Source organism: Bos taurus, chromosome 7 (assembly GCF_002263795.3).
Source record: "Bos taurus isolate L1 Dominette 01449 registration number 42190680 breed Hereford chromosome 7, ARS-UCD2.0, whole genome shotgun sequence".
Taxonomy (NCBI): Eukaryota; Metazoa; Chordata; class Mammalia; order Artiodactyla; family Bovidae; genus Bos; species Bos taurus.
In genome coordinates, this window is record NC_037334.1 from 47,623,648 (window position 1) to 47,912,005 (window position 288,358).

The window sequence follows — 288,358 nt, forward strand, 5'->3', positions numbered from 1 at the left end:
AAGGTCTTGACCAGATGATTGAGAGAGAGAATAGCTTTTAGCTTTGGAGTCCGCCTGCCTGCATTTGAGCCCTGGGCCTCAGAGCTTTTTTAACTCTGCGCTTAGGCAAGTTGCTTAACCACTCTGTGCCTCAGTTTCCTGATCTGTAAAGTAAATGTCTATTTGTAGGAAGATTAAGTAAAATAATACAAGTGCTTAAAACCGTGCCTGCCACACAACTACACTTTTATTGTTATCATCATCATCATCATCGTCTCTTAAATTTCTGCTACTTCTTTGAATCAGAGGAATTATTTCTGGTGCTACTTGACCTTAGTATTAGACAGGCCAAAAGTTCATTTGGTTTTATTCTGTAGATGTCTCTAGTAGTGCCTCTCTTTAACGTCATTCAAAACAGTTTTGTTAGATTGTATTGTGAAAATTGTCATATCAGCATGCATTTTAAAAAACTTACCAAAATTGGTAAGATTTTGTGTGAAGTGAAAGTTGCTCTGTCGTGTCTGACTCTTCGTGACCCCATGGAGTATACACAGTCCATGGAATTCTTCAGGCCAGAATAATACGGGAGTAGGTAGCCTTCCCGGAGAAGGCAATGGCACCCCACTCCAGTACTCTTGCCTGGAAAATCCCATGGACGGAGGAGCCTGGTAGGCTGCAGTCCATGGGGTCGCTAAGAGTCAGACACGACTGAGCGACTTCACTTTGACTTTTCACTTTCATGCATTGGAGAAGGAAATGGCAACCCACTCCAGTGTTCTTGCCTGGAGAATCCCAGGGATGGGGGAGCCTGGTGGGCTGCTGTCTATGGGGTTGCACAGAGACGGACATGACTGAAGCAACTTAGCAGCAGCAGCAGGTAGCCTTTCCCTTCTCCAAGTGATCTTCCCAACCCAGGGATCAAACCCAGGTCTCCCACATTGCAGGCGGATTCTTTACCAGCTGAGCTACCAGGGATGCTGAAGTTTTTGTGTAGTTATTTTAATATTGAAAATGGAGGGGGAAAAAGCAATGTTTTCGGTGAATTATGCTTTCTTGTTTCAAGAAAGGTAACTTGAAAATGCAACTGAAACGCAAAAAAAAAAAAAAAAAAAAAAAAGATTTGTGCAGTGTATGGAGAAGGTACTGTGACTGATTGCACTTCTTAAAAGTGGTTTGTGAAATTTCATGCTAGAAATTTCTTGCTGGATGTTGCTCCATAGCCGAGTAGACCAGTTGGAGTTGATAGAGATCAAATTGAGACATTAGTTGAGACCAGGCAGTGTTATACCACCTGGGAAATAGCCAACATACTCAAAATATCCCAGTCAAGCATTGAAAATCATTTGTACCAGCTTGGTTATGTTAATCACTTTGCTGTTTGGGTTCCACATAAATGAAAAAAACCGAAAAAACAAAACCATCTTGACTTTGTTTCTGCATGGCAATTCTCTACTTAAATGTAAGGAAAATGTTTCATTTTTAAAACAATTTGTGATGGGCCATGAAAAGTGGATACTGTACAGTTATGTGAAATGGAAGAGATTGTGGGGCAAGTGAAAGGAACCACCACCAACCACACCAAAGGATGGTCTTCACCTATAGAAGGTGATGTGTATATGTGGGATTGAAAGGGAGTCCTCTACTATGAACTTCTTCCAGAAAACCAAATGATTCATTCCAACAAATACTGTTCCCAATTAGACCAATTGAAAGCAGCACTCCTGAAAAGCATCCAGATTAAGTAAAAAAGAAAACACATACTCTTCCATGAGGATAACACAAGACCACATGTTTCTAGGATGACCAGGCAAAAACTGTACAGCTTGGTCAGCAAGTTCTGATCTATCTGCCATATTCACCAGACGTTGAACCTTCAGATTTCCATTATTTTAGTCTTTACAAAATTTTCTCAATGGAAAAAATTTCCATTTCTTAGAAGACTGTAAAAGGCACCTGGAACAGTTCTTTGCTTAAAAAGATAAAAAGTTTTGGGAAGATGGAATTACAAAGTTGCCTGAAAAATGGCAGAATATAGTGGAACAAAACTGAATATGTCGTTCAATAAAGTTCTTGGTGAAAATGAAAAATATGTCTTTTCTCTTTACTTGAAGAAGTGTTTTGGCCAGCCTGACAGATTCATCCTGATTTCCCACTTTGTGAATTAGCCTTTTCTTTTTCCTTAATTTTCTTCTTTGAAAAGAAATTCAGAATCACAGATTAGTTTTGTCATCCCCACCAAGTGCCTACTTTTTAACCACCTTCTGTGTTGTGTATACAAGAAATAGAAATTCATTCTAATTAGAAAGGGACAGTGAAAATCCATGTGTCCCCACTAGAAAAGCCCAAACTAAACATTTTAATCAAGGGAATAAATATAAAAGCTCTTATTATTCTCTTTAGAGAAAAGGCTTCATCAAAAGAATCCATATCTGCAAATCAATTTCTTCTTTTTTAAAATTTTAAGTGTAAGGCATTAGTAAGGTATTTATTAGCAACTTCAGTGGCTGTTTTAGAAGCATATTTTGAAAACACTTGTTCTGGCAAAAAATAGAGGTGCTGGCATCTCTCAGATTTAAGATAATTAGTTTTCAAATTGCCATAGCGAAAATAGTTCAGGTGACAGAGGGATCAGTTGTGACATGTACTTCAATTTTCTTTTAGACACTAGACTCAAGGACTAATGCTATTCTATATTACAGCAGTTTTGATGCAATTCATATTTTATAAATATTTATAAGAAGGCGATCAGTGGGCTTTGAGAAAGTAGCTTCCCACCATTTAACATTTTAAATATTACTGTGTGTTTTGTTGTTAAATTTGTAAGCCTATCTTTATTAAACTGACTTGTTAAAAGAAAATTGTGTTCTTTTTATCTAAATCACTTTTTGTGGTTGTGTTTTAAAGGGTATGGGGCTATAGGGAAAATACAAAGAAGAGTTTTTAGCAACTGACTTAATCATCTCCATCTTAAAATTGCATGGGAGTGGACAGAGGATTTAGGTTGGTGGTTAAGATTATTATCCATATTGTTCCAAAGGGATGTGTGTATACTTCCCATGAGAGGTGTTTCCTGAGGCAGTTTTTTTTTTTTTTTTGGGATGGATTTTGAAAGCCTTCTTACACTTTTTCTTAATCTTTTACCCTTTTCCTATCACCTGCTATTTCATTTAAATAATACTTTGAGATAAATGCTGAGGGTTTCAACAGTACAGAAAAGTATGAACTAAAAATCCTAAACCAGTAGTGAACCACTAAACATCTGTTCGTGTATCCTTGCAGCCTATTCAGGTATTCATTCTACATCAATCCTTTCCTTTTCTTTGACAGTTTAGTTGATTGTGGGTGACACTCTAGCTCCTTTTTGGAAAGAGTTCTCAGGGAAACTGATTTGGCTCCGAAGTTTTTCTTGAATTCTGTATCCCCAAGAGAGCATTGTCCTCTGAGCTATCTCTTATTTTGTTGAATGGCAGAGCTTTCTAAAACGTATTACAGCAAGCTTAACTCTCCAGATATTTTAATGAGACTGCTGAAGTGACAGAAAAAGCCAGTTGGGATTAATCTGGGAATGCTTTCAAGAAGGAAAATAAAACTTTGTAAGATAAGGAGAAAGAAAAAAATCTTTTTTCATTCTCCATCGTATTCATCACCATCTAACATCCTACATGTTTTATTTTCTTACCCTATTTATAGACTGTGTCATCTCATGGGAATGTAAGCTACGGCCAGACATGCGTTCCCACTGCCAGGACAGTTTTTGATATAAGCACTCGAATATTTGCTGAATGAATGATAGTACTGAAACCAGATGTCATTTTTTTAATACTAGAATTTAGCTTTAAATTATATAATAAGACAGCACTTAATTGAAGGGACTGGAGCTCAGAACTTTATTAGAGCTCTTTATTACATACCTCATAGGAGAAGAAAGGGGGAAGCTCAACTAAGAACACTCATATGTGTTCTTTGAGCTTTTGGACCTTTGCCCCAAAGTTACCAGGTTCCTGGATTGTTGCTTAGAGAACCTACAAAATTAACAGTCTACTTGGGGCTTTAACATGTTGACATTTAATATTTTCCCAGAGAATTGAAAGGGCACAGTTTTCTTGATGCATTTGACAAGAGAAAACAACAAGAAAAGTATACTTTTTGGTTCATAATTTTATAGGGTGGCAGTGTTAAGAACCCTGTAGTTTGATTTTAGTGCCCTGGTTTAGAGTCTGTAATATCGCCCCTAACTGTTGTACCTGAAGGTCAGGCCTGTAATTGCTTTCAGGTGGGGCACCCTAAGCAGTGCCTTTGAGAGACAGAACAGTGATGTGTGTTTGTGCTTCAGAATAAAAGATTAATTTTGCTGAGGAGAGTGCATGTGTGATTCTGGAGGGGGAAAAAAAGCAGAGGAGGGTTTGAAGCACTATGCAAACATTAGTTAAGATTAATAGTAAATGGTCCTTGATTGTCTTCTCTTTACATAACATTCTGTGAATTTTACAGAATTTGTTTAGGCCAAATTAATGATGGCAGTCAAGGTGAAGGTAATGAATGCAAACACAAACTCGTTATAAACCAGTATAAATGCAAGCCTGCAAAGGGGATCTTCCCATGAAAAGAAAGGTGCTTTCCTTTTCACTGTCTGTTTAATAAACTGCTAGGAGTTTACCATACCCATTTTCTCTCTCCTTAATCATTGAACACCTCTGTCCAGCTGCTTACCAAGTTCCCCAGCTCCCTTTCAGCTGTAGCTGGTCATGCAGCTAAGTTCTGACCATTAGGATACGAGCAGAAATCCTACGTGTCATATTGGCATAATGCTCCACAGAGGAACACTCTGGCCCTTTCCCCTCTTCCCTGTGGCTAGAATATAGATAGGATGGTAGGAACTAGAGGAGCCATATCAAAGTGGACACGAGAGCCAAGGGCTGAGGGTGACAGAACTGTGCTACTCTTGGAAGGTTATGTGAAAAAGACATTGGATGGATATGGGGAGCATTCTTTGTTGTAACAGTGCAGGCTGTAACCTGGTTAATCCTTACTTGCTCCTTCACTTAGTCTCACCAAACCTTTATTTTGTGCTCACTGCAAGTCAGGCTCTATGCTAAGCAGCAGAGCTGTCACAAGGAGTCATTCCTGTCCTCACAGAAAGCAAAACTATAATAGTTTAGTGGTTTCAGTCTCTATCTAGATAGGGTTGTTTGATCAGCTTTAGAGGGTACAGGAGGGGCAGAAATGGAGAATCAGGAACTTTAGACTCTGCTCTTGTTTTTCTGAATACCTGGATTTTCTCTGGTCCTGAGAAGTATCAAGATTGTTCATTTGTTCCACTAATATTTGAGGGTCTATTAGATGTCAGGCTGAGGACAAACTAAGTAAAAATACATTCTCTCAAGCATCTTCATTGTGGTTGATACAGACACATAATGAGATAAATATAGGATAGTGGTAAGTTCTAAGGAGAAAGAGTAGGAAAGGAAGATAAGAAATGTCAGGGGTGGGAGGAGGAAGGTGGCTGATGATTTTGATCCAGAAACCAGAGAAGATCTCATTAAGAAGGAAATCTTTGATCAAAGTCCGAGAAGAGGTGAGGGAGTCGGGGGTAGTGATTTGTTGTGATTTAGTTCATTCTTAGTCAAGGCAATTCAGAAAGCATATGAATGATATGGTAAAGATCTCAGATTCCCTGCAGAAGAAGGAGTAATTCAAGCAGAAATAGCTAAAGGTACAAACTTAAATTGCATGTTCTTTAGTCTCTGCAGGAGCTGCAATAATAACTGAGGTGTTACACAGATGGAGACAAGAAATGTCAGTTGCTAACAACTTTGTGGATTATCACCTCCAGGAAATGGGCCACTTGGAGGACCGATCAATAAGGAGAGTTCAACTCAATATTTCATCTAATACAAGTTTAGTTTACGGCAGAAAATCAAAAGTGAAGTGTTCAGATGAAGAACCTACAGGCAAATTTACCTTAATCTCTAGCTCTATCTTTCCATTATATTCCGTTCAACAAATACTTACTCAGTGTCTGTTTTGTGCTTAACATTGTGCTGGGCATTGGGAAAGCAGCCATGAGCAGGCAGATGTTGTCCCTGACATGCAGCTTATATGTTAGTAGGAGGAGAGAATTTAGTCCATGAATTAAAGTTATTTAATAGCTCTGATAAGGGAGCTGATCAGGGGCTGTGAATGAATATAACTGATAGCTGATCTTCTCTGAGAACTCAGGCATATCCATTTTGAGGAAGAGGTATTGAGACCTGAAGAATAGGAAGGCGTTATTAGTTGGATGAGGGAAGGGAGTCAAACACCTTAGGCAGACAGGCCCTAAGGGTCGAAAGGCCACTATGTCTCAAGCATGGAGTACAAGCGAAGTGTGAAGAATTGAGGCTGGAGAGGTTGATGGGGGCCAGAGGAGGCTGCATCTTGGAAGCCAATGTTAGAGTTTTTTAAAAAATACTGAGAACAGGGAGAAACTTGGGGTGGAAGCTGGGGCTGGAGGCAGATACTGGGATCAGATGTGTGCATTGATTGGAGAGAGGCAAGTGAAGGCTGGACTTTGAATTCAGGTGATACTGGTGGAGGTGGCTGGGGAGTAGATGTAGTAGAGTGGTGTCTAGGAGGTGATGGATTGCATATGGGAAGAAGAGTTTGGGGTCAGGAATGACCACCAGTGTGCATTTTACTTTAGGCAACCAGATGATGGCACAGTTTACTGAGATGGAGAAAACTGGAGGAAGGTGTAACTTACCTGGAAAGGTAAAGAGTTAGTCATGAGGGAAAGCGGTGTCTATTTTTGCTGTCGCAAACACTTCTGAAATGATCATCCTGATTAATAATAATGATAGCTCACATTAAGACCACTTGCTGCTGCTAAGTCGCTCCAGTTGTGTCCGACTCTGTGCGACCCCATAGACAGCAGCCCACCAGGCTCCGCCGTCGCTGGGGTTCTCCAGGCAAGAACACTGGAGTGGGTTGCCATTTCCTTCTCCAATGCGTGAAAGTGAAGTTGCTCAGTCGTGTCTGACTCTTAGCGACCCCATGGACTGCAGCCCACCAGGCTCCTCCATCCATGAGATTTCCCAGGCAAGAGTACTGGAGTGTGTTGCCATTGCCTTCTCCGTAAGACCACTTACAACGTATTAAATATGAGCTGAACACTTTACCTATAGTATCTCCCACAATGCTGAAAATCCCATGAGCCAGGTACAACTATCATCTCCATTTTACAGATAAAGAAGCAGGTTTTCAGAAATCCAGAAGTATGATCGTGGCATAGAGTGGATGGCCAAGGTCAGGTTACCTGGCTCCAAGATTCTTAGACTTACGCTGCTTCACCCTAGCTCCTGACATCTGCAACCACTTCCCCTAATTTCCATCCTACCCACCCTCTTTGCCCCATCAGAGATGTGTTCTCAACCCTCTTGCCTGTTCCCAGTGACTGGTTGTGGCAAAGCTGCCCAAACACCGGTGTCTTGAATCTCATTCCTCTTTTCACCCTGCCAGACCCAGTTCTTCAAATGTAGCTCCAAGGCATCATGGGCTTGGTGAAAGAACAAAGGGCAGGAGGATGTGTGTGTATAGACCGGCCTTCCTGATACCATCTACATGTTCAATTACCACATAATAGTCCACTTAGCTTGCATATCAGCAGAAGACAGACATGAACTCAGCCCGATTCTTTCCAGGGGAGAATCTGGGGTTAGGTTCCCCATGACAAAGGACCCATTACTGCCCAACTAGTCAAACACTAGCCTAGAGATAGGTATGGAATTATTTAGGGTCCCAGTGCTGGCAAAAAAGCAGAACTCAAGTCCAATTCCTCTTACCGATCCTGCTTGATTTCTAGATTCCAGCTCTAAGTAGGTCCAATTATTTAGGCATTTCTTCTGGAAGTATCTATTCAACCCTGTAGATACATCAGAAAGATGGCTTCCAAATTGCCTCCATCTTAGCATTTTTCAGCTTTAACTTCTTGATGCCTTGGGACTGTATTTTATTAAGACATCCCAATAGCCTCCTGGATCACTCTGGCTTCAACTGATTCTGGTCCAAGAACTTCAGGTAGCCTCTAAGCCAGCTGATAGTGCCCCTAAGCCTGGCATTTTTTGTGGGTCAGCTTCTCCCTTAGGCAGCGCTGCCTCAAGCCTGAGGCTCATTTACAACACAGCTAACACTTGAGTGCTAGTGTTAACACTGGTTATGTCATTTGACATTCAACCCTGTAGAGCTAGGTGATATAATCCCATTTCACAGTTGAGGAAACAGACCAGGACAGATTAAGTAATTTGCAGTGCCACACAGCCAGTGAGCAGTAGAACTGGGATTTAAAGCCAGACAGAATCCAGAGCTGATCACTCTGCAAACTGCCTTGAGGTCTATCCATGGGGAGCTGTGGAGGAGGAACATACTATGCTGCACCTGTATTAGTCTTCTACCCCCTCAGCCCCTAGATTAAAGCCGAAGGGTCTCCCATATCAGCAGTGTGTGATTCCATTATGCCAGTCAGGGTTCTCATACCCTCCTTAACATTTATTCCATTTAGTCTTCTCCATAGCCAAGGGTCACACAGATTAGCTGAGTTACCATTACTGTAAGATAGAAAGGTTTGGCTGCATTTCCAAAAACCAAAATGTTGTATGAGGTTATTGTAGAATTAGCTCCATTAGGGCTTGGTTGTTGTTAGCTCTCTAAAATATGGAAGTCAAGCCCAAGACGAACTGTCAGATGCTCATCTCTGCTGCTTCAATGGGATAGGAGCAGGAAGAATCTTGGGCACTTCCAAGGATCCTTCCTTGGGAATGATGAAGGAGGAGAAGTGGTGGTAGGGAGCTCTGGCCTAAGCCTGGAGCTCTAGTAAGTCTTTTCTAAGCCTCAGCTTAGATCCTTACATAAGTTTCAGTGTCCAACAACCCTCACAAAAAGTTTGTAGAATTATGTGCCTGTATGCATTTGCCAGACAAGCATCCTTAGCATTCTTCAGAGTCTCCAAATCTGAGTGACCCCTACATGGCTTGGAACTACTTGATTAAATAATCTACCAAATCTCCTTTTAGTCAAGAGTTCTCTAAGCTCTAGTGCCCTAATGAACTAGGTGACTTCTGAAACTATTTTAAGCTGCCACAAAGAGACTCCCTAGAATTAGGTTAACTTTAATAATGGTCAAGGTTATTACAATTCTTTCTATTCCCTCCCACGTTCTTTGAAATCAGCTCCTCCAAGCTGGGCTTATTCATCCATTGCTTTCCTGCTGTGTTCTCCAGAGCGGGCCTCCTGTCTACTTTAGGAAGAAGTACTGAACAGCTGCCCCCATCACCTGACCCTCAGGCCCCTGCTTCACAAGGTGGTTCTGGTCCAGAAATGACTCCTGGAAGGGCTTAGGCCCAGAGAACCTCTGAGAGCCACAGAGTGGATGCCTGGTGGGAAGAACTGCCCCACAGGGAAGGTCTCCATGGAGCCCTATTACAGGGAGTTTTTTTTTTTTATTTCCACAGCAGATGAGGCAGCAATTCTTCTCTGAGGTTGGCTCTGAAAACACTTGCCCGAGCAAGCAACTGATTGACCCTGGGGAAAGGTGAAGCTGGAGAGGAGCAAATGTCTGTTAAAACTGACTTGGGCCACTTGGAGGTGGGAGGCGGGCTGTGCTTAGGTCAACCTGCTCAGGATCCCCTTTTATGCCCCTTTCCCAAGTGGCGCAACCAATGACCAGAGCATCCTCAGCACTGGGTCTAATTCGGTGAGGTTTTATTGTAGAAATGTGGCCCCTGTTGACCCAGGACACCCTAACCACAGAGTGCTGCAGGTGGAACCCGGTGCCTCTAGACCAGCTTCCCCTTCCCCTGTGCGGGCAAAGAAAACTGGGTTCTCGGACCCGGGCGGCACCCGTTTAAACTCTGCGTCCCCTCACTTCCCACCCCAGGGACGCAGCCTCTGAGGGCCATCATTCCTAAGTCCAGCTGAGTTCACATTCGGATCCTAGTGGGACTCTCCAGTGCCAAAGAGTGGGAAAGGCGGTAGTAGCCGCAAGAAAACGGCCACAGGGCAAGGAGTCCAGACAGGCAGCTCGAACCTAGCTGCGCGCTTGGCTAGCTGCACGCTCCTCTCGCCTGCTCCTTCGGCAAAGTAGGGAAGTCAGCTGGCGGCGAGGAAGGCTCCCTGGTCCGGGCAGATGCGCTGTCTTCAGGAAGGCACCCCGGCTGGTCCCGCTGCCCACGGAAGAAAGCCTCCACCAGGGGAGCAGCACAGTTCCCCGCGACCAGGAGGATGGGGACCCTCTGCAGCCTCCTAACGCCTCCGACTCCCTTGATGCACACGGTGCTGCTCGAGGGCGGGAAGGGTGTGGGGGGGTCAAAGTGCAGTGTTCCCAGGGGCATCAGGTGCACCCTGCCCAGCTCATACCTACTGCTGGTGGCGAGACCCGGACCCGGTGTGGCTACACCGGCCGCATCTTCCAGGGCGCGCGCGCGTCCCGCAGAGAGCGGTCGTGGGGCAGAGCGGCGAAGGCCGAGTGGCGCAGCTGGCAGCCGATAAAGAGGATGACGAGCGCCACGGAGAGCAGCAGCAGGAAGAAGAGCAGTAGGTAGGTGGGCAGGTCGGGCTTGGCGGCCGCACCGTCCCGCATCCCGCGCGCGGTGGCCAGCTCCAGCGGCAAAGCGCCCTCCGCCTTGACCGTGGCTGCCAGCGCCAGCGCGCCGCCTACCGCCGCCTCGGGGCCGCCCGTGGTGTTGAACACGTCGCCGTACATGGCCCGCGGGGCTGCCGACCCCCGGCCGCCTCACTTCGCTTCCATGGTGCGCCCTGCCCGCTTCTCTACGCGCGACCGACCGCAAGCCAGGTGCCTGCGGGACCGCCGGGACTGCGAAGTCCCGGACTGCTTCCTTGCCACCGCACTCAGCTGCCCTCTCTGCGGGGTGGTGGACCCCAGCGCTCCGAGCTGGACGGCTCGGCACCCGCGATCCCCGGACTTTTCAGATCTGTCACCGTCGCCACCCACGGTTCTGAATCATTCACCTGGGTTTACGGCCGTCCTTTCAGTTCAAACCCCAGCTCCGGTGAGCTCCAGGCTCCAGGACACCCCTGGGCTGCGGCGCTGGCGGAGAGAGGTGAGTGGTGCGTGCGGCCGCAGCTCGGGGTTCCTGCTCTGCACCTCCAGACACCAGTGCACCGAAGGCTCAGTCTGGGAGTCCTCCGCGTCCTCCCGCTGCCGAATCTCAGAGCAGTTCTGCAGCCTTGAGTCCCCGCTGAGACACCTGGTGTGCGGCGAGCCTGTCCCCGCTGGCTCCAGCTGCTGCGCTCCAGTCGAGAGCAGGAGACTGAGCTCCGAGGCGGCCCCGCGAGCTCCGGTCCCGGGCAGGGGGCGGGACTGGTGGCGACTGTCCCCGGGGAGCGGCTGCGAACCAATGAGAGCGAGAGAGGACAGGGCTGCGCCTGCCCCCGGCCCGGCCTCACATCACTCACGGAAGGAGGGACACACAGAGAGGGAGGGAGGGAGGAAAAACACAGGGTCACGGAAAGACAGATGGACGAGGAGCAGATTACAGACCTATGAACAGAGACACGCAAAACGGACACAATATGGACAGCAAACCGATTCGGAGACCAGCCTCAGCCACGCATGGACACCTGCTTTCGTCCTTCTCATTCATGGACATTCTCCCTCCAGGCACAGCCCAGTTGGCTCCCAGCCCCAAGACTGAGTAGTTCTGGGAGGGCCAGAAGGCTGAGCGCAAGGGCAGAGGGCTCCCAGATGAGCTGAAGCTGCTTCCTGGGGCCCCGCTCCTCCCCAGTGGAGTGCACATGTGAGCTCACCTTCTCAGCTCACCTGGCCTGCAGTGCTCAGACACAGAGGGCCAGAGGTAGATGTGGCCCACCTGCTTGTAGCAGCCCTGGCAAACGCTTGGTGGCCAGGACAGAGGTGAGGGGTCAGCAGGACCAAGGGGGTGTCCCCTTTCCAGAAGTCCACACTGTTCACCTCCTTTGGAAGTTTTCCAAGCCTCCCAGATTAGAATGGGAACCAGTGCCAGCCACCATGGCCCCTGGGTTCTTCAGAAGCACTGACCGCCCTGGGCTGTCATGGTCTGGCATGGAACGGAAGCAGGCACTTGCCCCCAAGATTCTGAAGGATGCACTCCCTCACCAGTCAGGAGCGATGGTGCCTCCTTCCCTTTCGCACCGGGCACCTCACTTCTCACTTGAATCCTAGCTCCGAGACCCCTACAGGGTGAGCCAAGGGCACAACTCTGTCTCTCTCCCCCATCAAGGGGTACAGGATGTGGGAGAGCTTGGTGAGCACTGGCTGCAGGAACTGGTGGGAAGATGAGTTTATTGTTCCCCTCCCCCCAACTGCACCTCATACCTGCCCCCAGGCTTAATTAACAAGGACTAGTAAGGTGTGCAAGGCTGCCCTTGGCCAGCGCTCATTCCCTTAAAGCCCAGCTCAGCCCAGAGGAAACACCTCTGCAAGCTCTTTGCCTAACATGAAAATTTGTGAGCCTGAGTCCTGACACTACAGAGAGTCTGACTGCTGGCTATGTGAGATGCAGGAGTGCTGCAAGGAGATGCAACCAGTCCATCCTAAAGGAGATCAGTCCTGGGTGTTCATTGGAAGGACTGATGCTGAAGCTGAAACTCTAATATTTTGGCCACCTTATGCGAAGAGTTGACTCATTGGAAAAGACCCTGATGCAGGGAGGGACTGGGGGCAGGAGGAAAAGGGGACGACAGAGGATGAGATGGCTAGATGGCATCACCGACTTGATGGACATGAGTTTGAGTGAACTCTGGGAGTTGGTGATGGACAGGGAGGCCTGGCGTGCTGTGATTCATGGGGTTGCAAGGAGTCAGACACGACTGAGGGACTGAACTGACTGACTGACTGACTGAAGTCCTGACCCTACAGAGCGTGCTGTGTGAGATGCGGGAGTGCTCCAGAGGCCCCCCTATAGTTCCACAGATGGGCCTGTAGGGTGCTTCCCTGGGCACAGAGGGGGATTTTGTGTGGTGTGGGGTGGAGTGGGACCTGGCAGGACTCAGCATGACCCCATCTGCCCTTTACGGTCCTGGGGCACTGCCCAGTGTGCTCCCAGGGCATAGGACCTTAAGCCGCTGTGCCTGGCTTCTGCTTAGCCCAGCTTCTCATTTTCCAGATGGGAAAGCTGGCTCTGAGAGGGGCAAGGCTTTATCCATGTTAGCACAGGGAAGCCTCCACGTAACAGTGTGCAGCAGCCGTGAATGTGGGCTACTCAGGAGAGGGGCAGAGTCCCTTTCTCTGAAGGCCTGAGCCATTTGAGACAGCATTCTATTTGGCCAGCAGGACCCTAGGGACCTTGTGTGAAACCTGAACAAGCCTTCTCAGGGCTGCCGTCAGCCAAGGGGAGAGTCAGCGTGTGGATTAACGGAGAGGGGTTTATCCAGGTGAAGCCCCTGCTGTCAATAACTCCCTGGGTTCTTTGTTTGCTTTTTAAGGTATAACAAAATTATTTTTAGTTGAATATTAATAGATTATTTTTCATTAAAAACTGTGCCTGTCTGAAATATATACAATGAAGGAAAACATCGAAATGTTTTTGGTTTGTAGCCTCAGTTTGTGGTTTGGCCTGGAATTTCCCTCTTGAGTTTGGGGAATCATTCCTAACCCTGCTGACCCTGCTTCCTGTCTACTCTGCCCCCGAGGTCAGGTAAGACAATAGACAGTGGTGGGAAGGCTGTGGCTCAGTCGGGAGGGCCTCAGCAGAAGCAGGGACAGGTTCCTGGTTTTGGACTATAAAGTAAGGGTTTATGGTAGGTGATTTCTGGCTCTGAAATAGTGCTGTGTTCCTCCAGGAAGTGAGCACAGAGCAGGGGGTGTCTGCAAGAGGGTCTGGTGTGGATAGAGAGTCCCCAGGGCTCCATTGCTTGTAGTAGGAGCAGAGAAATCTCTAGAAATGCTCATTTGTCCTCAGAGCTGTGGCTTTTCATCATCATATTGCATTTTGTGGAAGTAACACATGCATGGGCTTGCAGCCTGTGATTGGAGGAGCTGGGACTTGAACCTGGACAGTGGGCTTCTGTGTCCACTCAGTGAACCAGGACTGTGGGCCACCTCCGATTTAGAAGAGTCCTAGCAGCCATGATTCACAGACCTCCTCTTTCCGCAGGCCAAGCACTTGCTCCTCACAGCAACCTGTGCGACAGACATGCTAGCACCTCCATTTCCCCAAGGAGCAGGCTGCAACCTCGAGAAGCGGTGTCACCTTCCGAGGTCACACGGCCGGGTCTGGGCACCAAGGAGCCTCAGACTTGGCAGCTTGTGCTCATCCACTCAGTCTTTTTTTTTTTTTAATGGACTTAGAGTCTGTACTCGTTTTATTTTAATAATTTTATTTATTTATTTATTTTTGGCTGTGCTGGGTCTTCATTGCTGCACGGGTTTTTCTGTAGTTGCAGAGAGCTGGAACTGCCCTCTAGCTGTGGTGTACAGGGTTCTCACCGCAGTGGCTTCTCTTATTGTGGGGCACGAGCTCTAGGTCGCCTGGGCTTCAGTATTTGTAGCCCTCGGTCTCAGTAGCTGTGGCTCCCAGGCTCTAGAGCACAGGCTCAGTAGTAGTTGTGGTGGAGGGCTTTGTTGTTCTGTGGCATGTGGGATCTGCCCATCTCAGGGATCAAACCCGTGTCTCCTGCCTTGACAGGCGGATTCTTTACCACTGAGCCACCAGGAAAGTCCCCACTCAGTCTTAAGCTGCTTTTTCTACTGAGACACTTAGCAGAGAGAGTATGGTCAAACTGCCTTTCCTTTTGGTAAAGTTGGAGGAGGTCTTTTGCCCTTTTGGATGGGGAGGGGGGTCCTTTGGTCCAAAAGTGGGCGCTGTTTCTTTTTGGAAAGATGTTCAGAGCCCTGGGAGGGCGGTCACGTTCCCTGAATATTCCCCAGCAGGAAATGAAACAAGACTGGTGCTGAGTAAATGCAGAGATGAAGTTTACACAGCTTTTTACACAAGCCAGAGCGACCTTCCATTAGGGAGCTTTGTGTACCCATACATTTAAGTCGGGAAAGATTATGAAGGGGCTCGGAAGTAGGCTTTGACAGGCAGAGGTCACAGGGTGGGACCCCGGCAGGACCTCTTCCCCATTATGTGGTCACTGAGTGACACAGGCTCCCTCCCCGCTGGCCTGTCTGCCAAGAGACCAAGAGGCAGTGGTGCCTTTCCTGCCACGCTGGGGCCATTTGCTAGCCATTTAATGGAAACTTGAGAGACTGCAAGCCTTGTAGCCCCAGGATTTCATAAACTGTTTCTCTCCAGCCCTCCGTACCTGGTGAAGCTATTTTTGTTTCTTCCTCTTGCTAGGGGAATTATTATTATAGCACTCAGCATCACCAAGAGGCTGGGGTGAAGATCAAGGCTGAAATGCTGCCGTCTGAAGTTGGAGTTCATTGCTGCCGGTGTGGGTTTCCCTGTGATTACTGCGTGTATTCAGCTGCTGTGGAGTGGCCTCCGCATCCTCCATGAATGCTGGTGAAGCTGTTGCTCACAGACCTTTAATTCTGTCACCCCGGCAACATTTGGTTTTATTGTTTTGGTTTTGTTTTTGAGATGACTTTGGCAACTGTTGTGGTCGGTAACTGAGGTTGCTTTTTAAAACGTCTGTTTTAGGAACTAAATAACAAGTAGGCCAAGCCCAAGCTCTGAAATGAAGTGGTTTTTCCAAATGGAAACAGGCAGCAGGGGGCTTGAGAATGGTCAGGCCGGGCCTTTCAAGGGTTTGCAGTCTGGTTTGTGGAGCGGGAAAACTGGAGAAAGGATGGGGAATGAGGGAGAGATGATTCTGGAAGGAGGGAGCTCACTGAAGGGATCGGATCCCAGAAAAGGGCATCTCCACCTCTGTCCTCTGGTTCCACGGGCCTGCAGGTCTCTCGGGATCAGAGAGTGGGATGGAGAGTCAGGGAAGCAATTCCTGGGCTGCCTGGGACCTGACGTGCAGGCTGGGGGCACTGTCTCTGACTCTGGTGGTGGGATGTCTCTGGATGTTTTTTGGACAGTCTCACTGGTTAGTGGAGAAGGCACTGGCACCCCACTCCAGTACTTTTGTCTGGAAAATCCCATGGATGGAGGAGCCTGGTAAGCTGCAGTCCATGGGGTTGCTAGGAGTCAGACATGACTGAGCAACTTCACTTTCACTTTTGACTTTCATGCATTGAAGAAGGAAATAGCAACCCACTCCAGTGTTCTTGCCTGGAGAATCCCAGGGACGGGGGAGCCTGGTAGGCTGCCATCTCTGGGGTCACACAGTCGGACACGACTGAAGTGACTTAGCAGCAGCAGCAGCAGCACTGGTTAGTGCCTCAACATCCTTCTCTTTGATCTCAGTGACATGTGACCTCACCTGCCTTTCTGGGTCCCTGTGTAGCCTCCAGCCAAGCAGGTTCCAGTGACATAAGACTTGCAGGTTACTGGGACATGTTGCCACCCCTGGGGTCCCATCACCTAGACTCCTCTGGGAAGGTCAGGGGTTTGCCTGAAGGTGAAACTGAACTCCTGCTGCTACCTGGCCTGGCCAGGTGTTGGGTGGAGTCACCAGTTGGGTCACTGCATGCTAAGGAAAGACCACTGCTCTGGTCAAGGATGGGAAGCAGGCTGAAGCCAAGTTGGAGCCAGTATATGCTGAAAGGGACAGGATTGTTGTTTGAAATCAGTAACCAGACTCAGGGACACCTGGCCTGGTGGGGTCCTGTGGTCCATGTTCCGATATCAAGGCATGGGGTACTCGGCCTATGAGGTTGCGCTTGGAGAAACACAGGGGCCCAGAAGTTGTGACAGGCAGCAAGGCTGGGCAGGTGTATGTTTAGTTAATGAAGAGGTACCCCAACCCACCCCATCTGTGGCATGTTGGAGAACTACTTCATGGAAGGGTCTGGGACTTGGTGAGGCCAGGGCAAAGAAACTCAGTCAGGAAGGCTGGCTATTTTTTAATTGCATGTCCTAAGGTTTAGGATACGCTCATCAAGTGGGATGCAAGATTATGTTGGATAGCACAGGGGTGTGATATTAAACAGCATTGAATCACACGATGCAAAAATTACTGTCTTGTAATCACCTTTAATTATTCTGATGATGGCTAGAAGAAAAATCTATTTTGGTCCTGGGTCAGTTCAGATCCTCTGAGAAGCACGTGCAAGAGATTTACTGGTAGAAATGCCTGTGATGGAGAAAAGGCATAAGAGCTGGAGTCTCTCGAAGAGCCTTAGGTGTCAGTGCAGATCTGACACCTCTAAGAGGAGAGGGGGAAGCAACGGCTTGGTATGTCTTACCTACGCCAGTGGAGCGGTAGTGGTGGAGGGCATTGTGAGAAGAGCCCCATCAGGCAAGAGGTGTGCAGCTGTGCAGCGCTGGGCTCAGAGGATGCTTCAAAGGGTCATCTGGGGCTGGGGCTGGTGACCCTTTACACAGGGCTCCTGAGGCTCAGAGGAAGGGGCAGCTGCCAGGGTTGAAGTCCAGACCAGACTAACCCCCCTGGGGTTAGCCCCCTGCCTAACCCCCAGCCCTAGCTAACTCTTTCCCTCTGGGCTTTCTCCTGGATGGGTGAGACCAGGCAGCCTCCAGCTGTTTTCTGATGGCTTTGACTGGGTGCTTCAGATTCAGAGTCTTCCAAGTATGAGAGTTACACTCTCTGAGTCTGGGCCAAGGTCAGAGCCCAGGGTCTCAGCCAGCCCCCCTTGAAGACGGTGCTTTGTGTGGTTTGGGGTATAAGTTTATGCATGTCCTGGGCAGCCTATTGTGGCAGGACCTTCTCTCTCTCATTGTCACTGGTGTTTCCACAGGCTTCCTACTACCCGATGCTATCCTCTGTGGTCCATCCGTAGGGGCAGATCCAGGTTTTGTGGAGCCTGCAGCTCTTACATCTTAGGGGCCCTCTCTGAGAACAACAGCACAAAATTAGATTTTAAAGTAAATATTTATTTAGAATGAGAAACTGAATAAAAATAAATTTTAAAAAGATGACCGAGATCTAAAAATATAGGAAAACAATCCCGACTGGCTTCTGGGACCATACCCTTCCATCATCACATTCCTTGGTACCTGGTGTTGGGTGACAGCTCCATGCAGGGTCCCCCTTCTGACCTTGCACCTTTGGGTCTAGACTCCAGTGAGCTGAGGTGGTGGGAGTGTTCCTGAGATCCCCAGTGGAGAGGGCCGACAGTACCTTGCTTCCAAAGTAACTGGCAACCCCTTAGTTACATGTGCTAACATTTGGAGGAAATGTATTTCTAATTCAGCCTCCTCTTGGCTGGATCACCCAAATTTCCATGGTTTCTTCAGCACCACACAACCCAAGGAAAAGTGTAACTGGGGAATTTGGAGGGGAAAACAATAGTCTTAGCTGTTGCTTTTGCAAACTTTATAAACACGCAATAGGTCAGCATGAGCTGGGGGGGCCTGAAGCTTAAGCCTCATAGCCTCATAGTAAACCCAGCTGAAGCCATCCTGAATGTGTCCCCTGCCAGAGGCAATCCTTAGATCTTGCCTGAGTCAGTGACATACAGTGGCTCCTACTGAGCTTTTTGAAATAAAACTCATTCCCCTTAATTTTTATTCTGGTTGTAAAAGTAGTATTTGGGCATTACTGAGAAAATACAGACAAGGGTAAAGGAGACAGTGAAAGTCATCCTGGAATAAAACCCATCCGCAAACAGTAACGATTTAGAATCTCACTCTTCTCCCAGCCCCTGCCAGGGGTTTGACATGACACTGATGTTGACAGGTTGGAACCTCCGGACATCAGCATGTCATGGGCTTGCATTATGTTCCTCCTTTTGGTCTGGCTGGTTGCTCTAGAACATTCCTGATTGCCAGACTCCATTACTTTTCCTACCCAAAGCCCTTTAAGGCTCAGATGAGGGCCTGACCAGAAGACGTGACACAGCTGGGGGTCCTGAGGAGCAAGATGCCCATTTTGGCTCCAGCATGTTTGAGAGGGTGGGAAGGGGTCTCTACTTGTTCACAGACCCAGATCTGTGAGCTGAAGGCTGGTCCTGCTTCCAACTCTGTCTGAGATCCCTGGTATAGGGTGTGGGCAACAGTAGAGATGGGATTTACCACCAAGGAAGAACTGTGAAGGGTCATTAGGCATAACCTTAGGGTTCAGGTGTGGTTGAACCTTTGCCTGGGAGGTATAAGGGATGGCTCAGGTGATCTGTACCCCAACCATGGCCGAGGGCAGCACCAGCTAGAAAGACTTGGTCTGAGTCAGCAAGAAACCCTGGGTTTGGGGCCTGCAGGGAGGCGTGTCTCCAACTCCTATTGTCAGTATATCCTTCTCTTGGCAGCCCCAGAGTTAGCCTCCCAGGCAGCCTGCAGGGAGGCTGGGCTGGGATGGGGAGCTTCAGCTCACTCTGCCTCCAGATTCTGCTCCAGAGCTGGGGTCCCAGGTGAGCACTGAGGGGCTGACTCTCCTCTCAGGGGTTGAGTCCTGGCTCTGCATGGACAGGCATGCCTCCCTACTACCCTCCCATCTCAAGGGCCAGGCTGCAGACCTGGTTCTCTTCTAGAGGAGACTCTTCCATGGTGGCGGGACCCTGGCAGCTGGTCCGGGCTTCCCACAGACCCTGTCTTCATGTACGCAGATCCTGAAGCCACTTCCTAAGCTGACAGGAGGTGGGAAAGGAGAGACATCCTCTGACAACATTTTCCATCCCTGACTAGAATGAGGCAGAAAATCCAGGTTTACACAATTTTTCAAAATTGTGTAATTAGAAAATTATTTCTAAAAGATTATTCCTAATTTCCATAAAAGATAATTATGTTTTCCTTTTTTTCTTCCAAAGTTTTAACAAAACAAACAAACAAACAAAAAACTAGGTTTCTCTCTCATCAAAGTCCTAGGGATCCCAGTTATCTTCATTTTGGAAAAGTCCCTCCCTGCAGCCAGTCACTCCTGTTCCACAGCTGCCCCTCAGGCAGGACCCGGGGGATGTGGGAGATGGCTTTCATTTCTTCCCTGTCCTTCCACCTCTGGGCAGTGTCATCTTCTCCAAGATCCTGGTCAGAGACCATGGGCAGAAGGAACCAAGGATGTGGGGTCAGGCCAGAGAAAGGGCCCCTGCCTGAAGAAACAGCACATTGATCATGAAGAAATCTGAGAGAATGTCCTTGATGGCGAAGGAGGGATGAATATGTCCACCTGATTCATGAGGAAATGTGATTATTTTTTAAAAAGTTTTAAGTGAGAGAACTGACGCTGTCCTTTAAGTGGCATTTTAAAACCTAAATTAGAAACTACATCAGCATTGCCATTTGATGCTGAAGTGCAAGAAATTTGACCTGTTCGTTCCCTGGACTCAGGCTCCCAGGTCAGAAGTTAGGGGGTCTCCATCTGGGAAGGTTTCTCCTGGGGAGTCATGTGTAGTCCCTATACCCCAGTACTACTGGGGAAGGGGCTTCTCCCATCACTCCCTAAGGAGGCTGCCTGTGGGCTCTCTGTAAGATGGGAGACGTGGGCTGGATGACTGGGCATCATCTGGCCCCTCTTTGAAAAAGCCTTTGAAAATGACATCCCCAAAGATACAGTGTTGAGTGGGTTTTCTCAACTGGAACCAAAGAGGGAAAACAGGAAGATGCATGGGAGTGTTAAGGGCACTTGAGATACGCCAGTCCCCCGTCCAGCCTGGCTGCGTCTCGAGTTTACCCGCCCAGGCAAGACTGGCAGCGTCCTGCACAGCCCGTAAGGGTTGCTGAGCTATGCAGCGGTATGCTCAAGAGACCCACTCTGTTTCTCCTCATGGTACCCCTTCTCCCCAAACCCTTCTGAATCACCTGGGAGCTTTAAAAATGCAGGTTCTGTCCTCAACCCCAGAGATCTGAATCTAGCCTTTGGAGCTGGGAGTGTATGTGTGGGTGCACGCACATGTGTGTGTGTGTGTGTGTGTGTGAGAGAGAGAGATGTCCTCAAGCACTGACCAAGGCGCCCTTCTGCGTGTCCTGACACCAGTGATCCTTGTAGGCAGATGGCAGTCAGACTGTCCAACATAAACTGCCTCAGGGAGTGGATGACAGATTTAACAAAGGAGTCGAATGATCGGGTTTTGAGTTTCAGGAGTCGAGGCCTGGATATAAGGTTTGGAATAAGACACGAGGAGGAAGGGGAAGGCTGTGGACAGCACACAGAATGCCTTTGGGTGAACTGTAAAGAGGTGTCTTTCTCCTTGGCAGGGCAAGGGCAGATTTTAGCCTGAGTGAGCCCTCACCCACAGCAGGCCACACACTGCTGTGCCATATGGGGTATTCCTGTGCAAAGGCAGGTTTCCCCATCCCTGAAACTGAAAGAGATCTCCCTGATCTTGGGGCAGGGTCAGGTTGGAGGTGAGGACAGCAGAGCTGGTGGGGACACGAGGCGACCTTAGATGTTTGGTGGGTCCCTGAGAGGGGGCACAGGGCCACTCTGCTTTGGAACAGAGAACAGAAACCAAGATAGTTTTGGGGAGCAGAGGGAGAGAACAGATACCTTTCTTAGGTAGAGCCCTAGGGAGGAGGCAGAGGCCCCAGGATGTGGACAGCTCCCCAGCCCCACTGGGTATGAGGCAGCAGAATGGTTCCTGAAAGCTCACCTTAGCACCCTGTGGTAGCACCAGGGGTGGGGTGTGGGGCACAGCTAGCTTCCTCCGGCTCCACAGTGGTTTGGAGACTGCAGGAGGGCTTGCGTGCCCGTGCTCTGAGAAGGCCATGAGAGTGGCAGGAGGTATCTGAGGATGGCTTTTGGATGGGAATGAGGGTCTGTGTAGCAGGGACTTGCAGGACTGACCTTTCAGAGGCAGAGAGAACAGTGGTGGTGGACAGAGAGGACCACCCACCTTCAGCTGCAGAACCGAGCGCCAGTTCCGTAGGTGTGGGGACTCAGAACTGAGACTTCTGTCACTTCAGGGGTCACAGCCTCACAGAGATCCAGTAATGGGAAACTAGCATGACAATCTAACCCACTTGAGTTTGTGGATTAAGAATGATATACTATGCAAAGAAAACCATAAGTAAATACCTAATAATGATCTCTGCATGGTAGGACTAAGGGCAATTTTCATTTTCTTCTTTTTGAGTGCAGCGGCTTTTGACAATTTCTCCAGTGACTATGTTTGCTTTTTAAATGAGAATAATAATTTCTTTTGAAAACAGTAACTTGCTTTTTTTTCTCTCTCTCTTCTCTGGGGTTCTCATTCCTTAAGTGCCTCATCCATCATGCTTCCTTCCACCCCTTTGACCTTCCCTCCTTGCCTGGGCCTGGTAGACACTGGGCGAGGTGGGGCTGGAGTCTAGGAAGGCAGTGGCTCTAGTCGGGAGTCCTAGAGTCATGATGACACCGATGATATCACCACCAAGGACACTTTTCCATCCTCTCTGCAGCCATTTAAGAGGACAGAGGCCAGGGATGTGGGGGGAGAGATGCTCTCCTCATTTTTTTGCGTTGGAGTGACTGTCTCTCCTCCCCCAGGCAGAAGGGTTCAGGCTGAGCTCTGCTGAGCCAGTGTGGGCTGGGCCTCTGCACTGTCCAAGCTCCCAAGTAGCACTCCGTCCCCAAATCTGCTCCTCAGCACCCTCTGAGCCCTTGCTCAGAGTCTCACTCTGACTCTCCAGGCGGAAAAGTCCTCTGCGGGCCAATCAGGCCGCTTTGAGAGAAAGGGAGATGATGACAAGCCAGTGGGGCTGGTTAAGGCATCCCCACCTGGAAGGGGGGGCCTGGATGAAAATAGAACAGAGGCAGGAGAGGAGGTGGCTTAGTGAGCTGGAGGGCAAAGCATGCTGATTATTAAAGAGCGAATTACCTGGGCCTAATTACGAGCGCACTTAAACATCACATTGCCTCCTGAAACACAACGGAAGTGGCTCAGATTCTATCACGAAGAGTCAGAAAGGGTGATAAAAATAAAAGATGGATCTCAGCCCTGTGTCCTTCCCCTCCCTTCCTTCCTGCCCGTCATTAGTTGTGGTAGGAAGAATGCCCAACCCCCAGCTGACTAGCTCAGCCTGGTGGGAGCTTAGCGTTTTCTCCCTGTCCTCTGTTGGCAGAAACTGCCTACACAGGGATGGGAGAGATGGCATGGTGAGGGGTCCCCCCCAGGTGGTCTAATGCCAGGACATCCAGGAAGCTTGCGTCCTCACTGGGGCAGGGTGTGTGCTCAGAGTTTTTTCTCTCTTATACCAGGTGGTCCCTGAGGTCCCAGGACAGAAGGGGAGGGGACCCTGCCTGTGGCCCTGTGCAAGCATGACATATCCTCACTTCCAGGAAACTGGAGACCAAATCCAAACAAGGCCATCCCTGCAGAAGGTTGTCAGTGTTTCTGGTCCCTTGGTTGAGTTTTCACTTTGTAATAATGCTGTTTAATAATGGTTATGCAGCAGTAGAGTGGGGTGGAGCTCCTCATCCCTACTCTGTTTCTTAGTGCCTGCAATGATTTATCCCCCATCTTCTCTACATGTCCAAATCTCACACATCTTCCAAAGCCGGATCAGTCCCGCCTCCTTGGTGCAGATCAGAGAGCTAGCAAGAGCACTGGATTCCTACTGCCCAGCCCCATTCCTACTGCCCGTCAGTCAGGTAACTTGATAACCATGTTGTCTGGCAAGGGGACTTCTGTGACAGTGTCCTTCACACTCGACCATCAGAGTCACCCAGGAGCATCTTAAAATATCGATTCCTAGGCTCCACTCCCTGTCCATCCATCTACATTATCAGCGCGTGTCCTGGGGAATTCGGAGGCAGGGGTCCTACAACCGCACTGAGAAATGCCCTGCAAGCTGTGTCCCTCCTACCCCAGGCTGCCTCCAAGGACAGGGCTCCTACACGTGTTGTCCAGCCGGAAGGGCGCCCCTCCCATTCACCTGTGTTCATGGGCACTTACTCTGTACCCAGTTCCATTCACTGGGCTCAGGGGCTCCCTGCGGTTAAACTTCCACTCAAGGGGGCCCTCGCATTACATAAGCTCTTTCTATGCAAATAGGACAACAAACCCTGCCCCGCCCACCTGGCTGGATTGTTGTTTTAATTAAGCGAGACAAGGAACCTGAAAGTGCTCTGAGAGCTGTAAGATTGGGAATCAGAGGCAGAGTTATCTATGCCCACTGGGCAATGATTCACTGACTGCCTTGTGACATTTCCTCTGCACAGTCCACCGCACTTATTAAAAATCTCACAAATCTACTTAACTGCTCCCAGCTGAGGGCTTGGCTTTGTTGAGTGGCTGCATTCAGCTTGTTCAGCAAAGCCTGCCTCCTTCCACAAGATGGCCAGAGCTATTTTCTTGGTTTCTATTGGTGGACAGAAACAGGATCTCTTCCCAGGAGGGGCAAAACTGATCCGGGTAGTTGGGAATCCTCACTGTGGCTTCATTAACGCCTGCTGACTTCATTCTTGGGCAGTTGACTGAGGCCCCAGGAGTAAGTCATTTTCTTGAGATGGATGGGTAAGGTTCCTCTCCTCTGGTGGGGGGTCCAGGCTTCAGTGCCTCTGTTTGAGTTATCTGTTGCTTGGGTGAGACGCCATCTGAAAGCTCAGACTCATACAGCAACACTTTATTGTTTCCCGTGATTCTGTGGTTGACAGGCTTCAGCTGGGCGGTTCTGCTCCCCGGGGCTGACCACCTCCCCTCCTGTGAAGCTGCTTGCAGCTGGGAGCTTGACCCCAGTGGAGAGGCCCAGAGGCCTCTTGTTCTCTGGGCTTCTCTCCACACGGCGTTAACACTGAGCTGTGCAGCTGAGCTTCTCTGCGAGGACAAACCCGTGAGCACGTGCTTATGGAGCCACTGTTGGTGTGGAACTGGCTGCCCCGAATCACAGGACCAAGCCTGGCGTCCACACAGGACGGGGGTAAGCAAAGGCAGGAGTCCCTAGAGGCGTGTGTCCTGGGGGCCCTGATTGTTCGTTCTCCACAACCTCACTCTTTCTTGGTAAGTCACCCCAATACGTGGTAGAGCAGGCAGCAGCCAGGCCTGTGTCCACCTGACTTTTTCCACCAGCGTCAGTGCTGCTGGGCTTGGAGGCCTGGTGTGACCTGGGGGAGGTTACAGACCCCCGCTCCTGTGCTCTGGGTCAACAGTATCTTCTGTTCCTGGGCGACCACAGCCTGCAGGGAGGAGCCTCAGAGGCCTGGCAGGTAAGCAGTGTCTCCGAACCTTCCCCTCTGCAGTAGCGCAGCTTCACACACGTGGCCTCTTGAATGTTGGCCCTGGCCTCTTTCTGGACGTAGCCTCCAGAGAGGCCTGTGGGAGCCCAGCACCAGTTCCCAGGCGCCATGAAGATGCAGCCACAGACGCGGTCTCTCCCCACACCTGCTTGGGTTGCCTCAGGTCTCCACCACTAGGGGACCCATGTGGCAGTATGTGTGGGGCTCTGCCTCTGCCTCCTCTGGCCAGAGTGCTGGGGGCTTGGGCCCAGTACCATTCTCCCCTCCAGATACCTCTCATCATGTCTCTGACTGAGTGGTGGGCACCAGGGATGACCAGCGGAGGTCTCAGCATACCTTGGGTCGCTTCAGAGTTGTAGGCAATTGGCCAGAACCCTGTGGGTAGACGCGTACCGGGGCTGTGTAGGGACTGAGAGCTCCCTTGGTTTCCTCACGTTTCTGTGCTTTTGTCTTAAACCAGCAGCTCTGTTTTCTGAAAGAGGTCCCTTCTGTTTCACCTCAGGCTGACTCTTTCATGTCATATGTATGCAGGGAGAGGACAGACTGGAAGGTCTTTAAGAATCAGCAAAATGGCATTTCTACCCTTTGGGAGAAAAACTGAGGATGTGTCCAGAGTGACTAGAATACTGATCCGCACCAGCCTTCTCCTTGCAGCCTCAGCACAGTGGGAGTCGTCCGCCTCTGAGCTGGTGCCTGGGAACCTGGAGGCTCGGAAGTGGAGAGGGTCTTCACAAGACACTCTGGCTCCCAGACCCAGGGCCTTTGCCGAGGCCCCGAATACATATTCTGTTCACAGTGCTGTGACAGACAGTGATGGTGCTCTGAGCACCTTCACGTGAAGACGCGTCTGAAGAAGCAGCGAGGTGTTTTTCTTTCTTTCTTTTTTTTTTTTTTTCCAGAACATTCACCTTCAGCCAGGCTGCACAGGCCTTGGGGGCTTCTAATTTAGTTTGGCAGGCGGGGGAGCCACCAGAGGCTCTACTTTGCTGGAGTGTCTGTCTTGTGATTGATTGGAGCTAAGAATGAAACCCTGTGGCTCTGTTCTGTTGGCTTACTGAAATGATCAGGAGTTACTTCCTCCGTCAAGGAGAATGACCCAGCTGGGGTCTGGGGTGGCCACTGCTCCCCCAGCACCACCGGCCCAAAAGCTCTCGCTGGTATGGATGCTGGGCTTCATGCTACTCTCAACAATCTAAGCTCACCGAAAGCAGGGTCAGTACCCCACATCCGATATTCAGCTGTATTGATGTCTATGTCACTCGAGTGTCCACTTCAATAGCCTGTACCTACAAATGAAGCTACATTTCCTATTTACAGCAGGAACCTCATCGGCTACAAATTGGTTATCCTCAGACTGTTTGCTGGGTATTTGTGGGTCTGAGTGGTAACTGCCTCCCAGATAAGCGTGATTACTGTAGCCACCATGTCTTCTCCCTTCCTGCTTTGCCCTCCCCGCCTGGCCTCCCCACTATGCACTGCTGGCAAAGCTGTTGAGAGGCACCCCGCTGGGGCCACTGTCCACCGCAGAAGTGCCCAGGGGGTCGATTCTGGATCCTTCCAGAGTGAAGCCTGGGCAGAGCAGAGCAAAGGGTCCTCTCCCAGTCCTGAGGCGCACCCATCTCCTGGCCACCAGAGCAGCCAGGAGATCCAGTGTCTTGGGGTTTCACTATTGAAGAATTTAGCCAGCTTGATGCCATCACCCATGGTCCAGAGTCTCACAGAGTCTCAAGAAGAACAATCCTGGTAGTTTCTGGCCCTTGCTCCTCTAACTGCAGAATTGCAGAACAGCCCCCGGGGGGAGGGTGGGGCAACTACATCCTAGAGCTCCTTCTGTGTTTATCAGGATTCTGAGGATGTAAATGACATCCAGATACCCAATGCAAACTGGCCTCAACAAAAATGGGACTTTATATGGCACCAAAGGGCTCAGGTGGTAAAGTATCCACCTGCAAAGCGAGAGACCCAGGTTGGATCCCTGGGTTGGGAAGAACTCCTGGAGTAGGAAATGGCAACCCACTCCAATATTCTTCCACAGAGAATCTCATGGACAGAGGAGCCTGGAGGGTTACAGTCCATAAGGTCACAGAGAGTTGGACATGACTGAGAATGCACCCATGCACAAAGCTGAGAATGCTCCCGGAACAGGTCCCCAGGTGGAGGAAAAGCTACAGAAAGAGGGCCTCAGGGCGAGAATGTGGCACAGCTCCCCTCTCCACCTTTCCTCTCTTCCCTTCCCTCCTTTTTTCTCTTCTCCCCCACCTCCCTCTGACATTTACTTCTTCCGTCTCCTTAATTTCTCATCTTTGACCTCGCTGGCAGACAGCCTGTCTCTGTGTGAGGGGAGAAGTGTCTACTGGAGTCCCATATTCACATTCTCCTGTTCAGCAACCTTATTGGAAAAAAGGAGCTCTCCTTCCCAGTGTGCACACAGATATCAGGGTCGAGGCAGGCGTGTCATTGCCCTGCTCGGAGCTGCACACAGATAGCCATCTCAGGGCAGACGTGTGATTGCCTTGCTTGGGGCTGTGTTGGCTTCAGGGGCACGGGGTCCTCTGGTTGGCTGGGTTGAGGTTAGGGTGAGATCTGCTCCCAGCCAGTATGAAGACGGCACGGCCATGCCCTCCCCTGCCCTGCATCTGCCTGCCTCCCTTCCTTGGCCTTACCCCCACAGGGCCCTGGAGGTGGTTATGCGAAAGTGGCTCAGAAGCGCTGTCTACTGTGAAGCTGAGTCTGCACTCAGACACCTGAATGGGTCCTGGCATGCTTTTCTTTGGATATATGAGGGCTTCTTTGGCCTTCTGCTCCTCCAGTGCACTGCGGGGTTAGGCAGGCCATTGGCTTGGGGTTGTGTAGAATCAGTGCCAGGGGACCAACGGCCTCGCCTGTTAGTGGGCACAGCTGATGGGCTGTTGCTTCCAGCTATACCTGATGCAGATGCCCTGAGGCATCTCACTTTTTAATCACATTGTAGTGAGAGTGCCCTCCTCCCTGTCTTTTCTGCTTGGGGGAGCCCTGTCCTTGCCCCTCTTCCTCCTGCCTCCCTGGATGCCCCGGTGGGGCAGCTGGGCGAGGACATGGCCTTCCAGCTGTGGTCCCATCTCTATGGCCCACTTGTCCTCCACAGGCAGGGGCAAGCTGCCTCAGCCTCTCAGCTCTCAGACACTCCCCTACATCCCTCTCAGACCCCTTCTGGAAGGGGAAGAGTCCTGACTCCTCAAATACCACTTCTTTCAAACTTTTTTATTCTTCCCTCAATCCTTTCCTTTCTTTAAAGATTCAGGCCTTTGGGAATCTAAACTCTGGACACCTTTTTTTTTTTTTTTTCCTGTCATTTTCTCCCTAAAGTGCAGGTCATGGGCCATCCCTATGGCTTGACTACGGTGGGGAAGCAGAGAGAGAAAGCTGGGGCATTTCTCCAGGAAGAGCCAGTGAGGTGGCCTCTGCTCCCAGGCAGGGAGGAGGCAGGGGACCTGGGGAGCTTGCTGTGTCTGCAGGGAGGGTGGAAGGGGCTTTGCTTCTTGGTTAACCAGCCTGAGCTGATTGACATTTGGGTGCTCCTCCTAGAGTCCCTTCCCTCTACTAGTTCAACCTTCAGGGGATAAGGGGACAAGATGGGATAAACATAGAATGGGGCGTGGCCTCCCTGCCCCAGCGGAATCAGAACTCCTGTCAGCCTCCAGGAGCCTGAGCTCTACCCTTTACATAAGCCCTAATGAACACTTTGAGGGGTGACAGGCGGTGGGGCTGCTTATTTTTAACCTGACACCAAGCAGGACAAGGTGTCTCAGCCTCCCCCAGGCAAGCAGACCTGAAGGTGTCTTGTCAGGGGCTCCCCAAGCCCGAGGCTGCTGGAAGCAACTTCTGCAGAGTCCCACCCGTGTTTGGGAGTCTCCAGACGAGCTACACTGGCCAGTTTTTCATCTCCCGGGCCTCAGTGGGACGGAGGGAGATGCTCTGTGATGGGCAGAGGGGGCCGGCTGTGCTTTCTCAAGCGTGTGAGCTCTTGTCCTTCAGGAATAGCTTTGGACACTAATTGGGGGTTTTTGCCCAGGAAATGTTACTAGGATCTGTCACGTCCTACTAGGAACCATCAGATGGTGACAAGTCGCTGGAGAACTTGCTGCTTAACCACTGGTTACCCGGAAACCTGGACAGGGCTGCATCTCCCGAGCCCCACATGCTCAGGTTACAAGCATACACTAAAGTCACAGAAATCTAAAGTTACAAGGGACAGAAGCGCAGCGGGCACTTTCAGGTGTGAGTCTAGGGGCTCTTGGGCTCTTCCTCCTCCTCCTCTCTGTCCCTGTGCCCTTCCCAGACTCCATTCCTCTGCCTCCTGTTTCCCTTTTCCAGAACCGCCTCTCTTGCCTGGCTAACTCCAGAGGAGCCAAGGAACTGGGGGGAAGTGAGGGCAGTTGTCAGTGCCTGGAAAATCACTGCACGCCGGCTCCAGGCTGACGGCTGCACAGCCCTCAGTTCCCAGGCCTCTCCAACAGCCTTCCATGAAAGAGATGGCCCTCCCCCCACCCCATGAATCCATGGGGTCCGTTGAATCCTCTCCCCTGGCAGCCACAAGTCCATTCCTGGACTACATCAACCCCAGATGTGGCAGCCAAAGCCTAACGGGTGCTGCTTGTTGTCCTTCCCAGTTTTCAATTACTCAGTGGGATTTGTTTTCCTTTTATCTCCCGAAGGGGCACATTGGAGACTTAGGTTTGATAGGAAAAGGGCATCCCAAGATTTGAAAATGGGGTTGCCGGCTGTTGCTGGTGGAAGGCAGATAGGGAAATTGCATAATGCATCTTAAAATGTTGATTAGCATTTTGAAGTCAATACGTGCAGTCCCTGAAAGTGTTGGTCATTTGTCCCCAGGGTCAGGAGGCTGATGTGCTTTGTGGGAAGAGTAATTTATGTATCCTCCACTGGACACACACACGCCCCATACTTGGTAATTGTCTGGGGACTTGGGAAATTCTACTGAAGGGATTCAGTCCTCATCTGCAGGCTTTGAGGGCCAGGGATGAACATTTGAGAAAAACTGCAGGTATTCCCTCCATAACAACACACATCACAAAGCCAAGCTCCTGATTTGATGGGAACTTCAGGACTGGCAGGTTCTTTGAAATCCATTCAGGGACCTCACATGGCCCCCAGGTGAAAAACTCCTGGAGCGGAGTTTATGTCTGTAGGGTCCCCTGCACACGCAGATAACCCTGGTCCCTGTCGGGTGCCTGTGTATCCTTCGTGCTGAGGGTTTTCTTGCCTGGAAGGCCTGGGTTGGAGTCACATTTCAGGACAGCTTCTCTAGTCTCCCATGTTGGCTGCCAAATGTAACCTTTCTCCCCCGCCACCCCACCCCTTAGAAACGGGGCAGATTGAGCAAAACTGGGCCTGTTATTCCTTATGGCAACAATTAGTTGGGCTGGGTGTCCACACCCACTTGAGGTAGGCTGTGCCTGTCTGGGTTGTCATGGCCTCTCCCTGATACCTCAATGCTGGAACTATTTCAGTTCTGTCTATCACCCCATTTGGTCTGCATTGTTCTTAGAGCAGGATGAAGTAAACAATTTATCTCTGAAGATATACTGCATATCACAGAACACAAGCCTCTCATACGTATACATATAGGAAACATTCATAGTCACACATGTATACACACACCCTGGGTATCTGCAAGGCATCTGAATTTGAGACCTTGATCCTCTTCCTCTTCATAGGGTTGTTGTGAGGGTTCAGTGGACAGATGCCTGCAGAGTCCTCAGCACAGTGCTTGGTATGCAGCAAGTGCTCACTCGATACAACCAGCTGATGTTATTAGTAAGTGATCCTTCCCGCCCAGCAGCATCTTCTCCAGCCAGCTCAGACTGGGCATTGCTCAGGACCGGGGCGCCCTCTGGTGGCTGCTGTCTCTACTCACACATCAGACCCCTTTAGAAAGATCTGGGCTCCTTTCTCACAGCTCCCCTCCCCTGCCGCTCAAGGGGAAAGGGTGAGACGTAGGGTGGGGGAAATCGTTTCACTTTCCTCATCATTTCCTTTGTCTCCTTCCTGACCTTGGCGAGCTTGGGGGTCACTAGGTCTGGGGACAGGAAGAGATGCTTGGAGGTGGGGGTTCCTGGCTGCATGACTCCCCTGGGATTGCCCCCCTCTCACCTGCTCATTCTCCTCCCAGGGCAGCCCGGCTCTGTGGACGCCCAAGGCCACCTCCAGAGAGGACGCCAGACAACGGGAGGGCAGTGCATCCACAGAGTCTCCCCGGGCTATTATGAGGTAATTTTATTTCTTTCCATTTCAGGTAAAAATAGTAAATACAAGATAATTTTCATAAAGGTAAAAATACATCATTTGGATTTTGTTGTTGTTCTCTGAACAGTGCTACCTACAGTACAATTTTTGATTTAGGATTTTTAAACCTTTTTTTTTTTTTTTTTAATATAAACAAATAGAACTATTTTGCTAGTAGGCTATCTGTGTTCTCATCTGGCACTTAAGAATAGATCACAGGTCACCGCCCGGTTCTTCTGGGTGTGTGTGGGTGGCAGGGAGGGAGTGAGCAGGGGTGTGTGGGGTGAGGTGGTTTGTCTTCCTGCACGCAGACAGCACGGTGGTCTGTGTGCGGTGGGAGGGCACAAGTGTGCACCCGAGATGGCCTTTTCCTGCGCTGGCCACTGGGACATATGTCCCTATGACTGGACCGAAGGTGTCCCCACGTGTCAGGGGCCACTTCCTCCCTTCCTCCTGTGGTTGAGTTTCTCACCCAACAGCCTAGATTCACAATCATTCTGGGTCCAGGCAGGACACTGGGCTGCAGATGCCAGCAAGGCTGGTCAGGACGGAGCCAGTGGGTCCCCTTAGAGTCCTAGAGGAGTGGGCCAGGACCCCTTCCCACCGGGGCTGGTGGCCAGGGCATCCCACCTGGCCTTGGAATGCTGGTAGAAGTCACAGGTGCCGGTGGATGCAGGCTGCTAAATGTCTTTGCCCTTGTTCACCCGCAGGTGGTCTTTGTTTAAGTTCTTCCCGAACTTCTCACTGAGCTGTTGGATGAGGTCGGCCAGCTCTCCGGTAGCTTGAGATTTCTCTTCAAGGAGCTCATAGCGCAGGCTGGAGATGTCTTGCTTGATTTCCTTCAGTTCACCTGCAAGGACAGAGGAGATTTCGGTGAGTATGAGCCTGCAGAAGGGACTCACCCTAGAGGCATTTGAGGCATGCCTTCTTCCAGCAGAATGTCAGGCTACTGATCCAGCAGGGTGGAGGTGAGGGGATTGGAGGTCTGTTTCGACCTAACTCCCACCCTGCCCCTCCCACTAAAGGACACATTCGTCTGCTGAAGACCCTTCTCCTCCCATTCCTGGTCAAGCTCTCCCTGAAGGGGTTGAGGTAGACAGAGGAATCAAGACCAGGTTGAACTGCTTGCACCTGTGTTATCATCACAGAACGTTGGTCTTGAAGCCATTAAAGGCAGATTTCAAGACTCCGAGCGGCACCCTTGTTAATTTTAACATTTCTTCCTCATCATGCTTCGTGTTTTGTTTTGTCATCGTTATTTGCAGGGAAGAGGAACTCCTAGGCATCTGAGGCGATCAGCTCAGCTGATCAGTGGACGTGGCTATGGAGCCAGGCAGCCTCGCAGGAGCAGGGTCTGCCCAGACCACGCAAGCTGCGTGCCTCACTGGTGCACCATGGCAGGCCTGCCGCCTTCTCCTTCCATGGCAAGGGACCACCAGGTGGGGTTTTCCACTCATTTCCACAGTGAGCCACGTGGTTAAAAGTCCACACGGGCCTGGGCTGTGGGAACCTTCTTCTTAACCACAAAGTGGGGTCGAGAGGTTCTTGCCTGGTTTGGAAGATACTGGACTTGAACCTTGACTCAAGTGGGAGTCCACTGCCGGGGACACATTAACCATACCTGTTTTCCAAGTATCCCTGACACGCAGAAGAGGCAGCAGTCTTAAAGCTATAGTCTGGCCAGTTTTGACAAAGGCGTGCATCTCTTGTTTTCATGGGGGCTTCACTGAGCCCTAGTTCCATGCTGTGATTCCCATGGCATGAAACCTGGACAGCCCCACCTTCTATCATCAGTTACATTCCTGTCAGTCACATCACACTCTTCAGAGGGCTGGCTGCCATGGTACCCGGCTGTGTTATACTTAAGACCCAACAGTAGGGTGGGCAGATGGGCTGCTATTCAACTCTTAGACAGGGTCAGCCCAGGGGTCGTTTGGCCATTGCTGACCTTGAGGCTGCACAGTGATGTTCCAGGATGAAGCGGAGGGTCTCTAAATGACTAGGCTCCTTCCAGAGGCTCCTGGTACCTTCACTCTTGGAAGATAGCAAATATTTGTCCCAGGTGTCTCATGAAGATTAATTACCTGGTGTATGGTAATTCGCTTTTCACTTAAGAGCTGCTTAAAATAGACTGGAGAATAACCCAAACAGTGAAAATAATGTAGTTGGCAAACTTCAGTTTGCGTCAGAATGAATGCCTGGTATGAGAATGCCTGGTACTGTATCGCAGGCAGACCCTCAGGCCATGCTGATTTATTAGATCTGGGGAGGAGGGGGGTTCTGGATCCGCTTTTATAGCAAGCACTTCTGAGGGGGTGGAAGGAATTCTTTGAGAAACTGCTGGTTGATAGCTTCTGAGAGCCAGGATGTGAGATAGGATGGAGCCAGCCAGAACAGGGGCTGTCTACGGCTGTCTGTCTGTGCGCTCTGGGCATGAGGAGCTCACGGCCGTCCTGAGCTCAAGGGATAGGAGGCAACTCGTGTCAGTCATGACTGGGGAGGCAGAACCATTCTGTGAGCAGGGCTCCATGTCCTGGTGCTGGTGCTGAGGTGGAGGGCTCTGTGGTCAGAGCTAAGGGCAGCCCCAGCTGACAACCAGCCAGGGGACAGAGACCCCAGTCCTGCAACTGTGTTCCCCTGCATTCTGCCACCACCTCCAGTGAGGCCCTCCAGGGTCTCCAGCCAGGGACTGAGCCCTGCCGCTGATACCTTGACTTTGCAGGCCCAGCGAGCCCACATCTGGCTTCTGCCTTCCAGGAAGCAGATCCAGTCGCTTACCTTCATTGACTTCATCATTTTCTCTGTCCACCTGGGCCTTCAGGACATATCTTTTTATGAGCCGTTTCATGATTTTCTGAAACATGAACACAGGGAGGGATCAAACCAGCCCAGCCAAGCACAGAAGCAGCTTGCATCCTGTAGGCGTGACTTCTCCCTCTGGCAGAGTGCCTGGCAGAGTTGGGGGACCCTCCCTTGCCTGATGCCTCACTCTTGAGAAGTGACCTGCCTAATGGGGAGGTTCCAGTCTCTCTGGGTTCAGTAGCACCTGAGCCGGGATGTAAGAATGGGATACTTGCAGTGGCAGGAGGTCCAGCCACAAAGAGAGACAGAAACACTTGAGATCCATGTGCACTGTTTGAGGGTCCTCAGCCTGACTTTTCCCTGCCCCTTGTGACCTTAGCCCACCACGCCGTCTTCTCTGGGCCTGATTTCAACAACCGATGCAAACTGGGGAAGTAAGAAAGTCCTCGCAGGCTGGCCCAGGTAGAACTGTCTCCCATGGAGCTGCTATGCAGGAGAAGAGGTCCACTGAGCCCAGTCAGGAACAGGCATGGAGGACCAGTCCACTGTACTTTGGAAAATTCCTACCAGAGGCAGAGAGAGATACAGCCGAGCCTTGGGAGGTTTTGCCAAGATCCCGCTTCCCTGAAACCTCACCACCCGCCCAACACTGTCGGGAGTCACGCTGGAGGTCCTACTTATTATGCAGATACCAGATCCTTTCAGCAAAGGAGGCAGGAACAGACACTGAAGAGCCACCAAGAATAGAGCTAAGTGTAAGAAAGACCGCAGGAGGTGAACTTTAGATTCTGCCAGCTAGTCTGTCCTGGGTTACTGTGAAATTGCAGGATTTAAAAATACCCTTGTGGCCAACCCGTCTGAATCTGTAGGAGCCTAGCAGCACCGCAGAGGGGGATTCCCAGCTCCTCAGCATCCCTTCCGCTCACCTGCTCACCCTGAGGACCGAGGGGACAGAACTGGCATTTGCTAGGTTGAAGGGCCCTGAATTCTGTCCTCAGCTTTGCTGTGTGAGGTCAAGCAGGTGGTTACATCCTCTCTGACTACATGGGTTCAGGTAAAAGCTTCTTGCAAGTAAAAGAGAAGTGAGCTTCCAGGATGCAGAGAGCTGGAGGATTGAACACATTAGTATTATCACCGACTGGTGGTGCCACAGAGCCTCTAATGGTAGTGATCTTGCCAAGGGGGCATCTCCAGCTGTGACCCCATGGTTCACTCGACCCCAGGAAAGGCTGTTCATACTGAGCTCTGAGAGCTCATGGGGCCCCCCACTGGAGGTCTGCTGGGCGCTGTGGTTTGAGTCAGCCCCTAATTTCAGGCTGCACAGTTAAGCAGTGAATTGCCTTCACGCTGCTCCTTCTCTGAGAGGCCTGGGTCTTGTCCTGATGGTGGTTAAACTGCAATGCTAGATTGCTCACTGACCCTCTTGTAGTCAATGAGGCAGGTTACCTGAGTTTTAAGAATCTATGCCTTTAGTAGGAGTCAGTGATGCTCTTTTCACTTTGAATTGGAGCAACAGAGACAAAATAAACTTTGTCCTGAGCCAAGTTCTCATAGGGGGATAAAACCAACAAACCAGATACCCAAGTATCTAACACTCGAACTGAATAAGGAATTCAGAAATATTCTACTGTGGACTTTCAGGCTTACGCAAGACTGGGGGATCTATCCATAATTAAAGTTTGCTGTCATTTTAAAGAAAAAACCTCAAGAACTCGAGACCCTTCCATTTCTGAATCTATCAGTTACAGAGACTATATATTTACAGTGTAAGATTATAAGCCAGAGATGGAAGTGAAGAGCCCCCTTTTCTGGGATGTAGCTGAGTGGATGCGTTCGTAGCTATGACAGTCACCACCCTCCTGCTGGGATGTAGCTGAGTGGACGCGTTCGTAGCTATGACGGTCACCTCCCTCCCGTTTCCTGTGCACATTCTGTTTTAGTGCAATGTGAGTAGTCTGATCATTTAAATATTTCATAGTATGTATTTATTATAAACACAAATGTATTGAGTCTTCCTGCAGTCCAGAAGCTGTGTTGGCCTCTTTGACAAAATGATCTCATGGAACCCTCCCAGAAACCAGAGGAGATGGGGGTTGTCATTTCTTTGTACAGAGGAGGTCACGAGGCTCAGAGGGGGAGGTGACTTCTCCAAGCTCATACAGCTGCGAAGTGGCAGATCTGGGATTTACCAAAATGGAAACCAAAGTTGGGGCTTTGTTCAAGCTTCAGGAAAAGTCTAAGTGCATAGTGGTTTCAGAGAGGAGATGCAGGAGACAGGCTCCCATTGGTCACAGGGGGTTTGGACCACTTCTAGGTTCCAGTTTATCCTTTAACAAGGATAAACAAGGATCCTTTAACAGAATCTTTTGAGCAAGAAGAGGCCTCAGCTAGTTTTTGGAGAATGGATCGCTATCCCGCAGAAGAGAGTGACTGGTAAAGCATCGTCCTGAATGCCCGCGGCCCACGCATGAACCCTGGCAGACCTGGTCTGAACTGTGGTTTCTGCAGACCTGCAGCTCCACGGGGAGAACAGCAAGGTTTGCTTCTAAGCCTCTCGTTACAGACGGGGATGTTAGAGGCTTAACATGGACGCAGGGTCACAGGAGCATGGCAGACATGCCCAGACCCTTCAGACGGGGATGTTAGAGGCTTAACATGGACGCAGGGTCACGTGAGCATGGCAGACATGCCCAGACCCTTCAGACGGGGATGTTAGAGGCTTAACATGGACGCAGGGTCACAGGAGCATGGCAGACATGCCCAGACCCTTCAGACGGGGATGTTAGAGGCTTAACATGGACGCAGGGTCACGCGAGCATGGCAGACATGCCCAGACCCTTCAGACGGGGATGTTAGAGGTTTAACATGGACGCAGGATCACAGGAGCATGGCAGACATGCCCAGACCCTTTAACCTTCCTCTGCTGCCCGGTTCATTCCACGAGTGACAGGCACCTCCAGGGACAACAGTGTGACTGCCTTTCAGGTGCTTAGAGACGTCATGCCCTGATGAGGACCTAGCCTCCCCATACGCATGTTAGACAACCTGGGTTCTGCAGGAGTCTCATCTCCAAGAAGTCTGAAATGGTTAGAAAAATGCCCAAAGTCCTTTTTAACATGGCTGCTACAGAGGATCTCTGTCTGCAGAAAAGATGGACATCAGAAGTCTGCCCTCCTTCACTATGTGGGGGAAAAGCATGGTCCTCTGTCATGAGTTTCTCCTCCCTCCTGCTTACCTTCCATGGAGTTTTCACTTCGCAGAGATAATAAACTTTCCCCACAGTAACATGTCCCTGTCGATGCAGCTTGACCTGCTCTGCCCTGATGCATTTAGCAAGGACTGGAGATGACTGTATTTAGCAACCTTACTCAGGCAAAATAACTAATACTGAGGTACCTAGTGGATAAGAATGGTTGTGACATCGAGGCCCACGTCCAGGAAGGGAGCCCCATAGTTCTCTGGCCCAGAGTCTGAGAGCCAGGTGACCTCTTGGCCGCTGCTGGTGTTCAGGGAGTGGGAGGGACCGCTCTGTGCAGCCAGGGAAGCTGAGGACAGAGCCAAGGAAGAGGACATGCGCGCAGGAGGTGTCAACCAGCAGCAGTCAGAGAGAAGTAATGCTGCGGCCCAGGAGCAGAGGAGTTGAGGAACATTGGGAAGAGAGTGGACAAAATGGATCGCAGGACAGGTCATGTGTTAAACTGGGGTTTAGGAGACCCCAGGAGACAAGAACTCAGCATTGGCAAGGTGTCTAACCTGTTGGCTTTGATCTCTGCAGAAAAGGTCATCTAGAAGGCAAGAAGGAGGATGCCCACTGGGTTTCAGGGGAAGGGATTACATCATAAAGAATTATTTCAGTGATGGACTGTGCCTGGATTTTTCAGTTTGGTTGGGACACGGTTTATTTGCTTTGCCCCGAAGGAGATGCATCCTCAGAGAGTGAGGATATGAAGTCTGTACATACCCCAACAAGGGGACGCATGTTGATCAGATCAAATGTAGCTATGATAGGAAACACAGTTGGCCATTTTGCTGGCATCATGGTTTTGTTCCATTGTTTGGGCTTATGTCCACAGAACCCAGATTGGGAAAAAAATTACAAAAGCAAAGAACCAATTTTGTGAAAAATAATTCAGACCCCTGGAAATCTGGAGGAACTGTCTTCCCTTATAACGGAGAACCCTGAAAAGCTGAAGTGATGGGAAGCTTAAACACCCAACATCTTGGACTGAAAGGAGATCAAACTGGTCAATCCTAAAGGAAATCAATCCTGACTATTCATTAGAAGGACTGATGCTGAAGCTGAAGCTCCAGTACTTTGGCCAACTGATGCGAAGAACTGACTTATTTGAAAAGGTCCTGGTGCTGGGAAAGACTGAATGCAGAAGAAGGGGACGGCAGAGGACGAGATGGTTGGGTGGCATCACTGACTCAATGGACATGAGTTTGAGCAAGCTCTGGGAGATGGTGAAGGACAGGGAAGCCTGGCATGCTGCAGTCCGTGCGGTCGCAAAGAGTCAGACACGACCGAGCGACTGAACAACAAATGCTAAGTTTGAGCAACCAAGCAGATCTACTAGAGACACAAGGGAAACGAGCTTAACAACTAACATGCATATCAACAACAGGGCTTTTATCTTATTGGGATTGCTCCAGAATGTCTCAGCACCTCGACAGTGAGAGGCTGACAGCATATGTGCTCCATGAAAAGGAGGCTCTGGGTGAAGCCTGCACAGTGAGAAAGAGGGAGTGAATTGGGCTTCTCAGAATTTCTTGGCACTTTTGAAAGATGCTTTGGGAGGAAAGCAGTGCAGTGTGGAAGGCCACCAGTGGGCTCAAGCAAAAGGCTGAGCCATTTTTAGATCCCTGCCCAAATGCTTCCTTCTGTGATGGTTGCTGCCCCGTGATAGCAAAAGCGCCTTCTGTTCCTCGCTTCCTTCCCCCAGGCTCAGATAGACCTCTTCCCCGGCACTGTCAGACACAGACAAGGCAGGTTCCAGGGAGGCCTGGGTGTGACTCTACAAAGAGGACTAAGGGGCTCTTGCCCGGGCCGTGTGGCGTAGTGCAGACAGATCTCACTTCAACCCACCGGGTGACTGAGTTCCCTTGTGTGTTCAGTGGGGTTACAGGTCCTTCCTCTCTCACAGGCACGTGTGAAATTATACATACCCTCGTGTCTAGTCTGCTCCCAGCTGTCCGTTTGTGCTGGCTCAGGGTTTACTCCTATTTGAGCAGATGTTGGCTCAGGAAGATGCCCAGACCTGACCTTAAAGGGCTGAGCAAAATGCAAATGTACAAATGCAAGATGGTCTCTGCTCCGTCTGCTGTCCTCTCAGCCCACTCCCTCTGATGCCTATGGGCTCAGTTTTTCTGTCTCTCAGCTGACAACAATCTGAGTAAGTTGCCCTAGGCTTTTCTTGGTGGAAAGATACAGGGTGGGCCTGCTTTCCCAGACTGCCTGAAGCTGCAAACCGGCTAATCCGCATAATCACAGCAGGAAGCTCTGGGGGAGTCAAGGTTGCAGGGACTCAGCCAGTAATGATGGAAGACAGAATAGGGATTGCCCAAGACCACTGTGGAGCATGGTCTCCTTCACAAAGGATTCATCTGGCTGTAGGTCGCTGACCACAGCGGCTGTCTTCTCTGATTGCAGCTGCTAATTGTGCTCAAAACCCAGGAGACATCTGGCCCTAATCCATTATGGTTTTTTATCTTTTCCGTGGCACAGATAATCTCTACTTCTCTCTAAGAAGCAAAGAAATATAAATCCTTCCCCTGACTGAAGGATTTGTTCTATAAAATAAACTCAAAGCTGATCACACTGGGCAGGGCCAATTTAGCACACAATTAAATCAATGCAAGATTTGCCCTTTGCCAATTTTTTAGCCCATGTCATCCGATAAAACTATAAGTACTACGAGGGATGAGCCATTTCTTAATTGTACACTTAACTCCTCCTAACTGCAGAGTTAGCTTCTGAAATACGGATGGAGATTCAATTAGAGACCTGGGTCTGGAAGATGCTGAGTCTGTAATGGCTCCCTCGGGGATGCTGGCACCAGGGACATATCACCTTGGCCCCAAGGAACACTCAGGACAGCGTCAGATTTACATCTGATAGGAAATGGTCAGCGTGGATAAAACCGCTGGTCATTGGGGGCGGGAAAGCAGGAGGATGGCCTGCACTTTTATAATCAATAACCTGTAGTGACCATTTGACTGATTCAAACTGATACAGAGATTGCATTAATTTCTAAAGCAAAGCAAGATCTGCAAGCATAAAAGACCTAATTTTTATAATGACCGTGTGCAGGCTGGCAGTCTAAGGTCAAGTGCCTACTGAAGACATCGATACCCATCTGGGAGCCCTACTGGGTGCCTGCCTCTCCCCACCCCATTCCTGTTGGTTTGCATCATTTCCCTTTGGCAATGCATCCAGAACGTATCCTGAGTCAGTCAGCTTTTCTCCATCACCCTCCTCGCGTTTCAAGTCACCAGTCCTGTGTGCCTGGACTGTATCTTCCTCCCTGGTCTCCCTGCTTCCACTCTTGTCCGCACTGGTCTCGTCTCATTATAGCAGGTAGTCTTCTTAAAGCATAAATAAAATAGAATCATCTTCTCCCTTCCCCAAGTTAACCTCCTTCCACTGCCTTTCTAGATACCTCAGAGTAAAATCCACACCCTGACCTTGCTTCAGTTCGGATTTGAATTCTGACCTCGTCACCTTCCCCTCCCCCACTGCTCATCGAGCTCCAGCAGCTCTGGACCTCCCAGGCATCTGCCCTCTGGCCTTGGCTTAACGCTTTTCCTCTGCCTGAAAGGCCCCATGTGGTTGCCTCCTCATCTACGAGGTCTTAGCTAGCTGTCCTCTCCTTAAAGACACAACTTCTGATACCCCTATGGAAGCAGGGGCTCCCTGGTTTTCTCCACTTTTGCACCTGAGTTTTTTCATGTTGGCACTTTGATCAATTTGAAGTTACATATTTAATTGCATGTTTGCTGATCCATAGTGTCTCTCCCTCTATGTCTGGAAGTGCCACTAAGATAGGAACCTTGTCTGTATCCCCAGGAAGCAGCGCGGTGCCTGGCATATAAATAAATGTTGACTGCAGGAAGGAATGAAGCTGTGTCTAGGGGGACTGACACAGCTCTGTGACCATATTGGTGTCTTAACAGAGTCCACTTCTGCCTATACCTGGGAAAGCGGTGGTTACCTGGTATCTGGTGGGCTTGCTGTAAGTGTTATTTGCTGTCAGGTTTTCAGAATTCCTCATGCCAGCCTGGTATCGAGTCTTCTGGGAAAACAGAAAATACAAAATACATAGTATGTGATACATATTACGTGAAACTTAATACATACCTACATGGTAAGACTTGAATAGCACCTGCATAGGGGACTACCTCTAAAATGAGGGCCCTCAGGAGGTCCCTCTACCCACTGTGGCTTGGCTTCCTGGAACATATTTCCTGGGGACTCTGGCTCTGCAGGTTGTCAGTGGATTACAGAATTATGGTTTGGTCAGCTTTGTTTGGAGAGCACTCAGAGTGATTGCCCAGAGATTTTTAATATGTTAACAATTGAGGATCTCCAGGAGGGGGAGATAATGGATGGGGAGCCTCCCTTCCCAGGCATCCCAAAGTACAATCCAGCTACTTTCTGGGGAGAGCTATCTGCTTTCGAGTCCACTAAGGAGTCCCTCCGTGGGGTCCCAACTCAGTCCAACAGAAGTGGGGCACTAAGGCCGGTTAGCGGCCCCTGCTGGTGCTGCAGCTGTGCTGAAGTGCCAGCTGATTCTGAAAAGCATGGGGTCCCTCCTCAGAGCTCCTGATTTGCCTGGTTTCAGGGGCATCCTGTGAATCAAAGACACACAGCTCCCCTCTCCCCCATCTGCTGCCCCTCCAGCCCCTTAAGTCCCACGCTACCTACCCTGAATTTAGAATTCAGCATGCCCATTTCAAGGTCATTTTCACAGCTTTTGGCCTTAGATTTGCAGAGTTTTATGAGGCACATCTTGATTCTCATTATGAGATAATAAAATGATTTAGGACTTGGCACTAGATTAAAAGGAGCAGGTAGAGTTCTTCCTTCATCAAAATAAGACAGCCAGAGCTTCGCTCGGGCAAACTTCCACTCCACGTCTGCATCCTCCTGCAGGGCCAGGAAAACAATAGCACAGCATCAGAGGCCGCGCCCTCCAGCAGACTCATCCCATCAGCCACAGAGGGGGACCCTGCGGGGGCATTTAAATGTTCTAGGAGCCATATTATAAAAAGTAAAATGAAACAAGTGAAATTAATTTCAGTGATGTATTTTACTTAATGCAGTAGACCCAAAATGTTATCATTTCAGCATGTAATCATTATAGAAATGATTCATAAGATAGTTTGCATTTTCTTTGCATACCAAGTCTTCAAAATTGGCGTGTGGTCTATACTCACAGCACATCTCAGTTTGGACTGGCCACATTTTGAGTGCTTAGTACATGTGGTTTCGTGGCTACCATATCAGACACCACCGTGTATTTCCTACTAGAAAGTGGATTTGAGTGCTGCCAACAATGTTAAGAGGTCTAGCATAAGTCTAGAGAGCCAAAGAATTGATGCTTTTGAACTATGGTGCAGGAGAAGACTCTTGAGAGTCCTTTGGACAGCAAGGAGATCAAACCAGTCAATCCTAATGGAAATCAACCCTGAATACTCATTGGAAGAACTGATGCTGAAGCTGAACCTCCAGTACTTTGGCCACTTGATGCAAACAGCTAACTCACTGGAAAAGACCTTGATGCTGGGAAAGATTGAAGGTGAAAGGAGAAGGGGGCAACAGAGGATGAGATGGTTGGATGGTATCACCACTTCAATGGACTTGAACTTGGGCAGACTCCAGGAGATAGTGAGGGACAGGGAGGCCTGGCGTGCTGCAGTCCATGGGGTTGCGAAGAGTCAGATATGACTTAGCGACTGAACAATAGCAACAGCTAGCGTATGCAATTCAAGGGAGCAAACCTGAATGTAGCTGGCAAGAGTCTGCTCTTCCCTGGTGGTGGCGGTAGATTTAAAGTCCAGATCTGTTACTTCGGACTTGGTGTCAATGCCAGAATGCTGATTGGGCCCCCTGAGAGGTAGCAGGGGTGTGTTCTCTATAGGTGGCCAGGCTCCATGGGCCCCTGTCCTAAGAGGGCCGTCTGAGGCCAGGGGTTTGGAATCAACTGGACTGTTACCAGCTGTGTGATGTAGGCAGTGGCCTCGGGCTTCTTCCTCTGCTCATGATGATCACACTGCTGGCTTCCCATGGCCCTGGGGTTGGCATTGATTACGTGTTCCATGAGCAGTGGGTTTCTCTCCCCAAGGCACTGGCTACACTTCAAGGGGCTGTGAGCCCATCCGGGTCCCAGGAGAGCATAAGGTCACCACCAGCGAGCTTGACCAATTTGTCTGCTTTTGCAGAGACCCCATCAGCACCTAGCCTGGTCTATGGGGACATGCTCTACAGGCCTTTTAGACTGGAAGCTCTGTGAGGGCAGGGTCATTTCTGATCTCTGCCATACAACAGAGAGGTGTAGGCGGGACTCCCAACCTGAGAGGAAGGGTGATGTGGTGGTGGGAGCACAGGCTCCCGAGCCTGCCTGAGTTCATATCCTGCCTCTGTTCCTCACTGGCTGGGTCACCATAGCAGGAGACTTAACTTCTCTGGGCCTCAATTTCCTCATCTATAAAATGAGGACAGTAACACCTACTTCACAGGCTGTTGTGGGAATTAAAGAAGTTAATGCATGAAAACAATGTCGGATATTAATACTTAAATTAAAAGATGCTTACTCCTTGAAAGAAAAGTTATGACCAAGCTAGATAGCATATTGAAAAGCAGAGACATTACTTTGCCAACAAAGGTCCATCTAGTCAAGGCTATGGTTTTTCCTGTGGTCATGTATGGATGCGAGAGTTGGACTGTGAAGAAGGCTGAGCGCCGAAGAATTAATGCTTTGAACTGTGGTGTTGGGGAAGACTCTTGAGAGTCCCTTGGACTGCAAGGAGATCCAACCAGTCCATCCCTAAAGGAGATCAGTCCTGGGTATTCATTGGAAGGACTGATGCTAAAGCTGAAACTCCAGTACTTTGGCCACCTCATGTGAAGAGTTGACTCATTGGAAAAGACTCTGATGCTGGGAGGGATTGGGGGCAGGAGGAGAAGGGGACGACAGAGGATGAGATGGCTGGCTGGCATCACTGACTCGATGGACGTGAGTCTGAGTGAACTCCGGGAGTTGGTGATGGACAGGGAGGCCTGGCGTGCTGCGATTCATGGGGTCACAAAGAGTCAGACACGACTGAGAGACTGAACTGAACCGAACTGAAACTCTTAGTAAATATTATTTGTATCTCCATGGCTTAACCCAGTGCCTGGTATTCAACCTTCAGTCACTCAGCCAACCTCCTACTACATGCCAACCTACAGTTCATGCCTGGCCCGTGCTAGGGAGGCACTGGGTTTGGCAAACATGACCTCCTGGGACACAGAGCCTGGCCAGTGACATGAGTATGTTAACTCATCAGCTCTTTGTATCTAGATCTGGGCTCACAGCTGGGGAGGGGTTCTGCCCCTGGGGGTTGGAGAGGGCTGCCCCAAAGGCTAGTGTTTATGCTGAGATCCAAAGGGTGAGGAGTTCTCAACCAGGTCAAGTGTGGGTACGCTGGAGTGGAGAAGAGTAGCAGTTAATCAGTGGAGAGGCAGAGAGAAGCGTAAACAGCTCTTTGTGGGCAGTAAAGAGCAGGAGACAAAGAGGTTGAGAGCTGCAAAGGGAGGTGGAGGGAGGGTTGTTTGTAGTTACTTCTTTTATTTTCAAGATCAAGAGATGCATTTAGATGCTGACAGGAAGGATTAGATAGAGAAAGAGAGGTGAGGATGCAGGCGGGGAGGGCTGCTTCTGAGGAGGGGAGGGCAGGGGGCCCAGGGACAGGGGAGGGGCTGCTCAGGGGGAGAAGGCATGTCTGCCCTCCCGTGGGAGCCATGGCGGGGGTGGAAGCAGGCTCAGAGGCAGGCAGGTCTGTGGATTCAGATGTAGATGCTCAAGAGCTATTGAATAAATAAGTGTTCTCCTGCAGGGATTTACGGATTTACAGAGATTTACTTCACCAAAGTTCAGTGTGACCACGAACACACCAGGCACATCCCGGCAGCAGTCCTCAGGGTCCTCGTACAGGAGTCAGCAAGGAGCCGGTGGGCACTGTGCGCTCCCACCCCACAAAGAGAAGCCCAGTGCCCAAGGGCAGGTGTGGGTTGCAGTCTGCTCTCTCTGTCTCCTGGCACCACCCTGTGGTGGGTAACTTGACATCACAAGCCATGGGCTTGCTCACTCCTGTCCCAAACTAGTGGGCATCGCTCATGCCAGTCACATGACTTCCCATGCCATATTCATTTGGACCAACACAGGATGTGCTCCATAGGATGGGGCAGAAACCTGGGGTGAGTGCTCTAGACACCCACGTATGCCAGGCACCATCTGGGGTCTCTGACACGTGGGGAAGCTGAGGCCCAAGAAGGTTAATTAGCAATAGCTCATTATCCACATAGGTGACCAAGTCTGTAAAACACACACACACACACACACGTGTATATATATATATATATTGTTTGCTGATACAGTGCTGCCTTTTCCTGTAGGTGGCCGGGGTGTTAGAGCTGGGGGCTAAGACTAAGGCTTCATGCAGGATCACCTCTTCCTCTATCCTCTTGTCTTTTTCCTTGTTCAGTCTACACTCTTGAGCGCAGAGCCAAGTATTACAGGCATGCTCAGTCGTGTCTGACTCTGTGCAACCCCAAGGATCATAGCTCACCAGGCTCTTCTGTCCACGGGATTTCCCAGGCAAGGATACTGGAGTGGGTTGCTATTTCCTACTCCAGGGGATCTTCCCGACTCCAGGATCGAACCTGCATCTCTTGCGTCTCCTACATTGCCAGGCAGATTCTTTACCACTGTGCCACCTGGGAAGCCTGGTGCCGAGTATATACCACACTGTTTGACCCCTCTCTGTCTTGGTACATGCTGTTCCTACTGTATAGAATAGTGTTTTTTTGGAGTTTTATGGACCAAAGCTTCCCCCTAAAATCCATATGTTGAAGCCCTAAGCACCAGTATCTTAGAATGTGGTTGTATTTGGAAAGTCTTTAAAGAGGTAATTAAGGTTAAATGAGGCTTTAAGGGTGGCGTCCCAGTCCATCATGACTGGTGTGATCATAAGCCGAAGAGACACATGGAGGAAAGGACCTGAAAGGGCGCAGCAGGAAGGCAGTCATCTGAAAGCCAAAGAGAGAGGCCTCAGAAGAAATCAAGCCCATAGCTTGACCCTGACCTTCTAGCCTCCAGGGCTATGAGGGAATAACTTTGTGTTATTTAAGCCACCCAGTCTGTGATATTTTGTTGTGGGAGCCCTAGCCAACTGATACATGACAATCAATTATTTTTCTATACACGAATAATTGTTTCTTATATGAGATTTAAGTACCGAGGTATACCAAGCAAATGTGAAAGTCCCCTTTCAAAACTCCTTTCTTGTTTCACTTGCTGCCTCAGAGGGTACCATTTCCTACCTTTGCTTTCTGCATAGGCACATTTGTATTATTATGTAAATGGGATTTGCCCAAGGATATTTTTCTACAGCTTGCATTGTTTTCATTTCACAATATCATAGAGATTTGCTCTGTCAGCACAAAAAAAGTCTTATTGTTTATAAACAGCGTTTTAACGTCTGTGCTATCTCCACTTATTTAAACATGATGATGGGCTATTTCCAGCGTTTTCTTTTAATGAATGTCTATGTAAAATCATATTTCTGCATGGAATTGTTGTATCAAAAGCATCAGTGCATTTTATTTTGTTTTAATGTTGAGTTTATTCATTTAACTTCTAATAGGTATACAGTGATATGATTTTAAGCAGGAAAGCGTTTAAAGAAAAAGCGTTTACAGCCATCCTGTCCTCCAACCCCCACCTCTCAACAGTACACCCCTTCTTGTGTACCCTTTCAGGTTATTTTTCTTTTTCAAATGATTTTACAATCAAAAAGGAATACGTTTTCATTCTTCTTCCTCTCTACGTAAAGACAGTTCAATATATACATTGTTCTGAAGCTTGATTTTTTCTGCTTATCATTATAATTGGAGGTCTTTCTACATCAGAATATAGAGACCGTCCTCATCCTTTTTAGAAACTGCACAGGTTCCCATGGTTCAGACGCATCATAATTTATTTAACTAGATTCCTATTAACGCTCAGTTTGTTTTTCATTTCTTGCTGTTCCAAACAAGGCTGCAATCAATAGCTCATGGTTCATGCATTTTAGATTTTGATAAATTGCCTCCCAATACACTCTCGATGCCTTTGACTGTCTAGCAGAATCAGTCTTTGAATGGCCTCTGCAAGCTTCCTCCCCGCACACTCACTCCCTGTCTCCGCCCTGCACCTTCTGCACCTGCTGGGACTTCTCCGGATGCACTGGCCCCCCTGCACTGGCGCATTGTTGGCTGGTGTGTCTGTTTTTCCTCACTGTACTGAGTGAAAACCTCTCCAAGGGCAGAGATTGTGTCTTGGTCATCTCTGTATCACCCGTGCCAAGGACAGGCTCAGCATACAGTAGGTACTTAATAAATAACACAGGAGAGGCAGAAGTGAATGTGGGTAGAAATAAATAGTCATTCCAATTTGCCATGGGTCACCTGCATGCTCTCCTGAGGGGGTACGTGTAGAAGAGGAAAGATTCCTGACACCGACTCTTTCTGCCCTCATTGGGCCATTACAGATGCAGTGCAGCCATGCCTTGTGGCTGGTTGGCTGGAAGTGCTTCTTGGAGCAATCCAGGAAGAATGACTGTGGTTTGCTCTGGATGCACATTTAATAACCCATGGGCTTCTAATATCATTACCCTCATCATCCCCCAAACAGGGATGCAGATTAAACTCAGGGAGAGAGAGCATTTTCAATTAACTGGTCTTACCTCAATTTCCTGATACGAGTTGTTGATCATGGCTATTAGCATATTGAGCAGCACGACCACCATGGTGACGTTATAAACGCCATAGAGAACATAGCCAATGTTCTCGATGAATTTGTGGTCATATTTCAGCACCACCGAGATCACTTCAGACAAGCCAAAGATGGACCAAAATAAGGTTTTGAAGCTTTCTTCAACCCTAGAAGGAAACAGACAGTCCTCTTAGGCAGTTTGCATCAACTGGCAACTCTCACCAGAGAACTGCCACCACTCAGACATCAGTGGTTATTCTGGAGTGGGGCTGGGGCTGCTCGCTGGTGCCTGGATTCTGAAACCATGAGATAGTCAGGTCCCTAAGAAAACTTGAAAGAACACAGTAGGGCAGGCTCTTTCTTTCCCAGTCAGTCCTTTCTTGGGACTCTTGGCTACAGCAGCAGTTCTTATCTTGCTGCAATTACTTTAACATTTAAAATTAACTGCCAGGGCAAATGTTTGTCCTTGAAGGTCATTAGCCTCAGAAAGCACACTCTTCCTTCAGTAGCCTCTCAAGTGTCTCTTTTCAAACTATCCAGCCCCATAGGAAAGGGAAGAGGATGGTGTTTGTGAATGGAGCCAGCGTCACTGGTGACTGGGGCTTGCTGGTCATCATCACAGGGCAGTGCACTTAAGCCCCATGACCACCGCTGCAATGGGCTGGCTTATTATATCCATTTGACAGGTGGAAGGAGTGATGCTAAGAGCTTTCCCTGACTTTCCCAGGAGCGCTCAGCTGGCAAGTGTGGGTACGAATCCAGGCACGCCTGAGATTTTCAAAAGTAGGTCCTTCAAACCACTAAGGTTTACCTCCACCCTGGCTCTGGGTAGTGAGGGCAGCCTCATATATTGGGTGCTCTAATCTGGGGATGAGTTTTCAGGAATGAGAGTGATGAGTCTGGTGTGTCCATATTGATCAAATTCACCAGGTAACTGCCTAAACCTCCCCCTGCAGCTCAAGAGGCTACTCGTGCTGTGAGGGCAGCCCAGGGGAGAGCTGGCTTTTAGGACACTGCTCTTTGATGCTTCTGAGATGATCAAGGTAACAAAATACCTTGGTTTAAGAGTAGGATTCAATAGTAGAGTACTATTCTATATGAATAGTATAGACTATTTCATAGTCTATACTTTGTGGCTCTGACCCTATATCAGGTTTGTGACACATGCTGCTGCTTCTGCTAAGTTGCTTCAGTCATGTCCGACTCTGTGCGACCCCATAGACAGCAGCCCACTAGGCTCCTCTGTCCCTGGGATTCTCCAGGCAAGAATACTGGAGTGGGTTGCCATTTCCTTCTCCAATGCATGAAAGTGAAAAGTGAAAGTGAAGTCGCTCAGTCATGTCCAACTCCTAGCGACCCCATGGACTGTAGCCTACCAGGCTCCTCCGTCCATGGGATTTTCCAGGCAAGAGTACTGGAGTGGGGTGCCATTGCCTTCTCCGTTGTGACACATAATTCAATTTAAAAGCTGGGTTTTGGTTGTGTGCTTTAGAGAATGCATGTGTGTGTGATATCTGAAGGGTTAAGTACAGGTATTTTAGTTTGCATCCAGATTTTGGGTACTCTTATGAGAAAGCACTTTCTTTTTTCTCTTTAACATTTCAGACTTTTAGCACTCACCCACAAATGGCCAGGATTAGCTAGGTCTTGGGGGAAAAAAACAGCATTTTTTAGAGGATTGGTATTTATTTGACAAGATGTACAAAAATACTGGTATTCGTCACTTGGGCTAAAAATCCAACACTGACTTGCATGAATTTTCAGCTTTCCTGTGTGTGTGTATGTTTGCGTGTGAAAGAGAGAGAGAAAGAGAGAGAGTGTGTGTGGCTGGGTGTGTGGGTGTACATGTTTGTGTGTCTAGCCAGCTGTTTGCTCATTCCCTGTGAATCCCAGAGTCTGAAGCCTGAGCACTAAACTGAGTTTTTGTTGCCATTATCTGTTTCTGGTTTCTTTGAAATCTGTGAGTTTGAAATATTTAATTTAACTTGGTTTTAGTAAGAAGGAGTTTAGGGGTTCATTGATAATGACTGGATATTGAGGGATCATGTTAGAGCCCCAGCACCTGATGCTAATTCTCCTCACATGAGATGCAGCATCCGATTTCTGTGAAAAAGATGCTGCTCAGTGTGTGGGCACGATTCACCGCAGGTGTTGCCTTCCATTAAGAAGCAATCTTTCAGTGGTCACCCTCGTGGAAGGGAACAGTGGCAGGGAGAACCTAAAACCACTGAATGAGCCACAAATCAAAACTGGAAGGAGATGGTAGGACGTGATTTCTCTGACACTTGGTCCCTGCCTAACAGGTCTGGTGGAAACCAGAGAACACGTTCTCCGAGGGACGGGGGCTGGGCAGACAGGTACTGGTCCAGGGTAACGCATTTAGTGGGAACAACTGAAGAAATGGACGATACATTTAACTGAGAGACACTTTACAGAAATTCATTTTCCCTTTCTTACCTTGAAAACCCCACTAACCTTTGGCTGTCATAAATGAAGCCGGCCATTCTGGAACACATCTGGGGAAAACCGTCTGCACTTTGATTGGGAAAATGGCCTAGATTCGGCATGAGTTTTGTTCTCATTTGCTTCTTGCTGTGAATTTTGTTACTAAGCTATGACTTACCCTGGTACCTTCACTTAGGCATTATATGTTATTAATCCGGAGGAGGAAGAGATTGCCCACTAAGCAGTATGTGTTCCAGTAAGAGAAGAATATTTACAGATCCCTAAACCTATGCCTCGGAGAAGGCAATGGCACCCCACTCCAGTACTCTTTCCTGGAAAATCCCATGGATGGAGGAGTCTGGTGGGCTGCAGTCCACGGGGTCGCTAAGAGTCGGACACGACTGAGCGACTTCACTTTCACTTTTTACTTTCATGCATTGGAGAAGGAAATGGCAACCCACTCCAGTGTTCTTGCCTGGAGAATCCCAGGGACGGGGGAGCCTGGTAGGCTACTGTCTATGGCGTCACACAGAGTCGGACACGACTGAAGTGACTTAGCATAGCATAGCATAAACCTATGCCTTGGTCCCTTCTCTAACACCTCACCCACCACCCCCAAGGCTTAGAATGCTGATCTGTTCAATTTGTTGTCTGGCTGTCAGACAGTCTTCACATCAGTTTCATTTCTGTTCTACAGCTTTAGAAGTGGCCATGACCTCCAAGAGAATCTAATTGTCGGTGGCTCAGACTCAATGGGACTGCTAGAGTGGAAATGAGCCCCTCCAAAGCAGTAAGCCTTGACGTTGGGCTGGGCAGGAAGGGATCTTAGCCCAACTATGCATTTTTAACAAATTCTTCTAAGCTCTTTAGGGAGTGTCTGTAGCCCTTGGTTCCTCTCATCATGGAGCAGAAGGCGTTGCAGTAACAAAGATTTCCATTAAGGAAAAGCTGGGTCCAGTGTCTAAATCATCTATAACGGCTAGATTCATTCCTGGGATCTCTTGAATCTTTCCTTTGTACTCATGCCCTGTGATGTGGACTAACTGCATAGACTGTTTTTGCTGTTGTTCCTCAGACGGGACCTTATGGGCTGAGTTTATGCCCAATTAGCTGGACTAAGTGGTAAATGGCAAGCAATACAATATGTTGTCCACACATATAACTAAATTCTAAGCGGAACTGAACCATTTAATGTTTAAAAATTACATAGTCAAAAAGCCAGAATAAGATATTAATATTTATATAATCTTGGTCTGGGAGAAGTTTCAGAAACTAAAAAGGAAAAGATGGAAAGGCATGCAAACACAAAGCTTGACTTGTATATGTTGAAAACATATGAAGTAAAATTATAAGGCCAAGACTGAGGAAAGGATTTGCAGCACATATGACAATGGCTGATGTCTTTCTGACATAAAGAGCTTTTATAAATTGATATGAAATGACAGACATCCTTGCTGAAAAATAAATGGGGGACAAAGTCTTGCATGAAAACTCGATGCTTTTTGTGGTGACAACAGCTCCACAAGTAACTTGATAGATCAGGTTAGTGGCATCTTCTGGTTTAATATGTAGTTGGCAAAAAATGAAATTGTCCTCCCTGCCCTGTGTTACCTTGACCTTGGAAACCCATAACAATACATTCTTAGAGAGAAGGCCGGTCTTGGATAGGAGTCAGGAGTACATTCTTAACCGCAAGATCTTGGGCCTTGGAGCTAGCCCCCATGTGTGGTTATGATACTCTCTGAGTCATGTACCAATCATCACTCGTAATTTTCAGGAGCTATGGGATACAGGGCATGGGGCAGAAGACCAGTCACTGCAGAGGTCTGGGGCTGTCTTTCAAGAAAAAAGTATCTTGTGATTGATTTAGTTGATATTCACCATGAGGCCACTTGTTTCACAGAAACCCCCCCACTCTCAGATGGCTGGTCTCTAGGCTAAATTTGAGGTTCTTTACTGATAGGGGTGGGAGCTGCTGGTTCCTTATTTGCTCCCACCCACTCTGGCTTTTTATCAAGCTTGCCACAGTTTCCTGCAGTTGGGTCAGTCACAGGACTCTTCACAGAGATGAATGGAGGAGTCAGAAAGCAAAGATGCATGCCTGGCTTCAAATCCCAGCCCTGTTGTGCACTGGCTGTATGAACTTGAGCATGTTACAAAACCTGCTTGAGCCTCAGTTTGCTCTGCTATGAAAGGGACTGCTGCTGCTGCTGCTGCTGCGTCGCTTTAGTCGTGTCCGACTGTATGCGACCCCATAGATGGCAGCCAACCAGGCTTCCCGTCCCTGGGATTCTCCAGGCAAGAACACTGGAGTGGCTTGCCACTTCCTTGTCCAGTGCATGAAAGTGAAAAGTGAAGTCGCTTAGTCGTGTCCGACTCTAGCGACCCCATGGACTGCAGCCTACCAGGCTCCTCCGTCCATGGGATTTTCTAGGCAAAAGTACTGGAGTGGGGTGCCATTGCCTTCTCCAATGAAAGGGACAGTGATGCTTTATTATTAAGTTGCTGTAAGACTAAATGGAACAACCCATGTAAAGTTTAGAGTAAGGGTCCAATAAATGGTATCTATTATTTTTACTCATGTGCTTATTTGCTGAACATTCACTGAACTCTGCTTACTTGCCAGCCACCCTACAGAGCAGGATGCAGGATGCACAGAACTGGTTTGGTTTTGTGGAGGTTCCAGGCTAGAGCAAGCCCCCTGGTGTGAGCAAGTGCAACAGGGCTGTGGGCAAGGATGCGCCGGCTGCCTTGGCCTACCCAGGAACAACACATACAAGCCCATCAGCCCTCAGGGGCTTCCACCCAGGGCTGAATGGAGTTAATCCAGCAGCATACTGACTTTTCTGAACACGGTTCATTTTACTTCCTGTCTGCAAAGATCATCACCAACCCTTGATTTCATGCAAATGCTCTTTCTGACTTCTCCAGCCTGTGCTGTCTTTGATTGTTTGACTGCTGCCTTGCAGTAGAAGGGGCTGAGGTTTCACCAATAGGCCACCCTAGCATAAGAAGTGCTTCTAATGAAGTCAAAGGGGAAGAGTGGCTCGGGGTGTATTGAATAGACCCTGATTCACCCTCTTACTGGGCGGGGTGTGTGTGAGGGGGAAGGTTGGGGCTGATTTGTCATGCAGAAGGCAGGGAGGAGGTAATCCGTTCTCTACCAGGCTGTCTCGCCTGGATAATAGGAATGTAATAATAGGTTGCCTGAAGAGGCAGTTGTGTCAGGGTCTCAGAGAAGAAACAAGGCGAGGGTTTGGGGTGATTGTTATGGAAATCACTGCTGCTTTAGAATACCACAAGGCCTTTCCCCCCAGTGTCATGGAACTCTGTTCCCCAACCCCAAACAGTTCAGTTCGGCCACCTACCCAAATCTGCACGAGCATACATACGTGCGTGCCACGTCGCTTCATCTGTGTTCAACTCTGTGTGACCCTATGGACTGTGTGTAGCCCGCTAGGCTCCTCTATCCATGGGATTAAAAGGAACTTCAAATTAAGCAGGCATTTCAGCTCCTGAAAGGCTGTTTCTTAAGTTGGAAGACAATAAATAGCTGGCCTTGAGCTAGAGTTCTGCTGAAGCAGGAACAATGCTCTCCTGCCTCCCAGTGGGGGCTGCGAGAAGGTGCTTGGAATCCAGAAAGACCCCACACAAGGGCTATGCCTCTCCAACGAGAAGCACTTGCACCAGGCTTGAGGGTGGTCGGGCAGGAGTGTCCAGTGCCTGAGGAAGTCTGGACTGCACCCCTGCCACGCTCCTCTGATTCACCTCTTGGTTTATCCTGGGCCCTGAATGAGGGGTGATGTAGATGGTCCAGTAGTTGAGGAGTCTGGCCCCAGAATCAGGGCTGAGGAACTGGGGTGCAGAGCCTGGATTGATTCATACTGAGGGCCCACCCCTCTCCCTGGGAGCCTGGTTGCTCCCTGAGGGCAGAGCTGTGTTTCCTTGCTCCTTGAAGTCCCAGACCTAGTGCAGAACTTGGTATACTGAAGATACTCAATAAACCCATGGTCCTTTGAATGAATGAGTCCCCACTGCACATTCCGATTTCCTGCTACTGATCCCAGTGTTGAGGGGAAGCTCTGATGAAGCAGTCAGAGTGCAGGTTCTGTGTCTGACTGTGAGCTTTTGGCTAAATAATGTAGCCTCTCTGTGGCTCATTTTTTCTAGCTTCAGAATGGGAAAACAATCTCTACCTCATAGGGTTGTGGTGACGATTAAATGAGTTAATGGAATGCTTGTGAGGTACACAAAATCCTGCCTGGCACCTAACTAATGTGCAACAAATGTGGCTAATGTTAGCATGGTTCCCCGCCCCCCCCACCCCGCCGCCACCCCCCAACCCTTAGCTGCAAAGGCTCCAGCATCAGGTTGACTCTCATACCCTACCTTCAATTCTCAGAATAATCCTTTAAAACTATGAATCAGATCTTACCTCTTTTCCTTAACAGCTTTCCATAGGCTAACAATTTGTATCTAGTCACCCAACTGGGGCTCCCCTGACCTCATGCTGGCTTGCCCCTCACTCAGGGTCCTTGTCCCTCTGCCTGGATTCCCCTTCCCCTTCCTCCCCACATGGCTGTTCCCAGCATTCTTCTCAGCCATTAAACTTTAACCTTAATTGTTACCTGGTCAGGTCAGCCTTCTCTGACTGTGTCTGAAGGAGGTCTTTCCTGATTATTATCTCAGATGGTAAAGAATCTGCCTGCAATGCAGGAGACCTGGGCTCAATCCCTGATCAGGGAAGATCCCTTGGAGAAGGAAATGGCTACCCACTCCAGTATTCTTGCCTGGAGAATCCCATGAACAGAGGAGCCTGGTGAGCCACAGTCCATGGGGTCATAAGACACGACTGAGGGACTAACACTTCACTGTCATGATGTTTCTATTTCCTTCCTAGCTCTTAGCACTTAATTTAAAATGTTCTGGGACTTCTCTGGCGCTCCAGTGGTTAAGTCTCTGCCCTTCCGATGCAAGAGTGTGGATTTGATCCCTATTTGGGGGACAAAGATCCCACACGCCATGTGGCATGGCCAAAAATGTTCTCCTTTCTTTTTGTTTATTTTTTATCACCACCAACATCATTTTACCTCTTTTCCCATTCACAGAGCATTGTGACCTCTGGGGGGTCATAACTTGCTCTCGGCTCTTCCCCCAATGCCCAGAACAGTGCACGGCTCACAGTGGGGTCTCAGGAGACATCTTTCATCAATGAATGATTGAAGCTGGGAAACCGAGGCTTGCTGTGATTTGTCTTAGCCAGCTTGCCTCAGACTCACCTCATAGAGAGCTGTTTTTCTGTTAATATTCTAGAGCGAGCCCTGGACAGTCCAGTTTTCTGTCACTCTGTCACTCTGAAGAATGACAGGTACACCTTATTTCCATCCTAGAGTTGCATTTTGGTGAATAAAAGATTGAAATTTCCTTGTTTAAGTTGTTGCAAGTCAGCCTGAGAATAAGATAGAGGAGTGCCTGCAAATACGTTCTGAAGGTGTCATCCAAAAAAGCACATTTCCTGTGTTCTGTCAAGTCTTTTTCCTCACAACTTTGCAGGCTCTTGGCCTGCTCCAGAAGCTCAAAGGTACCAGGCTTTAAGAATTCGTGTCATGAATAAACATGAGGAGAGGGTATAAATAAACATTATACGATAGCAGAATGTCTGCTGTAATAGGTATAATCATTTTTCTAAAGTAGCTCAGGGAAAGATACATATTTTTATCACTTCTTGGAGGATTATGTGAAAATAAATTATATTAGGCCAAAATTATTTTTTTTTTTGACACATAAAGGTTATTCCCAGATGCCTAGCCTTTCTGAGCCTGACCTGAGCCCCAGCATTGACCACTGCCATCTCCTCCATCAAGCCTTCAATCTCTCTGGGCTAGTTTCCCCACATGAAAGTGGGTACAATGAGCTCTCTCATCCCCCCCAAACCCTTCAGCCTAACTTGAATGTATAAGATGAAAGGTGAGATGATAACTTTCAAACATGATACAGTACGATGATAACACTTCCATACTGGGGGTGCCCGTATTGCAACATGGACCCTGCACCCTGGGAAAACCTCTCCTCCACAGAGCCCAGGAGGCTGAGCCCGCTCCACTTTCCCACCTGCAAACTCACTCCGCGTGCTCGGTACAAGGAACACGGCAGAGGCCACGGTCCCATGATGCTGTTCTGATTCTCCTGACTGGCTGCTGGTTAAGTGAGTTGCATGAGGGCAGACAATGCCATTCAACCTCAGCTGCCCCAGCAGGTCCTCCTCTGCAGGCAGGCCCTTCTTGCAGATGTGGCCCTTTGCTCTCAGGAGGCCCCTCTGGCTCATCAATCCCTTCTGGATGTTTCTGGGCCTATATGGCTCACCCGACCATCTCCCTTTCCTCCCTTCCTTGGGTCAGGGAAGTCTCAGGCTCTTCTGTTTACAAAGCACAATATGACACTTTTAGCTTAAGAGCCCTTTTCACCCCTTCAGCAGGTCTCTGCTTGTCCCTTGGTACTGAGGATGGGCTCTTCCTCAAGGCCCCCATTGCTCTTCCAGTCCTTTAGGACATGGACCACTTCACCCATGCTTCTGGAAGGTAGTCTGGAGTGTCTTCCTTCAGCTCTGCTGGGTGTGGGTTCTGGGAAAGGCCAAACAAAGCCCCTATCGCTTTCCCCAGTTACTAGGAACTTACCCTCTTCCCCATGATACCCTCTTGACTCTCTTTCTACGTACTTCTAGGGCCTAATCAACATCAGAACCTGAGAACATCCTGCTTTCAGCCCGCCCACACACCCTGACATGCAGGCAGCCTCCGTGACTCATCCACTCTAACCTCCTTCTCCATTGCCCTTCTCCATCCTGGCTGCCACCCCTTAGCGCAGGCTTGCATCCTCTCAGGTTGTGGTTCCTGCCACGGCCTCTTCATGGATCCGTCAGTTCCCTTTGGAGCTGCATTTCTTCCAGAACATTTGCTCGGTTGCACATATGCCCTCATTCCTGTGACTGATTAATATCTGTCTTCCCAATCAGTCTGCAAGTTCCATGAGTATTTCTGCTCATTATAAAACCCCCAGCACCGAGCTCAGGCTAAAAGTCCCTTCCTCTGCCTTCCAACCAATCCTTTACACTATTGTCACAGTGTTCTTGCTGGAGGCAGATAAAACCAGCTTTCTCATTTAAAAAAAGGCCTTAGAGACGCTGACACCCTATTGGGACTTACTTCTAAAGACCATCACAATCTAGCTCCTGATGGATTATCTGATTGAATTTTCCACTATTTCCCCAAACTCTCACCTACTTGCCTACTTTCTTTTCACAAAAGTTTACTCTTCAATGTACCATAGGCTCTTAAGACAACACTTAGCATTCTAACTATAGGCTGCAACAGATGTTATGGCAGCAGATCCAGATGATCCAGATGTTTAAACAGGAAAGGAATAGAGATCACCACTGCCTCAGGCACAGGGAACATTTGCTCGGTTGCACATATGCCCTCATTCCTGTGACTGATTAATATCTGTCTTCCCAATCAGTCTGCAAGCTTACCTTTGGGCAGATTTCTTAATTGCTCCTTGGCCAGGGGGCTCTCCCTTCTTTGTTTTTAGCTTCTAGAGTTTCTTCTGCTGCTCTTCCTGTTTCTGCATAAGTGCCTTATCTCATCCATCCCGTTGGCCTGTTTCTTGGGCTGCTTCAGGGGCTTCTTCTTGCCACCTTTTGTGGCCTGACATGCTATTCGTTGTCCCTTCCCCAGACCTCGCCTCTGGAAGCGGCTTTTGCTATTGTTAAGAAAATTCTCACCTATTATGAGGCATTGAAACATCTGAACAAATCCAAATCAGGGGAACGAGGCAGCTGCTTTCTCCACTTAAAAAAAATGCTCAGCTCCTTTACCTTAAACAGGCCTCCATGATCCTCTGTTTAGGGTCACCCTCTCCACGAAGCCTTCCCTGACCCTGCCAGGCAGATTTCAGTGCTTCCTCATCACTGGGCTGCCCGAGTACCCTTTGATCACATGGTGTAAATAACTGATGCTCCCACCCTTTGTTGAAATTCCATACTTGTCTATGAGTTCCTCAAGGATGGGAAGATTATATTATTAATCCTTATAACCTCAGGGCCAAACACAGAACTTGGCATGGAGTAGCTGCTCCATAACATTTGTCAAATGAATGAACACAGTTTGGAATAGAAACATACTTTACCCAGGGACAATCACAGGCTGCTTATTGAGAGTGGAGATATGTAGAATCATCAAGCTCCTAAGGACAATCCAAATCTGAATTTAATATGCCATTCTTTAGTATTTAGTGTCATAGGAAAGTGACCCAACTTTTTAAAGACAATTAGCTTCTACCTTGGAGCACAGGCCCTGGTGTGGGAGTTGGGGAATTTTAGGTCAAGAGGTAGAAGACAGGCCTGAAGCCATGCAGATCTGGGTCCAAATCTCTTCTTGGTTCTGTGGTCTTGGGCAAGTCCATCTCACTGAGCCTCAGTTTCTTGGTAGTAGTGTCTGTGTTATTCCATAGGTGTGTGGATTAAACGAGAGGGCAGATCATTGGTTTGTCAAGAGCTGTTCAGCAGCAGGGTGGTACAGTGGTCCTGGGGTGTGGTATGTGTGGGCAGAGTCTCAGGGAGTCCTTCCTCAGCCCCAGGGCTCGCCTCCTGGCTCTCTGGAGGGAGGAGCTGGCTTTCCTGCAGCCCCGCTGAGCTGGCTGGAGCTGACTCAATGCCTTCTGCCCCTGGCGTGCATATGAGTTTCCGTACATAGAGTATGGAAAGTTTCCATGCCTATCATAGAAAACAGAAGCTTCTAATTTTGCCCAGCACTGCTCAAGTTCCTTTTGGTAAAATGATTCTTTAGAAATGGCATACCCTTAAGAGAGGTATTTTTCGATTAGAAATGTCTCAACCCAGCTATGCTATGAAGTTGACTCCACGACAGCCTGTAGAAAAGATCGGCTGGGATCCCTTTTGAGGGTCAGGGCCTACACTGAATCTCCAATCAAAACTAAGTGGGGGAGGCCAAGTTCACCCAAAGGGAAGACCAGAGCCCATCCTGGGCCGTGTTAGCGAGCCCTTCACTTCCCTGCCCTGGGTCCCCTCGTTGCCCCCAGCTCCTTCTATTTTTTGGGTACCTGTCCTACCACAGTTGCCCATTGGAGTATAGGGAAGCCCACCCTTTCCCCTGGCATTCTCATCCAGCTGTACGTCACTAGTGAGCCAAGGATTTTTATCTCTCTTTTTCCAACACTAAGTAGAGCACTGGATCCCAAGGTTTCCAAATGATCTCTCAGCAGAAAAGCTTTGCCTTATGGAATATGTGCATTCCAACAAAGGGGGCTGCAAAACAAAACTCCAGAGAGCAAATCCTATGTGTCTACTGATTTCCATGATAACGTCAAAGATATGTTCCCAATAAGAACACAATTTCAAACAGTTGGAATTGAGAACTTTAAGACTTTTTGAAAGAAAATGCATTTTCAGGCGATTTCACTTCCACTTCCTTACCCTTGTCTCAGGACACTTAGGTTTCATGCTCTGAGAGCATGAAGCTCGTCTGCACACCTTCTCCTCCTCCCCTCTGGCCGTCTGCAGTATCTAACAGAAATGACTTAGACACAGTGAGCTGCCAGCAGGTGCCTGTCTGTCATGGGCAGACAAGCCCAGCTCACTACCCAGTGGCCTATGCACACATGCCTCTGTTCTTGCACCTCCCTGAATGCCAGCTTGTGATACTGAAGCCACTGTGAAACATAAGCAGACCTTTGGTTCTGAAGGTAAAGGAAGCAGGAAAGTTGGGAACTGCTCCTAGGATTTGACTGCTGACCATGCTCTCTGCTGGGATCTGGCTATCTATTCTGACTTCATAGGGCTTGAAATTCTCTTAGTAAGACTCTCACTTTGTTCAACAAGGGCTTTGCTGGTGGCTCAGACAGTAAAGAATCTGCCTGAAATGCAGGAGATCTGGGTTTGATCCCAGGGTTGGGAAGATCCTGTGGAGAAGGGAATGGCTACCCACTCCAGTATTCTTGCTTGGAGAATCCCATGGATAGAGGAGCCTGGTGGACTGTAGTCCATGGGGCCGCCAAGAGTTGGACATGACTGAGCACATAAGCACGGACACGTAACCCAGTGGGATTCGAGCGGGACTGGCTCTTATGAGCTGGCCTGGGCCCCATCACGAGGTGAACAGGCAGCTCATGGGACAGTGCTCTGTTGCTTCCTAATGGCTGACTTCCAAAGTGGAACCTGAACCCTTAGGGACCCACGCTGTCCTTGAATATGGCTGGGGTGGGGTTACAGGGGCAAAGATGTGGGGGGGGCACCTGTAGTGTGCTCCAGCCCAAATTTCCCTTCTGTAGGGGTGAGTCTTCTGACTATAAAAACAGATGAGAGGATCCATCCTACCCTAAAGCTCTAAAGTCCACAGACAGAGGGCCCCTGGGGGTGGGCCAAAGGGAGCATTCTGAGGGGGCAGAGTGGCCTGGGTATGGGTGGCTATGAAGCATTCACCAAGGGAGTCATTCAGCTTTATTATCAGTCTTGCAGGCACTCAGAGTAGCTCTGAGTCCCCTAAATCATGAGAATCCTTTATCCTCCTGTGGCTCTTTGCGTATCAAGAAAATCTTGGGTTGGGGGGTGGGGGGTGTGTGATATGCTCCAGAGAGCAGTCAAAAGGTAAGAGATGACATTTTAAAAAATCCATTCTTTCCTCTCCACTTCACTGCTCTATTGACTGTTTCCCTGTTCAATCAAATCCTATTCACAGCTTCATATCCCCTTTTAGGGGCTGCCAAGGCGATAAATATTCTGTCCTTTCTTCACTATGCTTGCCGCTGCCATGCCTTTTCCTCTCCCTTGCCCATCTGGAGGGCCTGGATCCTTTTTGTTTGGGTCTCTCATGTCTACAGAATCTCTCTTCAGTTCCCAGCACCTGAGACAAGCCAAGTGCTTTGGCCCCTCCTGCTCTCACCCTTCCCCATGACGTTTCCTGATGCCAAAGACTCCCTCCCTAGATTGGCTGTGTGTGTCCAGCTGAGAATTGTGGCCCCATCAGCCCTACTCTTGGACCTTCCCTGGTGGCTCAGCTGGTAAAGAATCCGCCTGCAATGAAGGAGACCCCGGTTTGATCCCTGGGTTGGGAAGATCCTCTGGAGAAGGGATAGGCTACCCACTGCAGTATTCGGGCCTGGAGAATTCCATGGACTGTAGAGTCCATGGGGTCTTAAAGAGTTGGACATGACTGAGTGACTTTCACTCACAACCCTACTGCCAAGTTATGACCTTGTTCATGTCCCAGGTGTCATGATAGTGACTTTTGGAGGAACCGTGGGCCAACAGTACAGCTTCCTTGTAGGGGGAGCAAAGGGGGATTGCACAGAACACCCAGGGAGGAGAAAGGAGACAGTGGTACCCATGCTCACGTTCCCAGTTGATTGCTTACTCTACTGCTTTGAATTTGCCTTGCTTTCTCCTGTGGGTTCCCTCATGCTTGTTTATGAAGGATTTAGTGAGCAATGCTGTGTACAAGGCATCATCCTAGACTGAAAACACAGGAAGAACATCAGGGCCTGACCACAGAGGGTCAGAGCCCTTGTGTTATTGACTGACGTCTTGACTTGATGTCAGTAAACAGCACATCCCACCCTGGGTGCATACAGTTAGCCTTGCCTCTAGCAGATCCAGAGCAAAATTTGCTTTTGGGTGATTCAAGCTTATTTCACCCCTTCAACAGCTCATCACCCAGTGTTGGACTGCTATAAAGTAGTCCACCTGACTCACTAATGCATTTGGCCTGATCTGGTGAATAGCTGGTAGGCTAGGTCCCTGTCCAGAAAGGGTCCTAGGAAGTCAGTACCCACGTGTCCTTTCTTGTAGCTCAATCCGCGCCCTCCTCCTCATCCACCCCCTCCTCCTCCTTATCCACCATCTCCACTATTATCACTGACTGAAGGCTTATTATATGCCAAGCACTATATTCACTGTCTTTGTTTTGGATCCTTACAACAATCCTGTGAAGATGGCCTTCTTGATGTTGTCCTTTCAGACCTGGGGACGTGAATGCGCTGGGGCCGGGGTGGGGTGGGGAATGAAGTACTCGCCCAGGACCACACAACCATAGAGAAGAGCTCAGACTGTCAGACTGAAACCTAGTCTGTCTGAGCCGAGGGTGCAGTGGGCTGAGACACACAGCCAGCCATCCTCGGGTACCTTTCTCAGCACTGGGCCAGGCCCCAGCTCTCTGTGAACACACACTGATTCTTTGCCTCAGAGAATAACAGCTTCTGTGCTTCAGCAGCTCCAGGGGACCCACCTTTCTAGGCAGTTCCACTTGGGCTGAGCAGTGCAGTCCGCGATTCAGAGCTGAGGGGCATGGGGTCCATCGCACTCTGTCTGGGTTCTTCAAGTCACGGACCTTCCTTTGAAGGGTGATTTCTCTGGGAGAAGGGTCAAGTGGAGGTCCTACCACAAGGTGGGACCTGCTCAGGGAGTCTGCATGGTGTGGCTCCACCCTTGTCACTGGTTGAAAAAAAAATTCCAGCCCCCTTGGGGCTTCTTGGGGACCCGTGTCAGCAAGAGTTTAGCCCTCTTCGTCCCAGCTGCCCTGCTTGTGGCTGGAGACCTGACTGTCCTTCCGTCCAGACTCTGGATGGAAGCCATGAAGGCTGGGAGCAATTCTGGAATGAGATGAGCCTGGGGCAGGGCCTGGACTGGACTTCAGGCACTTTACAGAACCGCTTTGTTTATTCGTGAAGGTATTTATGAACCTTATTGTGAGGTCTTTATGAGCCTTATTTCCATTTTGCCAGTGAGGACACAGAGGCTCAGACCAATCAAGTGCCCTGGCTTAAGGTCATTAGCTACTAAAAGACCATGCCAGGATGTAAACTCAGATTTGCCAGACTCTTCTACTAGACCAATGCTCAGTGCTACCGAGGACCCTCCGGGAGACCACCCAGCATCCCCCAGAGGGGAGGAGCTCCAGGTCTTTGTGGACATCGGCTTGGTGAGCTCTGTCCCCACCCTGGGGTGGGCGGGGTGGGGGGAGGCCAAGGCATTGCTCGCTCTGCCTGCAGCAGCTCCTTTAGGACCCCGAGGTTAGTTGGCCTGACAAGCACCTTGTCTCAGGTCACTCCACCTCCTCTTGCCTCCCCTGCCTGGGCCTTCTGTGCTGCTGAGGCATGTGATGCTGCAGAACTCACTCGCTGCCTGTACACAGCACTGGTCTGCCCAGTCAGGCATGGAGAGCTGTGGAGCTGTGCCCACAGGCAGACTTGTGTGGATATGGCTTCCGCAGGGGCTAACCTGGAAGTGTTAGGTTCGTGAATGTCCTGTTGAGTAAAGTTGACTAATGAGAGAAAGCAGGTGGGAAAGATGTGGCTGATAAATTTTCTAAATCTATCCTGATGGGCTCTTCTGCAATGCAGCACTGTATGTCTCACTGTAGAGGTCCTTCATGACCAAGCTGTGGGTCTTGGTAGATGGTGGCCCAATCGGCAACATGTATATGCTTTCCCTCCTCCGATATGCCATTTTCTTTTTTCCTTCTATCTTAGTTCATTTGGATTGCAACTCCTCCTCTCCAATGAAATGTTGGCATGCAAGACTTGCCCAGGGCTTTGCTTTCTAGGTAACACAGATTAAGCTCATTGTAATAGTAATAATTCCGTTTATTTTAGTATGTGGCAGCTAAATCACCTTATTGAATCCTCACACTATCCTTATTAAGCAGGTATTATTAGTTGCCTAATTTTAAAGATGAGGAAACTAAGACTCAAAGAAGTTAAGGAACATGCTCTTGGCCACATAGCATGTAAGATGTAAGTGAAGGTTTAACGTAGCTCTTCCGTTCTTCCAATACCAGAACCTGAACTTGAAACCACCCTTGACTAAAGTCGCCTTTAACCTTTAGAAATGCCAAGGAAACCCAAGTCTCCTGCAAGGAATCACCTGCAAGAGGCTGCCAAGGATGCCTGGGGAGCCGGGGTGCTCCTCAGGAGAGGGCTCTGGGATACTCACGTTGTAAACGCTGGGTTGTACTTTGCACCTCGGTAGTAGGAGTACAGATTGAACATCCCAATCATGAAGGCCACAAATACCATGATGAAAATGACCATAAACTTGAAGATATCTTTCACGGTTCTCCCCAGGGAGATCTGCAGAGGCCCAAAACTCTCGTTGGCTGGCAGGATGTATGCGATTCGAGAGAAGCTCAGCACGACAGCTATTGCGTATAGCCCTTCTGATATGATCTGAGGGTCTGAAGGCCACCACTTGTCCCTGGCTGAAAGAAAACAAGCTGGGTTACTCACTGGGCCACGGGATCTGCTCTGGGAGAGAAACCAGTTAGGTATCTGTAGAGGCCTCTGACCTCATCACTTGTCTGCCTGCCCTTGTCTTTAATCCCAGTACACTGAAGGTGCCATCCTCCCTCTTGGAATATGCTGGCTCATCTGTCTAGAGCACCCTCCCCTCACTTCAACCCCAGTCTTCCTTTAAGACTCTGCTCTAGTGTCATCTCTTTTGGGAAGTCCTGTGTGCCCCCTCCACCACAACCCTGCCCCACCTCCTGGGCAGCCTCCCTGTCCCCCTCTCTGCTCCCACGGCAGCCTGTGTACTCTCTTGTCATGGCCCTGACCATGCTGCTTGTTAGCCTGTCTTCCTTCCCAGGGGTTGGAGCTCTATAAGCAGGGGCTGTCCCATCACAAGAAGGTGGTGGTGAGGAGCATAGACCTAGGCATGACCTAGGAAGACCTGAGGTTGAAAGTGGCATTTCTAGACAGTGGCTAACATTTTTTTTTCCTTTGAAATCTTTTATTATCACTTAAATTTTTAAAAAATATTTTAATTTTATTGGAGTATAGTTAATTTATAATGTTGTGTTAGTCTCAAGTATACAGCAAAGTGATTCAGTCATACATATTTTTTTTAATATTCTCTTCTCATATAGGTTATCACAGAATATTGGGTGGAGTTCCCTACTGTACAGCATCTATCTTATATATCAGTTCAGTTGAGTTCACTTCAGTTGCTGAGTTGTGTCCGACTCTTAGCGCCCCCATGAATCGCAGCACACCAGGCCTCCCTGTCCATCACCAACTCCCGGAGTTCACTCAGACTCACGTCCATCGAGTCAGTGATGCCAGCCAGCCATCTCATCCTCTGTCGTCCCCTTCTCCTCCTGCCCCCAATCCCTCCCAGCATCAGAGTCTTTTCCAATGAGTCAACTCTTCGCATGAGGTGGCCAAAGTACTGGAGTTTCAGCTTCAGCATCATTCCTTCCAAAGCAATCCCAGGGCTGATCTCCTTCAGAATGGACTAGTTGGATCTCCTTGCAGTCCAAGGGACTCTCAAGAGTCTTCTCCAATACCACACTTCAAAAGCATCAATTCTTCAGTGCTCAGCCTTCTTCACAGTCCAACTGTCACATCCATACATGACCACAGGAAAAACCATAGCCTTGACTAGACGAACCTTTGTTGGCAAAGTAATGTCTCTGCTTTTGAATATGCTATCTAGGTTGGACATAACTTTCCTTCCAAGGAGTAAGTGTCTTTTAATTTCATGGCTGCAGTCACCATCTACAGTGATTTTGGAGCCCAAAAAAGTAAAGTCTGACACTGTTTCCACTATTTCCCCATCTATTTCCCATGAAGTGATGGGACCAGATGCCATGATATTTGTTTTCTGAATGTTGAGCTTTAAGCCAACTTTTTCACTCTCCACTTTCACTTTCATCAAGAGGCTTTTGAGTTCCTCTTCACTTTCTGCCATAAGGGTGGCGTCATCTGCATATCTGAGGTTATTGATATTTTTCCCAGCAATCTTGATTCCAGCTTGTGTTTCTTCCAGTCCAGCGTTTCTCATGATGTACTCTGCATAGAAGTTAAATAAGCAGGGTGACAGTATACAGCCTTGACGTACTCCTTTTCCTATTTGGAGCAAGTCTGTTGTTTCATGTCCAGTTCTAACTGTTGCTTCCTGACCTGCATACAGGTTTCTCAAGAGGCAGGTCAGGTGGTCTGGTATTCCCATCTCTTTCAGAATTTTCCACAGTTTATTGTGATCCACATAGTCAAAGGCTTTGGCATAGTCAATAAAGCAGAAATAGATGTTTTTCTGGAACTCTCTTGCTTTTTCCATGATCCAGTGGATGTTGGCAATTTGGTCTCTGGTTCCTCTGTCTTTTCTTATTTTCATTCCAAGCTCCTGATTTGTCCCTCTCCTCTTTGGTAACCATAAGTTTGTATTTGATATCTGTAAGTCTGCTTCTATTTTATAAATAACTTGATTTGTATCTTTAAAAAAATTAGATTCCACATATGAGTGTTATATGATATTTGTCTTTCTTTGACATACTTAGTATGATAATCTCTAGATCCATCTATATTGCAGTAAATGGCATTATTTCCTTTTTTATGGCTCAGTAACAGTCCATTGTGTATATGTACCACAAAATCACTGCAGATGGTGACTGCAGCCATGAACTTAAAAGACACTTACTCCTTGGAAGGAAAGTTATGACCAACCTAGATAGCATATTCAAAAGCAGAGACATTACTTTGCCAACAAAGGTCCATCTAGTCAAGGCTATGGTTTTTCCTGTGGTCATGTATGGATGTGAGAGTTGGACTATGAAGGCTGAGCGCCGAAGAATTGATGCTTTTGAACTGTGGTGTTGGAGAAGACTCTTGAGAGTCCCTTGGACTGCAAGGAGATCCAACCAGTCCATTCTGAAGGAGATCAGCCCTGGGATTTCTTTGGAAGGAATGATGCTAAAGCTGAAACTCCAGTACTTTGGCCACCTCATGCGAAGAGTTGACTCATTGGAAAAGACTCTGATGCTGGGAGGGATTGGGGGCAGGAGGAGAAGGGGACGACAGAGGATGAGATGGCTGGATGGCATCACTGACTCGATGGACGTGAGTCTGAGTGAACTCCGGGAGTTGGTGATGGACAGGGAGGCCTGGCGTGCTGCAGTTCATAGAGTCCAAAGAGTCGGACATGACTGAGCGACTGAACTGAACTGAACTGAACCACAATTTCTTTATTCATTCCTCTATCAACAGATGTTTAGGTTGCTTCCATGTCATGACTATTGTGAATCGTGCTGCAATGAACATTGGGGTGCATGTATCTTTTCAAATTAGGGTTTTCTCTGTGTATGTGACCAGGAGTGGGGTTGCTGGATTATATGGTAGTTCTAAGGTATTTTTTTTTTTCATTTTACCTTTGTTTTTTAATTGGAGGATAATTGCATTACAATATTGTGTTGGTTTCTGCCATATATCAGCATGAATCAGTCACAGGTATACATATGTCCCCTCCCTCCTGAAAACCTCCCTCTGCCTCCCACCCATCCGCAACTCTAGGTTGTTACAGAGCACCTGACTGGAGCTCCCTGTGTCATACAGCGAGTTTCCACTGGCTATCTACTTTTGCACATGGATATGTATATGTTTCAATGCTACTCTCCCAATCTGTCCCACCCTCTCCTTCCCCCACTGTGCCCACAGATCTGTTCTCTATGCCTGTGTCTATATTGCTGCCCTGAAAATAGTTTCATCAGTGCCATCAGTTCCCTATATATGCATTAATATACAATATTTGTTTTTCTGACTTACTTCACTCCATACAATAGGCTCTAGGTTCATCTACTTCATTAGAATGGACTCAAATGTGTTCCTTTTTATGGCTGAGTAATATCCCATTGTATGTACCACAAATTCTTTATTCATTCATCTGCATCTGTTGATGGACATTTAGGTGGCTTCCATGTCCTAGCTATTGTAAATAGTGCTGCAGTAAACACTGCAGTACATGTGTCTTTTTCAATTATGGCTTCTTCAGGGTATACACCCAGTAGTGGGATTGTTGGGTCATATGGTAGTTTTACTCCTAGTTAGTGATTGTACTCATTTATATTCCCACTATCAATGTAGGTGGGTTCCCTTTTTTTCACACTCTCCAGCATTTGTTGTTTACAGACCTTTGATGATGGCCATTCTGACTGGAAAAGGTCAGTTTTCATTTCAACCTCAAAGAAAGGCAATGCCAAAGAATGTTCAAACTACTACACAATCCCACTCATTTCACATGCTAGCAAAGTAATGCTCAAAACTCTCCAAGCTAGGTTTCAGCAGTACATGAACCGAGAACTTCCAGATGTTCAAGCTAAATTTAGGAAAGGCAGAGGAACCAGAGATCAAATTGCCAACATCCGCTGGATCATCAAAAAAGCAAGAGAATTCCAGAAAAACATCTACTTTTGCTTCATTGACTATGCTAAAGCCTTTGACTGTGTGGATCACAACAAACTGGAAAATTTTAAAGAGATGGGAATACCAGACCACCTTATCTGCCTCCTGAGTAACCTGTATGCAGGTCAAGAAGCAACAGTTAGAACCAGACATGGAACAATCGACTGGTTCCAAATTGGGAAAAAAGTACCTCAAGGCTGTATATTGTCACCTTGCTTATTTAACTTATATGCAGAGTACATCATGTGAAATGCTGGGCTGGATGAAGCACAAGCTGGAATCAAGATTTCAGGGAGATATATATCAATAACCTCAGATATGAGGATGACACCACCCTTATGGTAGAAGGTGAAGAGGAACTAAAGACCCTCTTGATGAAGGTGAAAGAGGAGAGTGAAAAAGCTGGCTTAAAGCTCAACATTCAAAAAACTAAGATCGTGGCATCTGGTCCCATCACTTCATGGCAAATAGATGGGGAAACCATGGAAACAGTGAGAGACTTTATTTTTGGGAGCTCCAAAATCACTGTAGGTGGTGACTGCAGCCATGAAATTAAAAGACACTTGTTCCTTGGAAGAAAAGCTATGACCAACCTAGACAGCATATTATAAAGCAGAGACATTACTTTGCCAACAGAGGTCCATCTAGTCAAAGCTATGGTTTTCCAGTAGTCTTGTATGGATGTGAGAGTTGGACCATAAAGAAAGCTGAGTGCCAAAGAACTAATGCTTTTGAACTGTGGTGTTGGAGAAGACTCTTGAGAGTCCCTTGGACTGCAAGGAGATCAAGTCAGTCCATCCTAAAGGAAGTCAGTCCTGAATATTCATTGGAAGGACTGAGGCTGAAGCTAAAACTCCAATACTTTGGCCACCTGATACGAAGACCCAACTCATTGTAAAAGATGCTGATGCTGGGAAAGATTGAAGGCAGGAGGAGAAGGGGATAACAGAGGATAAGATGGCTGGATGGCATCATTGACTCAATGAACATGAGTTTGAGCAAGCCCTGGGAGATGGTGAAGGACAGGGGAAGCCTGGCATGCTGCAGTCCACGGGGTCTCAAAGAGTCAGACATGACTGAGTGACTGAACAACAACAAAATTCTGACTGGAGTGAGGTAATACCTCATTGTAGTTTTGATTTGTATTTCTCTGATAATCAGTGATGTTGAGCATCTTTTTACGTGCTTTATGGCCATCTGTATTTTTTCTCTGGAGAGCTGTCTACTTAGATCTTCTGCCCAGTTTTTGATTGAGTTGTTTTTATGACATAGAGCTGCATGAGCTTTTGTATGTTTTGGAGATTAATCCCTTGTCATTTGCATTACTTGCAAATATTTTCTCCCATTCTGTGGATTGTGTTTTCATGTTGTTGATGGTTCCCTTTGCTGTACAGAAGCTTAACTGGGTCCCATTTACTTATTTATGTTTTTGTTTTCATTACTCTAGGAGGTGGATCAAAAAAAGATATTGCTATAATTTATGTCAAAGAATGTTCTGCCTATGTTTTCCTCCAAGGGCTTTATGGTGTCCAGCCTTACATGTAGGTCTTTGATCCATTTCGAGTTTATTCTTGTGTATGGTGTTAGAGAATGTTCTAATTTCATTCTTTGACATGTAGCTGTCCAGTTTACCCAGCATCACTTATTGAAGAGGCTGTCCAATGAACCTTGTAAGCTTCATTTTCCCCATCTGCAAACTGGGGATAATATCATCAACCTTACAGAACTTTGATGAGGATGAAATAAAATCGTATATGTAAAGTGCTTAGCTGGAAAACAAATTGCAGACCACCCAGGGCTCCCTGGGGACAAGGGTCTAGCCTACAGCAGGTGCTGCTAAATACTTGTTAAATGATTGAATGAAATCCTAACCACAAGTTTAGCCATAAATCAGAACAAATGAGCTCACATGGGGTCAGGAAGGGGCTTCCCTGGTGGCTCAGTGGTAAAGAATGCAGGAGTCACAGGAGACGCGCGTTCGATCCCTGGGTCGGGAGGATCCCCTGGAGGAGTGCATGACAACCTACTCCAGGATTCTTGCCTGGAGAATCCCCACGGATAGAGGAGCCTGGAGTGCTACAGTCCATAAGATCACAAAGAGTCAGACAGGACTGAAGTGACGACACACACGGGGGACAGGAATCTGAAGGTTCTTGCCTAAGAAGATGCTCCTGTGTTTTGTTTCCCAGACAGTGTGTGTCTGGGAGTTGCTCCTTGGGTGAGCTAAGGACCCAGAAGTGGTGACCAGTCATCCAGGATTGCTATGGCATCCCTGTTCCTCGTGGCAAGAGTCCTGGGGCCTGTCCTGTGCTGGGGACATCCTGCTTGTGGTCACTGGCGAGGGTCTGCACCACCATGCGTGTGTCCCTACAGCAGAGCAAACTTGTACAGTATTCCTGTTGTAGTTTTGATGGTGCAGAGAGCAGCAGCTTTCTTTAGTAAGCTGCCTACTATGTGTCAAGACAGAAAACAGTGATTTTCAAGTGACAGTGGCACCTTCCTCCTAGGATGGTATGTGTTGGGGGGCATCCGTGGTCATCTCAGTGATTGACTGGGAGTTCTATTGGGATGCTAATATCCTGCAGTGTTCCAGACAGACCTGCTCCATGAGGACTGCCCTGCTGAACAAGTCAACTGCATCCCTGTTGAGAAATACTAAGTGAAACTTAAATGGAGAAACACAGAGAAACCTAAATTAGCCCTTACACTTATATTAGCTGTAATTTTCACAACAGCCCTGTAGAGTAGGTACTATTATTGCCATTCTAAAGACTGGATTTGGGGTATGGGGTCCTTTTCAGAGCCAGATAAATGCAAATAGTAAGGATATTACATACTGATTTTTGGCCCCCAAGGGAGATGGAAGAGGAAGGATTTTGTTCTTTATTTGCATAGACTCTGTTAAACAATTACAATAATAAAGGGCGGTAAGAGATCTTTAGTAAGGGAAGCCAGGCCTCTACTTGCCAGTTTCATGTAGTGCATTCTAAATTATAAATGGAAATAGATACATTTATGGACTTTGTGTCCTCATCAAGGTCATAACTCAGAGAAGTAGGGGACCAAATGATATTTTTCCAATACATCTGTTGCCCTCTCTATAGATAAATAGCACATTTGGATAGCATGAAATAGGACTCAGATTCTTCAAACAGACGCCAAAAGGAATTTTGTTTTTATCTCTCCCTAAAAGCATCTATTTCTGCTTTATTGACTATGCCAAAGCCTTTGACTGTGTGGATCACAATAAACTGTGGAAAATTCTGAAAGAGATGGGAATACCAGACCACCTGACCTGCCTCTTGAGAAACCTGTATGCAGGTCAGGAAGCAACAGTTAGAACTGGACATGGAACAATAGACTGGTTTCAAATAGGAAAAGGAGTACGTCAAGGCTGTATACTGTCACCCTGCTTATTTAACTTCTATGCAGAGTACATCATGAGAAACGCTGGACTGGAAGAAACACAAGCTGGAATCAATAACCTCAGATATGCAGATGACATCACCCTTATGGCAGAAAGTGAAGAGGAACTCAAAAGCCTCTTGATGAAAGTGAAAGTGGAGAGTGAAAAAGTTGGCTTAAAGCTCAACATTCAGAAAACTAAGATCGTGGCATCTGGTCCCATCACTTCATGGGAAATAGATGGGGAAACAGTGGAAACAGTGTCAGACTTTATTTTTTTGGGCTCCAAAATCACTGTAGATGGTGACTGCAGCCATGAAATTAAAAGACGCTTACTCCTTAGAAGGAAAGTTATGTCCAACCTAGATAGCATATTCAAAAGCAGAGACATTACTTTGCCAACAAAGGTCCGTCTAGTTAAGGCTATGGTTTTTCCTGTGGTCATGTATGGATGTGAGAGTTGGACTGTGAAGAAGGCTGAGAGCTGAAGAATTGATGCTTTTGAACTGTGGTGTTGGAGAAGACTCTTGAGAGTCCCTTGGACTGCAAGGTGATCCAACCAGTCCATTCTGAAGGAGATCAGCCCTGGGATTTCTTTGGAAGGAATGATGTTAAAGCTGAAACTCCAGTACTTTGGCCACCTCATGCAAAGAATTGACTCATTGGAAAAGACTCTGATGCTGAGAGGGATTGGGGGCAAGAGGAGTATGGGACGACAGAGGATGAAATGGCTGGATGGCATCACTGACTCGATGGACATGAGTCTGAGTGAACTCCGGGAGTTGGTGATGGACAGGGAGGCCTGGCGTGCTGCAATTCATGGGGTCGCAAAGAGTTGGACACGACTGAGCGACTGATCTGATCTGATCTGATAATTTATTATTTTAAACCTCAGCTGTAATAATAAAAGTCACTCCTGTAACCTGTTAAGATAGCTGTTACCTATTAAGATAATCTACTAAGATAGCTGTTATCAGATCCTAGTGACCCAGTCAGAAGTTTTAGTGAAAAGTATTCAAAAGCATCTACTTTATTGACTATGCCAAAGCCTTTGACTGTATGGATCACAACAAACTGTGGAAAATTCTTCAAGAGATGGGAATGCCAGACCACCTGACCTGCCTCCTGGGAAATCTGTATGCAGGTCAAGAAGCAACAGTTAGAAGTGGACATGGAACAACAGACTGGTTCCAAGTTGGGAAAGGAGTACATCAAGGCTGTATATTGTCACCCTGTTTATTTAACTTATACGCAGAGTACATCATAAGAAATGCTGGACTGGAAGAAGCACAAGCTGGAATCAAGATTGCTGGGAGAAATATCAATGACCTCAGATATGCAGATGACACCACCCTTATGGCAGAAAGCAAAGAACTAAAGAGCCTCTTGATGAAAGTGAAAGAGGAGAGTGAAAAATTTGGCTTAAAACTCAACATTCAGAAAACTAAGATTACGGCACTTGGTCCCATCACTTCATGGCAAATAGATGGGGAAACAGTAGAAGCAGTATCAGACTTTATTTTTTGGGGGGCTCCAAAATCACTGCAGATGGTGACTGCAGCCATGAAATTAAAAGATACTTGCTCCTTGGAAGAAAAGTTATGACCAACCTAGACAGCATATTAAAAAGCAGAGACATTACATTTTAACAAAGGTTCATCTAGTTAAAGCTATGGTTTTTCCAGTAGTCATGTATGGATGTGAGAGTTGAACTATAAAGGAAGCTGAGGGCCGAAGAACTGATGCTTTTTAACTGCGGTGTTGGAGAAGACTCTTGAGAGTCTTTTGGATAGCAAGGAGATCCAACCAGTCCATCCAAAAGGAAATCAGTCCTGAATATTCATTGGAAGGACTGATGCTGAAGCTAAAACTCCAGTAGTTTGGCCACCTGATGTGAAGAACTGACTCATTTGAAAAGACTCTGATGCTGGGAAAGACTGAAGGCAGGAGGAGAAGGGGATGACAGAGGATGAAATGGTTGGATGGCATCACCGACTCAATGGACATGAGTTTGAGTAAACTCTGAGAGTTGGTGATGGACAGGGAGGCCTGGTGTGCTGCAGTCCATGGGGTCACAAAGTGTTGGACATGACTGAGCGAATTTACTGAACTGATTCAACTTTGATTGGCTTTTAAGAGTTTTGATGGTTGTAAAAGCAAATTCGACAATTGAGACAAAGGGATTTTCTTCCTCTTGCAGCTGTTTCTAGGAAAAAAAATTGCAACCTGAAAAACACCTGCCTTTCTTGGTGCTGTAAAAGTTAGAAGGAACCACTGCTTGGATGACCACTAGAGGGCACTCTGCCTCCATAACTGGGGTACAAGCCAAGCCTTTGAGATGAAAAAGATTTCAAGGGCACAGGGTGAACCGCAACGCAAGGGCAATAAAGTGCAAAGCTTTGGGCTGGGTGCGACTTTAATACAATCCATAAAGGGAGCAGAAGTCACGAGTGAACAGTACTGTGGCTTGAATCACCGCCCTAAGAAAAGTATTCAATGCAGTATCAAGATTCATCTTTCCTTAACGAACCCTGAGCAGCATAGAAGAGAAAATATACAAGCCCATGTTTTAAAAATGTCTGGATTTGCTAAATGAAGAGGGGATGATTTGTAATACTACAAGACTCCATTTCTTAATGGGGGGGGGTGCGGTTTCCCACATTTACATTTAACATAATCTGCCTACCTCAATCTACATTGAATATGGGCAATAACTCCACGTTTATGTTAAGGGGGTAACCTTCTGCATATCATTACTGCACTGGATCAAGACTCAGTGGTCACAGCACCATGTGGCTTTCATATAACAGGGACATTTGACACTCAAACCTTCATGATGTAGCAGCTGCCACTGTAATGTCCAGCTAATTGACTGGTAACAACACATATCTATTGTTTCTTCTCCCCCACTCATCTTTCTCCTTTAGTACAGAAGATATAATGAGCAAGAAAATGACCCCAGAGGTACTAGTGATAATAACTGTTACTATCAGTGAGCATTTAATATTTCAGGACACAGTGAAAAATTCTTCATGTGTACTATCTTATTTAATCCTCAACACAAACTTTCTGACATATGCATTATCCCACTTTTACATAAAGGAAAATTGAGGGTCAGAAAAATTAAGCAAACAAGTCCTTACAGTAAGCTGCAGAAGTAGGATTTGAGTTCAGGTCTCCCTAACTCTAAAGCCTGGGAACATAAAGGCTATGCCATTCTGCATGGTTTTCATTTCATGTTGAACAAGGATCCCTTGCTATCCAAGGCAATCCTGTATTTCTGGGAACATTATAAACCATGCCATGAAAACCTGTTTCTTCATCAATAAAATAGGAACAACAAAAATAACCTTTCCATGGGGCTATTGCAAGAACTGAAGTTTATACTGTAAAATGTCTATACAGTTCCTGACATCTAAGTGGGTCCTCAATAAATGCTATAACTCTTGTAACTCTTTGCAACCCCATGGACTGTAGCCTATCAGGGTCCTCTATCCATGGGGTTCTCCAGGCAAGAATACTGCAGTGGGTTGCCATTTCTTTCTCCAGGGGATCTTTCCAACCCAGGGATCGAACCTGGGTCTCCCGCATTGCAGGTGGACGCTTTACCATCTGAGCCACCAAGGAAGCCATAACTCTTACTATTATTACTAAAAATTCAGTCTAGTATCTCACATTGTATGGCCTTGTGATTTGAAAGAATTAAGGCATCTTCTAAGAACATATCTTACCATGAGAAAATAACTTTTGAACTGGGAAAGCAAGACTTATTCTTACACAGAACACATGGATCCAATATGGAAGGAAGGACTCCGGGATCCACATAAAGAATGAGATTTCTTCAAAAAAAAAAAAAAAGAAAGAAAAAAGAAAAGAATCCCACGGAGGCTCCAAGAGTCTTTCCAAAACAAATCCATCCTTTCCAACACAAATGGATACATTTCTCATAGTTATTAATTCCACATTCTATTGCTAGTTTATTGCAGGGACCAGGACTTCCTTGGGAGGTGGTGAGGCGTGTCTGCTTTGACAGCAGAAAAGACCAAAGTAGGCCACAGTGACCTTATAAACCACCAACTGCGGAGCACCCAAGCTCCTGGCCACGCCCTGCAAACAAGCCAATCAACGCGCCTCAGAACACCTGCAGACTCATCCTCACCGCAACTTCTGACTCACCGTAGGTGAAGTAGGCCACTTCCGGCGGAAGGGAGACGTTGTGTAGTGTGTCGTCCTGCACGTGCTGGTCCACGTACAGCTGGGCCTCGCTGGCCTTCAGGAAAGCCATGAACCTCGCCGTGAAGGAGGCCACGAAGATGGACAGCATCCCGAAATCTAGCAGGTTCCACAGGTGCAATACGTACTCCCGCGGCCCCTCCTCCCAGATTTCCTTGCATTCGGACCAAATCATTCCTGCGGGGGAGTGAGAAGGTCAGGCTCATTGTTTTCTGTTCTCAGGGTGTGTGTGACCATAGGGACCACGGAAGGAACCAGGGTGCAGGTGTAAATGTAATAAGCTCTTTGGAGCTTGGAATGTTGAGAGCCAGCAGCGCACAGAAATGTGCTTTCAAAAGGCAGATGTAGAGTTAGGAAAGTCTCAGGCTCCAAGAATTCATGCCACCTGTCCTGCGTACAGATAAATCATCTCCAGGTGTGAGGAGAGAATCCTCATCTGTTGATAGATTCTTGGAGGGAATAATTAGAAATATAATGGCTGACATTTGTATATTTTAAGAACTGGAAGGTTATAAGTAATCATACAGTTCTAAACTAAGTATTATGAAACTGACGTCCAGGAATGGGAAAGGGTTTTCTGAAGGTCCCACTTATGACCTAGAACCCAGTTCTCCTAATTCCCTGATTAACTTGCTTTCCTTTGTATTTCTGTGAATGTTTCAGGTTCTTCCTGCCTCTCCTGCAGCTGTTTAGTTTTTGCTTTTTAATTTTCCCTTACTTCTTTATAACTTCTTCATTGTTGCATAGTAAACAATGTAGAATTCAACAAGATGTTGCTAGCATCCCCACCCCGCCTCCAAGTCAGCCTCATGAGGTCGCCTAGACTAATAACTTGAGTGTGTATATCTGTACTATCCAATATGGTAGCCACTAGTCACACATGGATACTGAGCACTCCAAATGTGGCCAGTTAAATTGAGGGACGCTACACATAAAAGTGTAGACACACCAAATTTCAAAGACTTGATACAAAAAATGTAAAAATATTTCAACAATTAAAAAATCTCAATCACGTTGAAATACTAATATTTTAGATATATTGGGTTAGATAAAATCTATTATTAATTTCAGCTTTTATAATATAGCTATCAGAAAATTTAAAATTAAATCATGGCTTATGATGTGGCTTGCCTTATATTCGTATTGAATAGTGCTATTCTCTACCTTTATCTTCAATGATTATTAAAAGTAAATTGGTTTAGATGATTAAAAATAAATTATTCAGTAACATTTTGATAATAAACATTTTAAATACACATATTTATTATCATATATACATACTGTGTACATATTATATGTATGTGTATTAACTCCCTCAAATCTTTACAATAATCCTATGAAGTGCATGCTGTTATTATCCCAGTTTTATAGTTAACATATCCTTAGCCATAGTGAGGATATTCTCCAGATAGGAGGCAGGAGATCTGAAATTTGAGTCTGGAAGGTCTAGCCCTAGCGTCCATGCTCTTGACCATTATGGTCTTTGCTCCTCCAGGAAATAGAATTGGTGTTGAAAGCAACTAATGAAGGAAAAGTCTTCCCTGGTGTCTCAGATGGTAAAGAATCTGCCTTACAATGCAGGAGACCTGGGTTCAATCCCTGGGTTGGGAAGATCTCCTGGAGGTGAGAATGGCTACCCACTCCAGTATTCTTACTTGGGAAATCCCATGGATAGAGGAGCCTGGCATTCTACAGCCTATGGGGTCACAAAGACTCAAGACTGAGCAACTAACACTTAATGAAGGAAAAAGACTCTTGAATGTTTTCTGATTAACATCAAAGAGTTTATAGAAACTCAGACATAGGAAAGACTTGATGCAGAACTAGCCCACTCTGTGTTATGCCATGTTACACGTCACCTGCTTACTTAGGAGGTTAATCTGGTAAAAGAATCACTAACTGGTAGGTTAGTGAGAAAATTCCAGCTCATTGACCATGTTCCCTAAAGGTTAACACCGCCAGCCTCTTGGCACCCTCCTGGCTCCTGAGCATCAAACACGGATGGCCTGTCTTCTCAGATTCCTCCTGCCTCTCCCACAGCTGTTTAGAGAAGTTGTGGCTTTGTTGAATGAAACAGATTCTAAGATCTGCATGTTTGTATCAAATTGGAGTCTCCGCAAAAGGAAATGACCCAAACCATTGAAAATCTTTTTACAAGACTCCCACCACCACACACACCTTGTTGTTTCCGCTTTTTATCTTCACAAAGCCTTACTTCCTAAACTTATGCTTTGAAAATTTTTGTGGTAATTCAGTGAAGTAAAATTTCCTTAACACTGAAATGTACTTTCATCTGTGCCTGTTCAAATAGGTATTTAAAGTATGTTACAGGAAAAACCATTACAGCTGGAAAAAATGTTTGTTTCTTTCCTCTATGCGCCTGCCCCCTCCCCCTGATAATTAAAATTCCTAATGTCTTGGTGGACTGCTTTTAGCTGAGCACTAGGAAAATTACAGGCTATCAATTACCTTAATTCAGGAAGCCCTTGGTTCAGTTCTACCTTGGTCACTTATTAGGTGTGTAACCTTGGATAAGTTCCTTGATTTTCTTGAAATTTTGATGTAATTTCCAGCACTAAAAGTTCTGCAAATCTGAAATGCAAATTATTTACAGTAAACTGACTTTTATGACCAACATAGAGGCACCTCATTGGGGATTGCAAATCATTTCCTCCATGGTCCAGCGCCCACGTCAGTCTTCCCAGATTTGCATATTAACTTACCCAGACTAATTTAAATTATTCCAAGGCCATGAGTAAAAGTAGCATGGGCCCAAGGGTTTGAGCAACAGGAATGCTTAACGAAAAAAGAAATGTGTGAAATTAAGTACTTTAGTGAGTGAAATTAGGTTTCCTGCTTCCAAGGTGCTGAGAGTAGTTCAGCATTTTATATCCAAGCTGAGCCCCCTGGACTCCTGCCCCTAGCATGTCAGTCCGATGAGTGTATACAGCCCAGGGGCTTAGAGGGTAAGGATATTGGGCACTGGAGCCTCCTTCAGGCAACCCCTTCACTCAGGGATGTCTGGAGCCCAGAGAGCAAGGTCACTGGTAATTAACGGGGATGACTGGCAGGGGAACAGATTGGGACCTGCTGGGAAGCCTTGAGGGAAATGAGTAGCTTTTCATTCAGGCAGGTTCTAAGTAAGGCCTGCAGGCTGCTGATATGGGGCTTGACAGTTCTAAAGACTGTTCACCCGGATCCCTGCCTCAGATGCTTTTCAGAAGGGATTCCCCCTTCAGATTCCTGTGAGACTTAACTGTGTGAACTCCGTAAATGGCCATAGCCCCTGCCTCTACATCAGGTTTCTCTACACTGTTCCCGGACCCCCAGACCACCTCCTGGGAGGCTTGTCTGTTCTTCTGGGTTACCTTCTGATTATTGAGTTGGGACTTAGGCATTCTGTTAACTCACAGGTGGTAGAATATGCCAAGAAGCCCTCAACCTTCAAGCCCTAACATCCAAACTCCAGCTCAACGGCAGGTTCTTAGCAGCAGATCTGGGCCTCGGGCTCATTTAAGGTTCATTTGTTTTCCAGGCAAGAAGATGATATTAATAGATTCAAAATTTTCCTAACAAAGCTCATCTTCTCCTCTGACTTTTAGTAGCTAATCATTGTTGAGTACCCTCTAGGTGCCAGGCCCTGTGCTAAGCCCTTTTCCAACTCTAAAGCTTCCTTACAGCCTGGTAGGTACCTACTCTAATTATCTCCACTTTACTGACGGACAGACTCGTGTACAAAGATGACAAGTAAATTATCCAGAGTCTCAGGGAGTTCAGGACCCTCTTTTCACTGCACTGTCACTCCCCACCTCCCACAACCCCCGCATGCTCTCTACTAGGCACAGACTTACGTCACTGTTCAGGAACTCATTCACCACTTAATGGGCAGTGTTGAGCTCCGACTTTGTGCCAGGGACCATTCTGGGGGTACAGCAGCCAAGAAGATGCTGTCCCTTGCCCAGCAAACACGGTCTAGTGCTGGAGACAGGTGTGTCTACAAACAGTAGTGCTACAAAGTGACAGATGCTGTAGTAAGAATGTCCAGGAGACTGTGTGGACACACAGGGATAAGAGCAGTCAGTATTATAGTCATGAGACCCAACACAGTGTCTGTAATAACATATTTCTGACTGAATGAAGTAGGTGACTCCTGGCATGAGGAGTTAGCTGGGGGAAGGAGTAGGGGTGGAAAGGCCGTGGACATGAGGGAGAACAGACTATTCTAGGAAACTGCAGGAGGCTCGGAGAAGGCAGTGGCACCCCACTCCAGTACTCTTGCCTGGAAAATCCCATGGACAGAGGAGCCTGGTGGGCTGCAGTCCATGGGGTTGCTAAGAGTTGGACACGACTGAGTAACTTCACTTTCACTTTTCAGTTTCATGCATTGGAGAAGGAAATGGCAACCCACTCCAGTGTTCTTGCCTGGAGAATCCCAGGGATGGGGAAGCCTGGTGGGCTGCCGTCTATGGGGTTGCACAGAGTCGGGCACGACTGAAGTGACTTAGCAGCATTAGTAGCAGGAGGCTCAGTACGGCTTAAGGGTTGGTAGGGATAAGGGGATGGAGATTGTAGATCCTGAAAGGCCCTCCTTCAGGCCATGAGGGGGAGACCAGGCAGCTCGGTGTCTAGGTAGTCACCCTGAGCTGCCAGATAGCTCCTCAAGGTGATAAGCAGAGCAGTAACGTGGTCTGACTTACTGGGAGAAATTTTGGCAGTTTGGTTGAAGTAGTCTGTTTGGAATTTACCTAAATAAATGAAGAAACCATCAAAGGAATGACTTAGGTGAGAAACACAGCCCATTTTCTTTTGCAGTTTTATTCTTGGTCAAACTTACATGTGTGATTTTGCACCTAAGATTTAGCACTGCCCTCAGAGAGTTTGTAATCTGAGGTGGGTAGGGTGAGGGAGCAACTTGATCCTCACATTTTATGCACACGAAAGCTGAAATTTAGAGAGGCAGAACCACCAAGGAGGAAGGGACACAGTGAGGCCTGGGTCTCTTGCTAACCGGCCTTAGGCTCTTTCCTCCTCTTCTCTTTAAGCATGTTTTCCTGCTTTGCTGGACGCTTACATCTCCCTCAGCTGGGCTTTCAGCTGGGGTGTCTGCTTAAGAAAACACTGCCAAGTCTCTGTAAGAGTTGGGTCTAGAGAGTCTTCATGACATAATTCTCTTCCAGATGGAGCAGTGACATGCATAGTGGAGAGGCTTCCTGCCCTCCAAGCTCCATGGCTGTCTGCAGACCACAAATGTTATAGTCCTCTGGTGAGCATTGGTATAGCCACAGTCTCTAATTCACACGATGGATTATCAGCTCTTTCCTCTACCCCAGAGTGACTGCTAATGAGATAGGGAAGAAAGATATGTTCCTATGGTATAAACTGATGTCGGAGAGTCTCCAGGCCAAGGATCTATGATCTCTGGTTTATTTGGTCCTTTCCAAAGCAGGTCATCTTACAGCTCTAGAGAACATACGTGTCTACTAGCAAATTCGTCTCTCCTTCCCATGTCATGCTCTTCTTGTGTCTTCCTTGATACTGTGTCCTGGTTTTCCTTCTATCTTTGCATGTAGTCTTAATCTCCTTGTGGCTTCCACCTCCTCTGCCCTTATTTTAAATCTCCTGGATTTATAATCTAGAAGGGTCTCAAAAGTCTGCTGGTAATCAAGTAAAGCATCTGGAGTTCAGGAAGAATATATTTCTGATTGGGTTTGACCGTTCCATAGAATTGTACAGCAGAAGAACAACCCACATGCCCAGTAGAGATTTGGAGAAGCAATAGATCATGGACACACTGCGTGGCCTCTGAAAGAGGTCATTGGGAATACCAGATATCCACATGGAGTGAGAGCTCCCAGAAGATGAAAAGAGCGACAATTTGTTTGATTACAGAAATGCTAATATTAATTGGGGCTTCCAGGTGGCACAGTGGTAAAGAATCTTCCTGCCAATGCAGGAGACACAAGAGACACAGATTCAGTCCCTGGGTCAGGAAGATCCCCTGGAGGAGGAAAGGGCAACCCATTCCAGTATTCTTGCTTGGAAAATCCCATGGACAGAGGAGCCTGGTGAGAAACAGAGGAAAGCGTGTAGAAAAAGAGAAGGGGGCTAGGGGGGCAGTGAGTGGGGGACCTTATGTGTTTAAACAGGTCAGTTAAAAAAGGGCTTCACTCAGAAAAGGATACTTTAGAACACAGACCTGAGGAGGTGAGGAAGCAAGCCATGGCACTGCTCGTGGGGAAAACTCTTAGGCAGAGGGACCAGCCTAAGTCAAGGTTCTGAGGCAGAAACAGTTTGAAGCCAGGAGGCCAGTGGGGCTAAATGAGAGCAAGGGAGGCTGGAGGTGGTGGAAGATGAGGGCACAGAGGTGGAGGTGTGAGTCCTTTACAGTGAGAGTGGCTCTCACGCTGGGGGAGCTGGGATGGCATTGAAGAGTTTGGAGGCAAAGTAACACAATCTGATTACATTTTCAGTGGATCTAGCTCCTGTGCTGAGCATCTGCTGGGGCACAGGGCTGATAAGGGCAGAAGCAGGGACACTGGACAAGGCCCCTCACCTCTTCGTGATCAGCCCCTCTCTCCATCTCTGCAGGAGCCAGTTGAACTTGTTAGGGTCCTGAAGTCCTGTCAAATGCTGGTGGAGAGGGAGTCATGTTTTGGGTGTTTGTATAGCCAGTCTGTCCAAAGGACCATATTCATGAGTCCTGGGGGAAGAGAACCGTGACCCGTGTTTCTGTGTTTCTCCTGGCAGTGCCCGGGTGTAGTGTTTGAGGCCTTTTTCAGTAAGGGCCTGATGCCAGTTCAGGCCTCGCCAAGTCTAGGCAGATGAGATGAGATTGTGGACCTTAGGGTTTGCTGCCCGAACAGCACAGTGAACTCTGCGCTCAGTGTGTTTCTCTCACAGGTTGTTAGTAGTAGTTGCAACGTCGAATAATTAAAGAGCTCCAGGAAGTATTTAGAGTCGAGATAATATTCGTCTTATTTTAGAGCTGCTTCCCTGGTATCTGGCACAGTGCCTGGTATATAATATAATGCTTAATAACTAGAATGGATTTGTGGAGGAAAAAACTGAGAAAATGGAAACAGTGCTAACTGAAAACTTACCGAGTAAGTGCATTTACCACTGCGCTTACCAGGCTACCTGCTCTGTGCCCTCAACGCCGCCTTCCTCCTGGTCCCGTAGACGAAGGGTCTGCGCTCCTGCTAAGGACCAGCCCTCCTCTGGCCTGCTGGGTCCCATCCCCTCTCACTACTCAGGAACTTCGCTTCTGAAGTCAGTGGTCCATCCTCAGGCCTCCTGTCACCTGATCTGTCAGCACCATTCGACATAAGTGATCAGTCCGTGGGTCTTGACACAGTGACTTTGGTTGGCTTCTCGGACACCACTCTTACTTCAGTCTCCTTTGCTGGATAAGATTCTTCTTGTTTCCCCATCCTTTAAATATTGCTGTGCTGGAGGGCTTGGTCCTCGGTTCATCCGTTCACATTCACAGTTGAGGTATTGCATATAATTTACTTTTAATAGACTGACACCCCCGAATAATGTTTCCAACCCCAGCCTCTCTGAACTTCAGCATGTATATCCAGTTTGCTACTTGACATTTCCACTTGGAGATCTAATAGATAATCTCAACTGAACTCTTGATTTCCATGTCTCTCTTCAAACTGCTCCTTCCCTGGTCTTTCCTGCCTTTGTTGTTGTTCAGCCACTCAGTTGTGTCTCTTTGCGACCCCATGGACTGCAGCATGCCAGCTTTCCTGTCCTTCACTGTCTCCCAGAGTTTGCTCAAACTCATGTCCATTGAGTTGAGATCCCATCCAACCATCTCATCCTCTGTCACACTCTCTTCCTCTTGCCCTCAGTCTTTCCCAGCATCAGGTTCTTTTCCAGTGAGTCGACTCTTTGCATCAGGTGACCAAAGTATGGGGACTTCAACCTCAGCATCAGTCCTTCCAATGAATATTCAGGATTGATTTCCTTTAGGATTGACTGGTTCGATCTCCTTGCGGTCCTAGGGACTCTCAAGAGTCTTATGCAGCACCATAGTTTGAGATCATCAATTCTTCCACACTCAGCCTTCTTTATGGTCCAACTCTCACATCCTTACATGACTACTGGAAAAATCATAGCTTTGACTTGCCAGACCTTTGTCAGGAAAGTGACGTCTCTGCTTTTTAATACGCTGTCTTGATTTGTCATAGCTTTTCTTCCAAGGAGCAAGAGTCTTGTAATTTCATGGCTGCAGTTTCTGCCTTCGAGGAAATCTCTGTTATGCCTTTTGAACTAAAACACTTGGAATTTTCCTTGACCACCTTCTTTCTCTTACACTCCACAGACAATCCAGTAGCAATTACTATGATTGATTTTACCTGCAAAATATAACGTACTCTACTACCTCCTCAAAATCAGCCATTTTCCATCTGAATTACTGTAGTGGCCTCCTAACTGGTTTCCCTGTTTCTGCTCTTGTCCCAGAGTCATCTGTTCTCTACCCAGCAGCCTGCAATCCACTAGAAAATGAAGTTGTGGGATGTCACTTCTGTGGTCAGAACTACCCAGCCATTTCTGGTCCTCTCAGCTCTGTACCACGGCCTCCATGGCCTTGCGTGATTGGCCCTGCCTGGCCTTGTGCCCTCTCCTCTGCCATCTCTCCCTTATTTATTCTTTTGCAGCCATACTGGTTTCTTTGCTGTTGCTCAGACTCCGCCCGCTTGCTGCTGAATCCAAGCCGTCAACACATACTGAACTGTCTTTCTGGATGCTTTTCACCCAGATGCCTGCAGAGCCTGCTTTGTCTCTTCCTTCAGGTCTCTGTTCATATTTCATCTCATCAAAGAGGGTAGGTGAGAGAGCTTCCTCTTACCAGGTCAACTCCTCTGATAAGATAAAATGTGAACAGAGGCCTGAAGGAGGAGAGAAAGGAAGCTAGGCAGGTATTTATTCAATTTATCTTCTCAAAGACATTTGAATACTGACTGGGTATTTGAAAATGGATTATTCATTTTCTTTTATGTTTATAGTTCAGTTTTAGAAAAAGAAACCCGATTTCTATTATCTGTCATGGTGAAGCAGTAAACTGGGGAAAAAAAGAAACTATTTTCAGATGTTGGAAATAGTACAGCACTGTGATCCTTGGTGAAGAGAAACAAGCAAGATAAGTCACATGATAGCCCTGTATTTTTTTTATCGGAGGCACATTTCAATGTGCAGGGTGTAGAGAGGGATCCTAGAAGCATAGAAGCAGTCCCAATGAATTGAAGAGACAGAGATTGGAGTTCAGGAAGGTTAAAGTGGTTAGATGTTATATGGCAGGGTTCCAGAGAGAAAGGTACTATGCATAACCAAAAACATAAAACCAAACACAAAACTAGTCCAGAAATTTACATAAGTAAATTACATAAGTAAAATCCTTTTGAATGTTCCCATAATATTAAGTCACGAATGCATTGAGTAAAACACTATAAACAACAGCCAGAAAGATGTAAGCTGAATCATTTCTAAGGCTCAGAAACTGTTCACCCAGAGTGGAGACATGTTTGAGTTCTGACCCTCCAGACTTGAGAGCCTTTGTTGATTACTGAGGCCATTTAGTAGTGACCCCAGATGTGTGTCTCTAGTACAAGGATAATCAATCCTATTGTAAAGCTTCTCCAGGTCCACTCTGTGAAAGTCTGAAAAGGACCAAACTCATCTGTAAGAATTTAACAACCTGTTAGAATAAAACAAAGTATCTCTTTGAAGACAATAAAATCTAGATGCTGAACAATATTGCATGTGATGTGTCAATCATTCAATCAGAAATTACTAACTCACTAAGATATAGGAAAAAATGATCCATGTCTGGAGAAAGTTTAGTTAGTAACCCAAAAACAATAGAAATGATGAAATTAGGACTTTATAACAGTTCTTACTATAAATACATACATTATGTTCAAGGATTTAAAGTAAAATATAAATACCACAAAAAGGGAAATGAAAGTTATAAGAGGGAACCAAGTGGAACTTAAAGGGTTGAAAAATACAATATTTGAAATGAAAAATTCATTGGTTGAAAATCAAAATCACAGATGATTCGGAAAAAATGTCAGTGAACTTGCAGCACATAAAGATTGGAAAAAAGTAAAAGAGAAATTTTCTTTTAGGATTCACACAAAATGTTTGTAAATGAAATTTTATGATACCTAGGATTCGACTCAAAATTTTACAGGGTTGGGAGAAGGGAAGTAAGATGAAACAAAGATTAGTGTTGATTTACTAATTGTTGAAGATGAGAGATTGGCCCAAAGGGTTCATTATAATCTTCTCTTGATATTTCCAATTCTTAAAATTATTTACAATAAAAGTTTGAAAAATATAATCTAGTAAGAAAAAGTAGTTAGAATCTTTCTTTTTTCTCAAATGTAACAGGAAGTAGGTCAATGAAAAATAAGCCTTCCCCTTCATAATACTAATGACGTAACAGTCTTGAAAATTCAGCTTTGCTTTGATGGGTAGAAGCTGGAAGCTGGGACCTCTGTAGCTAGAGATACTTCTCTCTTATTGTGATAATGCCCTGACACCCAGGAAGAGAAATATGGAATCAGGACGACATCATGACCTAGTAGGAGAATCACTGTAACATATGATAGGATACCCATTTAAGGGGGAATATGCTTGCACTCGTTAGTCTTATACCTGCTGTCCAGGTGGGGTTATGAGGTGAGTGAGTGAGTGGTGCTGTAAATCCTTTGTTTTATTCATAAACCCAACATATGAGGTTTTTTTTTTTTTTTAAAGAAAACGATGTTTTAATTTGAGTTGCTATAACAAAGCTGCACAGACTGAGTGTCTTATGAACAGAAATTTCCTTCTCATAGTTCTGGAGGCTGTAAGTCCAAGATCGTGGTGCCAGAATGTTTCAGATTGCAGATTGCTTGCTGTATCCTCATGTGGCAGAGTGAGGGTAAGAGCACACTCTGGGGTCTCTTTTAAAGGACAGTAATCCTATTTATGAGGGCTTCACGCTCATGACCTAAGCACCTCCCAGAGGCCCTACTTCTAATACCATCACATTGGAATTAGGGTCTTAACATATGAATTTGGGGAGACACAAACATTCAGACCATTGCAAAGTACCTAGTGTTAAAGTGCTTAATTTAGTTAAATTGGAGGTGGGGGCGTTACGTTAGGGAGAATGAGGATAGACTCTGAACAGTGGAAGGGCCACAGAACTCACTCTACAACAGGCTTTACTGTTCCTTTGCAACTTGAGTGCCGGCAAGTCCACCAAGTGAGCCTTTGGTTGCAGACTTGCCGGTTGACTAAAAGCTCCTGGGAAGCATGGCATGCTTTCCTGCTTCTGCCCTTTGGGTCAAACCATTCTTCTCCTCATTACCTTGTTATGACTGAGAGATGCAGCTTAAAGGCCGTATTCCAAGTTGTTCCCAGCTTGGGGGTCTATGGGATCTTCTTCAGTGGTTCAACTCTTGTGCTCTTAGGCCAGAAAGGTTGAACCTGTGGCACTGTGCAGTCATGTAATTAGCGCAGGGCAGGTGTTAGGCTGTCTTTTCAAGTATTCGTTCTTCTGTGAATTTGTTGATTGGTAGTGCAGACACTTTGACCCTGAATATGTTTTGACTCAATGTTTGTGAACATAAACATGACGAATGCTATGCCGATACTGAATTGTTGTTAAGGCCATTAGGGGTGGGTGGGGTGGTGGGTGGTGGTGAATATCATTAGGACAGTTTAATTAATTGATCAAATCTTGATTCTGCATAAATTTTTTGTCTTTTTTCGGTTTAGTTTTACTCAAAACATTCTTATCAAATTCAAATCGTTTTGATGTAAATCTTATAGTTTATTGATCAAGTTTTGGTTATATACAATATCACTGGTTGTAACTTTTGCAATTTTTCATTGTTTCTTACAAAGTCTGATTTTTTTTTACCAATCAATTCAGTGTTAGAAAAATCTGTAACACATTTGACCATGTACACTTTTAGCCATTGTCTGTTTTATTTTATCTTGCTTATTTCTACTAGTAATAGTTCTTGTGAGTTATGGAAAAGGAGATACCCTGTCTTGGCTAGTCATTGAGATACCTGGGAATAATTTCCTTGGCAATTCTAGTGGCGGACCTTGGCAGCACAAAATATCACCACAAAGAGGAATTTCACAGCTTCATTATGTTCATTAGCACAGATAATGAGAATATGTTAGTCCCCTAACTTTTTAGATTTTTGTTATTGGTAATTTACTATGTATCAGTATTCAGTGGTAACAAAAAATATCTTTTAAACTTTCACTCTTATACTTTTTTCCTAAGGCTACTAGTGTTAGTTGCTCAGTCATGCCTGACTCTTTGGGACCCCATGGACTGTAATCCAGCAGGCTCCTCTGTCCGTGGAATTCTCCAGGCAAGAATACTGGAATGGGTAGCCATTCCCGTCTCTAGGGGATCATCCTGACTCAGGGAATGAACCCAGGTCTCCTGCATTGCAGGCGGATTCTTTACCATCTGAGCTGCTAGGCTTCTAGTAGACTATATTTAAATGAGTAAGACCACATGTCCCCCCCACCCCCCCCACACAGACACTTTATAGTCACTTTCAATACACATATAATAAAAAGTATGGAATGAATTCCCCCCAAACAAATCCTTTCAAAATTGGGATTTATATTGCAGGTCTGTGCACCTTTTATACCAGCACAGACAGAGGTTGACTTTGACTTCTGTGCTGGTCATCTCCTCACCATTTTGTCTGTCAAGAGTGCATTCAAGAGAAGAAGAGCTTCTGAAGTCAGAGTTTAATAAGGGCCTAAAATAACTAGAGGAGGAGAGAATAAAAGACAGAGTGACTTGCTTACCCAAGACCCACTTCATGATGAGCATTTCTGTCCAGGAGAATTGTGTAGTTTTCACTCTGAAGATCTGTTTTGGGTAGTCTGTGAAGGTTTCGTTGGGCAGGGTTTTCACGCCTTCAAAGCGGTCTGATGCGTTCACAACCAACAATCCCAAGAAGATGGTGAAAGAAACTGCATGGGCTACAAATTTCATGAAAGGGCTCCTCAGTGTTCGTCCTAGCTGGAAACAAAATGTGTATAAGACACGTTAATCTGGCAGCTTCAGGCAGGCGCAGGGCTCTCTTTAAAAGGCGTTTGCTGAAAGTTGAACCAGAGAATTCTTCATTTTGGACAGAAGCTGCTCACCAAACCCAGACATTTTCTAGAGTTTTTATGTGAGAGGCTGCTTGACTGAATCCATTTTCTAATGACTTTAATTTTTCCTGTTTAGAAAATTCAGTGGGAGTGGTAAGAGAAAGGAGCGACACACACTGATGTAACATCATGTTACAGTCTGGCTGCACAGCTACCCACGGCCACATGGATAAGAATTTTATGCTTTTTAAATCTAGAAAAAAAAAATCAGTTTCAATAGAGTTCAGAATTTTTCTTTAAAAAATTACTTTGGATATGCTCTGTTGTTCTTTGGTCTATTTTCTTGGATTTTAGGTGAGGTGATTTATTTTCAGCATTTATTCTATCCTGGTAAATTTATTTAAAGCTGTACAGTTTGCACTAGGTTCTGCTTTAGCCGTGTTCTATATATTTTGACTTGTAGCATTTTCCTTGATACTCAATTATAAATATTTTATAATTTCCCTTTTGATTTCATTTTAAGGCAGAGGTTATTTAGTTTTTAGATACACAGAACTTTCCCCCCTTGCTTTAAAAACTCCTAATTTTATCGCAGTATGTTCAGATCCTAGCCTCTATTATACTACTCTAAAACTTCCTGGGCTTTTCTTTGTGGCCGAGAACGTGATTAATTTGTGCAGTTCCATGTGAACCCGAAGTGCTCCAAAAGATGCCTGTTAGGGAGCAGGTGTTGGTCACATCTTCTTATCCGTGGCTTGCCATGGATAAGGCAAAGGCCACTTGGGTCTCTGAGATGTAACTCGAGGGCTGCCTAAGGGGTCTTTGGTGACTCTTGTGAATTAATTCACTTGGGTCTCTTCCAGGTCACCGCTGTCACCCTCACCTAATCTGACCCCTCAGCCAGGTGTACTAATAAGAGCAAAGAGGAGGACCTTTTCTGGAACACAGTTCCTTCTCCAGGGCAAATGTTCATTTACAGTCGGTGACCAATTAATGTTCATGTTCTGCTTTATTCAGGAGTCCCAGAGTGAAATGTCAGCCAGCATATCGAGTATTGGTTCAGCAGAAGATCAACTATAGGGTTTCTCCTGGTGAAACTTCCCTAACTATGACTATATTCAGCATAACATTTATAAGTCAGATGGCTTGATAGTGTTTTTCAATATACTTCAGTGTGATAATCATCCACTTTAACAGTGCTAGTTATTACTGTAACATTCTAATGCCATAGAACCCATCTGTTGAAATTAAAAATGATAGTTTTTTTAAAAAATCATTTTTTTAAAAAACTGCATTTTAAGTCTGAACATTGGAAATCCCTACTTGTGCTGGAAAGAACTTGTTTGGAGTCACCTGTCTTATCAGATTGTCAGATGGCACTAGAATAACTTCAGAAGTGGACAGAGAGGTTTACCTGAAAACCATGAGGCCCTCAAACGTCCTACGTATGACATTTCTCTATGAAGTTTAACCTTGTTATTTACAAAGTACAGACTGTAGATAATTTTTAGCCATAGGTAGATGTACTAAATTCAGGATGCAGAGACTAAATATAAGGACAAATAAAATACCTCATATAAATTCAGTGGGGAAAAAAAAAAAGGAATTTAACCATGTTTCATGTTGACTTATGAATGTGATGTCATAAACCTACTTTAAGTTTTTCAGCATTTTATCTGACTGAGTTGGCATTTTGGAGCCCATTTCCCAGCCAACAAGCTGGGATAATTTGCTGTAGACAGGAGACATTCTTACATAGTCACTGCATGGTTTCCTGTCACTGTGCCCTGGCTGGGGTAGTGGAGAGAGGGGAGGGAAGTGGGAGAATGACTGCAGAGTGGGGAGAGGAAGGGTTGAGAGGGCAAGGGATACCAGGTCTGCATGTCCCAGCAGGGTCCCAGAGATGCCAGACAAAGGTGGGGAAGATGGAGACAGACACAGCTGTTAAAAGGATTGACAGCCAAGTTTCCCTACTCCTTAATCACTGGGCTCTAAGTAACATCTCCCGGTGACTACCTGGATGAGGACATGGGGACATCTCTCCATCTTCTCATCGAGGCAGGTACCTGACTGCAGGGATCTGCCACGCAGGTGCAACCTTGCTGGCCCTGGGATTCCCCACAGGAGCTGCTTTGAGAAATTTAATGTTTTCTTTGTCCCCTCACTCAAATAGTTGTCTTCTGGCAGAAAATGCACCTGTCAGAGTTACTGTACTTATTGCAGACCATAAGGAAAATCCCTGATAAGGCCCTTCAGAGTTGTGGAAGGTTACCCTGAACTCAGTCCCCCTTGATTTAAGCCATAGGGAGGAAAAGCGAGGTTAGTAATTGATGCATTTTTCCTATTTTTCTTCTGGTCTTGAAAGCATCTTTTTAGCAGGTAAACATTATAAAGGTCAGATGAGATCAAATCATTTCAGTGATTTCCTTTTTCTTTTATTTTGGTGACATTTCCTATTTGTCTCAATTTTTTGAAGCAAATTATGCTTGGGGAAAATTTGCTCCTTTCACAAGGCCACCAGGTGAACCAAAATAAAGGAGAAAAGTTAACCAATATATACCTGCTGCTCTTAGTTGTGGAGTCATTAAATCTGGGTCAGATAACAGAGTTAGGTGTAAAAAGAGGTGGAAGAGCTTCAGAAGACATAGGCCTTGGTGTGCTCTGCTAGAAGAGCACAGCTGGTGAGTCTGAGACGTGGGCTCAGGCAGCTGCATCATTACTTGGCCCTGATGAGTTGAAAACATATCAGGAAACCCAAGCTTGCAGCCCTAAGTCTCTGGCTTACCCCAGACTTTCTGGGTGCAATTCTTTTACTTTGGGAAACAGATGAATATGAGAATAACTGAGTAGTTCTCCCGAATTAGCTCCAAATGAACTTCATTCTCCAGCCCTCAGGGTGGGCACCTGCTTTTACTTGTCGACACCCCTCTGTGTTTAGTGGCACTGGGCTCTTAGCCCACAAGTGGAAGCAGTTAATGGGGACCTCTCAGCCACAAGCCCACGAGGCAGGCCATGACTGCAGGAGAGCATGCAGCGACTGTTGCCAGCATCTCTCCTCACTCAGAACCCCCAGTCTTTCTCATCAAATGCCACCCTCACTCGCTGCCTGCTGCCAGTGGCCATAAGCAAGGGCTTAGTGTCCAAGCTGTGCAAAGCTGAATCAGCTGAGGCAGGCTTTGGATCAAGCGTTTTCCAAAAGAAACATACAAGGCTGGAGTGGGTCTCACATTTTTGAATGACCTTGACTAAATTCGTGGCAGATTACTCAGAATGCTCCCTCAAAAATTCTTTTTAAAAATCTCTAACCCAGGGCTCAGGAATCTTCTTTCTTTGAAGTGGGGAGTATATGTTCACTCAGCACATGGTGTCTCTGATCATCGTGTTTTCACATTACCATGTGATTCTACTCTTTGTCCTGGGGGCTGAAGAGGTGCTGAGTAATAGTGGGTTATAAAGGTAGGGCTTCTACGGAAAGAAGAGGAATGAGTAGTGAAAATCACATGTTGATTTTGACTCTTCCCTTCTAGAGAAGCCCTGCTAACTATAAAGCTCTGAATCAGATTCATTCCAAGGTCAGTAGTCAGCAGCTAAGACCTTTACCTCCAGCACTGAAGGCTGTAATGCTGCCAATGTGACTGGGTGATTGGGAATGCTGGGGTGTGTGTGTGTGGACATGGACAGTCTCTGCAGCAGAGACCCTGGATTTAAATCACAGCTCTGTGGTTTTTGGCAAGTTTCTTAATCCCTTTGTGTCTCAGTGAAGGCGCCTGTAAGATGGGGATAAAATAGTACTTATTGCATAGAGTGGATGTTGGGAATGAATTATTTAACATGTGCAGTGCAGCATAGCTGCTGACCTATAGGAAATACTATAGTACGTGGCACTGGAGAGCCTCAGGCAGTTCTCCTAAGGGGGAACTTAAAATCGACTGACTAAAAAAAAAGACCAAGGGAAAAAAAAAATCAACTGACTCTTGAAAAGCTTGTGTGCAAGGATTCACAAAGGGAGACCTCTATAGCGTCCTTATGTATTTATGTTATGAGCCCTTTGGGGAACTATCTATGGACAAGTTGATGATGGACACTGCAGGTGATGGAGCTAAAACAAGCTGTAAGAGTTGGGTCTTCCCTTCAAAGTGGCTGGCTTTCTAGTGGAGACAGAAACAAGAAAAACCCTGGTAGGAAATGGGTGGAGAGATGGGGAGAGAATTTTGCAGGGCTCAGACTTGGCTAAGGACGAGGTGGTCAGCCGTCTGGCACTCGTAAGTCCTCTCCCAGCAGGGAGACATGTGATGGACCCTCTGTCTGGATTTGAGGGCAGCAGCTATTGGAACAGAAGAGCAGAAAATGCTCTATTTCCTGGCACAGATTTCCCCTCTGTGGCAATGCTTTAAACATTGCCTTAGGATTTTTATTTAATCGTGTGTCAGTCCAGTATTCTGGCCTGCAGAATTCCATGGACTGTATTAGTCAATGGGGTCGCAAAGAGTCAGACGCAACTAAGCGCCTTTCACTTCATTTTCAGCTCTCTGGTAGCTACAGATGAGGAGGATACAAAGACCTGTGGAGGCACTGTCCTCTCTCTGTCTTGTCTCTGGACAACATTGCAGCTTTGTCAAGGCTGGGCCTTCAAAAGCTGTAGTTTCTCGTTCCTTTCTAACGAGATGATTTTGTTGGGATGAGGCTAAAGGAGGTTTAGGGAAATGACTAACATTTTAATATTTCTACATGCAAGAGTTATGAACTGTTACACTGCACAGTGCAAAGACATCAGGTAGGAGTCTAAAGTTGTTTACAGCTCTCGCTTTCCAAGTCTGTGTACTAATTTATAAGGACAGCTGGACCACAAGGGTTAACAGGTAACAGAGGTAGACAGCTTCCCCTCTTGTACTTGTATAACTAGAACTTGTGCAGTTCCTCAGCACTCTTGATGCCGACTTCTCCCATCTACCTGCTGCTGAGAGGTATTTTGAGCCCTTGAGGATGATGGTTATTTTCTCAGCTCTCAGATTTTAACAGACAGACAACCTAAATTATGCATCAGAATGGGAAATCAAAGGATGGAAAACAGTGCAATCAGTCATACAAGCTCTTTGGCATGGCAAAAGAGCTTTATCCTTGCTTAGAGGATAAAGAGCTCTCTGGGAAGAGATTTACCTGAGAGCATCCATGTGAACAAGAACTCACCGACCCTTCAGTGGTGAAACGATGAAAAATCACTATTCTCTTTATTGACCCTGACAAACCAGTGCCGTGTTCCAGACCTGTAGTTATTACCATATGTACGTGTCTATGACTTGGTTACCCTCTTTAGTCTCCGTGTTAGTAAGCTCAATTCCTGTTGACACTCTTCACCTATATCATCTCCTTATTCAGCTGTCTTTTAGGGACCCTCATAAACTTAAAAATATAATGGACAGCCTTGGGAATTCAATAGGAAAGATATGATGAGGTTATTCTGGCAGGCTCAGAAATTTTGGTCCCTGATAGTTGTTAAATTTGGACAGCAACTATTAGGAGGTAAATGCACCATTAAGTTGGAAACAGAAATCTCAACATTTGCTAGACATGGACGGACATTAGCAGATTGATGAGGTTTAGCAGTGACATTTTATGAATACATTTATAAAAGCATCAGAAGTCTAATTTCTTTGAGGGAAGTATAGTAAAGCTCTTAGCACATGGAATTGCTAGAATGACTGGCTTTTCTATAGAATTACTGGACAGATATAAAGGCACGACCCGTGGGTGGAGAGACACCAGCACCTTAACAGAGTTCCCCACCGGGCCACTCCTCTTGGGGACCAGGGGCCTTTAGAGAGGACTGGTTTCTCTACACAGAAGATGCGACTTCTCTGTAATCCTCAAAAATCTAATATCTCTGCCAAACTTGGAAAGACTTCTTTCTAAATGGTGAAAGAAAAGACTAAAATATCTTGACTGCTTTATCTGTCCTTTGGCTGCCTCAGAGTGAGTTTGACAAGTTCTTTAATGAGGAATCTTTCCTTGGAATGAGCATTGCCACAAAAAATTATCTCATGCTGTGCAATAATGCTTGTCACTTAGCTATGAACACACCCCCCACTGCACTGAGCTCAGAGTTGGAGCCCAGAAAGTGCAAAGAAACCACAAGTGGCTTAACGGCAACCTCATGTTTATCTCAAGTGCTGTTTTTGTTCTTTGTCTTGTTGGACATTTCAGGAACACAAAATGTTGATCAGACAAGTATTTGAACAGAGGAGAGGAAGCTCCAGCCATGGGGCCAAACTTTGCTGTAATCATTACTTCTAAAATATTCCAGAGGACTACTATAGAACCCCTGTGTTCTATAGTGACATCTGTCCCTTGAATTTACTGGGTTACTGGGTCCACAGAAAGTCCAGGATTTCTCCCACTTCCACCATCCTCCCCTTTTTTTGGCATCACATCTGCATGATATTGACTTCTCAGATCTACTGAAAATGTAAAAAATGTAGTCATCAGCTGGCAGATCATCCTTTCTGAATGTTTCCCCAGGTCGGTCGAGGCAAACTGTCACATGTAGTTTAATGACAAAAGTCAGGGTAGGCAGTGTTTGGCTATAATTTTAATGACTGATGTCCTAGAATTAGTTGGGGGCTTATAAAGGCAAAGTCCCCATCCGTCTCTGGATGAAGGCAGTGATCTAACTTGCAGTACCGACTAGATGATACCAATATGAATACAAGTGCCTAAAATCAGTGACCAGCGCTGATCCAGTTTTAAATCTGGCTAGTCTTTTTTCATTCACTGTGCTTTTTCCAGCTCATGATAAAGGACAGAAAAGATTGTTTTCCCATCCATATGTATCATTTGGGGAATACTGGTTTAGCAAATCGGAGAAGGCAATGGCAAATCTGTGCCATGGTAGAGGTGCAGGCATAGAAACAAAATCCTCAATAGATATAAGATTGGACACCACAAATATTCAGTATGAGGACTTTTATTTTTGATACTATTCTACAGGAGAAGGAGTCTGAGTCCTGATTACATTCTCTGATACCCCTCCTACTCTAAGGCAGTCACTCCATTGCCCCCCTTTTTATTTATCACATCTCATTAGCAGATGTGAAGCCCATCTTCCTGGCATGAATTTTCTCATGGTGGAGCTGACAAGAGGATCCATTCACCGATGACACCTTTATTAACTGCATTAGCTGACCAAATTCCCCATGGAACTAATCTCCCTGTAGTCATATTTCTACTGAATGTTGATTACCTAAGCTTAGTTCTTTTTGTAATAAATCACTGAGTAAATGCAGCTTTGGAACCTCTGATGACCATGTAACCCACGAAACATATTTCAGAATTTCTGCACAATTAGTCTTAATAGGCACTTGCTCTTGCCTGAAGCTGGAGTGACCACTGGTGCCTTCTGTGGCTTTGAATCAGAAGGGCTGTAGGGATGGTGGAACAGGAGGTGTGGCAGCTTGGAACCTGCAGATCTCACTTCTTCCGTTCCAGGCAGGAACCAGACAGCCCCCTTTCTGAAGCAAAGAACCCAGCATGGCGCCTTTCCAGCTCCCCTCCATTTTTCTTTGGCTGTTTTTCTTCTCATGACCTAATTAGCTGCCCATGTGGGCCAGAACCCAGACAAGGAAGCTGGGAAACAAGGAAGATGTTGAGGTGGATCTGCAGTGCCCCAATATGAGAAGCCTTTGATTCTTAGCAACTAGTCATTTCTCTTTCCTGAATCTGCTTGTAAAGTGTATGCATCCTAATTGAGAGTGTGAAATGAGGTGTTCCATGAATGGGGCTTAGCAAAGAGAAAGTACTCAGTAAGCACTGGCTGTCCATGCTCTGATAGCCCTCCTACTTGAAGGCAGTCAGTTCATTGTCAGCCTGGCTAGACAGCCTCATTAGCAGACCTGAAGTCTCTGGCCCATCGTCCTGGTGTAAGTTTTCTCTTGGTGGATCCGACAAGAGGATCCATTCATTGATGACACTATTGACTGCATTAGCTTATCAAATTCCCCATGGAACTAATTCCTGTCATCATTATTATAATTATTATTACTGTGGGTTTTTAGGGTGTGTTTAGGACACTGCATAATTAGAAAAGGAAAAGTGCCTTTATTCCCCCTCTATTCTGTTATTAATCAGATTATGCCTCATGTATATAAAAGTTTCCATGTTATCACTCTTCTGGCTTTTAAGAAAATGATTTTAAAAAGCAAACCTTAACATTTTCCCTCTTAAGTGGTTTTCTACTTTCGTTAGGTATCTCAGGGCTATTTTCTTCAAATGTGGGAAATGATGAGCTGCATATTTGGACAAAATGGACTTCACGTTATGCTAAGTAGAGAGAAGAAATAACCGCAAAGACATGCACCTTAAGCAGTCTGTACCTTGCTGCACGGAGCAATCCAATAGGCTATGGCGAGAAAAGGGAGGCCTAGGGAGACTCCAAAGACAGCCAGGAATTTCACAGCGATAGACTGTTGACGTAAGCCTGAGAGATTTTCATACCACATGGTAAGCAATTGCTGTTGACAGTTAGGATGAGCAACGAACTGTAAAAACAAAACAAAAACAAAAAGAAAACGCAAACAGGAAAATGGCATCGGTAGCACTCGAACAGTACATGGCCTCTGAGTAGCTCAGGGCTGACATGTTCCCCTGGGGCGGGGGTGGCCTGCATGCTAGAGAGGGAGCAGCTGGTCAGGTACCTGCTGGGCCCCTCGGACTTGGGGATGCTGGGGCCTTTGTGCTGTGGCCAGAGCTCTCACAGGGCTGGCTGCATCAGGGCTTGGCAAACCGAGGTCCCTGAGAAGTCTCAGGCACAGAAAACAGTAGCCAGCTTTCTGGGCAAATGCTTGTCTCTAATCCCAGGAGACTTATCTCTGGGCAGAATTCATATGGGAGTCAACATGTTGGAATAGATGGAGCCTGAGTAGGGTTTTAGAGTCAATATGAGTTTGAATTTTGCTCTACCATTTACTAGCCAGGTGGCTTTGGGCCAGCTACTTAACCTCTCTGAGCTTCAATACTGTCCTCTGCAAAACAGAGTCTGTCACATTGTTCTGTAAGATTGCATGAGATACTGTAGAAGAGTTGCTCTCTCATTTCCTAACCTTGTGTGTTTCTGGACGACATGCTCACCCTCCTCAGCGTTCCCTCCCTGGATTTCAGTGGAGTTGGGCTTGGGTCCATGTCGCGTGCTGTGGCATGCTGGATCCCTGACACGCTGTGTCCCCACACAGCAGCTTCTCCCTGCCACCTCCTTTCTCTTGGAACTGCCTTGCCCTAGTGGCTGGGTTACAAGATGGGACTTTTGTGGACTTTTTGTATTGTGTTGATCTTACCCCTCTTGACAGATGTTGGACCAAGGGTAAAACCCAGACCTAAACTGGATCCATTGGGTTTTCTCAGCTGTGTATTTGAGCCTGTGATCAAGAGAGGCAGTCTTTTTACTTACTGAGGAGTTAATGTGTGGCCTTGAGAGATCTGGGTGGCTATCTTCCACTGTGTGGACTAAGCAGCAAAACAAGCCAGTTAAAGACCGAGAAAGAAGAGTGAAGTTGTCTAGAAAGATGCTCCTACCCCCTCTGAGGCCTGGCTCCACTTTGCCCACATGGTCCACGAGACACCTGTAGATTCAAATACAGCATCTTCCTTTTTCTGTTTGATTCAGCAGGTTGACTTGAGTTGCTGCAATCAAACATCCTTTACCTAAAAACATTTGGTGCTACTTGGCCATTTGTCCATTTGATTCTGTCTTGGCTAGTAGAAACTGGCAATAGGCAACATTTAAGTAACATTTATGGGAATAAAGTATACAGTTGAGAAAATTATGCTCCTTAGCTTATTTCCTCCCTGTGACAAAGGTGAGCCAGTATTTGCTTTAGGCAGCCCTGCTCTTTGGCCCCATCAGGATAGCCATGTGCCATTAGAGCTGAGATTAGAGCAGATAGACTGGACATTCTTCAAAGAGAGTGACTTTTCAGTGGATCATAATGTCCCAATTTTTATCCTGTTTGCCTTACTGGGTATTAAGGGGACATATACAACAATTTCTGGGAAATGCAAAACATTCCCTTTTCATTATAAGAACAATAAAAATAGAGCTATTTAAAAAATTCTCAACGCAGATGGCAACCACTGCTTGTTTCCAGTTTCTGGGAACTCACAGTAGCGGCCAAATGATTTGTGAGGATGCTATCAAAGCTTTATTTGGCCCTGCAGCAGCCCCTGGTGATACTATTACTCAATCATTAGCTGCAAATGAGGCTTTTTGGGAGGTAGCATTATTAGATTCATTGCAACTGTGTGGTTTTTCCCTTCAACAACCAGAGCAACAGATTATCCTCAACCCAGGTAGGAACCCTCAGGTCATGCTATGGTTTCCTGTGTCCTTGCTGGATCACCACAAAGTGGAGCAAACAACAGAACATCCTACACGTGTTTTGGTAATTCTCAGAGCCTGGTCACAACACGGTCCCATGACAGGTCGACTTGCGGACACGAGGGGCAGTCAGTTTTGTTTTTCAGCAGTTAACCTTCTCTGGGTGCTGACGTGGCCCTGCTCAGGAGCAACGCACAGCACCATGAAGTAGCGGAGATTGCTTGGCTCACCCTGTGGCTCCCTGCACTGTGGCTGCTCTGGGAGGACCCTCGTCCTGACCCCCACCATTGGCCTGTCTGTCTTTATCTGGGAAGGGCCCTTCCATGCACCTTCTGCTGCCTCCTGCAGACAAACCAGCATAACAGATTGGGCAGCAGTTGAGGAAGGGGAGAAATTCTGAGAGAGGACAAAGTGGGAACCATTCCCATTCACCCTCACCTACTGCACAGAAGGACAGTGGACCCAACTTAAACAAGAGAGGCTTTCTTGAGACTCTGTTCTCCTCTGATTAGGCTTTTGTTAATTTCCACAGTGTCATTTCTTCTTCCGTAATAAAGCAACCTAGCTCCAAACCTGCTATTTATTTGTAGACAGACTTTATAACATAATGCTCCCAAAAAGCTGATGGTAGCTGATAGCCAAAGCCCAAATTGTTATTTATCTTTACATGGGCACTTTTCTGTATTTGTAGCAGGACTTAGAAGACAACCTCATGACAAATAATTCAGTGTGTATTAGAAATTTTTTTCCCACTGTGCTTTTGAAGCACAGAGAAACGTTCCTAACCCAAGGGAGATGAGAGTAACATGAAGCACACTATCAAGACACAACGAACACCCTAAGCAGAAGAGCACTCAGCCAGGGAACAAAGGCAGGAGCAGGGGGAGAATTTTCAAAAGCAGCGTCAGAGAGAAACAGAGGAAGAAAAGCCCACAGCTAGATACGATAGAACAGGAACTCAGAAAAACAGTGTAGTTGTGGCCAGCTTTTTTTGCCATCTGGCCCACAAGAGGGTGGATTGATCAAAGGATGGGTTGTCCAGGCCATTCCTGCCCCTCAGTCATTCTGGATTGAGAGTATGCTACGCGGTTATGAAAGTTCTTCAAGGGAAGAACTGGTTTGACCACCTCAGCTTTCCCATCTATGTGATTCATACTCTTCCTCACAGGGAGTAATGACCTGGAGCTGAAAATGTGAAAGATAGGCTTACGTGGAGTGCAGCAGCCTGTCAAGAGAATATATGTCAGACCGTACCCACGACTGGGTTGGGTTGTTCCAGAGAACTAGGCTGAGGCTGGGAGCTAAGAAATTAAATTGGGAAGAGAAATAGAAGGGAGCTCTGAGACAGAATTCCCTGTACTGGTAAAGGAGACTGGGAAACAGGACCTGAAGGCTGGGTGGGACTAGAATTCATGTGGCTCCCGGTTTTCGAGTCCATCTCGAGCCAGTTATTGTGGTTGCATGTTTGACCAGCCTTCATGTTTAGTATAATATTTATACCCAGAGCTGGTTTTCTGTAAATATCTCACCTAAACTTCCTATTCCTCCCAGCCCCTGGTGACTTTTTAGTGAGAATACAGTACTGGCATATGGGGACTCTCGGGCGTATTGGCCAAATCCTGGCTCTTAATTTGCTTTCAGTTGATCCATTCATTGTTATTTTTCTTTTATAGCCTGAAGGAAGAGTATCCCCTTCATTCTTTCCCCTGCTTTATATTCATTTACAAGGAAGTATCTGATATTTTAAGAATAAATAGTTGAAGACTATCAACACTCCTTAACTAAGTGTTGAGTATTTTTTCAGACTGTTTCATGGAATGTTAGCACCCTTGGCCATGTATTCCTGTTACAACAGACTTTCCTGACGGGGGTGTGTTTAAGTGTGTGGGTTGGAGCAAGGCTGCCCGGGATCAAGTTCAGGTCCTGCCACACACTGGCCACATGATCTTAGATCGTCGACGCTTCCCATATTTGGTTTCTGTTTTCTGTAAAATGAGGCTAATAATGAAGATTCAGTGAGTCAGTATTTGTAAAGTGTTTAGGACTTCTGATGCTGCTAAGTCGCTTTAGTCGTGTCCGACTCTGTGCGACCCCATAGACGGCAGCCCACCAGGCTCCCCCGTCCCTGGGATTCTCTAGGCAAGATCACTGGAGTGGGTTGCCATTTCCTTCTCCAATGCATGAAACTGAAAAGTGAAAGTGAAGTCGCTCAGTTGGTCCGACCCTCAGCAACCCCATGGACTGAAGCCCACCAGGCTCCTCCGTCCATGGGGTTTTCCAGGCAAGAGTACTGGAGTGGGGTGCCATCATCTTCTCCGATGTTTAGGACAGTACTTGGCAAATAGTAAGCGCTGTAGTGGTATTTAATACATAAAATCAAGCCCAGGATTCTCCTTTCTGAAATTTCCCATTTTCCTCCCTCCTTCCTCCTCCTGTTTCTCTGCTCTCCTCCTCTCTGGCTGTGGTTCTGCTCCACCCTCCTGTTTTCATTCTGTTCTCTGCGTGGTTTGAGTGGAGTCTCTTGAAGTGTTGTTGCCTTTGGAAAGGTTCGAGTAGCCAGGCAGATGAGTGAGGCCACGCCTTCTCTAGCCTATGCCTCCCTCCTCATTCTCCAGTGAAAGCGCAGTTTAGTTGATGCAGGCATTTGGCTGAAAACGAACTGGTCTCCATGAGGGCAGTCAGGGTCACTGTCAGGTCTGTTCAGCTCCGTGCTGACACTCCCCCCACCATGGACTGCAGCACCCCAGGCCTCCCTGCCCCTCACCATCTCCCAAAGTTTGCTCAAGTTCATGTCTGTTGCATCAGTGATGCCACCTTAAAGACTGTTATATCTTGCATTTGCCTCTTTTAGGGGTAGGGGAAAAGGGCTACATTTGAGCTCAGAGGCTTTGAGGCTGTGTGATCTCCATATCCATTAAACCCAGATCTTTCTGACACTAGGTCTCATTTACAGAATAATGAGATGTGGCAATGCATGATTTGATAAGCCAAAGAATAACTTAGCTAGAGAAAAAAATTATGAAATCCAGTGCTTATAGAGAAAATGACTTTATTTTCTGCAGAAAAGGCATCAAAGGCTGATGTCCAATGTGACTGTGATCAGGATTTTTCACTTAGCTCATCACTAGCCTTTCCTTATAGAAATCTTTTTACCCTCTGCCCTGGAAACTGTCTACACAGGCAGAGAGAGACAGGTACTATACTAGTCAAGTGGCTTTTTTTAGTGTGGACAGTAAAATGGAATTAGAATAACTCTGTGTTGCCACTGCCTATTTGAATCTTCTCATAGGCATGGACATCTCATAGGACGGGGAAGCCTGGTGTGCTGCAGTCCACGGGGTTGCAAATAGTTGGACAAGACTGAGCAACTGAACAACAAGAGACAATAGGAGTGGATCCAATGGTGCTAATGTTACTCTGTCCCATTTTTGTCTTGGCAAAGTTCTCAGGTCATAGAAATTGAGGAGGGAAGAAGAGACATGGAAATGTTGATTGTTGACTAGTTTAGCTTGTTGGTTCATTTGTTCATTCATTCATTCCAGCATACTTCTCCCCACTGCCACCTCTTACCAGTTGCCGTGTTCAGTACTGGAAATAAAGAGCAGTTGCAGTCCTTGTCCACAGGGAGCTCTTGGCTCTGTGACCGTGTAAGTGGAGTAGGGCTTAGCAGGAACACCATCAGTTCCAGAGTAGGCCTTCCATGAATAAGCAAACACGGAATGCTCATCCCATCAGTGTGCTTTCTCCTGGATTTCTCCCTTTTGTGAGACCTATTATTGAGAGTCCCACATCCATGGCACAGCTAGTTGCTTTGCCTACATAGATAACTTAACCTTCACTTTGTTCTCTGTGCAAGCAGTTAGCAGAGTGGTTACGTGCACAAGCTCTGAGGTTGGATGATCCTGGTTCAAATCCAGATACGACCCTTTCTAGTTGTGTGACCCTGAGCAAGCCCCTTCACTGCTTCTAGCTTCGTGGTCCGTGAGAGAGGAAAGTGTGTGTTGGGTGTTCAGTACCTGGCCTGGTGCTTGGGATTTAAGGTGGGCATTGGTGTTCCTGCTGTTCCTGCTACCCCTTCTGCTCCCCGTCCAGGGCTTTCAGTAGTTCTCTTTGCTCTTCCCTTTGCTGAGTTTACCCAGCAGCAGAGTTTTGAGTGACCATGGTGATTTTAGAGTTAAACATTCCTGAGGAAACTTAGTATGTTTGATTACAATAAAAAAGAAAGCAGAAGTTGTCATTGTTTTATTAAGTTTTAAATCATGGAGCATTCTAGTATGGAGTCAACACCATCACCATGCTCACTGAACCTATTTACTTAGCCACGCAGCTCTTGAATGGCCACTACAGGAGGATAATCTGTGATAGTTCTAAATGATGGTGGAGAGTGAGAAGGAAAAGGTGTGGGGCTTGGAGCTTCGGGTAGGGAGCCTCAAAAGTCATACCTCTTTCAAGGAGCCTCTAAGCATGGGCACTATCAGGGGAAGGACTGATGCTGAAGCTGAAACTCCAATACTTTGGCCACCTGATGCGAAGAACTGACTCATTGGAAAAGACCCTGATGCTGGGAAAGATTGAGGGCAGGAGAAGGATGACGACAGAGGATGAGATGGTTGGATGACATCACTGACTCGATGGACATGAGTTTGAGCAAGCTCCAGGAGTTTCTGATGGACAGGGAAGCCTGGCGTGCTGCAGTCCGCGGGGTGGCAAAGAGTCAGACATGACTGAGCGACTGAACTGAATTGAACTGAAGCATGGGCACTAGACAGTAAAATGTTTTAAAATCACAGCTTGAGTGTTTTTACAGTTACTAATTGAGGACCTAGTATATGAAGGAACTTTGGTTACGCTGTCTGTAATCTTCACAATAACCCTCCCCAAATGGATGTGTTATTTACACCCTCATATACAAATGAGGGTGTGTTATCAATCCCATCTTTCAGTTTAGGGAACTGAGGCTCGGTGAGTTCAGGTTGCCCACAGTTCCACAACTGGAGAATGGTGTAGTTGGAGTTCTAACTCACGTTTGTCTGATTCCAAAACCTGGGGTCCTTTCATGTGTAAGCTCCCTCTGGAATTCTCTTGATTTGGTTGGCTTGGAATATAGTCCTTCCTGGTCTTAGTTCTTTGTCACAAGTAAAACAATAAAAAGCAGACACGTACTGAGCACTCATATGGATCAGGCCCTGTGCTGAGCACTTGTGAACATTCTCTTGTTTAATTCAATATGCCCATTATAAAGCTGATGGTGCTGTGACTATCAGATCTGACTCCAATGTGAACATTTCCTAACCACCTTATGCTGCCTTTCTCAGCTGAAGTTTCCTGCATCTTTTCTGGGTCAGATCCCTGTCAGATTCTATCTGCCAAGCAGAAGGGCCTCTCTGTGAGCCTACAGATTTCATGTGTGCCGAAGAGATGCTAATATGGTTTTCTAGCCAAAGTTCTAGGTATCTCCGTTCACCCCGTGGTGGTAGGCTGCATCCTCTTGGAAAGGACAGTTGACCTCTGACTTTCTTCTCTAGAGCAGTAGATGTTCTATGCTAATCCCACACCCATTCCATTTGCATTGTTCGGGTTGGATGGAAGGATGGAGGGTTAGATGGAGGGCATTTGGGCTGAGGAGAAAGGAAGCATGTGAAAGAGAAGGAAAAAGAAGAACAGAGCAAATGAAGGGAGAGTCAGAGAGTTTAAAACCTGACTTTCAGCTGAGGTTCCCTCTTCCTCTCTTTTCCTTTCCATTTCCAGTTTCTGGCCAAACTCTGGCAAAGCTGTTCTCAGAGCCTTCCCAGAGTCGACCATCTCTGAGCTCTGCTCAAGGTGTCTCTGCTTGCTGGAGTGCTTTCCTTCTCATTTCCACACATCCAAGTTTTGTCCAGCCCAGTAACCATCTCTTCCATGAAAGTTTGCCCTGCTCAAGTAAGAATCTCTCTTTCTCTCCTCTCAAGTAAGTCATGATCTCTGTCTGTAATCATAGGTAATATGCCTGTATAATCCTCTGCTAGAGAGAAGACCCCTTCTGGAGGGTTCTTATGGTACTCCTCATGGCACTCACTGCTTGGGTATTTAGGCAGTGTTAGGTATGAGCGAGTGTGCAGCTAGAAGTTCAGACTGCAAACCAGTGCCATGTGCAGGACCAGAGTGGCCTTCCCTACATGGTCCCTGTGGTGCAGCAGAGTCTAGCACCTCTGGCCATGTTACCACATCTGGAAGAGACACATGGGAACAAGAGGCTGAAAGCTGGCTTGCCCCCCAGGAGACACAATGAGTCGATAGATGACTGAATTCACATCCCCACTGAAGTTATTTTCACTACAGAAGTTCCAGGAGATTGGAAGACAGTGACGACAGCACTGTCAACCGCAACAAAACTTCATTCTCAAAGGTAACCAGGCTAGGAGTGGAAAGAGCTTACCAGGAGAAAGCTCATCATCATCTGGAAGAGGTGCCCAAGAGCTGAGCCAAGGAGTCAGAGGGGGATTGGAACTCAGCTCAGGGGAGTTTTGCTTCTTTGTTTCATATGTGTCGCTTCCGCACACTGCCTCCCGCCCCTCACCTTTTGGCAGCACTGTCTTCAAGATTCTTCATTTGCTAACCAAATAAGTGTGCTTTAAACGGAGAAGGCGATGGCACTCCACTCCAGTACTCTTGCCTGGAAAATCCCATGCATGGAGGAGCCTGGTAGGCTGCAGTCCGTGGGGTCGCGAAGAGTCGGAAACGACTGAGCAACTTCACTTTCACTTTTCACTTTCACGCATTGGAGAAGGAAATGTCAACCCACTCCAGTGTTCTTGCCTGGAGAATCCCAGGGACGGGGGAGCCTGGGAGGCTGCCGTCTGTGGGGTCGCACAGAGTTGGACATGACTAAAGCGACTTAGCAGTAGCAGCAGCAGCAGCAGTGCTTTAAACACTCCCCTCCCTGCCGGGAGATTCCCTTTGGATGCCTGAACAGATGTCTCTCACTCGATTCCAGCTTCCCCCAGCTCCTCTTCCACTTGTGCGCCTGCTGGCCCAGCCAGCCCTGGTATCCTTTTAGTCACGTCCACAGCTGAGGGTCCAGCCAGGCAGCTGCTGATTGAATGATTTGCGAAGTTTGCAGGGCAGCAAGAGGAGATGGGTGCTTCTGAAGGCTCTTGGCTTCCCACTGAGATTTGATATCATACCTTCAGTTAAGTAGCTTTCTTGTTGTTCCCAGAGATAACGTCTCTGTTCTTGTTTCCCAGGGACAGCAGGACATGAAAAATTCTTCAACCTCAAATTAATCAGACCTTGAAATTTCCTGATCAATAGGGATTACTTACACAAACACCTAAGGTTTGTAGGTTTTCAGGACTGTACCTGTGACTCAGCCCCATCTCTCTTGCCAGGGAAAGAATGATTTTGGGCTTCTCCCAGGATAAGCCAGTTCTTGAGTGCAAACACAGTGGCAGTAGACTTTGGCTGGCCCTCCTGGAGATAAATGCTGACCGTGATTTTTCAGTGTTCCTGGGAGTACTCCCACAGCTGTGAGCCCAGAAGGTCCTGATGAGCAGACTTGGTTTCTAGTCTGGCTAAGCTGTGGACTCAGTGAGCTTCTAGCTGGCTCCAGATGTGGGCCTCTGCTCTTTCAAAAGTGTTACAAAGAGGCCATTCTCCATACCTGGGCAGTGATTGTCTCCACCCCACTTACGGCTATGCTGTAGCCTAAAGAGAAATGGGAGCAGCTTCTAGCAAACCTTCTTGGATTATCTTCAACTACTCACCTTCCTGAGCCCTCCCCTCCAGCCAAACTGTCCTGCTTACTGTTCCCAGATATGGCCTACGTTGCCCTCCTGCCTGTTTCAAGGAGGTCCATCTTGCTCCTCTCTGGTTCAGTTCCTAATCAACCTTCAGCATCCAAGCTTGTCTTTACTTTTAAGTGATTCCAAGTCCCTCAATCCCCTGAGATACCTTGAACTCCTGGGTCTTGTACAGCCCACTCAGGTGACAGTCATGGTCTTGGGTCAAGTTGTGAAGAGCTGGACTATTGTGTTTACATCTGAGCTCTTCTGCTATTTTTAAGCTCTTTGAGGGAACCTGCCTTTGTATCCTCAGGAGTATACAGCCTTATGTTTTGCACATAGCCAGTACTCAGTAAACATGTTGAATGATAAATTGTACTCTTCTGAAGCCTCTAAGATCTGCTACATCATTTTCTCTGACTCATAATCCTAGAATGATTTCTAAATATAACACGTCCTTTCTTACTCAGGATCTGATGAACACTGAACTGTCTTCACATCTTTAGTAGAGGGCAGACAGGGAGAGGTGATGAAAACGAAATCAGCCTCGTACCTTCTTGTGCCAGAGAAGATTGAAATGAGAGGCTAACATAGGGTGTGAGGATTCTCTTTTGGATTGAATGAGGATTGTTTAATTTCAGTGGTCTGCCATTACCACTGCAAACACATCAATCTGGCAAATATTTATATAATATAGTAATTTCTGTTATTATAAAGAGTAGCTAATGTTTATTGATTATTTATTCTTTGTCAGGCTCTTTGGTTAACAACTGCGATGTTATTTAACCCTCACATCAATTCCTTGAGATACACATTGTTATATCTCTACTTTAAGTTTGGCAGCATGAGACACAGAGAAATTAAGTAACTTGCCTATAAACACAAAGGTGATTATTACAGAGTACGGACTTGAAGCCAAAGACAATGTTTTGAACTATTATCCTATATTTCCACAAGGTAGATTTCAAACAGGCAGACGTGCCAAAGCATGAGGATCCACAGTGATTTCTCCAAGCTTACAGAGGCCAGGGGACCTCACAATTCAAGTTGTTAAAACTGTTATCTCTCTGTGCTTCTGCCTGTGGGATAGCAAAATCCCAGTAGAGATAAAAAATCAGACATACGCAATGGGAAAGGCTTGAAGCCAGTTTCCTCGACAACTTCATCTTGCTAAAAGGAGTGAGTCATCGTGCTAAAGATGAACTCCTGGGCTCTGTCTCCTGAATGCACACAAGAGTAGCAGCAACTGATTCAGCTGTCACTCAGCTGCCTGGTCACCACTCTGCAAGGACAAGTTAATGTGGAGGTACCCAAGTCTACATTTATAGCCTTGAAATGTAAAGACTCCAGCCAAAAACTTGCTTTGCTGAAGGTCCGTCTAGGATCTTTGGCCTCTTGCCAAATCTCACCTGATGATGATACTTCACTAGGAAAAGCTGTAGTTTCAGATAATTCTTTGAGCCTGGGATCTTCATAATATTCCCAAGTTAGATCCATTACTCTTGTCCTTTAGGTGCAAGGTCATAGAGTGTACACAGGCTCAGAAGTCAGCCTGCCTGGCTGCCAGTCTTGGTTTCACCATTGATTATTGAAGACAGGGTGGATTCAGTTTTCAGGCCTCAGTTTCTCCATTTATAAGCATGACTAACTCAGAGCAGTTTTCAAGGCTTCAGAAAATGCAGTCCTACATTTTGGTTCAGTGGTTTCATGGCAACCCACTCCAGTATTCTTGCCTGGAAATTCCACGAACAGCGGAGTCTGGTGGGCTACAGTCCATGAGGTTGCAAAGAGTCAGACATGACTGAGCAACTAACATACACAATACTGTTTTTTGTTATTGGTGTTGGTATAATATTATATTTCTGTAATAAAAGTCAGACATGTAAATCATTATAATCTTAAGCCCTGTCTGAAGAGTTGTGTCATGCATTAAAGTTTTTAATAAATTAAAAGTATGCTCACTTACAGAGTTTTCATCTCTATATTTTTTAATGGTTCTTAACGAGAGAAAGAAATTCAATTGTCTGTAAAAACAAAGTTTTCTTGCAAGAATAATTCTACCTTCAGTTCAAAGCTTTTATCAAATAGGAGAATATACATCCAAAGGTGGTGGTTGTCGTTCAGTCACTCAGTCACGTCTGACTCTTTGTGATCCCATGGACTGCAGCATGCCAGGCTTCCCTGTCCTTCACTATCTCCCAGAGTTTGCTCAGACTCATGTCCATTGAGTTGATGATGCCATCCAACCATGTCATGTCGCCCCCTTTTCCTCCTGACCTCAATCTTTCCCAGCATCAAGGTCTTTTCCAGTGAGTCAGCTCTTCTCATCAAGTGGCCAAAGAATTGGAGCTTCAGCTTCAGAATCAATCTTTCCAATGAATATTCAGGGCTGATTTTCTTTAGTATTGACTGGCTTTATATATTTGTAGTCCAAGGGACTCTCAAGAGTCTTCTCCAACACTACAGTTTGAAAGCATCAATTCTTCGGCGCTCAGCCTTCTTTATGGTCCAACTCTCACATCTGTACATGACTTCTGGAAAAACCATAGCTTTGACTATATGGACCTTTGTAGGCAAAGCGATGTCTCTTTTTTAATAGGCTGTCTAGGTTTGTCATAGTTTTCCTTCCAAGGAGCAAGTGTCTTTTTAATTTCATGGCTTCAGCCACCATCCCTAGTGATTTTGGAGCCCAAGAAAATAAAGTTTGTCACTCTTTCCATTGTTTCTCCATCTATTTTCCCTGAGGTGATGGGACCAGATGCCATGATCTTAGTTTTTTGAATGATGAGTTTTAAGGTCAGCTTTTTCACTCTCCTCTTTCACCTTCAAGAGGTTGTTTAGTTCCTCTTTGCTTTCTGCCACTAGAGTGATATCATCTGCATATCTGAGGTTATTGATATTTTTCCTGGAAATCTTGATTCCAGGAGAAATATCATCCAAAGGTATTGATATTGATATAGGAAATCAACATGTATATTTAACTAAGCAGAAGAAGGCAAAGACAGACCAGAAATGCTTTCTTGAAATATGAAACACAGCTTTCAGCCAATAAAAATTATGGTCCTAGGTTGATGGAGCTAGTACTTAAGTGGTAAGGTGAAGTGATCCTGCATTTTTCAAGAAGATTTTCTTCTCCAATTATCAAAAGTATTAGGTCAGTTGCAGATGAAGGAATCAGAGGGAGATGTCTTGAGTTTACCTGTAACCTTTTTGTCTGATTCCCAAATTTCCAGGGTTCTCTTGCAGAGAAATGTACATATAACTCTGCAGTGATTTATTTAATACACTTTACTTTTTAAAGTCACACTTTGCATTTTACTCTTATGTAATTATTTAAAAATAAGCACTCAAAGTTAATTTCTGTTCTCCGAATATATTGCTGATATATGTGTAACATGTATTTTGCCCATATATTTACTTGATACTTTTATTTGTATGTAGTTTTATCTTTGAAACATACTTAGGATTTTGTCACTTTTTTTAATTTAAAATTTTGAATTCTTAACACTTACAGAATGTTTGGGTTACTGGTATTTTGATGATAATGAGAAATGCTGAAATAATGACATAGCCATTGGGTCAAGAATTAGAAATAGCATGTTTGTAACCCCCGTGTTCCAGATGTTGGCAGCTGGTGACTGCAAACCTAGCCTCAATAGGAGGCGTGCTTGCATCTAACTACCAGACAGATAGTAAGTGCTGACTGATCCACGCACCAAGCATTTTCAGGCATGGAGAGCACAACAGTGAGCAGTATGGTCAAGGCCTTTGCCCTTGAGGAACTTGTGAATTCCCATTTCTTTAGCTACAGCTAAATCTGTAGCCCTTTCAAGCTAGATGGCAGGGTGTTTTTTTTTTTTTTGATCACCTCTTCTATGTATTTCTGTTGGATTCAAGTATTCTACACAAGTCACTCTGCTGCTGCTGCTGCGTTGCTTCAGTCGTGTCTGACTCTGTGCGACCCCATAGATGGCAGCCCACCAGGCTCCCCCATCCCTGGGATTCTCCAGGCAAGAACACTGGAGTGGGTTGCCATTTCCTTCTCCAATGCATGAAAGTGAGAAGTGAAAGTGAAGTCGCTCAGTCGTGTCTGCTGTCACTAAATGTGTTCTGAACTGTCCCTCGGTGACTGGTTCAGTGCATGGCACTGCGGCCCTGGGCCTCTGTAGCCCTGCTCTGGCTGCCCCACCAGCTGCTCTCTGGCCTCTTGTTCTGCTCACATGGATCCCTCCTGGCTGGTCCATGCCTCTGAAGAGTGAGTCTGTCCTTCTGTTCTCTCCTCTGCTCTGAGGGGCTGACTTTTTCCTGTAGTTCTGCTGCTGGGCTCCCACGGGGTGGTGGGTGCTAAATTCTTGGGGCCTGGGATGTCTCCTTCTCATATGAGGCATCTGCTTTCTCAGCAGAGAAAGATCTCCATCTTTTGACCTCAGAAATGGCTGTCTCTTCTCATCTTTTCTAAGGCCAGCACTCCAACAGAGTCTTTGAAAAGTGATGCCCGAGGTGCAGTAATGTCTTCTGTTGTTCTGTAGTTTCTCCTTCTCAGGGTTCAGGCCTGCATGATTCTGCTTCTGACGACTCTTAAGCGGAGGATTCTTTCCTTCATTTGTGTTTGTGCTTAGTCGTGTCCAGCTCTTTGCAACCCCATGGACTGTAGCCCGCCAGGCTCCTCCATCCATAGAACTCACCAGACAGGAATAATCGAGTGGTTGCCATTTCCTTCTCCAGGGGATCTTCCCCATCCAGGGGTTGAACTTGGATCTTCTGTGTCTCCTGCATTGCAGGCAGAGTCTTTACCCACTGAGCCATCCAGAAAGAAGTGGAGGATTACTTGTTATATTTCATCTCCATTTGACTTTGTGAATTAGCCTTCTGAAAGCTGGATGGAGAGAGGTGTTAAATCCTGAGTCAGTACTCTTTGCTCCCTACACACAGCTCATCTTGGCTTGTGGGGAGGCCAAGGCAGATCCAAGGACCACCATCTGCTGAGCCCTGATCCTCTGCTTATCCCTCACACTCAGTCTTGGCCAGACTTCTCCCTTCTAGGAATTTTTTTCTCAGGCTTTCCTTAAAAATTAACCTTATTTTCTACTCTTCCACCTTCTAGCACCAACTTGACCAACAAAGTTAAACCCTGTGTAGACATTCTTCAGATTCTTTTTCATGTGGTTCTGGGCCCTATGCAAACAATAGGGTGTGTCTATTACGAGCACCCCCTCCCCAACAACCACCATAATTTTTCCCATCTAGAGTGTACATTAAACTTTTAAAGGGTGTCTCCTAATCTCATGTGTCATACTGCTTATTTCTACCCTCTGATACTTTAAAGGACATTCAAACATAGACAAAGAGCCTGGCACATACCTTTGCTAGATAATTAGTCAATGTTGGTTTCTTTTCTCTTGGTGCCTGCTGTCACCCAAGACTTCCAGCCTTGCTGCTTTCACTTTGCTCAAAAATGTGGATATTCATCACACCTCAAACACTGGGAAACATGCAGCATTTACTTCTGGCAGAAGCACAGTCTGGTTAGGCAGGTGACTGCTGGCTCTCTGTTCTTAGATGTCACTGATTCAGTTATCAGTGCAAAGTTCCCCTTAGTGAGAGCTATGAATATTCAGCAACAAGTGCACAGGTCCCCTCGACACATGTGCTTGGTATTTGAAGAGGCAGTGGTCTCCTTTGTCATTCAGGGGCTCATGATATACATAGAAAATTTCTTCATGGGTTGAGTTAATTTTGGTCATACTGGTTTTTATCATGTTCTGACAAATAAAATCTTTCTTTAACTATGTTCATATTCTTCAGAAATGGAAGCTGAGTCTCATAAATTATCATGATCTATTATATCTGTGTATATATAAGTTTATGTTCATCCATTCATGCATCCTTCCATTCACCCAGAAAATAATACCTACTGAGCCAAATACCAGGAACACACAGTTTGCAAATAATGTCTCTCAATATTGTTCTCATGATTCTCAACATCTACGTCAGGATAGATTAGCAGGACATTCAGTGTAGTTCAGTCAGTGCCATAACAGGGTTAGCCCTTAATGCTGTGAAATAGCAGAGAAGAGGCACCCAACCCAGGAGGGGATGTGGAAGGATAATGAAAAAAGGCTTCCTGGAGGAGTGATTCTTGAGCGGAGCCATGAAGGCTATAACCAGGCCACTGAGAGGGCCAGGAAGGGCATGCTGGGGAGAAGTAGCTGCAAAGAGTTTGGGCTTGAGGGTTAGATAGATCTTAGGGCTCAACCCTACCTCTGAACTGAATCTGTTTCATCTGCAAATAGGGATGACAGTATTGATGGTTTAAACTGAATGAATGTATTCAAAACACTTGACATGGTGAAGGGGACAGATGAAGCACTTAACAAAATATTGTTGTTATTATTATTAGTGATGCCTTAGTGCCTGGTGTGTCAGGAGAGGTGTAGGCATCTCACAGTGAATGGACCATTGGGGAGTGATGGGAAATGGGTGCTCCTGAAGAAGTCTTGCATCATACTGAGATGGAAACTAAACATGACTTGGAAACGCAGAGTACCTTGGGAGCTAGAGAGAGTTGTAGTAGACGTTCACGATTAGGAATCAGGGCCAGTCGCCCGTAGTGTAGATTGTATGCACACACACACTTCCCCACTTCCGCCCCTGCTGTCCTCTCATTTACCAAAGAGCAAAAACAACATCATTTAAATTACATCATCAGACAGTCTCAGAAGGCTCCGGGGCACCTGATTCATGGAACCTGCCCAGTAGACAATGATAATTTATTGCAGTGTCCAGGATTCATTTTGCAACCTCTTCAAATGTTAATGATCAATAATGTAATTATGATGGGGAAAGTTCCTGGGCCAGTTGTGGGTTTAATTTAATTTACAAAGCCATCTGGAGCTATGCAGGAGACTTTTTACATTTCTTCCATGCCAGATTTGAATAACTTCAAGTCACTGTAATGTCAAATGTATAGCAAAGGCAATAGCCCTAAGCTCTGAGGGTCTAGAAAGGGAGCCCATGACTTGGGTAAAAGGATAGGAAGGGACTGAGTGGTAAGCAAAGGAAAGTCTCCGGTCAGGGTGGTTATGGAAGACTTTGGTGTGTTTCAGGAAGAATGAGATTGCCAGTGGGCTGGATCACCGTGAACCAAGAAGAGAGAGGCAGGATGTGAAGCAGGCAAGGACAGATTATCAGAAGTCTGATAGACATGGAAAGAAATGTGATGTCTTTCTAAGCAGCATGGGCACCACTGGTCTGGCCTCTTGTTCAGTTGAGGGAAGCTCAGTTCTGAGCAGAAATCCATCCTCTTGAGCCAAATAATGCCCCTTCCTTGCTCTTGGGGAGATGGGAGAGGAGAGGTTACAGAATCCACCATCATTCTCGAACACTCTGACTCATCCCCAGATCACTGAGCTGTTGGACAAGAGCTCCCTCCTTGGTCCTCACTTTTCTCTGCCTTGATGCTTATCCTACATTCCCGTCCTTCTCTGAGGAAGAAGCATCCAATCTAATCTCAGCCAGCTCTCACCTCTGTTCTTGATCTTCCCTGTGGCTCCCCGACCATCTGAAGCCTGGCTCCTGAACCCTACTGAAATGGCTGTCTCAGAATTTCTTCTGATTGTCAGATCCACGAGTCTATTCTATGTCTTCCTTCCCTCTGATGGTTCCGTAACCCAGGTGCTGCCTATTGAACCATAAATGCCTTCTCCCTTAACCCACTCTGTACCACTGGGTGTCTGAATAACCTGCCTGGGAGAGGAGCCTGTCTTGTTTTGTTGGCTAAAGGCTCGTCGCAGGAGAATGAGTGGTGGTTTGCCTTCTGTCTCCTGTGGATGTGGCCAGGAAGGCTCTGGAAGAGCCAAGCAGTCCTGGCTCAGGAGGAAGTTCACAGTTTCTGGAGGCTTTAGGAATGGTTCTGCAGCTCCTATGCTGACCTTTTTCTCAGAATAAGGCCCAGTGAAGGGGAGGGGAGGGTACCTGGTGGTGAAGAAATACTTCCTGAGTCCAGGAGAGGAGAGTGGGCTTTGGGAATTTTCTGTGGGGTGTAGATATCAGAGTCTGCATGAACTGTCTGCACTGGAGACAAAAGGACCCCCAAATAGGGACAATCAGAGTGCTATGCGTACTGACCCAGGCCAAGGGGCTTCTTTATGGGAGTTCAGGAGAGGGTTCCGGCACCAGTCTGGCCTAGCAATCTTGCTTTCCTGGAACCTCCATGAAGGCAGAGATTCTTGTCTGTTTTGTTTTTATTATTGTATTCCCTGTACTGGCTATAGTATCCAGGATACAGTGCTCAAAAAACAAAGTGTTGGATGAATAAGATTGAGCCACAGCTTGTGGACAGATGGAGGTGGTCAGTGGGTGTTAGGGGTTTCAGGAGTGTCCACACAAAGATGGGCACAGGCCAAGAGCCCTCTTTGGGTGCACAGGTAAGTCTTTAGGACCATGATATGACACAGAGGAGGGTGCCCTGGACTGACTGAGGCAGGATATCCTGGCAGCCTGGGTAGGAGACATGTGTGCATGCTCAGTTGCTAAGTTGGGTCCAACTCTTTGTGACCCCATGGACTGTAGCCCACCAGGCTCCTCTGTTCATGGCATTTCCCAGGGGAGAATACTGGAGTGGGTTGCCATTTCCTTCCCCAGGGGATCTTCCCAATGCAGGGATCAAACCCCAGTCTCCTGTGTCTCCTTCATTGGTAGGGGGATTCTTTACCACTGAGCCACCTGGGAAGCCCCGGTAGGAGACACTGGCTTAGATTTGACATGTTTTAGAAAAATTGATAAAAGCCAATATTTATTGAGCATTTATGATGTACCAAACATTTTAAAATGATTAATATTCACAGTAATCCTAAGACATAGATATAATGATTAGCTTTCTTTTTTCCTTCAAATGAGGAAAGAGGCATGAGAGAGGCTAAGTGACTTGTATAAGATCACACAGCCAGGATGTGAAGTGCTTAGGCACTCTCACTCCAGAGCTTCATCTGTACCAAGTAGCAGTTAAGATGAGAGAGTCATGAAGCAAATTCATACTGGTTGTACGTGTTTCTTTACTAATTGCATACTTAACATTGTTTATACATACATGTATAATATGTAACATTTTAATACTATAATAATAATACTGTCAGAACAGATTATAGTTAGATAACTTTTTTTTTCTAGTAATTGTATATAACAACTTGGAATGAGCTGTGCCTTGCCTGCCAACCAGGTAACATGCAGCCAGTTCCTCACTACTAGTACCTGCTACAGATCAGAGTAACTCCTGAAAGATAACATTTGTAATGTGCTGCTGCTGCTGCTGCTAAGTCGCTTCAGTCATGTCCGACTCTGTGCGACCCCATAGACGGCAGCCCACCAGTCTCTGCCGTCCCTGGGATTCTCCAGGCAAGAACATGGAGTGGGGTGCCGTTGCCTTCTCCGTTGTAATGTGCTAGTGGCCCACATTTATCCGATGCTTACTATGTACTGGAAATTTGTAAGCAAGTATTATTACCCTGCTTTACAGATGAAGGAAAAGCAAGCTTAAGTGACTTGCCCAGGCTCACCCCAGCTGTCTCATGCCACAGCTCATAACTCTAACTACTGCTGCACACAAAGTATTTTTTCCCTGTCACGTGGAAAGGTCTGGTTTTCAGTGCTTTGATTATCTGAAAGGGAGTCAGTTATTTCAGGAAGAAGTCTTTCACAACCATGTAACATACCCTTTAGGATACGTGTGTACTGTTTATGAATACACAATTATAATAGACCTTTACAGGTCTGTATATGGATGGGCCTCCCACCCTCATGTCAATTTTCCCTGGGCAGTGGTCTATTATCAGCTAAAGACCTATAACTAGTGCTAATGGATTTTGTTGTTGGAACTTTGTTTTTATAAATCCTCCCTAATGGGTCTTAATTTTATTAAATTTAAGCCTGATGGTCACTAAAAGCAGCTTCTGAATGAGCAAACATTAAAAAATTTCCTTTCTGCCCATTGAATGAGGGTCCTTCCTTAGACAATTAAGTGTTATTGTGCATCCCCTGAAAATAATCTGGGGAAACTGGATGGGAAGGGGTAGCTGAGGAACTGGAGAGACGGTGAGTATCCCTGGAGATCCTGGCCATGGTAGCTTATGTAGCCAGACCCCTCCTCCAGTTTTTTGTGCTGCTCTGCCTTCATGCACAGGGCGTGTGGACTTGAGCAAGGGTGTCCAGTTCTTTGGGTTTACTGTCTCCCTTTGTCTTCCTCTTTGGGGAACCCACTCACAGCCTCCTAGGCCAAGAGAGCTGGTCTTAGTCCTGAGGGTCCCAGCACATTGTGGTAGTTAAGAGCACAGGCTTTGGGACCAGGCGTGTAAGTTGAACTCCCTACCTGCTGCTTACCAGCTGCCTCATTTTCAGTGGCTTGTTATCCCTCTCTGGGCCTTGTTTCCTTCGTCATTAAAATAGGGAAAAGATGACTGAGACTGCTCTGAGGATGCAGCATGCAAATGGTGAGCAGGAACAGGACTGGCACTCAATGCCAGAGAGCGTCTCTAAGATGTTCTGCATGCCTTCTTTCTGAGTATCTCCTCGCCTTACCTTCTGGGTCTTGGTTCTTCTTTCCTTGCCCTCTGCCCAGTCCTCCCTCCATCCATGTGGGCTCTGAGCTATTCCATTCTTCTCCAGAATCCTCCAAGCTCCTAAAGAGCCTCCAGATCCATCCCTCACCTAAATGAAGTCTCTATTAGGGCAACTTAGAATCCGAGTAAAGCAATTTATCCTTTGGTAGACTCCTACAGAAGCTTCTAGGCTGAGCTTGTGCCATGGATTACAAAGTCCTATTTTTTGCCTCCAAAGTAACAGCTGTACAGATTCCATCTTTATTGATCATAGCTACTGCCTGGTTATATTTAGGCCCTCATCACCTCCCCTGGAACCCCTGGACTCCTCCAGAAGCATCTTAGCTAGTCCTTGTTCTCGTATAAACATCATCGTGCTCCTAGAACTGTCTTATGGAAGCAAGGCTACCTACAGTCCTGACATACCACTGACTTGGCCACAAATGTGTAAAAAGTTCTATATTGCTCAGGAGCCATCCACATCAATAGGAAAAGATCAAGGGTTCAGTATGGAAATACTAAAGGATATTGGTGGTGTGGTATAATGAGTACTGTGCACAGGGGGAATTCACATAGAAAATGCTCATCTGCCTGGTGACCAGAGGAATGAATTTTAAAATTTGCCTAAGATAGTACTTTACATCTCTTAGAGGAAAAATCCTAATGATACATAATGCTTCAAAGTATTGATGAAGCCAGTTTAGTTGTAGAATATTGTTGACATTGAAAAATGGTGTAGCCCTCCAGGAAAATAATTTTGCAGTGTGTTTCACAAACATCTGTGACACAATGGCCTCATTGTCAGAAACCCAATTCTCAGAAATAACAGAAAAGAAGGAAAGAAAGTGATATATATGGAGATGAAATATATATGGATATTATGGTAAATATATAGTAAATATATATATTTACTATAAATAAATATATAGTAAATATATATATATATATTTTACTCCATAAATATATGGAGTAAAATATAAATATATAAAAAGTGAATGTTTATCAATAGAGAAGATTGAAAGAATGATATATCAATCTTATGCTGACATAAACATGATAATTAAATAAAAAATAGAAAAATATTTATTTTCTCATGCTAGGTAAATTCAGTCACAAGATTATTTACCCTATAGCTGTAAGTATGTAAATACGTGCCTACTCTGGCAAAGAATGGGAAAGATGTAAACAAAAGCAATTGATATGTGGGGCATGTAACTGTAGACTATTCTTTTCCTTTTAAATGTTCTTCTTCTTGTTAAAATGCTATTTTTATAATAAGTAAAATTGTGAAGGTAAACTGCAAAGACAACTCAAGGATCCCCTTTCCATTACAGAATGAAGGCTGTGCATTTCAGCACGACTTCTGCACAGCCCATCAGAGGCGGCCCTGCTTCCCCAGTGGGTTGTACTTCCTTCAACTCCTAACCTCCCGCCCCCGATCCTAGCCCCGCTTTGGTCCCCTCTACCACAGCCTCTCTTCCCCTGCGCCTTTACCTGACCACCTCTGATTCTGCAGACATTATCACAGCTTTGTCCTCTGCTCCACTGTTTTCTCCATCTGGAATCCCTCTGACTAAGGTCTGACTAAGCATCTGCCTCCTCTGCCTCTGTGAGGATTTCCCACAACACTTTTGGCCTGAATGAATCTTTCCTTTTCTTGTTAGACAAAGGACTGGACTCAGAGGTGTGGAACCCTTGAGGATGTAAGCTTCTGATGACAGGGACTGGGGTCTTAGCTTTTTAATGTCTACAGATTTAGCTGATAATAGGCGTCACATGATTATTCCCTCCTTCAGGCTCACAAGTCTGCCTTGTGAGTTCAGGAAGAGCTAACACCTTACCAGAGAAGAGAGCAAGCAAAGCAGTCAGATGATGATATATCCGGTGGTTTTATTATGGAATACTAAGTATAAAAAGATTAATTGATTTGTAATTTCTTCAGGATGCAGCTTGCTGGCCAAATTACTATTAACTGTATTAATCAAACAATGGTATTTTGTATTTAAATGGCCTTTCTTTCTTTTCATTTTTAAATAAAATAAGGCCATTAATCATGCTGTTGAGTTGCCATGGACTCTGTGCCCATAGTTGTAGGAGTTTAGGAATGAGACAAATAATGCCTAATGTGTAGCAGGTCATCATGGGCTCATTTCCTGTTCATCTCATTTTATTTCTCAAGAGAATCCTGAGAATTTCCTCAACAGCTTTTAGGAATGTATCTCACCTTAAACATGGGGTTTTGCTATATTTGAGAAAACTAAAAACTGGAGGAAAACTCATTCAGTAAATCACTTATTTAGCAAATATTTTTGAGAATATTCTACTTGCCTGGGTCTGCTCTAGGCTAGGAATACAGTGGAGAGCTGCCACCATAGAGCTTACTGTGGCGAGGGAAATAGTAAACAAGTAAATAAGTGACAAGTGATATTTACTCTAAGAGAGGGCATGGCGATGGAGAGTGACTGATGAGAGGAGTCCCATGGCAACACGCCTGCAGGGCTCCTCAGTGAGGCTTCACTGAGGCCACACCTCAGCTTAGCTGCTCCTGCCGCAGACTGCTTCTGCCTTTCATTGCAGGCTTCTCACTCACTTGCACAAGGACCCATGTCTCCAGCTCTGCTTCTGAAAATGATGCTTATTAGACTCAGAACTCCCTGGAGGCAGGGACTGTGCCTTTCTTGTTCACTTTTAGGTAGAATATTTAAGTGGGGACTGATGAGGTCTATTTCAGAAAGTTCTCTGACTGCTGCTTGTGTGTGTTGGTGAGAAGGTGGGCGGGGGGCGGGGAGGGCAGAGGCAGGTGGTCAGCTGGAGGCTGCTATAGTAATCCAGACAAGATAGGACTAAGGCTTGGATTATATAATCAAAGCATCTCTATTAAGTAAAGATTTTTATTCACAATTATACTCACAAAACTCCCCTTCCATCAAGAAATTTGCAAGTGACCTTAGGCAGATGAATGTTAATAAAAGAGTAATGCATTATGGTATACAATGGGAGGAATATATAACAGATCAAATGCTCATTAAGACTCTGAATCCATATATGAGCATTTAGTACAGAAATAATGAGACAGAAATGTGTAGTTGGTCTTGAGCTTAATTACTCGAGTTAGTTACAGGTCCTTGGGTGGGGGGTGGTGGTGACTAATTTCTAAGATCTATTAGACTCTGGGATAAAGGTGACAGTTTGAAAATTGCTTTTGTCCTTTCCACAAGACAGGCTGGCTAGTAAATGCATCTGGTTTGCATCTATTTCTTGGAGGCAGTGGGGATTTATATTCCTTCCTTGAGTGCTCCTCCAATTCCTTTCTTCTTGTTAGCCGCTAAATCAGAATGTAATAAATAATCAGCTTCTGAATACCTTAAGAGATGCAGTTCATGATGGGCATAAGGCAAGGCCCACAAGCTAAGGTTACATGGCACCAAGAAGAAGAAAAATGCTTAAAAGGATTATCCTTTCATGCAAATATTTATATATTCAAAGAACTGAACAAAAGGCAGCAAAATAGCCAAAAAGACAGTAGTTTCTTGTCTGGTTGTGTGGACTTGGAGGAACTGAAATCTCTTTTGCAATTGTGCAGTAGTATTTGCTCTCTAGAGAAAGCTGTGTAAGAGATTGCAGCAGGCCTGAGGAAGGGCAGAGAGGACGCATTGGGTGCTCTGCTTGTTCATCTCAAAGCTGAGCCAGGCACGGTGTGGGGGCAGGTCAGAAACTCAGGCCAGGGAGCAGAGGAGTGCTCCTCAGACCCAGTCTGGAACTCTTTAGTGATCTGAGCTCCCCTATGGAGGACAGAGGCCCCACTACTCTCCCTGACATGTGGGTCCACCCTGAAGCCACCCACCACTCTTCTCTATCCCTGAGACTGCCAGGCCATGAACCACTGTTAGGGCTTCTCTACAGTCAGAGCTCTTTTCCAGAGTTACAAACCCAGAAGGGACACAGGCGAGCAGTAGAGGGAATGGGATGATGGCCCCATATTCTCAGGCCAGCCTGGAACATCAGCTGAATTCTGTTGTATGGATTTTTGGTCATAAGGGGAATTACAGATGTCTGGAGTGCAGTAAGACCTGTGTCTTGGTACTGTACTCCCATCTGTGTATTCATCTGCTCACCACACAGCCTGCACATTATTATGTGCAGAGGGAGTACTAGTTCTGTCTTCAGAGACCAAGATGCATGAGAGGTCCCACCTACCAGGAACTCAGTCTTTACAAAATTTAGAATCATTAGAGAGTCTTTCAAAAACCACAATCTCTGGGCTCCCACCCAGGAGAACTGGATTAGAAGCCCTGTGGCTGGGGCACTGACATTGCTGTTTTTTACAAAGTAGCCAGGTGGTTCCTTTGTGCAGCTAAGTAGGAGAACTTAGTTTGTTCCAGAGAGGTACACTGCATTTGGTTTTGATCTATTTGGTCTACAAATGCCATGCATCCTCGGAGAACTGCAGTTCCTGCCCTCAGTGGTTTACAGTGAAGGGGTTATAGCCTTGATCCCAAAAACCATCCCAGAGTTTCTCAACAGGGAATGATTTTGTCTCCACGCCTTCCCCCAGGGATTTTAGAGACCATGTCTTGGAGACTTTTTGGTTGACACGACTTGCGAGGAGGGTGCTACTGGCACCTAGTAGACAGAGGCCAGGGATGTTGCTAAGTATCCTGAGATACACAAGACAGGGCCCATGGTGAAGAATCATGTGGCCCCAAATGTCAATAGTGCTGAGGTTGGGAAAAACTGGTTTTGTCCTATGGATAGGTTCTGCTTGTAAGAACAACATGGCATATAGTTTCTATTAGCTAACATTATGTACTGTGTTCTAAGTATATTAAGTTCAGTTCAGTCACTCAGTCGTGTCTAACTCTGTGACCCCATGGACCATGGAGCAACTCCCGGAGTTTGCTCAAACTCAAGTCCATTGAGTCAGTGATGCCATCCAGCCATCTTATCCTTTGTTGTCCCCTTCTCCGCTGGCCTTCAATCTTCCCCTGCATCAGGGTCTTTTCCAATGAGTCAGTTCTTTGCATCAGGTGGCCAAAGTATTGGAGTTTTAGCCTCAGTATCAGTCCTTCCAATGAATATTCAGAACTGATTTCCTTTAGGATTGACTGGTTTGTTCTTCTTGCAGTCCAAGAGACTCTCAAGAGTCTTCTCCAACACCACAGTTCAAAAGCATCAATTCTTCGGTGCTCAGCTTTCTTTATAGTCCAACTCTCACATCCATACATGACTACTGGAAAAACCATAGTTTTGACTAAGTGGAGCTTTGTTGACAAAGTAATGTCTTTGCTTTTTAATATGCTGTCTAGATTGTCATAGCTTTTCTTCCAAGCAAGCATCTTTTAATTTCATGGCTGCAGTCACCATCTGCAGTGATTTTGGAGCCCCCCCCCAAATAAAGCTATATTGGTAAACATAGATTATTATTTAATAGGTACTGTTATTTGTTCCCATTGTATAGAATAGAAAACTGAGCCCCGGAGATGAAATATCTAAAGCCACCTGTTTGGTAAATGAAGGACTTTGGATTTGTGGTCCCACATATGTGGTCAGGTTTCCAGCCACAACAGTAAGCTGCTGCCCAACAGCACTTATTTTTCTTCTCTTGAGAGTTTTTCCAGGAAGAAAAGGGGTACACATACTTGAATTAGTCCTTCTTAAGGTTGCTGCTTGAGAAAAACAAAACTGCTTTTCCAAGGCCAAAGATAGCCCCTCTGAGCCAAGAGATGAATGGATGCTGGTCATTTTTGTGCTGTGTGACCAGGCTAGGACCTCCAAAGTGCTGAGAAGAATCCCCAGAGAGGACGCTGATTGATGTTTTCTATACCAGTGGATTCCAATAGCGTTTGACAGCTCCTGGGCATCCTGCAGCACAGTCTGGGGTGGTGTCTGACCAGCCAGACTGTGTTTGTGACAGTTCTGGTCTTCTTAACTCTGAGCATCTGTTCACAATGATGCCTCAGCAGGAAAACACAGCGGGAGAAAGTCTGCTTAGAGCATTTGAGTGTCTGATTGGCCTCTCAGATGTCCTTTAGAAAACCCTGGTGTCCGCACATTCCCTGTGCTCTCTGCAGACGGAGGAAATGACTCTGAACCTCAGTAGAGGTCAGCTGCCCTCTCTGGTGTCCCTGCCAGTGGTCACCACACTAGGGGAAGGGGTTTCAGTCAGTTGTGCATCTGCTGCTGGGCCTCATGGTCTCTCACAGCACAGATTTAGACCAGGAGGCTCTTGAGGGTTGGAGGAGCATCCGCCTTATCCACAGGGCTCCTGCCAGCCAGCTGATTAAGTACCTTTGAGTTACTAATGCCACATATTTAGTAAGTGGAGGATGTGAGCAGGTACACTCCTGGCCACTATAAATTGCTACGCAACAGTTTCTGTCATCTTCTCATGGGAGTTTTTCCAGGTGGAATAATGGGCCCACGTACGGCAGAACTGTAAAATGTGCACAAGATGGTGAATTTTTGAAGAAAGAAGCAAAAGGGACTTCTGGTGTTGTTAGAGGCCCTGGCCCAGATTTAGACAGGGCAGTGATGTGGGTGGGATGTTCCCCACCATGCCTCTCCCCTCTGAGCTTGTTCCTCCCACCTTGGCATTCCCTGAGGAAACTTGTGTGCTGTGCCCTGTGGGCACATTTTGTGTACTTCTGGGCTCCATGTCCATGAAAGAATCTTGAGGTTCACAGCAGGGAATTGAGGTTCGTGGAGGACATTGACTTCGTATGTTTCCATTTTTTTGTAGAGATTTTTCATTTTTTTTTTTTAAGAACACAGGCTGTTGCCAAATAATGTATAATCTCTAATGTTGGCTGAACTGTTGGCTCTGTTGTTCAGCTCTCTCTCCCATCACCTACAGAATTTTTCCCAAACTTTTCTTAAGACACTTTTTTTCAATGTGGACCATTTTTTTTCAGTCTTTATTGAATTTGTTACAGTATTACTTCTGTTTTATGTTTTTTGGCTACAAGGCATATGAGATTTTAGCTGCTTGAGCAGGGATTGAACCCATACCCTCTGCATTGGAAGACCACTGGACTACCAGAGAATTCCCTTCCCAAACCTTAAAATTTTTTTTTCTTTTTTCAGGCTGCCTTCTACTTCAGAGGGTGATTCTGCTTCCTATTTACAGAGATGAAGATGCTCTTCATATGAATTTCCTCAAATTTTTTCCTGTTGGTGGTCTTTAGTGCTATTTACCAAATAGCTCCTTTATTTTTCTCCTTTCAAATGCATGACAGGAATATTCAATGCTTTCTGGCCCTGCTTACGGCAGGGAGGGTTATGTGACTAATTGCTGTCTCTGAGTTGTAAGCAGAAGCACCGTATGTCCCTTCCAGGTGGAAGTGTTTAATTGCTGATATGAGACCCTCCAGGGCTGGATTTCCCTTTGGCAGGGTGGAAATATTTGAGGTGGTGGCTATTCTATCATTTTCGGTTCCTGAATGAATTCCTCTGAATTCTGTTGCAAGATGGAAGTAGGATGAGCGATTATTGTTGTCGCTGTTCAGTCACTCAGTCGTGTCTGACTCTTTGCGATCCCATGGCCTGCAGCAATCCAGGCTTCCCTGTCCTTCACCAACTCCCGGAGCTTGCTCAAACTCATGTCCATCGAGTCAGTGATGCCATCCAACCATCTCATCCTCTGTCCCTCCCTTCTCCTCCTGCCTTCAATCTTTCCTAGCATCAGGGTCTTTTCCAATGAGTTAGTTCTTTGCATCAGGTGGCCAAAGTATTGGAGTTTCAGCTTCAGCATCAGTCCTTCCAATGAATATTCAGGGTTGATTTCCTTTAGGATTGACTGGTTTGATCTCCTTGCTGTCCAGTGATGAGCGATAAATAAATTTTTTTTTCTGGTTAACAGCCCATATAGCTTTGGTTTTGCTTGTTAACACAGCGTAACTTCACCTGCCTTGATTAATAGTCTGTCCCTTTTGCTTAACAATTACGTGGCATCCACACCTACCCTTTTTGCCTTCCAGCATTTCTCAGAGGCTTTCTGTCCTAATCTTTACAACAACCTTGATTAATATCCTCGAATGGATTCCTGTTATTCCTAAAAAAGGAACAAAAACAAAATTCTTTTGCCTGGTCTACAAGCCTCTGTCTGGTCTGGTTCCTGTCTGCCCCTCTAGACTCACCCCACTCCCCATTCTTCCTCATGCCTCTGAGTCTGCCACATTCACCTTCTTTCAGTTCCTTTTATATGCTGTATTTCTTCTCACCACAGGGCCTTTGTGCATGCTCTGAACAGCTTTGAACATGTTTTTTTTTTTCTGCCAGAAATACCCTCCCCACCTCTGGTTAACTTTTGTCATGAGTTCCTCCAAGAAGTCTTTATTGACTTCCCCAGTTAGGTTGTATCTGTCTTTGCTGCTAAGTCACTTCAGTTATGTCCGACTCTGTGTGACCCCAGAGACGGCAGCCCACCAGGCTCCCCCGTCCCTAGGATTCTCCAGGCAATGACACTGGAGTGGGTTGCCATTTCCTTCTCCAATGCATGAAAGTGCAAAGTGAAACTGAAGTCGCTCAGTCGTGTCCGACCCTCAGTGACCTCATGGACTGAAGCCTTCCAGGCTCCTCCGTCCATGGGATTTTCCAGGCAAGAGTACTGGAGTGGGGTGCCATTGCCTTCTCCGGTATCTGTCTTTAGAAGTTGTAAAGTCATGTTTGTGTTTTGTAACACTATTTCAGTTGGAATATTACAATTTTTTTGTGTGATGTTTTGAGTAATACTGGAGAAGGAAGAGGCAACTCACTCCAGTATTCTTGCCTGGAGAATCCTGTGGACAGAGGAGCCTGGTGGGCTGCTGTCCATGGGTCGCACAGAGTCGGACACGACTGAAGCGACTTAGCATGCATGTCTTCCTCACAATGGATAGCCTCATGTCAATTCCAGTCACTATAACACGTCCTCAGTGATTAGCACAGCATGCTTTATAGTCACTCAGTGCAAACTTGTTGACTGCATGAATGAGGACATACCATCATACCGTCTAGTTCGGTAACCACTGGCCACAATTGCCTATTGAAATTTTAATTAATGAATGAAAAATTAAGAATTCTGTTTCATAATTACATTAACCACATTTCAAGCTAAGTAGCTATATGTAGTAGTGGCTGCCATATTAGACAGCAGGAAACATTTCCATCATCATAGAAAATTCTATAGGATAGTGCTGGCAGGATAAGGCCCAAGGGCTTGTGCATGGCATGTAATACCCTTGAGGATCTGCTTCTGACAAGCTTTCCAGTTTGTTTCTTTCCCACAGTACTATAGCCTCAGTCACATCCTCCTATAAACATGTTTCTTTCCTAAATGTGCCACTCTTTCTTAGGTGTCTGTGGCTTTTCAGCTTTCACCTCTCTCTACCTAAATTGCCATCCCATCCCATCCAGCACCTCTCATCCTTTAAGCCCCACTTCAAGTATGTCCACTTCTGGGAAACTTCTTCATATGTCCAGACTGAGCTGGTCAGTGCTTCCTTTGACCCCCATGCCACCTCCTTCTTAATCCTGTGTACCTTGCTCAGACAGGATGGTGATCCTTTGTTCACACATCTCTATCCATTGCTGCCGTGTACCCCTCAAGGGAAAGGCTTGGGGGCTTCTCAGTCTCTCCAGTGCTGGACTCAGAGCTGGTAATGTGGTAGACATCAGAAACGCTAGTGAAATGATGTGAGCCAGTGGATGCAGGTCACAGGGGGTATTATTTCCTTAGTATAACATGCTGAGTGAAGCAAAAGGGAACAGTGTTACTAAGTGGGGCTAGTGAGGGTTCTACCTGCAGTCTTCTCCATCTTCCATGGTCCTATTCTAGGTCTTTATTTTATGTGATACTAGATTTCTGGGCTAAGTCTCACCCAGGAGCTTGGCAGAGTCTGGCGGGGGGATACCTCTGAAATTCTGGGATCTGGAAGCTCAGCTGAGTGGAGCTACTTCTAGAGGAGAGTGGGTGGGTCTCATAAGTTGGAAGGATCATGATTACATCCTTCAAATCAAGCCTTGTGTCAAGAGGCTAGAACTGAAGGTCACCTGGAAGTCCGAAAAAGGTGACTGCTCTGAACTGTACTTTGTTCAGCTAGCTGACTACAGAAGCTGTTGCTTTTATGGTCATAGCATATCTATCTGTACCTTACCCACTGCACTGATAGCTCCTTAAGGGCAAGATTGTGTCTTTCTTTCCTCAGGGTCCTTGGCAGGCTAATCAGCGACTATAGGGCTCATAGACTGGGGCTAAAACAACTTGTCCGGTTAAATGAACCACCCTTATTGGTGATATTGCCTAATAATAGACATGCTTTCTGCAATGACACTAATATAATTTTGGACAAAATATTCATTTGTTTCTATTTATTTTTTTTTTTTTTGTAGCAGTCTTTTGCTTAATTATGTCCAAGGGGGCCTGCATCTCTCCTACAGGTGGAGTTAAGGTCTCTCTTCTGCATAGTAGGACATTCTGGGTCTCTTGTCTCACTGTCCATGGGCACTTTGAGCTGGGAAGGCCCATGCCTACAAAGTTCTTAGAGTGAATGGAGATTTACCTGATCCTCATCAAGGCAGACCTGAAGTCAGGAAGAAAGAAGAGATGACACAGGGGGAAGAAAGGAAAACAGCATCCCTGTAAGACTAGAAATGAAGTGATAAAGAGGAGAGATGGGTGGGGGATGCGAGTGAAGGGCCCAGATGTGAGTCTTCAGTTGGACATGTTAAAAGGAGCACTAAGGATTGTGTCTCAGTCTCTTTGACCAGTCACTCAGCAGTGACCATGTGCCAGACAATGGGCTTTCTTTACGGATGTAGCCTGGGCCCAACTGAACCTGAATGGATTCAGAGACTGATTAGGTCCTTCCAGTTGGTGAGGCTCAAAGTCCCTAAGCATTTATTTAGAGTTGCTCTGCAAGGGGAGAGGAGAGTCTTTAAGAAGGACATTTATGCATAGTTCCCGGGGGACAAAGATAGAAATGGAGGAGACAGCCAGATCGACTGTGGGGGAGAAGATAAAGGCCTGTATGTATACTGTATATGTATACTGCATAACCTAAGTGACCCCATTAATGAGTGGTTGGACAGTGATTAACCTATAAGGGTACCCACTTACCCACTTCTCCAACACTGCCTTTCTAACACAGTGGGGATGCTGAGTCCCCTTATTAAGGCAGAAGTCATGGAGAACAACCATATCCTCACAAGGCCTTTTGGTCTTTGGGAGAGGAGTTGTAGGCTATAGGGATGATGTCCTTCCCCAGGGGGACATTTCTAGCATTCTAGAAGATAGAATGGGCTTCCCTAGTGGTTCAGACGGTAAAGCATCTGCCTGCAATGCTGGAGACCTGGGTTCGATCCCTGGGTTGGGAAGATCTCCTGGAGAAGGAAATGACAACCCACTCCAGTACTCTTGCCTGGAAAATCTCATGGACAGAGGAAACTTGTAGGCTACTGTCCATGGGGTCACAAAGAGTTGGGGAGATAACAAAGGATAAGCTAGAGGGTGTTTCTGGGGATAAAAGAACCCCTCCAGTTCCAAAGAAGGGGGAGCATTGCTGATTGACAACGATGATGCTTCCTTGAGGAGCTTCCTTGAGGAGACCTTTTCAGTTTACAGAGCATTTCCTCTCATATGAGTTCCATAGAAAATCCTGTGAAGCAAAAGCTTATACACCTATTTTTCGGAAGGGGAATGAGGCCCAAAGAGCTTCAAGGACTTATCCAAGACCGTGTGGCCATTAAATGTAAGAATCATGCTAGAAATCTCCTGACACTCTCTTCATCCTTTTTTCCTTTGCATCATGGTGGGATAATTGTCTTTATCTCATGGAGGCTGACGTTATGGCTGAGGTAGCCAGAGGACCAGATATTAGGGTGATGCCTGAGGAGAGGCTAACATTCAGATGAAGGATGTAATCTGAGGTGCAGTACCAGCCACAGAGCAGCACCCATTCCACTCAGATTTATGCATTTCATAAATATTGAGGCTGTTACATGGAAAACCAGTCTTACCAGATGGTCCATGAGAAAGAGAGTATTGTGGTCCAGTAATACATATTGCACTCGTCTTCATTTAGAGTAGCAGTGCATGATCAATGCTCTATAATGTCTTTAAGCAAAGAAATCTCTTTGACTCTATGTAACTCAAGGTCTCTAAATTGAATGTATAGTTTTTTTTTTTTTTTTTAAGGTCAGACCTATTAGCAGCTCATGGAACTGCCAAGAATAACTAGTTTGTTTTAATCACTGAATTAATGGTTTGATTTGATATATCGCAAGTCCTAGGACTTTTTTTTATGGTTTTATATTCTAGCCTGAAGACTCATATATATGTCAGGTGTAAATAGGCCTTGGTGCTGGTCGTTTCATAATTCAAAGACCCAGGGTTAGACTGTGCCCATGCAAGCATGCTAAAGTTCATAAATTAAAAATGAAATCTCATTACAATATTAATAAGATTTTAAAATATTAGGTATTTTTGCTGGTAGTTCACGATAGAATAAATGTCAAGGAAAACTCTGAGTCAGTCAATGTAGCATGATGGCATCTGTGATTTGAGAGAATTTACCTATTGGAGATTTTTGAAGGGAGCAAGGTTGACATTTTATGCAGGTCATTTATCGTCTTCCTGCCTATGGATTGCAGTAGACTCTTGACATTCATGATAGGTATTTCTTGAGACCGCTATGACTCTCCTAATATCGCTAGAATAAATAATTTCCCTCACAAAACCTTTTTATTCTGACCAAAACTGTCACGTTTACAGTGTTTCACTTTTTCTTCTCACTCATCACCAGGGCCATTTTGTCCTTGATAGCTGACAATGAGGAGGAACATTATAGGCTCTGAAGTGGTGGCCATACTCTGGACTAGCTGAAGGATTCACCCTCAGTGACTGGTTTGCTAAGAGATTTGAATCTATGTTTCAGAAATATGGTGAATGCTTGAATTTCCTGGGCTGCTGGGATTGTTTGTGAAGAGCCCAAACTGTGAACGTTAATCTACAAATATCAAGCATCTTCTTTTCTTTGGGGTGTCAAATATATCTTCCCCTTTCACTCTGTGCTAGAAGACAGGATAATACCACGGCTTGGGGAAGAAAGGAAATGCCAGAAACTCAAGCCTGTTATCACCATAACAAGCAGTCTACAGCAGGGTGTCTCTGAACTCCAAGACCGTGAATATCTCAGCACCTTTAGGAAACGCTTCCTTGCTGTACTTTGGTGAACAGTCTCAGCGAGCTCTTGAGATAAGCTAAAATGTGAGTCCCCCTGCACTTGGTCAGTAGGGTTGTACATACTTGAAACTACAACCTGACTCCTCCCCTCCCATAGCTCTATGCTTTTGAATATTTATCTAAGGCTACCTTTCCTATGGTTTATCAATTTTATCTTCAGGACTTACAGTGTTTGAAAAAAGAGATTTTTTCCTAGAATTTTTTATTATTATTAAAATTAAAAGGACAGGAAGATTTTTATCACACTTGGAGGCTCTCTCTAGATGAATACCACATACTGTTGTTGAAGAATGGTTCACTCCACACAAATTAAGATAAGCAGACAAGAAGAAAAATGCCAAGAAGCCAATCTGGGGGTATTGGGAATACCCCCAGTAGTCACCCTGTAAATAGATGGGAAAAAACAACCCTTGAAGACTGATCAGCCATTTTGCTTCTTTGGAAAGCACAGTTGGTACTAAAGCACATAGATCTTTGGAGCTCTGCGGTTTTCATCAGGATGAATGATGTCATCTAATATAAGAGCAGATCTACAAAATCCAGAATACATCCAGAGTGGAACTATGATTGAGTCTTGCTCCTTAGGACCTCAGTCTGACCAGCCACTGTGGGTGTGAGGGCTCCTGGGTGCCAGTGGCCATTAAAGACACCTTGAGGTTGGTTGAGGAGGTAGGACTTACTCTTTTGGAAGTCTAATCATGCTTCCTATTAAAGCCTTTCATAAGCCTTGAGAGTGAACTTCCTCTAAGCCACCCAGAACCACGGATCCCACAAAGCCTCTGCACGAAGGCATTTTCTACACAAGTCCCCAGGCACACAGAGAAAGCTCAATAAGTGCTGTTGAAAGAACTGAGGGGTATGTTTTTTCATGAAAACTTGGGAATTGGCCTGCTAGCTGATGGCAGCATTCACTGTAACCCAGTCCTCGCCAGTAGTTTGGAGGCTGAAAATCCCCTCTTTTATTCTCCAGGCTCGAAGCCTGTTCATAGAATGACTATCATCATCTCTCTCTCCTGATGGGCTGGGGGTGAAGGCGGGAGCTCTGAGCAGTCCTGCAAGGCTGGAGGTTCCCCTGTCTAGAGGTGGGTCGGGTAATTGCTATTGTCACCATCCTCTTGTGGGAACAAAATATGTGTGAGCACAAAGGTCGGCCAGCAACCCTGGAGGTAGGAAGGCCAGGAGAGGTGGGGAAGCTTACCTTCTTGACTTCGTACTTAATGGCGAGTTTGATCCGGCTCAGACTCGGACGGTGGTGGTCGGACCAGACTTGGAAGTTCACATCACCATTTAAAATCGCTTCCACCTCTTCTGTGTCTCGGCATAGGTCCAGCACGCCCACCACAAAATCCTTGCATTGCATAGATAACTTCCTGTAATCGTTCTAATAGAATAAAGAGAAATCAGGGGTGTGTCACACCGAACCCCACAGATGGGCTTGCCTAGCTCAGCAGTGTTGTTCAGCAACTGTCCACCAAGTGTGAGCTTAATAGAGTGCTCTGGAACCAGGGAATGTGCTGGAACCAGAAGGCAGGGCTGTTTCTCTTGCTACAGTAGTCTAGAGGACATCTTCTCTAAGCCAGGATTTGTCAGGCTGTGTTCCATGGCCACCTGCATCAGAGTACCTTGGGTGTGCTAGAACTGTGATTCCTAGGCCCCGCTGCAGACTTACAGACTCAGAATTCCTGGGGATGAGACTCAGGAAGCTGTCTTTAACCTGTCTTTTAATCTTAAAAGGTTAACCTTTTAACCTTGTTCTCTGAGTGATTCTGATGCCTGCCAAAGCCCACCCTGGGCTCTTTGAAAGCAGCAATTCCCCTTGCCTGCTCTGAAGGGGGAGTCATAAGGAGATGTACTTTTAAGGCTGATGGGAATATCACTTCACTCACTCACCACCAATCTGTGGTGGTAACTGTTCTACGCAGGAAGTTTGCTGGAAAGATATGGCTGATAGATTAAATTTGGAGGGAAAAAAATGTACACAGATGTGCTTTCTTTTAATGTGCTGGAAAATCTGCTTATAAATTTAAAAATCAAATGTAATTTAAATCTAACAGTATCCTTTCCTTAGCACAGATCCTTTTGTACAGCAAATCATGGCATGTTAAATTACTTGCCTGTTGAATAATCATTTTCAGACCTTGACCTCTTTTTTGTTGTTGTTTAATGAATTGCCTCTGGGTTTCTCTCTTCTCCCGAGGCACACCTTTCTGAATTATCTTGAAAGGCTGACTGCCTTTCCTTGTGACGTGCCGATTTCTCTCTCTCCTTAAAACACACTGCTTCAGTTCCAGATAATGATCCAAAATGTTGGACAGAAGAATGTTTCATGTCACCCTCAAACTACTCCTCCCCAAAAATATTTTCCCCTATAGGGTTTCTTATTGGTTTCTTAGTTGAAATGAGTCTATTTGAAAGCAGCACAGAGCCAAATGTCACTTTCAGTGTTAATCAATGTCAAAAGCCCAGAGAGTGATAAATAGTAGTTGGTAAACAGGAGTGCAGTTTTGTTTTTCCAGAACCCGGATTCCTCAGCAAATAGATGGGAGCATGGCAAACTGTAGAAACGCCACCATTTTTCTAAATTAATGATTTGTTTCTCCTTGCAGCAGTGCTGCATCAAAATGTCCTTTTGTGTTAAAGAAGCAAGTGACTGATAGCTAAGAAAAGGACAAGCATCAAGAAAATGTGTTCCTACAAGAGCGGCTGCTCTTCATTTTTATATATAATTTAGGGATAAGGGTGTTTGGGAAATGCTGGGTAGAAAGATGACTGCTCCAGCAGACTGTCATGGGCTACTGAGACTGTGCTGTCTCAGAGCCTGTGTGCATTTCTGGGTTCAGTGCAGTTCAGGATGGAAGGTACCATTAGAGACTTGGAAGGTACCATTAGAGACTTTCACTTCCCTGGGCTCTTCTACTAACTGGGCCATAAGAAACAGGGAGAAACACCAGGGGAGCCAAAACAGTTAGTTTGCTTTTTGCCTTCTATATTAGACAGTCTGGAAGGCAGCGCACCTGGTGCCTGCATGTGGGTGGAAGAGACGAAACCAGCCTGGCAGGAAGATGGAGATGACATGGGTGTGGATAGCTGCAGTCATGCCAGGCGCAGCCTCCCACAGAGAGTGAGAGCCATGGGCGCATATCTGGGGAATTATGATGATTATGAAAGGTGGGATAGTCCTGAGCTCAGTGAGCCTTTCAGCCACACTTTTTACCTTTAGTTGGAGAGATGCGACATACTCCCAAGACTTCACAGGTGCCCTTTTAAGTAATTCCATATCCCGGCATACTGAAGTCTGCCAGGTCCACTGGGTGACAGGTGTTCTACCTGTATCACCTTACTCAGTCCTTACAAAATACACGTTAGAAGGACCGTCAGCATTTCCAACTCATGAGTGAGGAAACCGAGACTCAGAGAGATAAATTAACAGGCTGGACCCACTTTTCCTTATACTGGACACTCATCTTTCTGATTACTTTCTCACTTTCCTCGAAGATTTTACCTCCTGTCTCACTGTCACTCACCCAACTGCTGCTGTTCTTGGTGGTTTCAGTATCCAAGAAGATGTCCCTCCCATTACCCTGCCCTCGTATTTCCATGATAACATTTTCTTTAGTCATGTTATTCTCAGTGCCAACTCAGCCATTCATTCTCTTAGTTATTCCCAATAACTGAAGCTCCTCCATGACCCCAACTTTAGGTCTCCTTCTCTCTGACCACCACCTCCTATATGTCCAGCTTTCTCCATCTGGAACCCCAAATCTAGTAATCCTATGATTTCACCAAACCTACAAGCCATGAACCATACCATGTTTTCACTGGTTTTCAGCCCTGTCAGGTCCCTGTCTCCCCCCTCGCAGAGCTTCCGTTTTGCGGGCAATCTTTATTATCATCCTTGCACCCATCAGTTCTCTTGCCCTCCTCTTGTTTTGTTCTCATTGCTGGCTTAAAGCCTGACTTTGGTTGAGTCTGACTCTCTGCTGCACTGCCCCCGCCTCTGCTCAGTGAATGTGGCTGGAGAGCACACCCCTGCACTGTAAGCTCACCCCCTCCAACCTCAGGTAGTCCTCAGTGCTCCCATCGCAAGCAAGCATTTCAGGCCTCTCCTGCCCTGCTGTCCAGCCTCCTCCCCCTCCTAGTTTCCATTAACTTGGAGAATAGAACTCATCAGCAGAGAAGCTCCACATGCTCACATCGTCCCCATCACTTGCTGTCATACATCTGTGCTCGTGGACTCTCTTCCCTCTTCTTACTCTGGGTGGACTACCCCTGCTTCTGTCTGAGGCCAGCTCCTCCTCCTGATATCAGTCCCTTGTACTGCTCTCCATTTCTCTTTCCTGCATTGTTAACCTCTCCCTTTCTCTGTTGGCTTAGTATGCAAACGTGTTGCTGTTTTCTTGTCTTAATAAGAAACTCCTCTTGACTCTACTTCCCTCGCCAATTCCTACTCTAGTTTTCTGTTCCATTTTGTAGAAAAACTCATTAGACTTGTGTACACTCACAGTTGCCCTCCTTACATATTTCTTACCCTGTTCTTCCTACCCTGTTCAGCAAAACTTTCACACTCTATCCATTGCTTCCACTGAGACTGTTCTTGTCAAGGTCACACATGGCTTTCATGTTGCTAAATCCAGTGGTTGGTTCTCAGTCCTCATCTTACAGAACCTGTTAGGTGCTTTGACATAGCTGATCACGTCCTCTTCCTTAATATACATTCTTCACTTGGCTTCCAGCATAACATACTGTTCTGTGGTTTTTCTTCCTGAATGAGTACTTTTTGCATCTTTGTTGGTTAATTCTCATGTCCCTGATGTCTTAGTTTTAGAATGTCCTATAGATGTGCCCAGTCCTTTGAATTCTCCTGTCTTTTTACACTCATTGCCTTAGTGATCCTATCTAAGATCATTAGATACTATCTATATGCTGATGACTTAAATTTTATATCTTTAGCTCAGCCTTCTCTCCTGAACTTGAGTCATATATCCAATTGCCATCTGGTATTTCCACATGAATGCCAAATAGGCATTTCAGAGTCAATAAAACTAAATCTGGACCTAGTCTTCTCTGCCTTACTAATATTTCCTGACCTATCAGTTGTCAAGGACAAAAAAATCTTGAATTTATCCTTGGTTCCTCCCTTCCTCTTAAACCTGACATACAATTTAGAAGCAGATCCCACCAGCAATACCTTCTAAATATATATTGATCTAAACCATCAGTTTTTGCTTAGACTAACCAAGAGGCTCTTAACTGACCTCCTTAATGTCCTGGTCTTCTATGGTCTATTTTCCATACATCAGTCAGGAAGATATTTAGAAAAGGCAGTCAGTTCATGGCACTGGTCTGCTCAAACCCTCCCATGGCTCTCCATCCCCTCAAAGTAAAAGCAGGCTTATTATACTGTCCTGTAGGGACATATGTTGCCTAGCCTCTCCATTCATTCACTGATTTGCTGTGGTTCTCTGTCTCCCTCAGTCTATTCCAGCCACCCGACCCCCCCGCTGTTCTTCAAACACACTTGACATGGACTAGACCTTTGTACTGGCTATTCTCTTCTTGTAATGGTCTCTCCCCAGGTATCTACATGAACAGATTTCTCAACTTCTTCAGGTCTTTGCTCAAATGTCACTTTCTCAGAAGACTTCCTTGAGTAGCTTTTAAAAACATCGTGACTCTTTTCCATTTGCATTCACCTTTCCTTTTTTCTTTGTTTTCTTCACAATACTTATGACTATATGACATCTATACATATTATTTATTATATTTATTGTCCACATATTTCATTGGAATATAAGCTTATTGAGGGCAGGAATCTTTGCTGTTTTGTTCACAGATATATCATTAGTTCAGTTCAGTTCAATTTAGTTGCTCAGTCATGTCCGACTCTTTGCGACTCCATGAATCGCAGCACGCCAGGCCTCCCTGTCCATCACCAACTGCCAGAGTTCACTGAGACTCACGTCCATCGAGTCAGTGATGCCATCCAGCCATCTCATCCTCTGTTGTCCCCTTCTCCTCCTGCCCCCAATCCCTCCCAGCATCAGAGTCTTTTCCAATGAGTCAACTCTTTGCATGAGGTGGCCAAAGTACTGGAGTTTCAGCTTTAGCATCATTCCTTCCAAAGCAATCCCAGGGCTGATCTCCTTCAGAATGGACTGGTTGGATCTCCTTGCAGTCCAAGGGACTCTCAAGAGTCTTCTCCAATACCACACTTCAAAAGCATCAATTCTTTGGCACTCAGCCTTCTTCACAGTCCAATTCTCACATCTATACATGACCACAGGAAAAACCATAGCCTTGACTAGATGGACCTTTGTTGGCAAAGTAATGTCTCTGCTTTTGAATATGCTATCTAGGTTGGACATAACTTTCCTTCCAAGCAGTAAGCGTCTTTTAATTTCATGGCTGCAGTCACCATCTGCAGTGATTTTGGAGCCCAAAAAATAAAGTCTGACACTGTTTCCACTGTTTCCCCATCTATTTCCCATGAAGTGATGGGACCGGATGCCATGGTCTTCGTTTTCTGAATGTTGAGCTTTAAGCCAACTTTTTCACTCTCCACTTTCACTTTCATCAAGAGGCTTTTGAGTTCCTCTTCACTTTCTGCCATAAGGGTGGTGTCATCTGCATATCTGAGGTTATTGATATTTCTCCCGGCAATCTTGATTCTAGCTTGTGTTTCTTCCAGTCCAGCATTTCTCATGATGTACTCTGCATATACGTTAAATAAGCAGGGTGACAGTATACAGTCTTGACATACTCCTTTTCCTATTTGGAACCAGTTTGTTGTTCCATGTCCAGTTCTAACTGTTGCTTCCTGACCTGCATACAGATTTCTCAAGAGGCAGATCAGGTGGTCTGGTATTCCCATCTCTTTCAGAATTTTCCACAGTTTATTGTGATCCACACGGTCAAAGGCTTTGGCATAGTCAATAAAGCAAAAATAGATGTTTAGACCATTTCCTGGAACATAACAGGCACTGAGTAAATGCTTGTTGAGTCTGTCGGAGCAGTGTACTTGTCTAAGGTGACATAGCGATGTAAGTGGTAGAGCCAAGATTCAAGACAGATCAGTCTGACCCCAATCCTGTCCTCTTCCCTCTCACCATATTGCCTCTTGGTGGGCAGCATGTTCCCTTCTGCTTAGCACACTAAAACTAGAGGCTTAATTGGGGCTGACACTCAATTAATTTGGAGAAATAAAGGATGAGCTGGGATATGGATATCTGAATACTCAACAGATTCTGTAGTGTACTAGATGAGTGCACAGGTTTTGAAGTCAGAAAGGCCTGGAGTTTGAATTTCTTTTTCTTTTTCTTTTTTTTTTTTACTACTTGTCAGTTGTGGGAAATACAACAAGCCATATAACTCTTCTATATCTCAGTTTTTAATCTGTAATACCATACATATCATTTAATGATTGGGGAAAGCAATACCAAAACAATGTAAAATGCTTAGTATAGTTAACAGTAAATAACACAAATAACAAAATAAATAAAAATTTAGAATAAAAATAAAGCCTGTAAATGGCAATTTTAATGAATTAACACCTTAATTTGACCATCGATTTCAAACTCTTGACCTGTTGCTTTTTTATGGTTTTTAATTACTGGATTGGGAGCAAGACTGGCTTATGGAGTGGTGAACACAAAATGTTTGAGAAATCTTTGATTCTTCTTCTCTCACTCATATATAAGCCATACATTAAAAAGATACTCTGAATTTCTTAACTTCTTTTCATCTCTGGTGATTATACCAACCCTTCCCAGGGATAGTATCACCATCATGGCTTACCAAATGAGGTATCTTTTTTTGTACCCATAAAGCTTTTTCTCATTTTGTACAACTTATATTTGGCTTCTCTAGGAGTAATACAGTGAACCAACTAAGTGACCCTTGGTGTCAGAGTCAGATGGAAATTCTCTCTAGTCTTGTCAGTGTTGATGATATCCAAAAGCCAGCAGTGTAGGTTATATCAGTGTAGACATTGCCATCTGTTTCAGTGAAATGCTGTATGCACATCTTCATTACTTAATCTCCTGCTAGGGCATACTCAGGTCTGTTCTTAAAGAAAGAAACAAGAGACAGCCATTCCTAGCTCGTGGATGGGCGTTAGCACAACAGTCAGTTTGTCCAGGTTCAGTGTTTTGAAGCTGCTACAAGTGCAGTGTTTCTTGGGACCATGAGCTGTAGCTGTGCTGGGCATGGGATGAGAGGCCCTGGAGTCCTGCCTTTTCCAGAATGTCATATAAGTGGAGTCATACAGTATGTAATCTTTAGAGACTGGCTACTTTCACTCAGTGTAATTCCTTTGAGATTCATCCATAGTGTTGTGTGTATTAATAGTTCATTTCTTTTTACTTCAGATCTACTGCATGCATGTATCAGTTTGTTTATCTGTTCACTCACTGAAGGAGTTGGTTGTTCACATTTTTGGCAGTTATGAATGAAGCTTCTATAAATATTAATGTAGAGGTTCTTATATGAAGATAAAATTTTAGTTCTTCAGGGTAAATATATAGGTGTGGAATTGCTGAGTATATGATAACTATACATTTAACTTCATTGTTGTTATTGTTCAGTCGCTAAGTAGTGCCCTACTCTTTGTGACCCCCATGGACACACCACACTCCTCTGTCCACCATCCCCTGGAGTTTGCTGAAATTCATGTCCATTGAGTTGATGATGTTATCTAACCATCTCTCCTCTGCCGCCACCTTCTCCTTTTGCCTATCTTTCCAATCATCAGGGTCTTTTCCAATGAGTCAGCTCTTTGCATCAGGTGGCCAAAGTATTTTAGCTTCAACTTCAGCAACAGTCCTTGCAGTGAATATTCAGGGTTGATTTCCTTTAGGATTGACTGGTTTGATCTCCTTGCTGTCCAAGGGACTCTCAAGAGTCTTCTCTAATACCACAGTTCAAAAGCATCAATTCTTCGGGGCTCAGCCTTCTTTATTGTCCAACTCTCACATCCGTACACGTCTACTGGAAAAGTCATAGCTTTGACTACATGGACCTTTGTTGGCAAAGTGATGTCTTTGCTTTTTAATATGCTTTTTAATTTGCTTTTTAATATGCTTTTTAATATGTTTAGGTTAGTCATAGCTTTCCTTCTAGGAGCAAATGTCTTTTAATGTCATGGCTGCAGTTAGTGTTCACAGTGATTTTGGAGCCCAAGAAAATAAAATCTGTCACTGTTTCCATTTTCTCCCCTTCTATTTGCCATGAAGTGATGGGACTAGATGCCATGATCTTAGTTTTTTGGATGTTGAGTTTAAAAGGCAGCTTTTTCACTCTCCTCTCTCATCCTCATCAAGAGGCTCTTTAGTTCCTCTTCACTTTCTGCCATTAGAGTGGCATCATCTGCATATATGAGGTTGTTGGTATTTCTCCTGGCAACCCTGATTCCAGCTTGTGATCCACCCCACCCTGCATTTCACATGATGTACTCTGCATATAAGTTAAACAAGCAGGTTGACAGTATACAGCCTTGTCATACTCCTTTCCCAATTTTGAACCAGTTCATTGTTCCATGTCCAGTTGTTCCTGTTGTTTCTTGACCCGCATATAGGTTTCTCAGGAGACAGGAAAGGTGGTCTGATATTCCCATCTCTTTCATAATTTTTCAGTTTGTTGTGATCCACATGGTCAAAGACTTGAGCATAGTCAATGACACAGAAATAGATATTTTTTCTGGAATTCCTTTACTTTCTCTATGATCCAATGAATGTTGGCAGTTTAATCTCCAGTTCCTTTGCTTTTTCCCAACCTGAACCTTCTACATCTGGAGGTTTTATATTTAGGTCTAGGAGCCATTTTGTATTAACTTTTATATAAGGTATAAAGCATAGCTCAAGGTTCCTTTTATTGGATCTTCATTTGTTCCAGCCTCATTTGTTGAAATATTATTCTTACTCCATGATATTGATTTGTATAGCTGTCAAAAATTGTTAACCACATTTGTTTGGGTTTAATTCTGTGCTTTATTTTCTGTTTCTTTGATCTCTTTATCTGTTTTTCACTAATACCAACTATCTTTGTTTCTGTAGCTTTATATTAAGTCTTAAGATGAGGTACTTTGAATCCTCCAACTTTGCCATTCTTTTTCATATTTGTTTTTGAATAAGCTTGCTCATGTCTTTAAGAAATTCAGCTATGAATTTTATTGGAATTATGTTAAATCTATAGATAGTTTGGGGAGAACTGACATCCTAATTGTGTAGAATCTTCCAAACCATGAACATGGTATATCTCTCCATTATTTAGGTCTTCTTTGATTTCTTGCATTAGTGTTTTATAACTTACAGTCTGTAGAGTCTACATATGTTTTGTAAGACTTATGTATAAGTATTTCAATTTTTTAGCTATTGGAAATATTTTAAAAATGATGTCTACTCACTCATTATTGTATATAGAAATATGATTCATTTTAATGTGTTAACCTTATATCCTATGACCTGGCTGAAGTCACTTACTCATGCTTTGTATAGCCTTTGGAATTATCTACATAGACAAGGATGTTGTTTGCAAATATGGATTATTTACTCTTGAACCCGTAGCTTAGATATATTTATTAATATGACAAATAAGATGGTCAGTTAGATGCTCTTAAACTGGTTTGAAGATTTACAAGTTTTCTTTCTAGGAACAAAATTTTGCCAGCAAGTTTTTTTCAGCTTTCAACCCAAAATTACTGGTTCAGAGTGTTTTATTTGGTCAATGTACTGAACAGTTTTTAGAGAATTTATCTGCCATTATTTTTTGTGTTCTGCTCAACAGAGATATTAATAGAGATTCTTTGATTTTTTTTTTATTGACCCAGAATTTTTTTCTATTCCCTTTGGCCCAAACTCACTTATTATTGAGATGAATCTCTGGCTTTAACATAGAGAAGGACAAACCAAAATGATGTAATATGGTATTCTGATACCTTGAATTTTGGGTGCTGAAGCTATTGTTTTGACAACACAAATTTTAGGAAATTATTATTTTGTTTGACTTTGGTTAAAAACACCAACTCTCAAACTTTTTCAAAGTTATGGAAAAACTTAAATCAGGGGACAGAGAGAAGCTCATTTTTCTGATAGGTCAAAAGTTAAATGAATCTCTCAGATTGATGCTGTGGAGACATGCACACCATACAGGATAATCAACACTCATTCCCCCATAGAGACCTTAGAAATTAGATTAAAAAAGAGTGTGGGTCTTGAATCCATGGCCCTCTCTCTTCCTGTCAGAGACCCAGTTATGAGGAAGGAGTGTTTATTGAGAGCTCCAACTGAAATGCAAATGGAGATAAATCAACGTGTTCATGTTGTAAACCTGGGAGGTTTTCTTCTTTTGACATTTAGGCTGAGTTTTTAAGATATAATTACAGTAAAAGTTTCCTAAACATTTTAGTATTTCATTAAATGATCACCTTATAAAATTGGTAGTATTATTTTCCCCACATATAATAAGAGGAGGATAGAGAGTTGATCATTGGATATAGCAACTTGGAGGCCATTGGTCTCCTTGATGGGAGCAGTTTTGAGTGAAGGGTATAATAGGTGAGGATCAGGGAAGGGAAAGAGAGAGATTTGAAGACTTCTATCTATATTACTGGGGCTTCCCTGGTAGCTCAGCTAGTAAAGAATCCACCTGCAGTGCAGGAGACCCCGGTTTGATTCCTGGGTCAGGAAGATCCCATGGAGAAGGGATAGGCTACCCACTCCAGTATTCTTGGGCTTCCCTGGTGGCTCAGATAGTAAAGTATCTGCCTGCAGTGTGGGAGACCTGGGTTTGATCCCAGGGTTGGGAAGATCCCCTGGAGGAAGGCATAGCAACCCACACCAGCATTCTTGCCTGGAGAATCCCCATGGACAGAGGAGCCTGGAGGGCTACAGTACATGCGATGGCAAAGAGTTGGCCATGACTGAGCGACTAAGCACACCCCCCCCCCCCACACACACACCTATATTATCATAGACAGCGCTTTTGAGGAGTTTTGTTACATAGGAGGGCACAGAAAGTAGCTGGTGTGAGAAGTAGCTGGAGTGAGAAGTGGAGTAAAAACAGAATCTTCCTCTTTCCTCTCACTGTTCTTCCCTTCCTCTCTGCTTGAAATCCTCCTTTCCTCCCTTCTTTCCCTCCTTCTCTTTATGGGAGAAACCACAATATTTTGTAGGTTGATGGGAATTTTCCAGTAGATAATTATGTTGATCATTATATATGATACCAGTATGCTGCTGCTGCTGAGTCGCTTCAGTCGTGTCCGACTCTGTGCAACCTCATAGATAGCAGCCCACCAAACTCCCCTGTCCCTGGGATTCTCCAGGCAAGAACACTGGAGTGGGTTGCCATTTCCTTCTCCAAGGTATGAAAGTGAAAAGTGAAAGTGAAGTCGCTCAGTCATGTCCGACGCTTAGCGACCCCATGGACTGCAGTCCACCAGGCTCCTCCATCCATGGGATTTTCCAGGCAAGAGTACTGGAGTGGGTTGCCGTTGCCTTCTCCGTGATATCAGTATATCATTATATGAATCCTATAATTCAACAGCATATATGACAGAAGATTGGGTGTAGCATATAAATAGAGGAATGAACTTGAATCACATACATCTTATCTGTAGTGGGAGGGAATGTCAGATATGTGGGTGAGGATACTAGTAGATGGATGCATTGGTGTTGGGCTCTGTAGACATTTTCTTTGTATTGTTTCAAATTTTTTTTTCTAGTAAGATAGGAAGAAAAATTACTAACTGAGAGTAAGAATTGGGGAGAAGGTGCTGGAAGCTTGAGGGGAGGAGGTCTGAAATAGACTTTAGGTCAATTAAAGAGTGAATAGGGAGACAGGATATTATTGCTAAAGAAAGTAAAAGCCCATTTGAGAGTCATGTTTAGAAATTGAAAATGAGACCAGCTAGGGATGTGAAAATGAGACCAGCTAGGACTGCGCAGGCACAGGAGGGCCTAGAGGAGCTATCCCACGTTGAAACTCAAGAAGAGCGGCGGTGAGGAGATATCCCTCGTCCAAGGTAAGGAGCAGCAGCTGTGCTTTGCTGGAGCAGCCGTGAAGAGATACCTCACACCCAAGGTAAGAGAAATGCAAGTAAGATGATAGGTGTTGCAAGAGGGCATCAGAGGGCAGACACACTGAAACCATACTCACAGAAAAGTAGTCAATCTAATCACACTAGGACCACAGCCTTGTCTAACTCAATGAAACTAAGCCATGCCCGTGGGGCAACCCAAGACGGGCGGGTCATGGTGGAGATATCTGACAGAATGTGGTCCACTGGAGAAGGGAATGGCAAACCACTTCAGTATTCTTGCCTTGAGAACCCCATGAACAGTATGAAAAGGCAAAATGATAGGATACTGAAAGAGGAACTCCCCAGGTCACTAACTGCCCAATATGCTACTGGAGATCAGTGGAGAAATAATTCCAGAAAGAATGAAGGGATGGAGCCAAAGCAAAAACAATACCCAGCTGTGGATGTGACTGGTGATAGAAGCAAGGTCCGATGCTGTAAAGAGCAATATTGCATAGGAACCTGGAATGTCAGGCCCATGAATCAAGGCAAATTGGAAGTGGTCAAACAAGAGATGGCAAGAGTGAATGTCGACATTCTAGGAATCAGTGAGCTAAAATGGACTGGAATGGGTGAATTTAACTCAGATGACCATTATATCTACTACTGTGGGCAGGAATCCCTCAGAAGAAATGGAGTAGCCATCATGGTCAACAAAAGAGTCCGAATGCAGTACTTGGATGCAATCTCAAAAACGACAGAATGATCTCTTTTCATTTCCAAGGCAAACCATTCAATATCACAGTAATCCAAGTTTATGCCCCAACCAGTAACGCTGAAGAAGCTGAAGTTGAATGGTTCTATGAAGACCTACAAACCTTTTAGAGCAAACACCCAAAAAAGACGTCCTTTTCATTATAGGGGACTGGAATGCAAAAGTAGGAAGTCAAGAAAACCTGGAGTAACAGGCAAATTTGGCCTTGGAATACAGAATGAAGCAGGGCAAAGACTAATAGAGTTTTTCCAAGAAAATGCACTGGTCATAGCAAACACCCTCTTCCAACAACACAAGAGAAGATTCTACACATGGACATCACCAGATGGTCAACACTGAAATCATTGATTATATTCTTTGCAGCCAAAGATGGAGAAGCTCTATACAGTCAACAAAAACAAGACCAGGAGCTGACTGTGGCTCAGACCATGAACTCCTTATTGCCAAATTCAGACTTAAATTGAATAAAGTAGGGAAAACCACTAGACCATTCAGGTATGACCTAAATCAAATCCGTTATGATTATACAGTAGAAGTGAGAAATAGATTTAAGGGCCTAGATCTGACAGACTGCCTGATGAACTATGGAATGAGATTCGTGACATTGTACAGGAGACAGGGATCAAGATCATCTCCGTGGAAAAGAAATGCAAAAAAGCGAAATGGCTGTCTGGGGAGGCCTTACAAATAGCTATGAAAAGAAGAGAAGCGAAAAGCAAAGGAGAAAAGGAAAGATATAAGCATCTGAATGCAGAGTTCCAAAGAATAGCAAGAAGAGATAAGAAAGCCTTCCCCAGCGATCAATGCAAAGAAATAGAGGAAAACAGCAGAATGGGAAAGACTAGAGATCTCTTCAAGAAAATTAGACATACCAAGGGAACATTTCTTGCAAAGATGGGCTCAATAAAGTACAGAAACGGTATGGAACTAACAGAAGCAGAAGATATTAAGAAGAGGTGGCAAGAATACACAGAAGAACTGTACAAAAAAGATCTTCATGACCCAGATAATCATGATGGTGTGATCACTGACCTAGAGCCAGACATCCTGGAATGTGAAGTCAAGTGGGCCTTAGAAAGCATCACTATGAACAAAGCTAGTGGAGGTGATGGAATTCCAGTTGAGATATTCCAAATCCTAAAAGATGATGCTGTGAAAGTGCTGCACTCAATATGCCAGCAAATTTGGAAAACTCAGCAGTGGCCACAGGACTGGAAAAGGTCAGTTTTCATTCCAATCCCAAAGAAAGGCAATGCCAAAGAATGCTCAAACTACCGCACAATTGCACTCATCTCACACGCTAGTAAAATAATGCTCAAAATTCTCCAAGCCAGGCTTCAGCAATATGTGAACCATGAACTTCCTGTTGTTCAGGCTGGTTTTAGAAAAGGCAGAGGAACCAGAGACCAAATTGCCAACATCTGCTGGATCATCGAAAAAGCAAGATGGTTCCAGAAAAACATCTATTTCTGCTTTATTGACTATGCCAAAGCCTTTGACTGTGTGGATCACAATAAACTGTGGAAAATTCTGAAAGAGATGGGAATACCAGACCACCTGATCTGCCTCTTGAGAAATCTGTATGCAGGTCAGAAAGCAACAGTTAGAACTGGACATGGAACAACAGACTGGTTCCAAACAGGAAAGGAGTACGTCAAGGCTGTATATTGTCACCCTGTTTATTTAACTTATATGCAGAGTACATCATGAGAAACGCTGGGCTGGAAGAAGCACAAGCTGGAATCAAGATTGCCAGTAGAAATGTCAATAACCTCAGATATGCAGATGACACCACCCTTATGGCAGAAAGTGAAGAGGAACTAAAAAGCCTCTTGATGAAGGTGAAAGAGGAGAGTGAAAAAGTTGGCTTAAAACTCAACATTCAGAAAACTAAGATCATGGCATCTGGTCCCATCACTTCATGGGAAATAGATGGGGAAACAGTGTCAGACTTTATTTTCTTGGGCTCCAAAATCACTGCAGATGGTGACTGCAGCCATGAAATTAAAAGACGCTTACTCCTTGGAAGAAAAGTTATGACCAACCTAGATAGCACATGGAAAAGCAGAGACATTACATTGCCAACAAAGGTCCGTCTAGTCAAGGCTATGGTTTTTCCAGTGGTCATGTATGGATGTGAGAGTTGGACTGTGAAGGAAGCTGAGCGCCGAAGAATTGATGCTTTTGAACTGTGGTGTTGGAGAAGACTCTTGAGAGTCCCTTGGACTGCAAGGAGATCCAACCAGTCCATTCTGAAGATCAGCCCTGGGATTTCTTTGGAATGAATGATGCTAAAGCTGAAACTCCAGTTCTTTGGCCACCTCATGCGAAGAGTTGACTCATTGGAGAAGACTCTGATGCTGGGAGGGATTAGGGGCAGGAGAAGAAGGGGACAACAGAGGATGAGATGGCTGGATGGCATCTCTGACTCGATGGACATGAGTTTGAGTGAACTCCGGGTGTTGGTTATGGACAGGGAGGCCTGGCATGCTGCGATTCATGGGGTTGCAAAGAGTCGGACACGACTTAGCTACTGAACTGAACTGAGGGACTTCCCTGGTGGCTCAGTGGTAAAAGAATCCGCCTGCCAGTTCAATCCTTGGTTTGAGAAGATCCCACATTCCACAGAGCAAGTTAGCCCATGTGCCACAACTATTGAAACTATGCTCCAGAGCCTGGAAACTACAGCTAATGAGTCCATGTGCTGCAAATACTGAAGCCTGCATGTTCTAGAGCCCGTGCTCCACAAGAGAAGCTATTTCAATGAGAAGCCCGTGTACCATAACTAGAGAGTAGCCCTGGCTTGCCGTGCTAGAGGGAAAAAACCCCACACAGCAATGAAGGCCCAGCACAGCCAGAAATAAATAAATAAAATTATTTTAAGATGAGACCAGCTAGTATGGTTGACTTTCTGTAACCACATTCACCTCCCCAGCTGCCAGCATGAGTAGGTGGACAATTAGATTTTACCAGGATTGTATTTTTTGCCAAAAACTACAAGAGGTTAGGGGAGATTATGATAGTCCATGAATTGTGGCTAGCATGAAGGGAGGCAGACTTCCATTTTAAACATAAAGTTGATGATTTCTTACAAAATGAAACGTACTTTTACCATGATGCAACAATCATGATCCTTGGTATTTGCCCAAAGGAGTCAAAAGCTATGTCTACACAGAAACTTGCATACGAGTATTTATTATAAATGTCCAAACTTAGAAGCAACCAAGATGTCATTCAGTAGGTGAATGGATAAGTAAACTTTTGTACATCCAGACAGTGGAATAATATTCAATCCCTGAAAGAAATGGGCTATCAAGCCATGAAAAGACATGGGGGAGCCATAAATGCATGTAACTAAGTGAAAGAAGCCAATCTGAAAAGGCCACAAAATGCTGTGTGATTCCAACTATGTGACATTCTGAAAAAGGTAAAACTGTGGAGATAGTGAAAGTCGCTCAGTCGTGTCTGACTCTTTGCAACCCCATGGACTATACAGTCCCTGGAATTCCCCAGGCCAGAATACTGGAGCGGGTAGCCCCCCTTCTCCAGGAGATCTTTCCAACCCAGGGATTGAACCCAGGTCTCCCGCATTGCAGGCAGATTCTTTACCAGTTGAGCCAAAAAAAAAAAAAAAAAATCATAGTTACCAGGGGTTGGGGAGTGGGAAGGATGAATAGTAGAGCAGGGGATTTTTAGGGCCGTGAAACTACTCTGCATGATACCACAATGGTGGATCTCTGTCATTATACATTCGTCCAAATTCACAAAATGTATGAAGATGGGAGTGAGCCTTGATTTGAAGTATGGACTTGGCTGATAATGAGGTGTCAGTGGAGGTTCATCAGTTGTAACAAGTGCTCCATTCTGATGGGGGAGGCTGTGCATGTGTGGGGGCAGGCGGGTATATGGTAACACTCTGTACCTCCTGTTCAGTATTGCTGTGAACCTAAAACTGCTCTAAAAATAAAGCCTATTTAAAAACAAAAACAGTGTTTAGGTTAGTGAGTTGGAAGTCTTGGGGGTAGGCAGAAGATCGACAGAGCTGGGACATTTGAGGGAGATATAAAAATTTGAGCTAGTAGTCAGAGATTGTGATGTGTGATGCTTAGATTATGGAGAGTTTGCATTTATTGATCATGAGACTTGTAGGCTCAGTAGGCTAATGATGACTAAGGTAAGACCACTGGAGGAGACAGCTCATAAAACTCAGTCAAGGTGTTAAAATGATGGTCTGCATGTAAAGTGTCAAGAATTTAAGCAGCAGGAACTAACACCATGGAGAGATGGCAGGGAGTGCCCCATTGTTGCAGAGTCAAATGGTGTGGAATAATGGGTGATGTAATGTGATGCAAGGTGGCTCAGAGCTCGGTGTTCTTAGGGAGGAGAGAAGGAGAAGGTCTGGGAGTGGTAAGGAACAGTAAGAGAGAGATGCACACCCTCCCTCAATTCTCTCAGCCCAGTGGTGTGAGGACTGTGGGAGCAGAGCCAGCCCCACTTGAGAGGACAGCAGGGGAAGTGTGTCTTAAGGGGGCCAGGCTTAAGAAAGAGCAAGAAGGTGAGGCGTCTCTAAGAGGAGGGGGCAGCGACACAGGGGATTTTGCTGAGGACAGACTATGACTTTGGTAGGGTGAAGTGTTCTTGCCTGGAGAATCCCAGGGACGGGGGAGCCTGGTGGGCTGCCTGTCTATGGGGTCGCACAGAATCGGACACGACTGAAGCGACTTAGCAGCAGCAGCAGTAGCAGCAGTGGGAGGGTATCTGGAGATGAAGAAGCCGGGTGAAAGGACAGAATGGGGCTTGCGAGCCTTGTGGAGAATCAAGTTCAGGTTCTGAGGGGTGACCTGGGAGGCAGTGATGACATAAGGGGAATTAAAACACCTACTGAAATTACATTGTGAGGATTTAGTGAGGTAAGGCAGGTGGAGCACGAGGCACGGTGCTGGGCACGTAGGTCTGGATCGGTACCTTTTTTGCTAAGAAAGGGCTTCAGAGCCTCATCCTGGCCTCCAGCACAGCCTTCTGCACATTCTGCACTCAGCTGATGGATGAGAAAACGGAATGTTAAGATTTAACACACACGGCTGAGTCTTTATTAATTATAACTGTAGTCCCTGAAATAATTAATGGATGTGAAATGCAGGGCAAGAGCCTGAGCCTAGTGCTCATTATTGCAGATGAAAATTGAAAAGTTTCAATCCATGTTTTAGCTTCCACGCATACCACTTAATCGTTTCATTAACCGTCACCATGTAAATAAGCTCGTGCTCTGGCAGGTCATATTAATAAAAGGCAAATATCCTCCAGCATTTAATTTCCATTTAGGAACTCAGGTCCAAGCAAGGTGGTACATGAGTCTGTCAAGTCCAGTATGTGAGCCAGAGAGCCAGCATTTGTTGCCTTGGCTTTCCCAGGGGATGTAGACAGCCCCGAGTTCCTCAGAATTCAGGGTTCAGGGTTGGGTGGGTCAGGCTGGCTGCCTGCTCCAGTGAGCCTCTTAAGGTGTGACTCTCAGACTGTGCCACTGGTCACCCGCTGCCGACTTGATTTTATCATCTGCTCTCCGCAGGAAGCCTTCTTTTATTCATCCCAGACTTACTCCCTGCATTTCCTAACGGGTTATCTGTGTCCTAGGTGTTTAAGAATTTGGGAAAGATGACTGTTTATGAACCACTGGTGATCTTAGAATTTCTTAGGACAGGCCTGATGAGCCTTTTTGCATGAGAGAGATGACTGGGTAGTTAGTACTTCATTGGCTCTAGAATCGGAGTATCTGAGGTCAGATCCCAGCTCTGCTGCATGCAGTCAATGGGATGTTGAGTGTTTAACTTAATCTTTCTCTGTGTTCTAGCTTAATCTGTATAGTGGGAATGATACGGTTTTTTGTTGTTGTTGTTTGTTTGTTTTTTACCTTATGGGTAAGGAGAAAACCAAATAAGGTAATTCATGTAAGTTGCTTAATATGATATGTGACAAGTATAAATGGCAACCCACTCCAGTTTTCCTGCCTGGAAAATCCCAGGACAAAGGACCCTGGTGGACCACAGTGCAGGGGGTCACAGAGTTGGACAGGACTGAGCAACTGAACACATAAGATAATCCATCTAAGTTGCTTAACACAGCGTGTGACGAGTATTAGCCACATTATGACACGCGTGGCTTGTGGCTTAGCGGAGAGTGTAAACATGGACAGTTTGCCTCTTTTGGGGTGTTGGTCTTCAAGCCCCTTTCTAACAAAGCAGAGGCGCCCATCAATGGCTTCACTCTTGCAGCTTCATCTTGTGTCAGGCCTCAGGTGGAAGGCGCAGGAGCAGGACAGAAGCTAGGCCGGGTTTGGACCAGAGTCCTCGATGATTCATGGAGGAGGTGTAGGCCCTGGGTGCTGAACTGTATCTGCAGATGACTGCACCACTTTCCTTAGCCAGGCTGTGTTGACAATGCCTTTGTTGATACTTTGGTTTCCATCCTGATTTTGGGTTTACTTAATTGGCAGGTACTGACATCATAAGGGGCTCCTTAAGCCATCACCATATGACATTGTGAAATCCCAGAAGGAAAGGATTGCTCTGCTTGTTGATTTTATAACAAGTCCCCTCTGATAATAAGGCAACCCTCTGATTCAGAGTCTGTCTTTCAAGGAAACACATGAGCAACTCGAGTTGTTGTTGTTATTCAGTCACTCAGTCATGTCTGACTCTTTGTGACCCCATGGACTGCAGCATTCTAGGCTTCCGTGTCCTTCACTATCTCCCAGAGTTTGCTCAAACTCACATCCACTGAGTCAGTGGTGCCGTCCAGCAATTCTATTCTCTGTCGTCCCCTTCTCCTGCTGCACTCAGTCTTTTCCCCAGCAACAGGGTCTTTTCCAGGGAGTCAGCTCTTCACATCAGGTGGCCAAAGTATTGGAGCCTCAGCTTCAGCATCAGTCCTTCCAATGAATATTCAGGGTTGATGTCCTTTAGGATTGACTGGTTTGATCTCCTTGCTGTCCAAGGGACTCTCAAGAATCTTCCCCAACACCACTATTTGAAAGAATCAATTCTTTGGGGCTCAGCCTTCTTTATGGTCCAACTCTCACCTCCATACAGCAACTCGAGTATTTTATTCTAATTCAGCAGGTATATTTGAGCACTCACTATGTGCCAGGCATTAGGGATGGAAACTGAAATAAAATACAGTCTGAAGAACTCAGGGTCTTGCTAGACAGCATGACAAGTGACCAGGTAAGGGCCTGGTCTTGGGTCTTGGGATATGCTGCCCAGCTGCAGATGTGGGGAACTTCCAAGAGGAGGTGGGATATGAGCCCTGAGGATGAGTAGAAGCTAGGAGGGATAAGGACATTCCAGAAAGGAGATGGCAAGGTAAAGGCCCAGAAGGCAGAGAGCATTCACCAGCAGGAGGATTGTGGTGGCTGTCAGCTACTTCAACCACAGATGGGCACGTGCATAAGTTATGCACATTTCCAATGTTTTATGTAACTTATTATTGAATAGACACGAATGCACTCATGTATCCAGAGAGGAGTTCATGTACACTCTCTGTGCATCCTTGTTCAGATTGAAGGTGCTGCTTGGTTTTCTCTCGCTGAGCTCCCAGAAGAGCTTTTCCTAGGCTTCCTGTTTTTTTTTTTTTTTTTTTCCTGCTTTGACCACAGGGAGCAGACACAGGAGGGCAGATGTGCCTGTGTGAGCCTTGCCCCATCTCCACACCTCACAACTCCAAGCCTCCCTGGAGGCCCCAGGCCCCTCTTCCCTGTCTCTGTCTCCCTCTCCTTTCCCTTTCTCTTGCTCTCACACATTACTCTGTCAACCACAGATCAGGGCTGCACAGTGGAATGACTGCTCAAAGCTGTGACTCAGGTGGTCAGTCAGGAGGTGTGAGTTGAAAGAGTAAGAGGGGCCCTCAGGAAGCCCTGTGTTTCATTCACATAGAAGCAGCCCCTCCTTTCCCCTGCCTCCCTACCCAGCCCCTGCGTGAGGCCTGCCTATGTATGATTGTTTGGTCTTTGTGTCCACTGGAACGGGACAGTGTTAAAGAAGGCAACTATTACAGTTTCTACCACTACGATTTATTTTTTACTGAATGCTTACTATGTGCCAGGCCCTGAGCTGAATGCTTTACATATTTAGCTCATTGAATTCTCATGACAAACCAAGGAAGTAGGTACAGTTATCATTCCTCTTTACAGAAAGGGGAACCGAGGCCCAGAGACTTCACTGGCAGCTGTGATTTGAATCTGAGTATGAAGAAAGGAGTGAAAGTGTTAGTCGCTCAGTCACGTGTGACTCTCTGTGACCGTGGACTGTAGCCCACTAGGCTCCTCTATCCATGGAATTCTCCAGGTAAGAATACTGGAGTGGGGGTATGGCTGACTCCAAATTCCATAATACTAACACTGAGAAGTACTCATCTGACAAAAATACCAACTGCCCTGGCATGTGCTCTGAAACCATGAGCACCACCCTGAAGGGGCAGGTTCAGGGTCTTTCCTGGTGAAGATGGAGAGAGAGAGGAGGATGTGTTGGTAAGAGGCAAAGGGCAGTACCCTGTGCGTCCCAGGGCCAGGCTGGGAGTAAGACAGCTGAGCTCAGGCAGCTGAGGGTACCCCATGCTCTAAGTTACCAGCAGGTGCGTTGGCATCAGAATGTTCAGGGAAGTCATCGTCAGTGAGGAAGGAAGTGTGCTCATCTCAAGGAGCCGGGGAAGGAGGGAGGAAACACCAGCTGAGCAAGGAACTCCTCCTGCACAGTGTTCACCTCATAATAACTGTCTTTGCAGTTGCTTGAACCAAAAGCTTCATTCATCCTTCCCTTTTTCTTGATATCCATCAATAAATTCTCTAAGCTCTATCTTTCAAAGATATCTAGAATTCTGTGTTTCTTTTCCACCTTGACCATTTATCTTTCTGGTCCAAGGCCACCTTCATCTCTCCCCTGGGTAATTAGACCCACCTCTCACTTGGTTCTCAGGCTTCTTCTCTTGCCCCTTACAATTCATCACATCCCAACAGCCAGCGTGATCCTCTTCAAGTACACATCAGATCTGCCAACTCCACTTCCTGAAAGCTTCCAATGACACCCCATCTCACCAGAAAAAAAGTCTGTTAGGGCTCTGACCACCTGTTGCCTGCAGTTCCTCTGGCCTAACCTCTTTCTGTTCTCCTCACCCACTCTGCCCCAGTGACTGGCCTCCATCCTCAAAACACCAGATGCTCTCCTTCTTCTGCCTTGCACTCTTCTCTCTCTTTGTACTGGTGACCCTCTATCTGGAGACCTCCTCTCTCATGTATCTACATAGCTAGCTCCCTAGTTAACTCTCACATCCATTCATGATTACTGGAAAAACCATAGTTTTGACTAGTTGGACCTTTGTTGGCAAAGTAATGTCTCTGCTTTTTAACATGCTGTCTAGGTAGGTCATAGCTTTTCTTCTAAAGAGCAAGTGTCATTTACTTTCACGGCTTCAGTCCCAATATGCAGTGATTTTGGAGCCCCAGAATAAAGTCAGCCACTGTTTCCACTGTTTCCCCATCTTTTTGCCATGAAGTGATGGGACCGGATGCCATGATCTTAAGTTTTCTGAATGTTGAGTTTTAAGCCAGCTTTTTCACTCTCCTCTTTCACTTTCATCAAGAGGCTCTTTAGTTCTTCTTCGCTTTCTGCCATAAGGGTGGTGTCATCTGCATATCTGAGTTATTGATATTTCTCCCAGCAATCTTGATTCCAGCTTGTGCCTCATCCAGCCCAGCATTTCTCATGATGCACTCTGCATATAAGTTAAATAAGCAGGGTGACAAAATACAGCCTTGATGTACTCCTTTTCCTATTTGGAACCTGTCTGTTGTTCCATGTCCAGTTCCTGGACCTGCATACAGATTTCTCAGGAGGCACATCAGGTGGTCTCGTATTCCCATCTCTCTAAGAATTTTCCAGAGTTTGTTATGGTTCACACAGTCAAAGGCTTTGGCATAGTCAATAAAGCAAAAGTAGATATTTTTCTGGAACTATCTTGCTTTTTTGATGATCCAACAGATGTTTGCAATTTGATCTCTGGTTCCTCTGCCCTTTCTAAATCCAGCTTGAACATCTGGAAGTTCATGGTTCACGTACTATTGAAGCCTGGCTTGGAGAATTTTGAGCATTACTTTACTAGCATATGAGATGAATGCAACTGTGCAGTAGTTTGAGCATTCTAAGCATTGCTTTTCTTTGGTATTGGAATGAAAACTAACCTTTTCCAGTCCTGTGGCCACTGCTGAGTTTTCCAAATGTGCTAGCATATTGAGTGCAGCACTTTCACAGCATCATCTTTCAGGATTTGAAATAGTTCAACTGGAATTTCATCATCTCCACTAGCTTTGTTTTTAGTGATGCTTCCTAAGGCCCACTTGACTTGACATTTCAGGATGTCTGGCTGTAGGTTGGTGATCACACCATTGTAATTATCTGGCTCATAAAGATCTTTTTTGTATAGTTCTTCTGTGTATTCTTGCTGTCTCTTCTTAATATCTTATTCTGTTAGGTTGATACTGTTTCTGTCCTTTATTGTGCCTACCTTTGCATGAAATGTTCCCTTGGTATCTCTAATTTTCTTGAAGAGATCTCTAGACTTTCCCATTCTATTGTTTTCCTGTATTTCTTTGCATTGATCGCTGAGGAAGGCTTTCTTACCTCTCCTTACTATTCTTTGGAACTCTGCATTCAGATGGGTATATCTTTCCTTTTCTCTTTTGCCTTTCACTTCTCTTCTTTTCACAGCTATTTGTAAGGCCTCCTCAGACAACCGTTTTGGCTTTTTGCCTTTCTTTTTCTTGGGGATGGTCTTGTTCCCTGCCTCCTGTACAATGTCACGAACCTCCATCCATAGTTCTTCAGGCACTCTGTCTATCAGATCTAACCCCTTGAATCTATTTGTCACTTTCACTGTATAATCATAAGGGATTTGATTTAGGTCATACCTGAATGGTCTAGTGTTTTTCCCTACTTTATTCAATTTAAGTCTGAATTTGGCAATAAGGTGTTCATGATCTGAGCCACAGTCAACTCCCAGCCTTGTTTTTGCTGATTGTATAGAGCTTCTCCATCTTTGGCTGCAAAGAATATAATCAATCTGATTTTGGTGTTGACCATCTGGTGATGTCCATGTGTAGAATCTTCTCTTGTGTTGTCGGAAGAGGGTGTTTGTCATGACCAGGGCGTTCTCTTGGCAAAAGTCTATTAGCCTTTGCCCTGCTTCATTCTCTACTCTAAGGCCAAATTTTCCTGTTACTCCAGGTATTTCTTGACTCCCTACTTTTGCATTCCAGTCCCCTATAATGAAAAGGACATCTTTTTCTGGTGTTGGTTCTAGAAGGTCTTGTAGGTCATCATGCTGCTAAGTCACTTCAGTCGTGTCCGACTCTGTGCAACCCCAGAGACAGCAGCCCACCAGGCTCCCCCGTCCCTGGGATTCTCCAGGCAAGAACACTGGAGTGGGTTGCCATTTCCTTCTCCAATGCATGAAAGTGAAAAGTGAAAGTGAAGTCGCTCAGTCATATCCAACTCTTAGCGATCCCATGGACTGCAGCCCACCAGGCTCCTCCATCTATAGGATTTTCCAGGCAAGAGTACTGGAGTTGGGTGCCATTGCCTTCTCTGGTAGGTCATCATAGTATCATTCAATTTCAGCTTCTTCAGCTTTACTGGTCGGGGCATAGACTTGGATTACCATGATATTGAATGGTTTGCCTTGGAAACAAACAGAGATCATTCTGTCATTTTTGAGATTGCATCCAAGTACTGCATTTCAGACTCTTTTTGTTGACCATGATGGCTACTCCATTTCTTCTAAGGGATTCTTGCACACAGTAATAGATATAACGGTCATCTGAGTTAAATTCACCCATTCTAGTCCATTTTAGTTCGCTGATTCCTAAAATGTCAACATTCACTCTTGCCATCTCGTTTGACCAATTCCAATTTGCTTTGATTCATGGACCTAACATTCCGTGTTCCTATGCAATATTGCTCTTTATAGCATCGGACTTTACTTCCATCACCAGTCACATCCACAACTAGGTGTTGTTTGTAAGCAAGACAATTTTTGAGTGAGTAATGATGTTTCAACCTGCCTGTTTTCCTTTGGGTGAATCAGCTAAACCCTTAAATCTCAGTGATGGAGACAGGTATGTATCCACCCTTGGTGCTGTCCTGACCAGGACTGCAGTCTTCTCTACTTCGTATCTAATAACTTTGTTTATTTTAAGATCACATTAAAAGAAGATCTGAAATGAGATTCAGAGTAAATATGACCTTAAATATGCATCTTATTTGTGCTTACTGTATATTGTGAAAGCATTTCAGAGAAATACTAATATAGAATTGGCGTCACCAGATAACATACCCTTCCAGAGGATTATGTCATGACTCCCCTGATTATGGATTCAGAATAGTAAATGTTCAGGAAACTTTTTTTTCAAAGAGTAATTATAGTATAGAATATGTATAGAGTTGAGTTTTTAAAAATTGCTTGTGATTGCTGAAAAATGCTATTGATTAAGAGGGGCTAATGACTAGACGGCACAGTAGCAATTAAAAACTGTAGAGCCCTGCTAATTATAAAGGGGAAACCCCCAAACCAAATTAGGCAAATCAGTACCTATGATTTCTGTGGTCAGAGGAGCAGACACCGTTCTCTTCACCTCGGCACCTTTGTCCATTGTGTTTCCAAGCCTAGACTTATGCCCCTCTCTTCTTCCTCTAAGAACTTCTACCCTTCTCAAGACCAGCTCACAGCTAACTCCAGGATGGCTCTCCTGATAGCCCTGAGGAACTCCACTGTTTCAGGCTTGGGCACCCACTGCGTTTTATTCTCAGGGTCCAATAGCCCCGTTAAAGTGCTCTCTGTAGTCCTGACATTTTCATACTTGACTAATCAACTTCATTCATTTGTATATCTCAGTCCAGGGCATGCTACATTGTAGGACATAATAAATATTGCATAAAATGACCATACATCTACTCTGATTCGAGAATTGTATTTATGGGAAGCTGGGTACTGGTGTGTGGCTACCAGGGAACAGATCCAGGAGCAACAGGGTTGGGTATATTTGGCCCTAAGAGATGGTCTTGGAGCCAAGCCTACCTGTTAAAGGCTCATTATCTTGTGTATAGAAAACTGCACTGAGTTTCTGAAAGTCCTGTAGGGCATGGGTAAAAGATTAGTAAGTGATTGCATTTAAATAAGTTCAAATATAATCAAGAAAATAAGATTCTAGTTTTTTTGCTGATTTATCCAAAGAATGACTAAATAAAACTGGAAAGGATTTAAAGTTGTTATTAACAAAAAAAAAAAAAAAAAAAGAGAGAGAGAGAGAGAGAGACTGGGGCTATGATATGATTTCATTTATCTCTACAACTTCCATTGTTACCTATGTGCTGATGACCATATGTTTTTACCTCCTACACCAACCTGTATTCTAAGAAGCTGATTTAAATCTTCAGCTGCCAAGTGGTCATCTATACTGGTAAGTCCCACAGACTCTTCAAACTCTGCATGCCCCAAACTGAACATATGGGTCTTCCAAACATTCAAACTTGATCTTCTGCTTTCTGCTTCAGGAAAGAGAGTCCCTATTTATTCAGCCTTCTGAGCTAGAAGTCCTGGGTTCATCTTTGTCTTTGTCAGTTAGTTACCAAGATCTCTGGATTCTGACCTAAAGAATCTTTACTGTCTGACCCCTACTGCCCACACTCACACTCGCGAGATCTTAATTCAGTGAATTGTGAATTAGCTTCCTGATTGGACTGTTTACCAAGAACAGTTCCTTCTGCCTGGTTGCCAAGTCCCTAACCCCTTGGTTTAAAAGCTGCAGGGTAAAATCCGTGCATCTTTTTTTTTATCATATTTCAATGTACCTCTTAAAGATTAGCCCCTTTCCTTTAAACTCCTCCAGCTACCACTGTCCAACAAGCACACTGGGCTCTTTGTGCCACTGCACATGCTCATTTGTCTGCCTTGCTCCATTCTTTCGAAATCTTCGTTTGCCAGACTTTCGAAATCTTCTTCATTTGCCAAACTCGGCCTTCAAGAACCACTTCAGAATATCATCTCTTCCAGGAATCCTTTTCTCATATCACCAGGCAGTTTGCTGCAGTCTTCTTTGTGATCCCATCGTGTGCTGCCCCTTCTCTACTACATTGTGTTTATCTCTCAGCACTCCAGTCTCTCCCATTGCTTTGAGGGTAGAGTCCGGTTCTGTCCCACACTTGTAGACCTGGTACCTCGTACCATATCTGGCCCACGGTAGAAAGAAGACCACCATTTGCAGAAAATCATTTAACCACTCAGTCTGTTTCCTCATCTGTAAAATGGGAATAATAATCTCCTCTTAAATCTCAACTTAGATGTCCTTCATGAAAATGCTCTATAGGAATGAGAAGCAGAAGGAGCTGGAAAAGTGGAGACTCAACAAGGGAGTGTTAGTAAAAGTACCTGGCTTTATGCGTGAGGAAGATGGCTGCAGAGAAGTAAACTGACTCAGCCATGGTCACATGTCAGTTCCTGGTGGAACTCTGGGCCTCCTCACTCAGTGGCCCCATTGCCCCAGAGGACTGTCTTTTATGGCAGCGAATCACATGTGCCATAGGCCACCTCCGGGGCAGAGTGTGACCATGGGGCTCTAAGCTGTTTGGTTCCCTCAAGTTGTCTCTGAAATCTGACTACCATGAGCACATTCCTCACATAGTTGCTTTAGGTGAAGATCCAGCTCTGTGTTTAAAGTCTGGTTTCTACATTTGTAATCCTAGAGGGGATACTATTTGGGGAAATAAACTCTTGCTCCTAGTTTTTTGCAGTCGAATTAAAACATTTCCCCCACATTTCTTGGAGCTTATCTCCATGCTTATGTTAAAACATTGGGTTTAAGCACATAAAACATCAAGTTTCTGATGCGCTGTGGGAAGGTATTAGATGAATTCTTTTAAGTATAAACTTTAAGCAAAATGCATAGTCACCAGAGAGGAGATCTTGTCATCAGAAAGATTCCTGGGCTACTGTTTTCAAAGTATATGTAGGAGAGGCTGGAGAGCTATTACCAGGCAAAGCCCTGGTCTTCCACATGCATGAGGTGTGCTGTTCTTCCACAAAATGCAAACAAGAGTTCTGATTCCCCCAAGCAGCTGTATTATTGGTAAATAGGAAGTATATTTCCATGGTGTGTGTGTGAGAGAGATACAGAGAGAGAGAGAGAGAGAGACAGACAGACAGACAGAGAAGGGGAAAAGGAGAAAGAGAAACAGAAATAGCATTTCAGCATGTTTGTGTACCTTTGTGCTCAACCGCTCAGTCGTGTTTGACTCTTTGCGACCCCATGGGCTGTAGCCCATGAGGCTCCTCTGCCCGTGGGATTATCCAGGCAAGAATACTGGAGCAGGTTCCCATGCCCTCCTCCAGTAGATCTTCCTGACTCAGGGATTGAACCTCTGTCTCTTGTGTCTCCTGCATTGGCAGGCAGATTCTTTACCACTGCACTACCTGGGAACCTCAATTCATCATGACCTCTCTTAATTTTCAAAGCACTTATTTATCCATCAGTAATTAGCAAGCCTGCCCTGGAGCCCAGAAAAAACAGGTCATTGTTATTAATTTCTGTTATGGGAGGTGGAAAGATCATTATAATATGAAACGTAATCATGCTACCAAGCATTTGGGGAGACTTCATCTGTTTGAGAATTGATAGTATTTAGAAAATTTTAGCCTCAATCATTCTTACATCACTGTAATTTTAGGACTAGGTATACAAGTTTAGTTTCTTTATTTTTTCCTGGCTCTTATACCATTCTGCATCTGCAGTGACCAGAGCTATATTCTAACTCCTCCAGGTTCCTAGGGCTGGCAGGAGTACAGATGGTACCATACTACTTAATCTGTCTTTTTGACAGCTGGTGGAAAAGTCCATGGCCTCCTGGTCCTAGGATAACGTACATTTTGAAAGGAAGCCTGTGCCAGGATATTAAAAGAGTGTTTATTATAGAGTGTTTATAATCCCTACACTGTATTTGAATGTATAACGCTTGTGGTACGTACTGATCACATAGTTTATAAATGAGAAAGAAAGAGAAAGAAACACAGTTCGTCAATGCCACATGAGATTTCTGAATGATGGAAACTTTTTCCCATTTGCAATCAAATGTAGTTCTCTCTCTTTTCTACTCTACCTGGAATCCAAGAGCTGCAGGGATATTTGCCAGCTCCTACAGTTCATGGGCTTGAAAGGTAGCAGAAGCTGCCACCCTGAAATATGCCACTTTGTCACAAGAAATCTTCAAGCTAAAGGCAATTAAGAAGAAGCAGATAGAAGAAAAACTCTCTTGGCTCCTCCTCCATTTGGCTAAAAGCAGATCATAAATTTGTAAAGGGTGTCCCTCCTCTGCTCTTTACCAAGGGAAACAGAAGTTAATCATCAGAGACAGCACCAGCAAAATCTACACCACAGCCTTGTTCAAACCAGCTCTAAGCTACCATTTGGTTCCCCATATATTTACCTTCTACAATTTGGTTCCCTGGAAGCTCAAAGTTTTTTTTTGTTGTCTTTTCATGTGTCTAAAAATTCATGCTTTTGTTAAGATGTTATATAAGTCCAAGTCCTAACCATCACTTTGAGTTACTCACCTCTTAAAAAAAAAAAAGCAAATGTAGAAAGAGGCTTTCTCTGAATGTCCCTTATCTGCCTCAAGACAGATCCTCCAAAAGGAACTTGCTGGCCATAAATCCCTTCCCTTGGAGCTTCTTGAACCAGAAAGATGGGCTCTTATCACAGGAGAAGGGGTACCATATATATCCAGACAGGCTTTGTCACAAACTATCATGCCTCTCCTCTGTTCTTCTAAGTGCCCCTTCATGTTTCCTGAAAATCAGTTACTATCTCCTAAAAGGCCTCCACCCTCCATCCTTCGTACCTTTCCCCATTAAGATGGCATTTAATCCTGAATACTAAGCCACCTCAGAGACTTACTCATTTTTCCCCTGGGCATTCTCATATATACAAGAAGTATTACATGCTTCTATACTTCTGTTTGTTTTTCTTCTGTTAATCTTTTTTACAGGGGTCTCAGCTATGAACTCAGAAGGGTGGCGAGAAAATTTCTCCCCTACACAAGCCTGTCTGTCTCTCCCGTGGCAGGGCTCAGTCACTCTGCCCACCCTTAATTCCTGGTGTTCATTCTTACCATATAATGGTTCACAGGAATTCTGTGATGGGGCTTAGAGATTTAGTTTTCATGATTATGTGTAGTGACTGTCAAAATCATCAAAGTGGCATGAAGATTATTTTAAGTTAAAAACATCCAAACAAACAGCAGCGAAATTTCTTTTGCTGACCCAAGCAGAGCCTCCCCAAAATACAGTTGCTGTAAATCCCCTCAGTGGGGACTTGGGGGCACGGATTACAGCTAGAAAGGAGACTGACCCCCTGGATGAGAACAAACATCACTGACTCTCAAGCCTCCATTTGTTTCCCTAAAACCCATGTGTTTCCTCTTTTTCCTTAAAATTCCTTTCTTCCTTTACCTTTTCTTGCTAAGTTAGTATATAAACCCCTGTCTTTAGCTTTTGAGGGAGCCAGCCACTTCTTTCATGCACTTCTGGGTGCATATGAATAACTCTCGTCTTTTCTCCTATTAATCTATCTTTTGTTAGTCAAGTCACAGGCCACCCAACCATTGCAACCTAAGATGGTAATGGAAAAGTTTTCCTCCCAACACATGACACTAACACTTCCTAGGAACAGTTATTTATAACATGTTGATATCACATGGGGAAATGCCTTAAGTGCATGAATATTATTGAAGTGGGTGATTTTTGGGGGGTGGGTGGGGGGGTAGAAATGAGGATAAAGTGTGAAGGGAGACAAAAATGAGATGGTAAGGATCCATCACCTAAGTCATAGTATTAATTCAGTCTTTCTACTTGGGGATAGAGGAGGTACTGAGAGGAAACATACCAAAATATGTTATTCTTAGATGGTAGAATGAATGTGACCTACTTGTTCCCTCTACTTTTCTGTATTTTCTGAATATTTATAATCAATTTGTTTTATTTTCATTATTCCCGAATGCAACACTTGAAAATGTTTTTCTACTACTTGATAGAGGTCATACCCCAGTACCATTTCCCCAATTGCTTCTGTCAGCTGCCCCCACTTCTTACCTTGCTGTCTCTTCTGGACAGACAGACAGACACACACACACGCATGCATGCGTGCGCACACACACACACACAGACACAGGCAGTTACAGAATTCCTATCTGTATCTCAGCTTGTGCCTGGGTCAGTAGAAAGCATCAGTTGTCTCTCTCCTTTCTCCCAGAATGACCACCTAGTTTTAGGACTGTCTTTGGCTTCCCAGAATAACTAACCTCTGCCCTTTTATCTTGCCCTGCTCTGCGGGTCTGCCTGGATTCCTGGTATCAGCCTTCCTCAGTGTCTCAACCTGGTGCTACCCCATGGTATAGGGTTGAGTAGTGTGTCTGCCAAATTCACATCCTTCCTAACACTTTAGAATGGTATCTTATTTGGAAATTGGTTTTGCAGTTATAAGTAAAGTCCTATTGGAATAGAGTGGGCCCTTAATATAAAATGATTGGTCTTTATTAGAAAATCCTGCTGCTGCTGCTAAGTCGCTTCCGACTCTGTTGTGTCCGACTCTGTGCGACCCCATAGACGGCAGCCCACCAGGCTCCTCCATCCCTGGGATTCTCCAGGCAAGAACACTGGAGTGGGTTGCTATGTCCTTCTCCAATGCATGAAAGTGAAGAGTGAAAATGAAGTCGCTCAGTTGTGTCCGACTCTTAGCAACCCCATGGACTGTAGCCTACCAGGCTCCTCCGCCCATGGGATTTTCCAGGCAAGAGTACTGGAGTGGGTTGCCATTGCCTTCTCTGATTAGAAAATCCTAAGGGAAATGAATCCTGAATATTCATTGGAAGGACTTATGCTGAAGCTGAAGCTCTGATACTTTGGCCACCTTAAAGTGAAGAGCCAACTCATCGGAAAAGACCCTGACGCTGGGAAAGATTGGAGGGAAGAGAAGGGGACAACAGAGGAGATGGTTGAATGGCATCACTGACTCAATGGACATGAATTTGAGCAAATTCCAGGAGATAGTGAAGGACAGGGAAGCCTGGTGTGGTGCAGTCCATGGGGTTGCAAAGAGTCAGACACGACTGAGTGACTGAACAACAAAAATGACCTTAGAAGAAGAGGGTAAGAGGCACAGAAACACACAGGGAGATCACTATGTGACCACAAAGGCAGAGATTGGAGTGACGTGTCTTTCAGCAAAGGATTGCCAAGGAAGCACCTGTTGTACCCTGGAGGCTTCAGAGTGAGCAGGGACCCTGCCAACACTTTGGTTTTGGACTCCTAGCCTCCAGCACTGTGAGAAAATAAATTTCCGTTGTTTTTAAGTCACCACATTCGTGGTGCTTTGTTTCTGCAGCCCTGGGAGACTAATATATCCACCTAGACTGAACTGGGAGTTTGCCAGGGAAGGTTCCTCATCTGCAGGGAGGTTTCATCTGCCCCCAGCATCCTCCTGGCCTGGTAATCCCAACATCCAGAGCCGTGGAGGACAACAGGGGAGGTCTCCTGCGTGCCTTTATTTATGCTGAAACCAGCTCCAGTTGAGCATTAATCAGACATGAGATTAGACATTTTCTCTGCTTTTATGCAGCATACACAGGGAGAAAGATGTTTTCCGAATCTAGAAAACACAATGGAAAGGTTACAGTCAAGTGGAATCCTTTTTATACGGGGCTGTCACCTCTGAGTCCACTTTGCTTTGTGCTGGCCGTGCAGTGAATAGTTGGACCAAGCAGGGGGCACACGCCCCTCTGCACCTCCAGAGTTCAAGGTAAAAAGTCAGACTTCTCATCTTTCTCCTACGCTCCTGCTACTCCACAGGGCCTCCACCTTGGAGGAGAAAAGGAGAGCAGGCTGTGTTCTTCCTTCCCTCCCTATGCCTCTCCAGAGAGCAGAGAGGTCCCAGGGACAGAAGAAGTTCCCAGGAGCTCCTAGACAAGAAAGCAGTCCTGGAAACAGCCAGGAGCCTTCACCTTCTCCGACTGTGCTGTCGCTCCAGCTCTAGAGAGTCACCTGCAGGCTGAGACGTGCTGGTCCCTCTGCCACTCCCCCCTCACCCCCTCCCGTCCAGCTTCCTTCCTGTCCAACTCCTTCCAGTCTTGTCCCCTCCCAGCCGTTTGGTATACTAGTGCACCAGGCAGAGTGTATGACCTGCTGAAATGTTCAGATAGCTCCCCATTCACCCTGCAGTGAATTGAAGTCCAGCTTCTTACCAAGGCTGCCAAGTGGGAAGGCCATGGCCAAGGGGTTCTTCAGCACCTCTGTCACCTGCTCTCTCTTGTTTCCTCCCTGTGACAGGCAGCTACTCAGAGTTCTCTCCACAGGCTTCTCTTTTCCCTCTCTGCTCTGGGCTTTTTCATGTACAGCTGCTGTGCCTGGAACCATCTCCCCCCTTCCCTGCTGTCTGTTTATCTCTCCCATACCCTCCATTTTCATTTAAATATTGTCATCTCTGAGAAATCTTTAAGCACATGCACACCCGCACACAGAGTCAGCTGTCCCACTAAGGCAACGCTTTGCAAATTGCTCTTTTACTGCTTAGCACTCAGCATGATTTGTAAAGCTCTGTTTGTGTGAGTACATGAAGAACGCCGGTCTCCTCTGCTAGACTGTGAGGTCCTGAGGGCAGGAACTTCATCTTTTCATCATTGCATTCCAGCACCCAACCCAGAGCCTGGCTCATACTAGAGGCTTAATTAAGTATTTGCTGCATGAATGCTGAATTTTCAGATAGCTCTGTCACTCGGGTCCATCTAGTTCTGACATTCTGTGGGTCTACAGGCCTTATTTTCATCCACCCTCCTGACATAAGAGTTTCCACATTTAATCTGCATGTGAATTTGCTGCTAGAAAAACACATGCCTCCCTGTTGATGGTGTGTGCAGCACACTTGATTGGTTTTGCCCTATCGTGATTAATTTATATACAGAATTTAACTTTTTTTCAGAGAAGAGCCCTACATTTTCATCATTTCCTTTTGATGCAATTTGCGCTACTGCTCATTGACTGATATCCTCCAAGAACTGCCTTCGTTTTTTCTGTATCTCTGATATTTCAGACTGATAGTTGCACTTGTATAGGAAATGATTTTTTCCCAGCTTTTTTTTTTTTTCGTGTGTGTGTCGTGATGAATCTTCCACAGAGATATTTTTCAAAAAACAATCTCTGTCTGTACTTGGCAGGAGCTCTGCCTGCCCATTTCCTCCCTTCCCCTCCTTTGCAGCCTCTGTCTTTTCTGCTCGCATTGCTTCTTTTCACAGCAGTACTGTAGCAGCATGCCGGGCGTCTTCAATTTCAGTGGTCTGCATTTTTCCAATTGGAAGATACTCTCTTGCCCTTTTTTTAATCATAAAGCTCACACAGACAGCTTGTACTCTGGGCTTGGGGAGGGAGGCTTAGCAGAAATCAGGAAGACCCTCTGAATAGAGGAGGTGTTGAAGCTTAAGTTGTGTTTATTGGGAAGAAAAGTTGCAGTGCTAAAAATCCAGTGGGCTTTGAAGAACAAAGTGGGATTGCCCACTGCCATGTATGGGGAAAATTATGTACTTACTATGGGTCAGGTCCTCTGCAAAGAATTTTATATTCTTCATTTCATTTAGTCTTCACCAACTCCCTTGGAGGTCATTAGTCATTAGTTCACTCACTGACTCTATTTATTTGTTTACTGAACTAATATTTACTGAGTACCTGATACATGCCAGGAACTCCTGGAAGCTGAGTGGGATGAGGCATTGAAAGCTCTTAATAATGGGATGAGTCGAGATGTCATTTACAGAGATTAGGGTGAGGGCAAGTGTTGGGGTAGGGAAGACATGTTGCAATTCTTCTCTAACACCTGTTCCCTCCCCCCAGCCTCATTTTCAAATAAGAATACTAACTTCTAATAAACGCCCAAGATTGTATGATTGCTAGGAGATGACTCTGACCCAGAACCCAGGTCATTTCAGATCCCAGAGCCATGCTCTATGTTCTTCCATAGCTTTGAGAAAATGAAGCATGGCTGTTCTGGGTGCTCACCCAAAGCCTGGCCCCTATCCTTGTTCTGTCTTCATCTAGCAGAGTGGCCTCCTGTATCCCATCTGAATACCAGTCACCCTGCTGACTCTGTCTCCCTGTATTTTAGAGGTTAATACTCTTGGCATAACGAGCAGAAGCAGAAAGTTGTGACCAATGAAAAGTTGTCATTAACGGACACATTAATTAGTTCATTTTCCTGTGATGACTCATTAATGAATGCTCGGGTGAAAGTGCTCCTCCAGACACTTAGAAAAATAGACAAAGACAAAGCTGACATGGGCAGAATCATCTCTGTCTCTCCTCCTGAAATAAGTCAATCCCTGGATCTTTCTCTCAGGTATGGAGACCAACAACATGTGATCTGACCGCCTTTTACCTGCGTATGTGTAGTGAGGGGCTTCCATTACAGTTCCTCACCTGACATCTGTGATCTGTCTCTTCTCTGCTTACATTCTGCATCTCAGATGCTCAAGCAGAGGGCTGGGCTGGCACAGTCACATCCCTGAGGGTCTTTGGATGATATAAGTGACCGCTTTGAGGGGTTTCTGCCCGATTCTCTTCAACAATGACAACCACTCACTTTTAAGACCTGCAGCTTTCACAGCTTAAAAATATTTTCCCAAAGGAAAAGGAAACAATTTTCAAGTCATTTCCTGCCTGTTAAGCAGGCATTTGTTTATACTACCAGCCAAGGTTTCAGGCTTCAGGGAAATGTATTTTCCTAGGATGTTGGTCTATAAAATTTAAAAATATTAGAAACATTCAAAGCACATGAGAAACAGATTCTACCGGAGGCTGGGGGCAGTGGGTTTGGTGACCTTTCGGTACTGCCCCAGACCCAGAGTAGGCCTTTACTCCAGCTCCCTGGCTCCAGACTCCAGACTCCAAAGGTGTTCCACAATATCAAGTCACTCCTTCCCCTCCTCTTCCCTCTTCCATTTCGATAAGTTTGCAAGCAGATTGCAAACTGTCATCTCAACATCTTTACCTTTCACAATGGGATCTCACTAGAGATCGTAGCAGGTGGCAAATTGGTCTGATTTATCATTATTTGCATTTTTAATTTGTGGTATTTTAGGCCTGAGGAGTTTTTTTTTATGGGTCTTAAAATGGCAACACAAACATTGATACATAATTCATTATCTATTTCTCATAATACATGTCGTTAACAACCCATCGACAAACAGAAAAATCATCAACACTTTAAGCAAGATGAAGTTACAGCTTTAGCTTTCTTGTCCCCCTACTCTTCTCCTCTGCGGTGTCTGAGAATAAACTGCTTGTCACTGAAGCACAGTTTACAGCCTTGAAAAGCCTTCTAAGTTGGAGCTTGTTTTTACTCAGGATGATCAAATCTTAAATACCTAGGGTAAAGTGTTTGTTGAGCTTCCACAGTTTCTTGACTTGTGAACATTGAATACTTTTCCAATTTAAGCAAAAGGTGAGAAAACAAGAAGAATATCTCTACTCCCCATTCTGCTTTCTCTTTCCTTCCAAAGCCCTAAACATCCCTCTATAGTATTGCCTAGGATGTTGGTCTATAAAATTTGTAGCACTTTATAGCACTTTGCTTGTAGCACTTTGCTTCCTCATCCCCTTCCTATCCCCACTAGATGTTGCTGTCGACATGACTCTTAAGTTGGAAGAAAGGGGAACATCTGTAATCCTTTTGAAACAACATCTCTATGTATAAACAACTCATATAGACAGAATGCCCAGGAATTTGACCGAAAAGACACCAGCATAATATAGGAGACCCTGAGCATTTTTATCAGGATGAGAATCCAAGCAGGAGAAAACCAACAAGGCTAAGTCAAGAGCAGTGTAAAGACCTTATTGTGTTCTTGGTGACAGAAGCTGTAACTCAGCTGAGATAGGCAAATCTCTTATTACTCCATGCTAATCCAGGTACCTTTACACAGAGGCCATTCCATCAAGATGAAACACCTCTGAAAAGCCCATCCGATAGATTTCCCCTTCTTTTCTCTCCTACCGTGTAGATAAATCAGTGAACCAAACGTCATTTGTGGGCTGTGCCTCCCAGATGCCACATGTTCTGTACTGTGTGGTAAGACCAGGAAAACACTCTCTGCCCTCCAGGAGTTTAGTGGTCACCGACGCCAGATGGCGCAGCCCAGGATTGGTCTTCACACATTTAATGTGTTAAGTTTTATCCTTTCAGCCACCTTGTAGCCTTTAGAGTGTCCCCATTTCTCCAGGTCCATCAGATACCTCTGTGAAATCTATAGGTGTTAGAAGAGTTTAAATCATTGATAAAAGTAATCACATGCTTCATCAGTGAAATGATTATCTTTCTAGGGTTTCAAATATTTATGGAGTGCTTTACTAGATTACTAGGCACCATTCATGGCATTAGGAAGGCCTTACTGGCCATGTCAAGTTTTGATATCTTTCTAGACCCAAGAAGATTAGAAAGACATAAGAAAATCTGTGTATAATTCCTACACTAAAAATAATGGCTTGCAGGAAGACATCTGACTCCAGCCAGAATTTACTGGAGACCTTGACATTGGCTATACTTCTCGCTAATGACTAAACTTTCTTCTGGTGATAAATTAAAAAGACGCTAGAAACAATAGCTTGGGCAACCAGATCCAGGTTTTCATGCATGCTATTTTCTAGTCAGGAAGAGTCACTCCCAGAATGAGTGTTTTAGAGGATCTGGAGGATGACTTAGGTCATCTCCAGTGAGAACCTGAGAGCTTTTTCACACCATTGATGGCTTTGGGTCATCTCCATGACACATGGTCCCACTAAAGTGGAAGAGACTCTTGAAGAGTGCATTTGAGAACACATTCTTTTTTCTTTTTTTGTGACTTGACCTCCCTCTTACTAATAAGCTGCTCTCTTCTCTGAGAGGATTCACGATGTCAGGAATGCACATACAAGGATAGCTGAATAAGTAATAAAGTTCTAAAGGAACGCTTATGTTAATTTGTAAGGCACCATTTGTTGACAATCTGAAAGACATTATTTCAAACAAAGGTAACTTGGGGGATGTTAATAGCCATGAAATGTATTTATCATGCTCTTATTCATTGCATTGTAGAAAAGATTTGTCATCATGTTAGTCATGTTCTTAATTGTACATGATTTTCACAATTTACTTGTTAAATCAAAATATCATAGTGGATGGTTTCAACAAACTTCCAGTTTTAGATACTGAATATTCTAAAATATGCTAGACTTTGGGTTTTAGTAAAGAAAACAAATGGTTCAGATGTACTTCCAAGTGTTAGTATAGCATCATTTTATTTAGTAAAGCTGGCACGCTCCCAGATTCCAGATAAGCAGAGAATTGTGGCATTATCCATATAATCTGATCCAAAAAATTAAATTGTTTTTTTCTTGGGCAGAAAAATCTAAGTTAAGTGTCTTAACTTAGATTAAGCATTTCTTTTAAATGCTTGTGTGAATTTAGTCTGAAGCCTAGGGAACAAGCAAAATTCCACTAAGCTTCCTTGGGACATCACTGACCTTATTGCTGGTAGATGGTTTATTGTATAGGAACAAGGATTTGAGAGGCAATAACTGCATTCCTTGGGAGTTTCTTTGGTTAATTTCCACATCTACATATGCCAAGTCTCTCTAGATGAGGCTATGTATGTTACAGGATTTATGGAAGTGGCTCCAGTTCAGTAGATGGATCCAAGATAAGGGACAGATGGAGTAAAATTAGTTTAATTACAGGATTTTTCATCTATTCATAATTTGCAGAGCCCTGCAGCTTCCTGTAAGCCTGGTGCTCTGTGCCTGACTGTGAGTGATCCCGTTCCTACAGAGAGGCTTCACTGGCCTCATGCATGCACAACTAAATTGTCCTTCTCTTCAGTCTCAGTGTCTCATACCCCAAATCCTCTAACTCATGTTACCCACCAGTCAAGTAAATTTCCAAAACCCTAGCTTTAATTTCAGTCTCCTAATCACAAACTTTCAGCGGCTCACCATTTCTAGGAGGATAATATCCAAACTGCTCAGCTTGATACACAGAGCCCTCTGAGATATGCCCACTCATCTCTTCAATCTCTTCAGCCTTCCTCCTGTGTGCCCCTAGAGGAAGTCTTTATTGTAGTCACATGGAGCTTCTCATCAGTCCCCTGCCTGCTATGGGCCATTCTGGCCCTTGCCTCCACTTTCCTCCTCTGAATGCCTGTATCTCTCTTACCACTGATTCAGTTCTTCCTGCTCATTAAAGCCCAGCTCAGTTCTGTTTCTTTTGAGATCTCTCTGAACAACATGGTCCGTGGGGCCTCCTTTGCTGTGAGTTGGTGCCCACTCTTGGGCACTAATTGTGTCCCAGGCAGGGGCAACTCGTGCACTGACATCCTGTTTGGACAATGAACTTTTTTCCTGCCAGTGACATCTTGTGCCAGCTTCATTGTCCGCCCCACACGTGACACTTTTTTGCTTGCTTCATGGCATCACAGGCTCTGATTGAATGACAGGATGAGAAATTATGAGCCCAGGTGTAGTTTCTTCTCTTTCAGTCACACCTCTGCATTGGAAGGTATCTTTCAGATAGAAACAAGTGAAACTCTGAGAAACAGTGTATGAAAAAGGGCTTTGACTCATAACTTCCTGGAATGGCTAAGAGCTGGCTCTGGGGTCTGAGTACCTAGATTAGAACAATGGTTTTACCATTTATCTGCTTTATGTTATGGCTCTACCTCTGTGCCCTCATATAAAATGGGCACAATAATGGTACCCATACCAATGGTCATTGAGGGGGTTAAACATCATATAGGTAAGGAAGTCAGTGCTTGGCACATAGTACGTGTCCACTAAACATTCACTCTTAATTTACTAGTAAACTGTTAAAAGAATTAGGTCGAGTTTTCTCTTTCGGGAGGAGTGTCCATTGACAGTAAAAGTGCAGGACCAGTATTGAATAATGAACTTTGGAGATGGGTCTCCATCCCTTGGGCTGACCTGGTAGTTCTAAGTGTTCTCAGGGGCTTGACAAGGGCCCACCTACTGAGATGACAAGTCCAACTCTACAGAGAGAGTTTCATTTTTATTTTGGTGTACTGCCTCCTCAGCCCTTTGACATAACTGTAAGCCTTTTTCAATTCAGCAAGCTATTGCTATTGACTCTAGGATCAACACAGTCCAGGATGGGTTAGAGATGTGAACAAGACAAACGAAAATTGACAAATGTAAACTTGGCAAGACAATCAAGAAGTCCAAGACCTGGACTAGGAAACAACGAAAAGTATTGTAGACATTCTCTTTCTGAGCTGCCTGGGACAGAGCTGGGGCATTTACACCAGAACCACAGTGTAACCTTCCCTGTGCCCTGCATGTCTCTTAACTGTTTGGATTTGTGTTTGTCAATATGTCACCCAATGGGGCTGCTTTTCCATCAGGCCTGTATCTGCCACAGGTTGAGGAAGTTCCCTTCCTCCCCAGGAGCCTGAACGGGAGAGACCCTGAGTTAGACAGTTAGATCGGCAGACAGCCCACGTGGCTCCTGGACACACCCAGAAGAGCCCACTGGGCCATCTGCCGGCAGGGTGGGAAGTGGGAGAGTTACCTTGAATTCAGTCTCAATGTTGGCTAGTCTGGCTAGCTCGTTGCTGAGCTCCAGAGCGGTGAGGACTGGGTCTTCGCTGGACAGGGACAAGTACGCAGCACTCGCTAGTCCCTTGTAGGCGTTCATGCGAGAGCGCGAGTGGCTGAAGGAGTCCTTCCGCTGCTTCTCGGTGCACTCATTGCACTTGCAGAAGTAGTCGTGGGGCCGCTCGATGCGGGCGCCCTTGAGCAGGAGGATGTGCACGATCTCGTACTCCTGGCAGTGGGCCGCCAGGATGATGGGTGTGATGTCGTGTGAAAAGCGCGTGCCGTCCTCGTCGTAAGCGTAGAAGTCGTCGTCGCGCAGCTCCTGCTCCAGCGGGCTGAGCGCCAGGCGCTGGCCCTGCGCGAAGGCCGGGTGGCTGAGGATGGCCTCCACGATGCGCACGTAGCCCTTGCTGATGGCCAGCAGCAGCGCGTCCCCCACCCGCGCCAGGTTCTCCTTCTTGAGCAGCAGCTCTGTGACCTCCAGGTGCTCGTTGCCCACGGCCAGCTGCAGCGCGTTCTGCCCCATGTAGTCCACGCAGTTGAAGTTGAGGGTCTTGGATTCCTCCAGCATTTTCCTGACCACCGGGATGTTGCCATACTCGGCCGAGTCCAGGAAGCGCTCCTCCTCCGGCGTCAGGCTCGTGCCCTTCTCGTTAAACATATAGGCAGGACCCCTGATGGCCTGGCGGCGGCCCTTTTCCCTCAGTGTCGTGTGCCGGCGCTGCATGTTTTTGAAGGTGCTGCTCCCAAACCTGTGGGGTGACAAGGCAGAGATGCTAGTTACTCTCCTAGGATCCGACGGTTCCCCAGGGAGCAGAGCAAACAGACATCCTTGAGATGAAAAAGAAAGTCATAATTGGAATATTTTGAGAAGTTATGAAATCTTATTAGAAAGTATTGTCCTAGCACTGAGATTAAGACAAACTGAACAACCTGAACTGTTCTTATACTAATGGAAGAGTATTGGCTTAGTTACCCAGAAGTCTGTTCTCCTTCAGTGGAGAAGTGTCTAAAGAGCTGAAATGTGGGTTCAGGGCAAGCTAAGGGTGGAGGTGGAGAGGGTGGGATCATGATGTGGCTGAAACAGGCTAACAACTGTTTTATTTCCTTTGTGCAAAGTTGAGAATGTCACTTAACTTCTCTGTGCTTTAGCGCTGTGCTTTTCTGTGCTTTTACCAATATAGCATGGATAACTTTTTGTGTGCCATGAAGTCGGTAGGAGGATTAAGTGAGGTAGCGTGCTTGTAGCACGTACTCAGTCCATGTTGTTCCCCTCCCACCTGTTGGTGTGCCCACTTCTTCAGGGCTTCTGCCATAGAAATGGCCACCATGGATACTAAGGCCTTTGCTTCAAGTGTGTTACCCCAGTTGAGCTCCTGCACTATGACAAAACTGCAGCAACACACAGGCGTGGCCACACCTCTGTTTCAGTCCTCTACCGTATTGGGATGTGCTTTCTTCTCATCCCCATGAAGCCTGAACACCTACCAAAGGTCACAGTGTCGCATGGAGCGGGCCTAGACTCGTTGCGGCTTACTGATGGCCACTGATGCAGCCTGCCTGAGGAAATTCAGCTGTAGTTTCTGGATTTTTATATGGATGGAGAAGCAGCTTAGTTTATACGCTGGGTTTATTTCTAGCGTGTTGTTCTTCCCCATTGTGGCACAGTATAGACGTTAATACAATACCATTAGTAGTAGTCAACATTTATTAAGCCCTTCTGATATGCCAGGAACTGTACTAAGAGGTTTATATACTTCACATATACTGCCTGTGGAATTTTTGTATCAACCCTATGATGTAGATACTATTATTATCCTTATCTTGGACGATGATCTTGAGACAAGTGAGGCTGAGAGATAGGCTTTCAAGTTAGAAGATCAAGACTAGGCATCCTGGCTCCACCTGTTGCCAGCCTTGTGATTCTGGACAAGTTACCTACTCTTTAGTTTGTCGGGGTTTTAAAATGGCAGACTGAAGAAAATAATAGCCGGATATCCTGTCTCTAGTTCACCTTGGCTGCTCGAGCAGGTCCCCAGTTCAAGATGCTTTAACTGTAAAATAGAGAGTCTGGACCAGGTGTTCCCTAACTTGAACCTCTCAAACTATTTATTCTCCAGTTGGCCCTACCCATATTTTTTCGTTTTCTCCCACTTGTATTATTCAAATAATATTAGCATGGTGTGCATTTCAATAAGAAACTTTCTGTTCTAAAGAGTACATACTTGGGGATTGGTTTTGAACTATTTCCCATGTTCCCAATTGTCTTTTTGTTATTGGTCATGTCTCGATGCATTAAGAGTACTCAGTATTTCATTTAAGTCATCTGTAAAAGATAAAAATAATCACAGAGGATGGTTTTTAAATTATACTTAGTGTTTTGAGGTTTTAAAAAAATGTAGTGCCATTCAGTCTTGTGATTTTTAAAAATTTGGGCTCTATTTAGTTTTCTGCTAATTTTACCTTTTGACATGCTCTAGTTTTAGCTCTTTTGGGGGCCCCAAATCTGGTGGTAAGCAGAGACTTGAGGTCAGACTATACTCTGATCATGCTTAGGCCTGAGTCACACTTCTTGGGAGAAGCTGCTAAACTATTCAGTGGAACAGCTTCTTTATCTGCAAAAAAGAGAAAGCAATAATGATGGGCAGCTCCCTCAAAAGGCAACTGTGGATGATAAATCCTGATGGAGTGCTCCTTGCTTCTTTAGGAAGAACTTTCTGAACTGCCATCCACTCTTCTAAAGTGCACGTTGATAAAAGATTTTTGGGGAAAATGTTCTCAAAATTCAACTTTATGAGCTCCTTCTTAGCTCATTTCTCTCAACAATGCTATCATCCCAGGGAGAAAGGGTGCTTGTTGATAACAATGCTAACCATATATTGGGAGTCCAAAAGAGAACTTCAGATGAGAGAGAAGGACTCACAAATTGGGCACAGACATTTATTGTTATAAGTTTTCAGAAGGAGAGGCAATAACTGAGTTGAAAGCTAAGCGGTCACCTCAGTTGTGTCCCCAAAGGGCCTTATTTCAGATGATATGAACTCAGTTTCAAGGTCTGTTGTCTGGGGACACACACTCAGGTGGGAGTTAAGCCCACAAAAGACTAACTAACCCTCTTTCTTGTGGGATTTCTCAGCCTGTCCTCTGATGAGGCTTCTCCCCTCTCAGGAGGACCTCTCTGGACGTGCCATCACAACTCAGCCTGAGAATGCAGCCAAGAGCACCTGAGCAGTGTGTCAGAGATGCAACAGTAACTGTCTTGGAACCAGAGCTAGAGCTTGATTCCCCATCACTCTTATGTTAGAAGTCTGCTCAGGTGGGAGAATAGGTCAGGCACCAAGGTCATGATACCAAGAATACACAACTGTTACACAGTAATAAGCCACGGAGAGAGTAATTCAAAGGAAATATAATGATACTGAACCAGGTCAGAGCAGAGAAACATCTCACAAGGAACACAGAAGTACCCAATCTGAATTCAGAGTCCATGTGGATGCCTACAAACCTAAAGAATGTTAAAGCATCATTTGTTAAACCCCCTCGTTAAACAAACAAACATAAAAAGCAAGGTATTAATATTTTCATGTTTAGTTGAAGAACCCGAGGTAGATGAAGCAAAAAGACTAAACCTTAGGGCAAATAATTTCTGCACAAGAGTAGTGCATTATATAAACCCTGATGTTTCTATAATAATCATGTTTTATCAAAGAAAAAAATACAAGTTTGGCTAGAATTTATCAGAAGTTAAAATGTCCTCTTCATTTGGCATGTATTTTTCTGAATGACCTTGAAAGCAGACACTCAGATGTAGTAAGAAATAAACAAGCCTGTCTTTCCCATCCTTAAATCCCTCAGCTTTGAGATACATTTGGATGCTCAAAGAATTGTCAGTTCTGCTCCTCTTCTTACAGAATCTGACATTGATGAAACGTTATGGCCCTTCAAATCATGTTTGCAGACAGGCATATAGTGGGACAGGCTACTCCATGAAATAGCTCTCAACATAAGGTTTTCATAGCAGACCCTAGAGCTCTGTGAATTGATTCTCATATTGATGAGGACTTTTAACCTCATTGGGAGTCCTTATTAGCTCCAACTTATAGTCTAATGATGCTTTTAAGACATTTGTTTTATTTTTTCCAGCTTTATTAAGGTATAATTGATAAAATTGTATACATTGAGGTGATTTGGTATGTATGTTTTGGTTAGAACATTTACATTCTATTCTCAGCAAATTTCGATTATATTTTACAGTGTTATCAACTATAGTTACCATGTTTTTTACATTAGATATTCAGACCTTTTTCATCTTGTAACTGAAAGTCTGTAACCTTTTTTTGTGTGTGTGTGCCTGCATGTTCAATCATGTCTGACTATTTGTGATCCTTTGGATTGTAGCCCACTAGCATCCTCTGTCCATGGGATTTTTCAGGCAAGAATACTGGAGTAGGTTGCTATTTTCTTCTCCAGAGGATCTTCCTGACCTAGGGACTGAACCTGTATCTCCTGTGGCTCCTATATAGGCAGATTCTTTACCCACTGAGCCATCAGGGAAGCCCTTTTACCAACCTCATTTCCCCCCATTTAAGCATTTATATACTTGAAAATATATGAAAATATTTAGCCATTGGATCCTTGCCATTTAATCTTGACCTTATAGATAATCAGGCTCTAGCCATATTTTTCACATGGGTTGGAAAGAATCCACAAAAGATGATATGTCAGAAAGATAAAGTCATTTGATCCATAATAGCTGGTGGCCAAAGCTCACACTCATGAATCAGATGTGTTGCTCTGCTGGACTCAGAATCTTGTCAACTGAGCAAAATGATTCTCTTTAAAATGCAGTTAGCATTTGATTGCCCTTTCTTTAATATTTTTCTTAAAAATGAACTTTGAATGCAAATGCATTTTTATTTGCATATATTATTGAGATAACAAGTGATCAAATTCATCAAACACCTCAATTAAGATACTGTGTATCTTTTTCATTTTCCATAAATGCATACATTGACATTTGATGTCATTGAGAAGGAGGATTTCAGTGGAAACAAAACCATATTTGAAAGAAGGACTGATTATTAAACTCCCTCTTGATCCCTTGGTTGCTATTTTTATCAAGCTGCTCTTACAGATGCCTCAGCCAATCTGAAGGAAGCCAGATGTCAGTGATCCTTAAAAAGTATAAATTCCACACCCTAAGTCCCTCTGCAAAAGAGCAGGACCACAGAGCCTTTTGAAGACAAGGACTGTGGTTAACTACTGATGAAGCAAAGGCCATGCTTAATCAAAATGTCTTTTTAGAGATTTTTGTAAAATTGCTACATGCATCATAGGTCTTTATAGAAATTACCCAAACCTGAAAACAATTCAGTCAGTAACATTCCACAACTAAATGTAGCATCAGACAGTATCCTGGAGTCAGGTCATTCATCCAGGAAAACCTGGCTCTGATCTGTGCATCGTCTCAAGTGTACATGTTGTGAGTTTTAGTTCAAAGCAACAGTGATGAAATACTCAAGTGATTTCAAGTTTTCTCATAAACCTCAGTTCTCTTACCAACAGAAAAGAAGTATTAAAATCTACCTTCTATGGGCCTTAAGATGAAAGTCATGATAAAAAATGTGATTCAGATGCCCTGGATACTATAAAGCCTTATACAAATTTCCATCAAAATAATGATGAGCACTTTATATATCAGTACGCTTAAGTAAATGATTATATATTGGCTTACACTTTACTCTACACTGATATGTAAAGCTTAACTATTTTTCTAAATGACTATAAAATAGCTTGACTTAACATATATTATACATTTGCTGTGTGCCAGACACTGTGCTAACTGCTTTATATGAACTGTTTTAAATTCGCACCAATCATATGATAAGGTTGGCTATCTTCCTTAATGACTAATTGTAATGATTAACACCTATTACACATTAACCACATTGCAGGCACCATGCTGAGAACTTTACATGCATTTTCACTTTAAATCCTCATAAACTATATGATATACTTGCTATTGTCATTCCCATTTAACAGATGATAAAGTGAAGCTCAGATAAAATAACCACTTTTGCCTACACAACTTGTGAGGTGAGGCTACATAATTTGTGAGTGTAGGCTATTGTTAAGAGTCTAATCTGTCTGATTTCAAAGCATGTGCTTTTAGCTGGTATGTCACTGCCATCTGTCTTATTCCTGCTTTTTTTCCCCCTGTTTCCTTAGACTGTAGAATTTCCCACTAGAGTGCAGGACCCACGAGGGCAGGGGAATTACTTGTTTATATGGTATATGTACCTGGCACCCAGTACCCCTCATGCTTGGTATATGATGCATGGTCAAATATCTTAATTCTTAAATACTTGAATTTATTTAGGAAGGCCAATAAAACAGAATTCCAGCAGTGATGAGCTGGAGAAGGCAATGGCACCCCACTCCAGTACTCTTGCCTGGAAAATCCCATGGACAGAGGAGCCTGGTGGGCTGCAGTTCACGGGGTCGCTAAGAGTCGGACACGACTGAGCAACTTCACTTTTCACTTTCATCCACTGGAGAAGGAAATGGCAACCCACTCCAGTGTTCTTTTTTTTTTTTTTTTCCAATTCACTCCAGTGTTCTTGCCTGGAGAATCCCAGGGACCAGGGAGCCTGGTAGGCTGCCCTCTATGGGGTCGCACAGAGTCAGACACGACTGAAGGAACTTAGCAGCAGCAGCAGTTAATGTTTACTAGTATCCTCTTCCTTATAAATACAGGAGCTACATAATCCTTTAACGACTATTTCCCATTTGTAACTGACAACTTTTAAAATGAAGTATGAGTTCCAAAGGAAAACTAGTTTCCAGTTAGCTTCACTATAAATAATGACCAGAAGTTGAAAGGTGAGACTGCTAATATCAGAGGGTGTATTAAGTCTTGTGGGTAACTGAGGCATTCCCACATCTTCAAAATAAAACATTTATTTCCAAAGGCATGCAGTTTATTTCTAAGTATCATCTCCTTTATTTTATTAAAGTTGAAGTTAGGTAGTACATATAAATTACAGTGCTTAATAATAATTGCATAATATTAACTATTTTAGTTTAATACAATTATAATAATTGTGGATCCAAAGCATGCAAATTCCTACCTAAGCTAATGAAAATAATCTGTGCAACACATATATTTTGAGTAAAAAAGATATTCACTATTTACTCCATGAATGTATATTCATGAATGAATAAATAGTGAATATCTTTTTTATTCCCAGAAGAATGAATTCATATACCTTGCCAATCATGTCCTATAGGAAAAAAGCAAAGTATCCTTATGCTATTCAGTAGTATACAAAGTACAAAGTGAAAGTCGTTCAGTCGTGTCCAGCTCTTTGTGACCTCATGGACTATACAGTCTATAGAATTCTCCAGGCCAGAATACTGGAGTGGGTAACCTTTCCCTCCTCCAGGGGATCTTCTCAACCCAGGGATCGAACCCAGGTCTCCCGCATTGCAGGCAGATTCTTTACCAGCTGAACTATCATTACAATACATCATATTGAGATATTGAGATATACTTTCTAAACACTTAAGCTAATGTGGGATTTTTTTTTTCTCCCATTGCATCTTGGAGTGAAAACATTATCCAGTGTTCTTGAATGTTAATAAATGATTTTGTCAGCAATTTTCACCAAATAACATCATTTAGAAAAGCAGTTATTCTTAATATTTTCAAACTACCGTATATATTAGCCATGCAAGTGTAACTAGTGCTTTGTGTATGCTTTGATTTTTCTTTTTATTTCCTTATTGGTCTATTAAGAATTAGGGAGTTGTGAAACAGATATCTTATTGTGTATAGCACCAATAAGTTCTAATAGTTATGTACTTTTTTTCTTCCAAAGATTTGTCTTGGAATAAAATAGATATGTGTATAAGCTTTTGATTGTTTATTGACCTCTGTGATGAAAGAGTCTAAAATAAACATCTAGTACCACAAAAGTAAGAAGAAGCCCTTAAATCATGAAATGCAATGCTGAGAAAAGTACCATGCTGAATATTCATCTTGGGGTGGGCGGTGCTGATTGCTTTTCCTAAGCAAGAAATCCTCTCATCCAGGATACCACACACATGTGCAATTAGTCTCAGTGAGGCTTCACATAGTTTTGAATTTTTTCTGGGTTAATTACTGCCTAAAGGAGTTAGCTAGTTTATATGCCCCTAAGCTTAGGAGCAACAGTATTTAGAAATACATTTTTTTAAACTTCTAATCATGACATAGAACCTTGGTAAATTGTTAAATAAGTGAATCAATGTCATTGTTTAAAAGATCATAGAGAGTTTGAATCATATCCATAGTGAATATTCTGGATTTAATGTGAATTCATTCATAAATCTGATGTGTGCTTCAGAAATGGGACCCACCAGCAGGTGGCATTCTGAGGCAAAAATTCGCTGAGTGCCTCCAGAAGGGTCAATCATTATTGCCTCTTTCAAATCTACCCTAAATCCATTAAGCCTTTAAATCACAATTAATGGCAGTAGCATCCTGGTTATGTCTACTCAATCATACTTAAGTGAATTTATTATGCGACTTCAGACTTAAAGAGGGAGATGCTGTGTTCCAGAGTTTCAAAGCTTGTGTCAAAGCTCTGCCAGATTACATCTCTTTTATTAAAAGCATATTCGTTATATTTATATGGATGTCTAAAGCACATATTTTCAACAACAAAAAAAAAAGGAAAGAAAAATACTAATCTCCTTCTTCCCACCTGTAGTTCTTTAATAGTGGCAGCTTATTAGAATGTATCATCTTTCTCCTCATACCCCTGTATTTATATTAAGATAACCACAACCACCAAAAAATATCAAATTAAAAAACTGTCAGTAGTGAAGTAGGAGGCGATGAGACAACACACATACTCTCTTCTGGGAATAAAACTGCACTCTAGCATAAAAGGACTGGGATACCAGGATGCGTTGCTTATTTCTAAAAGGCTTTGTAAACTTAGACTTTCAATGAAAAGTAAAAGAAAAAAAAATCTCTACTAACCTAGCAAATAATAAAGACTGTAAATCCAGATTTACATCTAAAACCACAAGCAATGCATAAGAGGGAGAGGGCTAATAAATAAAAGTTTAATACCATATTTCAGCGAGAAAACAACCTCTACTGGAAAAATCATTATGAAAAAAATCATCATAGCTGCTTACATTGAGGGTGAAATACGCAGGCTTGTCCCTTCTCTAGATGACTGGAATCCGGTGTTGAGTCGCGGGAATCTGGCTCCCCATGGGTGGTAGCCGAACAGATGCCACTCTCCGTGGTGCTGAAGTATGAAGCTGGTCGAGTGAGTGAAGTTGTGAGGATGTGAAAGCGCACTCCACTGTCCTTTGTGTTGCAATAGTGAAAACTCGCCTTCCCTGGTGGCAGACCCGCTTTACTGTTCTTTTCCTAGTCCGGGGGAAATTTCCCACGGAACATGACGGAGAAGGATCCGTGTGTGAGACAGGCATGCGGTGTGGTGATGGGTTGTTACAGTCCCCACCCCCTCTCCCAGTAGCTTTGAAACGGAGATAGCAACTCTGCCTTCCTACCACAGCTCCTGAGGATTTCTGCGTGCCCCCACTCAAGCTCCAGAGCGGTGCATAACACACACACACACCCCTCTCAATTATATAAGGTAGCGGATTCTGGCTCCTGAAGCAGAATATTCATCTGTTAAATGAAAAATGAGGGATGAACTGGTTTTCTACCTGTTGTGTCTATGTGTGTTTACAGAGGGAAGGAGTTGAAAAGAAAACTAAAACTAGAGGAACCTTAAGAAGAACAGAATCAGTTTACTTTAATAAGCTTTAAGGTCACACTCCACTTTGTCTTCTGTGAGCAATGCATTTTGTAACTTTAACCTTTTGTTTCATGATCTTTTACCATTGTCTAGCATCAGAAAGAGAGCAGTGACGTAGATCAAGTCTGATGCTAGTAAAAATGCTTGAAAAGGGTTAGCTTTCATTTGTAGTGTTCCGCTTTTTGAAGGGAAATTCCTAATGTAAAACCCATTTCCCTACAGTCCCCACTGCCACCAGTTGCTGTGTTAACAAATGATCTATGATTCTTAAACACTAAGGTATTTTGATGGCCTCATTGGAGAGAAACCTCCTTAATTGAAATATTACCTGTGTAAGAGAAATACCAGGATTAGTCCCAGGATCTACCTGGGTCACTGAACAATAAATCAGAGTACTTTGAAACCAACTCATGGTTGACAACTAACAGTCTAAATACTTAGGATTAAAGAGTTGGCTTTAATATATTTTGCACAATGTCATTCTAGGTTTATATGCAAATCAGTTGCATTGGTTCATTAATGTGTTACTAGCATTTTCTCTGCATATAACATGGTATGTGGGAAAAAACCCTGAAATTTTGTTTCACTTATTAACTGTGTGACCTTCAGCATAATACTTAACCTCACGGAATCTCAGTCTTCTCATATGTAAATGGTGGGTGAAAATGGGTAACAATGCTTTTTTCCAAATGTGTGCATTTAAGAGATGCATAGTAAGTTTGAATGTTCTTCCTCCCTCCTTGTTCCAGAGAAGTTAAAGTAATGATTTAGTTAAAACTCTAAAAAGCTTGACAAGAAACTAATTTGATTCCTATAAGTCTCTCCACAAACTCTTCCTTGTTAATGATTGTGGTTTATGGAATGAAATGCTATTTTAAAAAGAAATTTCCTCAACATTAAGACTTTCTCTTTAAAAATTTTATGGTCTTGAAGGACAAGGGAGTTTTATTTTTAATTAAAATCAGCAACAAATACATTTAATTCATTTTGAATAAAGTGTTAATGAATTAAGAGCTATTTAGTATTACACTGAAGTGTAGGAAAAAAATATGTGAAGCCAACAAAAGTGTCTTACACAACCCCAGAGTTAGATTAGCTGTGACACTGATCGTATCTCTTTGATTGGGCTCCTCATCATCATGATTAGTGAAGCAATACAGAATAAAATATTCTTAATTTTAGAATATTTTTTGAAGACTACTAGTTTGTGGCTTTTAGTTGATAATGATAGAGATGAGTTCTTATTATATTCTGATTTTAATAAATAACCGAGAGAAATTCTAACACGAACCATGTTGTTTCCATTCATGATGAGCTCATAAAAGAACAAACCATATTTTAAGAAATGTTCCAATAACAGTACAACAGCCATATATATGGAGGAAATGAGCTAATTATTTTATAGATAAATAAATTGAAGATAGGTCAGAATCAGCTCTTCAAAAGTGATAGGATAAGATGATGTTTTATGAAGAATCCAGCCTTCAGTATCCACATTATTAGGGAGTTTTTATCACTTCTGGAGGATATTATACACAACATTTGGTTCAGTTGGTAAATACTTGTAATATGAAAAAAGTTATATACATATCAAAGTATTCTAATATATAAAATGCAGAAATAATTAGATTCTTACTATCCACAGCAAAAGTTCAGAAGATGATAGATTTCTGAACAAGATCTTGAACTTTGGTTTTTCTTAGGCTCATAGTGGACTACATAGCACTTCTTGTCAAACTTGTGTTTCAGTTCCAGGTCTTCTATTCCCCAATGTGTCACTTAGTTTTATCACCTATAAAATGAAGTAATAACAGCCCCTCACTGAGTTACAATGAAGATAAAATGAGAGATCTCACATAAAGTGCTTATAGCATTGCCTGGCAGAGAGTCAGAGCTCAGCATATGTCAGCTTTCATTCTTTTTTAAAAAAAATTTTTTTAGTTATAAAAAAAAAAAAATTTTTTTTAGTTATAATTAACATACAATATTATAGTAGTTTCAGCCGTACAACATAGTGATTCAGTATTTTTACATGAAAGGTCACCACAGAAATTCCAGTTACCATTCATCACCATACAAACCTGATACATTGCTCTTGACTATTTTCCCTGTGCTGTACATTATATCCCTGTGACTTACTTTATAGCTAGAAGTTGTATCTCTCAATCCTCTTCACCCATTTCACCCATTCCTCTATCCCCATCCTCTCTGACAATCAGCGGTTTGTATCTGTGAGTCTGTTTCTCTTTTGTTTGTTTGTTTTGTTTTGAATTCTACATAAGGGAAATCATATGGTATTTGTCTTTCTTTCTGACTTATTTCACCTAATAACTTCTTGGTCTCCTCATGTTGCAAATGGCAAGTTTTCATTCTTTTTTATGGCTGAGTAAATATTCAACATATATATAGACACACACACACACACACATATATCATCTTCATTTATTGATGGCAGAATACTTTCATATTCTTGACTATTGTAAATAGTGCTACCCTGAACATAGGGGTACATATATCCTTTGAAAGTTTTTTTTTTTTTTTTTTCCATTTGGATAAATTCTCAGAAGTGGACTTGCTGAACCATATGGTAGTTCATTTTTAGTTTTTTTTTAAGGAAACTCTACTGCTTTCCATAATGGCTGCACTAGTTTACATTGTGACCCACAGTGCATGACATCCTCACTAAAACCTGATGTTTCTTGCCTTTTTGATAGTATCTATTCTAGCAGGTATGAGGTGATTTTTATTTGCATTTCCCTGGTGACTAGTGATGTTGAGCATCCTTTCCATTTAGTAGGTTGCCTTTTCATTTTGTTGGTGGTTTCTTTCACTCTGTAAAAGTCTTTTGGTTTGATGTACTTCTATCTGTTTATTTTTAGTTTCGCTGCCCTTGTCTGAGGAGACATATCCAAAAAATATTACTAAGATTGATGCCAAAGAGGTTATTGCCTGTGTTTTATTCTAGCAGTTTTATGGTTTCAGGTCTTATTTTTAAGTTATTAGTCTATTTTGAGTTCACTTTTGTATATGGTGTAAGAAAGTGGTAGTTACATTAATTTGGAAATTAGTGCTCAGTTTTCCAACACCATTTATTGAAAAGACTGTCTTTTCCCCATTGTGTATTATTGCCTCTGTTGTAGACTAATTGACTATATGAGCATGGGTTTATTTCTGGACTCTATTCTATTCCATTGATCTTTGTATCTGTTTTTGTGCTATGTTATACTCTTTCGGTTACTGTGACTTCGTAGTATAATTTCAAGTCTAGAAGTGTAATACTTCTTTCACAAAATTGCTGTGGCTGTTTGGAGTCTTTTGTAGTTCCATACAAATTTTGGGATTATTTGTTCTAGTTCTGTGAAAAACACCATTGCTATTTTGATAGAGATTGCATTGTTATCTGTTAGCTTGCTTTGGGTAGTATGGGCATTTTAATGATATTGATTCTTCCAATGCATGAATATGATATATTTTTCAATTTATTTGTGTTAGTTTCAGTTTCCTTCCTCAGTGTCTTATAGTTTTCAGAGTAAAGGTCTTTCTCCTCCTTGGTTAACTTTATTCCTAGGAACTTTATTCTTTTTGATATAGCTGTAAATGGGATTGTTTTCTTCATTTCTCTTTCCGATAGTTCATTATTAGTTTATAGAAATGCAACAAATTTCTATATATTTTGTATCCTGCAACTTTACTGAACTTATTTATTAGTTCTTATAGTGTTTTCGTAGAGTCTTTGGAGGTTTCTGTATATAGTATTGGTGTTATCTGCAAATGACAATTTTACTTCTTCCTTTCCAATTTGGATGACTTTTATCTTTTTTGTTTTGCCTAACTGCTGTGGCTACGACTTCCAAAACTTTGTTAAATAGAAGTGGTAAAAGTTGGCATCCTTATTTTGTTCCTGAACTTAGGGGAAAAGTTTTCAGCTTTTCACCATTGAATATGATGTTAGTTGTGAGTTTGCCATATATTGCCTTTGTTATGTTGAGGTATTTCCCTCTACACCCACTTTGTTGGGTTTTTATCATACACAAATGTTGAATTTTGTCAAGTGCTTTTTCTGCATTTGTTGAGATGAGCATGTGATTTTTATCCTTTGTTAATGTGCTGTGTTATGTTGATTGGTTTATGGATGTTAAGCCATCGTTACTTAAAGCCCTAGAATGAATTCCACTTAGTTATAGTTTATAATTATTTTTATGTAGTTTTGAATTTGGTATGCTAATATTTTTGACAGTTGTTGCATTTATGTTCACCAGGTATATAGGCCTATAATTTTCTTTCTTTTTTTTTTTTTTTGATGTCTTCATCTGGTTTTGTTATTGGGGTAATGTTGATCTCTTGAAATGAATTTGGAGGTCTTCCTCCTTCTCCAGTTTTTTTGGGGGAATAACTTGAGAAGGAGAGGTATTAACTCTGGTATAAATGATTGGTATATTCACCTGTGGAGCTGTCTGGAGAGATTTTTTGTGGTTTTTTTTTTTTATTACTGATTCAATTTTGTTGTGAGTAATTCATCTATTCAGAATTTCCATTTCTTCATGGAAAATTATGTATTTCTAGAAATTTAAATGTTTCATCTAGGTTGTATAATTTGTTGGCATTGGCATATAATCATTCATGATGTTCTCATATGGTGTGTGTTTTTTTTTTTTGTATTTTTGTGATGTCAGTTGTAATTTCTTCTCTTTCATTTCTGATATAATTTATTTAGTCTTTCTCTTAATTATTTTTTAAAAGAATTAATTCATTAAACAATTTGGTTGAACTGAGTCTTAATTGCATCTTGTGGGATCTAGTTCCCTGACCAGGGCTTGAACCCAGGCTACCTGAGCCCCTAGTCTGTCTCTTCATTCTTAGTAAGTCTGGCTAATGATTTGTCGATTTTGTGTATATTTTCAAAGAATCAACTCTTACTTTCGTTGATCTTTTCTGTTGTTTTTTAGTCTCAATGGCATTTATTTCTGCTTTGATCTTTATTATTTCTTTCCTTGTACTAACGTTCATTTTTGCTTGTTCTTTTCTAATTTTTTAAAAATCATACAGTTATATTGTTTATGTGAGTGTTTTCTTATTTCTCAAGGTAAACTTTTACCACTGTGAACTTCCCTCACAGAACTGCTTTTCCTGCGTACTATAGATTTTGGAAAGTTGTATTTTTCATTTGTCTCAAAGTATTTTTTTGATTCCCTCTTTGATTTCTTCATTGATCCATTGATTGTTCAATAACGTGTTGTTCAGTCTCCACATTTGTGTTTTTTCTAGTTTTCTTCTTGTAGTTGATTTCTAGTTTCATGCTGCTGTAGCCTAAAAGTATGCTTGATGTAATCTCAGTCTTCCTAAATGTGTTGAGAATCATTTTGTGGCTTATCATGTGATATTTCATGATGAAACTTCCATGTGCACTTGAAAAAAATGTGTATCCTGCTGCTTTAGGATGAATGTTCTACATATATCTATTAAGTTCATCTGATCTAATGTGTCGTCTAAAGCCAATGTTTCCTTGTTGGTTTTCTGTCTGAGTCATCTGTTCAATGATGTAAGAGGCATATTAAATTTCCCTAAAATTATTGTATTGTTGTCTCCTTCTCCCTGTATTTCAAGTAATATTTGTTTTATATATTTAGATGCTTTTCCTCTGGGCTCATAAATGTTTACAGATGTTATATCCTCTCATTGGATTGACCTCTATATCATTATGTAATGCCCTTCTTTGTCTTTTGTCTTTGTCTTTGTTTTAAAGTCTATTTTGTCTGATATGAGTATTTCTACTTTTCTTTTCTATTTGCATAGGGTATCTTTTTTCATTCCTCTACTTTTAGTCTCTTTTAGTCTCTTTGTTTTTATATCTGAAGTGTCTCTTGTAGGTGGTATATAGATGGGTCTTATTTTTTTATTCATTCAGCTGCTCTCTGTCTTTTATTGGAGGAGTTAACCATTTATTATACTAATTAAATAACATTTAGGGTTATTGACAGGTATGCTCTTACTGCCGTTTTGCTAACTGTTTTCTGGCCGTTTTTGTCATTCTTCTTTGTTCCTGTCTTCTCTTGATTTTTTCCTTTGTTGTCTGATGGATTCTTCAGTATTGTGTTTGGATGCCTTTCTCTTTATTTTTTGTGTATCCATTATAAATTTTTGGTTTGTGTTTCATATGTATAGACTTGTATAGATTGCTATTTTAAGCTGATAGTAACTTAAATTTTAAAGCATTGTAAAAGCAGTACATTTTTACTTCCTTCTCTTTATGTTTTTGATGTAATATTTTACATCTTTTATTTTCTGTATCCTTTAATTGCTTGTTGTAGCTACAATTGATTTTTCTACTTTTGTCTTTTTACCTTTAATCTAACTTTTAAAGTGGTGGATCCATGCCTTTACTATATACTTACTTTTACCAGTGAGGTTTTCTCTTATATATATTCTTATTTCTAATTGTGGCCTTTTATTTTCTACTCAAAGAAAACCTTTTAGCATTTCTTGTAATGCTGGTTTAGTGGTAATGAACTGATGCAATGTGGGACTTCCTTGTTAGGGTGCTTGATCAAGGGGAACTGAAATAAAAATTGGGTAGTAAAGAGTTTATTGACTCTTTAATTATAGAATTTAACATTCTGGCAAGGATCCAGGAGATGGTATTAAGTACCTGCTAGGCTGGTCCCTGGAAACATGAAATAAGCAATGGCTCACAATACCCAAAGATGAAATGATAATTTCCATGGCAGAGGATGGAGAAGGGAAATTAAAAGCTTGTAGATGTGGCAATGCTGGAATTATTGTTTCCATAGAAGGCTCATGATGATTAAGTTCATGGGACCTTAGGTTAGGGTTAGGGAGAAATATCAATAACCTCAGATATGCAGATGATACCACCCTTATGGCAGAAAGCAAAGAACTAAAGAGCCTCTTGATGAAAGTGAAAGAGGAGAGTGAAAAAGTTGGCCTAAAACTCAACATTCAGAAAACAAAGATCATGGCATCCGGTCCTATCACTTTATGGCAAATAGATGGGGAAACCATGGAAACAGTGACAGACTTTATTTTTTTGGACTCCAAAATCACTGCAGATGGTGACTGCAGCTGTGAAATTAAAAGACACTTGCTCCTTGGAAGAAAAGCTATGACCAACCTAGACAGCAGAGACGTTACTTTGCCAAGAAAGGTCTGTCTAGTCAAAGCTATGGTTTTTCCAGTATTTATGTATGGATGTGAGAATTGGACTATAAAGAAAGCCAAATACCAACGAATTGATGGTTTTGAATTGTGGTGTTGGAGAAGACTCTTGAGAGTTCCTTGGACTGCAAGGAGATCCAACCAGTAAATCCTAAAGGAAATCAGTCTCAAATATTCATTGGAAAGACTGATGCTGAAGCTGAAATTCCAATACTTTGGCCACCTGATGCGAAGAACTGATTCATTTGAAAAGACCCTGATGTTGGGAAAGATTGAAGGCGGGAGGAGAAGGGGACGACAGAGGATGAGATGGTTGGATGGCATCACCAACTCAATGGACATGAGTTTGAGTAAACTCCAGGAGTTGACAATGGACAGGGAGGCCTGGTGTGCTGCAGTCCATGGGGTCGCAGAGTCGGATGTGACTGAGTGACTGAACTGAACTGAACTGACCTAGGGCACACGTCTTTTACTAAGAGCATAAGAAATGCTTTTTTAAGGAGAGCTCCAGTATTACTAAAATTTTCAGTGTAATTCTTCTCTGCAGGTCGGGGTTAATAGTTGTTTTTGTTTAGTCACCAAGTCATGTCTGACTCTTTGTGAGCCCATGGACTGCAGTGTGCCAGGCTTCCCTCTCTTTCACCATTTCCTGGAGTTTGCTCAAACTCATATCCATTGAGTAAGTGATGGCATCCAACCATCTCATCCTCTGTCATCCCCTTCTCCTCTGCCTTCAATCTTTTCCAGCTTCAGGGTTTTTGCCAATGAGTCAGCTTATTGCATCAGGTAATCAGAGTATTGAAGCTTCAGCATCAGTCCTTCCAGTGAATATTCAGAGTTGATTTCCTTTAGGATTGACTGGTTTGATCTCCTTGCTATCCAAGAAACTCTCAAGAGTCTTCTCTAGCACCACAGTTTGAAAGCAGTAGGATAGTTGTTATAGAACTTAGCTCAATAGCAGTGGTCTTAGTAGATCCCTGAAACAATGGAGTCAGGTTTACTTAAACATCCTAAGCCAGACTGTTGTAATATTGTAATGATGAGCAAAACTGGATTGTCAGTCAAGAGTATAACCTATAGAATTTTAGAAATCTTAATAGAAAACAGTATCTATAAGAACAAAATAAATGGGTAGCTAACTGATATACTATTCCGTTTGTGCTTGTAGAAAAATTAAGAAAGGATGACTGGTAGGCTGAGAGTCTATTACTTTAATAAAAAGTCATGATCCTAAATGTATATTACTTAAAGAAGCCAATCTGGAAAGTCTATATATCATACAATTCTAATGATACAATGTTATTGGAAAGGCAAAGCTATATTGACAGTAAGAAGATCAGTGGTTGCCAGGGGTTAGCAGGGAGGGAGAGATGAATAGCCATAGTACAGAAGATTTTTAGGGCAGTAAAACTATTCTTCATAATACCATAAAGATGGATATTTGTCATTATACATTTGTCAAAACCCATAGAATATACGACACCAAAAGTGAACCCTAATGTAAGCTGTAGACTTTGAGTGATAATGATGTGCCAGTGTAGGTTCATCAGCTGTAATAAATATACCACTCATTTGGGCATGGTGATTGTTGGGGAGGTGGTCCATGTGAGGGGACAGGGGATATACGGGAACACTCTGTACTTACTGCTTAGTCTTACTATGAACTGCTAAAACTGCTTTGAAAAATTGTCTTTTTTTTTTTTTTTAAGGTCATGATCTTGCCTAGTTCCTGGACCTGATCCAATTTTTATGCCTGGAAATCACTGATTTAAATAGTGGGAAAGAACACCTAGGATCTTTATGATAATGATTTCTCTAGTCCTTCCCCACAGGATCCTATGGTCATTTACTTGAACAGCTTTGCACTAGGAAAAAGAGAAAGGGGAATGTCAAGGCGTTTTGAGATACAGAGTCTGAGTTGACATTAGAACCCAGGGCCCCAAAGCCTCATTGTGGCCCACTTGTTAGAATGGTGGCATGCAATGGCCAGGTGATAAGTGGCATGCTGGCCAGCATAGAGCTTAAAGGAGATCCAGTGTGTCCGTGAATCCACCTGATGGCCAGTTCTCTGGTCCTGGAATATTAAGTGAATTTGGCATACTTGGCAGATGTAACCTCTTCATTGGGTTCTAGTTATATGGGCTTCCCTGGAGGCGCAGAGGTTAAAGCGTCTGCCTGCAATGTGGGAGACCTAGGTTTGATCCCTGGGTCGGGAAGATCCCCTGGAGAAGGCAATGGCAACCCACTCCAGTATTCTTGCCTGGAGAATTCCATGGACGGAGGAGTTTGGGCTACAGTCCACGGGTTGCAAAGAGTCGGACACGACTGAGTGATTTCACTTTCACTATGTCGGGTAAGAACTGTCACAGTGGGGAAGATCAAGTGAAAGGCTCCTGAGGCTATCCCTCATACCTCCTACACAGTAATGTAAAAAAGCAATAGGGCATCCTGGAGAAGAAAAGTAGTGGGTATTAATAGCACTCCTTAGGATTTAAAAAATACAGAGGTATAATTCCCAAGATACTTATATTTAATTGGTCAGTCTAACACCTGCAGAAACCCATGGTCTGAGGGTGATACCTGTAGATTACTGCAGGTTCAAGCATATAGTAATCCCAATCATAGCCACTGTACTAGATATGGTATCTTTATTGGTGTAAATTAATAGGCCTCAGATACATTGTCATTGTTTTGGAAAATATATTGTTTTCTATTCCAAACCATGGAAGAGGATCAGATATTTACCTTGGATGAGACAACAGTATATGTCTAGTTTTGCTTAAGGATTTTTATTAACTTTCCTGTTCTTTATAACAGCATAGAACAAAGTAATCTGGACTGCCTAAGCATACTGAAGACCATTATATTGATTTATTGGGTTGGTGATATTATATTTACTGGGCTAGATGAGCCACAGGTGGTCAGCACATTGGAGGTCCTGGTAAAACACATCTATTCCAAAAAGTTGAAGATGAAAACTTGAAGATTTATGGGTTTTCCTTGTTTATAATATGTTTAGGGGTCCAGGAATCAAGAGCATGCTGATACATCCCTTCTCAAGTAAAAACAAGTTACTGTGCCTTACAATCTTCTATCCAAAGAAAGAAGCACATTGACTTCTAGGCCTCTTTGGATTCTGGAGGCAGCAAATTCTATATCAGAGGATTCTGCTATAAACTATACTCCAGGATGCATAAACTATTGCCAGCTTTGAGTACATCCCAGAGCAGGAAAAAAACTCTACAGTAGGACCAGGTTGCAGTGCAAGTAGCCCTGCTCTTGAGCCACACACTCCAGCAGACCAAATATGATTAGGGAGTATAGTTGATGGGGAAGGATGTCATATATAGTTTGTGTTAAATCCCAGTGAGACAATCATAATGTAAGCCTCTGGGGTTCTGGAGCATGGCCTTGCCATTTCCAGTGGAAATTTTTATACCATTTGAAAAACAACTTCTGGCCTGCTACTGGGTCCTGGCAGAGATGGGTCATTTGACCAAACTAATTGACTATATGTCTAGAACTGTCCGTCAGGTTGTTGTTCAGTCACTAAGTTGAGTCTGACTCTTTGAGACCCCATGAACTGAAGCATGCAAAGCTTCCCTGTCCTTCACTATCTCCTGGAGTTTGCTCAAACTCAGGTCCATTGCATTGGTGGTGCTGTCTAACCATCTCATCCTCTGCCACCCTCTTTTCCTTTTGTCTTCAATCTTTCCCAGCATCAAGGTCTTTTCCAATGAGTCCTTTCTTCCAATGTTGGCGCCTACCATATCCATAAGTCAGAAAGTCAGATGAGTCCTGGGACAATTCTAGGGTTGTATCTAGGTTATAGATACAACAACCTAGGTTGTAGGTTCTAGGGTGTATATAGGGTTGAGTACTATCAGGACCAGAAGATACAAGCAAAATACATGAGCATGAGCAGGTAGCTCAGATCCCCATGGCACCCAGCACTGTGGCACCAGTGATCCTTCCTTAGCTCATATGCTCAGCTGTGTCTGACTGTCTGTGATTCTGTGGACTGTAGCCCCCCAGGCTCCTCTGCCCATAGAATTTTCCAGGCAAGAATACTGGAGTGGGTTGCCATTTTCTTCTCCATGGGTTCTTCCTCACACAGAGATTGAACCCATGTTCTTGCATCTCCTACACTGACAGGCAGATTCTTTATCCACTGAGTCATTGGGAAAGCCAGCAACAGAGAACAACCATTAATCAAGAAGACTAACTGTACTATCGCTGGCAGATTGTCTTCATTGAACTCGTTTTATCCTGGTAGGATTAATTGTTCATTTTCACATCCCACAGGAATGGACATATATTTAGGTATGAGTTTGCCTTTCTTATCCATTGGGCCTCAGCCAGCACTATTGTCCAAGGGCTTATAGAGGATTTGATTGAGTTTGAGTAACCTCCAGGAGTTGGTGATAGACAGGGAGGCCTGGTGTGCTGCAGTCCATGGGGTTGCAAAGAGTCGGACATGACTGAGTGACTGAACTGAACTGAACTGAACTGGTTCACTGGCATGGGAATCCTGTGTAACATAACCTCAGACCAAGGGACTCCCTTTTCAGCAAAGAACGTTTGTGATTGGGTCTGTGACCATGAAATTCACTGGCCATATCATTATTCATAAACTGCTAGCCTGAAACATCACTAGAGTCTCAGAGGGAATGCCCTACAGGAGTAGATGCCATCTTTTACAATGCTTTGAACTAATGACCCTTATATGGTGTTATGTTCCCAGTAGGAAGAATACATGAACACAGGAATCAGGGTTTGAAACAGTAGTGACCCCACGTATTATCACTCTCAATGACCTGCTGAGGGTCATTGTGTTTCTTTCCCCTACTCTTTTGGGTTCTGCTGGGTTAGAAGTCTTGCTTTCCACAAGGAGCATACTTTCTCAAGGGCACACAGGAAGAGCACTGATGAATCATAAATTTTAGTTTTCACTTAGGCACTTCGAGTTTCTTGTGCTAGGCATCAAAAGCAAGAAGAAGACTCCCAATCTTGATAGAGTAGTTGATCATTTGGAGGAGATAGGGCTGCTCTTACACAGTGGAGGTAGGGAGGAGAATGGGTGGAACTGAACTGGTCCACATGGGCCTGTATTTTTCTCCCTTGCCTAGTTGTGACTGTAAATAGGCTGGTATGGTGACCCCAGCCAAAGAGCATGGGGTCTTTATGGCTGAAGGTCTGAAGCGTATTAACGGGTCAGCACCTAGGCCAACAATGACTATTGTCGTTCAGTCGCTAAGTCGTGTCCAACTCTTTGCAACCCCCTGGACGGCAGCACACCAGGCTTCCCTGTCCTTCACTATTTCCCAAAATTTGCTCAAATTTATGTCCATTAAGTTAGTGATGCCATCCAACCATCTCATCCTCTGTCACCCCCTTATCCCCCTGCCTAATAGGATCTAAAAAATTAAGTGGAAGAAGAAAATAATGAATATCTGTTGGGACCCTGAGAACCACTTCTACTTTAGACACTGTAGTTATCTCACTAATATCTCTCTTCTAAGCTGCTTTTAAGAATAGAGGTACACCAGACCCCTGGAGGGGCTTCTCTTCCATCCTGTGTGCAGTAGGATTTTGGAGTAGAAAAAAGGTTGGGGTGGAAACCAGCTCCCCTATTAAGGAAAGACTTGCTGCCAGCTGAAAGGATTAGAATCAGCAGATAATCTCAGCTCCATCAGAGTCTGCCTTGGCTTGGAGGCCCACCTTGCCTGAGCCCCCATCCTTGTGGAGGGCAGGGGGCCCTATTTCTGGTGACTAATCGAGGAGGGAATATGCCAGCTATTATGGGGTGGCCCAGGACTGTACTAATTTCACAGAACCCTTCTAGGCTGGCCGAAGTTTGATCAGGCCTGTCTTTTCCCTCTTTCCAATCTTACTTCTTCCTTTTTCTTGTCACCAGTATTGATTACAAAGAAACATCGTGGACCCCAAATACCATCTCTGATCTGTTTCTAGAGGACCTACAACAGATGACTTACAGGGATAAATAAACCACGAAGCAAAATTAGGGACAGTTGAAAAAGAATAGGACAATAATAAGAATAGGGACATAAACTGCTTGATTTAAGCTAGCATGCAGATATCTCCCCGAGTCCTATCCATAGGTTATAGACAGATTACAGGTTTTTCTAGAAGCCAAAGTGAAATAAAAAGCCAAGTAACCAGGGGAAACCATGAGATCAGGTGAAGGGAAACAATTCTTCATCCAAAGAACAGAAAACATTTTTTTTTTTCTTCCTGAGAAAGGGCACCATGTAATGAAATGAGCAACCTTAACAATTATAGTTGTGCCGCATGGTTAACTTGATAGCGCATCACCATTTGTTAATTTATTTTAAATGGAATTACAACCAGTCACATTATCCTAAGCAGGTTTACTGTTTGTCATTCATACTCCTCAGGCTCTGGATCAGTGAGCATGTATTAGTCACTGGAACCAATTATCTAAGGGTGTTGGATTAAGATGGTTTCATTGGAGATGGAGTGTGCAGAACCATGATGACTAATGGCGCCTCACACACTATTGTTGATTTCATCCTCCTGCGTCCCAGAAAGTTTTTGCTTGAGCTGATTTATTTACCCTTTTGATTCTCCTTCCCCAGAGTGGTGATGCTACTCAGTGCAGAGGAGGACACTGGCAAACAGGAGACAAGAGGAAAGAAGAGACGAGAAAGGGGAAGAAATAAGTTGCACAGTGAACCTTACAGCTGGAGAGTCTTACAGCTGGAGAATTCTTTCTTGAGTAACTGAATTGCAAATCAGCAAAGCGTTTGATTTTGAGCCCTTGATTTTTCTAGGATATTGAACAGAGATACATTGCTGATTTTATTACAAGAAAGTGGTCTTGTCTCATTGGACTAATTCTGAGAATAAATTATTCCTTCAAAAAATCAGAATATTTCTTTCTATAGCAACTAACAGACTTTCAAAACTGGGGTTATATTTGGATATTGCTAGATTAAGATGTATAAATAGTATAATGGGTTTGTTGAGGTATAAAATAGATTGTTAGACTCATTAAAGTTCACATTTCTAAAAACATTAAGTTAAAATACAACCCCTAGAGAAATTTTAAATGATTAAAAAGATATTTTTGCCTCCTTTGTATCTAAACTCCTGTGTTCATTGTATCTGGCTCATAATTTTTCTTTTTAAATTCAATTTTAATTCTTTTAAAATGAAATTTAAATATTTTTTATTCAGTTGCTTCCAGCTATTACTTTATTTATCACATTTTCTATCTCTTGGATGCTCCTTATTTCTATAGAACTATTTCTGTTTTTTAAATCTTCCTAGTTCCATCCCCACAATCTTGAGTTCCTCAATCTTTTTTTGTTCAAAACACATGCAGTTATCCCTTGGTACTCATAAGAGATTTGCTCCAGGTCACCCATGGTTACCAAAATCCACATATGTTCAAGTCCCTTAGATAAAATGGTGAGGTATTTGCATATGATCTACATATATCTTCCCATGTACTTTAAATCTCTCCAGATTACTTATAATGCCTAATACAATGTAAATGCTAGGTAAATAGTTGTAAGTACAATATAAGACCTTGTAAATAGTTACCTGAATGCCGCAAATTCAAATTTTGCTTTTTGGATCTTTCTGAAATTTTCTTTTGGGGTATTTCTATTCTTGGTTGTTTGAATCTGTGATTGTGGTACCAGAGGATATGGAGGGCCAATTATATGTAATAAAAATCTCAGTGATTCAGATTAATTTTAGGAGAGATGGTTTGAACTTATAAGACTGTATTACTGTCTGTCCTTAGACTCATATATGCCTTTACATTTATTTACTGTACTTACTGCTGAAATGTTAATAAATTATGTGGTATCTTCTGGGAATTTATTTTAATGAAAAGATAAAGAACTCTTATGAGTGTCGTGCTGGCCCTTTGCCAGCACTAACTGCACAGAGAACTGCACAGAGCAGTTCTTCCCTCTCTGCCCTCTCTGTTTTATTTCACAAGGGGTGTAAACTTTGCAGGGTGCATTTCCCAGTCTCCCATCAGCTGACGTCCATCTGGGTTTGGCCAATCAGAACCACTGGTGGGAGATTGGAGGGCAGGAGTAAAGGGGTGTTTTTAAGCTTGTTTCCATGCTTAGGCAGCAAGGGCAGCTCATGGAGGGCTTCAGATTTCACTGGACAGACTGCTGTGATTTCTGTTATTTGCTTGGAGGCCGTACACTCTGGGTTTCAGGAATATTTCCTTTTCCCTTTGATACTTTAGCACAGGGCTGATGGTGGTTTCCTGTGGTTACCAATCTGTGAGCTGTTTCATTGCCCCCTGTTTGACTTCTCAGCTCATCCATCACTCATAAAATAATTCTCAGATTCCCTCTGTTTTCAAAAATGTGGACTTCTAAAATAATTGGCTTGGCGACCACTGAATAGTCATTTGGAAAAAAAAATTTTTCTTCTATCTCATACCAATTGCCAGAAAAAATTTCAAGTGGATCACAGATCTAAATGTGAAAAATGAATCCATATAAAAATAGAGGAAAACAAAGATGATTTATCTCTTGATCTGGACATGAAGAAACTTTCAAACTAAAGTCCCAAATCTAGAAACAATAAAAGAAAACATTGATAATATTCATTAATTAATAATAAATAATGAAAAAAAATTTTTGCATGGCAAAATACCACATGCAAAGTCAAAAGACTAATAAAAAATCAAAAGACTATTTCTCTAACAAATAATTCTTAAAAATCAAGGAAGAAACCTCATAAAATATGATATAAACTGGACGAAATCCTCAAAGTTCACAAAAATATAAAATGGCCCTTAAATACAAGAAAGTATATTCAACTTTACTCAAAATGCAAATTAGATCTTTATTGAGATGCAATTTCTCATTTATCAGAATGAGAATATTTCAAAATCTAGATAACATGTTTGTCAAGGCTATGGAAATTCAGATACTTTCATACATTTGTGGTGGAAATGTAAAATAACAGCAGCCCCTCTCAAGGGCATTTGATGATATCTAAGAAAATTATATATGCATTTACCTCTTGAACCAGAAATTCCAGCTCTGGAAATTTGTCCTGAAGAAGCATCTCCACAAATATGCATATGTGTAAAGTTTTCATTCAGGAGTAAGTTGTAATAACAAAATGTTGTAGTCAATCTAAATGAGAGTAATTGAATTAAACATAGTGCTCCAGACAATGGTATATGATGTAGCCAAAGGGGAAGAATAAGGACGCTGTCTATGAATCCAGCATATAATGGAGTACATATAATAGGCTACCTGTCACACAAAATGAAGGGGAAATTCCTCGTTCTTCCAAAATGAAACAGGATATATCAACCAGGTATCAGTGAAAATGGTATGTTGTTGCAGAGTATGTAGGGATGGTGCAGAGGGTGTAGGGATAAATGTGCGATTTCTCTTAGTAGACCATTTTTATGTGGTTTCAACTTTGAACATGTGAAAATTGTAAATATTCAAAAATAAAATATGAAAAGGCAGACATTACATTTGAATATAAGCAAGAAATAACCTACTGTATGTCAGATTGATAATAATCACACAGAGAAAAAATTAAGTATCTTCAACACAGAGCTTTGACTGTACACCCTAGATAAAATGTATCATAACAAAGAACTACCAAGAATTCGTGACATTTGCTTAGTAGCTTTGTTCTTGGTGGTGGTATTTGGTGGTGTAATTCTGATAGTGTATTGTGTGTATAATAGGATAGAGCAATTGAGTAAATGTGTTTATGTTTTGGGGAAGAAGAGCTTTTACTTTCATAAGTGAGGACAAATAATGCAGTGTTGGATTTCAGTGAGAAGTCTCAATCTGAGCTCATTATATGTTATGTTATATATTTTGATAGATAACATGGACATGTATGTACACTTGCTGGCTCTGTTTGCCGAAAGGGATTTAGGCAAATCAGCATTAGTGGCAATCAGTACAGCTGGCACCTAGATCTGGATTTCTAAATATCAGTCACCACTAAAGTGTTTCCTAGGGAAATGGCTATTTCCAGGCCCAGAGCAGGGAATTCATAAGGTAAACCTGAAAAATCTCATATCAAAAAACAAGTGTACAAAGACTAACATCCACTAAAAGGAAAAGTACAAAAGTTGGCTTGGGATAAATTACACATCAAAAAGAGCCATGGTAAGTGATTATACCATGTTGAGTACACTGAATTCTTGAGTTTCTCTTGTTGAGATAAGAGAGAGAATGAGAGAAATATAAAGAGAACGACTGAGAGAAAAGAAAAGCTTTTTTATTTAAATAAAGGAATGCTAGCTAATAAATGTAGGTGGGATAACACTATTAGGAAATAAGCATTTTCACTCCCATGTAATCAATTATTTGGTATCAGTTAATTATTGATTACTCAAACTAAGATGATAAGTGAATGCTGAAACTTGGGTTAGAGGATTAGGATGTTTTGAGGAATAGGATATTTATGTGGTCTCAAAGTATATGCACAGAGATTATTTAGGGTAAAAGGAAAAGTATAATTTTATAATGGACATACCTGATGTTTCACACCTTAACCAAATAATCAAACGTGGCATCTCTAAAAATGGAATAAACTTACATTATGTGCCTCTTCAACTAACGAACTGAGACATAGAAAACATCATCTAGGTAGTATATTTGCTTTTTTTTTTTTTTAATCTAAATCCGAGGTCAGTTTTGGTAAGTTGTGTTTTTTGAGAGGTTTGTCCATTTCATCTAAATGATCAAAGTTCTTTATAATATTCTCTTTTCATTCTGTTTAACATCAGTAGATTTTTCTGTAATGTACTTTTTATTAATAATATTGGTAATTTGTAGTCCCTCTTTTTTCTTTATCATTCTTAGGAAATGCTTATCAATTTTATTTTATTTTTTCAAGTAATTTTTGATTATTAATTTTCTCTTCTAATTTTTTCAATGTCTATTCATATTTATTATTTCATTCTTTCTGTTGACTCTGGGTTTGACTTGTACTTAGCTTACTGATCTGAGACCTTTCTTATTTTCTGACATAAGTATTCAAAGTTACAGATTTCCCTTTCAGCAATACTTAGCTGCATCCCACAAATTTTGAGATGTATATTCAATGTTATTCAGTATATGTTGTTTTTTTCTTAGAATTTTGTTTTTGACCTGTGGATTATTTATCTGTATTGCTTAATTTTAAGATATTAGAGAACTTTTGAACTAGCTTTTTGCTGTTAATTTCTAATTTAATACCAGTGTGGTTAAAGGACATCCTTTGTAAGATTTCAGTCTTGTGGCATTTTTGAGACTTGTTTAATGGCTTTCACATATGACTTAACTTTGGCAAATGTTCCATGTGTACTTGAAAAGAATGTGTATTCTGCAGCTATTGAGAAACTTGAATTTAAAATGAGGAAAATAATAGGCATATTTAGAATCTGGTTTATTCTACCGATAACTTGCCTGGAGTCTTTTCAAAAGTTAGTTATAATAAGCAGCTAATTCAAAACGCACAAAAAATTCAGACTTGTCTAGATTTAAAAAGGCCAAAACAGTATCAGTTCAGTCACTCACTCGTGTCTGACTTTTTGGGAACCCATGGACTGCAGCACGCCAGGCTTCCCTGTCCATCACCAACACCTGGAGCTTCCTCAAACCCATGTCCATTGAGTCGGTGACGCCATCCAACCATCTCATCCTCTGTCGTCCCCGTCTCCTCCTGTCTTCAATCTTTCTCAGCATCAGGGTGTTTTCAAATGAGTAAGTTCTTCACATCAGGTGGATAGTTTCAGCTTCAGCATCAGTCTTTCCAATGAATATTCAGGACTGATTTCCTTTAGGATTGACTGGTTTGATCTCCTTGCATTCCAAGGGATTCTCAAAAGTCTTCTCCAACACCACAGTTCAAAAGCATAAATTTTTTGGCACTCAGCTTTCTTTATGGTCCAACTCTCACATCCATACATGACTACTGGGAAAACCATAGCTTTGACTAGATGGGCCTTTGTCGGCAAAGTAATGTCTCTGCTTTTGAATACGCTGTCTAGGTTGGTCATGGCTTTTCTTCCAAGGAGCAAGCGTCTTTTAATTTCATGTGCAGTCACAGGCGCTATCTGCAGTGATTTTAAAGTCTAAGAAAATGAAGTCTCTCACTGTTTCCATTGTTTCCGCATCTATTTGCCATGAAGTGTTGGGACCGGATGCCATGATCTTTGTATTTGGAATATTGAATTTTAAGCCAACTTTTTCACTCTTCTCTTTCACTTTCATCAAGAAGCTTTTTAGTTCCTCTTCACTTTCTTCTATAAGGGTGGTGTCATCTGTGTGTCTGAGGTTATTGATATTTCTCCTGGAAATCTTGATTTCAGCTTGTGCTTCATTCAGCCCTGCATTTCACATGATGTACTCTGCATATAAGTTAAATAAGCAGAGTGACAATATACAGCCTTGACATACTCCTTTCCCAATTTGGAACAGGTCTGTTGTTCATGTCTGGTTCTAACTGTTGCTTCTTGACCTGCATACAGAGTTCTCAGGAGGCAGGTCAGGTGGTCTGGTATTCCCATCTTTTTAAGAATTTCCACAGTTTGTTCTGATCTACACAGTCAAAGTCAAAGGCTTTGACCTAATCAATATTTTTTCTGGAATTCTCAAACAATATAGAGTAGTATTTGAATGGATCCTGAATCAAAAAGTTTTTTTTAAAAAAAGACATTTTGAAAATAGTTGAAAGCATTTAAATATGGACTGAATAACATGATATTATTGAATTTTCTAGGTGTGAAGATGCATTTCAGTTATGTAAGAGAATGTTTTTATTCTCTGGAGTTGGATGCTAAAGTATTTAGGGTTGAAGAATTTAAGCATAATGTCTACAACTTATTTTCAAATAGAGTATATGTGTGCACACATTCACACACATGTGCACGCACACACACACACACCAAATATAAACATTAGTGAATCTAGGTAGAGATTGTGGTTATTCATTTGACCATTCTTTAACTTTTCCTTGGGTTTGAAATATTTCAGAATAAAACTTTGGGGGAAAAATCTCCCTCTGTGTAAATAATTAGGATAATTTTTTTTTTTTATTTCTAGCTAGACCCTACTTAAAAGAGCATCAGGTACATTGATTTAGCTCTCAGCACAACCAGCACCATTGTTATCATTGTTTGGCAGTGCCAAAGAGAAAAATAAGGTTAAGAAACATTTCCAGTTTTGCGGGAATAATAAAAACAGTAAGAGGTGGATCAAGGGCTGAAACTTGAGTCTGATGAACTCCAAAGCCTGTGCTCTAAACCTCTACCCTGCCTTTCTCTCACTTTGACATCCAAAGTGCTTAAATTCCTCATTTTATTTGGTTGATGCTATTATATTCCTTAGCATAGTGTTTTCCCCACTGAAAGTGAAAGTGAAAGTAGCTCTGTTGTGTCTGACTCTTTGCAACCCCATGGACTATACAGTCCATGGAATTCTCCAGGCCAGAACATTGGAGTGGGCAGCCTCTTCCTTCTCCAGGGGATCTTCCCAGCCCAGGGATCAAACTGGGGTCTCCTGCATTGCAGGCGGATTCTTTACCAACTGAGCTATCAGGTCTACCACTAGGTAGACCAAAGTTAAAATTCTGCCCCTTCCATCCTGGGCTTATGACTGTCAAAGCAAAAATTAAGCACGTAAAAGAAACTTTATTCAAGGTTACTGCAGTAAGAGAGACAGGCTGAAACCGAATGAGTTCTGTTCCACTGAAACAAAGGGTTGGAATGTTTTTTAAGAACTGGGATGGTGGGTGGAGAGGATCATAGGGCACCCTTGTTTGTTAACTGACCACAAGGAAAGGAAAAGTAAACTTTCTGTATCCTCATGGCAGGAAGTGGTTTTACACTTTGGAACAGGATGTCCACGGGAAGTTAGACTGCCATCCTCCCCCAGAAACTAGGACATAAGAGAACTGTCTCCCTTGGTGTTTATATTTCAAAGGGATAGCTCCCAGGTCCTTGAGAAAATTAGTACAGGGTTGTAAAAATTGGTTAAGAGGCTTTTAAAAAAGATTTACATCTCAAAGAAGCAGAGGAAGGGTTGCAATTACAAATTTTCAGAAGTAAATGCTCTAAGAAAAGGGAAGCCCGTCTGAAGTTTAGTTAAGCTGAAGGAATAAGGCCATTTGGGTCCTGATAGTGCATGTTCGGTAAAGAATATGCTTGCAATGTGGGAGAATTGGGTTCAATTCCTGGGTTGGGAAGATCCCCTGGAGGAGGGCAGGACAACCCACTCCAGTATTCTTGCCTGGAGAATCTCCATGGAGAGAGGAACCCAGTGGGCTACAGTCCATGGGGTCGCAAAGAGTCGGATACGACTGAGCACATTTACACAGTCAGACACACAGGATGCATTTACAGAGGTCTGAATGAGAGTGGTGCAAGGACATCCTCACCCCACTTGTTACTCAGATTCCTGACTTTCCCCTGGTCTGCTCATGACACTACACAAGTCCTGCTTTTCCTTTGAAAATACGCAAGTACTCCTCCTTCCTCTGCTCACATATCTTGCTTCTTCCCACCTTAGTTTGCTGGAGGATATTCCCTTTATAAGTCAGTGATCCTCTTCTCTTGCTTTCTTCCTGAACTTTTAGTCCTCATTTTTCCTTTTCTGCTTCCTTCTTCCCAGGCGTGGGTCATCTCTTGGCTCCCTTCCAGTTCTGATTCTCTATCAATCTCTGGCTCTCTCTCAGAGTCCACTCAGGAAGAAGTAAGTATGGTGCACCAGTGCAGTAAAGAGTCTAGCTCTTCTCAGATGTTCATAAAAGGCAGCATTTGAAAAGATTTTCTCCAACTAGTGCCACAGGAGTAGCAGAGTGAATTGCAGATGAACAGGGGTTACAGAATTTGTAACATTCTGTGTAGCTTTGAGTAAGCCTAATAATTTCTCTGAACTTCACTGCATTTCTTTGCGAAATAGGATTTATATAATTATTGACCATAAGAGTTAACTAAGGTAGCGGATATAAATCCACAGTGTCAAGTATTGAATATTTAGTAAATTATCACTACTTCGAAAAAAAAGTCTTTGCTTACATAATGGTAATATTAATAACTGTGTTGAAAAGAGCCATGGTAACATTTTCTCAGGTGGAATGTGTGATAGATCTGCCCGCCAAAGTAGGTGTGGTATATTTGTGTTACATCAATTTAGATAAAACTGAAGTTCCCAGAATTCCCATTCCTGAGTAATTCTAAATCACTGGGGCACTGTGAGGCATTTCACAGGAGCAGTGATGGGTGGAAATGGAACAACAGACATGTTCTTCATACCTAGAAGGTGAGTACAGGGCATGAGTGCAGCCTGCTGCATGCTGTATGCTGCAGGTGATCTACTAATTCACCTCCAGCTCCTGTTGCATTTCCGCCTCATGTTTCTCTAACTCCTGGATCCAGACGTGATTGGTTCTTTGATGAAGGATGCAGGACATCTCCACCATCACAGTAGGAGCGTGGAGGCAGTGAGAGACTGCACGGGGCACTAGTCCTTTCTGCTCATCCTCATAGGTTCCAACTTCTCCATGCTTCCAGATTTCCCATCTGTCTTCTCTTTCTAATTGCCTGTCTGCAGATTTAGGCTCTAGTACCAGAAAGAAGCAGGTGGAATAGTTTCACGTCAGCTCTTTAACTTGCTCTCCTAAATTTGACATAAAGTCAAATCCCCGATTCATCTTCTAATGTATCTAATCTGTCGTATTGCTTTTGCTTCTCTAATAGAACCTTGTCAGATGTAACAGGCAGTGAGTTTCATCAGAGACCAACATAGATCAAGCTTGATACCTCTCAGCTATTAGGACAGTTCAGTAAAAGACTATCATTTTCCGGGGCATAAGAAGTGAGGCTCTGTGCTCAGACCTTCAAGTTCTCCTTGCTTATGGAGTGTGTGAAAATATATCTATTTATAGTTATAACTCCTTTGAATCAAACTAATTCTAAGATGGTGTTTTCAACTCCTTCAATGATTACAAGCTATAATGATAGCCTTTCCTAATGTGGTGACAAAATACCACATAATTTTGCAGATGTTGCTTACTTTGGAAATTTCTAATACAGGCATTGCATGATTTGTAGAAATCAGTGTATGTCAAACTGCCAATTTTCACATTTTGAACATAACATGTAAAAATAGTACCTTTTACAAGATAAGATATGCAATATAAAATATAATAATAATAATTAAAAAAAAAAAAAACCTGAGTGGAAATACAAGCTCGGAGAGACAGCTGGATGTAGTAGTTTAGAATGTAAAACAGTACCACACAATTTGGAGTGTTGCTTATTAGCTCTGAGCTTGCTAATTATGTGATGTTGGGTGATTACTTGGCCTGTGCTTCAGTTGCCTCATCTACTGTCCCAGGGCATGATGGGAGTGCAGCTCTTGGAGTAGTGCATGGCACGGTGCAGGCAGAAGCTTTGGGGACTGACTCTCCCTTATGAAGGAGACACTATTCGTTTTCCCATTCCGTGAGGGCAGGGATCACATCTGTCTGCTCTTGTGTCCCTTACTTGACCCATTGAAGGTGTGTGTTGCGGTGCCCCGCCCAGATCCCTTTTCAGGATGCAGGTACTCACTCTTGGGACTCCTGGGATGTCACCTCTTGGGGCCCGTGACTGAGTCTGTCACTAGGAATTGCCTTGGGTCAAAGGAAGATGGCAAGATTAAGCTCCTCCCTGGGGGGAAATCCATATCCAATGACTGGTGGGAGTGGCGTACAAAGGACAGGCTCCCTTGTGAGGCAACCGTGAAATGCTCCCCTGGGGTCGGCTGAGTTGGAGCCTCTGTTGTGTCTACATCTCAGTTCAACGCTGCTCTTTCCTCTCTCTAGTCCTGCTGTTCTCACTTCCTGCCTAGGTGTTGTTCCCAAGAGCACTCTTGGATAATCCTACACACAGGCCTTCATTTCAAAACCTGTTTAAAGGGGGTATAAGGAGAAAACTTTTAGGGGTAATTGATGGTGGTGGTGGTTTAGTCGCTAAGTCACCTCCGACTCTTGCAGCCCCATGGACTGTTACCTGCCTGGTTCCTCTGTCCATGGGATTTCCCAGGCAAGAATACTGGAGTGGGTTGCCATTTCCTTCTCCAGGGGATCTTCCCAACCCAGGGATCTAATGGCTTTTCCTGCATCTCCTGCAAATCCTGTAGGCAGATTCTTTACTGACTGAGCCCCAGGGAAGCCCCCAGGAGTAATTGAAGTGTTCATTACATTGCTTTTGCTGATGGTTAAATGCAGGGAGCATGGGGAGAACAGACATCAAAATGTGTCAAATTGTTCAATTTAAATATGTGTGGTTTATTGTATGTCGCTTATACTTTAATAAGGAAAAAATCAGAGGGACGATGGGAGAAAAAATAAGTGCATTTTGGTCACATCCTACCAGTAGCACTTTTCTAATGTATTGTTTCCTCTTCTTCTCAGGATGTTCTTACCTACGAACCTTATTGTTCACCATGTCAAATTCCTCTTTACTCCTTCGTGTATTGTTATAGTCATTCATTCTCTTGAACAGACATTCTCTGAGCACCCTCCATGCCCAGATCCTTTTCTATGAATAGGTACTTGGGATAAAAAGACAAACTAGGCAGTCTTTCTCCCCGTTGAGTCCATTGCCCCATGGAGGAGACTGAACTGGAGGCAATTCCAATGATAACTTTGGCATTCATGACCCTCTTAGGTTGGCTTCAGCCTGTGCCAGCAGAAGTAGCACATGTATGTGACACAAAATATGACAGGTACAGAACAAAATAAAGAAGGAAATATGATCACACTCCAGTGCGCTTACAATTACTTACCTATCATTTTATCCTACGTTTTCTCCCATATCACCAAATTTTTACAGAAATCATTTTTCACTAGGAAAATTATTTTGTTCCATGACTATGTACATTATGTTTTAACTGTTGTCTCATATAACATCTGTTTGGGGGCTTTTGTTCTCATCGTCACCCATGTTTCTTTGTCATTATTGTCAGAGATGTCTGGAAAAGTCCTGCAACAGATCCAGTGATCTGTGCCCACCTTTCGGGTTCCCTGGGCCCTTTCTCTTCCCCGTGCTTCTACTGATTTGATTTGTAACACTTCCCACATCTTCTTGAGCTTTCTTCCCCTAAATCACTTCATTTCCTCTCTTTCTATTTTAATGGCATGGTATGAAAGGAGCACAACTGCCCACTGGGAGCTGGGTACAGGTGTGAGGGCCAGAGGCAGGGAGAAGGAGCTGATGACCTCAACCAGTGGCTAAAATTGTCATTCATTTGCTTTCCAGAAGTGCTCACCATCTCACTGGCAAAGGGGGACTTTCCCTGTTAGACTTCTTTAGGGTCACCAGGAGACCAAACAAGACATAGCAGGATTTCTAATCCCAGTCACTTTGCTGGTAGTTGATCATCATTTTGGGTGTCCCACAACTCCATACTCATCCATAAAGGACTTCTAAAGGATTTCAAAGAAGAGATAACAAGGGCAATAGAGGGAAAAAATCATTAGTCCATATGTTTGGTAAAAGGTATCAAATCTGAATGATTGCTATAGATGTTTTAAATAGGGAAATTAGAAAAAGAATTTCCTTGGGAGCCATGAACATCCAGAGAAACCAAGTGTGAGAAACTGGAAGATAATTATTTTGGTTGGCCTCTTCTACTGTAATGCTGTGTTTGAACTTTAATCAGTGGTTCAGATTTGGAAAAGGGCACCTGTGCCAGGACAGAAAACCTAAGAGAAAATCACTTTGTGATGCTGAGAAGTGAATGTTCATAAATTAATAATACCAACAATAATAACTAAACAATATAAAATAAAGCCTAAGAACATTGCAAACATTAGATATTTCTTTGTAGTCTTTATGCATATTGCTGTGTATTATCTCATTTAATCCTCATACAACCCTATGAGAAAGGCACTTTCCCTTCTAACTATGAGGAAATAGGAGGACAGAAAGGCTGTATCACTTGCCCAAGGTTGCAATGCTGGTAGTGAGCTAGAATCCCTACTGGGGTCTGGTTGATTTCATAGTCTATATTGTTAACTCATTTTCTTTAATCTCAAGGGAGAGACCATTCCTCTCTGGCTCTCTTTCCAAGAGCTTGGCAAACTGAGAAACCTAGGAGAGCTGTAGGCATGGACTTTGCAAAGTTGTCCTTTTGCTATTGATTTTTGATGTTGTTGCCTTGTAGTTAGAGAATTTGCTGTTCCATATCAGTTGCTTGGTAGAAACTTCCTTTGTGGTTCAGAACATGGTCAATTTTTGTGAATTATCCATATGTACTTGAAAATAAAGCATCTATTTGTAGGGTATATCTGCTGGATCAATATTGTTTATTTTGCTGTTCAAGTCTGCCTGCTTGATCTATCAGCTTCCAAGAGAGATGAGTTGAAATACCCATGATGATTCTTTGATCAATTTCTCATCTTAAATCCATTTAGTTTTCTTTTACATTTTGAGACTGTGTAGTTCATTTATACTAGATCTGGATTGTCCTATCTTCCTGGTGAATTTTAAATTTCATCATTAAGTAAGATCCTGTTTTATCCCTAAAGATGCATTTTTCCTTGGTATAATTTGATATCACTACTATCATAGCATGTTTCTGTTAATATTTTCTTACTTTATCTTTCTTTACAAACTTTAAGAAATATTATAATAACAGGACTCTGTGTGTGTGTGTGTGTGTGTGTGTGTGTGTGTGGTGGGGTGTTTGCTTGCTTCAGTTATTTCTGAAGTTTATGCAGAGCAGCAAAAAGGCAATAATAGCTAAAACATCCCAAAGGAAAAAATATGGTGGAGGGGATTGGCGTAGCAGATATCAAGATTTATCTTAAAGCTATAAATGTAATTTAGTGAGTTATTGGTATATGGATATAAAAACAGGCCAATGAATCTGAATAGGAAATCCAGAAATAGACTTTGTTTTCAGATAAACTGCAGTTGCAAATCAGTGGGTGAAAGGATAAGGTTTTCAATAAATGATACTGGGCTCATTTACATACTAAAATATATAATCAATTTCCTTTCTGAAATATGACAACAAATACAGATAAAAGTTTAAACCATATAACTTTAGGAGACAATGTTGCAAAATGTATTATGCCTTTGGGATAGAAAATGACTTAAAAGGTGGCAGCATTTCCAAACTAAATGGAAAAACTGTTACATTTTGCTACAATTTATAAAAGTAAAATTACTACAATTTGCAAAAGCAAAATTAATGTTTTTGTTCATCAAAACCTGGTATAAATAAAATTAGAGAGTATTTACAATACATGTCGGAGAAGGCAATGGCACCCCACTCCAGTACTCTTGCCTGGAAAATCCCATGGATGGAGGAGCCTGGTGGGCTGTAGTCCATGGGGTTGCTAAGAGTCAGACACAACTATGTGACTTCCCTTTCACTTTTCACTTTCATGCATTGGAGAAGGAAATGGCAACCCACTCCAGTGTTCTTGCCTGAAGAATCCCAGGGACAGAGGAGCCTGGTGGGCTTCCATCTATGGGGTCGCACAGAGTCGGACACAACTGAAGCGACTTAGCAGCAGCAGCAGCAACAATACATGTACTTGACAAAGAATTAATATCTAAATATATAAATAACTTCTCAAGAACTCAGTAGGACAATGGACAAAAGATAAACTGATATAGCACAGAAGAGGAAGCTTAAACTGGCCAATAAGCATATGGAATGATGATCAGACTTCCCTGGTGTTCCAGTGGTTAAAATCAGCCTGCCAATGCAGGGGACACGGGTTTGATCCCTGGTCCAGGAAGATCCCACATGTCATGGGCCAACTAAACCCATGCATCCCAACTACTGAGTCCACATGCTGCAACAAGAGAAACCACCACAGTGAGAAACCCTTGCACAGCAGCTAGAGTAGCCCCCACTTTCTGCATCTAGAGAAAGCCCATTTGCAGCAACCAAGACCCAGAGCATCCAAAAAAAATAAATAGTTAAAATGATGATCAACCTTATTAGTAATCAAACAATTGCAAATTACTAGCACAATAAATACCATTTTATACCCATCAGTTAGTAAACATTAAAACAATTGAAAACATCACATTTTGTAAAGAACTTACCATACCTTATAATCCAGCAATTCCACTCCTAGGCATATACCCTAGAAAGACTTGTTTTTGTGCACCATGTGACTTGCATAAGGCTTTTCATAGCAACAATATCTGTATTCATAAAAATCAGAAATTACCCAAATGTCTGCCATTCAGAATGAGCAAATAAATTTTGGTGTAATGATTTAGTAGAATACTAGATAGCAGGAATTCTTTAAATCTGTGACAGCTCTGTTGCATGGAATACTGTAACTCTATAATAGGGGGTTATGTCCGATATGACCCTGGATTCCTAAAGGGATCTTAGAACCCCAGCTCCCAATCCCTGGAGCCTATGTATGGTCCCACACTCCCTTAATCCTCCATGACAGTACCTTCCCTTACTGCTTTGACTGTTCATTTCTGACCATTGAGGATTTCCTTTTGTTTCTTTGACACTGAACTTTGTGAAAGAATTTTACATTTTGTGAAGAATTTCACACATTTCTATGATTTCATAGAAGGAGGTTTCTCTGCACCAACAGTATCACAAGAAGCCACTACTAGCCATCTGTACTGACTCTGCCTGTTCAGGGATTCAGTGCCTTGCTAAATTGTGTTGCTTTGCCTAAGTTCGGCAGTTTTGTCTGCTAGCAGACAGGAATATGTTCTTCATGAAATCTTTTTAGAGTTCTTTTTTTTTTTAATTTATAAGTTTGTTTCTCTTACTGAAAAAAGACATAAAAAGCCTGCAATTTAGAAATATTATTATTTCCCCTTTCTTTTAGACTTAGCACTGTTATTTCCACACAAGCCTATATGATGACTTACCACAATAAAGGCATTTTTAAAAAGCCTTTACTTATATCAGGTATCTTGGTGCATTTGAAGAACCATTTTCAGCTCTTCTAGATGGCTGAATGTAGACTTGTGAAAGGAGACCAGGAATGACAGCAGAGATATTCTTAATTTACAGTCTGTAAAATCAAGATGTTAGAATGCAGTCATAAGCTTGAACATTTGCCCTGCCGAAGCTGAGCGCCGAAAAATTGATGCTTTTGAACTGTGGTGTTGGAGAAGACTCTTGAAAGTCCCTTGGACTGCAAGGAGATCCAACCAGTCCATTCTGAAGGAGATCAGCCCTGGGTGTTCTTTGGAAGGAATGATGCTAAAGCTGAAAGTCCAGTACTTTGGCTACCTCATGTGAAGAGATGACTCATTGGAAAGACTCTGATGCTGGGAGGGATTGGGGGCAGGAGGAGAAGGGGATGACAGAGGATGAGATGGCTGGATGGCATCACCGACTTGATGGACATGAGTTTGAGTGAACTCTGGGAGTTGGTGAAGGACAGGGAGGCCTGGCATGCTGCGGTTCATGGGGTCGCAAGGAGTCAGACACGACTGAGGGACTGAACTGACTGACTGACTCCTCCCCTTTATACTTTTCCTTCACCTCCTCCCCCTTCTTCTATTTGCATTAAGATTTTTTTTTTTTTTAATGCAGTCTAAAATCTAAAACTCTTGGAAAAGGCTAGATCACAGAACACATTAACCTGAGAAATAATGTAAGTTTAGTCTTTCTAGGGAAGCATTTTTGAGACATCACTGATATAATAAACTCCTTTTCATTTGACATTTCATTCCAAATTTGGTGTGTCAAATGCTGAAACTCTCTCATTTCCTTATGTATGTGTGCATACTAGGTCACTTTAGTTGTGCCCCACTCTTTGCGACCCTATGGAGCATAGCCTTCCAGGCTCCTCTGTCCATGAAATTCCCCAGGAAAGAATACTGGAGTAGGTTGTGATGACCTCCTCCAGGAGATCGTCCTGACCCAGGAATTGAACCTGTGTCTCTTAAGTCTCCACATTGGCAGGCGGATTCTTTACCACTAGCGCCACCTGGGAAGCCCCTCATTTCCTTATACTCAGTCTCTAATCTTTTCTCCACTGTTACTTTTTTATGGTATAATATCACTTGAAGATAAACTGGGATAAGTTAAAAATGTGTACTGTAAACCCCAAAGAAACCACTAAAATGGCAAAGCAAGAGTTAACAGCTAATAAGCCAGCAAAGGAAATATAACTATGTTATGAAAAAATAATCCAAAAAATTCAGAAAAAGAAGAAAGGCAAGTAAAGAACAAAGAGGACAAATAGAAGTCAAAAAGCAAGATAACTAAACCCCAATGGATTAATTATCATATTAAATGTAGCTAGTCCAATAAAGCAGAGATTGTAAGGCTGAATAAAAAGCACGGTCCAATAATACACTGCTTACAAGAAATGTAAAGACACAAATAGATTAAAAGTAAATGAATGGGAAAATATGTATCTTAGTAATAATAGTCCAAAGGAAGCTGGAATGACAATATTAATATCAGGCAAAATGTATTTCAGAACAATGAATATTACCATGGATAAAGGATAAAGAAGGCAATTTCATAATGATAAGTAGGTCAATATATCAAGAAGACACAACAATCCTAAATGTTTTTGTTATGCCTAACAACACAGCTTCAAAACACTTGGCAAAAACTGATAAAACAGCAGGAAGAATAAATAAAACATAATTATTGACAGAGATTTTAGTACTCCCACTTGAACACACAGGCAAAAATTCCTCAGTGCCAGTAGTCTTGAACAGCACTATCAACCAACCTAACTTGACTGGTATTTATATAGCTCTTTCAATACCAATAGCATACACATTATTTTCAAATGCATAAAGAACACTTACCAAGATAGACTACTGGGCCATACAATAAGTCTCAATAAATTTAGAAGGATTACAATATGATCTCTGATAATAATAGAATTAAATTAGAAATCGGTAACATAAAGATCTATGGGAAATCCCCAAATAGTCGAAAGCTGAATAACATACTTCCAAATAACAGGGATCAAAGAAGAAATTTAGAGAAATTTGAAAATATTTTGATATTGATTAAAAAAAAGACACTGAGAATTTGTGGGATGCTGCTAAACAGTATTTTATTTAGTGCTATTTATTGCACTAAACATCTGTACAAGAAAAAAGAAAACTCACAAATCAGTGATCTTAGCTACCACCTTAAAAACAAAAGCATAAAAAGAAGAGCGAATTAAACTAAAGTAAGAAGAAGGAAGTAATAAAGTTCAAAGCAGAAATCACTGAAAGAAAACAAAAAAGAGAAACCAAAATGAAATAAAATACATGTATTTGAAATAATCAGTAGAATTAAGCCTGTAGCCAGATTAATCAGAGGAAAAGAAGGCATATATTAATGGTATCTGGTATGAGAGAAATGACATTACTATAGGTTCTATAGCTATTTAAAAGGATAATATGGGAATGTTATCAACAGGTTTATGCTTATAAACCTGATGGCTTAGATGAAATGGACAAATTTCTCAAAAAACTCAAAATATCAACGCTCACTCAATAAGAAACAATAAACTTGTATAACTCTACAAAAGATACTAAATTTTTACTTAAAAACTTTCTCATAAAGAAAAGTTAGTGTTTGGGTGGCTTTCTGGTGAATTCTACCAAACATTTAAGGAAAAATGTTGTACTAATTTTACATGAACTCTTTGAGAAAACTGATGAGGAGGAAACACTTCTCAACTAGTCTCTGAGGCTAGCATTAACTGGTTAGCAAAGCAAGTTCTCTTGTTAGAGAGAGTCACAACTTTATAAATTTATTTGGCATAGTCTAAAAATGGAAACCACCCAAATGTCTATCAACAGGCAAAAGGATAAGTGTACTGTACTATATCTATCTAATGGAATATCACTTAGCAACAAAAATAACAAACTATGGATACACACTATTGTGACTCTCGAAATACTTGCGCTTGAAATAAATGCAGTTTTTACTGTATGTCAATTAGGACTCAATAACAGTGTAAAAAAACAATCTGGAGAGATTACTTTCATCCTCGATATACTCATTAAGAAATTGATGTTTAGAGGTTATGTTGCTTATTGTCACATGTTCACATAGGGGAAAAAAATCTAGCTTACGTGCTTTGCGTACTTTAACTCAATCCTTATGTCAATTCATGAGGATATGTTTTCTTCGTTACATTTTACAAAATAGAGAGAGAGAGAAAGATGGAATATAAGTAACTTGCCCATGGTCACATGATTTGCAGTTAAACTAGGCTCTGAAGCCATATCCCTTAGCTTCCAATGCCTGTGTCTTCTTGACATCTTTGTGCTCTAGACATGACCCCCAAGTTATTACATTTTAAAAAGAAAGAAAAATCACCACTAAACCTTGAGAATTTCATTCCTAAAAAAAAAAGCCTTTGGCTTTAGGCAGAGAGGCATGTCTGAATCCTCCCCAACACATGATGAATGTTTATGTGGGCAAGGCTCTCTATTTTATACTCCTGAGATGGTGTGCAATTTCCCACAGCCTCACTACACCTCCAGCCTTTCTTTGTCATTCAGAAATGCATTTCAGAAGTGGGTCAGTGAGAGTGAGGCCTTGTTCATTTAACTTTTTTAAAGCAAATTATGTATAAACTTCACTAATTAAAAGTAACAGCTAACATTTGTTGAATGCCAGATACTCTCAGCACTTTTTAATATATATATATATATATATATCTCGTCCTATTGTCCTACTTCTCCTCAAGATGTGTAAAAGGCAGGTATTAATATTATCTTTTTTTACAAAATAAATGAAGAAACTGAAGCTCAAGGAGGTTAAGTCAGTTTTCCAAGGTCATGCAGCAGATCAGAGGAGAAACCTAGGATAATAGTTGAATTCCAGAATGTGCTTATCATCTATGCCAAACTGCCCTCTAGTATTTTAACTCTTGCTTAAGCTATTTCCCCTAAGTGATCTGAAATATTCGTGATAGTAGATTGTGGCAACCCAGGTTGTTTGATGTCTATCATTGAAAGAACTCTTGATGGCCCACAAATCCCAACAGTCCTCAAATGGAACTCCACACACCTGGCAACATACTGCAGGCTCCTTAGGAGAAGGAGGTCTGGAGGTCAGTTTGATTAAGAAGAGCTAGCTAGCCAGGAGAGGTGGAACATGAGTGGCCCCTTTGGAATCACTGACTCTATCAATTGTTGGCATGGATTCAGGGAACAGAGCAAATGGACATCATCTCTGTAAAAGCTTGGAGAAGGATATCAGCATCTTTCCTGTCCTCTGTGTGTGCACTCCTTCAAGTGAGCAATCTAGGTTCTCAAATTGGAGAAAGGCAAGGAGAGCTGGATTGCCTCTGTCAGAATGACAGAATGCCCAGCCTCAGCTCTATGCTGCTTCTGGAACTGAACTCAACTTCTAGAACATTAAAAAAAAAAAAAAAGAAAAAACACTACAATTAATAATGAATATGCAGTCAACACATAATGAAAGTATGATAAAACCATGCCAGAAAATTATTTTTAGAGCATTAAGAGTTAATTACCAGATGTATGATAGGAAGCCGTCTTTTTCAAACTTATGTTTTGTTTTCAGTGGTGGGGCTCATTTTCAAACAAGATTGCACACATTTTAAAATGGATAAAATCTTTTGATTAATACAGATTGATTTTATGTTTATACATTTATACAGTCAATCAAGGGCTTCCCACGTGGCTCAGTGGTAAAGAATCTGCCTGCTAGAGCAGGAGATGCAGGAGACGCAGGTTCAGCCCCTGGGTTGGGAAGGTCCTCTGAAAGAGAAAATAGCAACCCACTCCAGTTGCCTGGAGGATCCCAAGGATAAAGGAGCCTGGTGGACCACAGTCCACAGAGTCACAAAGAGTGGGACATGACATAGTGACTGAATAACAACAACACCACAGTCAATCAACCTGGCCACTTTGATGAACATAAATATTTGCAATTGGATGTTTTGGTTGTGCTCCCAGACTCACACTTACTTCAGCCTCTTATGAACCTGAAAGTAAACCTTGGGACTTTTTACATCAATGCAGAATGTTGTGGGTTAGTTTGGAAGCGACAGGTTTTGACCAAAAGGGTTGAATGATCCTGAGAGGGGAGCAGTTTTCTGTGACCGGAAAATACAGAAAAAGCCTACAGCAGGGGTCGGTACTGGAATGGGTCTTGGAGGTGGGGAAGGGATTGCTGGTGAAAGGCAGGAGAATGGCCTGGAGGTTCACATGGACTGTCTGCCTCTTCTCTGCCCTCTTGCACTCTGGGACCTGACGTAGGTGGGTTCTGGCAGTTGGTACTGGTTGAGCAAGAGTCTGTTGTTCGTGTGCGAACTCCTCCCTGCAGTCCCTTGGCCCCTTCAGGCCAGGGTCTGTGACTCATTCTTCTTGGTCCTGTGTTACTGTCTGTACTTGGTTAGGTGCTCAGTGTCCTTACTTAATGAATAGGCTCCCAGGTAAGGGAGACGGTCACAAGGTATGAAGCAAGAGTTCATTTCTCCCCAGTTTCAAAAGGATGATTAAGTCAGGCCCAAGGGTGCCATTTTCCCTTGGCTAGCAAACCGTTTCTGGGAGCTGTGCTGTGAATTCACAGGGGCTCACTGGGACTCAGTTTCATTTGGGAGCAGCCTGGAAAATGAGCAACACATAGGTGTGAACCACCTGCTTAGACTCTATCCATACAGACCCCCTGAAGTAGACATTTTGATCAACTGAAGTGCTGATTCTCTTTTTGCAAATTTCTTTATAATCATCCCAGAACATTTCACAGGCACTTTGCTCTCAACTCTTCAAGTCACTACCATATCTCATCTCATTCTCCAAATGAATACATCGAACTCCTTCTTAGGTGCCGGATATTGGACTTGGTGTTTCAGGAACACCCAAAAGTTGGTGGTGTGGTGGGGACACAGGCAACAGAAAGGGATAAGACAGATCAGCATCATCGGTTTAACTGCAGTAGGGAGCTGTGACAAGGTACAGAATGACTAATTGCCAAGTGAATTATCCTGACAATTGATGCTCTGAGGCTTCAGAAGAGGAAGGCAGAAGTTGTCAGGGAATTTACAGAGCATGCAGGAACTGAAGAGGAGTGTGGGGCCTGGGAAAGCTTTAACACTGGCGGTGTATGAGACAGGCCGATGAGAAACGTGGAAAGGCATTGCATACTCCCTAGTCAACCGGCAATGGGCAAGCTGGTTTGGAAACAAACAGAAAAGGAAACCGTTTTTTTTTTTTTTAAACTGGGCATTAAACATCATCAACAACAACAATAACATAATGTCAGGGAACATTTACTGAACAAATAGTTCTTATTAAACACTGAGCTAAACACAATGATTCTAATCTCAGTTCATTCCTACAGAACTTCGTGAGGAAATCAGGACTCTGCTAGCCAATGCAGTAGCTTTGAGGAATGAGAAGATGGCAGACACCTCACGGGAATGTGACTTGGAGTGACTGGACAGCACTGTGCAGTGTACAAGTACTAACAGTACCGGCGGCAGAAAGGATCATCATGTTTGCGGGCAACCAGGAGCAGGCTCCGTGCTGAGCGCTTCACACACGCAGTAACTTTCTTACCCCTCATAACCACCCATGAAGTATGTGCTATTCATTTCCCCATTCCAGGCAATTCCACTTTGTGGGGGTTGATGCCTCTACAGTAAGTTGGAGCCAAAATTATGAAGGGTCTTGACTGTAGGTTTGGGAAATAGGGACTTATTTGGTTGGCTTAGGAGGCTTTTACTCTGGTTACTTGGTGAATTCCTCATAAGGTTGTTCCGTTGCCTGGACCTCCAAGGCCTAGCCAGACAGGCTTCCTCCCCCACTTACTGTATTCTTGCCGAGAGCCTGTCCACCCATTCGTCTCTCTGCCCGTTCTCTCTGGGGTCCACCCTTCAGCTTCCTTCTTCTCATCATCGCAGTCACCGGGCTCTCTGGGTGCCCCCACCTCAGGCTGGGGCAGTGGGCTCTTTGGTCCCTGTGCACAGGAGCCCCACTAAGGCAGGGGTAATGTCACTGCTTTGGCCCCCACAGCACTAAGCACAGACCTTTGGACTAACAGCAGTTGTGTAGATATTTTTTGAGGAACCCCCTTCTCTTTTCATTTTCTCAGTTTAAAGAGTACCACCTCTTTGGTTGGTCTGGCTTATGGTACTTGTAGCTGCAAACTTTATGTTCCTGCCTTACAAGTGTCCATGTGTATCGGAACTTTCACACACTGTTTTCCTGGTCCCTCTGATGCTCAGCATCTCTTGCTATTTCTTGACTGCTGTTTATCTTTCAGCACTGGCTGCCAGACCATTGGATGTAATTTGTAGAATTGTACTTTTGTTCCCTGGTTGGAATCATTGCTGCGTATCAATTGGTTTTTAGACCCCAGTCCTTCAGGCAGGAGGGATACAATTTTGGCTCCTCTCTTCCAGGCTGGCTGTACTAAGCAAACTATCTGCAGAAGAGGGGCCTTGGCACTTCTTGGCCTAGGTAAGGCTCTTGTTTTAGCTGGTCCACACTTGTGTCGCCATCCTTGGGGTTATAAGATTGGACTCCTTCTGTATTTACTGGTACATAGCCACTGCTCCAAGCCCTTCATAGGCTTCCATGCCACCCTGCTTGCCCTGGCATTGTGCCCGAGATCTCCTAAATCTCTCCCAATCCAGAAACTAAAGGGTTAATGCTCAGCACGGCAGAGCCCTAAGACTGGCTGTAGTTCTGCATGGCTAGTCCTGGGCCAAACAGGTTGTTCAGTATTTTGGATCTCACTCTTGCTTTCTTGCCAAGTAAAGCCCAGCCTTCCTTCTACCATGGAGATAGGAGGCACATTTTCATTAGAAGAGAAAACTTACATTCTGAGTGAAATGGGGGCTGTCCTTCAGTAGGTACTCACTTGTTACCAGGTTCTGTGCTAAGCACTTCATCTGAAGCATTTTGTTTCATTCTCACAAAAACCCTTGGGAGGCCCCTAATAATATTATGCCTATTTTGTGCTTGAGAAAAAAAAGGATCATAGAGGTGACGAACTTGCCAATACTAGCAAATAGCAAAACTGGAATTTGAACCCGTGGCTGTCAGGCTGCCAAGCGCATGTACTGGGCTCTTAAAAATAGCCCTTATTTCAGTCCACTCATCAGGGTGGACCTCAAGGAAGACCTTCTTCAGTCATATCACTCCTTTTTGACTGCTTTGATTCTGGTGGGCATGCTTGATGAAATGCTCCAGGTCACCTCTCATCAGGATTTGGCAGAGTCCCTCTTACTATCATCTGAGTGATATCATTCCATCTATTTGGCCAGGCTACATGTAGTGGAGTCCTTAAAATAATGTCTTCTTGTGTCTATACCACTTTGCAATGTGACTTGCTGTCTCAGCCATCAAGAGGTGGAGTCTGTTTCTCTACCCGTTGACACTGGATTGACCCTGGGGCTTGCTTTGACTAAGAGGAATGTAGTAGAAGTGATATTCTGAAATTTTGCAACCCAGACCTTTAACAGGCCTTATGGCTTCCACTTTTACTTTCAAAACCCAATCATCATGTAAAGAAATCCAGGCCATCTTGCTCCAGAGAGCCCACTTGGAGCACGAGGTCACCTGGAAAGGAACTGAGGCACCCCTGCCCTCTGCCAGCACCAAGTTCCCAGGCTTGAATGAAGCTTTCTTGGATTTTTGCTGCTAACTGAGTCTTCCCAGCTGATTCAGTGTGGAACAAACCCAAGTTATCCACACAGAGCTCAGCCAACCCATATTGTGAACTTCAGCATGGCTGTTGTTTTAAATGAGTTTTGGAGTGGTATGAGATACAGCAGTAGATAAGTGATGCAGTATATAAGGGGAGAGGCAAATTCTATGAAAAGTCAAAGCCTAAAAAAATCATTTATAATTGTTTATAACTTTTTATAAGTATAAATAGACTTTACAACAATTCCACCATTCATTCTTGGCTGATAATTAAACAATTTATTACACACAAAAAAGTCATAAACAACTAGAGAAATCAAAGAAGACCTTCATCTGTGAAAATTATTAAACCATTTGGTACACAACATCTCTCCAAAGTCAACAGCTAAAGAGCCAGAATAAAGGTTGTCCTTGAGAAAATCTACAAATGATTCTCTTTACTTAGATACTGTTTTGATAATTACCTAATTTCTTACTCTCTCAATGCAGTTGCAAGCTGAAAACGTAAATGTTAGAACCTACAAAGTAAGGTGGATACACTTCTGCCTTGTCTTCCTTGCTATAGACACTTGGACACATCATGGATCATCATACATATGTACATCATACCTCTATAACCTTTAATTCAATTCACCAAAGGCTTATTGAACACTTGCTCTAAGTCAAGGTACAATCATATTTGTATAAGTAGAGAGAGAGGGAGAGTCTGAATGAATCAGATCTATGTAGATTTCCTAAAGGCTTCCAAATAATGTACTGAGTCTCTACCTTGTTCAGAACTACTAAACAGTCCTAATATGTTTTGACCCAGCTTCTGGAGTATCAGCTATTTGGTTGACTCTCCATAAATATTTGTTGAATGAATGAATGTCTAGAGAAGTTGAAAAAAAGAATTTATAAAGGAGAATGAGAGGAATAATACTAGAGCAGAGTAATCTAAGGGCATAATAATCGGTCTCTGGGTGATGGGAGTTGGCTGAGCCTTCCTCAGTCAGGAAAGTTGTTCTCTGCAGAAAGAATTTTCATACCTTAAGATTTTCAAACACCAGGCTGGAGGGAAGCTGAGCTCAGATGGCTATAGCAGCATGGGAAAATAAAGCATGATTTTTAGCTGTGATTTAGTGGGTGGGGTCACGGCTATAGGAAATGGCAGTCCTAATCTCTGTCCTGGACAGACTGCCCTTGCAATTGTAAGTCCAGTCATAGACAGCCTATTTCTAGGGGAGAATATCAGAGGAATACAGAAGTGGGCAGTGAGCATCTGGAAAACTCCTTTGACTATTCTATAAAGGGATAAAGAATTGAAGAGTCATTTAGCTTTTAGAAGAGATTCATGGTAGAGTTGAGGATTATCTTTAGTATTTGAACCGCTTCCATGCGAAAGGGGCTCACCTTGCTCTGCATGAGCTTAGAGGGCAGAGGGAGGACCGAAAAGCAGGAATTAATCTTTGTAAGATACATAATATAATAATAAGTGGGGAAGAAGCACCAGATCCCAAGGCAGACTCTGTTCTGGAGAGATGTACTTCTTTTAGACGTTTTATGGCCCAAAGAAGTATGGCTTTGCAGTAAGATCAAAGGATAAAAATGTCTGAGCAGACACTTGAAGGTAGACCGGAAGACATCTTTGCTCAGTCACTAAGTCACATCCAAATCTTTGCAACCCCATGGACTGTAGACCCTGTGGGCAGGCTCCTGCATCCTGGAATTTCCCAGGCAAGGATACTGGAGTGGGTTGCCGTGCCCTCCTCTTGGGGATCTTTCTGACCCAGGGATCGAATCTCTGTCTTCTGCATTGGCAGGCAGATTCTTTACCACTGAGCCACCTGGGAATCCTGGAGGACATCCTTGCCAAGGCTATTAATAGCAGAGATTCTAGAGCCAGGTAGGCCTTCCTCAGAATCTCAGCTTTACAGCTTACTTTCCTAGACCAGTGACTGAGCCTCTCCTTGACTCTGTTTCCTTATCTATAAATGGGAATAATAGTAGAACCTACCACAGTGAGTTGTTTGAGGACTAAATAAGTTAATATCAGCTATCCCACAGAACGGCACTTGTACATGGTGAGCACTGTAGGACTGCTGTCCAGTGTTGTTCTCCGTATTCTCTATTTCTACAAGAGGGATGGGAAGCATAAATCTGTTAGCCAGGTTACCTTCTCTCGTTTCACAAGGGCATGATGCTTCACAAAGTTCTTTCACTTCTATCAACTAATTTGGTCCTCCCTGCAACCATTTGCTATAGAGTCAGTATTGTTATCCCCAGAAGATGAGGAAATAGGATCAAGGTCGTAAGTGACTTAGCAAGTGAGGCAAGAGGGTCCTGGCTTGAGCTCAAGCCTTTTGTCTGTGTTGAGTGGTGATTCCCCTGCACCGCATTGCCTCCTTCTTAGTTTCCACTTGGGCAGTACACCTGGACAGCAGGCACTTTAGGATGAATCTGGATAAATGACCCCATTTGATTTCAGAGAGCATAGTCATCTCCACACTCCAGCCAGACCCTGAGCAACAATGCACCTGTGATTTACATTGTAATATTTTCCCTTTAAAAGTAAATAATTAACTCATAAAGGAGGTTACCTCCTGGCACTCACATTTTCCTTTCGCTATAAAATTTTCATGCCATGTATTTCAGCTCCGTTGATTGAAAGTCAAATTATGAGCCTCAGGGCAAAGGCAATATGAGGTTTCCAAGAGCCTTCCTGAAATTATTGCCAGTTTCCCTGTATTAACTTCCATGAATTTATCTCAGTACGAGGGTGGTAATACAAAACATGAGATGATAAATATGTTCCCTGGTTTCTCACTTGCAGATCTAATGAGGTCAGAGCCACAGATGCCGGGAAAGATGCTCATTTCCTGTAGCTTCCTATGTTCTCCCCTCTCACTATACCTGGACTGATAAGCCTTTGAGCTTGATGGCTATTCTGTGGGAAAGAAGAGCCTTTGTATTTCTAGTGAAAAAACTAAGCCTCAAGCACTAGGTGTTACTGCCCAGAAGATTCCACATTCTTGTTTCTAAGATCGAGTGCCTCTCACATGCATGCTCAGTTGTGTTCCACTCATTGTGGCCCCATGGACTGTAACCAACCAGGCTCCTCTGTCCATGGGATTTCTCAGGCAAGAATACTGGAGTGTGTTGCCATTTCCTACTCCAGGGGAACTTCTGATCCCAGGGATTGAACCTGTGTCTCTTGGGTCTCCGGCATCGCAGGCTGATTCTTTACCACTGTGTCATCTGGGAAGCCCCAGTGTTAGTTGCTTAGTCGTGTCTGACTTTTTGCGACCACACAAACTGTAGCCGCCAGGATTCTCTGTCCATGGGATTCTCCAGGCAAGAATACTGGAGTGGATTGCCATTCCCTTCTCCAGGGGAAGCCCCAAGATAGAGGTAAATGAGATAATGTATGTAAAATATCTAACAGTGTCTGATCATATAACTGCTTAGTAAATGCTGGGGGCAAAGTGTCTCTCAGAAGAGTCAAGATGATTTGTTCAGTTGGCTTTACCATTCAGCTGAAGAGAGCTTTGTTACTTCTGCACCACTTTTCCACACTCTAGTTGATAGTCCAGTATGTTGTTTATTTTCTGAAATTCCAAACACTGTGAACAGAAATAGATGTATTATTTAGTCAACTAAAATTTATTGAGCATGTGCTAAGTATTAGTGAAATAAATGAAGTAATTGCTTTCAGAAAGAGAGCTCAGTTTTGTGTACAATAGAACAAATTAAGAGGAGTGAGATGCTGTTTTGATGTATTCACTACTGTGTCTGGATAGTTTTTTTTTTTTTTTTTTTTGTAGGGGGGGGGGGGGGGGGGGGTCCTGTGGCACATTTCCTATTCAGACTAGACCTTGAGGCATTCTTTGCCTCAGGAAAGGACTTTTTTTTTTTTTTTTTTGGTCCTAAGGCACTTCCCTATTCAAATTAGACCTTGAGGCATTCTTTGCCTCAAGGAAGGGTTTTTACAGAAGAACACAGAATGATAGCAATGAAGTTGCTTTTGAGTTTCAAAATTTGTTTGAAACATCAAGGCATAGACAGTAGTTTCAAAGGAAAGACTTGGGGCTTCCAAAAGCTTAGGAATATGGGGTTCCAAAAACCTTTGCCTTGAAGAGACTCAGAGGCTAGAAGGTATAAAACCAATCAGAGTTTGGGATTTTTCCCCCCTGCTCTGTAAAAGATCCGCATTTTCTGGTCTAAAGGAGAATGGAAGGGAGTGCAGTAGAAGAGGATGCTGGTGGCATATGGGGACTGTTCCCTTAGATGGGGTCCGTGACTCAGGGTTGAGTTCCAGGGAGGATGGTGAGAGAACTGCCAGGACGTCCAGGTGGGTTTGGGGACAGCCTGGAAGGAGGGTGCGTGCACTTAATTTTCTTGGTGGAGACTGGGAAGATGACAGGACTCCTTGCGTTGTTCCTTGACACTCAAGGGCACGGGGCAGTGGAAATGGGGCTGTGGCCTTGAGACGGCCTCTTAGGGCCCAGCATTGCATGTAGAACAGGAAACTGATTCCCTTGTGCCCAGAGAGACACAGAAGGAACCCGGCAATGCTAGACTTGGAGAGGCAGATCGTGGGCCAGAGCTGAGACCTCTACAGAACGATGACAAAGGATCAGAGGTGGGTTGGGCTTCATGTCAGCAGATGCCAACGTGAGTTACCAATGTCAGCTGAGGTAATGATGGCAACTGAGGAGCAGATGTCGCACCCATCTCTCTCCCTACCCCATGGGTGCCTCAGCACTGTATGAGACGCTCAGAGCCCAGACTCAAGCTGGGGAAGTGGGGGGATGGGGAGTGGGGCCAAACGGCCTGAGAAAATTTAAAATTAACTAATATTACCCGATGTGGCTGAGATTAAGATTTCGGAGCTTGAAAGGAAATTAAGTTCAATTATCAGGCAACAGAGGAAAGGTGGGTTTTGTGTGTGTGTATATGTGTGTGTGTGTGGACAATTTAGATTGTAGACTGAGATACTTACCTGCCACATAGGCCATTCTGATTCAGTGTGATACTGGCAATGATGGGAGAAGGACAAGGTCTAAGGAAGCTCATAAGAAGTCACCCAACCCAGCTTGGGATGGGAAGGAGGGGATGTCAGGGGAGACTTTCAGAGAGAGAGAGAGAGAGGTGCTCAAATGAAAAGCAGTGGGAATAAGTTAGCCCAAGAAACTAGGCAAAGATATTCCAGGCAGAGGAGAAAGCCACACAAAGGTACAGAAGCATGAAACGTAACCATTTTCTTTCTGGAAAAATGTAACTTGTCCTGTGGAGTGAGAGTTAAAGCTATGTGTGTCAGGGACAGGAATGGTGAAGGTCTTATGGGTCACACTAATTTGGGAAGAGGAGAGGAGGAGTCTTTTGTAGATGTTTTGAAGCTTGAGTATCTGTACCTGCACACATGGAGGCCCAGGGGGCAGTGAGTAATGAAAATGTAGACTTACCAGTCACCAACCCACGTGAGGAGCTGGACACCTTGAGAAGTTATCAACCAGCATGAAATGGATGGATATCAGCTTTGTGTGCTAACTCTGTTCCAGCCTTGTGCTAGTTTCTTTGTGGTCATTAAATCACTCAATCATTGCAGCAACTCTTTGAAGTAGGGTATATTATTTTCTCCATTTTCTAAGTGAAGAAACAGAGGTTCAGAGAAGCAACAAGAAGCAAAGCAACTTGTTTGAGGTCATGTGATCAGCACATGGCCTCGCTGGAATTGGAACTTGTTTTATCTGGTTTCAAATCTCTTGTTCTTAACCATAAGTTGCCCAACCTTGGGGCCTCCCAGGAGAGTAAGCAAGGAATTGGAGTGCTGGCTCTGAGGGGAGAGGAGGAAGTCCCTTAGTGGTTGTGTCTTAAGAGAAGCTGCTTGTGAAGACTGCTCCTATGACTGGTGGGCTCCTCCTTGTTTTGGAGAATGATCTGATTTATCATAGACAGCAGTTTGTGGCCATCACCACGGGGTCAAACCATCCATTTCTAAACATACCAGGCTGAGGGGGCCAAAGTCAGATACTCAGGCTACAGAGTGGCCCAGTACTGCCAGGAAAGCCCCGGGCAGAACCCTCGCAGTGTGGACCAGCAGAAGAGCAAAGGTGTCTACCGCATAGGCCAAGGTAGTGTGGAGAAAGCGGAGGGTGCAAGCTAGAGTCATACCTCTCAGCCCAGGGCCACTGCCAGGCCAAGTGCCCTGATGAGGCCTGCCGGGGTCCAGCCCCCGTGGATCCAGGGAACTCGAAGGGGAGACGGCTTCGGCAATCAGGATATGATAGCTTTAATTCAATATTAATTAGAGATATAAAGAGTAATAGAATGAGGATAGCTCAGCAGGAAAATTCAGTGGAGAAAAGAGGCTGAATAACTTGGTTTATGTGGAAAGCTAATAAAATTCCAAGGCAAGGAATTTACGTCACCTATGTAGGCCGCAGGCATCCTCCTGTTCTCCCGAAGCAGAGGAGACACTAAGGCCTCCCCGGTCAGATCTTAGAAGCCCAGGCATAATTAGTAGGCTTGACGAGCCTCCACGTTCCAGATGGGGGTTCAGCCAGAAGGTGAGAGAAAGAACGACATGGGGAGACCAGTCTTCCGAGGAACTGATCCCAATTCTTTATTTTCCAGGGTCTGTTTTTATACACTGAAATGTTATACAAAAGTCACGTGGGGTCAGCAGTTCTGACTTTTATTAAAGTCAGGTGCTTCATACAGATGTATACAGAGGTCTTAGGGGTGTTACATCATCTTTTGGCGAGGGGGCCTGCTGACAATTTATGACTCTCTCCTTGTGACAGTGGTCAGTCAACACTTATTTCTCCAGGGGTGATTATTCTTAAAACAGATGCCACCCAAATAAAGTTACATTCCTATAGGGTGAGGGTGTAGTGGGTTTTAATTAAGGAAAGAATTTACTTAGCCTAATGTCTAACATGATTAATATCAAAGGTTAATACTTATTTCTTCTATATATTCATTAATGTGTATAAGGGCAGGGGATGTGGAGACTTAGCAGTAAACATTGGCTCAACAAATGAAAAACCCTTCACCAATACAATTTCTAATCAGCCCACTATACTTATGCTAATAGTTTTCTAACTTCTAAAGAACCTGTTTTTAGAAGGTTTAAAGCATCTCATGCCTCTCATGGCTGGGAGGCTGGGAGCAATCACGTGTGGCCGGACAAGCCTGTCAGGCAGGCTAGAGAACCTTCAGAGGAGTTTGTAGGTTGAAACACTCCTATCATGCCCAGGAATGATTATTAACTGGAGCTCTAAGTTAACTCCTTCTCCGAAAGAGGTGGTGGGGGACAGCCCCCCGTAAAGTCAGAGGTGTAGGTGAGAGCACAAAGTAGTAAAGTAGGCAGACTCTGGTTTTGGGGGTAGATGCTTGAGAATTTCCAGGGGGACTCCTGAGGCTCGATCCCACCTTTGCGTATGTCGAGCCTCCTTCCTCATGACCTTTGCCATGGGTGGAGGTCCTCACGCCGGCTCCTGGCATCGGCCCTTGTGGGCGATAGGCAGAGTCCAGGTGGCGCAGTGGTAAAGAATCCACCTGCCCATGCAGGAAGCACAAGAGATGCAGGTTCGATCCCTGGGTCAGGAAGGTCCCCTGGAGGAGGATGGCAACCCACTCCAGTATTCTTGCCTGGAGAGTCCCATGAGAGAGGAGCCTGGCGGGCTACAGTCCATGGGGTTGCAGAGTCAGACACAACTGACTGCACACACATACAGAGACACTGGGGAAGAAAGGCAGGCATGGCGTGGAGGAGCAGGATTCTAGCAGACTGCTGAGCTTGCACAGCTGGCCTGATGTTTTCCAGGGGGAGCTTTGCTACTGCTGCTGCTGCTGCTAAGTCGCTTCAGTCGTGTCCAACTCTGCGCGACCCCAGAGACGGCAGCCCACCAGGCTCCCCCGTCCCTGGGATTCTCCAGGCAAGAACACTGGAGTGGGTTGCCATTTCCTTCTCCAATGCATGAAAGTGAAAAGTGAAAGTGAAGTTGCTCAGTCCTGTCAGACTCTTAGCGACCCCATGGACTGCAGCCTACCAGGCTCCTCCATCCATGGGATTTTCCAGGCAAGAGTACTGGAGTGTACAGTTTCTCTCTTTGGAACAGACTCAATCATTTAACTCAATTCTCTCTGAAACATTATTTGCTTGGACACTCCACACTTCAGTTTGATGAGCTCTGAAGAATTCTCTGGCAGTTTCAAACCAGCCAGGAAGACAAGGGCAGGGTCAGTGGTGGGTCAAAGAAACGAAACATATTGTTTAGAAGTTAGATGCACAGACTAAAGGGGAAAATGGCCTTGTAAGCACCTCAACTTGGTCAGGTCTTCTGGAGCAGGAGAGAGGAGACTTACAGATTCTAGAATCAGATGACCTGGGCCCTCTCCCCTGCTTCACTACTCACTAGCTCTAGGGCCTTGACAAGTATTATAACTTTGTTTCTGCATCTGAGTTTCATATTTGTAAGATGGGTGTATTAACAATGTTTTAGGGTTATTGTGAGGTGTATATGAGATGATGCATGTCAGTTGGTCAGTTGTTCAAAATAGCTCCCTGCTCACAATAACCCCTTCAGTTAGCTCACATTTCCATGTGTGATAACCACTACATTTGTTGTTATGTTGTTATAGTTACTGTTCTTACTGCTGATCTGTGGACATAGCTGTGGTGTTAGGTCGAGGGATCACCTTGTCCTCTGCCCTGCCCGAGTCTCTCTGAGTTGTCCCCGGAGTCAAAGGTGGTTTTCCTTTCCCAGGAAAGGAGGCCTGGCCAGAGGAGAGCAGGCTCCAGGAGCTCAGGTTTTCTTTGAATCACTTGGCACTGAAGACAGGAGTGCTTCCCGGGGAGGGACTCTCCTGAGCCAGAGGCTGGAGTGGAGCAGATGGCTCCAGCAGAAATGGTGGCGTGGCTCCCACCATCCCAGGAGCATGTGCTAATTGTTAGGCAGCGGAGTCCTGCCTGACACTCCACCTGCCCAGCCCCAGATTTTGGGGGGACGTTGATGGGGAGACAGATCTTAGACAACCTCTTGAAGGGATAGTTCTCCAGAACTTGATTTGGAGAATCAGGATGGCAAAAGAGCCCAGGGCATGGGCTTCAGAGTCAGGCAGCCTGGAGTTGGCTTCTGATTTTGTCACTTATCAACCATGTGATCTAGGTGAATTACTTTCCTTTTGGAGCTTCAGTTTCCTTAGCTGTAAACAAGAGATCATTTTAAACTGCCTGCCTTTTGGAAAGAATCGTTCATTGTGAGAACAGTGCTTGGCACACAGTAAGTACCAATTAAATGGTGTTAATACTGAAATTGATAGTAACTTAACAAATACTTTTGTGATGCTTCCTATGTACCAGGCACTGTTCTAAGTACTTTGCAGATATTATCCTGTTGAATATTCTTATGAGGTAGGTAGTATTATTGTTTTTGTTTTCCAGAGGTAGAAACTGAGGCACTGAGAGGTGAAATAGCTTTTTCAAAATCCCACAAATTGCAGATTTCAACTCAGGTAGTTTGGCTGCATATCAGTCTGTGAAGCCTTACAGTTATGATGTTCCATAAAGGTCAATGACAAAGAGCCTTGAACTATTTGTTAATGAACTATTAATACAATGATGCTCTCTCCCCACCCAAACAATATATTGCTAGCACTCACTATAGTGAGGTTCTGTTCCTTCAGGGACAGAATTAACCCACATTTCTGGTGACCAAATGGATGGCCCCCTGCAGACCTAACTATCCCCTACCCCTGATTCCCCTGTAAGAAGCTATTGTTCTTAAGTGGATCAGAGAATAGAGGACCAAGGGATTGCTTTGTGCATTTCACTTTGTGTATAACCTCATTTGCTAGTGAGTTGGATGGATGCAGCCTTAAAGCCTCATTTCAAACCCCCCGGCCCCGGCCTTGACCCCATGCCATACTTGCACCCCAACACACAGTTCCTCTGGGTTTAAAACAGTAAGAAAGCCCAATATGCAGGACGAGCCTGACTTGGTTCCAGCAACCAAGTTTCTTCTTTGTTCTTGAGCTTAATGCCCACCTCTGCGGCTGCACACCTCCCTGTACACACATTGCCCTCAGCACAGCCCTTTTCAGAGCAGTTGGAAATGATCTGCTTATGTGAGTGAAATGTGGTGGAGAATTTTTTGCAAGAAAAGCAATCACATGAGAAAACAATCTCTCTGCTCCTCTCTGGGCCAAGAAGACTGCAGCTCTGGAGTTATTGGGGTCTCTGGCCTTTCTGAAATGACCCAGGAGAAAGCTTTGTTCCAGCAGCCGCTTCTAGTTGGGAAATGGTGTTACATGTTTAGGGAAGGGAGAAGGCAGAAGACACCTGCATTTGGGGTGCCAGGAAACCTTGGGGAGGGAGCTAGGTGCAAGGATGGCCCCAGAGGCTCAACTACATTGAGGTTTAGAGGAATTTGGAGATGAGATGAGATGAAAGGGGGATTAACAAAAAAAGGGGAGTGTGGATGGTAAATTGGATCTCCGGTGATATGGTGAGAGGCATGAGTAGAAATTAGAACTGTGTTTTAATTTTAATCGTTGAACTCATTTCTTTGAATTCGCCACTTAATGAAACAGGGTTACGCTTTGGGCCCAGGACTTGTTTTGGTTGCCCGTTTGTTTTTCCCTTATGCCGTGAAATTCTTGAGGGTGGGAACTGTGTTTTATCCATCTCCGTATTTTTAGGCCCTAGGAGCCCAGCACAGAATAGGTGCATTTGTCGTAGGTTGAACTAGGGTGACCACCTCTTTCTGGTTTATCTGGCACCCTCCTACCACCTTTCTTCCCATGTTCTGAAGTCCCGAGTCCCAGGAAAACTGGAATGATTGCCACACTAGGCTGAATCAATAAAAACTGAACCCTAATGCTGACTCATTCTCTTGCCCTTGGCTATCAAGAACTTGAGAGAGTAAGTGGAATGCCTGGGGGAAATTCAGTCCCACCTCTGGTCAGACCCTCTATTGGGAAGTGTCTTGGTGGCTGTATCAGAGGGAATATTGTCTTTTTCCTGCCTGATTCATTCTCATTGGGTGGTAAGTGTACTGAGAGTCTACCCTGCTGCCCGGCCCAGCCTGGTGGGTCTCTTTTAAGGCCCTTGCTATGCTTCACACAAACCTCAGCAGCTGTGGAGTGCTCATTGCTGCTGCTGCTGCTAAGTTGCTTCAGTTGTGTCCGACTCTGTGTGACTCCATAGTCGGCAGCCCACCAGGCTCCCCTGTCCCCGGGATTCTCCAGGCAAGAACCCTGGAGTGGGTTGCCATTTCCTTGTCCGATGCATGACAGTGAAAAGTGAAAGTGAAGTTGCTCAGTCGTGTCCTATTCTTAGCGACCCCATGGACTGCAGCCACCAGGCTTCTCCGTCCATGGGATTTTCCAGGCAAGAGTACTGGAGTGGGGTGCCATTGCCTTCTCCAGCTCATCACTGCTGGAAGTCTGCAAAAGCAATTCTTCTGCTCTGAAAAAGGCTGGATCCATCTCAGCATAGAATAAACAAATTCTTTCTGGTATCAGAGTATTAAGTAAAAAGATTACTGACTGTCCACCAATCACAGAATCTCATAGAATTGTTCTTTTCTTGAACCCAGTCTTACTCTCACCCCTGGGCCTTTCTGTAGGCTGTCTCCTTTGTCTGGCTTTTATCCTTTTCTGCACCTGCTGAGCTGCTCCTCAGCATAATTCCCCCCAGGCAGCTCTCCCTAACTCCCTCTTCCATGAAGATCAGCCCTCCTGCCTGATGCTCCCCAGAAGCCTGGATTTGTCAGTTTGTGGCCTGTGCTGTCTGTCCCCTGTACTGTGAGTCCCCGAGGCCCTGGTCTTTGTTGGAGGTGCTCTTCTCTAAGCCTGACCAGCCAAGGGGGTGGTAAAGGGAGCCCCAGGTGAGTGACAGGACAATTTGTGAACATGTCACCTCTCAAATCTCTGTTGAGTCACCTGGAAATGAGTTTGCCAAGATGATTATGATTTGAACACAAGCCTTGGCTGAGCAGGTGCTGCAAATGGATCATGGAGATGTGAAAAGATAAGGGCCAGTTTGTCAGAGGGAGCTTAGAGTCCAAAATCTGATTACTAAGGTCAAGTGCATAGAGGTATATTATTATTATTTTTTAATACAAGTAACCGATACCTGGGGCTTCCCAGGTGGCTCAGTGGGTAAAGAATCTGCCTGCAATGCAGGAAATGCAGGCAGGTGCAAATTTGGTCCCCAGGTCAGGAAGATCCCCTGGAGAAGGAAATGGCAACCCATTCCAATATTCTTGCCTGGGAGAATCCTATGGACAGAGGAGCCTGGTGGGCTCCGTAGGGTCTCAAAGAATCAGACAGGACTGAAGTGACTGAACACACACATGCAGGAGATTAAAAGCTCCCCTCGCGTCTGTCTTCGGCTGGTGTGCTGTTACTCTTTCAGTTTCTGGGGATGGAAGGAGCAACTGGTTGCTTATGAGGTCTCTGCTTGTTCCATAAACATAAAAGGTGGTTTTACTTCTTTCCTTCTCTAGGGATAAGCTAAAAATGTGCCACGCAGTTCACCAGCTGCCCAGCCAAGTCCTCGAGGATAGAAAATTGTCACATAGAAAAGTCTTCATGCATAAAGGAGCACTGCAGGAAAAAGCCAGTAGCCCGGGTCTTAAACCTGTCTCTTTACCATATGTTAACGATCTTGAGTAATCTTGTCTCTTTTGTGTTAATAATCATTGTGGGTGCTAATCAGCTCATACTTTATCTCATTTGTTATAAAAAAAGAAAATGTCTTGAGAAGTAAATCCCCACACCTGGCCCCTGTCACTTTATAGTTGATGAACCTGTGATGAAGTGACTCTCTGAGCAGGGTTTGTTATACAAGTAGGATGAGAAATTGGGTTCAAACCAAGTCCTTTTGACTGTACAGTTGAGCCCTTAACTGTGACACAGTGTTTCTTTTGGCCTGTTTATCTGTTAAATGAGGTCTCTTCTATTTATGTCATTCTCAGATACACGAGGACAAACAGGCCATTCATATTTTTAGCCATACTCACAGATGGAAGCCCTGTCGGAAGAGAAAGCACCACACAGGTGCCTTTTGACTTGATGTTTCATGGAAAAAGTCTTAAGATGACATCTTTATTTCTCCCTCTAAGCACACCAAACCTTTAGTTTTTGTACATGTCATTACTCTGCCTGACGAAAACAGGAGTCAGCTCTGTATTTCTGAGATGTCTTAATGAAGTCACCTGAAAAGGCACTTTGCAACTGAAAAGGCAATGTGTGTGGGAAAATAGATCGAAATTCTTCAAAGATGATGAAAGACGACTCCCCTCCCTGAAAAGGACTGGTCTTTTGGATGAAAAAACTACTCCTCCAGTGCTTGCTGGGGATTCTCAAGACTGTATCAATGCCAAGAATATTCCCAGGAACCTTCAGGTTGTTGATGGTATTCCACATACAAAAAAGGATTACTGTTACTCTCAAAGCCCAGTAGTGTGTGATGATTAAATCAGGGTTGATGGAGTCTGATAGATAGGGGTTCAGATTTCAGATTCTCTCTGCTGCTAGGAATCAGCTATGTCCTTCTGGACATGGGTAAATAATGTTGCTGCACTCCAAACCCTTCATCATCTGGTGAAGCCCATGAACTTCTTTTCAAACATTGATTTTTAAATGATTAAAATAAAAAAAAAAAACACATAAGATTTCATAGTAAACAAATTATATTGGCTGTGAAACTATAAAATAATAAATTGTGGTATAGTAATACATATACTTCTTTATTAATGCCTTAAATAGTGAGATGTAGGAATGAATCAAATAGCCACTGATTTTTACATGGGATGCACTATTGAAATATATCAGCCGTGCAGTTCACTTCAGTCGCTCAGTTGTGTCCCACTCTTTGCAACCCCATGGACCGCAGCACACCAGGCCTCCCTGTCCATCACCAACACCCAGAGTTTACACAAACTCATGGCCATTGAGTCGGTGATGCCATCCAACCATCTCATCCTCTGTCATCCTCTTCTCCCTCCTGCCTTCGATCTTTCCCACCATTAGCGTCTTTTCAAATGAGTCAGTTCTTCACATCAGGTGGCCAAAGTATTGGAGTTTCAGCTTCAGCATCAGTCCTTCCAATGAACACTTAGGACTGATTTCCTTTAGGATGGACTGGTTGGATCTCCTTGCAGTCCAAGGGACTCTCAAGAGTCTTCTCCAATACCACAGTTCAAAAACATCAATTCTTCGGCGCTCAGCTTTCTTTATAGTCCAACTCTCACATCCATGCATGACCACTGGAAAAACCATAGCCTTGACTAGATGGACCTTTGTTGGCAAAGTAATGTCTCTGCTTTTGAATATGCTATCTAGGTTGGTCATAACTTTCCTTCTAAGGAGTAAGCATCTTTTAATTTCATGGCTGCAGTCACCATCTGCAGTGATTTTGGAGCCCCCCAAAATAAAGTCAGCCACTATTTCCACTGTTTCCCCATCTATTTGCCATGAAGTGATGGGACCATATGCCATGATCTTCATTTTCTGAATGTTGAGCTTTAAGCCAACTTTTTCACTCTCCACTTTCACTTTCATCAAGAGGATCTTTAGTTCTTCACTTTCTGCCATAAGGGTGGTATCATCTGCATATCTGAGGTTATTGATATTTCTCCTGGCAAACTGGATTCCAGCTTGTGCTTCTTCTAGCCCAGCATTTCTCCTGATGTACTTTGCATATAAGTTGAATAAGCAGGGTGACAATATACAGCCTTGACGTACTCCTTTCCTGTTTGGAACCAGTCTGTTGTTCCATGGCCAGTTCTAACTGTTGCTTCCTGACCTGCATACAGATTTCTCAAGAGGCAGGTCAGATGGTCTGATATTCCCATCTCTATCAGAATTTTCCACAGTTTATTGTGATCCACACAGTCAAAACCTTTGGCATAGTCAATAAAGCAGAAATAGATGTTTTCTGGAACTCTCTTGCTTTTTTGATGATCCAGCAGATATTGGCAATTTGATCTCTGGTTCCTCTGCCTTTTCTAAAACTAACTTGAACATCTGAAAGTTCACAGTTCACATATTGCTGAAGCCTGGCTTGGAGAATTTTGAGCATTACTTTGCTAGTGTGTGAGATGAGTGCAATTGTGCGGTACTTTGAGCATTCTTTGGCATTGCCTTCTTTGGGACTGGAATGAAAACTGACCTTTTCCAGTCCCATGGCCACTGCTGTGTTTTCCAAATTTGCTGGCATATTGAGTGAAGCACTTTCACAGCATCATCTTTTAGGATTTGAAATAGCTCAACTGGAATTCCATCAACCGCAATGTTATATAAATATGCCTGTGTGTTCTATAGGTAAATATATTACTGTACTATCAGTTTTTCTGTGGATAGTTACCTGGGCTCACAGTTTAAAGATATGTTACGTTTCAGTAAGAAATTAGTGAAAATGATGATGTAATTATTTTCTCTCATCCAGGTTTGTGGGCCCCCTGAATTCTACTCATAGGAACCTGTTCCTCTGTTCCATAGGGGTGAAAAGTCAGTAAACTACATTTTCCAGTGAAGATCTCCTTTATGTTCTTCCAGTGGGAGAATGCTTGAGTACTTAGGTGCAGGCAGGGAGAAATGGACTTCTTTATCTAGAACTGGTAGCAGTGGCATCAGCCAGTGGCCAAGGAGGTCTATGAGCTCCTGAGTTAGCTGTACTGGCAGCTCAAGGGTTAAGGGCCATGGATCAAAAAAGGATGGGCTCTGGGTGGGGCGTGGGGATAGGGGGGCAGTTACTCCCTATAGTTTATCTTTGGATCATAGCATGAACCCCTCTTTGCTCCTCCAGCTCTCCCAACAATGTTGTAATTTAGCTCATCATATTTAATCCCTCTACTTAAAATGTCTAGAGGGGCTTCTGCATTTAGATTGAATTATCACTCAAAAAACAAACAAAACAATACATCCCCACTCTCTGTCTTACCAGTTCTGGTCCTCTGGTAAGTTAATGGATGTAGCTGGGCCTTGTCAGTCTAGTACCTATCTCAGAGTTTTGTTGTGAATACCTAATGGTACACGTGGAAAGATCTCTGACAGTACTAGCCTGGGGAAGGAAATGGCACCCCACTCCAGTATTCTTACCTGGAGAATCCCATGGACAGAGGAGCCTAGTGGGCTACAGTCCATGGGGTTGCAAAGAGTCAGACACAATTTAGCGACTAAACCACCACTAGTCAGGAACCTTTGATCTGATCAGCAGTATATATGTTAGGATATTTCAGAGAAAGTAGGTTCACCCCCTGTAATTGATATGGAAATCATATCTACATTGAAGTAGCCCTTGAACATAAGTAGGATCATATTCTTGTTTAAAAGAACAGTGTTAAAGATTAATAAAAAGTGTCATTAGAAAAAATAATGAAAACTGTTATCTCTGCTGTTGTTCAGTTGATTTTGCTAATCTCCAGTGTGACCCCTTGGGCAGTTAGGGTGTAACATCCATGTAATGAAGAAGCGGATAGGTGTATACAGCCAATGCATCTTGGCTGATGCCAGTAAACATTGGATTCATTCCGATGTGCAGACCCCCTGCTCACCGAGCAACACTATGCTTGTGGTGAGGCTTTCCCAGGTGTCTTTGCTTGCACAGACAGAATGGGAGGATATAAGTAACATCAACAACAATAGCTGATATTTTTTGAGTGCTTCCTATGTGCGAGGAATCATTCTAATGTGTGATTTTATATTAAATAGTATCTTCACAATAATCTGATAAGGAAGAAGATTTTATTAATATTTTATTACTATCTGCATTTTACAGATGATGAAACAAAATGGAAGTCGCACCACTAGATCCTAGAGCTTGTTGAAGCTTGGGACAAGGAGAAGTGTTCCAGTTGTTTTTGCTTTCATCCCCTTGTTTGTTTTCAGGTTTTGATCTCAAATTATTTTATTCTTTTTCATGCTTTAGCATGTGTGGAAACACTAAATCACCAAATTTGACGGATGAAAGCTGATTTTGCTTTCTTGAAATACAGATTACATTTCCAGTTGGCTGCTTCAGAAATCCATTTAGTCAGTGGAATTGGTGAGTGGAAGCCCATACAGCCTATATTTTGAAATTCCCTTATCCGTAATTTCTAAAGCAAACCCAGCAGGCTCATTTTTGTCTCTAATTAAGGCTTGCTTTTATCCACTCCACATGACCACCTCTAGCCATGTCTTACTTTAAATGATGTCACCTCTTTTATGGGACAGCCTTCCATCTAGGTAGCCCAGGACTTGGTTTTTGTCACACTGCAGAGGCTTAGCTTTCTATCCAGACAATGTTCTCAATGGAGCCCTATTATGAGAAGGGGCTTAAGCCTGGTGATTCTGAAGGTGAGAAGATCAGCTCCTACCTGGTGTCCTGATTTCCTGAAGATGCACATAATTATTGGCTGTTCACTCAGGGGCAGGCAGAGTGGGGAATTTAATGGAGCATGGATGAGCAATGATGGAGCCTACAACCAAAGCTATTTGCAATGGGCTATTTGTAAAATAGCTAGAAAGCTCAACTTTATTTTCTTGGCCATTTCCAAAGGTTAGAAATGATGTTGTTCCTAGGCAATTTGAAGACTTGGTTAGCATGCCACAAATAAGCAAAGGATAACACTTTGGTTGCACAGTGATAGACCTGTCACGAGTAATGAAACCTGTCCCTCATTCTTCTGAGAGGACTGGAGTGGCTTAAAAGCCACTCCAGGGGATGGGACAAGACGAGCAAAGGGGATGAGAGAGAAAATACCATGTCCATCTTCCTACCATGTACATGGCCCAAAGAACACTCACTCTGTCTTATCATAATAGTAGTCCCATGATAAAAGCCTTGAAATTCCCAACAGAGTTTCTAAGTCCACTTCATTAAAGCAACTTCTATTCAGTAAAATTCCATGGCCACCAAATAACCCAAAGAGGATTTCTGTGTCTATTGTTTTAGGATTTTATCCCTGTATAGATGTTTCAAATAATTTGTCCACATGGGGCAAGGGGCACACTCCTGAGAATTGGACTCAATTTTCAGACATTGAGGTCTTTTGTCTCTGTCACCTCTCTGACATGTTTTTAATGTCAGTTTGCATTTCATCGGACTGGAAAATCTCTTGTAGCTCAAAGTTAGAGACCAAGAACAAAGCAATTGAACATTTTCTTTGGTGCTGCAGCTGCATGGGGCTTTCCTGGTGGCTTAGTGGTGAAGAATCCGCTACAATTCAGGAGCCACGGGAGATGCAGGTTTGATCCCTGGGTCAGGAAGATCCCCTGGAGAAGGAAATGGCAACCCCCTCCAGTATTCTTGCCTGGTTCTCCAGGAGAACCAGAGGAGACTGCTGGGCTTCATTCAGTCCATGGGGTCACAAAGAATTGGACACAACTGAAGCGACTTAGCATGCACACAATAGCTGCATACATCATTTTGCAGCAGCATATGTTCATGTCAGACAAGTACACCGAATCTTTGGTGATTTTGTCATTTTTCTTTTACTTCTCATTAGTTTGTTTGCTTTTTAGGCAAATGGAACTAACAGCAAAGGTTAGTCTGAAAATACCCATTAACTTAAACCTTGGAATCAATGGGCACCTGGCAAAGAAGGACTCTGGGGAGGGAGAAGTGTAGGCCAGTTTTCGATTAAGGGGGCAGCGTGGAGAATAATTAAGGAAAACAAATAAGGTAGCCCACCTGCTATATCTGATTGTCATTGTGGGATGAGCCTCTTCCTGCCAGGTAAGGCCTAGGTGCTGTGGTTAGTCACTCAGTCATGTCTGACTCTTGTGACCCGATGGACTGTAGCCCTCCAAACTCCTCTGTCCATGAGGATTCTCTTGGCAAGAATACTGGAATGGGTTGCCATACCCTCCTCCAGGGGATCTTCCCAACCCAGGGATCGAACCCAGGTCTCCCACATTGCAGGCGGATTCTTTACCAGCTGAGCCATCAGGAAGCCCAATTAAGGGCTATGTTGTTATTCAAACTAGCAGTTTAAAGCAATGAATGTTTATCTCACAGGTTTTGTGGGTTAGGAATTCAGGAGCAATTTAGCTGGGTGCTTCTGGCTTGGTGTCTTTCGAATCATGCTGTGGGCCAGGGCAGAAGTCAGTGAAACGTGACTGGGGCTGGAGGTTCCTCTTCCAGGCTCATTCATGCAGCTGTCGTCCAGAAACTGCCGTGGCACCATCTCCTTCAGGCTTCGCACAGCATGGCTTCCCTCACTGTTCTAATCTCCGAAATGGCACGCTTTCACTTCGTCTCTCTTCTCTTTGTAAGGAGCCAGTCACTTAAGTCCAGCCCATGCTCAGGAGGAAGGAAGGTAAGCTTTTCTTCTTGAAAGCAGCAGCAGCAGAACACTCATGGGCATAATTTTAAGGCCAAGATACTGCCTGTGTTTAGAGTCAACTGCAAAAATATGAGGAGTGAATGCTTAGTAGGCTCTGAATGAGGAACAGGACAGACTAGCCAGGAGAGAAGCTGTCCTGAACAGTGTGGGCACAAGGGTTAAAAGAATCAGAGGGATAGTCAGAAGTCTGATGAGAGAGGAAGAGTCCCGAAGTGGAAAGAGTTGAGATCGGAAGAGGCAGAGGGCAGCTGTGATGGAGGCTTGGTGTGTAGAGTGGAGAGCAGCATTGATGAAGGCCACAGGGAGCAGCAGGTGGGTGGTGGAGGCGCGGCCAGCTCTGAGGCCATGTGAGGAGCCACAGTCGGGGCAAAGGGCTCCAGGGGCACAGCTTGGCTTGGCTACTGGGGAAATAATCAACTTGCCATTTTATCAGACAACTATAATTGAGTATTGTTCCTTTCAGTGGTCACATTGCACCTTCTGTCTCCCTGAACTTTGATTCCTTCATTTCTAAGATGTGGGTGATAATCATCACGTACCCTGAAGTATCAACAGTGAGATTAGAGCTCATGTGTGTTGAAGGCCCAGTTCCATGCCTGGCAGGAAGGGGACACTCAGTAAATGGCAGCCACTTTCATTATAGAGTTAGTCTTGGTGGGCGGTGGCTGTAAAGTAATAGCCCGGAGGAACTCGGGACCATTTAGCTTAGAAGACAAAGGACCAGATTCATTCCTGATCATCACTCATTCACTTAAGCAGCCCCCTCCCCATCTGGGCCTCAGTTTCCCCACCTTTCAAATGAAGACATTGGCCTAGAAAAGCTCTCAATGACTCTTGAGATGCAACTGAGAAATTTAGTGAAACAGAGCAGGGTCCTACTGGTATAAACAGCTTTATTTTCACCAGCAAAAGGGAGTATCTAACTGACAAAAGAAATAATGGTAATTCTAGCTCCAAACCTTGTTATGAACAGAAATATGTCTATGTGTGTGTATGTGAGTGTGCATGTATGTGTGTATATGTGTGTTTCTGAGTCTCTGTGTTCACCTGCACATGTCAGTGGGTGTAGGAAAGGGGTGATGCAGTCTGTGGTCAGAAAGGAGTCTCCCCAGACAATCACTGTGCTTCTGCTCAGTGCCAGGGCAGCAGGCTGGGGATTCCTCAGTGATAGATGGGGTGTCTGCCTTGTGGTGCTGTTGGCTGGCGGATCCTGGCCACTGCTTCATTCTGCACTCATTTTCTCAGTCTGGAAAATGGAGTTTCCAGAGCTTGGAAATAACTTCATGCCCATATTATAAATGTTGATTATGTAGTCAGGAGCTGTTGGCACCAGGGGAGGTCAACATTTATTATTCCTCTTCTGGGTGTCTACTAGGGAAGCCTCATCTGTTGGGTGGACTAGAGGCTGCAGTGATTGATGCAACACAGGAGCAGGGGGCAGGTGGCCCTGAGCTTGCATGCTGCAATTAACATTTTATGACTCCTCTACCCCCTGCCCTTCATTCAGAAGGCAACACTTGGCTCCAAGCCAAACTTTCCAATTACTCCATCAATAAATGTAGTGACATTGGCGAGAAAGGCAAAGGAAGAGGGTGTTTGCTGTGCTCAGGTCTGATTTCCACCCTCACAGCCTACCACTCCTGTTGGTAGTTACCTCATGGAGCATTTGAGGAGAAAATAGGAAATAATCATTTCATGGTCACATTGGAGATTGTTGATGTAAGAGAGCTAACATATGTTCTCATATGTACTTTTTTTAATTGAAAGATTATACCTCATCAGCTCATTTCCTTGTCAACCCTGGGAGGTGCTGAAGGGCACCTTGATCTGTAAATGAAAGGGGTCAAATTAAATTCAAACTCAAATTCATTTGGTTTACCAAAGAACTGGATGAAGCTGGGCCTGGAACCACACGCCCAGGACAGTGGCTACTTCTAGTGTGAAGGAGAACATTCTGGCTGTGCTGAAAGTTCTTGCTTCTCTTGAAGATGTCTTCCTGATGTTTAAATATGTTTGTGAGGTTTTGTCTGTGTTTCTTATTTTCCCTTTTCCCTTAGGCTGGGACTTCATGTGATATGGTACCACTGGGGCTTAAGAAATGCAAGAGATATCTGAATAAATAGACGTGTTCCAGTTTGGGCATGTTAAGGTCGGTGCAGGGGAGGGCTTGTGAGCTCATTCTGCTGAGGTCACTCTGAGTAGAGTCTTACTTATCTCTTCCTAAGGCAGCCACCATGTAAGTGGAAGTCCCCCGGAGAGTCAGTAGAAGGGAAGAATGGCTTGATTCCTGCCCCCATCTCTCGGCCAAAGGATCCTGAGGAAAGCAATGCTAACTCTTGGCAGAAGGGACATCCAGCAATCAGCCATCTCTCTTGCAAGTGTTCTGGACTTCTCTATTAAAAAACAGCCTGTTCAGCCAGCATGTGTCACTGTGTCATATTCTGAGGTAGAAATGGGCTTCCCTGGTGGCTCAGATGGTAAAGAATTTGCCTGCAATGCAGGAAATGCAGCCTTGATCCCTGGGTTGGGAAGATATATAAATGGTCACAACAGCAAGTGGGGGATCATTGAGCTTGACACATTTCAGATGACTACACGGGGCCAACGCAGCAGCCCCACCCTCCATGCTGGTGTGTTGTATATGAGATGTGTCCATGGAGCATGGGAGCTTAATGTCCCCTGACTGTCAGTCTCATATCAATGTGGCTGCTAGATTGGTAAGTAATTGGCTAAAATTCCCTCTTCCTGAGGGGCTGAGGAGCCTCATGGAGAGAACGCACCCTGAAGGCAGAAGGAACCAGGCAGGGCAGACTTCAGAAGTCAAGGGCTTTTTCCCTTGTTCATCTCTTGGTTCAGGTCTCTGTTTGATGAATGACTAAGTTCTGTGGTGAGCCAGAGATGTGTCTAAAGGAGGCAACCAAGGGGCATTGTTCTGGACCCCTGTGAGAACATACAGAGCCGTGCTGACTCCATAATCCCGTTGCCATTTTGAGCACCCCAGGAAATACTCAGAGGGTGGCAGCCACTTAGAAGTGGCAGCCGGGTCTGGGCAAGGCATTGGGATTCTCAGAGGCCACAACTATACCTAGCTACTGCCCGGGGGGTGTGGTAGTCCAGGGGAAGGAGAAGTGGATGTCACAGGGTGGTTCTTGGCCCAAATCACAGAGTTGTGTGGTCTGATAATGAGATTTGACTCTCCCCTGTGTTTAAGTGAGCATCTTCCTAATATTTGTAACATCAATGAATCCTGTTTTTTCTATTATCCTAGTTTTATTGAGATATGATTGACATACAGCACTGTGTAAATTTCAAGTATGCAGCATAATGTTTGACTTACATACATCATGACATGATTACCAAACTGGGCCATCAGATTTATTATACGGTTTTTACTTAAAGACTTCAATTTACCAAAAACTACACTTTAATACCTGTTCCTGCCATCTTGTGACCTCATTTTTTTTTTTTTTAACACCCAGCTGCATTTCCAGCAACCCATTTGGATTAAAGAACCTCGAAACGCCCATGTTGGGATCTCTATGTGACAGCATTGAGAGTGTCATCTGAAGGCAGCAGGAAGTCTGACAGTCACTAAACTTGTTTTAGAAGCTAGAAATTCTACCATTTGTGAAGATGAAGGCAGTTTGAACCTTTCTGGATGAATGCTGCAGTTTGTTTTTGGAACTGAACCTCTGACCTTCCTGAAGGACTGTCTCTTTGGTGAGCCCCTTTCAGTCATGCAGATGTAGGGCAATAATAACCCCTCATTTTCCTGGGGGAAGCCCCACATGCAGCAGAGAGCTCAACGGAAGTGCTGTAGACTGAGGTTGGAAGTGCTTTGTTCTCAGAAGGCAGCCGGCAGTATGTCTTGTCCCCAAAGAGGCAGAGACCTATTTTATTTCATTTTACCTTGCTCTTAAACCTCTTGATGTGGCCTGCTCATGCCTGTTCTTAGAAAACACAGTCTTCTCACTCTAACATCTGCTCACAGAGGAAGGACAGCTCCAGCCAGAACAGGGGCAGGGACACAGGCATCAATGCCTCTCCTTCTGGTGAAGCAAAGTGGGGAAGAGGACTGGGATCAGGCTTGGACAGGGCGCATGGGACCCTTGGTGCATCTCATGCTGTCCTTTCATCTAGTAACGTGTGTGCTTAGTCGCAGTCGTGTCCAGCTCTTTCTGACCCCATGGGCTGTAGCCTGCCAGGCTACTCTGTCCATGGTATTCTCCAGGCAAGAGTACTAGAGTGGGTTGCCATTCCCTTCTCTGGGGGATCTTTCTGACCCAGGAGTTGAATCTGGGTCTCCTGCAATGGGGGCAGATTCTTTACCATCTGAGCCACCAGGGAAGCCCAGTAAAAGGCTGCCAAATATACCTCTTATGACTATCCTGACTTTCTTTTCCAGGGTACACTTAGAGGCTTCCTCCTGAAGAAATAGTCAACCTGAGGATTAAGTCTAGAGGAGGAAAGACACTGGTGTTAGGTGAGAGTGTGGAAGGACTTCTTTAATTCGGTGTCAGGAGAGAAGAGAGTGTTGGGGAGGTTATGGGTGTGAAGATGCTTGGAGCTTCCTACTGAAGGCAGTGAGTTGGGCTCTGCCGCCTGGGACAGGCTGGAGACAGGCAAAGACCAGCTGGGATAGGCATCGTGCATGAGATAGAGTCTATGCATCTTAGCTCAGGGAGAACAGAGTTACCTTTCAGGAAGAAGTTATGCTTCTGGGAACCTGCACTGCCTTGTTAACATCACAGCAGTGCTTTGGGAAGTTAGAAAGCATGGTGCTCTGCCTCTGAAGTTGGGAGGGTGTGGTGACCACTGGCCCAGACCAGGGGGAAGAGGCAGCTGTGTCTGACCAGACCAGCAGGTTTCAGAGGAAGAGGGAAGAGTTGGAGAAATAGCTGGGAGTTTGCCAGAGGGACTTACATTAAGTGGGGTTTGCGTTGCAATAATTGGAGGGGTTTTTTTTTTTTTTGGGTCACTTTGCTTTATAGTCATAAGTCAGTGGAGAATGTAAACTTGGTGGTCTCTGGGGGGGTCCCCACAAATATCCACAACACATGGCTTCTCTTTATAAAAATAAAAATCACATTAGTGTGATGGGTTCATGCCAGGGCCCCAAAATCCTGAACTCTGGGCAGGACCAGACACACGAAGACTGACAGGTGTTAGACGGAGATGTGCTGTGGGTCAAACCTAGGCAAGTGGACATGAGGTGGGGGCAGATGTACACATCTTTGAGTGTTGTAGGGCTGCCTCCATGCTTCTCTGCTTTACTGCAAACCATCGTTAGTGGGGTGAGTTTGTAAAAGAGAACCCAACCATATGGTGTTATTCAAGATAGGATTTTGTGGGAAACGTAAGAGCCAGAAGATGTTACTGTAAGAACAAGTTCATAAACATTTTGCCTTTTCAGAGAGTCGAATGTGAGGAACGAGTAAGAAAATAGAAATAATGGGTTTCTAAATTTAATCCCTGAACTGAGAGCACTGATGTCTGCTGCTTGTCTGAGATGAGACTCCAGTTCTCTGAGATCTGGAGGAGGGCTCAGTTTTCTCTAGACCTGTTGAGAAGAGGTTAATAAGAGGTCAGGCTTGGCTTGCACCCACACTGTGGCACCACAGCTCGCTGGACATACTGATCTCTCACAAATTGTTATGTTAGAGCACTGCCCCGGTGACACACACACTGCTGGCTTGAGTAGGCAGGGCCTGGCTTCCAGGGGCCCCAGTGTGACAGTGAAAGGCCTTCGTGACTCGGGCAGTCTGGATGGATGCCTGATGGCCCTTTGTCTCTACAGCGCCCCCTGTTGTTTCTGGGCTTGGTACTTAGGCATCTTCCCAGGATGCTGTACAAAACTGGGGATTCGTTTTGAGGGTGTCAGGATTGCTGGGTCATTTCTCTCCACTCAACTTTTCACATCAAACAGAAGTATTCAAATGTTGCTCATTCCCAAAAAGGAAGCTGGAAAGGGGCATAAGCAGTGCTGTCATTTCTGCATGATTCCAAATCCTGAGCAGGGATGGGACCCAACAGGAAAGCACAGGAGGAGCAGAACTTTCTCTGGAAATGGAGCTGTTTTATCATCATCAGCATTGAGTTAAAAGTGTGTTCTGGGCAACCTTGGCCTTCATCTGCTAGTGTAGTATCATATTCTGGTTTACCAGTAGCTGATGTGTGATTCTGAGTATAATAGTTATCTGTAATTGAAGTCATTATAAAGCAAATCCACCACCCTCCCCCACCGCCGCCCCTAACCTGCGCTGACTGAGACAGAAATCAACATCAGGAATGCTGTGTATACAGCACTCAGAACCCATAAAATATGCAAGATTAATTTGCTGAACTTCATTCAGGCTTCCAGCAGTGCTGTCACCTGGGACCAGAGAAGCAGCAAATTAATTCTGAACCTCTGCTAGTTTCAGACCATCAAGAGCAGCCGCCTTTGTGTAGATGTCTTCTGCAGTGCTTCTCTGCCTTTGCAGATACTTTCTGGAACCATCAAAACAGCTAGAATGCAAAATTCTGTTTAGCCACAGAGGGTACCCTGATGCCTCTCCTGGTTCCCATGACTTCTTCCTTTCTTCCCATCTCAGTGACCCTCATTTCCTCCTTCAAATCCCTAAAACCACAAACAAAAAAAGAGGAAATCCTGACTTTGGTTGGCACATTGGAAAATCCCTCTTAGGTATCAAATGGAGGAAGAAGAGACACCTAATGGCCAAGAATTAGGATTTGCGTCAGAAAGTAGATCTAGTCCTGACTCTGACACTAACTGCCACATCTCCTTGCACAAACTGCTGCCCTTCTTAGGCCTTAGTTCCACATTTAAAAAAAAAGAACTCTGAATTGCTAAAATTTCTTCTAGTTGTTTGATACTTTGATTTCACAAGTAAGGCTGGCTAGATGCTTTTATGTGCCGCTTTCCTCTCTGCCTAGTCCAGTTTGTTAGTTTCCTTCCACAGTATTAGACTAAATGAAAATATTATTGATAACTCTTTGTCTACTCTCTATTCTCTTAAGCCTTGCATATCATACTTCTTTTGTTTCTTAACTATTATTTTTAGTTTTGGTGAAGGTAGCCATCAGTTTATTATTCTTGTTCAATCCACTGTGTTATCCATGACAGTTAATCTTCCAAATAAGGTGGTACTATTAAGATCTAACTCTTACTGAGGAGGAAAGAAAGTTAAGAAAGAAGTTAACATAGCCAAAGCCACACAGTGACAGCAGAGATTTGAACCCAAGGCTGCCTTTTGCCAAACCCGTGTTCTTGGTTACAAGGCTGTCCTCGCTTCATGGGTTCTTTTGCAGATGTACTGGGCCTCTTCTTGGTGCACTGAAAATACCAGGATTCTGAGCTGAAAAACTAGGAAAGACCAGGGACCATGGTGAAAAGCCCAAAGCAAAGGATACTGTGACAGGAGAGGGCCTGTCTGCCAGCCTTTCCCTTTGTGCATCACCACATGTACAGAAAGAAATGCATCTTTTGTCATAATTTTAATTTCTGTATGTAAAATACATGCTCATCTGCGCCCCTTTGCAGTAGTGACTGGAGTCAGAGTGAAAAAATAATGCAACATTAGATTTAAAGCACATTCTTTCTTATTATTCTCTTTTTAGTTTGAGATTTCGGTTGAGATACATGTAGGTTACATGTGCCTTTTACTCAGTTTCCCCTGATGATAACATCTCACACTTAAAATTTTGTTTTGGAGTTCCTAAATATTACATTCACACACTTAGTTGCGATAGGTTCGAGTAATACTGAAGTACACAGAGCAAAGCCGAAGTTCCGTTTTGAACCCTGTTCTCCTGGCCTCTGTCCTCGTCTGGGCCCTACTCTGCTTTGCTGTACTTCCTCCCCTCACCCTCCCCACCCCCAACCCCGTACTTCTTCCTCATTGTGTTACAATGGTCAAGGTCATCCTGGCACGAAATTGAATTTGGGGATTTCTGGCTGATGCATCATTTTGTTAATGGTGCATATAGGTGACATCAGCAACTCTTGATCTCGTCTGGTCCACTAATAGCCTAATATCCTCTGATTTCCTTGTTTCCATGCTTTTTTACATACCCAGTCAAAAATAAATAATACATGTAATATAAAATAGATGTTTAATATCTATTCTATGTTTATTAGTATTAAATATATGTACGAAGTTTTCTATAGTAGGAAACGTTGATTTTATTTATCTTATTTAACACACCATCAGGCATTTTATAAATATTAGTTCATTTAGTTCCTATAGTAACTCTATGCTGAAGGCACCATTATTGTTTTATAGGTGAGGTACAGAGAGGTTAGGTAACTTGTGCAAGATCACACAGCTAGTAAATGATGGGGATAGGATTCACACGCATCATTCTGGGTCCAGAGTCTGAGCTGTTAACCACTTATGCAACTAACTCATCAATAGTCAAATGGTTCATCTCTTTTTGTTCCTTTCTTAATATTCACATGTTCCCTCTACATTATCTCCTTTCTTGCAGGCTGCCAGCGTGTTCTGATATTTGACACCTTAAAAGACAACACCCCACGCCACCTCTGGACACATAATTAGCCTTTGTTCTGTGGCCTTGTCTTAAGCTACCATCCCATCTCTCTTTTTCCTGTGTTTGTTCTTAGCAAGCCTTGAAATACTCTTCTGGAACTGCTGTCTCCACTTCATCATCTAATTCACTCTTGGACCCACTCCAGTCAGAGCTTCTCTCTTAACCACTCCATGGAAACTGTCTCTGTATCCATATGTTGATGTGATTAGTTATATTAATACATTCCCTAATATGGTGTCATTCTGGCACTGACAGCAGTTTTCACTCTTTAAACTCAGTGCTGGATTTGGTTTGCTAACGTTTCATTTACAACTTTGGTTAGTATCAGATGGACGTGCTATTTCCTTAAAACTCAGGAACGTAGGAAGATCTTTCCAGTCCATTTAATTTCCTTGTTAATTTATAGAGGTTAGTTTCCTTGTAGAAAATAGTTTTGTCTCTATGTCATTCATGTCTCTCCCCATGGGATGTCTTTTATTTGCCAATAGAAAGAGAAATAAATGTGCTTTCTAATAGTCACATAAGTCACTATCTTTACACTGGGGCATGATTTAGGAAAGCTGGAATAATCTGGTTGGCTTTTGCACAAGGTTGTCTTTTGAGTCCCCAGAAAATACAAGTTGGTAGAAAGAACATTGTTCAGAGAGCCGAAATGTGATAATGAAGAGAAAAAAGTTGTTGTTGTTTGTTTTTAGTTTAGTTTTGTTTTTTTGAAGAGGGAGAACAGTTACCATATTTTCAGAATGTAAGTTGTGCTAGTCACTTGATTGATGAGATGTATCGTGTGTTGTTGTGTCTGACTACGCAACCCTATGGACTGTAGCTCCTCTGTCCATGGTATTTTCCAGGCAAAGATACTGGAGTGGATTGCCATTTCCTTCTCCAGGGGATCTTCCTGATCCAGGGATCGAACCCATGACTTCTGCATTGGCAGGCAGATTCTTTACCACTGAGCCACAGGGGAGCCCCCATGTGTCATTTACTAGGATGTGAAGTCTATGAGGGCAGGACTATGAGCACTGTGCTGATGACTTTGCATTTACAACTCTATGAAGTGGGTGCTGCAGTTATCCCCACATTACAGATGACAAAACCGAGGTTCAGAGAGATACAGTAACTTTTCCAGGTTCATCCAGAAAGACTAGAATGGGTTGTTGGTTTTTCCAGGTGGTTCAGTGATAAAGAATCTGCCTGCCAATGCTGGAGACGCAGGTTTGATCCCTGAGTTGGGAAGATCCCCTGGAGTAGGAAATGGCAACCCACTCCGGTATTCTTGCCTGAAAAATTCCATGGACAGAGGAACCTGGAAGGTGGCAGTCCATGGGGTAGCAAAGAGTCAGACATAACGTAACAGCTGAGCACTTTGGTTTTTTCCTAATAAAATCGTAGCACAGTGTTTAAAAGGTACCCTCAGGTTCCTTTATCCCCTGTACTCCTTAAGTTCCCACTAACCCTGCCAGGCAGACTGACCAGCAGTTTGCAGTATGAACCATTCCTTTCCCATGTTTTTGCACATGGATGCTACTTCCTGTCTCTATGCAATGCCTTGAACCCTACTCACCTAGCTGTCTTCCACTTGCCCTTTGAGGTCTATCCAAGTATTCTCTCTTCCTTCTGTCATTCACTGCACTCCTCCCACCCCCCAGAGCTCATTTCTCTTGTGATCGTGGCCCATTAGCGATCCTCTAGATCCTTATTTGTCTCCTGTGTAAGACAGGGGGCTTTCTTATTCCCCACTGGGGCCAATGGCCCCTGGAACCTCTCAGAATGTGTTTGTCTGAATAAAAGATGAGAGTCTCCAGATGGGTCCATCTCCAATCTGAGCCCTGTCCTTCACTGAACTGTGGTTGGTGACCTCTAATACCCCCTCCCACCTCCAACCTGTGCCCTCCTTCCATAGTGCTGGCAAGCTTGGCTTCTATATTCTTAGACTCACAGTCTCTGAACCTCTGGCCATTTTCTGTCTCTCCAGGGAACCACTCATTATTCCAGAAAGCATCTCACATTCCTAACAAGAAAATAAATTTACTTCATTTATTGAAGATTAAGCAGTCATATAACTCACTGAACAGGAGGCTGAGAACAGCTATAACAAAATCAAGCTGATGTCAGAGCCTCTCAAATTTGGGGGACTACAGCCCTGGAAAACGATATGAATATCTGAGAATCCTTCCACTGTATTTTCTTGATTTTCTCTGTATTTTCTTAAAGAGAAGCCAGATCCAAATAATCTTTTTTCCCTCTGTGATAAATACTGTGTCATCAACTTGGTCAAAATAATCTAGCTCATCAGTATTTCCAGGGGCTATCTAACTGATCAGTAAACAAACATTTTGTTTGGAAACAAACATTTCTTTTCTGTGGAGAAATAAATGGAAAGAAATCCAGAAAAAAATATACATCCTGCTATTAGCTCTAGAGATATATTACAATCTCTAAGAAGATTCTTATCTAGCCTATAGCAAGAACAGAAAAGAAAAAGCCTTTTTTTTGGTATCAATATATAAAAATAGGATAGAAATTGTGGTTCTCTCTGCCATACGCAAATCCTGTTGTGTCTTGCTATTAATCTGCTATTAAATCCCACTTCTTTGCCTGAGATTGAACAAGCAGGTCAAGATGACACAGATGCTGCAGTTGCCAATGCAGCAGAACAGTTTTCTGAAAGCAAGTGTGTTAATGTGAGAAGGACCAGTGCTTATTCCCTTGCCTGCCTCTGTAGTCATGTGTAGGTCAGGACCATGTCAATAAGGTCCCCGACTGAATTCTCAGCCCTGAGCATTGAGCCTGGAACCTAGACAGAGTTCAATAATATATGCTGAGTGAATGAACAACTGAGTGACTGTGTTCACTCCTCCCAGAATTCACACTGAATGATCCTTGTATATATTTTGTGTACATAATTCTTTCAGAATACTACCCATTCTTTGAGCTACAGTGCCACCATCTCCATGACATACAAGACTCCTGTGAGCATAGAGGATGCTCCATCCTCATGTTCATGAAGCATCAGAAATGCTTCATGGAGGAAGTGCTGTTTGAGTTGGGTCTGGGTGGATTAAGAGGCAGTGAAGAGAGAGAAGGCTCTCTGGGAGGAAGGAGGGGAACTGCTGCAGGTTAAGAAGGTCAGGGAAGGGCTTCTTCCTAGAGTCCAGGAGATCGGAACCTTGGGGATCAATGATCATCTCCCTTGAAGGCCTTTGAGAACAGAAGGGTCTCTCTGCTCCTACATGCATCAGAAACCCTGAGCTGAGAATCTCCCCCAATCCAAGAGCCAGGAGCATCCATCAGGTCTCTACTCTAATCTGCCCAGCGGTCCCAGCTGGAGCTACATTCCACAAGAGCTACAGGTGGCACTTGGTATGCCCTCAGAGAGCTGTGATGTGAGCATGCAATATGCCTTCTCCTGCCCTTCGTCATCCCTCAGGATCCCTCCTCTAGAGGCCCCACAGCAACCAGGATAGGCCCTGGCATATTGTTGGGCTCAGTAACTATTTCTTAGATGGATGAATACTAGAATCTTGGAGGTGAGGTCATTACCACATTCCCCACCTAAAATAATCCTGGATTGTGTCTTCATTCTCTGAACTCTCAGTAGGGGGATAACTTGCAACATTTCCATCCTCACTAAATATTCAGACAGTGAGTGCCCAATCTGTCCTTCTAATTTTCCTTTGAGTAGTTAAACATGCCCTACATGAGGGTTTAGCTTTTTGTCCAGCCTGCCAATAGACACTAAATAGAGTGGCTTGCTCTGCAATTGGATCTCATTAGGATAAGGAGAGTTGATCTGGCCCTGGAGATGTAGGAGACAGATGAATCGTAAGGTTAAGTGCACAGGAATTATAATTAACTCAAAAAAAGATGAAGCAGCATGGTCATGAACAAAAGCATCCTAACCAACATGTTGTAGAAAGGCAGTCACTCCCAAGAACTTAAGGACAAGCATTGTTGTGAAACTCGTGCCAGGAGACTTGAGTGAGCTAAGTTCAGAGGCATATTTCTTTCTACCAATCACAAAGCTCTGGTGCTACTTATAGTTTTATACTCTGATACATTGAATTGGCTTTTTTTGGGGGGAGGGAATATAGTTGCTTTACAATGTTGTATTAGTTTCTGCTGTGTGAAGTAAATCAGCTACATGTATACATATATCCCCTCCCTGTTGAATCTCCCTCCAACCTATCTAGGTCACCACAGAGCACCAAACTGAGCTCCCTAAGCTATACAGCAGTTTCCTAACAGTTATCTATTTTACATGTGAAGGCAATGGCACCCTACTCCAGTACTCTTGCCTGGAAAATCCCATGGACGGAGGAACCTGGTAGGCTGCAGTCCATGGGGTCGCTAAGAGTCGGGACTGAGCGACTTCACTTTCACTTTTCACTTTCATGCATTGGAGAAGGAAATGGCAACCCACTCCAGTGTTCTTGCCTGGAGAATCCCAGGGACGAGGGAGCCTGGTGGGCTGCCGTCTCTGGGGTCGCACAGAATCGGACACAACTGAAGAGACTTAGCAGCAGCAGCAGCAGTGTATGTGTATTGGAGAAGGAAATGGCAACCTACTCCAGTGTTCTTGCCTGGAGAATCCCAGGGACGAGGGAGCCTGGTGGGCTGCCGTCTCTGGGGTCACACAGAGTCAGACACGACTGAAGTGACTTAGCAGCAGCAGTGTATGTATGTCAATTGCAATCTCCCAATTCACACCACCTCCCTTCCCCTCCCTCCTCCACGTCTGTGTCTCTATTCGTACCCTGCTGCTGCTACTGCTGCTAAGTCACTTCAGTCATGTCCGACTCCGTGCGACCCCAGAGACGGCAGCCCACCAGGCTCCCCCGTCCCTGGGATTCTCCAGGCAAGAACACTGGAGTGGGTTGCCATTTCCTTCTCCAATGCGTGAAAGTGAAAGTGAAGTCACTCAGTCATGTCCAACTCATAGCAACCCCATGGACTGCAGCCCACCAGGCTCTTCCATCCATGGGATTTTCCAGGCAAGAGTACTGGAGTGGGGTGCCGTTGCCTTCTCCGTCATACCCTGCAGATAGGTTCGTCTATACTATTTTTCTACCACACTGTGTATGTGTTAATATACAATATGTTTTTCTCCTTCTGACTTACTTCACTCTGTATGACAGACATCCACATCTCTGCAAATGACCCAGCATTGCTCCTTTTTATGGCTGAGTAGTATTCCATTCTCTTGTGCCACTTCTTCTTTGTCCATTCATCTGCCAATGGACATTTAGGTTGCTTCCATGTCCTGGCTATTGTAAATAGTGCTGCAATGAACATTGGGGTGCATATGCCTTTTTGGATTTTGGTTTTCTCAGAGTATAAGCCCAGTAGTGGGACTTTTGTGTTATATCGTAGTTCTATTTTTAGTTTTTTGAGGAACCTCCATACTGTTCTCCATAGTGGCTGTATCAACTTACATTCCCACCAAGAGTGCAAGAGCATTTCCTTTTCTCCACACCCTCTCCAGCATTTATTGTTTGTAGATTTTTTGATGATGGCCATTCTAAACAGTGTGAGGTGATACCTCATTGTAGTTTTGATCTGCATTTCTCTAATAATTAGTGATGTTGAACATCTTTTCATGTGCTTCTTGTACATCTGTATGTCTTCTTTGGAGAAATGTATATTTAAGTTTTCTGCCAAATTTTCAGTAGAGGTTCTTCAAAAAACTAAAAATAGAACTACCATATAACTTAACAGTCTCACTGCTGGGCATATACCCTGAGAAAACCATAATCCAAAAAGACACATGCCCCCCAAAGTTCATTGCACCATTATTTACAATAACTAGGATTTCAAAGCCACCTAGATGTGCATCAACAGATGAATGGGCAAAGAAGATATGATACATGTAGAATGGAACACTTCTCAGCCTTTAAAAGGAGCAATGTTGGGTCATTTGTAGAGAGGTGAATGCCTCTTCTGTTGTTGCTGTTGAGTTGTATGAGCTGTTTGTATATTTTGGAAATTAAGCCCTTTTCAATCACATCATTTGAAAATATTTTCTCTCAGCCCATAGATTGCCTTTTCATTTTGTTTATGGTTTCCTTTGCTGTACAAAAGTTTGTAAGTTTGGTTAGTTTATATTTGTTTATTTTTGCCTTTATTTCTGTTACCTTGGGAGGCTGACCTAAGAATACGTTGGTACAATTTATATCAGAAAATGTTTTGCCTATATTGTCTTCTAGGAGTTTTGTGGTGGTGTGTCTTATATTTAAGTCTTTAAGCTAGCTTCCCTAGTAGCTCAGATGGTAAAGCATCTGTCTGCAGTGCAGGAGACCTGGATTTGATCCCTGGGTTGGGAAGATTCCCTGGAGAAAGAAATGGCAACCCACTCCAGTGTTCTTGCCTGGAGAATTCCATGGACAGAGGAGCCTGGCGGGCTACAGTCCATGGAGCCACAGAGAGTAGACATGACTGAGTGACTAACACACACACACAAGCCGTTTTGAGTTTATTTTGTGTTGGTGTGAGGGTGTGTTGGTTTACATGTGGCTGTCCGACTTTCTGAACACCACTTGCTGAAGAGACTGTCGTTGTTTCCACTGTATATTCTTGCCTCCATTGTTGAGGATTAGTTGACCGTAGGTGTGTGGGTTTATCTCTGGGCTCTCTCTCCTGTCCCATTGATCTTCGTGTTTGTTTTTGTGCCAGCACCACATTGTTTGTTTACTGTAACTTTATAGTATTATCTAAAGTCTGGGAGGGTTATATCTCCTGCTTTGTTCTTTTTCCTCAAGATTTCTTTGGCAGTTCTGGGTCTTTTATGGTTCCACACGTTTTGTGTTTTTGATGGCATATTTAAAATATTCATACTTATACTCTTACTGATTATTATAGTTATTCTTGATTTTATGGGCTTCTTTTTTTGTCTTTTAATCATCATCATCATATTAGCTTATTCAAGTAGTTGGTCCTCAGCCTTTACTGTATATGTGCCTTTACTGGTGGAATTTTATTTCTTAAAGATATTTACTTCTTTTTATAGGCTTTTCTTTCCGACTTAGAGAAGTCCATCTAACATTTCTTTTTGGGTTGGCTTAGTATTGATGAACCCTTACTTTTGGCTTCTCTGAGAATTTTTTTCTCTTGCCTTCAATTCTAAATGATAATCTTTCTGAGCCTGCTAAGTTTCAGGATTTTTCCCTTTTAGCACTTTAAATATATCATTTGACTCTCCTAGCCTGTGAAGCTTATGCAGAATAATCAATTCATAGCCTTATGGGAGTTCCCTCGTACATGACACTTTTGAATTCTATCTTTGTCATCAACTTCTGCCGTTTTAATCATAATTAGATCATCATAATCACACCATCTCTTGGTGTGATTGTGTTTGAGTTCATCTTGTTTGGGAGCCTGTGTGCTTCCTATGGCCTGTTTTCTTCTTCAGGCTTGGGAAGTTTTCAGCTGTCATTTAATTAAATACATTTTTTGGCCCCCTTCCTCTCCCTCTTCTCCTTCTGGAAGCCCTATGTGAATGTTCATATACTTGACGTTATTCCAAAGATCTCTTAAACTCTTCTTACTTTTTAATTTGTTTCTCTTTTTTTGCTATTCTCATTGGGTGATTTTCCGTATAATATCTTCCATATCACTTATGCCTTCTTCTTATGCCGAGTCTGCTGCTTATTCCTTCTAGTGTGTGTTTTATTAAAATTTCAGTTATTGTATTTTTCATATCTGATTGGTTATTTTTTTTTACATTTTCTAGTTCGTTGTTAAAATTCTCAGGTTGTTTATCTATTCTTTGCTTAATTCAGTTGGCGTTCTTATTACTAATGGCTTGAATTCTTTGGTAAATTGCTTAATTCTGTTTTATTCACTTTTGGTGGTTTTCTCTTGCTGCTTCAGTTGAGAGGAATTCCTCTGTCTTCTCAGTTTACTTATCTTTCTCTATTTCTATGAAATTAGATGAAACAGTTACCTGTGGAAGTCTTGAAGGGTATGTGGGAGCATCTCTCTACAGTCTGCATGTGCCCAGTGGCTTTGGCGGGAGAACTGGGTTTGATGTGAACACAAGTCACATCTTCCATAGGATGTACTGTCAGGGGCTTGCCCTCTGCTCACTGGCTATCACTGTCGTACTTGGGCTGGGGTTATGTCCTAAGTTGCTGGAGGAGAAATTCTTAGGGTTGGATTTGAGCTGATTCAGTTTTAAGTATATGCTGTTCCTGCTTCCAGCACCAGCACCCTCACCCCAGAGGGGCTGGTTTGGAAGGGCTGGGGCATGGATTGTTTTGGTCTGACCAAAGTCAAAGATCCAGAGTGCCTCTGATGCGTCACCTATACAGTAGGCAATAATGGCTCTCTCTTTCCTGCTCAGATGCTGCTTAGGGTTTAAGCTACCTCAGCATTTCATGGCCATATTTTCCCCTTGGTCATGGCAGCCTTTGTTCTAAAATGGATTTGCAATATGAAGCATGTGATGCTGGAACATTCACCCCGTTGAGGTAGGGGTGCATGTGGGGGAGGTTGTTAAGAAATAGATCAGCCACCTGCATTGTGTCAGTCTGACCTCTCTGCCATTTTTTTGGAATATTAGTTTCTTTAAGCTTGCATATAAACTTTAAGAATCAGCTTGGCAATTTCTAGTTTTGAAAAGACTTCTAAGATTTTTATTAGGAGTATATTGATTGCATAGGTCAATTTCTGTCAGAAGCGAGTTTTAAAGTTTAGATTAAAAGTCTTAAGATATCTTTTCTTGAACTCCAAAAAATTTTATGGTTTTGATGCTGTTGTAAATTGTATTTATAAGAAATACCTTATTTTAGAATAATAGCAAAGATAGTACAAAGAATTCCCATATACCTCTCACCCAATTTATTCTTTTATTAATATCTTAACCTTAGTAGGATGAATTTGTTACAGTTAACAAAAAATTTGATTCATTATCATTGAGTAAAGTCTGTTTACTTAATAAATAGATTTCCTTAGTTTACCTGATTTTTCCTTAGTTCCAGGATCCAACTGGGATACCATAGTGTATTTAGCAGTCATATCTCATTAACTAATCTTGCCTGTGACAATTTTCAGACTTACTTTGTTTTTAATGACTTTGACAGTTTAGATGAGTATTGGTTAAATAGTTTATAGAATGTCCCTCAGTGGACATTTGTCTGATGTTTTCTCATGAGTAGTTTAGGGTAATGTGTTCTTGGAAGAAAGACCACAGAGGCAAATGGCTGTGAAAATCACATTTTGCCAAGTGTACCAATGATCAACATATTTGTCACTGTTGATGTTGACTTTGCTCCACTGGCTGGGGTAGTGTGCGTCGTGTGTGTCAAATTTCTCTACTGTAAAGGTATTCTTTTTTCCTATTTCCGTATTGTACTCTTTGAAATGAAGTCACTATTGTAGCTGGTACTTAAGGAGTAGATATCTTTGCTCCCTCTTCTTCATGGTAAAGTATCCACGTGAATTATTTGGAACTGTACTGCACAGGAGATCTGTGTCTCATTATGTTTATTTCTTTAACCCCTTTTTTTCAGTATGAACTTATAGATACTATTTTAACTTAAGGTTATAATCCAATACCATTTTACTTATTTTGCTGCTCATATTCATTTAGTCTTGGGTTTTGGGATCTCTTTCATTTGGCCCCCATATCCCTTTGACAAACCTCTCTCATTGTGTACTTTTTTTAAAAAAGTACTTCCTTATGTTCTGGTGCTACAAAATGATCAAGGCTCATTTTGTGTATTTCTTGCCTCAGACATAAAATCAGACATTTCTCCAAAGAATACTGGTTTCTTAAAAGGAGAATATTAAATTCTGATATCTGGGTGCTTGATGTGTTCATTGCTGCTAGATGCTGTTGTTTATAGAGCCTCTCAGCTAATAGAACAAGAAAATATATGTGTGGATAGTAATGTGTATATACACATATCTATAAGTATTTCTGTATGTGGCCATGTCTACATGATTTGCCTCATCTTTAAGGCAAACATGAGTTTGTGCTGATGCCTCCAACTCTGATTCATTACTTCATGGAACGTTCTCTTCTTGTATGTCTGTAACTTCCAATAGTCAGAAACTTCTATCCCACAATCCACCAACCATTTACTTAATTGTTCAGTTCCAATATACATGTGTAGCAGTCAGTCAGTTCAGTTGCACAGATGTGTCTGACTCTTTGCAACCCCATGGGCTGCAGTATGCCAGTCTTCCCTGTCTATCACCAACTTCTGGAGCTTGCTCAAACTCATGTCCATCGAGTTGGTGATCCCCTCCAACCATCTCATCCTCTGTCATCCCCTTCTCCTCCTGCCTTCCATCTTCCCCAGCATCAGGGTCTTTTTCAATGAGTGAGTTCTTCGCATCAGGTGGCCAAAATATTGGAGTTTTGGCTTTAGCATCAATCCTTCCAATGAATATTCAGGACTGATTTCCTTTAGGATTTACTGGTTGGATCTCCTTGCAGTCCAAGGAACTCTCAAGAGTCTTCTCCAACACCTCAGTTCAAAAGCATCAATTATCCAGTGTTCAGCTTTCTTTGTAGTCCAACTCTCACATCCATACATGGATGCTGGAAAAACCATAGCTTTGACTAGACAAACCTTTGTTGGCAAAGTAATGTCTTTACTTCCATCACCAGTCACATCCACAACTGGGCATTGTTTTCACTTTGTCTCTGTTTCTTCATTCTTTCTAGAGTTATTTCTCCACTCTTCTCCAGTAGCATATTGGGCACCTACCGATCTGGGGTGTTCATCTTTCAACGTCCTATCTTTTTGCCTTTTCATACTGTTCATGGGGGTCTCAAGGCAAGAATACTGAAGTGGTTTGCCATTCCCTTCTCCAGTAGACCACGTTTTGTCGGAACTCTCCACCATGACCCATCTGTCTTGGGTGGCCTTACATGGCATGGCTTATAGGTTCACTGAGTTAGACAAGGCTGTGGTTCATGTGATCAGTTTGATTAGTTTTCTGTGATGTGGTTTTTCATTCTGTCTGCTGTTTGGTAGAAAAGGATAAGAGGCTTATGGAAGCTTCCTGATGGGAGAGACTGACAGTTGTGTAGCAGTTTCATAACTATTAACCTGAACTCCCTGGGGAACAACTGTATCAACTGGAACACAGTACTTAGGTATAGTTTTCTTTTGCCTTTAGGCTTAAAGATTTCACTCATTTAAGGGTTACTTAAATGAGGTCAGTGCCATTCACTCCTAACCCCTTCAGTGAGGTTGTTACATACATTTGTAAAACATTTAATTATTTTGTCATATTCTACATTTCATCCATTCCTAACATTTCATCTTGGGAATCTGCCAGTTTCCTACATGAATTTTTGAAATTTACAGCATTAAAGCTCATACTTTGTGCTGAAATGTTTTATGAGTTTTGACAAATGTGTTAATGTCATGCATTCAGTGTAACAGTATCATACAGAATAGTTTTACCACCTTAAACAGTCTCCTTTTCTTCACCTATTTAACCCTATTTCCTCCTCTTGGATGTAACCATTGATATGTTTACCACCTCTATAGTTTTGTCTGATCTAGAATGTCAGATATTGGAATTCTTTAAAAACTGGCTCTTTTCCCTTAGCAATACTCATTTAAGATTCATCCATGTCTTCTTATAACTTGATAACTCATTTCCTTTTATTCCAGTTTTATTGAGAGACAATTGACATACATCACAGTATAATTTTAAGGCATATAACATGATGGTTTGATTTTTATACATTATGAAATGATTGCCCAATAACTTTAGTTAACATCTGTCGCTTCATATAGATACCATAAAAAGAAAAGGAATAAGGAAAGAAAAAAGGAAAAATTTTTCCTTATGAAGAGAATTCCTAGAATTTACTCTTAATAACTTTTATGTATATCATACAGTAGCATTAACTATATGCTTTGCTAAATTTGTTTCTAAGCATTTTATTATTTTTGATGCTATTATAACTGGAATCAATTTCTTTATTTTTCAGAAAATACATTCTTAGTGTATAGAAACACTATTGATTTTTGTATGGTAATTTTGTTTCCTGCAACCTTACTGAATTGATTATTTACATCTAACGGCTTTTTTCATTGAGTCTTTGATTGTCTATGTATAAAATTATGGCTTCTGCAAATAGAGAATTTTTCTCCTTCTGTTTTGATTCTGATAATTTATAATTTTTCTTGTCTAATTGCTGTAGCTATTACCTCCAGTACTGCATTGAATAGGAGTGGCAGAGTGGGCCACCCTGATCTTGTTCCTTATATTAGAGGAAAATCTTTTAACCTTTCACCATTGAGTATGATGTTAGCTGTGGGCTTATCATACCTTGGCCTTCGTTATGTAGACATGTGTTCCTTCTATGCTTAATATGTTAAGAATTTTTATCATGAATGTATGTTAAATTCTGTTGAATGGTTTTTCTGCATCTATTGAGATGATAATATGATTTTTGTTTTAATATATTGCCGGAGTCCAGCCCCAGCAGGATCCAGGGTACCCTCGGGAGGGACAGTGTCAGTGATAGAGATGACATGGGTCTTATACTGGATTGAAACCTGATGGTCCAGGATCGAAAAGATAAGAGAATAAAGGAGAAAGAATAAAGAGAAAAAAGGAGGCTGATATTCCTTGGTTTACACAGAAAGCCAATAAAGTCCCTGACATGGGACTTGCTCTGTTCATGGAGGCCACAGGCTCCCTCTCAATGGGGTGAAGACGCAGAGCACCTTCTCCCCAGAGCGAAGATGCAGAGCACCTTCTCGATTGCGTCTTAGAAGCCCAGGCAAAAAAGTGAACTCAGAGAGCCTCTGTGCTCCAGGGAACCTGCCTGAGAAAAGAGAAAAAAAGACACAGAGACCAGAGCTCTGGTGAAGTGGGATCTGTAGCTTTATTTTCAAAAGGAACTTTTATATTCTGAGTTTCACATTTCTCAAAGTAAAAGATACAGAGTCAGCTCAACATTCCATCAATTTTACCTTTATCCAAACCATGACATTTTCTGTACACCTTTTCATAAACAAAGGTCTTATGTTATGTCTGGCCCTGTGGCCTGTTAACATTTCATGACTCTTTTCTGATAAAAGTTGATCAGCCAGAAAACTTGTTTTCCCTTAAAGTGTTTTTTCTTTATTTCTCCCATCCTCAGAAAGTACTAAATAAAATTACATTCTCACAGAGCAAAGGTGCAGTGGGTCACAACAAAGAAAGAACTTATTAGCTCAAAGGTCTGATGTGGTTAATACCAAGGCTACTACTTGCTTTTCTTACATTCCAACTACATTAACTAACGCACTCCCAGATACACAATGGATAAGGGATATGGGAACTTGGCAGCAAGCATTGGCCCAATAATGAAGCCCTTTACCAGTACTATTCTAATAATTTTTCATCCCTCAAAGGGCTGTATGCTCATTAGGACTTTTAGAAAATTTAGGCTTCCCGTGCCTTTCATGGCTGGGGAGTTGTGAGCAATTATGTGCGTTAGTTGCAAGGATATGGATAAACCTGCCAAGCAAGCTAAAATGCTAACAGAGGGTTAGAATTGAAATACTCCTTTCAAGCCCAGGAGACTTATTAATTAGAGCCCTAAATTGATTTTGTTCAGAGAAAGATGGCCGGGGATAGCCCCCTACTAATGTCAGAAGAGTTGGTGAAAAGCATAATATAGTAAACAGTAGACAGATTTTGGTTTCGGGGTAGATGCTCAAGCAGGTCCAGGGAATCCCTTGAGTCCTGATCCGCCTTTGCCTGTCAGGTCCTCTCCGCATGACCTTTGTCATGGTTGGGACTTCCCATGGTGGCTCCCAGCAATATATTAATTTAATGTTTCATATGAATTGATTTATGTATGTTGAACCATCCTTACATCCCAGGCATAAATCACACTTGATCATTATGAATGATCCTTTTAATGTGCTGCTGAATTGAGTTTGGTAGTATTTTATTGAGAATGTTTACATCTATTGTCTTCAGGGATATTGGTTTAGTTTTCTAGTAGTGTCATTTTCTCATTTTGGTATCTGGGTGATACTGGCCTTGTAAAATGAATTGGTAATGTTCCATCTTGTCAATTTTTTGGAAAGAGTTTTAGAAGCAAAGTTAATTTTTCTTTAAACGTTGATAAAATTCACCAGTGAAGCCATTCCAGTCCTGGGCTTTTCTCTGTTCGGAAATTTTTGATTATTAATTCAGTCTCTTTACTAGTAATGATTCTATTCAGATTTTTCTTTTCTTTTTTTCCTGTTACAGTATTGGTAAGTTGTACATTTCTAATTTTTTTTTTTCGTAGTTGTTCAATTTGTTGACATACAGTGTTCATAGTAATCCCATGATCTTTTGTATTTCTGTAAAATACATTGTAATGTCTACATTTCATTTATAATTTTATTGATTTGGATTTTCTCCTGTTTTCTTGGTTAGTTAGCTATGGATTTGTCAGTTTTATTTATCTTTTCAAAGAACCAACTTATCAGTTTGATTAATCCTTTCTATTATTTTTTCTTGTTCTCCATTTCAGTTATTTCTGCTCTGATCTTTGTTATTTCCTTTCTTCTGCTAACTGTGGGCTCAGTTTCTTCTTCTTTTTCTAGTTCCTTAATATGTAGTGTTAGATTTCTTTGGGACCTTTCTTGCTTCTTAATGTTGGCATTTAGTACTATGAATTTCTCTCTCAGAACTGCTTTTACTACATCCTATAAGTTCTGGTTTATTGTGTTTCTATTCACATTTATCTCAGGAAACTTTTAAATCCACCCCCTCCTTTTTTTTTTTTTTTTGATTCATTGCTTGTTCAGAGCAGTGTTTGTTGTTTGATTTCCACATGTTCATGACTTTTCCAGTTTTTCTCTTGTTATTGATTTCTAATTTCATGCTACTGTAGCTAGAGAAGATAATTGGTATTATTTCAGTCATCTTTAATTTGCTAAGATTTGTTTTGTGACCTAACATATGGTCTGTCATAGAACTTGTTCTCTGTGCACTTGAGAAGAACCTGTGTACTGCTGTTGTGGATGGAATGTTCTCTGAGTCTTTCGGGTGCCTGTGGTCTATAGTGGTGTCCAGTCTTCTATTTCCTTATTGATTCTCTGTCTAGATGATCTATCCATTATTGACAGTAGGATACTGAAGTCATCAGTTATTATTATATTACTATTTGTGTGCTTAGTGTGCCAGTCACAGCCGCCTGCGCTTAGTGCAGGAGGGCCTAGAGGAGCTATCCCATGTTGAAGGTCAGGAAGGGCGATGGTGAGGAGATACCCCTCGTCCAAGGTAAGGAGCAGTGGCTGCACTTTGCTGAAACAGCCGTGAAGAGATACCCCACACCAAAGGTAAGAGAAACCCAAGTAAGATGGTAGGTGTTGCAAGAGGGCGTCAGAGGGCAGACACACTGAAACCATACTCACAGAAAACTAGTCAATCTAATCACACTAGGACCACAGCCCTGTCTAACTCAATGAAACTAAGCCATGCCTGTGGGGCAACCCAAGATGGGTGGGTCATGGTGGAGAGATCTGACAGAATGTGGTCCACTGGAGAAGGGAATGGCAAACCACTTCAGTATTCTTGCCTTGAGAACCCCATGAACAGTATGAAAAGGCAAAATGATAGGATACTGAAACAGAAACTCCCCAGGTCAGTAGGTGCCCAATATGCTACTGGAGATCAGTGGAGAAATAACTCCAGAAAGAATGAAGGGATAGAGCCAAAGCAAAAACAATACCCAGCTGTGACTGGTGATAGAAGCAAGGTCCGATGCTGTAAAGAGCAATATTGCATAGGAACCTGGAATGTCAGGTCCGTGAATCAAGGCAAATTGGAAGTGGTCAAACAAGAGATGGCAAGAGTGACTGTCGACATTCTAGGAATCAGCAAACTAAAATGGACTGGAATGGGTGAATTTAACTCAGATGGCCATTATATCTATTACTGCAGGCAGGAATCCCTCAGAAGAAATGGAGTAGCCATCATGGTCAACAAAAGAGTCCAAAATGCAGTACTTGGATGCAATCTCAAAAACAGCAGAATGATTTCTGTTCATTTCCAAGGCAAACCATTCAATATCAGAGTAATCCAAGTCTATGCCCCAACCAGTAACGCTGAAGAAACTGAAGGTGAATGGTTCTATTAAGACCTACAAGACCTTTTAGAGCTAACACCCAAAAAAGATGTCCTTTTCATTATAGGGGACTGGAATGCAAAAGTAGGAAGTCAAGAAACACCTGGAGTAACAGGCAAATTTGGCCTTGGAATGCAGAATGAAGCAGGGCAAAGACTAATAGAGTTTTGCCAAGAAAATGCACTGGTCATAAAAAACGCCCTCTTCCAACAACACAAGAGAAGACTCTACACATGGACATCACCAGATGGTCAACACCAAAATCAGATTGATTATATTCTTTGCAGCCAAAGATGGAGAAGCTCTATACAGTCAGCAAAAACAAGACCAGGAGCTGACTGTGGCTCAGAACATGAACTCCTTATTGCCAAATTCAGACTGAAATTGAAGAAAGTAGGGAAAACCACTAGACCATTCAGGTATGACCTAAATCAAATCCCTTATGATGATACAGTGGAAGTGAGAAATAGATTTAAGGGCCTAGATCTGATAGATAGAGTGCCTGATGAACTATGGAATGAGGTTCGTGACATTGTACAGGAGACAGGGATCAAGACCATCCCCATGGAAAAGAAATGCAAAAAAGCAAAATGGCTGTGTGGGGAGACCTTACAAATAGCTGTGAAAAGAAGAGAAGTGAAAAGCAAAGGAGAAAAGGAAAGATATAAACATCTGAATGCAGAGTTCCAAAGAATAGCAAGAAGAGATAAGAAAGCCCTCCTCAGTGATCAATGCAAAGAAATAGAGGAAAACAACAGAATGGGAAAGACTAGAGATCTCTTCAAGAAAATTAGAGATACCAAGGGAACACTTCATGCAAAGATGGGCTCGATAAAGGACAGAAATGGTATGGACCTAACAGAAGCAGAAGATGTTAAGAAGAGATGGCAAGAATACAAACTGTACAAAAAAGATCTTCACGACCCAGATAATCACGATGGTGTGATCACTGACCCAGAGCCAGACATCCTAGAATGTGAAGTCAAGTGGGTATTAGAATGCATCACTATGTACAAAGCTAGTGGAGGTGATAGAATTCCAGTTGAGCTATTTCAAATCCTGAAGGATGATGCTGTGAAAGTGCTGCACTCAATATGCCAGCAAATTTGAAAAACTCAGCAGTGGCCACAGGACTGGAAAAGTCAGTTTTCATTCCAATCCCAAAGAAAGGCAATGCCAAAGAATGCTCAAACTACTGCACAATTGCACTCATCTCACACGCTAGTAAAATAATGCTCAAAATTCTCCAAGCCAGGCCTCAGCAATATGCGAACCGTGAACTTCCTGATGTTCAAGCTGGTTTTAGAAAAGGTAGAGGAACCAGAGATCAAATTGCCAACATCCGCTGGATCATGGAAAAAGCAAGAGAGTTCCAGAAAAACATCTATTTCTGCTTTATTGACTATGCCAAAGCCTTTGACTGTGTGGATCACAATAAACTGTGGAAAATTCTGAAAGAGATGAGAATACCAGACCACCTGATCTGCCTCTTGAGAAATCTGTATGCAGGTCAGGAAGCAACAGTTAGAACTGGACATGGAACAACAGACTGGTTCCAAACAGGAAAGGAGTACGTCAAGGCTGTATATTGTCACCCTGTTTATTTAACTTATATGCAGAGTACATCATGAGAAACGCTGGACTGGAAGAAACACAAGCTGGAATCAAGATTGCTGGGAGAAATATCAATAACCTCAGATATGCAGATGACACCACCCTTATGGCAGAAAGTGAAGAGGAACTCAAAAGCCTCTTGATGAAAGTGAAAGTGGAGAGTGAAAAAGTTGGCTTAAAGCTCAACATTCAGAAAACGAAGATCATGGCATCTGGTCCCATCACTTCATGGGAAATAGATGGGGCAACAGTGGAAACAATGTCAGACTTTATTTTTGGGGGCTCTGAAATCACTGCAGATGGTGACTGCAGCCATGAAATTAGAAGACGCTTACTCCTTGGAAGGAAAGTTATGACCAACCTAGATAGCATATTCAAAAGCAGAGACATTACTTTGCCAACAAAGGTTCGTCTAGTCAAGGCTATGGTTTTTCCTGTGGTCATGTATGGATGTGAGACTTGGACTGTGAAGAAGGCTGAGCACTGAAGAATTGATGCTTTTTTTTTTTTTTTTTTTTTGAAGTGTGGTGTTGGAGAAGACTCTTGAGAGTCCCTTGGACTGCAAGGAGATCCAACCAGTCCATTCTGAAGGACATCAGCCCTGGGATTTCTTTGGAAGGAATGATCCTAAAGCTGAAAGTCCAGTACTTTGGCCACCTCATGCAAAGAGTTGACTCATTGGAAAAGACTCTGATGCTGGGAGGGATTGGGCGCAGGAGGAGAAGGGGATGACAGAGGATGAGATGGTTGCATGGCATCACTGACTCTATGGACATGAGTCTGGGTGAACTCCGGGAGTTGGTGATGGACAGGGAGGCCTGGTGTGCTGCGATTCATGGGGTCACAAAGAGTCGGACACGACTGAGTGACTGAACTGAACTGAAGTGAACTGATTTGTGCTTTTAGTTCTATTAGACTTTGCTTTTATATTTAGGTGCTTGATATTGAGCATACAAATGTTTATAGTTGTTTATCTCTTCTGATGGGTTGACCATTTCATCATTATATAATGATCTACTTTGTCTGTTTTTGCCATTTTTAAAGTCTGTTTTGTCTGATAGATTGACAGACTATCTTGCATTTTTATTGTTCTGGTTACCATTTGCTTGAAATGACTTTATCTGTCCTTCACTTTCAATCAATGCATGTCTTTAAGGCTAAAGTGTGTCTCTTGTAGACCATGTATTGTTAGATCTTGAGTTTTTTTTTTAATTTATTTGGCTGTTCTCTGCCTTTTGTTTGGAGAATTTAATCTGTTTACCTTTGAAGTATTATTGATAGGTAAGAACTTACTATTTCCCTTTAAAAATTATTTTCTGGTTGTTTTTTAGATCCATTTTTCCATATTTTTATCCCACTGTTTTTTCTTGTTTTGATGTCTTCTGGTGTCATTATGTTCTAACTTCTTTATCATGTTCTTTTGTTTAGTTGCTATAGGCTTTTCCCTTGTGATTACCATGAGGCTTACATAAATTATCTAAAAATTACAACATCCTATTTTAAGCTGTTAGCAACTTAAACTTTAGTAGAATTCCCAAATCTCACGCTTTTACTTCTCTTCTCCCTCACATCTTAGGTAATTGTTAAATTTTATGTAATTTTATTTTGTGTAACTAATAACAGATTATTATAGTTAGGGTTATTTTTCCTATGTTCATTTATTAAAAAAAAGTTTTAAACTAGAGATGTAGGCAAGTTATGTACCACTATTACTAAATTACAGTATTTAACTTTGGCTGCATATTTACTATTTCCGTAAGTTTTACACTACCTTTTTATGCTTGTATGGTGTTAATTAATGTCTTTCTACTTCTACTTAAAGATCTCTTAAGTATATCTTATAAGGCAGGTCTAGATGTTATAAACTCCCTGAGATTTTTTGTTTGGGAAAGTCTTTATTTTGCTTTCATTTCTAAAGATCAGCTTTGTCATGTGTAGTGTTCTTGGTTGACACTTGTTTTCTTTCAAGCTTTTGAATACGTCATCCCATTCTCTTGTGGCTTGAAATGTTTCTCCTGAGGAACCCAAGGTGTTCCCCTGTGTGAAAATTCTGTTTTTCTCTTGCTGCTTTAAATTTTTTATTTGTCTTTGACTTTTGACTATTTTATTATAATGTGCCTTATAATAGGTGTAGCCCTAGTTAAGTTGAACTTATTTAAGCTTCTTTATTTATAGTCTGTTCATGGATTTGGATGTTCATTTCTTTTTGCAGGTTGGGAAGCTTTCAGGCATTATTGTTTTACATACACTTTTTGTTCCTTTCTCTTTCTTTCCTTCTGTCATTTCCATAATGTAGATAGTGTTTCTTTTCATTGTGTTGCATGCATCTGGTAGGCTTTCTTCACTCTTTTTCATTCTTTTCTTTCTTCTGACTGATTAATTTCTAATACCCTATCTTCTAAGTCACTGATTCTTTCTTCTATGTAGTTGAATCTGCTTTTGAAAGTTCATTGAATTCTTCAGTTCATTTTTTTTATTTTTAAACTCTAGGATTTCTCTTAGGGTTTTTTTATTATGGTTTCTATTATATTGTTGAACATTTTGTTTTGTTTATGCATTATTTTCCAAAGTTTGTTTAGTTGTTTGTGTGTTCTTGTAATTCATTAAATTCTTTAAGAGGATTATTTTTAATTTGCTATCTGCAGTTTATGTGGTAGTGGTGGTTTAGTTGCTAAGTCACGTCTGACTCTGTGGCCCCATGGACTATAGCCCACCAGGCTCCTCTGTTCATGGGATTTCTGAGGCAAGAATACTAGTGTTGGTTGCCATTTCCTTCTCTGGAGGATCTTCCTGATCCAGGGATTGAACCTGGGTCTCCTGCATTGTAATTGGATTTTTTATTGACTGAGCTACCAGGGAAACCCACGACAGTTCATATGTCTCCATTTTCTGTGATCAGTTTTTAGAGCTTTATTAGTTTTTTTTTTTTTTTTGATGTCATATTTACCAGTTTTTCTGTAATTCATGGTTTCTTATATTATTATCTGCACCTTTGACTAATCCGCTTTCTCTTCCTCTTCCAGACTTTACAGATTTGCTTTAGCAGAGCCAGATCGTCATCAGTCTACTCAGTTTGGATTTCCAGACATGTCTCCTGGTAAGTCCTTATGCAGGTAGGACCTGCTCTTATAGAATATATTTGGTCAAGGAAACTGAGCTCTGAGATTGGGCATAGTAGGGAGTGTGCCCTGGCTGGTAACAATTGGATGGGACTTCTGGCATGATTCCCTTCACAAGTGAGGCTGTAGGATGGATTTTTTGGTTGTGTGGATTCTCTGGTCAGACTTAATACATGGTTAGAACTGGAAACTGTATTCATTGGTAGGTAGGACTATGAATTAGATTCTTTGCCTTGCCAGGGCATTGGGACCAAACCCAGGGCTTCTACAGTTTGTCATTTGGGGATCTGAATCAGATAAGAGTGTGCACTGAATTCCCTGATCAGGTGAGGGCACTGGAGTTTTACTCTGCAGTTCAAAGAAGCCATGGGCTGTGCTCTCCAATCAAGTGCCACTGTGAGCAGGGCTGTTGCATGGCCTGTGCAGTTTCCTGTGTGCTCTGGTTCGGTTCCTTGGTCAGGCAGACTGGAGGATATTTTCAGCAATGAGTAGGGCTAGAAATTAGCTTCCTTTCCTGGGGGGAGTGGGGGAAGTAGCTCTAAAGCTAATATAGCTCTTTGCTTGTCTTAACTCAAGTGGACCCATGTCCCAAGTTTCCTGATCAATGGACCTATAGTCCACTGGATTTACTCTATAGTCTGTAGGCTAGCGTCTCTCTGCTTCAGTGCCACTGGGCTGCACAACTTCCAGTTCTCACCAGCCTTTCTGGTCAGAGAGGAGCCCAAAAGCTGCAACAGTGGGGTTCTGTCTCAGTTTCCTTGCTTGGGTGGGAGAATAGTTGTTCTAGGCAACTGTTCCAGGCAACTGTTAGTTTCCCAAACAATCTCTCCAGTTGTGGGAGCCTGGGAGCTACCCTCATTTCTTTTTATTGTTGAGTAATATTCCATTGTATGGATATATCAGTTTGTTTACCTATTCACAAAAAAATGTCCCTACCTATTGAAGGACATTTTTGGTTGCTTCCAGTTTGGAGTGATTATAAATAAAGCTACTAAAAACATTCATGTGCAGCTTTTGTGTGGATATAAATTTCCAAATCAGTTTGGTAAATGCTTAGAAGTATAATTGCTGGATTGTGTGGTAATTACGGTTAGTTTTGTAAGTTGTAAGCAGTTGCTAAGGTGTTTTCTAAAGTGTTATGCCACTTTGATTTCTCACCCGGAGTGAACGAGAGTTCTTTTTACTCCATATCCTCAGTAGCTGTCAGTATCGTCAGGTTTTAAAAATTTAATTTCAGTTTTTTGCCACTCTAGTAAGTGTATAGTGGTATCTTACTGTTGTTTTAACATTCAGCTCCCTAATGGCATAAGATGTTAAATATATTAGTAATTTCTTATGCTTATTTGTTATCTGTGTTTTTGGTGTTCTAATTCCTGCCTGCTTTTGCATTCGGTTGTTTCTTTTCTTTTTTTGGCTGTGCCGCATGCATGGCTTGTGAAATCTTAATTCCTACCATGGATCAAATCCATACCCTTGTCATGTCCTGGGCAGTCAGAGTGCAGATTCCTAACCATTGGACTGCCAGGGAATTCCATTACTGTAGTTATTTATGTTCTTGCTGTTGAGTTTTCAGAGTCTTTGATATATTTGGAATACAAGTCCTTTACCAGATACATATTTTAAAAATATTTTCTCCCAATTTGTGGCTTATCTTTTGATTCTCTTAACAGTGCTTGATGCCAATTGATAAGAAAGAATTTTGTTTTCTAACAGGAGTTGATATTACTAAGACAGTATTTCTTTAATTATTTAAACATTTTTATTTAATTCTCTAAACATATCAATCATGTGTGTTTTAATATTTTTGTGTGCTGAATCTCACATATCGAGCTGATTTTTATTGGTGCAGTCTTTATTTAGTATGGGTAACACATTCCTGTTTTTTCTCACCCACCTGCCTGCCTTGGGTGTGTAAATTTTGGTGGCATGCTGAATATGGGTAATGATACATTTAGCCCACTCTTGGGTCTTATCTTCCTTTGAGGAGTGTTAATTTTGTTCCATTAGATAGTTCACTTACTGGTTGATCACCTTCAACCTTGTAGACTTGATTTTATGATTTATTTAGTATGGATCTGTGCAAATCCTGAGTTGTTTGCTTAGCTGCTCTAACTTGACAAGACTAAGCCTCCGAACTTTATTTTTCCTTATAAATCTCGTCAGGTCCTGGTGTTAGGCTTTGTTAGGATAGGTTTAGAATATACTTTATTTTAGGATACAGTCTTTACTTATTATGCTCAGTTTTTCTTGTGTCTTGGCTGAATATCTGGGATGCTAATGAATTTTGTCCTCTTAAGCTAGATTTGACCAATGTTCTCTAGCATGCTTGACTGCTATTATCTTTTTTTTCTGATTTTGATTGTGTAGCAACCAGTAAGCCTCATTTTGTCTACCTTATATAATCACAGAGTAGTCTTCAGGTGAAGCCTGTGGAAGACTCTCAAAAAGGCTTCCTAGGGGCTCTTCTGCACAATTCCCATGTATATGGACTCTGCTCTTCAGATTTCAGTAGCTGTGTATGTCCAAACTGTGATCTCTTTCTCATCAGCTCAGTGAAATTGCCATGCTCTGCTTGTGCAGTGGTCAGGATATCGTTCCTAAGCAGATGATTAGGGCTTTCATGTAACTCATCTCATAAGTTCTCCTTCCCTTATGAATCACAGAATTTCACTACTTGTCAGTCAGTGTCTGTAAACAGTTGCCTCATAGATTTTGTCCAGTTTTATAGTTGTTTTCAGTGGGGAGGGGGTCCACTGAAATTCAGGGCCAATAACTTCATCATAGCAAGAGAAAGAAATCACAGCATGACAATGTGTTTTGATTCTTGTCATCTTTCAAAGACTCTCTTAAATGCCACCTCTTCCTTGAAGAATCTCCTGATAAGGTCAGAATTAATCCCTTCTTCCCTTACACTTCCATTGTTTTGCATTTCTGTTATCACCATATCACCATTGTTTTATCACTTCCTTTGTGGCTCAGCTGGTAAAGAATACACCTGCAATGCAGGAGACTTGGGTTCGATCCCTGGGTTGGGAAGATCCCCTGGAGAAGGGAAAGACGACACACTCCAGTATTCTGGCCTAGAGAATTCCATGACTGTATAGTCCATGGGGTTGCAAAAAGCTGGACACCCTGAGTGACTTTCACTTTCACTATCACCGTAAATCTGAAAGTTATAGCAGCTCCTGCGTCTAGTTATTTGAGGTGTGCTATCATTGTATCACAGCTGACTACTGTCTTTGGGGGCTGACAGGATTGGGGAGGGACTGTCGTAGTCTGGTTCTACTTTCAAGGTCAGTGACCAGCAGGATGCATTCTCATATGCTGCATGTTTTACTCCCTCACTAACGGGAAGCTCCTTAAGTGGAAGAACTATGTTTTTCATCTTTGTTTCTTCTCATTATGCCTAGCATAGTGCCTGAGATGATGATGATGGCAGTGATATACAAAGACAGAAACATAGGTCAATGGAACAAAATAGAAAGCCCAGAGATAAATCCACGCACCTACGGACACCTTATCTTTGACAAACGATAAGGTATATTCTTATACATACCTTATACATAAAGTATATATATTCTTATATATACCTTATATATATTCTTGCAAGAATATACATTGGAGTAAAGACAATCTCTTTAACAAGTGGTGCTGGGAAAACTGGTCAGCCACTTGTAAAAGAATGAAACTAGAACACTTTCTAACACCATACACAAAAATAAACTCAAAATGGATTAAAGATCTAAATGTAAGACCAGAAACTATAAAACTCCTAGCAGAAAACATAGGCAAAACACTCTCCAACGTAAATCATAGCAGGATCCTCTATGACCCACCTCCCAGAGTAATGGAAACAAAAGCAAAAATAAACAAATGGGACCTAATTAAACTTAAAAACTTTTGCACAACAAAGGAAACTATAAGCAAGGTGAAAAGACAGCCTTCAGAATGGGAGAAAATAATAGTAAACTAAGCAACTGAAAAATAATTAATCTCAAAAATATACAAGCAACTCCTGTAGCTCAATTCCAGAAAAATAAACGAACCAATCAAAAAATGGGCCAAGGACCTAAACAGACATTTCTCCAAAGAAGACATACAGATGGCTAACAAACACATGAAAAGATGCTCAACATCACTCATTATCAGAGAAATGCAAATCAAAACCACAATGAGGGACCATCTCACGCCAGTCAGAATGGATGCTATCCAAAAGTCTACAAGCAATAAATGCTGGAGAGGGTGTGGAGAAAAGGGAACCCTCTTACACTGTTGGTGGGAATGCAAACTAGTACAGCCACTATGGAGAACAGTGTGGAGATTCCTTAGAAAACTGGAAATAGAAATGCCATATGACCCAGCAATCCCACTGCTGGGCATACACAGTGAAGAAACTAGAATCGAAAAAGACACATGTATCCCAATGTTCATCGCAGCCCTGTTTATAATAGCCAGGACATGGAAGCAACCTACATGTCCATCAGCAGATGAATGGATAAGAAAGCTGTGGTATATATACACACTGGAATATTACTCAGCTATTAAAAAGAATGCATTTGAATCAGCTCTAATGAGGTGGATGAAACTGGAGCCTATTATACAGAGCGAAGTAAGTCAGAAAAACACCAATACAGTATATTTAATGCATATATATGGAATTTAGAAAGATGGTAACAATGACCCTATATGCGAGACAGCAAAAGAGACACAGATGTGAATAACAGACTTTTGAACTCTGTGAGAGATGGCAAGGGTGGGATGATTTGAAAGAATAGTATTGAAACATGTTTATTACCATATGTGAAATAGATCGCCAGTCCAGGTTCGATGCATGAGACAGGGTGCTCAGGGCTGGTGCACTGGGATGACCCTGAGGGATGGGATGGGGAGGGAGGTGGGAGGGAGGGTCAAGATGGGGAACACATGTACACTTATGGCTGATTCATGTGAATGTATGGCAAAAACCACCACAATATTGTAAAGTAATTAGCTTCCAATTAAAAAAAAAACAAATAGCATCAAGCATTTATTGAATGCTTTTTATCTGTCAGGCACTTGTTGTTCAGTCGCTATATCACTAGACAAAGCATTTTATTTAATGAACAGTCATTTGTGTGGCATTTTCCATGTGCCAAGCATTATTCTAAGCACCTACAAATATTAATTTATGTACATAGATTATCTCACTTAAGCCACAAAAAGCTTTATGAGGAGCTCTATTTTCTCCATCTTATAGATGAGAAAATTGAGGATTGGGAAATTTGGGTAACTTTCTCAAGTGCTCACATATCTAATAGGTAATGTGGAGTGGAGATAGGCAGGGCTGTAAAGCTTGCACCTGGACAAATGTCTCCTCGAGCTACAAATTACAAAGAAACTCTATGGCAGTGTTCCCCAACTCTTTTGGCATGAGGGAGCGGTTTTGTGGAAGACGATTTTTCCACAGACTGGAGTTGTGTGAGGTGGTTTTGGGATGACTCAAGGACATTACATGTACTGTACACTTTATTTCTATTATTATTGCATCAAGTTGGGGACCCCTGCTATATGGGACTAGAAATAACCGCATGCATGTGCCGTTAGGGCAGATTCTGGAGAAAAAGATACAAAAAGGCCAAAAACCCCAACTGCCACTTCTGAAAAGCCAGGAGCAAAAGCAGGATACTGCACATGCCTCCTCCACTTAAGACCACCGAATAACCTAAGCCATCCGTGGATGTACCCTTAGTCTCACCCCAGCTCACCCCCATTCAGGGAGGGAGTAAGGGATCCTGCTGCTTGTTCTCACTGCCCCCTGCTACAGCAGGGGTCCCAATAAAGCCTTGCCTGAATTTCTTGTCTGGCCTGTAGTCAATTTCTATTGATTAGGGAAGGCCGAGAACCCTGGTTAGCATATTCAAAAGCAGAGACATTACTTTGCTAACAAAGGTTCATCTAGTCAAGGCTACGGTTTCTCCTGTGGTCATGTATGGATGTGAGAGTTGGACTGTGAAGAAGGCTGAGTGCTGAAGAATTGATGCTTTTGAACTGTGGTGTTGGAGAAGACTCTTGAGAGTCCCTTGGACTGCAAGGAGATCCAACCAGTCCATTCTGAAGATCAGTCCTGGGTGTTCTTTGGAGGGAATGATGCTAAAGCTGAAACTCCAATACTTTGGCCACCTCATGCGAAGAGTTGACTCACTGGAAAAGACTCTGATGCTGGGGAGGGATTGGGGGCAGGAGGAGAAGGGGATGACAGAGGATGAGACGGCTGGATGGCATCACCGACTTGATGGATGTGAGTCTGAGTGAACTCCGGGAGTTGGTGATGGACAGGGAGGCCTGGTGTGCTGAGATTCATGGGGTCCCAAAGAGTCGGACACGACTGAGTGACTGAACTGAACTGAACTGAAGAACCCTGGTGTGTATCAGAGCTAGTAGATAATCATCAGATATTTGTTAAATTACAGACAATTTATGGCTTATACTTGGTAACCTTTAGAAGCTTCTAAAGGTTTCACTCTATCTTTATTGGGAGTAGTATTTTATCAATGTAGATAATGTGTACCCACCTTGCAGGGATTTGTCTGGTCATTCCAGTTGGCTGCATATAGTATCCTGAACTAAGATGTTAATGCCAGAACTAAAATATTTTGGAAAAGGAAACCCTGTGGGGATTAATGGCCTCCCTTCCACAATCTTCCATCTGATGGATTCTCAGCTGCCTGAGTAAGTTATGGCTATGGAGCTGGCCCAAACTACCAAGGCCCAATTCTTCCTAATTGTTTGCAGTCACTGCTTCCAAATTAGGTTGCTGTCAAAACAAGAGAGTTTTGAAATGACCAGGAAGAATGTTGCCCTTCTCCAGGAAGATGGATCAGGAAGTGAGCAAGTAGTACTCATACTTTTAATTCAGGTTTTATGGAGCTATAAGATTCAGTAAAACGTTCCAGCTTAATGTATTGAGATTTCAGCACAGTAGTTCTCCAAAGAACTCCATCTTTTTCCTGCCAGTGGGTACAAAAAGGGAGGGGTGGGGGGAAACTCCTGTGGTTAAAATAGACACTGCTGCTGCTGCTGCTAAGTCACTTCAATCGTGTCCGACTCTGTGTCCGACTCTGTGTGACCCCGTAGACGGCAGCCCACCAGGCTCCCCCGTCCCTGGGATTCTCCTGCTGGGCTGCAAACTGAAGCAAGTTAAGAACATGGGAACATCTTTTAGGTAGTGTAAGCTCTTCCCATTTACCATTAGCAATAGCAGAAAGATGTTACTTTTATATTTTCCTACAACTTATTATTTATCCTAAAGGCTGAAGGATTTTTAGAGGAAGTTTAGCTGATTTCCAGAGTTCCAGTAGATTGTATTCATTTCCTACATATACCATTTTTGATGAGTTCAACCAGTCCCTACTCCTTGTTGTGTGTTTGTGGCGGGAGGGGGATAGGTTGCATCCTGGTGCTACCCTGATTTTGAGAGCAGTTCCAGAGGTTTGGAAAACCCTTTCCCAGCATGTCTAGAATAGACCAGTTGTTAGATATAATATGATAATGATACACTTCACATACCCAGAAGAAGGGACAGACACATCTTTTATACTTAATCCTATGATAAGATTCAGTGAGAAAGTCCTGGTATGCACACTCCCCTGGTCCAAAGATTGATATTGATTTCAGACTGAAGAAATTTCATAGAGGATGCCATTCAGAGAGTCAGTCAAATGCCTCATGAATCTATTGTTTTAGACACTGAATCATACTGTGACCCATATTATTTAAGGGGTCAGGAGAGGTGGTGTAAGGAGTGGGTAATGTACACTGGCCTTTGGAGTAAGACAGAGTGGGTTCAGTTTCTAGTTCTGGTGCCTATGAGCTGTGTGACCTCAGATGTGGAAATTAACTTTTCCGAGCATTCATTTCCTCTCCTGTAAACTGGGAATGATATTTGGTAGTTTAAAACATTAAAGAAATAATGCAGGTGTGACTCTTATTATAATGCTAACAAAAGGTTACAAGAGGGCTTGACAAAACTTTGTTATCACTGTTCTTGGTTCTTTATGTGTATTATTTTGATCAGTCTTCATGACATCTCTCAGAGACTTTCCTCATTTTCACAGATGAGAAACCCAAAATTCAGATTTTAAATGACTTGCCCCAGGCCTGGAGCTAATAAGTTACCAGCAAAAAGTGAATTGAAACTAGCTGGTGCCACATTTCTCAAATGCTAGAGGTGGCACTCCATAGAGTCTGTCTGCCTTGATCAGACTCTGAAACAGGAAGGAAGGACAGGATGATTGGAGGTGTTTCATGAATATGCCTGCTTGATTTGTAGCCAGCCTGGTATTTCGCAGGTATTTAAACAAACAAACAAGCAGACATCAAATAAGTAGATATATGGCATTTCTTAAGCACTTGCCACGTGCTAACTGGAGAAAGAAATGGTAACTCACTTTAGTGTTCTTGCCTGGAAAAATCCCATGGACAGAGGAGCCTGGTGGGCTACAGTTCGTGGGGTTGCAAAGAGTTGGACAGGACTGAGCAACTGAGCACATATGCTAACAGATTCCCTAAGTTTTATCCTATATTATCTCATCTAATTATCATAGTAACCCTGTAAGACTACCAACATAATACCCATCAGGAGTGTGAAAACTGGCATTTAAATGTTCATTTGCTCAAGGTCACAGGGCTTGTTAGAAGCACAGCCAGGCCTGTCCAACCTCCGAGTACTATCTACTTGCTGACTATGTAACATATTACTCTTTAGATATGGGGACACCTTTCCAGTTGCAAAGCCCAGAGCAATGTTGAGAGCTCCACAGATGTTCATCCTTGGCAGTCACTTTCATCCTTGCCCTGTTCCTCTGTTCCTTGAATTTTCATGATGATTTCTAATGTCGAGTAACTTGACACTTCATTTGGCTATTCTGCAATGAAATTGACCACCAATAAAACCGAATAGCCCACAGTGGACTCTTTTTATTATTACCTATTAGGCATTTCTTGTGAGCCTATTAGAGTAATATTTTGATTGAATTAAAATGATTGCTAAAATATCCGGCAGCACAAATTTTCCCTAATTCAGTATCAGGCTTAGGAATCAGTTTTTTGAATTAAAAAAAAAATCACAGCTTTTTTTTCCTATAGGAAAATAAAAAGTTCTATGCATCTGCTTTCTGAATTAAGGACAAGTTACTATTCCATGAAAAACACAAAAATAATTATATTCCGGGCTCATGACTAACAAAAGGGGGTGGGGGGAGCCTGAAGTACAGTTATCCCTTTGTATCTGCAAAGGGTTGGTTCTAGGACCTCCTGAGGATGCCAAAATCTTCGGATGCTCAAGTCTCTTATTAAAATGACATAGTATTTGCATATAACTTAAGCACATTCTCCTATTTACTTCAAATCAATCTAGATTACTTAAAATATCTAATACAATGTAAATACTATGTAAATAGTTATCAGAGCATGGCAAATTCAGATTTTGATTTTTTGAGCTTCCTAGAATATTTTGGAGAAGGCAATGGCAACCCACTCCAGTACTCTTGCCTGGAAACTCCCATGGATGGAGGAGCCTGGTAGGCTGCAGTCCATGGGGTCGCTAAGAGTTGGATATGACTGAGCGACTTCACTTTCACTTTTCCTTTCATGCATTGGAGAAGGAAATGGCAACCCACTCCAGTGTTCTTGCCTGGAGAATCCCAAGGATGGGGGAGCCTCGTGGGCTGCCGTCTATGGGCGGGTCACACAGAGTTGGACACAACTGAAGCGACTTAGCAGCAGCAAAATATTTTTTCAAATATTTTGGGATCTGCAGTTGGTTGAACTGGTTACAGAAGGCCAACTCTATTTCAACATTCTGAAAACAAAGAACAAAATTATTTTAAATATAATCTATATATTATTCTTTCTTAAAAAAAAAAAAAAAACAAAACACTAGATTGGCTTTTTAGATTGAAAATTGCTAGGATAAGATACAAAATGTGCTATACTTCCTGTCAGAAATTGAGAAGGTGCAACAGGATAGCAGGGGCTTCCCAGGTGGTACGAGTGGTAAAGAATACACTTGCCAATGTGGGAGATGTGGGTGTTGTGGGCTTGATCTCTAGGTTGGGGAGATCCCCTGGAGGAGGGTATGGCAGCCCACTCCGGTATTCTTACCTAGACAGAGGAACCTGGTGGGCTAAAGTCCATAGGGTCACAAGGAGTCGGACATGAACGAAGTGATTTAACACAGCACAACAGGATAACATGTGAACACAGAGTTGGGAGACTTGGGTACTAATTCCAGAGGGGCCACCTCATGCTGTGTAATAGAGGAAGCCACATGTCCTCTCAGGATCCAGTAATGAGAACTCCAGGCACTGCATTATTTCATTTAATACTCACAGGAATTTTATAAGGTTATGTTGGTCCTAATTGACAGCATAAGAAATTGAAGCTTATAGAGTTCAAGTGCTTTGTTCACAGTTGAGTTGTATTTTGGCATTCAAACAACATAAATAAAATTTGCTCTGGGTATTGATTTTAGGTGCCCAATGCAAACATATGCAGGTGCAGACGTCTAGCCTTGTCCTCAACACACATGGAAGCACCAATCTATGAGAATTCAGTCAATTCTGGTCTTTTCTACAGTCCCAAAGTCTCTAACAGAAATTGCATGGAGGAGTATTTCCAATGAAGTTGCTCCCAGGAGCTGCTTATGTGAGATGACTATAAATACTGTTTGGCATTGTTTAAATTGAATTGGGAATGTGCTGAATTAGGGACTGACTAAAATGTTAAACCACTTTCACTTGAACCATATTCAAGGACAGGGCTGAAATAAAAAGCGTGAAGCCAGCTGCAAAGGAGTAAGACATAAGGTCAGCTGCATCAGTGATGGCAGCTTGCCCTGGACTTTACTCTGCTTGGCAGCAGTCCTGTCCCAGTGGGCAGCTGTAGGGAAGGCAAGTGAGAGACTGAATGGGCAGCCTCAGGAGAACAAAAGAGCCTGCAGAGTCAAGACTGTCATATGGGAATCATCCCTCCAACCAGAATGAATCCTTCCCTAGCCAGGTCCCTTCTCCAGGGGATCTTCCCAACCCAGGGATTGAACCCAGATCTCCCGCATTGCAGGTGGATTCTTTAACCAGCTGAGCCACCAGGGAAGCCCAAGAATACTGGAGTGGGTAGCCTATTCCTTCTCCAGCAGATCTTCCTGACTCGGGAATTGAACCGGGGTCTCCTGCATTGCAGGAGGATTCTTTACCAGCTGAGCTACCAGGGAAGCCCCTAGCCAGGTCATCTTTTAGCAATTAATTATTTTGGTGAACAATGTTGATAATGTGCATGTTTTGCCATTTCTGAACTCTTGGCAAGCCAAGACACAGCCACCCAGTTTTGATGGGTTCAATCTGCAACCTCTCTGGAGACTCCACTCAAGAATAAAGATGTAAGATTGTTGATGTTTCCATGCCAGTTGTAGTTTTGTCTTGATTAGTTCATTTACTCATTCATTCAGCTAACACTTTCTGAATACTCACTATGTGGATAGTGCTAAATGCTTGGTATACACTGGTAAGCAAGTCAGACAAAGATCCCTGCTCTCATAGAAATTCAGTTCCAGTGATTTACATTAAGTGGAAAGAGCAGTAGCTTCAGAGTTAGCCATTTCTAGTTTCTGCAGTCAGTTCCATCTATGTCTTAGCTGTGGGCCCTAATGTGTTTGAGCCTTGTTTTCCTCATGGGGAAAATGTGGACCATAAAAACCATAATTCCACCTCCTAGAAAGAATGTGAGATTTGGAACACATGATACAAGAAGCCATGCTTGGCACTGACAAGGGTCTCAGTATAGCTACCTCCTTCTCAGTGGCATGCTTCCTTCCCTGCTGTCTGCTGTGTACCAGCCAGCTGCATACCCTAGACTTTGTTCTGTGCTCATTGTGCAAAATTCATTTATCCCTTCTTCAAAGTTGTATTTTCAACTACAACTGACTAGAAAGTAGCAAAAGGAAGGGTGAGTGCTATGATCTGAATATTTGTGTCCCCTCATATTAATGAGTTGATGTCCTGACTCCTGGTGTGACAGTGTTAGATGATTGGGCCTTGAAAGGTAAATAGAATTGGATGAGGTCATGAGGATGGAGCCCTCATGGTGGGATTTGTACTCTTATAGCAAGAGGAGTTTGAGCAAACTCTGGGAGATAGTGAAGGACAGGGAAGCCTGGCGTGCTGTAGTTCAAGGGGTCTTAAAGAGTCAGATATGACTTGATTGAACAACAACAGTAAGAAGAGGCACCAAAACTTTTTCTTTTACATGCAATGAGCAAAAGTTGTGAGCATACAGAGAGGAAGTGGCTGTCTACAATTTAGGAAGAGTGCCTCCACCAGTGGAAACTGCCAGCTCGTTAACCTTGAACTTTTAAGCCTCTAGAATGTGAGAAAGAAGTGTTTGTTATTTAAGCCACCCAGTCTATGGGCATTTTGTTACAGTGAGTGAGTGTTAGTCATTCAGTCATGTCTAATTCTTAGTGCTCGTATGACTGTAGCCCACCAGGCTCCTCTGTCAATGGGATTTCCCAGGCCAGAATATTGGAATAGGTTGCCATTCCCTTCTCCAGGGGATCTTCCTGACCCAGGGATCAAACCCATGTCTTCCTCATTGCAGGCAGATTCTTCACTGTCTGAGCCACCAGGGTAGCCCCACGCTAAGACAGTGAGCTTGATGCCATCTGGTAAGAAAGCAAGGCCATTGGTGCTGATCCATCTATTTCATTGGTCTGAGCACAGTGATCCTCCCACATAGCCACCAGGCATCTTAATAGCGGTCTTCACAGCCACATCTCCCTACCAGAGGCATCATGCCCCTGTAGGTGGGGACTTCAGATCCTGGCTAACGACAGTGGATGCTCTTAGAATGTGCCACACAAAGTAGAGTCTTCCCTTCTTCAGCTCTCTGAATTAGTCAAATCTCCTTTTGTTTGATTAAATTTTGGCTTATTACTATGTTTCCCAAGGGCACGAAAATTTTTACTTGACTTCAGAAGTGCCATTTCTTAGTAAATATTAACACATTTGTCCATATGTACCTTTTGAACTCTTGGTCTTTCTTTGAATTTTTTTTTTCTAAACTAAACAAATTAATAAAACTAAGAAACTGATTAATGACCTCTGATATAGCTTAATAAGTGGAGGTATTAATTTCAGGAATCATGGTGCAGTTTTGAGGTGAGAGGTAGAGAAAGGTGGAAGATTTTAAATTATATTATACCTTTAATAATATTTTATTGCTACAAATATATATATAATACATATTCATGATATTTACAGAAAGTAGAGAATAAACAAAAATGAGGAAATATTCTAGGATCCTGTGATAGATGCTGTAGTCATTTTTGATAAATCATATACTTGTTAAAAGTTGGTAATCTACTTTTATCAACCTATTTCATCTTTTTTGTCATTAGATACTTTAATATAATACCATTTTAATAACCTTGCTAGCACCCTATTATACAGATGGACCATTATTCCCACCCCCAACCCAATTTTTACATTTATCCCTCATACAGGGATCATTTGGACATCATTTATAGCATCACAGTGAGACTCTGCATAGCTGAATCTTTGATCTCATCCATGTTTATTTCTTTAGACTAGCTTTCTAAAGGCTAAATGGTGGGTCCAAACTTACAGCCGAACTCCCATTGATTTATGTATGTATTTAGCAAATATTTCTAAGCACCTGTAATTTTCAGGCAGTAACAGACATTGGAGAAAAATCATGTGAACAAGGCAGTTTCTATCCTCACAAAGTTTATAATGTCATGAGTTTGTACAATTTATCCTCCCACAAGCAGACTATGAGAGTGCCTTTTATCTAACACAAATCCACTCCTTCCAAAATGCCTTTAAAAATCTGTCATATACATTTGTTGAATTGCAAAACAGAATTATTCCCAGTGTTCTAACACTGTGCTGTATGGAGATGCAGTACCAAACTGTATCAGTCTGTTGGAATGACTGATCACAAAAAGGTGTCCTTTTACCACAGTTCTTGGAAGTGAGCATGAACTCTTGAAAATCAATAAACCAGTAAATTTATGCCTTGACTTGACATATGTTTTATGCCCAAAGCCTCATGTGTCCCTCATTTTAGCACCTCTTGTATTTGGGTGTCTGAAGCAGCCCAGACGTGGGTGTTGTGTTTGAATGTCATGGCATTTATGTCCAAATGAATTAGTGTCCGAAATGGCTCAAATGGCTTCCTTCTACACTTGGGGAAGGGGACTGGACAAGATGGCTTTGAAATGCCATCTAACCCTATTTTTTTCCTCCTCCTTTGTCATTTTAGAAAAGAACAAAATCTGTTAGAACTCAGATGAAATTTATTCTAAATCATTAACAAAGAAAGACATCTATCTTCCCTCAACACAAAGAGATCCCAAAATGTCACACCCAAATCTGCAACATGGAAAATCTGAACCATTGAAAATCATGCATTAACTATGGTTATAAGATAGTCATCTCATCTCGACAGCTAAAAATACACAAGGACAGTCAGAAATATTGCCATTTTTTTTATATCCAGTGAAATAGCTTCATTTTCATTCCACAAAGAAAAAGGCTTCTTTGAACACTGTGCAATATTAAATTTGCTGTTAACCCCCATTATGCCACATTCTGTCTTAAGGTCAATACTCTCAAGCCTCCCCTGGTCAGGGTGTCTTCTTTGTGTGAACTCCCAGGATCTGCCCACATTCCTCATTCTCAGTGAACTCCAGCCCATCTCCCCGAGATTCAGGTTCTTTATTCTCCCCGTCTTTCTTAGCTCCTAGGTACCCCCCTTAATGCCCGCCTGGGTTATTTATTGTCTAGCTGAGCCAAGGGTACCTGACTGAGTTAACAGCAGCCTCCTGAATAGGTGACTTTTGCAGTGAGCAAATAGAGACCAATGTGTTTTCCTGACACTTTCAAGAAAGGCTTCTGGTGAAAGAAAGTGACATTGGAAAGAAGAGGTGTGAAGTCAGTAACCTCAACATCAGAAGTGAGGGCAGTGAGGGGAGGAGATGTGAGACATCAAAGGATCAGTTAATTTGGCAAAACAACACAGGCCTTTGTAGTAATTACTATGTTTTCATCTTAGGAACTTCATATTTGGGGAACTGTAAACATCTAGTCCCCTAAAATGCCTAAATCATTTTTCCTTCATGTCGAGCCAGTCGCTTTCAAAATACTCAGGAGGCTATGTTTTCCTGTAAGTTTGCCTAACTCTAGATCAGTTGGTGACATACATGAGATCAGAGGTCCTAGGGGCCTTGCTGTGATGCAGAGTCCCAAGACCTACTTCCTATTCAAACTACCCAGGAGGTCTGGGCCAGGGCCAGGTAGCCTGATGCAGGTGCAGCTTAGGATAAAATGCCTGGTGCATGGCTTTGGGTATGTTATGGCACAAGATGGACTCAGAGTTAGTGAAATGCGAGGGTTTGAAAATCAGGCCAAGGTTTTAATCCATGTTGTCTTTAAGTTGTGTGACCAGGTGTTGAGGCAAAAGGAGGGAAATAAATCTTCTCTAGTATTCCATGACCAGTTGGGAGACCATACCATCGTGGAGGAAGGGACAGGTTTGGTGCTGAGCTAATCAAGTATCTCAGACAATTAAAAGCATGCGTCAAGCAGATTAGATAGGACAGGAGCAAGTGAGTGGAAATGAGTTATAGATGTTGAAAGCTTCTGGTGTTTAGCATGATTGATTGCTTAACTCAAATTCTTATTATAAAAGGGCCTGAGGGCCAAGGGATAGCATATGAGTTTAAAAGTAAAGAAATTCCTTCATTTCAAAGCCCTCTCACCTTTCGGATCCTTTTAAGGGACTGCCATCACCTATAGGTTAGAGGCCAGACCACCCAATCTGGCACATGGAAGCCTTAAATATCAGGCTTACCTACCCACCCAGCCTCCTACCCCAGCTCAACAGTGCTCTTCCCACATGCTCAGTACTCTATTCCCATTGACTGTTGGAAGTCCCCTAAACATACTCTCCTGGAGAGTGAACCTTGCCCCGTAGTACCCCTTCACCCACTCAGACTCTGCTCCCACCCGAGCCCTGCATTGTAGCAACCATTATCATTTCTCAAACCTTCATTCTGGAGCTGTCTCCTCTTTGGACTCTTTGCTGACCCTCTAAGACACCCTGATGAAGTATCTGAGTTTTCCTTAATGGCCCATGGCAACCTGAACTGTCTATGTTTTCCAGGACACATTACTGTATTAATTTGTTCACTTGTCTGTTTCCCCTTACTAGACTGACAGCCCCTCCTGCCACATGGTGGTGGCATCACAGGGCTTGCACTTGGGGGCAGATATTGAATAAATATTTTTATGTGAAATACCAAGACCACCAAGTTTTTTGGGGTAAGCTGAAAAGCAGGGTAGTCCTACAGCTACTGTTTTAGCCTTGGCTCCTCCTAGTACTTTTCTCTGAGTGAGGAAGGACTGTGTTGAGGAAGTCTGTCTACTTCTCCGAGAAGTTGGTGGCTTCCCAGCTTCAGGACGCCTTGTTAGGGTGCTTCTGAGCTGGCCTCTCATCTCTGTGTCCCATGTCTTCTCACCAGCTTCCATGTGCTCTCAGGGACTGTGGCTTGAAAGCCACAGAATCAAACTCCATGTGAATGCCTTTGGCCTTCATTTTTCAAGACTCTCATTTTTGGCCTGAAGTTATTCATATTAACAGTCCTACAGCTGAAATTCTATTTGTGTGTGTGTGGCTCAGATGGTTAAGAATCTGCCTAAAATGCAGGAGACCTGGGTTTGATCCTTGGGTTGAAAAAAATCCCCTGGAGAAGGGAATGGCATGATTACCCACTCCAGTATTCTTGCCTGGAGAATTCCATGGACAGAGGAGGCTGGTGGGCTACAGTCCATTGGGGGTCACAAAGAGTTGGACACGACTGGGCAACTAATACTTTCACACCAATCTGTTGAAGATTTGAATACATATTTTTTTCCCAGTGAACAAAATGGGACAACTTAATTACCCCAGATTGAATTCTGTTCCATTTCATAAATTAGTTTTTTCAAACCTATTCAGAAAAGAGAGGGTCGGCTTTGGCCTCACTGCCACAGACCCCTCCCTGATAGCAACTTCTAAGGTGGTCTGACTATTTTTTGGGAGAATGGGAAAAGATAGTGGTATCACAAATCCTCAACTGCCAATACCAAACTGTCTACAACAGCTTTAGCTCTATAAAGCACTGGTGCTAATGCTAATTTAAGGAAGGATAAAGACAAACCCAAATCTTCATATTACTTTATGGAGATAGATTTTATACATAAATTTGTATTCATTGATTAATTCATTTACATTAATTTATTGACTGAGGCTCTCTCTGTGTCAAGGTTATGCTAGATCCTAGCATGGGGAGGTGACTATCTCCAGTCTCATGGGGAGACATAAGTGAATATTTACAGTTATTGGGCTGACAGGGTTCTGAGCTCTGAGGAAAGCATGGCACTGGGTACCCCGGGGAGAAAGCAGGGAACAAGGAACTCTTTGTGGGGAGGTGAGGAAGGCCTCTTGATGGTAGACATGTACCTGGCAAGAGAAGATGCTTGTGGGTGGGGAGGAGGCCAGCCAGGAGGGGGAAGCAGCTGCTGAAACTCTCAGAGGACATGTCTTATTTGGAGACCACAAATTTGTCAGTCTGGCCAGAGTGTAGGATGCAGATGTGAAAGTAGGGACAAGAGACTCTAAAATGGGAGAACCGTCCTACATTGTAAGAGTCTCGGCTGCCAGATGAACAAAGGTCCCCAGGAGATGAATTTGTTTTAGAATTTTACTTCCATTGCGGCTTATCTCAATATCAGCATACAAAAATATATCTATATAACAGATAAAAATAAAACATTAAAACAGCTGGGTAATAAAAATCATGAGACCACCATTACGCTGTCATGTATTTAAAATCATCCCATACCAACTTGGCTGATTTGATCATTATTTTTTCCCTTCACTAATATGCTCCTGGCACCTGCCTTAGGGCAAGGGCACCTCAGTAGTACCCCCCAAAACTACGGCTTCCCCAGACTTCCCCTCAAGCTTCTAATTGCTGGAGACACCTTTGTTCTCTCCACAAAGGCGAGCTGCTCCCAGCCCTTTGTACTGTCATCTCAGTCTGTTAGACACTTTCTGTTGGGTGTGGATTTTGCCATGATGGGTTTCTTTAACAGGCCTTGCTGCTGCTTTTTATCTGAAAGAAAGGGCTGCAAGAATTCAATGGATTATTTATTAAACAGCCAGTCCTGCTTTGAGAGACCTTTTTTTTTTTTCCTCCCCCTTTTGAGTGTTTAATAATGGTTCTCCTCTCGCATACTGTCTGTATAAAAGAAGTTAAACTATAGAAGAAATGATTTAACCATTTTAAAACTAATACACTTTAGAATTCTGATTTGAGATAAAGTGGAATTTTATTAACAAAGGGCAAATCTCATTTTCACAAAGTGGATATGTGTTCCTACTGGGAGGACAAAACCAAGTCTGGAAAAGTGTGGCTCCCTCTAATGATCAACAGCCCAAGATGAAATTAATACAGTGCTCAATGTCCTATTCATGAAACCCAGAAGGATTTCCTTGCCCTCTGACCCCTTTCCTCCCCTGAAAGGAAAAAAACCCAAGATGACCCAGAAAAAGATATATGTAAAAGTAATATGCCTCATATACGACTTTTGACCACACCCTTGTATAAATGAGCAAATATCTCCAAGTTATTTATTCACAGTATTAGCTCACATCCATTGAGCACAGGAACTATGTAGGGCATCTTACAGGTAAGACTCCCTTTTCCTCTGTAGAACTCTGTGGGACAGGTATAATGTCTTTCCTCATTTTTACAGAGGGTCAGAGGAGTTGAGTAACTGCCAACATTAAACAGCTTCTAAGTATCAGTGTTGGCATCCAAATTCTG

At 43.6% G+C, this 288,358-nt stretch overlaps 2 protein-coding genes across 2 annotated transcripts; both read right to left on the reverse strand.

The window, feature by feature from the left end:
* Positions 1 to 9,697: 9,697 nt before the first annotated feature.
* Positions 9,698 to 11,319, reverse strand: SMIM32 (small integral membrane protein 32). The gene has a single exon (XM_024995181.2). The coding sequence runs from the start codon at positions 10,712 to 10,714 to the stop codon at positions 10,403 to 10,405; it is 312 nt and encodes a 103-aa protein (XP_024850949.1). The 5' UTR covers positions 10,715 to 11,319; the 3' UTR covers positions 9,698 to 10,402.
* A 20,629-nt stretch (positions 11,320 to 31,948) lies between these two features.
* TRPC7 (transient receptor potential cation channel subfamily C member 7) lies at positions 31,949 to 182,524 on the reverse strand. The gene is made up of 12 exons (NM_001192795.2): positions 182,300 to 182,524; positions 173,085 to 173,862; positions 132,808 to 132,990; positions 98,042 to 98,206; positions 89,385 to 89,601; positions 76,482 to 76,715; positions 64,660 to 64,924; positions 48,184 to 48,379; positions 42,122 to 42,343; positions 41,409 to 41,489; positions 34,174 to 34,249; positions 31,949 to 32,245 (listed from the first exon to the last, which is right to left on the reverse strand). Coding segments are annotated over exons 1-12 (2,589 nt in total). The 5' UTR covers positions 182,302 to 182,524; the 3' UTR covers positions 31,949 to 32,075.
* Between the last annotated feature and the right edge of the window lie 105,834 nt (positions 182,525 to 288,358).

Bases quoted from the DNA above. Each gene is read 5' to 3' on its own strand.
- SMIM32 (XM_024995181.2), bottom strand. From the start codon at position 10,714: ATGTACGGCGACGTGTTCAACACCACGGGCGGCCCCGAGGCGGCGGTA.
- TRPC7 (NM_001192795.2), bottom strand. The intron at 98,207-132,807 runs GTAAGCTTCCCC...TTGTTTTTACAG, and splicing joins TTAAGTACGAAGTCAAGAAG to TTCGTTGCTCATCCTAACTG. The intron at 64,925-76,481 runs GTGAGTCAGAAG...GTTTTCTTTCAG, and splicing joins AGTGGCCTACTTCACCTACG to CCAGGGACAAGTGGTGGCCT.